General features: G+C 37.4%; 1 protein-coding gene across 8 annotated transcripts; it reads right to left on the bottom strand.

The window, feature by feature from the left end:
* Positions 1–136,132: 136,132 nt before the first annotated feature.
* KIF21A (kinesin family member 21A) lies at positions 136,133–287,331 on the bottom strand. 8 transcript variants are annotated; one of them, XM_059185649.1, is made up of 38 exons: positions 286,897–287,331; positions 207,900–208,122; positions 207,573–207,755; positions 206,038–206,187; positions 205,188–205,322; positions 204,267–204,434; positions 202,350–202,465; positions 199,122–199,317; positions 198,563–198,752; positions 198,146–198,209; positions 192,579–192,782; positions 186,573–186,611; positions 182,002–182,092; positions 181,462–181,579; positions 180,883–181,071; positions 179,795–179,994; positions 178,551–178,658; positions 174,527–174,595; positions 174,218–174,432; positions 173,930–174,083; positions 173,212–173,406; positions 172,666–172,767; positions 171,708–171,873; positions 171,221–171,241; positions 166,608–166,668; positions 166,182–166,236; positions 163,280–163,494; positions 160,830–160,937; positions 159,327–159,455; positions 157,186–157,224; positions 156,504–156,518; positions 152,313–152,449; positions 149,779–149,959; positions 145,876–146,040; positions 143,803–143,920; positions 141,996–142,166; positions 140,978–141,177; positions 136,133–137,408 (listed from the first exon to the last, which is right to left on the bottom strand). In XM_059185649.1, exons 1-38 carry the CDS (start codon positions 286,938–286,940, stop codon positions 137,315–137,317), a joined length of 5,028 nt encoding a protein of 1,675 aa, XP_059041632.1. In that variant the 5' UTR covers positions 286,941–287,331; the 3' UTR covers positions 136,133–137,314. The 8 variants fall into 8 exon arrangements, with proteins under 8 accessions (XP_059041632.1, XP_059041633.1, XP_059041634.1 ...); XM_059185650.1 differs by lacking the exon at positions 171,221–171,241; XM_059185651.1 differs by lacking the exon at positions 186,573–186,611.
* Positions 287,332–288,358: the final 1,027 nt, after the last annotated feature.

The following is a 288,358-nucleotide window of genomic DNA, read 5'->3' as shown; positions in this document are numbered from 1 at the left end:
AATTACTGGGCATAAAGCATGCACTCAGAGAGCTCTCCTCCTCACAAAACCATAGTGTGTTACATTTGAAAGAGCTTTAAAAATACGATTCTCTATTATATTGCCAGACTGTTAAAGATGGGTAGGAACTTGTTAGTAGATGGACTTTGAGGCTGGCCAACATGGTTATAATCTGCTTTCACCTCTCTTGGGCTGTGGGACCTTGGGCAGGTCATTTCACCTTTCTGTATTTCAGTTACTTATGCTGAAAAATGAGGTAATAACTGCTCTTAATGACGATGAAATGAGTCAACATCTGTAATTCATTTAGAATATTTACTATCAAATGTATAATCATTGATAAAATGTAGAATTTATCTCTTAACCAGGTAACTTTAGTGACTCATCTACCAGAAACTCAGAAATTCAGCCTTCTTACAAACACTTCTAGCTACATTTGCATTTTACTCTAAACATTTTCATGTTTTCATTCAATAAGAAATTAAGTGTTTTCATGATATAAGTGTTTTCATTCAATAAGAAATTACCGTGACTTAAACATGATAGTTACTGATATGTTCAATAACTAGAATAATAATTTTAGGAAAAAAATACTGAACACCAAATCATACAAGTTGAAATCTAAGCTGCTATTGGCAATGTAAATTATTTTTGCATATACTACTTCTAAAATTTGCATTTTGTGATTTCCGGGAATCTATTCAAATGCAATGAATGTCTCCCTGAGCCTCACATTCACTTTCAAGAAGATATTCTTGCTTTTATTTTATTTTATTTTATTTCAGTCTATTGAGGGTTCCCATTTATTATGAAATATTGCAGGCATATAAAAGAATATGAAAAGACTATGTATGCAACACCCAGCTTAAGAAATTAAGTATTGCCATGAAGGCCCTGTGTAGCCTTGCTAAATAACTTTTTCTACTCATTTCCAACAGCAACAGGAAAACTTTACTTTGACTTTCTTGCTTACCATAATCAAAAGTATAAACAATAAGTAGTTTATATTTTTGTTATGCATATGTATGTCTCTCAAAACATATATTTGGTATGTTTGACATCTTTTTAAATTTCAAGTAATGGAATAATTCCTTTTTACTTTTCTGTGATTTGTTTTTCTTTCTTTGAAATTATACTTTTGAGGCTCATCCATGCTGATAAGTGTATTTGTTGTTTACTCAACATTAACCACTGCGTGTTGGATTCTACGGAAGAAATATATAGCACGTCTTTTTAAATTCTCCTACTGGGAGATGTTTCCATAGTACCACAGCACTTTGCTTCTCAAAAAAAAAAAGGCCATGAACATCTTTGTGCCTGTTTCCTTGGGCTTATTTGAAAAAGCTTCTCAAAGCAACTCTCTTTTACTTCTGCACTTAAAAATTATGTTGCCCATACACAGATTTTCATTTATTCATTCGAAAATATTTAATGAGCAGCTACTATATGCCAGGCACCATGTTGGCATACGAGGAATAACACAGCAAACATAATAGGCATGGACTCTGTCCTTATGGTGTTTACACCATAGCAAGATACTACAGGAGCTGCATATGCTGGAGAAAGTTTTGCACTAAATGATACCTAAAATCTTATTTAATTTCAAAATTTTATAATTCAACAAAGTCAGACATGATTCTGTTAGCCAAATGGTCTTAAAACTAAAACTTTTTTTTTCTCTTCCTACAGGAACACTTAATTTTAAGTGGGACCACAAAACAAGGCAACGACGTAGAACTTAATGAGACAAAGAAATACAGGATATTAAACTCTCTCTTTCCATTAAGTAAAGAATATGCAATTCAGACATAAAGAATATGCAACAGGGAATAAGCAGATAACTGGTCCAAGACAAATAACACCCACTGAAACGTAAGTAATAATAGTTTGAACAGAAGGAAGCAATGTGGGTTGTATCAAAAAGTAGTCCAAGAAAGAAAGAAGGAAACAAGCTGATTTTTAAAGGGGATGAGGACTTGGGCAGCTGAAAATAGACACCTGATAAATTATGTCATAAATCAGGTGACATTTTAAAAGTATTTCTCGGTGCTCCTGGGTAGCTCAGTGTGTTAAAGCCTCTGCCTTCGGCTCAGGTCAAGATCCCAGAGTTCTGGGATCAAGCCCTACATTGGGCTCTCTGCTCCGTAGGGAGCCTGCTTCCTCCTCTCTCTCTCTCTGCCTGCCTCTCTGCCTACTTGTGATCTCTGTCAAATAAAAAAAATCTTAAAAAAAAAAAAGAAATTTTTTAAAAAAGTATTTCTCTATAAATCAAAGAAATCACTAAGAAGGAGTGCTTCTCTGAAATGAGAAATCAAAAAACTGCTACAGGAGCTCCAAGGTAAATGGAGGGCATTGTTACTTCCGGAAGTCTCCCTCCTCGCTGTAGGGAAGCCAGCACAAAGAAGGGGGGGAAGAGAGATTTTCTCCCCCAACTTGGATAAGCATTAAAATATAGACTAGGGAAATGTGGAAGGAAGATTTTTTTTCTCCCATCCCTTTGTACTACTCCTCACAATCTTCCTCCTCCTGGTACATAACACTCCTTGATTTATTGAACACAGATTTATTATATCTTTCCTGTGTGCCAAGCAATGCGTTTTACATACAGAAGTGAACAAGACTGAGAATATATCTGCCCTATCAGCTCACATCCTAGTGAGGTAAAGAAGCTGGGAAATGCAAAATTAAGTTAATTTTAGAATTTGATAAGAATTATAAAGAATGTGATACGATAGTAAGTGAAGGAGGTGGAGAGAGGATGATCAGACAAGGCCTCTCTGATTAATTTCAACTGAGACATTAGCAATATGAATAGACCAACTCTGGAGAGAACTAAGGAAAATATTCCAAGCTAAAATAGCTGAATACGAGCAAATGTTCAGAGGGCAGAAGGAGCTTGACATGTTTGAAGAACAGAAAGGACATCGTTGTGGCAGTTGAGGAAGATTTTTTTTTTCTTTTTTGAGATGGGAGTTGCTGTACGATGTTTGTATGCTGATGGGAATTAATCACCACAGAGGTGGTGCAGGGCCAGTGCAGACAACAGAAAGAGCCCCTAAAAAGAAAAGAAAAGATAGGACCCGGGGCACAAGTAGAGGAATTTGATTGTAAGAGAAACAGGGGCTCTTACTCCAATATGACAAGAGGAAGGCTGAGAAGATCTGAAAAACTTCATGTAACTGTATGGGTTTCGTGTTGGGAAGATATGGGAGCTCCCCTCTGATGGCTACTTACTTCTCTGTATTTTTAGAAGACAAAACCCAGACAGATTCCATGCTTTAGATGCTGCTTCTACTTCTCCTGTCCATCAGGGTGGTAGAGGCAGTGCTTGCCAAAATCCTTGAGTCCAGTCCCAACTTTGTGGTGTCAAGAGTCAGAGAATGGGGCCCCCTTTTTGTTGGTGCAATTCACACCAGTTTAATTATAGGGATCTCGCTGTAATGGGAGCTTTTATCGTGGTTGTCATGTCATTCTGGAGCCAATAACTTCCTAATCAGAGAAAGGCAATGTAGCCTCTGGAGGTGCACCCCCATGTTGGGAGTTGATGTTACAGTTTAGTACATTGGTTTTTTTCTCAGACCTCCTGATGAATCTTCATGTCATCTGTTACCCTGGAATAAAGTCTCTCTGCTTAAATTATCCTCTTAGGATTCTCTTCTGTGGTCCATATAGTCAGAATCCAAGATCAGCCATTCACAAGTATAATAAACCCTATCATATGACAGGGTTGGGTGGAAAGAAAAAAATTTCAGTACAAGAATATAAAGGATGTGGTGGTTTGCAGATGGCAGCAACAAAGAAGGTTTATAGTTGGTCCCATGGCAGAATTTCAAAAGACTTCTCTTGTTTAAAGGACAAAGAAGGAGGGGCACCTGGATGGCTCTTAAGCATCCAACTCTTGGTTTGGGCTCAGGTCATGATCTCAGGGTCATGAGATAGAGCCCTGCATCTGGCTCTCCATGATCAGAGTGGAATCTGCTTGTCCGTCTCCCTCTGCTGTTGCTCTCTAAAATTTCTCTATTTCAGAAATTTATGGAAGTGAGAGTCCAGAGGGCAGTGAATGAGTGATCTGGAAGCTTTGGAGTTTGCTAGTTGATCAAGACAGACTAAGGCAAAGCATGAAGGAACTGGTCTTGAGTAGTCTCTTAAATGAAGAAGGATCATCGAGTTCTTGGTGCTGTAGTTTGCAGCGCTATGGCTATGGAAAACATGAGGTGGCCCCTTTTGGTTTGCCATTTGAAACCTGAGTGAATACATGTATTTTCACAACAACTCTTGCCCTACTCATTGAAGGACAACTTCACTTTCTTTAACCCTGCTTGCAGAATTAGCACAACAAATAAACAATAAACAGAAGACCTTTATTTTTATTTTTATTTTTTTAGTGAGAACATCTTTTACACAATAAGGGATTAATTCTACATTAACTCCCACTGGACTATGAGCTTCTAGAGACTAGAGACATTGCTCTGTGTACATGTTCCTTTTCTACCCTTAGCATCTACTGCCATATCTACAATAGAATCAATGCCCATTAGTTCTTTGTTGGATGAATAAACGTATTAACAGAACCATGTCTTGGGGGAAAAAAACCAGACTGATTGGCATTAGAGAAATCTATACTTTTGGGGCGCCTGGGTGGCTCAGTTGTTGAGCATCTGCCTTCAGCTCAGGTCATGATCCCAGGACCCTGGGATCGAGCCACACATCGGGCTCCCTGCTCCACGGTAAACCTGCTTCTCCCTCTCCTACTCCCCTGCTTGTATTCTCTCTCTCACTGTCTCTCTCTCTGTCAAATAAATAAACAAAATGTTTAAACGGACTCCCAGTTGCTAAGTCACTTTCAACTCAAAAGTCAGAAAATTAGATAAATAAATACACAGGGATAGGTGACTAGACCAGGAAGAAAGGAAGCTGCAGACCCCTAACCTAGTGATCAATAATGCTGAGTCTAAACACCTAGTATCATCTTACTGAGCTCTAGATTTCGGGGGGAAGTCACATGAGTGTCTGGCTTGTAAGAAAGATCCCATCTAAAAAGACAGTCTCTTCAACAAGTAGTGTTGGGAAACTGGACAGCTACCTGTGAAAGAATGAAACGAGACCACTTCTCATACTACACACAAAAATAAACACAAAATGGATTAAAGGTCTAAATGTGAGACCTGAAAACATAAAAATCCTAGAAGAGAGCATAGGTAATAATGTCTCTGCATCAGCTATTTTTCTAGATCTGTCTCCTCAAACAAGGAGATAAAAGCAAAAATAGACTATTAAGACTACATCAAAATAAAAAGCTTCTGCACTGCAAAGGAAACAATCAACAAAACCAAAAGATAACCTGTAAATGGGAGAAGATATTTCCAAATGACATAGCCAATAAAGGATTAGTATCCAAACTATATAAAGAACTCATACAACTCAACACTCTAAATATGAATGATCCGATTAAAAATGGACAAGAGAGGGGCGCCTGGGTGGCTCAGTGGGTTAAAGCCTCTGCCTTCGGCTCAGGTCATGATGCCAGGGTTCTGGGATCAAGCCCTGCGTTGGGCTCTCTGCTCCGCAGGGAGCCTGCTTCCTCCCCCCTCTCTCTCTGCCTGCCTCTCTGCCTACTTGTGGTCTCTCTCTCTGTCAAATAAATAAAATCTTTTAAAAAAAAAAAATGGACAAGAGAAATGAACAGACATTTCTCCAAAGAAGACATCCAGATGGCCAATAGACACATGAAAAGATGTATAACTTCACTCATCATCAGGGAAATGCAAATCTACATTGCAAAACTATAGTAAGATATTATCTCATACCTGTCAGAAGGACTTAAATCAACAATACAAGAAACAACAGGTGTTGGCCAGGATGCAGAGAAAAAGGAACCCTCTTGCACTGTTGGTGGGAATGGAAACTGGTGCAGCCACTCTGGAGAACAGTATGGAGGTTGCCCAGGAAGTTAAAAATAAAACTTGGGTAATTGCACTACTGGGTATTCACCCTGAAATTATAAAAACACTAATTCAAAGGGATACACACACCCCTATCTATGTTTGTAGTAGCATTGTTTACAATAGTAAAATTATGGAAGCAGCCCAAATGTCTATCCAGAGAGGAATGGATAAAGATATATATATAGATAGATATATAAGATATACACACACACACACACATGTATATACATATATACATATATACATATACATATATATATATATATCCAAAGCTTCCAGACCACTCATTCACTGTCCTCTGGACTCTCACTTCCATAAATTTCTGTGTATCCTCTACCGTGTGTATACACACACACACATCCACACAGATATATAAAGATATATGTACATATACACACACACACACACATATCCATATATTGGAATACCATTCAGCCAGAAAAAAGAATGAAATCTTGCCATTTGCAAGATTTGGACTGAGCTAGAGACTATAATGCTAAGTGAAGTAAATCAATCAGAGAAAGGCAAATACCATATGATTTCACTCATCTGTGGAATTTAAGAAACAAAACAAATGAGCAAAGGGAAAAAAAGGAGAGGAAACCCAAGAAACAGACTGTTAACTATAGAGAACAAATTGATGGTAACCAGAGGGAAGTGGATGAGAGGATGGGTTTGAAATAAGTGATGGAGATTAAGGCACACAATTGCTGTGATGAGCACCAGCTGATGTATGGAAGTGCTGAATCACTATACTGTATACCCAAAACTAACGTAACACTGTATATTAATAATACTAGAAAAGAAAGGAAGAAAGGTAGAAAAGTAGAAAGAAAGAAAGGAAAGGAAAAAGGAAAGAAAATAGAGAAAGAGAGGGAGGATCCCATCTCTTGCAAGCTTTCTTGACCCATGGAGGAACATTGCACTGACTGTTACCAGTTCTAGGAAGGAAGGAAAAAAGAAGAATGAAAGAAAAAAACGAAATGCTCCAATACTTCTTAGTACAAAATCGTGACGGGGATGTCATTGTTCATTGTGCCTTATATAATTGCTGTCAAGTGATGATTAATAACACTCTTTCTAATGAAAGTTCTTCTTTCTGTTTTGAAAATCATAAACATTTCGCTTAGGAAAACTTCCACCTAGAATGTGAATTGGAAACATACCCATCTTACAACTGCTTTCCATGACAGGCCACAGAACATTTGAGGACTTCTTGCTTTTTCCCGTTGAGAATTCAGAAAGACAGGTGAATTGAACTAAGCTTAATGTTTAAATTTTTTTTTAATGTTCCTATGGAAACATGTGTTTCCATGGTAACATATGAAAGTTACTCTTCTAAGTAGCTGCAAATGAAAAGATAGCATCCCATTGTCTTTCATTAAATTGCTGTGTCTGTGAGTAAAGAAGGGCTGAGACTTTTTATACTTTTTATACTGCCATCTTGCTGATGTCTGTTTGTTTTTATGTTAAAATTACCTAGGAATTTCTATTACAACAGCAAATAGAGCAATTCTCTTGTGTCCAATAGAGCTTCTCCAACTTAATCACAGAACTGTTAAATGAAGGGGTAAAAGGGAATAATGCTTTTTAGATGGAAGAAAAGTTTTAAGGTATATATAAAAACCCCCAGTATACGTGCAAAATGGGAAGTCTATCTTATCCAGTGTACTTATTAAGTACAGAACTCTGGAAACAGAATTTCCTGAAGCTGAATCCCAGCCCTGATCCTTGTTAGCGTTTCGACTTTGGACATGTTACTTAACCTGTCTCCTTCTTAGTTTTTTCACTTATAAAATATCGACAGTAAAACTCCTTACCTTATAAAATTTAGGAGAATATTAAATGAATTTTCATATTTTAAAGCTAGAAGAGTTCATAACACTGAAATAGTAAATGCTACAAGGGAGTTATAATTATTATCAGAATTTCATTAAAGGATTTTTAATTCCTTTTTAGAAATACCTTTAGTTTTTGTTTTGAAACAAGTCCATTTAGAGCCACACATTGTTTAATTACACAAACTGTTATAATTTGTGAATTATTTAAATAAATTTAGTGAACAAGTGAAGCATAATAAATAATACTAAGATAAAGAGGCAATTTAAAAAGATGAAAACCTTAATCAGTTGGAGGTAGGAAATTTCCATTGTAATTGACATCTGACAAAATTCCGTTTGTTTCATAAATCAGCAATGAAGACTATAAATAGTAAACAGAGTCATCACTGATTTAGAAGCATGAGTAAAGATCTGTAAGTCTCTGCACCTAAGACTGTACCCACAGAAGTTGGAAGAAAAAAAAAAAAAGATTAGTCATTTGTCATTAAAATGCCTAAAATGTTTGATACTGACATTTAGGATTCCACAGACTTTATCCTATTCTCCATTTAAAATGGAAGATTTATGGCACATTGGAATAATTAAAATGATTTAACTTTTGCTCCATTTCAGTCTCTCATAAGCATTCCTGACGCTGACTTGTGTGAGTGGCTCTTCTGGAGTTGAGAAACGTAGCTGATCCTGAGGATGTCCCTGTGCAGTCACCACTTCTCTACTCAAACATCTTTCTTCTTAGCAAAACTCCATTACTTTTCAGATGTCAGGCAGCCCTGTACTTCAGAGGAAATTGGGCCCCTTTTCATTTGAAGGGGTGAGCCTTGATTAATCAAAAGCAATCATGGCAATCCCAATCCCCCTTGCAGCAACTGCTTTCACTACAGGCATGCCATACCATTCTGACCATTGACATACCAAGAAGCATTCCTATGGATCTTCTAGGATCCATAGGAATCCTACAGACCATCTTAAAAAGAGACACAGAGAAGAGTTAGTCTTTGGCCCAAGAGTCAGCCTGCCAATGTCAATTATAAGAAACATCTGAGGATATGCAAGCCAAAATACCGTTATGGAATTTCTAGAATCCATCTAAGAATTTGCAGGACCCTCAAACAAGCACAAAGCCAAGAACCCCCACTCTGAAATGGGTAAGAAGAGCAATTTCACTTTACTAGTGTCAGCCCTTTTAAAAAGCAGGCACAGGGGCACCTGGGTGGCTCAGTGGGTTAAGCCGCTGCCTTCGGCTCAGGTCATGATCCCAGGGTCCTGGGATCGAGTCCCGCATCGGGCTCTCTGCTCAGCGGGGAGCATGCTTCCCTCTCTCTCTCTCTGCCTGCCTCTCTGTCTACTTGTGGTCTCTGTCTGTCAAATAAACAAATAAAATCTTTAAAAAAAAAAAAAAAAGCAGGCACAGGTCAGCACAGGGAGAGAAGGGCACCTACTCACTTCTCCCCCAGAGAGAAAAAAGAGCTTGCATCCAACAATCTGGCTTTGTAAAGCGATGCCCAAAGGACTCGTTTCTGTTTTGCCTCATTCAGAGCACTGGTGGCACCAGCATACTTTGGATGCCAAGGTTGCTGAGAGCATAAAAGTTGGGGGCAGTTTACTGTAAACAGTACAGCTAGGCAATGGGTGAAATGATAGTCTCTTTAATAAATGGTGTTGGCAAACCTGGATAGCCACAGGCTAAAGAATGAAGTCTAAACCCTTATCTTGCACTCTATGCAAAAATACTTTAAATATTAAAGCCTTAAATATGAGACTTGAAACTGTCAAGCTCCTAAAAGAAAACATAGGGGAACAGCTCTATAACATTGGTCTTGGCAATAATTTCTTAGATATTAACAAAAGCACGGGCAACAAAAGCAAAAGTAGACAAGTGGGACTGTATCAAACTAAAGTTTCTGGACAACAAAGGAAAAGATCGACAAAGAGAAAGGAAACCTATGGAATGGAAAGAAAATAATCACATATCATCTATCTGATAAGGGGTTAATATCCAAAATATTAAGAAGAAACTCATACAACTCAATGGCAAAACAAACAAACAAGCAAACAGACAAATAATCTATTTAAAAATTGGGCAGAATTGGGTGCTTGGGTGGCTCAGTGGGTTAAGCTGCTGCCTTCAGCTCAGATCATGATCTCAGGGTCCTGGGATCGAGTCCCGCATCAGGTTCTCTGCTCGGCAGGGAGCCTGCTTCCTCCTCTCTCTCTCTCTCTGCCTGCCTCTCTGCCTACTTGTGATCTCTCTCTGTCAAATAAATAAATAAAATCTTTAAAAAAAATTGGGCAGAATACTTATATAGGTATTTTCCAGAGAAGACAAATGGCCAACAAGTAGATGAGAAGATGCACACATTCAGTTATCATCAGGAAAATGCAAGTCAAAACCACTTTATAACCTCTTACTTTTTATACCTGTTAGGATGGCCATTATCTCCCTCTTCCAAAAAAGCAAGAAAATAATTTTTAAAAATTAAATGAAATTTTTAAAGAAAGAAAGTATGTTCTGGCAAGGATGTGGAGAAATGGATCCCATGTTCCTTGTTGGTGGGAATGTAAAATTGTAGAGCTGCTATGGAAAATAGTATGGAGGTTATTCAAAAAATTAAAAACAGAACTACCATGTGATATAGCAATCCTCCTTTTGGATACTTCTCCAAAATAATTAAAATCAGAATCTCAAAGGGACATTTACAGTATCATTGTCATTGCAGCATTATTCCATAGAGCTGAAAGTGGTGACAACCTAACTACCTGTTGCTGAACGAGCAGATAAACAGAATGTGGTATACAGTACAAATACAATGGAAGATCATTCAGCCCTAAAAAAGAAAAAAATGCTTCATAAGCTACAACATGGGTAAACTTGGAAGAAATTATGCTAAGTGAAATAAGCCAGGCATAGGACAAACACAGCGTGATTCTGCTTAGATAAGGTTTCTAAAGTAGAAACTTTAGACTCATAGAAGAAGAAAATAGAAGAGTGGGTTCCAGGGGCAGGGGCTGAGGGTGGGAAGTTGCTATTCAAAGGGTGTAGCATGTCTGTCGAGCAAAATGACAACGTTCTAGAGATGTGTTATACAATAAGATGCTTGTAGTTAACAGTACCGTTCTGTATACTTAAAAATCCATTAAGAGGATAGACCTCATTATGTATTTTTTTGCTAAAATAAAACAAACAGGCAAGGGTCTCTGAAAAGAGATGCACAAAAGCAGCAGCTGCACTTACTGCAACTCTATCTTCAGCTTCTTAATAGTTGGCTTGGCCAAAACCACCTGTTTGTCCCCAAGTTGGAAGCATTCAGCAAACAATGGCAAAGCAGAGGCATCAGAAAGGCACAACTTATCTCTGTGACAAATACAATAATGCTTTTTAGCTGATGGAACCACTTTCTGTTTTGCTCTACGGACATATACAGCAACACAAATTGGAGTAGAATAGACACTGGCCCTGTTGGCGAAGTCATCTAAGGGAGTGGAGAGACCAGTGATCGTGCTCACTCTTGTAAGAGTGAATTCTTTCAAAACCAACTCAACTGAAGCCAAGTAAAAGCACTGTGTGCCCATTGAAATACGACATTATTGAACAAAGTACATTTAAAACATTTTTTTTAAACTTGAAAAGGAGGGGCGCCTGGGTGGCTCAGCAGTTTAAAGCCTCTGCCTTGGGCTCGGGTCATGATCCCAGGATTCTGGGATCGAGCTCTGCGTCAGGCTCTCTGCTCTGTGGGGAGCCTGCTTCCTCCTCTCTCTGCCTGCCTCTCCACCTACGTGTGGTTTCTGTCTGTCAAATAAATAAATAAAATCTTAAAAAAAAAAAAAAAAACCAAAACACTTGAAAAGGAATGGCTTATTAGAAAAGACAATGAACTTTAGGTTTTTCTGGTGTTGTTTTGTTTTTATACTCAATATATATGAGTTTCAAGTATACAGCATAATGATTTGATAGCTACAGATACTGTGGGATGATTATCACAAGTCTAGTTAACATGTGTCACTATACACAGTTCTAAAAAAATTATTTTCTTGTGATGAGGACTTTCAAGATTTGTTCTCTTAGCAACATTTGAATGTGCAATACAGCATTATTAACTATAGCCACTGTACTGTACAAAAACTCAACTGTCAAGAAATTTAATCCCTTTAAGTCTAGTTCCTTGACAGCCAACTTGTCCCCCAGCCTCTACATTGAGAGTCTCTGGCTCTGCTCAGTTGGCCTCTCTACCTGGGATGACTTACCCTCACTCCATCATAATATCCTACCCAGTTATCAAGATTTCTCACTGGGAAACTACCTCCTCTCCAAGGCAGAATTGGTTAACAATCTCAGATTTCATCCACATCCATAATACCTTCTGAGGTGTTTGGCCACATCTGTATGATTTCATTAAACTTGAGGGGAAAGTGTAAACTAGAATTCTCACAGTTTGCCGTAGGAAAGGTCAGCCTCTTCTGAAAATAAGCTAAATGCCTTTAACATTTAACCCATGGACTCAAACATGACTTATGTATTTGAGTCACAGCAAAATTCCAATCACAGAATTCACCATTCTTAAATTTTTAACAGGATTAAAAACAAAACAAACAGACAAAACTGAACAGAATCAAGAATCAGACATTAAGTAGGAATATGCTTTACATTGACCAAATAGGTGGTTGATGATTTTCGCTCTCTTTTCTTATTGGGACTCAGGGCAGAGTTCAAATCCAACACTAAAGTGAAATGGAAGAGCTCCATTAATCCATGGTACAGGACAAGACCTGGGCCTGGGCTTTCTCGGTCTGAGACCGATTCAGTGAAAACCAAGGGACTGATTCAGTGAAGGACTGGATTCACTGGTTGATGTGTGTTCACAAAAGATAGACATCAGTTGTGTTGGTACTATTTACGACATTCTCACTTAAGCTCCACACATAGAGTTTCCAGTCTTTTGTTGTTTTTCCTCACATATTCTTCTCTCTTGTAAGACCTGGTCCCTTATTGATGCTCAATAAATATTGATTCAATAAATGGTAATTTGCAAATGAAGTTTGAATATTGGTACTTTCCTTGGTCATGGAAAGATGCTGACTGATAACCACAAGCAAGGAGAGCTGCCTGTTCTCTGGAGAGCCAGAACCAAGATCTCCAAGATTAAATTTAACACTGACTCAGAGGCTGTCACCGGTGTCCTTGGGATGCATCCAGCCTACAGACCTGTTGTCTTTGCCTAGAGTGTTTTATAACAAAGTTGTGCCTTAATTAAACACTACAGGATTTTCCATACAAATGTGGATTTGCAAGACCCCTTCTTGCCGCTGGAGCTGGGCCAGCTGGCTTCCTCTGGCTCTGTTCTCCTCATGTTAGGGGGCTTTGTTTTTTCCCAAGGGCTGACACAGAGTGTTCAGAAAGCAAACTTTTCCCCTCTGTTCAATAGCATCAACCTTGAGATGAACACTGCATGTGAATTACAGGATTCCTTCAAGTCATATTTGCTATAGTCCAAATTCTTTCAGGGGTACAGATGGTCCAAGGCATCCTTCTGTGCTCTTTCCTTCATTCATTGGACAGTATGTGTCCCACAGACATCTCAAACCAATCCAGCTAGCTGAAATAGAAGGGACCTCTGCGTGTGCACACTGGTTGTAGAATGCCCTGGCAGTACTGATTTTCTGACTACAGACACAATCACCTTACCTGACTGCCAGAACTACCCAAGATCCTGTAGAACTTGCCAGAACCTGTAGCAAGAACAACTGGCCAGTCATTAGATTCCACCCCAGTCTGTCTTTTTCCATCTGTGTGACTTGAGACATTTGACTTGACCTTTCTGAGTCTGTTTCCACTTCTGTGAAGTCAAGAGAATACTCTTCACAGAGGTGTTGGGAAGATTAAACCAAATGCTAGTACCGCAAGCCCAGTGCCTGCCACACAGTAAGTGTACAATGGATATTAGCACTCTTCCTGCTAACATTTCTTTTTTTTTTTTTTTTTATGTTTTACCTTTTGATTCCCTTCACCCATGTCTCCTACCCCCTATATTTTGCCTCTGGCAACCACCAATCTGTTTTCTGTATCTATAAACCTGGTTTGGGTTTTGGGGATTTTTTGCATTTTGTTTTTTAGATTCCACATATAAGAGAAATCATACAGCATTGGGGCACCTAGGTGGTTCAGTGGGTTAAGCCTCTGCCTTCAGCTCAGGTTATGATCTCAGGGTCCTGGGATGGAGCCCCACGTCGGGCTCTCTGCTCAGCAGGGAGTCTGCTTCCTCCTCTCTCTCTCTGCCTGCCTCTCTGCCTGCTTGTGATCTGTCAAATGGATAAATAAAATCTTTTTTAAAAAGAGAGAGAGAGAGAGAGAAATCATACAGCATTTGTCTTTTCCTGTAGGACTTACTTCATTTAGCATAATGCCTTCAAGGTCCCTCCATGTTACTGCCAATGGCAAGATTTTATCATTTTTAGGGCTAAATAATATTCCACTGTATGTATTAATACAGAGGTATTCCACAATTTCTTGATGGACACTTTGGTTTAGTTTACATCTTGGCTATTGTAAATAATGCTACAATGAGCATGGAGGTGCATAATCTTTTTGAGTTAGTGTTTTTGTTTTCTTTGGATAAATACCCAGAGGTAGAATTGCCGAATCATATGGTAGTTCTACTTTTACTTTCTTGAGGAACCTCTATACTGTCTTTCATAGTGGCTGAACCCATACAGACTTCTACCAACAGTGCTCAAGGGTTCCTTTTCCTTCATATCCTTGCCAATACTTATTTCTTGCCTTTTTTAATCATAGCCATTTTGACAGATGTGACATGATATCCCACTGTGGTTTTGACTTGCATTCCCTGATGGTTAATGATGTTGAATATCTTTTCATGTACCTATTGGTCATCTCTATGTCTTCTTTGGAAAAATGTCTATTCAGATCCTCTCTTTTTTTTTTTTTAAGATTTTTTTATTTATTTGTCAGAGAGAGAGAGAGTGCGAACACAGGCAGACAGAATGGCAGGCAGAGGCAGAGAGAGAAGCAGACCCCCTGCCAAGCAAGGAGCCCAATGTGGGACTCGATCCCAGGACGCTGGGATCATGACCTGAGCCGAAGGCAGCTGCTTAACCAACTGAGCCACCCAGGCATCCCCAGATCCTCTATATTTTATTGGATTTTTGTTGTTGTTGTTACTGAGTTATGCAAGTTCTTTATATATTTTGTATATTAGCCCTTTATCAGATATACAATTTGTAAATATCTTCTCTCATCCAATAAGTTGCCTTTTCATTTTGTTGATTTCCTTTGTTGTGAAGTTTTTCAGTTTGATATAGTCTCGTTTATCTTTCCATTTGTTACTTTTGCTTTTGATGTCAGAATCAAAAAAAGCCCTGTCAAGAAGCTTATTTCTGGGTGCCTGGGTGGCTCAGTGGGTTAAGCCGCTGCCTTCGGCTCAGGTCATGATCTCAGGGTCCTGGGATTGAGTCCCGCATCGGGCTCTCTGCTCGGCAGGGAGTCTGCTTCCTCCTCTCTCTCTCTGCCTGCTTCTCTGCCTACTTGTGATCTCTCTGTCAAATAAATAAATAAAATCTTTAAAAAAAAGAAGAAGAAGAAGAAGCTTATTTCCTATTATTCTTATCTCAAGGAACTTACTTCCTACATTTTCTTCTAGCAGTCTTATGGCTTTAGGTCTTACATTCAAGTCTTTAATCCATTTTCAGTTAATTTCTGTGTATGGTGTAAGAACATCGGCTCTTAATAGGTGTGTTCCTTAGACTAGGTGCTTAATCACTAAAACCTTTATTCCTATATCCTTGAAAGGGGGATTACAGCTCTCAGATACATGTGAGAGTGAGGTAAAAAAATTATGTACCTAGCAGAATGCATGGTACATAAGAATTGTTGAATAGAATTGATTTTTTTGCCTTTCCCCCCTTAATTTGTTTTAATTACTGCCATTATTTAAAGCACTATTATGAATTTTTGAAAATATAAAAGCCGTTTTTTTTAATGGTATTCTGCTTAGAGCAGTGAAAAATTCTTCAAATTCTGTCCTAATTAAATGAGTATCCATTGTGGGAAATTTTAATAATTAATTTACTTAATTTTTATTTATTTATTTTTTAAAGATTTTGTTTTTATTTGACAGAGACACAGAGAGAGAGGGAACACAAGCAGGGGGAGTGGGGGAGGGAGAAGCAGGCTTCCCACTGTCACAGCCACACGACAAATCGACCAGGAAACGTGAGGGTAAGAGGAAGGTGAAAAAAAATTAAGAGACAAAGAGATGGGAGCAGGAGGGACACTGAGGATGATGTCCAACAGTGCCGATTTTATTCCACATCTTACAAGGATTTATAAGGCAGACAGCAATAGAAGGAGTAATACATCAGTATCAAGTCAGATGACCACAAGTTCTTATAACAAGTTTACATTAACTATAAGTGAATCTCGCGATGCCAAGTAGTTTTGGCTAAAGTCATTAGCAAGACAATCAACCAGGGAGTGGGTTATGGGAGGTACAGGAATTCATGACCCTGACCACATTGTTCCCTTTTGTAGGGAGAGTGTGTGGGAAGTCACATAGGCGAGTGCACGACACATAGCACAGGCCCTTTCTCAGTATTACTCAACTTTCCCGTCCTTAACTCCTTGTCAAGGTGTCCGGACTTTAAAGGAGACACAAGTCAGGGCTTGGTTTTGTCCTCAACTCCAACCTTGCTGTGTCCTCCAATATCCCACCAAGCAGGGAGCCTGATGAGGGGTTCAGTCCCAGGATGTTGGGATCATGACCTGAGCCGAAGGCAGACGCTTAACAACTGAGCCACCCAGATGCCCCAATTTACTTAATTTTTAAAGAAAAACCAAATATACTTTTACAGGTAGAGATTCTTTTCTTGCTGCTTAATTCTTTAGCATTATTTTGTAATCCTTTGAATCCCTTATAGAATTCTTCTTCTTTTTTTTTTTTAAGATTTTATTTATTTGACAGATCACAAGTAGGCAGAGAAGCAGGCAGAGAGACAGAGGAGGAAGCAGGCTCCCCGTTGAGCAGAGAGCCCGATGTGGGGGTCAATCTCAGGACCCTGGGATCATGACCTGAGCTGAAGGAAGAGGCTTTAACCCACTGAGCCACTCAGGCGCCTTATAGAATCCTTCTGGCCAACAGTTTAAGCATAGGATTCCAGAGTTATCTTCATTCTCAAATGAATCTAAATTTACCTATATATGCATATGTCTAAGTCACCTACAAACTTATCCTTGCCGGTGGCAATCATAACAGAATTCAGGATGACTGACGATTATTTTGTCTGTACGGCAGCTAACACTACGTCAGTGTGTACTTACAAAGTAATACATGGAAGCTTCAATGACAATGATGAATTCACAGCTATGTTTCCCCTTGCACGTAATTAGACTCTCAAGAAATAATCTATTTTAACATGAACAAGATTCTCTTTGCAAGGGAAGGCAGATGGAGCCAAGAAGGAAATAAGAATAGTGTGATTTTGGCAATGATCATTTCAACATGCACTATAAAAAAATTTACACAAATCTTTCCCAGTTTGAGATGTAAGATGTATACCACATTGAATAGTTAATCCTCCACATTTTCCACACCAAAAATTAGTTTTGCATCAAGCTATTAATAAACATAAAGATAGTTATCCTAAGTATCACTGCTCTGCCAGTTATGGTTTTGTCTACCCAGTGCCACTGCCTCTCATAGTTAGATAGTAATGGGACCGTCCCTCCCTGCATAGGTGAAAGTGTGCCTGAGCTAAGCATTGCATTTTTATTTTTTACTGCAGTGACTGCCTCGAAGATGGTTGATAATAAGTTGAGCAAATCAGAGGCTATTTCTAGCCCTTTCCTAAATGGAATTAGCAAAATCTCCTTTCCTTGTTGGGACATAGGTGTAGTCTCAAAACTCCTGGCTGTCACATTCCTATCCATGATAGAGGCACAAATGGAGGATACAATGTGGAGAATCCAGGAGGTCAACTCCAATGTTCAAGTCCTAAGTTTCTCCAGTGCTGTCTGGTTCCAGAAGCTCTTCAACTACATTAACTATCCCAGTATTATTCTAATAAATACTCCATTTTTGCTAAAAAATAATTTGAGTTGAATTTTAGTTCTTACTAATGGAAGAGTATATAAAAACACCACACCTGTGCACTGGTTTTTGGTACCAGTTACCTTCAAAGAATGCGTTATTTTGTATTTATTGGTTTGAAAACTAAAGTGTGGTTCTTTCTGTTTTAGCACACAGAAGGAAAGCACACCATGCTTTGTTTTGCCAGGCAAACGAAGAAAATTGGTTTGAAATATTTTTCCCATAGAAGAGACCATTTGAAATTTATCATGCCTTACAGGAAATAGACCAGAAATAACTGCAATTGATGTCATCTTCATGTAATTTTCATTTCTGTTCACATTTCTCTATATAATATGTCAGGAAAAGAGAATGATTATAATCTTTCAAAATACAACAAAAAGAGTGCTATATTTTTGTTTTAATACACCATCCCCTGCAGGTTTCTAAAGTGAGTTGACCCTGGCTAAGATGCCTCGCTTGCTGAACTGGCTGATACGTGGGAGTACACAAGACAGAAGTTAAAGAGAGAGAGAGAGCAGAAGAGCATATCTGGAATTAAGAAACAGCTGGGAGACAACAGGTACAGACATGGTTGAAGTGGATTTTGGCTTAAGAAGAATACCTAAAGAAGGAGTTTGGAAATGTTTAATGGGAATTTTGACCATGTATTGTTAAGTGGGCTATTTTATCATACCTTTCTCCTCTATCAGTAACATTCTCAGTAACTGTTATTCCTTCCTAATGTTTTGTGGAATTGGCTTTGTTTTTGCAGGCTGTGACAAAGTGTCATTTCTTGATTCAGTGTGGTCACAGGGCAAAATATCTCCATGAGGACCTGGTCACATCTGTTTTCAGTTATAAATAATAATTGTTATCATACTGTATTATTGACTGCATAGGTCTGATCATTAGAGATTGAACACATCCATCTTAATCACAGAATTTTGGAACTGTTTGCATTAAATATTGCTGATCTTTTTCAAGATTTTATTTTTTAAAATAATTTCTTAGTAATAGGATTATCATCTCAAGTGTTTTCTGCATACATCTTTTATTTAATAAATTTGGCATGTTAGATTTTTGTAAATTGAAGGTACACAGTGTATTACTTTGATACACTTAGATACTGTAATATGATTGCAATTGAAACAATATTTATTATAGTATATTATTATAATATAATATTATTATCTATACTCATTATACTTTGTATTAGATCTCTATGGTTTGGTTTATTTACTACTTCTTACAACTCTGTATCTTTTTTTAAAGATTTGATTTATTTATTTCAGAGAAAGAGAGCATGTGGGGGGGGTGCAGAGGCAGAAGCATGGGGGGGAGGGGTAGTGGGGGCAGAGGGAGAAGCAGACACCCTGCTGAGCAGGGAGCCTGACTGATGTGGGGCTTAATCCCAAGACCCTGGGATCATGACCTGAGTGGAAGGCACACACTTAACTGACTGAGCCCCAGATGCCCCATGGGTTTGAATCTTAAACACCACTGATCTTACCCCTTCCACCCTACTCCCGTCTCCTGATAGCCACCATTTTAGTCCCTAGTTTTTTACAGGTGTGACCTTTTTAACAACCAAACATACCGACTGCACCACAGAGATGCCTAGGTTTGACTTTTTTAGATTCCACATACAAGTGATATCATACAGTACTTGTCCTTCTCTGACTTATCTTGCTTAGCATAATGTGCTCAAGGAACATCCATGTTGTCTCAAATGGCAGGATATCCTCGTTTCTCATGACTGAATAATATTCAATTGTATATATACCACATCCATTTATCCACTGATGGACATTTGGATTGTTTCCATATTTGGCTATTGTGAACAATACTGCAATAAACATGGGTGTGCATGTATCTCTTTGAAATACTTTTTTCACTTCCACCCAGAAGTGGAAATACTGAATTTATGTAGATTTATTTTTAATTTTCTGTGGAACCTCCACATTGTTTTCCATACTGGTTGGACTAATTTACATTCCCACCAACAGTCTATGAGGATTCCCTTTTAACTACATACTCACCAGCACTGTCTCCTATCTTCTTGATGACAGCCATCCTAACAGGTTTAAAGTCATACCTATTTGTAGTTTTTATTTGCATCTCCCTGATGATTAGTGATGTTGAGCATCTTTTCATATGCCTTGTGGCCATTATGATACCCTCTTTGGAAAATATCTATTTAGTTCTTCTGCCCATTTTTAAATCAGATTGCTTTTTTTTTTTTTTAAGTTGTGTTAGTTCTTTATATTTTCTTGATATTAACTCTTATCCAATACATGATTTGGAAATTTTTTTCCCACTCTCTAGGCTACTGTCTTATTTTTTTAAATCATTTCACTTGCTATGGAGAACTTTCTGAATCTAATGTAGTCTCATTTGTTGATTTTTGATTTTGTTGTTTCCACTTTTGGCATCATGTCCAAAAAAATCATTGCTAAAACCAGTAACTGTGAGCTTCTTCCCTGTTTTCTTCCTAGGACTATCATAGTATCAGGTCTTACATTTAGGTCTTTAACCCATTTTAATGGCTGTGAGTAGTGTGAGAGAGGGGACCAGTTTCACTATTCTGCATGTGTTTCTCCATTTTTCCCAGCACCATTCGTTGAAGAGACTATCTTTCCCACATTGAGTGTTCTTAACTCCATTATTGGATATTAGTTGACCATTTATGCCAGAATTCTATTCTGGGGTCTCTATTCTGTTCTAGTGGTCTATGTTAGTTTTTGTTCCATTACTATAGCTTTTTTGAAATCAGAAAGTGTGATACCTCCAGCTTTGTCCTTTTTCCTCAGGATTTCTTTGGCTAATCAGGATCTTTTGTGGTTCCATACAAATTTTAAGATTGTTTATTCTAGGGGCACCTGGGTGGCTCAGTGGGTTGAGCCGCTGCCTTCGGCTCGGGTCATGATCTCAGGGTCCTGGGATCGAGTCCCACATTGGGATCTCTGCTCAGTGGGGAGCCTGCTTCCCTCTCTCTCTCTCTGCCTACTTGTGATCTTTCTCTGTCAAATAAACAAATAAAATCTTTTAAAAAAAAAGATTGTTTATTCTATTTCGATGAAAAATGTCTTTTGTATTTTGATGGGGATTATATTGCATTTATAGATAGCTTTGGGTAGTGTAGCAAATTAAACAAAATTTTTCTTCTAATCCATAAACATACAATGTTTTTCCATTTGTTTCTGCCTTCTGCAATTTCTTTCAGCAAAGTCTCATAGTTTTCATTGTACAGGTGTTTATTAAATTTATTGCTAAGTATTTTATTATTTTTGATGTCATTGTGGTTAGAATAGTTTTACTTCTTTTTCCAATTTCTCATCATTAGTGTAAAGGGATGCCACTGATTTCTGTAAGTTGAGTTTGTAACTTACTACATTACCATAATAATTGATTAATTCCATCAGTTCTTTGATTGACTCTTTGGGATTTTCTATATATAAGATCACCTCATCAGCCAATACCAATAATTTTACTTCTCCCTTCCCAACTTGGATGTCTTTTATTTCTTATTTTGCTCAATTGCTCTCACTAGGACTTCCAGTACTATTTGAATAGGAGTGTGAAAATGCTTTCAATTTTTCTCTATTGGGTATAATGTTAGCTGTGGATCTGTTATATATAGCCTTCATTATATTGTGGTATGTTTCTTCTATGCCCAATCTATTAAAGATTTTTATTATGGAAGATGCTTGTCAAATTCTTTTTCTGTGTCTTTTTGTGTACAGATCATGATAAACACAGATTTATCATGTGGTTTTTATCTCTCATTTTATTGATGATAAATTATGCATATTGATTTGTATATATTAAACCATCCTTGCATCCCAGGGATAAATTCCACTTGGTCATGATGTATCATCATTTTAGTGTACTCTTGAATTCAGTTTGCTAATATTTTGTTGACAATTTTTGCATCTATATTCATTAGGGATATTGATCTATATAGTAGTCCTGCCTTACAAGCAATTTTGTTTTCTGTGACTTCAGTTACATATAGTCAACTGCAGTCCAGAAACAGATGATTCTCCTTCAGACATATCATCAGAAGGTCAATAGTAACCTAAGCCATGTTGCCTACATTATTTAGCTCACTCTATCTCATCATGTAAGCATCTTATCTTCCCACATCACTACAAGAAGAAGGGTGAGTATAACACCAGAAGATTATTTGGAAAGATAGAGAAAGACCACATTCACATAACGTCTATTACAGCATATTGCTATGACTGTTCTATTTTATTATTAGTTGTTAATCTTTTACTGTGCCTCATTTAAAAATTGATTATAAAAGGCATGTACGGACAGAAAAAGAAATGTATAATATTTTTAGGGCTCTAAACTCTTTCACAACTTCAGACATCCACAGAGGGTCCTGAAACATATCCCCCATGGTTAAGGGGAAGTACAGTAGTTTTCTTTTTTGGTAGTATCCTTATCTGGTTTGGGTATCAAGGTAAAGATAGCTTTGTAGAATAAGTTTGGAAGTTTTCTCTCTTCCTCAATATTTTGGAAGAGTTTGAGGAAGATTGGTGTTAACTCTTAAAATGTTTGGTAGAATTTGCCAGGGAAGCTGCCAGGTCCTAGAGGTTTCTTGGCTGGGTGGTTTTTTGTTTATTTTGTGGTTTTGTTTTATTTGGGGACGGGTTAAAAAATGTTTCTTTTAGGGACACCTGGGTGGCTCAGGGGGTTTAAGCCTCTGCCTTCGGCTCAGGTCATGATCTCAGGGTCCTGGGATGGAGCCCCACATTGGGCTCTCTGCTCAGCAGGGAGTCAGCTTCCTCCTCTTTCTCTCTCTCTGCCTACTTGTGATCTCTGTCTGTCAAATAAATAAATAAAATCTTTAAAAAAATAAAAAAAAATGTTTCTTCTATTACTGACTCAATCTTTAGACTTGTTATTGATCTGCTCAGATTTTCTATTTCTTCCTGATGCAGTCGTGGTAGATTGTGTGTTTCTAGCAACGTATCTATTTCTTCTAGGTTATGAAATTTGTTGACATATAATTCTTCACAGTAATCTCACAATTCTCTATATTTCTGTATTATCAGTTGTAATATCTTCTCTTTCTATTTCAGTTATTTGAGTCATCTCTCTTTTTTTCTTTGTGTAGCTAACACTGTCAATTTTATCTTTTCAAAGAACCAGCTTTAGTTTCATTGATCCTTTCTGTTGTTTTTTTTGGGGGGGTGTTGTCTCTGATTTTAATTATTATTTTTTCTGTTAACTTTAGGTTTAACTTGTTCCTCTAATTCTTTGGGGTATAAAGTTAGGTTTAAGATCTTTCTAGTTTCTTGATATATATGTGTTTATTTATTGCTATAAATTTTCCTCACAGAATTGCTAATGCTGTATCCCATGAAATTTGATATGTTGTATTTTCACCTTTGTTTCAAGATAGTTTTTTTTTCCTTTTTGATTTCTTTTTGACCTATTAGTTGTTTGGACATGTGTTGTTTACCTTCCACATATGTGAAGATCTATTCACTTTCTTCTCACTATTGATTTCTAGTTTCATTCCACTGTGGTCAGAAATGATATTGGTATAATTTCAATCTTCTAAAGTTTACTAAGATTAGTTTTGTGGCCTTTCATATGATGTATACTGGAGAATTCTTCATGTGCACTTAAGAAAAACATGTATTCTGCTGCTGTTGGATGGAATGTTCTATATATGCCTATCAAGTTTACTTGTTCTAAACTGTGGTTCAATTCTGACATTTCTTGTTGATCTTCCATCTAGACAATACAGCCATTGCTGATAGTGGGATATGGATATTCCCTAATACTATAGTATTGCTGTCTATTTCTCCCTTAAGATCTGTTAGTATTTATTTAATATACTTTGGTGCTCAGATGTTTATTTATGATCATTATGTCTTTTTGATGTATGAACCCCTTTATCATTATATAACGGCCTTTGTTTTTATCATTTTTGGCTTGAAGACTATTTGGTCTGTCATAAGTATGGATAGACCTTCTTTCAGTTACCATTTGCTTTGTGTATCATCTACTTCTTTACTTTGAGACTATGTTTGCCTTTGTTGCAGAGATGAGTTTCCTGAAGGCAGCATATAGTTGGGTCTTATTTCTTAATCCATCCAACCACCTTGTGCTTTTTGATTCGTGAATTCAATTCATTTGCAGTCAAGTGATTATTGATATATGAATACGTACCGCTACCTTTTTGTCCTTTGCTTTCTGGTTGTTTTTTAAATCTCCATTGGTTTATTTTGTGTGTGTGTATGTTTCTGTATAACTTTTTAAGTTGGTGATTTTTTAATAATGATTTGCTCAGCTTCCCTTTTTTAATGTTTTGTTGTTTTTCCTAGATTTTTGTTTTGTGGTCACCATGAAATTTGTAGGAAATGTCTTACAGATGAAAAAGTCCTTTTTACTGCATTACTTACTGTCATTTGTCTGAACAGGTCCCACCATTTTCTTCCTTCCCCTTTATACTTTTTTTTTTTTAAGATTTTATTTATTTATTTGACAGAGAGAGATCACAAGTAGATGGAGAGGCAGGCAGAAAGAGAGAGAGGAAGGCAGGCTCTCGGCTGAGCAGAGAGCCCGATGCGGGACTCGATCCCAGGACCCTGAGATCATGACCTGAGCTGAAGGCAGCAGCTTAACCCACTGAGCCACCCAGGCGCCCCCCCCTTTATACTTTTGTTGTCACAAATTATCCCTCTTTATACTGTGAGTTTGTTATCAACTTGTAATAAGTTATTTTTAATGTTTTTCCTTTAACTTTAATGCAATAATTCAGTGTTTAACACCCTATTGTAAAATATAGTCAACATTTTCCAATTCTGTATATCTATTTATTACTTTACTAAAGGCTTTGGGTACTTTTTTGCCTTTTTGTTTCAGGTAGAAGAGCTTCTTTCAACATTTCTTGGAAGACATTTCTATCTGTGGTAAACTCCCACCGCTCTTGTTTGTGTGGGAAAGCCTTTAATTCTCCTTCCTATCTAAAGGGTGACTTTGCTGGATAGAATATTCTTGGCCAGTAATTTTTATCTTTCAATACTTTGAAAATACCATTCCAATCTCTCTTGACTTGTAGAGTTTTGCTGGGAAAGCTGCTGAGAGTCTAAAGGGGGTTACTTTGTAAACTTACATTTTTTGTTACTTCCTTTTCTCCTCTGGCTACCCTTGAGAGTCTTCATCATTGACTTTTGACAACTTTATGGAGAGCGTCTTTTTGCACTGAGGTAATAAGCTATCTATTGGCTTCATGGATTTGTATATCCATTTATTTCCCTGGGTTTGCAAAGTTCTCAGCTGTTATTTCTCTAAATGCCCTCTCTGGCCCTCTTCTCTTTCCAGTATCCCCTTTATTCTTTTGTTGGCCCTCCTAATGGAATCTAATAGCTCTCAAAGAATTCTTCACTTTTAAAAAATCTCTCCCATTCCACCTGAATCATTTCTAGATTATGTCTTTCAGATTGCTTATTCTCTCTCCCATCTGATGTATTGTTTCCAATACATTCTTCATCTCATTTATTGAATTCCTCAGCTCCAGAACTTCCGTTTGGTTCTCTTTTAGAATTTTAATTTCTTTAATGAAGTATTCCTTCTGTTCATTAATTTTACTCCTGAGCCCATTGAATTGCCTTTCTGAGTTTTTTTCTGGTTTGGTGTGTGTGTATGTGTGTGTGTGTGTGTGTGTGTGTGTGTGTGTGTAGTTTGTTGAATTTCTCCATAACAGATATTTAGAATTCTCTTTCAGATTCCAATCTTTCATGACTTTGAATTCAATTGCTGGAGAATTGTCATTTTCTTGTTGTGATGCCATATTAACATGATTTTCATGGTGTTCGATGATATGCGCCTCTGATAGTCCATTTGAAGTAATAAATATCTTCCTTACTTGGGTAAAGCTTTAAGTTTCGATTTGGTGAAGCTTTGTTTGATTTTAACAGTTCAACAGATTGGGAATTACAGCCATTTCTTTCATCTTCCAGCAGATGGTGACATAGCACAAATGTTTTTATTTCTCTTATCAGAACTGTATCTATGTCTGGGAGTGCATATTTCCAACTTCCACCTGCTCTGCCAGAGGGGTCACCAGAGCTGCCATTGTTGTTTGTGCTATGGGGGTTACAGGTGTACCCACTGCCACTATTGCCCCAGTTCCACCACTGCTCTCTAAGTTCACCACCTCCACAAGGTCCAAACCACCCACCCTTAGATCCCTCCCATGTTAGCCTGCCCTGCTGAGGAACACCTGATGGGTTATGGATGCCCCTCTGGCTCTGAACTGAAGGGGCAAGATGAAGGGGAAGATTCATGCTGCTGTGATGTTGCTGTAACACCTAAGTACCACTGACTTTTGAAGAGAGGAAAAGGAAGTGATTGTCCTTAGGTATTTTAAAGTTGAAAAAGAAACATGCTGAAGACACCATTTACAATCCTTAAATAAGAAATAGTTTATGAGAGATTTTATCTTGGAAATTTTGTCAAATGTTGCATTTCTTATGGACACAAATTTAAATGGGCATTATACCAAAAAAGATTTTAGTTACACTGTTGTTAGAATAAGTTTGTGCTATTTATAAGATCACCACTATGGTTATTTTTTCCTATTTCCTGGGAACTTAAAATACATTTCACAGGTACATTTTCCTTAATATCAGTTCTAAACCTTCTCTAGTACAAAGTGGTTTTTTAAAGTTGCAATATCCTAGAAATGAATGGTTTAACCAATGAAGAACTTGAAAACTTCCCTCAGAATCAGGATCTTGGTCTGAGAAATTAAAATCAGATTCTTGTCTTTGCTACAAATCCATATTTCTCCCCTATTTTTCTCTGTTTTATTTCATGAACTGGGGAAAATAAAGAACTGAATCAAAAATATCTCAGAGGATAGAATGATGTGATTACTGTCGTATCCTCATATATCAGGAATGCGTCAAATACTATCTGAGTAAACGAACATGGTAATAATTCAGTAATAGTGACCCCAGGAATTATCCTTCATGCAACTCAAACTAAGAGATGGTCATACATAATGGAACGAGAGAGGCTCATGATTTATATTATAAAATGAGTTGTGGGCAGAAAGCTTTAGATATTGTTGATTTCTCTTTGGAAATCCTAATCACCTTCTTTGAGAAGTTTAAAATATTTTTCTTTTCTTTGTTATTTGCCACAATGAAAATATACCATTACCTTCATGGTAAAAGTACAAGACTCTAAGTTTCTATAAATTATTTGAATACTAAGCTTTCTCTATGCCATATTTATAGAATATGTGTATTCTTGGCTCAAATAATTCAATCTTGGAAGCAACCTGGATTTCAACAAGTTTATTACAATTATGTAAACATCAATAAGCTCTTGAAATTCAACAGATAGTGACATTTCTACAAGGGCTCCATATTGCTTATAGGCGTACCCTCAACCAGCCACTTTGTTACAAGTACCATGCTGTTATCATTGCAACTTTGGAGAAGGTCATAATGAATAGGAAACTGAATTGGTGATGACTTAAAGAGATAATTTAATAATAACTGTAGTGATGCCTGCTGCTAATTTTCCAGAAAATTTTCCAGAAACTCCACATGGAAAGTTTTTTTCAGGATTAATCTTTCAGGCTAAAACAGAATATATCTGAGCACAGATTTGTTTCCTTCACCCATTATTACCTATAACTTTGTCTTAAAGAACAATATTTCCAGGGCTGGAATATTAATTAATATAAACTACCTTCCTACACTCTCAAAGACCTTTTTTGTTTGTTCAGTTTTGTATTCTTTCAAATTTGGAGCCATGTGTTTCATATTTATAGTTACTGGCCTAGAGAAAACCCATGTTTTTCATTTACAACAAAAAACTACACTGAAACAATTATCTTATATGTAGCACATGAGCACTGAGCAACTTTCCAATCTGTCTATTACCTAAGAAACTGAATATACTTCAATTTTTTTTCTTAATGTGGAGATCCGAATGTGAATATCATTCTAAGTTTGAAAACTGAGACACGAGAATTTCATTTGGAAATTTATCTAAAGATCCTATCATGATTCTTAACCAGGTTAAAATCTCTCAACTCAGACCTGTATTCTTTCAAAGTTTAATATTTATCTGTCTCTAATTATTTGTAGTTATCTGTACTGCTATGAAAAATTTAGATAACTCTAAGGGAATAATGAAAGCAGTTGGAAATTTCTCAACATGCTTCAACATTTCTGTACATTGTTAAGAGGCTGAGGAATTGTCTTCCAACATTATTACTCATCCCCAGCAAAAACAACTCCAAGAGAAGTTTTGCCTATAAAAAAGAATATGCCAGACATGAATTTAATCATAGCTTTGCCACTAATGAGATAGTTGTTTTTTAGTATGTTCTATAACAACCTTCTAGCCTGTTTTCCCATATATACAACAGAAATTGCAGGATTATGGAAAGGAGAAAATACATTTAAATTTTCTTAAGCCAGATAATGAACTCGAGCAAACAGGAAAAGTGCACTCCATGATAGCTATTGAAAACTCATTGATTAGTTATTGATGTTCCATTTTGTAACTATTTAATTAAGTGAAGTAAGTAATAAACTTTCTAGTGAAATAAAAGTACATGAACATATTTCAAACATGTTCAAGCCCAAACAACATTAACAGCAAAGGATGCCACAGACGATCTCTAAAATCTGCAAATAAATCATACTTCAGGGGAGAGGAGTCAAGATGGCGGAGAAGTAGCAGGCTGAGACTACTTCAGGTAGCAGGAGATCAGCTAGATAGCTATCTAAAGATTGCAAACACCTACAAATCCAACAGGAGGTTAAAGAGAAGAAGAACAGCAATTCTAGAAACAGAAAATCAACCACTTTCTAAAAGGTAGGACTGGCAGAGAAATGAATCCAAAGCAACGGGAAAATGGACTGTGGGGGGAGGGGCCGGCTCCCGGCAAGCGGCAGCGCACAAAATCAGGATTTTTAAAAGTCTGTTCCACTGAGGGACATCACTCCAGAGGAGAAACCTGGGTGAAGCCCACACGGGGTCAGTGTAGCCTCAGGTCCCGCAGGGTCACAGAAGGATCGGGGGTGTCTGAGTGTCACAGAGCTTGCAGGTATTAGAACAGAGAAGCCGGCTACAGAGACAGCTCCCAGCTCGGGGTTACCTTGAACCGGTGGCAGGCTTGGTGAGCTCGGAGTAGGCCGGAGGCCAGGGAGACGGGAGTAATTGGGTGCTGTTCTCTGAGGGCACACTGAGGAGTGAGGCCCCGGACTCTCAGCTCCTCCAGGCTGGAGACCAGGAGACTGCCATTTTCATTCCCGTCCTCTGGAACTCTACGGAAAGTGCTCAGGGAACAAAAGCTTCTGAAAGCAAACCCCAGGGGATTACTCAGCCCGGCCACTGGTAAGGGCGTTGTAATTCCGCCTGGGGCAAAGACACTTGAGAATCACTACAACAGGCCCTTCCCCCAGAAGATCAACAAGAAATGCAGCCAGGACCAAGTTCACCTACCAAGGAGTGCAGTTTCAATACCAAGGAGAGCAGCGGAATTCCAGAGGAGGAGAAAGCAAAGCGCGGAACTCATGGCTTTCTCCCCATGATTCTTTAGTCTTGCAGTTAATTTAATTTTTTTTCTTTTTGAATTTTTGTTCTCTCTTCCTCTGCTAAATTTTATTAACTTTTACCCTTTTCTTTTTTTAACGTTTTTAACTAGTTTATCTAATATATATTTTTTTCTTTTTTATGTTTTTTCTTTATTTGTTTTCTTTTTTATTTGTTTCTTTTCTTTTTTTCTTTCTGAACCTCTTTTTATCCCCTTTCACCCCCTCACGACTTGAGATCTCTTCTGATTTGGTTAAAGCATATTTTCCTAGGGTCTTTGCCACACTTTTAGTATTTTACTTGCTCCTTCATATGCTCTTATCTGGACAAAATGACAAGACGGAAAAATTCAACACAACAAAAAAGAACAAGAGGCAGTACCGAAGGCTAGGGACCTGATCAATACAGACATTGGTAATATGTCAGATCTAGAGTTCAGAATAACGATTCTCAAGGTTCAAGCCGAGCTCGAAAAAGGCATGGAAGATATTAGAGAAACCCTCTCAGGAGATATAAAAGCCCTTTCTGGAGAAATAAAAGAACTAAAATCTAACCAAGTTGAAATCAAAAAAGCTATTAATGAGGTACAATAAAAAATGGAGGCTCTGACTGATAGGATAAATGAGGTAGAAGAAAGAATTACCAATATAGAAAACCAAATGACAGAGAATAAAGAAGCTGAGCAAGAGAGGGACAAACAGCTACTGGACCACAAGGGCAGAATTCGATGGATAAGTGACACCATAAGACGAAACAACATTAGAATAATTGGGATTCCAGAAGAAGAAGAAAGAGAGGGGAGCAGAATATATATTGGAGAGAATTATTGGAGAGAATTTCCCCAATATGGCAAAGGGAACAAGCATCAAAATCCAGGAGGTGCAGAGAACCCCCCTCAAAATCAATAAGAATAGGTCCACACCCCGTCACCTAATAGTAAAATTTACAAGTCTTAGTGACAAAGAGAAAATCCTGAAAGCAGCCTGGGAAAAGAAGTCTGTAAAATACATGGGAAAAATATTAGATTGGCAGCAGACTTATCCACAGAGACCTGGCAGGCCAGAAAGAGTTGACATGATATATTCAGAGCACTAAACGAGAAAAACATGCAGGCAAGAATACTATATCCAGCTAGGCTATCATTGAAAATAGAAGGAGAGATTAAAAGCTTCCAGGACAGGGTGCCTGGGTGGCTCAGTGGGTTTAGCCGCTGCCTTTGGCTCAGGTCATGTTCTCAGGGTCCTGAGATCAAGTCCCACATTGGGCTCTCTGCTCAGCAGGGAGCCTGCTTCCCTCTCTCTTTCTCTTTCTCTCTGCCTGCCTCTCTGTCTACTTGTGATCTCTCTCTCTCAAATAAACAAATACAATCTTTTAAAAAATAAATAAATAAAAGCTTCCAGGACAAACAAAAACTGAAAGAATCTGCAAACACCAAACCAGCTCTACAGGAAATATTGAAAGGGGTCCCCTAAGCAAAGAGAGAGCCTAAAAGTAGTAGATCAGAAAGGAACAGAGAAAATATACAGTAACAGTCACCTTACAGGCAACACAATGGCACTAAATTCATATCTCTCAATAGTTACCCTGAATGTTAATGGGCTAAATGCCCCAATCAAAAGACACAGGGTATCAGAATGGATAAAAAAACAAAACCCATCAATATGCTGCCTACAAAAAACTCATTTTAAACCCGAAGAAACCTCCAGATTTAAAGTGAGGGGGTGGAAAACAATTTACCATGCTAATGGACATCAGAAGAAAGCAGGAGTGGCAATCCTTATATCAGATCAATTAGATTTTAAGCCAAAGACTATAATAAGAGATGAGGAATGAGGAAGGACACTATATCATACTCAAAGGATCTGTCCAACAAGAAGATCTAACAATTTTAAATATCTATACCCCTAATGTGGGAGCATCCAACTATATGAACCAGTTAATAACAAAATCAAAGAAACACATTGACTATAATACAATAATAGGAGGGGACTTTAACATTCCCCTCACTGAAATGGACAGATCATCCAAGCAAAAGATCAACAAGGAAATAAAGGCCTTAAATGACACATTGGACCAGACGGACATCACAGATATATTCAGAACATTTCATCCCAAAGCCACAGAATACACATTCTTCTCTAGTGCACATGGAACATTCTCCAGAATAGATCACATCCTGGGTCCTAAATCAGGTCTCAACCAGTAGCAAAAGATTGGGATCATTCCCTGCATATTTTCAGACCACAAAGCTCTGAAGAGGAAAGAAGCCAAATACATGGAGACTAAACAGCATCCTTCTAAAGAATGAATGGGTCAACCAAGAAATTAAAGAAGAATTGAAAAAATTCATGGGAACAAATAATAATGAAAACACAATGGTTCAAAATCTGTGGGACACAACAAAGGCAGTCCTGAGAGGAAAATATATAGTGGTTAAAGCCTTTCTCAAGAAACAAGAAAGGTCTCAGGTGCACAACCTAACCCTACACCTAAAGGAGCTGGAGAAAGAACAAGAAAGAAACCCTAAGCCCAGCAGGAGAAGAGAAATCATAAAGATCAGAGCAGAAATCAATGAAATAGAAACCAAAAAAACAATAGAACAAATCAACGAAACTAGGAGCTGGTTCTTTGAAAGAATTAATAAACTTGATAAACCCCTGGCCCGACTTATCAAAAAGAAAAGAGAAAGGACCCAAATAAATAAAATCATGAATGAAAGAGGAAAGATCGCAATTAACACCAAAGAAATACAGACAATTATAAGAACATACTATGAACAACTCTACGCCAACAAATTTGACAATCTGGAAGAAATGGATGCATTCCTAGAGATATATAAACTACCACAACTGAACCAGGAAGAAATAGAAAACCTGAACAAACCCATAACCAGTAAGGAGATTGAAACAGTCACCAAAATTCTCCAAACAATCAAAAGCCCAGGGCCAGACGGCTTCCCGGGGGAATTCTACCAAACATTTAAAGAAGAACTAATTCCTATTCTCCTGAAACTGTTCCAAAAAATAGAAATGGAAGGAAAACTTCCAAACTCATTTTATGAGGCCAGCATCACCTTGATCTCCAAACCAGACAAGGATCCCATCAAAAAAGAGAGCTACAGACCAATATCATTAATGAACACAGATGAGAAAAGTCTCACCAAAATACTAGCCAACAGGATTCAACAGTACATTAAAAGGATTATTCACCACGACCAAGTGGGATTTATTCCAGGGCTGCAAGGTTGGTTCAACATCCGCAAATCAGTCAATGTGATACAACACATCAATAAAAGAAAGAACAAGAACCATATGATACTCTCAATAGATGCTGAAAAAGCATTGGACAAAGTACAGCATCCCTTCCTGATCAAAACTCTTCAAAGTGTAGGGATAGAGGGCACATACCTCAATATTATCAAAGCCATCTATGAAAAACCCACCGCAAATATCATTCTCAATGGAGAAAAACTGAAAGCTTTTCCGCTAAGGTCAGGAACACGGTAGGGATGTCCATTATCACCACTGCTATTCAACATAGTACTAGAAGTCCTCGCCTCAGCAATCAGACAACAAAAGGAAATTAAAGGCATCCAAATCAGCAAAGAAGAAGTCAAACTATCACTCTTCGCAGATGATATGATACTATATGTGGAAAACCTGAAAGACTCCACCCCAAAACTGCTAGAACTTGAACAGGAATTCAGTAAAGGGTCAGGATATAAAATCAATGCACAGAAATCAGTTGCATTTCTCTACACCAACAACAAGACAGAAGAAAGAGAAATTAAGGAGTCAATTCCATTTATAGTTGCACCCCAAACTATAAGATACCTAGGAATAAACCTATCCAAAGAGGTAAAGAAGCTATACTCAGAAAACTATAGGTACTCATGAAAGAAATTGAGGAAGACACAAAGAAATGGGAAAATGTTCCATGCTCCTGGATTAGAAGAATAAATATTGTGAAAATGTCTATGCTATCTAAAGCAACCTACACATTTAATGCAATTCCTATCAAAATACCATCCATTTTTTTCAAAGAAATGGAACAAATAATCCTAAAATTTATATGGAACCAGAAAAGACCTCGAATAGCCAAAGGAATATTGAAAAAGAAAGCCAAAGTTGGTGGCATCACAATTCCGGACTTCAAGCTCTATTACAAAGCTGTCATCATCAAGACAGCATGGTACTGGCACAAAAACAGACACATAGATCAATGGAACAGAATAGAGAGCCCAGAAATAGACCCTCGGCTCTATGGTCAACTAATCTTCGACAAAGCAGGAAAGAACATCCAATGGAAAAAAGACAGCCTCTTCAATAAATGGTATTGGGAAAATTGGACAGCCACATGCAGAAAAATGAAATTGGACCATTTCCTTACACCACACATGAAAATGGACTCAAAATGGATGAAGGACCTCAATGTGAGAAAGGAATCCATCAAAATCCTTAAGGAGAACACAGGCAGAAACCTCTTCGACCTCAGCCACAGCAACATCTTCCTAGGAACATCGCCAAAGGCAAGGGAAGCAAGGGCAAAAATGAACTATTGGGATTTTATCAAGATCAAGAGCTTTTGCACAGCAAAGGAAACAGTTAACAAAACCAAAAGACAACTGACAGAATGGGAGAATCTATTTGCCAATGACATATCAGATAAAGGGCTAGTGTCCATAATTTATAAAGAACTTAGCAAACTCAACACCCAAAGAACAAATAATCCGATCAAGAAATGGGCAGAAGACACAAACAGACATTTCTGCAAAGAAGACATCCAGATGGCCAACAGACATATGAAAAAGTGCTCCACATAACTCAGTATCAGGGAAATACAAATCAAAACCACAATGAGATATCACCTCACACCAGTCAGAATGGCTAAAATTAACAAGTCAGGAAATGACAGATGCTGGCGAGGATGCGGAGAAAGAGGAACCCTCCTACACTGTTGGTGGGAATGCAAGCTTGTGCAACCACTCTGGAAAACAACATGGAGGTTCCTCAAAATGTTGAAAATAGAGCTACCCTACGACCCAGCAATTGCACTACTGGGTATTTACCCTAAAGATACAAATGTAGTGATCCAAAGGGGCACCTGCACCCAAATGTTTGTAGCAACAATGTCTACAATAGCCAAACTATGGAAAGAACCTAGATGTCCATCAACAGATGAGTGGAACAAGAAGATGTGGTATATATACACACAATGGAATACTATGCAGCCATCAAAAGAAATGAAATCTTGGGGCACCTGGGTGGCTCGGTGGGTTAATCCTCTGCCTTTAGCTCAGGTCATGATCCCAGGTCCTGGGATCGAGCCCCGAATCAGGCTCTCTGCTCAGTGGGGAGCCAGCTTCCTCCTCTCTCTCTCTCTCTCTCTCTCTCTAGCCTCTCTGCCTACTTGTGATCTCTGTCAAATAAATAAATAAAATGAAAAATTTAAAAAAAAATGAAATCTTGCCATTTGTGATGATGTGGATGGAACTAGAGTGTATCATGCTTAGCGAAATAAGTCAATCAGAGAAAGACAACTATCATATGCTCTCCCTGATATGAGGAAGTGGAGATGCACTATGTGGGGTTAAGAGGGTAGGAGAAGAATAAATGAAACAAGATGGGATTGGGAGGGAGACAAACCATAAGTGACTCTTAATCTCACAAAACAAACTGAGGGTTGCTGGGGAGAGGGGGGTTGGGAGAAAGAGGGTGGGGTTATGGACATTGGGGAGGGTATGTGCTATGGTAAGTGCTGTGAAGTGTGTAAACCTGGCGATTCACAGACCTGTACTCCTGGGGATAAAAATATATTATATATTTAGAGAAAATTAGAAAAAATTAAAAATTTTATTAAAAGATCATACTTCAACCAACGTTCTGTACCTTGTTTGCTTAAAGTATCGCTCCTAAAACTCAAATCAAGATAAAATGTCAATTTAAAAAAATCAAAACTTAATTCTAAACAAACAAAAACAAGCAGTGATCTTTTTAAAAAATATTTTATTTATTTATTTGACACAGAGAGAGATTACAAGTAGGCAGAGCAGCAGGCAGAGAGAGAGAGGGGGAAGCAGGCTCCCTGCTAAGTAGAGAGCTAAACCACTGAGCCACCCAGGTCCCCTGAGCAGTGATCTTTTTCAAGGAAGCTAGGATCTAATTCAGGAAATGAGTCCTAAGTCTTGAGAAGACAGGTAGGCAGAGGCATAGCTAAACCACTGATTCAGATTGGTTTGGGATGGGAAATTACTCAGGAAGGGTATTATCAGGAAAAAATAAAGTGAAGCAAATAGCATAATTTACAGCATAGAAATAATTGAAGACATGAAACTGTTTTTAGTTAGAAGGGAATTAAGAAAAATAAAACAAGATAAAAACAGAGAGATGCAAACCATGAGAGACTTTCAACTATAGAGAGAACAAATTCAGGGTTGCTGGAGGAAAGGGAATGGGGTGCGGGATGGGCTAAATACATGATGGGCATTAAGGAGGGCACCTGTTGGGATGAGCACTGGGCATTATGGAAGTGGTAAATCACTGAATTCTACTCCTGATACCAATACTACACTATATGTTAACTAGCTTGAATTTAAGGGATGGCTGGGTGGCTCTGATGGTTAAGCATCTGCCTTTGGCTCAGGTCATGATCCCAGGGTCCTGGGATTGAGTCCCACAGCAGGCTCCCTGCTCAGCAGGGAGTCTCCTTCTCCCTCTGCCTGCCACTCCCTCTCCTTGTGTTCTTTCTCTCCCTCTCTCTCTAACCAATAAATAAATAAAATCTTTTTTTTTATTTTTAAAAGAAATTTTAAAAATTTAAATAAAATTTTGGAAGAAAAATAGATAAATAAAAATTTTAAAATAAAATAAAATACAGATAATAGCTGTTAAGAAAGGAAGAAAGAAAAAAAGCAAGCAAGCAAACGAGCTACATCTTTTAAGCGTCTGCTTTCAGCTCAGGTCATGATCCCCGGGTCCTGGGAGGGATTCCCATATCAGGCTCCCGGCTCAGCAGGAAGTCTGCTTCTCCCTCTACACTTCCCCCCTGCTTGTGATCTCTCTCACACACATGCCCTCTCTCTCAAAATAAATAACAAATAAATAAATAAGCAAATAAATAAATAAAATCTTTTTTTTTTTAAAGATGAAATACTGAAATTATAGCTGTTAGGAAGAGACAGGCAGAAGGAGGGCGGGGTGGGGGAACAGAAGCAAGGGCAGGTACACTGCATTTATATTCTTCCATAGAGCAAGAGTCAAGATACAAACCATGACAGATGGAATGATAAGAAGTATGTGATTTAAAGTTAACAAAACTAACCAATATAAGAGCTAAAAATAAGCTAACCCTGAAACACCAAGCAGAAGAGAGAAAGAGTGAAGATGTAATATAAGTGATCTACAGTTTTATTTTTGTACTATGGAAAAATCAATAGACTAGTTCAAAAAATAGAAGTATTTTCAGTTAAGGAAGAAATCACTAGAAATGTAAAGAATAGAGGGTCTGGGGTTTGTTTGTGTTTTAATGTTGACCACAGCGATGGGAATGGAGACGAGGAATGGCCAGGAAACTTATTTATTACCATAAGGATTCTGAATTATTTGATTTTCACAGTGTGTATGTCTTTATTTTTAAAAATATGCAGAATATGGAATTAAAATCTTGGACGTATTTCCAACCTAAAAACAAAAAATCTTCTGAGGTAAAGGTTAATTTTTAAGCTACATTTTTTTTTTAAATTTTTTATTTTTTATAAACATATATTTTTTATATACATATATTTTTATCCCCAGGTCTGTGAATCACCAGGTTTACACACTTCACAGCACTCACCAAATCACATACCCTCCCCAATGTCCATAATCCCACCCCCTTCTCCCAAGCCCCCTCCCCCCGGCAACCCTCAGTTTGTTTTGTGAGATTAAGAGTCACTTATGGTTTGTCTCCCTCCCAATCCCATCTTGTTTCATTTATTCTTCTTCTACCCACTTAAGCCTCCATGTTGCATCACCACTTCCTCATATCAGGGAGATCATATGATAGTTGTCTTTCTCTGCTTGACTTATTTCGCTAAGCATGATACGCTCTAGTTCCATCCATGTTGTTGCAAATGGCAAGATTTCATTTCTTTTGATGGCTGCATAGTATTCCATTGTGTATATATACCACATCTTCTTGATCCATTCATCTGTTGATGGACATCTAGGTTCTTTCCATAGTTTGGCTATTGTGGACATTGCTGCTATAAACATTCGGGTGCATGTGTCCCTTTGGATCACTACAATTGTATCTTTAGGGTAAATACCCAATAGTGCAATTGCTGGGTCATAGGGCAGTTCTATTTTCAACATTTTGAGGAACCTCCATGCTGTTTTCCAGAGTGGCTGCACCAGCTTGCATTTCCACCAACAGTGTAGGAGGGTTCCCCTTTCTCCGCATCCTCGCCAGCATCTGTCATTTCCTGACTTGTTGATTTTAGCCATTCTGACTGGTGTGAGGTGATATCTCATTGTGGTTTTGATTTGTATTTCCCTGATGCCGAGTGATATGGAGCACTTTTTCATGTGTCTGTTCGCCATCTGGATGTCTTCTTTGCAGAAATGTCTGTTCATGTCTTCTGCCCATTTCTTGATTGGATTATTTGTTCTTTGGGTGTTGAGTTTGCTAAGTTCTTTATAGATTCTGGACACTAGTCCTTTATCTGATATGTCATTTGCAAATATCTTCTCCCATTCTGTCAGTTGTCTTTTGATTTTGTTAACTGTTTCCTTTGCTGTGCAAAAGCTTTTGATCTTGATGAAATCCCAGTAGTTCATTTTTTCCCTTGCTTCCCTTGCCTTTTGCGTTGTTCCTAGGAAGATGTTGCTGCGGCAGAGGTCGAAGAGGTTGCTGCCCGTGTTCTCCTCAAGGATTTTGATGGATTCCTTTCGTACATTGAGGTCCTTCATCCATTTTGAGTCTATTTTTGTGTGTGGTGTAAGGAAATGGTCCAATTTCATTTTTCTGCATGTGGCTGTCCAATTTTCCCAGCACCATTTATTGAAAAGGCTGTCTTTTTTCCATTGGACATTCTTTCCTGCTTTGTCGAAGATTAGTTGACCATAGAGTTGAGGGTCTATTTCTGGGCTCTCTATTCTGTTCCATTGATCTATGTGTCTGTTTTTGTGCCAGTACCATGCTGTCTTGATGATGACAGCTTTGTAATAGAGCTTGAAGTCCGGAATTGTGATGCCACCAACGTTGGCTTTCTTTTTCAATATCCCTTTGGCTATTCGAGGTCTTTTCTGGTTCCATATAAATTTTAGCATTATTTGTTCCATTTCTTTGAAAAAAATGGATGGTATTTTGATAGGAATTGCATTAAATGTGTAGATTGCTTTAGGTAGCATAGACATTTTCACAATATTTATTCTTCCAATCCAGGAGCATGGAACATTTTTCCATTTCTTTGTGTCTTCCTCAATTTCTTTCATGAGTACTTTATAGTTTTCTGAGTATAGATTCTGTGTCTCTTTGGTTAGGTTTATTCCTAGGTATCTTATGGTTTTGGATGCAATTGTAAATGGGATTGACTCCTTAATATCTCTTTCTTCTGTCTTGCTGTTGGTGTAGAGAAATGCAACTGATTTCTGTGCATTGATTTTATATCCTGACACTTTACTGAATTCCTGTATAAGTTCTAGCAGTTTTGGAGTGGAGTCTTTTGGGTTTTCCACATATAGTATCATATCATCTGCGAAGAGTGATAATTTGACTTCTTCTTTGCCGATTTGGATGCCTTTAATTTCCTTTTGTTGTCTGATTGCTGAGGCTAGGACCTCTAGTACGATGTTGAATAGCAGTGGTGATAATGGACATCCCTGCCGTGTTCCTGACCTTAGCGGAAAAGCTTTCAGTTTTTCTCCATTGAGAATGATATTTGCGGTGGGTTTTTCATAGATGGCTTTGATGATATTGAGGTATGTGCCCTCTATCCCTACACTTTGAAGAGTTTTGATCAGGAAGGGATGTTGTACTTTGTCAAATGCTTTTTCAGCATCTATTGAGAGTATCATATGGTTCTTGTTCTTTCTTTTATTGATGTGTTGTATCACATTGACTGATTTGCGGATGTTGAACCAACCTTGCAGCCCTGGAATAAATCCCACTTGGTCGTGGTGAATAATCTTTTTAATGTACTGTTGAATCCTATTGGCTAGTATTTTGTTGAGTATTTTCGCATCTGTGTTCATCAAGGATATCGGTCTATAGCTCTCTTTTTTGGTGGGATCCTTGTCTGGTTTTGGGATCAAGGTGATGCTGGCCTCATAAAATGAGTTTGGAAGTTTTCCTTCCATTTCTATTTTTTGGAACAGTTTCAGGAGAATAGGAATTAGTTCTTCTTTAAATGTTTGGTAGAATTCCCCCGGGAAGCCGTCTGGCCCTGGGCTTTTGTTTGTTTGGAGATTTTTAATGACTGTTTCAATCTCCTTACTGGTTATGGGTCTGTTCAGGCTTTCTATTTCTTCATGGTTCAGTTGTGCTAGTTTATATGTTTCTAGGAATGCATCCATTTCTTCCAGATTGTCAAATTTATTGCCGTAGAGTTGCTCATAGTATGTTCTTATAATAGTTTGTATTTCCTTGGTGTTAGTTGTGATCTCTCCTCTTTCATTCATGATTTTATTTATTTGGGTCTTTTCTCTTTTCTTTTTGATAAGTCGGGCCAGGGGTTTATCAATTTTATTAATTCTTTCAAAGAACCAGCTCCTAGTTTCGTTGATTTGTTCTATTGTTTTTTTGGTTTCTATTTCATTGATTTCTGCTCTGATCTTTATGATTTCTCTTCTCCTGCTGGGCTTAGGGTTTCTTTCTTGTTCTTTCTCCAGCTCCTTTAGGTGTAGGGTTAGGTTGTGTACCTGAGACCTTTCTTGTTTCTTGAGAAAGGCTTGTACCGCTATATATTTTCCTCTCAGGACTGCCTTTGTTGTGTCCCACAGATTTTGAACCGTTGTATTTTCATTATCATTTGTTTCCATGATTTTTTTCAATTCTTCTTTAATTTCCCGGTTGACCCATTCATTCTTTAGAAGAATACTGTTTAGTCTCCATGTATTTGGGTTCTTTCCAAACTTCCTTTTGTGGTTGAGTTCTAGCTTTAGAGCATTGTGGTCTGAAAATATGCAGGGAATGATCCCAATCTTTTGATACCGGTTGAGTCCTGATTTAGGACCGAGGATGTGATCTATTCTGGAGAAAGTTCCATGTGCACTAGAGAAGAATGTGTATTCTGTTGCTTTGGGATGAAATATTCTGAATATATCTGTGATGTCCATCTGGTCCAGTGTGTCATTTAAGGCCTTTATTTCCTTGCTGATCTTTTGCTTGGATGACCTGTCCATTTCAGTGAGGGGAATGTTAAAGTCCCCTACTATTATTGTATTGTTGTTTATGTGTTTCTTTGATTTTGTTATTAATTGGTTTATATAGTTGGCTGCTCCCACGTTGGGGGCATAGATATTTAAAATTGTTAAATCTTCTTGTTGGACAGACCCTTTGAGTATGATATAGTGTCCTTCCTCATCTCTTATTACAGTCTTTGGCTTAAAATCTAATTGATCTGATATAAGGATTGCCACTCCTGCTTTCTTCTGATGTCCATTAGCATGGTAAATTCTTTTCCACCCCCTCACTTTAAATCTGGAGGTGTCTTCGGGCTTAAAATGTGTTTCTTGGAGGCAACATATAGATGGGTTTTGTTTTTTTATCCATTCTGATACCCTGTGTCTTTTGACAGGGGCATTTAGCCCATTCACATTCAGGGTAACTATTGAGAGATATGAATTTAGTGCCATTGTATTGCCTGTAAGGTGACTGTTACTGTATATGGTCTCTGTTCCTTTCTGATCTACCACTTGTAGGCTCTCTCTTTGCTTAAAGGACCCCTTTCAATATTTCCTGTAGAGCTGGTTTGGTATTTGCAAATTCTTTCAGTTGTTGTTTGTCCTGGAAGCTTTTAATCTCTCCTTCTATTTTCAATGATAGCCTAGCTGGATATAGTATTCTTGGCTGCATGTTTTTCTCGTTTAGTGCTCTGAAAATATCATGCCAGCTCTTTCTGGCCTGCCAGGTCTCTGTGGATAAGTCAGCTGCCAATCTAATATTTTTACCATTGTATGTTACAGACTTCTTTTCCCGGGCTGCTTTCAGGATTTTCTCTTTGTCATTGAGACTTGTAAATTTTACTATTATGTGACGGGGTGTGGGCCTATTCTTATTGATTTTGAGGGGCATTCTCTGAACCTCCTGAATTTTGATGCTTGTTCCCTTTGCCATATTGGGGAAATTCTCCCCAATAATTCTCTCCAGTATACCTTCTGCTCCCCTCTCACTTTCTTCTTCTTCTGGAATCCCAATTATTCTAATGTTGTTTCGTCTTATGGTGTCACTTATTTCTCGAATTCTCCCCTCGTGGTCCAGTAGCTGTTTGTCCCTCTTTTGATCAGCTTCTTTATTCTCTGTCATTTGGTCTTCTATATCACTAATTCTTTCTTCTGCCTCATTTATCCTAGTAGTGAGAGCCTCCATTTTTGATTGCACCTCATTAATAGCTTTTTTGATTTCAACTTGGTTAGATTTTAGTTCTTTTATTTCTCCAGAAAGGGCTTTTATATCTCTCGAGAGGGTTTCTCTAATATCTTCCATGCCTTTTTCGAGCCCGGCTAGAACCTTGAGAATTGTCATTCTGAACTCTAGATCTGACATATTACCGATGTCTGTATTGATTAGGTCCCTAGCCTTCAGTACTGCCTCTTGTTCTTTTTTTTGTGGTGAATTTTTACGTCTTGTCATTTTGTCCAGATAAGAGTAAATGAAGGGGCAAGTAAAATACTAAAAGGGTGGCAACAACCCCAGGAAAATATGCTTTAGCCAAATTAGAAGAGATCCAAAATCGTGAGTGGGGAGAAAGGGGATAAAAAGAGGTTCAAAAAGGAAGAAAGAAAAAAGAAAAAAAAAAAAAAAAAAAAAAGAAAAGAAAAGAAAAGAATTTTTTTTTTTAAAAAAGAAAACACCTAAGAAAAATGTAAAAAAATATATATATATATTAGATAAACTAGTAAAAAATCGTTAAAAAAGAAAAAGGTAACAGTTAAAAAAAAAAAAAATTTTACCCGAAGGTGAGAAAAAAAAAAAAAAATGAAAAAGAAAAAATTAAATTAACTGCAAGACTAAAAAAAATCACAGGAAAAAAGCCATGAGTTCCGTGCTTGGCTTTCTCCTCCTCTGGAATTCTGCTGCTCTCCTTGGTATTGAAACCGCACTCCTTGTTAGGTGAACTTGGTCTCGGCTGGATTTCTTGTTGATCTTCTGGGGGAGGGGCCTGTTGTAGTGATTCTCAAGTGTCTTTGCCCCAGGCGGAATTACACCGCCCTTACCCGGGGCCGGGGTGAGTAATCCGCTCGGGTTTGCTTTCAGGAGCTTTTGTTCCCTGAGCGCTTTCCGTAGAGTTCCGGAGGACGGGAATACAAATGGCGGCCTCCTGGTCTCCGGCCCGGAGGAGCCGAGAGCCCAGGGCTCCACTCCTCAGTGCGCCCTCAGAGAACAGCGCCCAGTTACTCCCGTCTGCCTGACCTCCGGCCGCGCTCCGAGCTCACCGAGCCTGCGACCGGTTCAAGGTAACACCGAGCTGCGAGCTTACTGTCGGCTCTGTCTCTGTAGCCGGCTTTCCCGTTCCAATACCCGCAAGCTCTGCGACACTCAGACACCCCCGATCCTTCTGTGACCCTGCGGGACCTGAGGCCACGCTGACCCCGCGTGGGCTTCGCCCCGGTTTAGCCTCTGGAGCGATGTCCCTCAGCGGAACAGACTTTTAAAAGTCCTGATTTTGTGCGCGGTTGCTCCGCCGCTTGCCGGGAGCCGGCCCCTCCCCCCGGGGTCTATCTTCCCGTCGCTTTGGATTCACTTCTCCGCCGGTCCTACCTTTCAGAAAGTGGTTGTTTTTCTGTTTCCAGAATTGCTGTTCTTCTCTTCGATCTGCCGATGGATTTTCAGGTGTTTGCAATCTTTAGATAAGCTATCTAGCTGATCTCCGGCTAGCTGAAGCAGTCTCAGCTTGCTACTTCTCCGCCATCTTGACTCCTCCCTAAGCTACATTTTTATCCGAGATAGAATCTTCATTGATTGGTTTCAAAAGGCTTCTCAGTGGCTAGAATTTAATTTACTCTTAAGTGTTATAGAGACTACACTTTCTAGACTGGCTTTATAAAGCAAGAAGGCATAATAATACTCATCTTCATAGTCATTTCAAAGTATCAGCCCCTTCAAAGAGTGAGGCTTTGCGCCAAAGTCCTCACACTAAAGCCTTAAAAAGTAACAATGCGGGATGCCTGGGTGGCTCAGTGGGTTAAAGTCTCTGCCTTGGGCTCAGGTCATGATCCCAGGGTTCTGGGATCGAGCCCCGCATCGGGCTTTCTGCTCAGCAGGGAGCTTGCTTCCTCCTATCTCTCTACCTGCTTCTCTGCCTACTTGTGATCTCTGTCTGTCAAATAAACAAATAAAATCTTTTTTAAAAAAAAAAAGTAACAATGCCAGAGAATTTGAGCAATTACTAAAAGAGGAACACAATTGAGATGAATACTTAAATATATACAAATTCTAGCTCAAAATTGTGAAGTTGTTTCCTTACTGGGTTCTTTTTGTTTTGTTTTGAATAATTTTTTCATAAGAAAAGTTCAGTTTCTGAGAAATAGGGTGCACGGGTCCAAAATATTTCTGTGACAGATTAGAAAGGATAAGAGAAAGTAAGTCTACATGTAAGAATATGGCTTTGCATGAAGTTTGGTCCCAAACAAAACCATTACACTTAACCTACAGTGCTGCCATAAAATACAACTAAGTAGAAAAACCTTATCTGTATGTGTTACATGACACATATAATCTAACACTGTAAGTGTAATATTAAGAATTGAGAGATTGAAATTTTCCCATTAAATGTAGTTTTTTAATGTTTTAACTAAAAAAGAGATTTTGGTTTCTTGTAATGGGAAATCAAAATCTTTTTTTTTTCTTATTCAGAATCAGCTACACGTACAAATACAAACTTCTCAATGCACATTTTTCAAAGACTAATTTCTGTGTCCTTAACATGACAAATGCTTTGTTTAAGAGTCTTGATTAGTAAGAAAAGCACCAGGCTAGAAATCAGAAGGGCTCTTCACTCCTGTCCATCACCAGTCCTGTGGATTTACTTCCATCACTTAACCTTTCTAAACTGCAGTTCCAACTTCTGAAAATAAGTTTAACATCTGTTTTTCTCTACCTCCCAAAATTCTTCTCAGGATGAAACGACGTTTGCCTAAGTGCTTTGAAAATAATAAAATGCATTGTAAACAGTGTAAATGTTGTTATGATATCTAAGAGCTTACTTAGATTATATATGCATTTTTCCCAACAGGTGAAGAACAGACCATTTAAAAGAGAATATCAAGCAGGAAAAAATAATTACCCAGAGGTCTTTGCCAAGCGTTGATTAAAACAGGCATTTGAGAAATCTATTATGAAAAATTCAACACTTGTAAATCCTGGGTGATCTTCATTATAATATTAAAGCATCGGGCGCCTGGGTGGCTCAGTGGTTAAGCCGCTGCCTTCGGCTCAGGTCATGATCTCAGGGTCCTGGGATCGAGTCCCGCATCGGGCTCTCTGCTCAGCAGGGAGCCTGCTTCCTCCTCTCTCTCTCTCTGCCTGCCTCTCTGCCTACTTGTGATTTCTCTCTGTCAAATAAATAAATAAAAATCTTTAAAAAATAAAAATAAAAAAAAATAAAAAAATAAAAAAAATAAAAAAATAAAATAATAAAAAAAAAAAAAATAATAATAATAATATTAAAGCATCAACTTTCCATCACACAAGAGACAAAAGAAAACCAGTGTGTATTCCTAGAGGCTAGCTATCCTCCTCTCTTGTCAGGTGTGAAGGAACAAAAGTCCTGTCACAATCAGGCTACCAGAGAGGTAGTGACAGATGAGATGTTCACTCAGTCCAACTTTCTCTGACAAATGGGCCGTCAAAATCTCACCATGGAAATTGTTTCTTGTCCATTGGATTCCGTGCTAGGATATGAAAATTTTAACATAACAAGTCTTAAAATAGAATGCGGTAGCTTAGGCTGTGGAATGGGCAATCTACTTAGAAACTAATCAGGTTATTACTCCATTTCTTTGCATGCTTACTCTAAAAATTTAAACATGCAAATATGACTTATCGATATTCAAATTTATGCAGTTTTCACTGACCTCTGAACAAAGATCTTTAATTCTGATGACTCCCTCTCCGCACATATGCTATTTTGTTAAGTACTTTGATTTTACTTTGTTTACTTTAATTGATAAGACATGATTGCTATTTTCTTACACAATGATTATTTAGAATTATTTAGAATTATTGATATTTTATTATCATTCCTTCTTGCTATTCAGAACTTTCATCTAGGATCATCTTCCTGCTTCCTAAAGAAAGACTACAGAACTTTTCTTATTGAGGCAAACTCTGCATTTTTTTTTAAATAAACATATAACGTATTTTTATCCCCAGGGGTACAGGTCTGTGAATCACCAGGTTTACACACTTCACAGCACTCACCATAGCACATACCCTCCCCAAAAATGTCCACAACCCCAGCCCCCTCTCCCAACCCCCTCCCCCCAGCAACCCTCAGTTTGTTTTGTGAGATTAAGAGTCTCTTATGGCTTCTCTCCCTCCCATTCCCATCTTGTTTCATTTGTTACTTTCCTACCCCTCAAACCCCCCATGTTGCATCTCCACTTCCTCATATCAGGGAGATCATATGATAATTTTGTCTTTCTCCAATTGACTTATTTCACTAAGCATAATACCCTCTAATTCCATCCATGTCGTCACAAATGGCAAGATTTCATTTCTTTTGATGGCTGCATAGTATTCCAGTGTGTGTGTGTGTGTGTGTGTATATATATATATATATATATATATATATATATATATATATATATATATACCACCTCTTCTTTATCCATTCATCTGTTGATGGACATCTAGGTTCTTTCCATAGTTTGGCTATTGTGGACATTGCTGCTATAAACATTCGGGTGCACATGCCCCTTCGGATCACTACCTTTGTATCTTTAGGGTAAATACCCAGTAGTGCAATTGCTGGATCATAGGGTAGCTCTATTTTCAACTTTTTGAGGAATCCCCATGCCGTTTTCCAGAGTGGTTGCACCAGCTTGCATTCCCACCAACAGTGTGGGAGGGCTCCCCTTTCTCCACACCCTTGCCAGCATCTGTCATTTCCTGACTTGTCAATTTTAGCCATTCTGACTGGTGTGAGGTGATATCTCATTGTGGTATTTATTTGTATTTCCCTGATGCCAAAAACTCTGCTTTTGGTTTTTGTTTTCTGGTTACCTTACTTTTGAAATGTATTTTCATTGGGAACAGAATTCTAGATGATGGTTATTTCCTCTTAGCTCATTGTAATGACCACTGCACTGTCTTCTGGTTCCTGTTGTTGCCAATGGAAAGCCAGCTCTCAGTCTAATTATATTTATAGTACTTTGAAGGCAGTCTGTTTTTTTCTCTCTGGTTGCTTTTAAAGTTTGCTTAGTTTTTGGCATTCTGCAGTTTCATCATAATGTATCTAGGTGAGAATTTTGTGATTTTTTTCTTTTTTTTGCCTTGCTTGGGGATAAGTGGGTTTGCTATCTTCCATAAATTCTGAAGAATTCTCGTCCATTATCTTTCAAATAATGCATCTTCCCTCTTATCCCTCTTCTCTTCTTCTGAAGCATAATTTAATATACGTTGGACGAGCCCACTCCATCCTCCATTCCCCTTTTCCCCCCCTTTGCTCCCTCCCTGGTATGGACTCCCCTCCCCTCTTTTCACCCTCCATACACTTTAAGTTCCTGTTCACACTCTCCATTCCTTTGCCGCTTTGTGTCACAGTCTGGGTATCTGGTACAGGTCTATTCTCCACTTCTGTAATTTCGATCTTCACATGGGACTCCTATGCTATTTAATATGTCTTCTTTTCTAGAAGTTCATTTTCATTCAAATCTTCATAGATTTGAAATTGCCTTTTGCTTCATACTCATATTTTTGACTCCCTTCTCTTATTTCTTCAAATGTATCAAATATGATTCTAGTTTCTGAAGTCTTGGTCAATTTGACTCTTCAGTCTTTTTCTTTTTCTCATTCATAGCATCTTGTTTCCTTGCATGCTATGTGATGTTTTTTCCGTAACCTTGTATTTCTTGAAAGTTTTTATTGCCAATGAGAATTAGTTGAGGCCTGATTTAAAGCTGGAATTTCTTCAGGGGTGCTTGAGTGGCTCTGTCAGCTAAGCATTGGACTCTTGATTTTGGCTCAGGTAATGATCTCAAGGTTGTGAGATTGAGCTCCACATTGGGCTCCAGCATGAAACCTGCTGAAGATTCTCTAATTCCCTCCTCCTCTGTCCCTCCCCTCTCCCCAAATATTTGGAATTTCTTCAGAGAAGATATATATTTGCTTCTGCTAGGTGACTGGCAGGCTCTACCAAACACAAACTCTAGTTTTAAGGTATTCTTTTTTCTTTTCTTTTCTTTCTTTCTTTTTTTTTTTTTTTTTTTTTGAGATTTTCTTCATTTATTTATTTGAGAGAGAGAAAGTATGCCCAAGTTGGGGGAGGGGCAGAGGGAGAGAATCCCAAGCAGACTCCAGTACTGAGCCAAATCCATCACAGGGCTTGATCTCATGACCCTGAGATCATGACCTGAACCAAAATCAAGATTCAGACACTTAATTGACTGAGCACCCCAAGTTTTAAGGTATTCTTAATGTTTTTTAACCCCTCAAATAGTGTGAAATGTTTGCAGCAAACCCAACTAGAAGGAGTTATAATTATGCATTCTCAGAGGTAATTTTTCCCCATTTATCTTAGTGTCAAGTTTCAAAACAGGTCTTTTTGCTTTCAGTTACTTGGGGATTGGGGTCAGCAGACTTAATTCCTGTCCAGTTTTATACAAGGCATGTAGTCATTTCAAGTCCTACATGTGCAAGGGAGTCTTGAATACTGAACCTCCGTAAGTGGGTGAATTTACATCTTTGTTTCCTTTCCTTCATGACCACCAGCCTAAGTGAAGTTAAACTCCACCTAGTTTCAGAAAATGCTCCAAGGTAAAAGTCAGCTTTACAACTATGTTCACTCCTCTAGGTTTTCACCTTCTCCAATACTCATTACACAAAAATGATACATGGAACTCTAATGCATAAAACTGATTATATGGATTCCTAATAACAATATATCATTACTTCAATAATGAGATATGTAATGATTGTTTTCCAATATATACAAATAGCCACTCATGACATTGTACACCTGAAACTATTATGATGTTATATCAATTGTATCTCCTTGAGAACAAAGATTGGTCTTGTTTTGTTTTCTGCCCTATTTCCAGGATCTGGAAAAATTCGTGTTATGTGATAGACTCTTAATATATATATGATGAATAATGAATTCATGAATAATGAGCCCACTCCACTTTGTGGCTATTGCCTACCTAATGTTCTTCCTGCTTAATATCTGGGTCCTCATTTGGAAGGGAGAATCTGGGGACAAAAGTGTGTCCAGTAAAAGCACTTAGCTCCCCAATCATCTTTGTACCAAGTGAAAGCCTGCTGAGAGTTTAGCTGAGCTATCTCATGGTATTGCTGCCTCGACATCCATCTTATATGGCTAAGCGGGCTGCAGAGACCTTCCACGGACACCAGCCCCAGCTGCAAGTGCACACCCTAGACAGCACGCAGATTCATGGGCAAATACACATTCCTGACACGACTTCCCAAAGGCTTTGTGATCACAGTGTCCCCTACCTTCCAGGGCCTGTTTACTTTATGCTCTCCTTGGATAAGACCTTCTATGGGTCTCATCAAAACCACACTCTTCTGGTCTGAACTGGCCAATTTGGCCTTGGCCTGGAAACCCAAAAGCACTCCAACCCCAGATTCTAAGAAAGGCAGTGACCCAGATCTTGCCCATCTCTCCCTTTTCTATACTCTGCTGTGACCTGCTACATGGCCTCTTGAGGTATGCCAGGTACTTCTTCCAGGCCCTGTGAGTAACAAACTTCCCTATTTCAATTTCTCTTATGATGTGTTGTTGAACCATGGCTCCACCTCTGACACCTTGTGCTCCACTTAACAAATGTTAATTAACAAAGCCATAACAAAACCGAGTGACACTGTCACAGCAAAAAGTTATAAATGGAAGTTACTCAGTGGTGCTTACAGGAAAACTTTTTCTTTTTAAAGATTTTATTTATTTATTTATTTGACAGGCAGAGATCTCAAGGAGGCAGAGAGGCAGGCAGAGAGAGAGAGAGGGAAGCAGGCTCCCTGCTAAGCAGAGAACCCGATGAGGGACTCGATCCCAGGACCCCGAGATCATGACCCGAGCTGAAGGCAGCAGCTTAACCCATTGAGCCACCCAGGTGCCCCAGGAAAACTTTTTAAAGACATCCACTCATCAGTATGTTTTACCATTTGCTCTTCTTCTCTCTTCCTGGACACAGGGCCTGGAGATGGACCAACCAGCCATCTTGTGTTTATAAGGCAATAAACATAGTAACAGAACACTTTGCATTAAAAATATTGGCATAAACACATGGAGAGAGCTTGGGTCTCTGATGTTATTGTTTAACCACCAAATCAACCCCGGACCACCCATCTTAGGACCTCCTGCTTTGTGAGACGAGGTCTAATGCTTAGAGAAGGATGAGACACTCTGAACAGAAACTGTCAAGCTAGAATCAAAAGACCTAAATTATTATACCCATAACAGCAGCAGAATCATTTAAAACACAGTGAGAGTGACGCCAAATATATCTTGGAATTATATTTATATTTTATTTCTACCATAATGAGACTAACGTACATATTATATGGAAATTAAATGCATATAGAAATTCAGGCAATTACATCTTCTTAGACGACTTTGCTGTTTTCACAAAATTGTACTGTTTTCTTAAACAGATGATCCACACAGATGGTCAAAATGCAGAAGGTATACAAGACTTCCCAGTAAAATGTAATTCTCCCTGCCTGGCATGTCACCCTCCAGAATCGACCAGTGTTACCAGTTTCCTGAGCATCCTTCTCCAGAGGTAATCCCTGAATTTACAGACATGTACATGAAAGGGTTTCAAGAAGAGAAGAGTAAAAGTGCCAGTGCTGCTGCAGGAGAGTAAGTTGATAATGGCAAAGCACGCATTAGCTTTGGAGACATGAAAGCTGCCAGTGACCCCAACAAGAGGTGTTTCCAGAGAGTGTGAAAGGCAGACAGCAGATCAGTGCAAGTGCTAGAAAAAGGACAGAGCAGGTTTTCTAAACTCTTGGATTGAGTAATTAATTGATAACCTACATTTACTGAGTGTGTTTCAATTATATTTTTAATAGCAACTTGTCATCATGAAATTAAATAATTAGTAATTCATTTTCAGAAAGTTCATCAAGCTTTTCCACATGGGGCAAATCAAGAAATTACTCTTAGGATGTCAATGAGCTTATGAGAAAAATAATTAACGTTCAAGGGATTAAAAAATTAAGACAGACATTTCTAACCAGTAATAATTAACCTATTTGTAAGTATATTAAGAGACTATTAAATAGTAGTACTCACTAGTCCTTCTTCACTGGACTTTTTTGTTTCTTATTCCATATGTTTTTTCACTATCCAAATCACTCTTGTGGTTTCAGCTACCTCTTCTCCTCTGAAACCGTCAAAGCTATACCTCCAATCTCTCTTCTATGAAATGGGTCTTCATTAAGAACTGTCTGGTAGGGCGCCTGGGTGGCTCAGTGGGTTAAGCCGCTGCCTTCGGCTCAGGTCATGATCTCAGGGTCCTGGGATCGAGGCCCACATCGGGCTCTCTGCTCAGCGGGGAGCCTGCTTCCCTCTCTCTCTCTCTGCCTGCCTCTCTGTCTACTTGTGATCTCTCTCTGTCAAAAAAAAAAAAAAAAAAAAAAAAAACTGTCTGGTAGACATTGTTATTTTGTCCCATATTTATTAGATGCCTATAAATTCAACACGCACACCCCTGAACTTGTTTCCCCTCTAACCTGGTGTCTCATCCCTACTTCATAGCTTGATGACTTCCACAGCCGTCCATCCAGCTGCCCGGAAACCCGGAAGCTGGCTTTGACTCATCCTTTTTCTTTACTCCTCTCATCCATAAGCCATTACCAAAATGCGTTGACTCTACCTCCTGAATATTTCTCAAGTAAGTCTTGTGTAAATACAGAGCACTCTACCCTCCTTGATAACTAGACTATGGACTTCATTTCTGACCCGGATAGCAAAAATCACGTCCATTATTGGACTTTTAAAAATCGTTCTTAATACTGATGCCTGAATAACTTTTCTAGGACAGGCCCGATCATCCACTTGTATTCTCAAAAGGCTTCATCGCTGCCTGCATGGCGGGACAGCCGCTCCACATCTGGCCCTTCCACGCGAGTTTATCTCCTACTGCTTCACATTTGGACACGCCCACTATCTCATTCCTCCTCATCTTTTCATCAGCTTGGCATGCGGCCCTCTACTCTTGCTGCACTGCTGGTGAAATATTTTGAAAATAATCCCTAGAAGTACCAATACTTTTCTCAGGGAAAATATACAGATTTGACAGCATAATGTACATGATAAGAGCTCTGTAAATGCAAATGCCATGAAAATACATTTGATTCTTTTTTTTTTAAGATTTTATTTATTTATTTGACAGAGATCACAAGTAGGCAGAGAGGCAGGCAGAGAGAGAGAGGAGGAAGCAGGCTTCCCACTGAGCAGAGAGCCCAACGATGGGGCTCCATCCCAGGACCCTGGGATCATGACCTGAGCAGAAGGCAGAGGCCTTAACCCACTGAGCCACCCAGGAGCCCTAAATTTGATTATTTTCACTAAAAGCTTTGATGAGAGTGTTAAATCAGCATTGTCCGTAGTTAAGCATTTACTGGTCAGTTCCTTTAAAAAACAGTTTACTCTTTGGGACACAGGTCCTGTCTTTCACAGCATGATTGATGTAAACAACCAACAGTTCTCCCATCCAAGTACTAACCAGGCCCAACCCTGCTTAGGTTCCCAGATCAGATGAAATTGGGCACATTCAGGGCGGTATGGCCGTAGACTAAAACCAACAGTTCAAATCCCCTTAGCTCCTAAAGATGAGAGTCAGCATTAATCCCAGACATGTGAAACTGGTTGTACCCGGCCCCTACCAGAGGCCTGATCTCAGCTCCAGGATGTCAGAACTGATAAGCTTTTTCAAAACAAAGTGGATTGCAAAAGGATTCTGTGGCAATTCAACCAAGAAAATATTTTTTAGAGCTTCAGGGAATTCTAACACTTACTCACCAAAGTCTTTAGAGATCTGTCAGCGGCTAAGACTTGTAAAACTTCCCTCTCTATTTTGGGGGCAATGGTGGTGTGGGCAGGGGGACATTAATAGTACAAAGGGTGTGTATTCATTTGCACACATTTTTTGTATCATTAATAGCCCCACACACAGACTGCATTTACACTGTCCCCTGAATTCCTTTTAAAGACCTCTAAGACAGCTTTAAGGAGCCGGAAAACCAAGTAGATTTGAGCCACGGTTGTTCAAGGTTTGCTCAGAAAAGACCAGAAGAAGCAGCTGAAACATTTGCAGAGGTGACTTTCTTTTGCTCTAAGATATAATATAATCCAAATGGCCTGTGGGTATTTATTCCTTAATACAGAATGTTACTTCTTTAAAATTATTTTGTGGTTATTTCAGAACCCAAACATATTTTTAGTCTATTTGGATATGCTGATCATAGGAAGAAGTAAAATATAATTACAGAAATAGACCTCTTCTAAAGTGAGTATCAAGTATAAAAAGTGAATTTAGCCATAATATCTCTGCATTCATTTTAAGCATGAAATGAAAATAAATTTAAACTGCTCTAAAAGATAAAGCCCTATCACTGCCGCATCAAAATATAGAATTTGCTTCTTCTTTGATGCTTTTGCTCTTCCCCAAAGGCATGTTTAATCTATTCCATAATTCTGAGGATCTTAAGCAAATCTAGTTTTGAACGTGAGAAATCACTGATTTTTATAAAATACTTTGTGGACATAACCTTAACTAGCTCCTCTTTTTTTTTTTTTTTAATTTTTTAATTAACATATAATGTATTATTAGGTCCAGGGGTACAGGTCTGTGAATGGCCAGTTTTACACACTTCACAGCACTCACCATAGCGCATACCTTCCTAACTAGCTCTTCTTAAGCATATTCATGCTGCCCAACAAGAATTGAAGCCAACTGGACAAAAAGGTGGAATTACATGGGGTGCAATAAATGTTTTGGTAATAATAAGTAATCATTAATTAAATAAACTGGTATTAAACATGAGAACTCATTGTTCCATAGCCATTGGTTTCATCCTGGAAGTGATCTAGTGACATTTATTGGGGTCACCTACAAAATACTACATAAACCCTAATAGAGTATAATATTGAATGTAAGATTGTCCATGTTTCCCACTAGAAGAGCCACTTAAGAAAAAAATTATGTTGTCCTATTGGAATTAAATAAAATAAATGTTTACTTGAAACATATATTAATTTATACAGAATATTTTTTAAAAGATTTTATTTACTTATTTGACAGTCAGATCACAAGTAGGCAGAGAGGAAGGCAGAGAGAGAGAGGGGGGCTCAAACCCAGGACCCCGAGACCATGACCTGAGCGGAAGGCAGAGGCTTTAACCCACTGAGCCACCCAGGTGCCCCAATTTATACAGAATATTTAACACAATATTAACTGGTATCACTTTTTTCTCACCTTCACATTTTATCAAACCATTTTACTTAAACAGGCATTTTTGGTATCATGCCTTAATGATTACCAAATTAACTTTTTGAGACATCCAACACAGTTGCCCAGAATATAGGTTTTCATTTCCTTGTAAGTTGTTAGAAGAAAATCATTTTAGAAGTGGTATGTGTTGCCATCACTGGAAATTATATCTCAAGCTAAATTTATCTTTTGCATAATGTTAAGACTTTATAAAGAAACTGGTTCATTTATGTTCACAGTTTCCACAAGGTTACTTTGTTAAGTGACATGAAAAATACATTCAGGAACATACATGTAACACTATATGCAGGAATAATTGCTTCCTTAATGCCAATATTTTGGCTTCTATTTTTGCTGATTTTGCCAGATAATGTCTGAGAATGATTATCAGTTGAGATTATTTCATAATACTATATTTTTCTTTGACAGTTCATTTTTCTGACAACATATAAATTTTTAGTTTTATGTCTGGTCAAAGCAGTGTGCTGAATCATTAAATTGACTATTTTTTTTCTCTACCAAATTGTATTCTAAACAACTTTCAGATGCAGTTCTAGTCTGCTTTCCTTCTCAATATTCCCCATTTCAGCCTCCAGTGATCTCTCCTTTCTATGAATTTCTACACTATTTCCTATCTATATGAGTGATTTATAATTTAGCTATACTATTCAGTATTAGTTTCCAATTCTTCATGTTATTTTAACTTCTCCATTTTGTTTATTTTAGACTATCTAAAATAGACTTTTATTTTATCCTATACACTACTTACCATATTGTTTTTCATAGTATAATTACTCAATAAGAGCTCATTCATTCTGAAGTATATTTAGTCATTTTCACAAATAAATGTCTTCTAATTGGCCTGTGTACCATCTTCAAATGACTGTATAGATTAATCAAGTCCATCCAGATCTATTTTCTAGAAAGCCAAATGGGCTAGAATGAAATCAATAGGACACTTACTCAGATATGAATAAACTCTTCTATTACTAGGGCTATAAAAGTGGCAGAATAACCTGTCCCAGTATTTAATGTCTAGTACTGAATGAGATATAATAGCAACCTCCCTTATTCCTTTTAAAAGGAAGGACTTTTTGAAATATTTATATGGGAGACTTCATTGGCTGAAGTGAAATTTATCATGTCATTTTTTTCCTCCTTTTTTTTCTGAAGCATACAATTGTTGAATATTTTTCTCTATATATTTTAATTACTGACACAATAGTGGATTGTTGCAAAAATATTAGATGGCAACAATGGCATTACTAACAATTCTTTTGCATCACTGCAGGACTAGAAAGTACTCTCATTTAAATAAGGCCCATAAAGCTGTTGAATTACAGTGGACAATCCAACCTCCACATGCCAAGGAATCCCGGAAATACTTCAGATTATTTCAAGAAGGCTGATAATTTCCAGAGCCTGTTTTTCCTTCCCTGATAGGGTTAGACAACAAAGTCTAGGTGGGCTGCTTGGTGACATCACAGCTAGCTCTGTTTCAGCCAAGGAGAGAGAGAATTCCTTACGGGTCCTTACTATCAACTACCAGTATACAAATTCCACATTTGGTAGCCTGGGTAGATGCCTATGTAGAATTGTTAAATATAATATGGTTTGTCTGCTGCTGACATATGCTTTGCTAAAAATGGGCTTACAGATCAATTTCCGTTTTAGGAGTCACACAAAATTTGTATCTACACACAGACTTAGGAAACATCCTTCTTTAATAATTTTGTTTATTATTTTTGTCATTTTCTACAGCTTCTGATAATAACAGAAAACTAAACATGGTTATTTTTCCTAGTTGAATTTAAAAATACATTTGATTTCAACTCTTTATATTTCTATATATAGAACTCTTTATATTTCTATATAAGTCTGTGTGTGTGTGTATAATTATTCTCTCATTGAGAAAATATGGTGATAATCATTCATGATTTCAAAAGGATTTTTTTTACTTGACTTGAAACCTATTTCACATTTCAATACCTGAGAAAGGGATAAAATGCCATGGGAAGAATCCAGTGCAATATCCCTAAGGAAACTTTGTATATAACCCCTAGACTCAAATCATCATGTTTATTTACATAAGTATCACGCTGTATCACATAATAACTTCACTCTTATTAATATAAATATAGATGCCATTCTCTAATGTAGTATATAATGAAAACTTCATTATTACTGAAACAACCTAATTGCCACAATTATGCTGTAAGTTCATATGAGAAACATATTCATATTTATTCTTATAATTCTTACACGCATTTAACTTTAATGCTAGTAGCATATCACAGTTGTAGTTGCTAACACAAATTAGTTTTATCATGTATCTTTGGTAAAAATACCAAAATGCAATATATCAACAATACTTCCTAAATTATTAACCTACCACCAAATATTTTGTAAATATACGTTACGGGGCCTTATTATTTTTTGCCTTTAATCACAAGACTTCAGCAAAAAGAGAACAGGGCTCTTTTACCTTTGGTAATTTAAATTTAAATACTTCAAAACAGATAACTAAGTCTCTATTGTGAATTTACCCTCTCCATCCAAAATTCCTTTCTTTTCCTCACACTAAATTCTGAGAAGGTTTTATGATTGTGACTAGCTGTTGACAGAGGAAATAATCTGTTCCATCTTTTCCCCATCCCATGTCCAAATTTATCATGACCAATTGTTTCACTTCACCTTTTAAAAAAATCAATGCATTTCAAGATAATCGCAATACTCCTGTGACTTCCACAGGCTAAGGATATTTCTAAAGAAATCATAAGAAAATTGCTGTTTCATAAGGAAATTGCTAGAATTTTATAAATTTATTTCTACACATATAATGGAGAATGCCAGATTTTTATACTGTACTGAAAAAAATACATAGTTCTATTTATCTTCCCAGAAATTAAAAAAATGGTATTTAAAACATATGTAGATGGTTATGAAATGTGTAGGAAAGATTACATATGGAAGTCCAGTGTTTGATGCATGCATTTCCTCCACAGTGAAGCTAACACAAGCTAGTAAGTAAGCATTTCTTTCTCCTAATTGATCTAATACTATCCAAGATAAATGCTAGGCCTCTTACATAGCATTCACAGAAGCACTAGGGCAGGGTAAAGAATGAATCCTTCAGTACTTTTGTAGTAAAGATGCCCTATTTTTCCATAAAATTTTATGGAAAACTTAATATTCTCAGGATAAATAATTCTTGCTTTTGATCATGTGTTTCCAAATACTTAACAAATCAGAAACTTATCACTAGCACACAACAGTGATGTCATGAGAGAGTAACACAAAAGTAACTATACAGGCAAGGCAAACAGAAGTAAAAATAAACTATTGGAATTAAATAAAAATAAAAAGCTTTTGCACAGCAAAGGAAATAATCCACAAAACGAAAGACAACCTACTGAATGGGGGAAGATATTTGTAAATGACATATTCGATAAAGGGTTAGTATACAAAATACATAAAGAACTTGTACAACTCAACACCCAAAAACCAAATAATCTAATTAAAAATTGGACAGAAGACATGAACAGATGTTTCTCCAAAGAAGACATCCAGATTGCCAACAGACACATGAAAAGATGCTCAACAACACCATCATCAGGGAATAGCAAATCAAAAGTACAATGAGGTATCACCTCACAACTGTCAGAATGGCTAAAATTGAAAACACAAAAAACAATGAGTGTTAGAGAGGATATGGAGAAACAGAAGCCATTGTGTAATGTTGGTGGGAGTACAAACTGGTGTGACCACTTAGGAAAAGAGTATGGAGTTTCCTCAAAAAGTTAAAAATGGAACTACTCTACTACCAGGAATCACAGTACTGGATATTTACCCCCAAAATAAAAACACTAATTCAAAGAGATAGATGCATTCCTATGTTTACAGCAGCTTTATTTACAATAGCCAAATAAAGGAAGCAGTCTTTATTTGGTTAATTAAATTATTAAGGTAATTAAATGAAAATGGAGTCTTAGGGTGAGTCCTAATCCAATATACTTGCTGTCCTCATAAGAGGAAGACACTGGCACATATAGAAGGAAGATAATGTGACAATACAGGGAGAAGATGGCCATCTGCAAGCCAAGGAGAAGAACCTTAGGAGAAACCACCACTGTAAATGCATTGTTCTCAGACTTGCAGCCTACAGAACAGTGAGAAAAAAAAATTTTTTTTCTTAAGATACCCAGTCTGTGGTACTTTGTTAGGGCAGCTCTAGCAAGTGAATATACTTAGTAAAGACTTTTCTGTTTTTTGAAGATGGATCCAATTTTTATGTCTTCCTATAAACAATTTTCATAGTTTTAATTTCATTAAGTTCAGATTTTGAAAGTAGTGTTATTCTTACCCATAAATTATGAAAAACTTAGAATTATACTTCTTTATATTGAAAAAAAATGCTGTATCTAAAGAAACTTTTTATTCTTATTTAAGGACTCCAACAGGCAACATAGTAATTCAGATGCAATTAGCAAGTTCTTGGAGAGCATAGATGTGGGTGGTGGTGTCTAAAGGCAGGCTTTTCAATGCTGAGTTGGAACTAAAAATAGAACTCTTGTACTTTTATTGCAAAATGGGAGAGTCTATTAATAGAGTACTATTAAAATAATTTGGGACATTATAGCTTTTTTGTGTTTTATGTGAATAACATAAAGATTTTAATTTATTTCTAATTGACAAATATTTCAAATAAATAAAACCATTTTCACTCCAAAAACTACAGCTGATAGATCTATTTCTAGAGGCATATTTTTTTTGTTTGGACTATTCAGAATATTATTTAATAAGTTTATAATCATTCTGTCTCCAGACAAATCAAAGCCAAATAAATGAAACAAAGCAAAATATAAAACTATTAAAAAATTTAGTAATAGGTATGGCAGTCAGTTTCCATAATCATGTATCACACTCTATTTCTCTTTTATGCTGATTTTTACAAAGTGAGTTTTTGAAGTTTTCCAAACATGTAACTTTAGATATATGGTTCTACACAAAAGTCATGATTGTATAACAATGAATTCTAAATGGTATACCCCAAATCAACTCCATTTTAATTACTGTAACTCCCTAATATGGCACCACAACCAATATTTGTGGTTCCCTTCGTATGACAATGAAAATGTCTAACTCTATCCCCCACATGCTCCTCAGCTATGTTGAGGCATCTAGCTGGAGAAAGCCTCCTCCATCCACATCCCTCACATGAGATCAGATGCTTATGCCCAGGGACAGCCAGGGAACATTTAGAACAGGAATGAAGTGGCAAACTAAAAACAAGGGAATTGAGAGAATATTTCCATAATGAACAGTAATTGTCTCAGCCTCCTTTCTCAGACCTGTTCCCAGAACAACTGTAACTGAATGCAGGAGACTGGATAGTTCTTTTTTGTTTTGTTTTTATTCAAATTCAATGAATTAACATAGAGTGCATTATGAGTTTCAGAGGTAGAGGTCAGTGACTCATCAATCTTATATAACACCCAGTGCTCATTACATCACGTGCCTTCCTTAATGTTCATCACCCAGTTATCCCACCCCCCGCCCCCCTCTAGCAACCCTCGGTTTGTTTCTTATGATTAAGAGTCTCTTACAGTTTGTCTCTCTCTCTGATTTCATCTTGTTTTATTTTTTGGAGAACATGAACCTCACAGAGAAGCTAGTCTCCGAAGGTTGGCAGGCTTCTTGGTCACCCTACAAAGAAGGGCTGCCAGTCAACAAACACCATCTCCACTCCCAGACCTTCCACAGTGCTTTTTAAGATTTCATTCTTAAATATGAGTGGATAGCCAAGGAACCACCAGACAGTTGAGGCAAGACTTTGGCTTAAGGAAGAAGGGCCAAAACAAAGAGGGGGTGAAAAAAGTACCTGAAGGAAATGATAACAATGAATACAGGAGAAAGACATTTCAAGAAGAGAAAAGTCTATAATCATAGCTTTGGAGAAATAAGAGAAAGCATCATTCCCATAAAACCAGAACAGGGATTAATGGAAAAGAAACAGGCAAGAAAGAGCAATGGTTTTGTAAAATATGATAAACAAAAAATATTTCAATCGAAAGATTAAAATGTAAGATCAAGAAAATCACCAACAGAGAAAAGTAAGGAAAATTAGAAAAGTATACAAGAGGGGAAACATCTAAATAAGAATTCCAGAATAGGAATAAAAGGGGAAAAGTTATAAAAATAAGAAACAAGAATAATTTTCCAGGGCCAAAAGATGTAAGTCCTCATATTGAAAAGTCTACTGAATGCCCACCTCTTTGATGAAAAAAGACCCATACAAACATGATCTAGAGTTTCAGAACAAGGTAAAAGAAAAGGTCCACAAAGCAGGCAGGGAGAGGAGATTCAGATACAAAGAAACAAGAATTATAATGGCAGCAGATGTCTAACACCAACATTGAACAACAGAAGACGGTAAAGACAATAACTGCAAAATTCTGAGAGAACATTTCCCAGTTTACAACTCTGTCAAGACTAAAAGGTGTGAGGACACAATAATGGTATTCTCAAAACAGTCAAGAACTCAAAAAAATGTATTCCCATGCATACTTTTCTAGGGAGCTACAAAGAGCTGTGCTTCAGGAAGATGAAGAAATGAACCAAGGGGAGGACATGGGATCCAGGTCAAAGAGACCAAACAGAATGTTGTGCAGAGCAGGACTGAGTGAGAATTCTGCACAGACAACAGAGCAATGCATCTAGATCAGAGCAGACACCGGGTTCCAGGAAAGAGGCTTCCAGTTGTAGCACTAGGGGATGATAGGTTATTTGGTGTGTTTGAGCATTTAAGAAAAAGTTAATAAATGTGTAAATGTTTGGTGGAGCACTAAAAAAGAAAAAAAAATACCCAAGTGTATAGGAAAATAATCAAATGAACAGTAGGCATAATTACCTGATGGGAAGGGAAAAAAGATATTGTAAGAGCAAAGAGTGTGATCACAATACATTGCTAAGTTATCAATGAGCAATGTTTACTGTCACAAAAAGGGAAACATTATAATTAAAAATATGATATAATTATTTCAGGAAACTGGGAAGAAGGAAATGAGAGTGAGATCCATTAAGAGGTTAAATCCTCAATCACCAAAAGGAAGCTAAATGATTCAGAAATGTAAATATCCTAGACAACTTCCATTCACTAGTATGAACTGGAAATTTTATTTTTAAGCTCTATGTATACATTAATTTGATTAGTAGAAAAATCAATTCTATAAACAACAATTCATATGGCTTCGGTGCTAACAGAAAGTACGATTGCATCACTTGAGGTAGTTAGAACTTGAAAAGGTAGGTTTCTGGAAAGAAATGATTGAAAAACAAACTATTTCCACCACTGCTAAGACTATTATAACTGTGGGCTCAGACCTAGACTGCCCACCCCACATACTTCCCAGTGACCTTGGGCCAGCTGTTTTATCTCTAGGTACCTCAGTCTGCCTCTATAACATGGGGACAATGACAAAGTTCATCTGATGGGGTTGGTTTAAGGATTCTTCAATGGTGCTGAAACGCAGTAACCATCCAAAGACAGTGACTCAACACACAGATCCCTGCATCTTGCTGGGGGCAGGGAAGACAGCCCCCTGAGGCTGATCTAACTTTGGACTCGGATGAGAGGCTGACAATGTATATGCCTACGGGGTCATGCGGAAGGTTTACTGGATTGAGAGGGAGGGATGTTGGAGTGAAGGCAAGCTCTGTGTGAACAACAGGGCCTGTAAAAACAGACGTCGCCTGAAAGGAACAGGAACTTCTCAGCTACAACGCGTTGCGACAATGCAGAAATATAATCCATCTGTACCAGATTAATCTATTTTTTAGATCACCCAATTTTCACATCATCTGACTTGAAGTCATAACAGATTTACAAAACATTATGCAAGCCAAACAAAGCCCATCTTTGGCTACGTGTCCCAGCTCCCTAGTTACCAGAATCTGAGGATACATGACTTCCAGCAGGGATCATATCCACAGTCTTGTTCTGTATGGCACTTAGGAAAAATACTGTGCCTGGGTCATTTCTTGTCACTGTCCATGAGAAGAGCTATAACATACCCTCTTATTTATTGGTGCATAAAAATAGCTCTATATGAAGCTGATGGTATTACAGAGGGGGACATAGAGTAATTTTTAAATTTTTAAAGCACAGTATTTTTTTTTTAAAGCACAGTATTTTTTAATATTCCAAACACTACTGAACACCTTTTAATAACTGAAGAGGTCACTGATAATTTTGCTCCTTGGTATACTTTTTCCCAGTAATTCTGACATTTACTGAAAAGCAAGATTTTAGCTTCTATAATCATAGATAAGCTTTTAAATCCTCTAGTAAGGTCATTTTAATATGCTTCTGAAATGTTGCTGCTAGTTGTTGAAAATACTTAGAGTCACAGGCAATACGTATAATGTAGTAAATAAGGTAAAATATTGGAGAGGAAAATCATTTTCCTTTAACCTTGTGAATTTCACATAGAAAAAGATAAGAAAATTTGATATCTATCTAAAAGCAATACATTACCACTTCTCTGTCCACCATCATAAATAAAGAAACTAAAATAGTCAAAATATATTGAAGCTAAATTATAAGGACTACACTCTAGAAAACAGTTTTGTCTGTGACTAGAAAAATATAAAAAGTTTCTTAACCTTCCACATAATGTCTGTGCAGACAAATATTTATCAGTGACAGCTAAGGATGAAATGAAAGTAAATACCCATTTCAAAAATTTTCAACTGTGTAAATTAGTATGCGAAGTATTATACAGACATGAAAAACGTCTTTGAAATCTTAAAAGTATATAACCTAAAATCACGATTACCAAACATTAACTGTAAACTATCTTCTAAAATTCTAAGTGTAATCATTAAAATGAGCCTTCTAGCATTTTTTTTAAAAAGATAGCATCGCTATCTTTCTATTCTATCCCATGTATATTCCCTCACACTGACTTTCTAGAACAGATGTTGGCAACTTACAGCTTGCACACCAATTCTGACCATGCCCGTTTGCTTACTATTGTCTAAAAAATAGTTTTTGTACAACTACAGCAGAAGTGAGTAGTTGTGACAAAGACCATATGAACTACAAAGACTCATATATTTATTATCTGGTCCTTTACATTAAAAAATGCTGATTCCTGGGGCGCCTGGATAGCTCAATTGGCCTCTGACTCTTGATTTGGGCTCAAGTCAAGATCTCAGCGTCATGGGATCAAGTCTTGCATTCACACCAGACTCAGCAGGGTCACCTCGTTCCTTTACCTCTGCTCCTTCCCCTGCTCTCTCTCTCTCTCTCTCAAATGAATAAATCTTTTAAAAAAATGCTGACTTCTGTTTTAAGAGTGTATATTATAGCAAAAATTATTAGTTTGTCTTTCTTGGTATGTGCACTCATAAAGAACAGAAACTCTTTTACTTCTTTCATATGAATCCACAGTATTAGTTACTGGAACAATAACAATCTCTCTCTCTTTTTTTTTTAAGATTAAAATGAACTTTAATGTAATAAGGGAAATTGATTTTTTTACAAATAAGGGAAATTGATTTTTTCTCAAACAAAATTATTACTAACAACATAAACAGAACTTAGACTTATGAAAATACATACTAATAAAAAAATGCACATCTTTAATTTGGTACACAGTGTGAACTGTAATTATCCTATTCTGTTACTACTTTTCTTTATCCCAGTTACTGTTATCAGAAAGCCATGTGGCCTTCATCTAATGGAAACACATCCTTTCTAGAGTCTTTGTTCTTTTTGCAATTGTCTGGAGCAATTAAAGTATTACCACTTCACCACAAAACACAATAACCAGCACTGAAATAATGCACTCTATTAATTTATAAGGTGGTCACCAAAATTATGGGAAATATCTATGTATACCTTCTAAGACTGTCATTCAAATGAGCACACACAATTTCAAAATTCCTGAGGAGAGCACAAGGAGGGTAGAAATGGCCATAGAAAATAATGAATATGGCTATGTTTCAATAAAATATTATGAGCAAAATTATGTCAGGTCATATTTGGCCTGTGGGCTATGGTTTGCCAACCTATGGCCTAAAGCAATATTTAACTATCTCTTGACTAACTATGACAAAGTGAAACTTCTAGGTAAACAGGAAATAACTACTGTCATCTGTCTCTACCAAATATTGTTTTTAAGATTTTATTTATTTGACAGACAGAGATCACATGTAGGCAGAGAGAGAGGAGGAAGCAGGCTCCCCACTGAGCAGGAAGCCTGATTCGGGGATCAATCTCAGGATCCTGGGATCGTGACCTGAGCCAAAGGCAGAGGCTTTAACCCACTGAGCCACCCAGGTACCCTAAGCCAAATATTTTTAAAAATTTGTTTCATGTGAAATACTATAATGATCTGGGGAAGTATGAGCTATACTAGTGGGTTTCAATTTTCCTACTGTAGATTTTTCTAAGTAAAATCTTATAATGAAATTCCACTTTACAAAACAGATACAAGCAATTTACAGGTTCTGCCATGGCTTGGCAGGAGAAAAAACCTCCAGGAAGTCCTTGAGTGTTAGAGAACATAACTGGCAATGGTATAGAATTGCTGAGTTATAACGGGCATATGTAACTGGATCATAACCAGAGTAAAATAATCAATGACTTTTATTTCATTCATTTCCCTATAATGAGGCGTCACAGTAAAGACTGTCGTAGAAGGATGCAGGATATTCTAATGGACATTGTCATGGAACTCAGTGCACCCCCACAACTAATGAGGACACGACTGTGAAGGCTAATGTGACCAAATAATTTCTGTCTACATCAGACCTATGGATAAACAGGTCCCAACATTTTGCAACTTAACTAAGCTATATATATTGATGACTATATATTCTAGTCATCACCAGAGAAGATACCCATATTTGGTTTCATGTTTGAAGTAAACTTCATAAGCTACAATAGTCACAGAACTGTTCAAGATTTAAAGAGTAGTGAGATGTTGACTGATTATTACGAAGGCAATCTTCCCATAAACAGGCTTCTCAGAGTCATCACAAAAATAATTGTTTAGGACAACTCTTTTTTTTTTTTTTAAAGATTTTATTTATTTATTTGTCAGAGAGAAAGCGAGCGAGATCGAGCACAGGCAGACAGAGTGGAAGGCAGAGTCAGAGGGAGAAGCAGGCTCCCTGCGGAGCAAGGAGCCCGATGTGGGACTCGATCCCAGGACGCTGGGATCATGACCTGAGCCGAAGGCAGCTGCTTAACCAAGTGAGCCACCCAGGCGTCCCTAGGACAACTCTTTTTATCCTTCTTTAAATTTAGAGACAAATGTCACTATTTTTTGAAAATCATATTCTTTGTGTGCCTCAGGTTGTACGTAGCGCTAGCCTAAATGCACCAAGGGCTGTGCGATTAGGATGCATAGTGTCTGTCCTGCTTTTTACTGAAATGTTTGAGTGAAAAGGTAATATTTAAGAGAAGCTCTCAATTCGTAAGGGGAAAATAAATTTTTGTGTTAAGTAGAAGACAAATATGTTTTAATTGTATAAAGTCCACTGGATTTTGCAATACAAGCACCAGCCATAGACCTTGCGTCCTTTACCCAGCCTAGGTTTCCAGACACTGAGCTGACATACCCTCTAACTGTAGGATGTAGGATGTACTCCAGAGTCAGACTTCGATTCAAATCCTGGCACTGCTACAGAGAAGCTATGGGACCTTATGTCTCTTGATCTTTATGTTGCTCACAATCAAGCTGGAGTTTGTCAGAGACCCTTTCTCATAAATGAGAGGATTTGATGGCACAATGTACATAAACTACTTAGCATGATGCCTGGTAACGTGGACAAGAAGACAGAGGTAGCAGCTTTTCCTGGACTCGTCTGTTGGACCTGTGCTGTGAACGTCAGGCCGAGCCGCCTTCAGGGCTCTGGCTCTGTCCTCCAGCTCACCTGACCACCTGGAGCCTGACTACTCACATCTCCAAGCAAAGCTGCTAATCACATTTAGCCAAGAACGGGTCAAGACCTGTTGTGGACAGAAAAGTGACTGAGAAGAACAAATAAACACTCAACTGAGTTTACTTGATGTTCTGGGACTTCCGTGAGGTAGAATCCCAACCAAACAGGAGACTCATTCTGCCTTGGAACAAACAGACTGAAGAGATGCTTTATCAAAATGATGGGACCCCGGGCGGCAATAGGCAGAGTCCATCATTGCTGGATAAAGCAAAACAGGTGTACAAGAGGAGGAAAAACAGCAGATGACTTGGGGAGATAAAATGGAGTGTTAAGCCCTTAGTCATGCTCAAAGTGAAAGGCAGACCCTCATCTCTGCCCTTCTCAATTGAGTTGCTTCTATAGCACAGGGGAAAATGCCTTCTTCACAGACATTAGAACTCTTTAACATGATTTGCTCTAACACACAATATATATTTGCTATTTAATCCAAACTTGAGAGTGGGAGTCAGAATGTTCCCCTCCCTTCCCCCTGCCCTCTGTACTTCTCAAACTTATTACAGTAGTAAACACTCAGAATGAAAAGATACCTATCAAGTTGAACATGGAGTTCTTTAAATTCAGACACAAATTATGTCCCACTGTGGATTTTGTTCATGGGCATTAATACCTATTAATCCAGAAATAAAATACCAGCAAAGTCCTTCCTGGATGGGTATGAAATCTGAAGAGCAGATTTAAAATATGTATGTGGAAATAAGATGGGTATAAAATCAGAAGAGCAGGAAGAGTCAAGCCCAGACATGTCCTTCCAGGGCTATATTTTTTGCCAAGGTACAGTTGACATACAACATTTTATTAGCTCAGGTATAAAACATAATGATTTGACATCTGTATATATTACAAGAGGACCACTGTAAGTCTAGTTAACATCCATTATCATCCATGGTTACAAATTTTTTTCTTGTGATGCTTCCATGGCTATTTGGACCCTTAAACCTGATCAAAACTCAAAACGACCTGGTGCCAGCTCCACAACTGTCTAAATGGTGGTGATGCTGAGAACTATGAGATTGATCTGTCATTCTGATGCTTGAAGAAGAGTGTCAAAGTTCTAAGTTACAGGGATGCCTGTGTGGCTCAGTCCAACTCTTTAAGTTGGTTAAGCATCAGCCTCTTGATTTTGGCTCAGGTCATGATCTCAGGTTCCTGAGATCAAGACCCATGTTGGGCTCCCCTCAGAAGGGAGTCTGTTTGAGATTCTCTCTCTCCCTCCCCCTCTTCTCCTTCCCCCGCCCCATGCTTTCTCGTGCTGTCTTAAATAAATAGATAAAACTTTTAAAATTTCTAAATTACACATAAAATGCAAAGTAAAAGACAAGACAGCATGGAACCCTTCCTTTATCCTACAGATCAAATTATTTTTCTCAATGCTTAAGACTTGATCTGTCAACTCCTTCAAAATGGTTTTTGAAAATCTTCTTAATAACTGGGATTTGTGCTTTCCCATAACTTCTTTTTTATATGCTTTTTTTTTTTAACTTCTTTCTAGATTATGGGTTATAAATTCTGGCTGCCCATTAGCATCATCGGGGGATCTTTTTAAAATACTAAGATCAACGTCCACCCCCAGGAGATGGCCTGAGGTTAGGGCCTAAGCTTCAGAATTTTTTCAAGTTCCCTAAATTATTCTAATGTGCAACGTGCAGCTAAGGGTTGAGGACTTCTGCTCCAGCCAATTTCTTTCACACCCAGAGCTTCGTTTACTATTTGTATTAACTCCAAAACTGAAAAATCTCCAATCTATGATAATTTGGCATCTCTTGTCCTGCCAGATCACAAGGTCCATGAGAATGAGGACCAGACTGACTGATTTCCTGCTTGCCCACTTTACCCCAATACCAATGCAATGCCTGAAAATAGAAGATGCTTATTTAATATTTTTTGGTTAATTTATTTAACTTCTTGATAATCTTTTTTTAAAAGATTTTTTAATTTATTCATTTGAGTCAGAGAGAAACAGAGAGAGAGCATGAGAAGGGGAGAGAGGCAGAGGCAGAGGAAGAAGCAGACTCCCCACTGAGCAGGGAGCCCAATGGGAGGCTCCATCCCAGGATACTGGGATCATGACCTGAGCTGAAGGCAGATGCTTAAACATCTGAGCCAAACAAGCACCCCAACTTCTTGACAATCTTATAGGATCAAGAGAGCTAATGCCTTCTTAAAACAAAACAAAACAAACCCTCACCATAGTACCTAGTAAGTACCAACATCCTTTAAAAGAAGTGAGATAACCAGAAGGATCCAGGGCAAAAATGCTTCTAAATCGAGTCTGAATCTGGAGGAAATTTTTTTCTCCTTCTACACATTCAAATTTGAGATAATAATGGAATTTCTCCAGTTGTGTCCCAAACAGGTTTTGAAGTTAATTGCTTTGAACTACTTAGGGAAGGAGTGTTGTCATGTTAATTGCAAACTCTATGGAAACTACTTCAAGATTTTCTACAAAGAAAATGGGTTGCTCTAACTAGATTTTTAAGAGAAGTCGTTTCTGAAAAATCAACGTTTAACCTATTTAGTTTTCAAAACTACCCACTCAAAGAAATATAACACATTTTTAAAGCATGAAACACTGCCTTTTGACTTTATCATGTGTGTCCTTTTTTTAACTAAAATTTTCACCTGCTCACAAAATCAACTCAAGTTAAAGCCACCTGCAGGAGGTTCAAAAAAATGGCAAACAATGCCGGAGTAATTTGGACATTTTGCATTTATCTTCCATCCCCTGTAGAGAACAGGAGCAGGCTTCATCACAGCCACTTCCTCCTGAGAAAACATTTTAAGCACTATATCATAGTAAGGCCGGCCGGCTCTCTGCACTGGGGAAAAAGGCACAAGTGTAGATAATGACCATGGAATGCAGTGGGTAATTGCAGGATTCCTGTACTTCAACCAGAATAGAACTCCTAATTATGTCAAAAGCCTAACTTTATAAAATCAGAAACAGTTGCCAAAAAAATTCCACAAAGTGATAAAACCTTAGATTGTTGAAATGCAAAAGAGATACAAAGAATTTTTGTTAACAGGGAAAAACGGCCTTGAGAATCTGGCAACTCTTCTGTTGGTCATTGTGTCTGTTTCTCAGGATATCAGCACCACCGTCTGATGGCAAGTTAATTTGTCTAGTGCACTGTATATTGAGTCATTGGAAGAATATCTGAAATCCTAGCCACTTTTATTTTTTTCCTCTTAAAAAAGTACCCAAGGTCGGGCACCTAGGTGGCTCAGTCATTGAGCGTTTACCTTCAGCTCAGGTCATGATCCCAGGGTGCTGAGATCAAGTCCCACATCGGGTTCCCGGCTTGGCAGGAAGCCTGCTTCTCTCTATCCCACTCCCCCTGCTTGTGTTCCCTCTCTTGCTGTCTCTCTCCATCAAATAAATAACGTCTAAAAAAATTTTTTTAAAAAGTGCCCAAGGGATATTAATGCTTAAAATTCTCTCTTTTGTTTGATTCGTACTTTTCTCTCTGACTCTATGTTAAATCCTTAGATGAAAGAAGGAAGGAAGGAAGGAAGGAAAAGCAAGCAAGCCAAAAATCTTCAGGTAGCTAAACAATCACTCGGTTTTAGATGGATCCAGTGATACATATGAAAACGTAAGCTTCCTTAGCTAAATCTCTTATTATTACACCTAGAAATGTCTCTGGTATAATTGCTCATTTAAAAGTTGGCAAAATGTTTGAAGCCAGTTAAATGGGGGTAGAACAGCACCATTTATTGAACCCCTATGATGAGCCAAGCACTGTGCTGTATCCTTGACGCATGCTATTTAAAATCAAAGCCACAAGTGTGTAATCAGGTACCCGAAACTTGGAAAGAAAGCAGCTCGCTCTAGCCCCTTGTTTCTCAAGTTGTTTCTCAAGTTGATCAGCAGCATTGGCATTTTCAGGACCTTATTAGAAATGTGAAATGCTGAGCCGAGCCCCACCCACAGACCTACTGAGTCAGAATCTGCATTTTACCCACATCCCCAGGTGATGTGTATCCTTTAAATTTTGAGAAGGCTTTTCTGCCTCAAATACCTGGGAAATGACTGAAGCAAAAACTTGACCCTTGTGTCTGTCTCCAAAGCCTGTGCTTTTTCCTTTATTCTTTATGCCGCTCTCCACCCTCCTACTGGAAGCTTCTTCCTAGAAGGGTGCTATAGTTATCTGGTAAATCTCCATCCTCCCCAGGGGCTGTAAGCACATTGCTTTAGAGAATGAAGCTGACTTTTCATCTCTACTACAGGCCCTCATTTCCAATGCTCTATACTCTCCATAATGATTTGCTTTGGGAAGGCACAGTATAGATTTCATATCCCATTTGCTGTTGCCCAGTGCCATTTGATGAGAAGACATGAGCATCCTCGGGTCTCCAAAAGCCTGAGAGACACATGCGGGCTTACCATTTTTAGAATTTTACTTCTGTTCTTTTCATTTTTGCTTTCCATTTCATCATGATTCAGTGGGAACTGAATCACTGCACATGCAAATGGTTGTAATTACTTGGGAAATGTAAAGAGCTGTAATTACTCAAACTAAACAGTGAAAACAATTTTACAAGGAGAAACCTCTCTTTATTTGCATGAGAATTTTTATTTCTCTATTTGATGACCATGACTTTTTACATCTTGCAGTAACTGGCTTTGAATTCGATTAGTTGTAGAAATAGCAAGATTTGGAGGAATAAGAAGCTGAGCAGGACTAGTGGTTGATCAGACAAAATTAGTCATCTAGGAGTCATCCTTAATGTAATGTCGGGGAGAGTTAATTCCCTGCTCTATTCTAGTCTTTAAAAATAGAATAATTCCTCAGCTGAAAGAGATGTACTAGGAAATGCCCACCATAAAGAGACCAAATTAAACATAAATAAAGCATCTGGAACTTTTCTTTCTCAAAGTAAAATGAGCAAAGGTAGAAGGTGAAGGAACCTAATAAAGGTGTTTGGAGCAAAGAAAATGTATTTGATAAGGAGGGGAAAGGCCCAGGTTAGAAAATAACAAATATATAGTATGAAAATGAAAATTTCCTATACATTTATTAATATAATGTTAGGGAACAATTTGATGATAACCCATAGAATAAATCAGAATAGATTAAATGAAATTTTGTTTTTTATCCAATAAGGCACAATATATATAGGCTAATTATATAGGATCTAAGACCCCACACACACACACACCAAACACTGTGGTTCAGAACCTAAGAATACTAAATATGTATCTGAACAGGACATGGGATATATAATTTAAGATCCTACACTTACTTGACCTAAAGTGGTTGGTTGATACGATGCCTGTAACTCAAAGGCTGGATTAAGCCAGTCACCCTGCATGCATGGGACCCAGAATCAAGGCAAGGCTGGGTCCTCTGGTAGGAAGCAACAGTGTCAATGTTTCAGAAGAACTGGACTATGGCTAGGAAAACATTTTAGGAACACCAATTTATTTCACTTATGTTTTCCAATTTTTATGTGTGCACGAGTGACATATGACCAAAGGCGGTGGGGGGGGGGGGGGAGTCTAAATAAGCCTAGATCTGTACTTCCAAGAAGTACAAAGTACAAACTCAAAACAATGAGGCACTGTGATGTGGTTTAATTGGCATTTTTGTTTCTTTCTTAATGATACATAAAATAAGGATGAAGGTTATAATTTACGGCATTTTAATTTTGACCCTGGTTAGCAGGAGGCTCTACAAGGATTGTGCTAAGGAGAAAACAGATAATGTGAAAGGCCAAGCCCAGGACCTTGTACATGAAGTCCTAAACCAGTATTAGTTATTATCTGTGATTTTCTATGGATAATAATATAAATTAAAGGGTAGCTTAACAAATTTATATTTCCTTACAATGTTGTAATTGATTTTTATAATACTGAGACCTCTTTAATTTGATTATTATGGTACTTTTTTTAAGTTTTTATTTAAGTTTTTGTTTAATTTCCAGTTAGTTAACATACAGTGTACTATTAATTTCGGGTGTACAATATAGTAATTTAACTTTTTTTTTTAAGATTTTATTTATTTATTTGACAGACAAAGATCACAAGTAGGCAGAGAGGCAGGCAGAGAGAGAGAAGGGAAGCAGGCTCCCTGCTGAGCAGAGAGCCCGATGTGGGGCTTGACCCCCAGACCATGACTGGAGCCAAAGGTAGAGGCCCAACCCACTGAGCCACCCAGGAGCCCTGTGACTTAACATTTGTATACAACACCCAGTGCTCATCACAACAAATACACTCCTTAATCCCCATCACCTATTCCACCCATTCCCCCTCCCACCCACCTCCCCTCTGGTAGCCATCAGATTGTTCTCTTTAATTAAGAGTCTGTTTCTTGGTTTGCCTCTCTCTCTTTCTTCTTTCCCTTTGCTCATTTGTTTTGTTTCTTAATTTTCACATATGAGTGAAATCATATGGTATTTGTCTTTCTCTAGCCAACTTATTTCCTTTAGCACAGTTCCATTCATGTTGCAAATGACAAGATTTCATTCTTTTATATGGCTGAGTAATATGTCACTATGATACTTTAAAAATATGTCCACAGTTTCCTTAAAATTCCTCCCCTCAAAAGGGGAAGCTAAATTCACCTCTCCTTGAGTGTTGGCTTTACTTAGTGACTGGCTTCTATGAATACGGTATGGCAGAAGTGACAGTCTCTGAGTTGCAAGACTAAACTGTAAAAGGTATTGAAATGCCCTCCTTGCTCTCTCTCCCCTGTGGAGCACTTGCTCTTAGAAGCCTTGTTGCCAAGCCATGAGAACTTTCTAACAGTATGATAGAGAGATCCATGTGGTAAGGAACTGGAGTTCTTGCCAATAACCATCAAGGAACTCATGTCTTCTGCCCAACAGACACGTGAATGTGCCATCCTAGAAGTAAATCTGCTGGTCTCCATCAAGCCTCAGATGACTGCCGTCTTGGCCAATGTCTTGAGTGTAACCTCATGAGAAATGCAGAATCAGACCACCTGGATAAGCTTCTCCCAGATTCCTGATTCTCAGAAACTGCATGAGATAATAAATGTTTGGGGTTGTGTTTCTTGTTTTGTTTTGTTTTGTTCCTTTCTAAGAAGCTAGGTTTGGGGACAATTTGTATTACAGTAATGAATAAATTAAACAAATGCTTTTATTTTATTTAAATCAAAAAGGCAAGGAAAGTATCTGGCATCATTAAATTGACATTTATGTTTCAAAGAAGTCAGTCTATATAGATATACCATATCCATAAAATGAGTGTTACTACTTAATCTTTTACTCAAGAAAATATATTCTCCATCTTGATAGACTCACTTTTCTATTTTGATGCGAGGCAAAGTCCGTCTAGTTCTTTCTAGCAAAAACATTATAAAATACTCTCTCTTCCACAGCTAATATTTTTAACAAGCTTTACTCTAAGATCTGCATTTCAGAAAGTAATAAATGGCATCAATCCTTTTCAGAATCCCAAACTGCCCTCCAGAACATTCACTTAACTCCTTTATTGATCTCACAGTCTTCAATTTGAACGTTTCTGTTTTCACAGCTTTCAAATGAATACTGATATCAGGGGAGAAGCCACTACACACTCTCTAATCACTCTTCTCATCTCTCCAGCCAAGACAGGCAGGAGGTCTCCCTGAGTGGGTAACTACATCCCTATGTCTTGCACCCTCAACATATTTAAGCCAAGAAAACATTTACAAAGGTGACAGGGATAGTGACAAAACCAATGGTAACCAAATTTCTCGTTGTCATTGCTTAAATCTGTCACAGCTCAATCTTAAAAAAAAAAAATCAAGTGGTGATGCAACATGGGGGCTTAAGTGGGTAGGAGAAGAATAAATGAAACAAGATGGGATTGGGAGGGAGACAAACCATAAGTGACTCTTAATCTCACAAAACAAACTGAGGGTTGCTGGGGGGAGGGGAGTTGGGAGAAGGGGGGTGGGATTATGGACATTGGGGAGGGTATGTGCTTTGGTGAGTGCTGTGAAGTGTGTAAACCTGGTGATTCACAGACCTGTACCCCTGGGGATAAAAATATATGTTTATAAAAAATAAAAAATTAATTAAAAAAATAAATTAAAAAAAATCATCTATAGGTATTAAACAAAAGAGTATAGACTGGAAGACAACATCTCCCAACACTTCCTGTCAGCTGAATTTGTCACTCACATTTGTGTCCTCTGCTTGCTAACCTCTGATTGTCACCAGACTAGGATCAATGTAGAACTCAGATCTTCAGCCAAAATCTACAATCCTTGAAGCCAAATCAGCATTCAACTGGCTTCCCAGAATCTGAATGACAGTTTGCGATCTCAGTCAGTTGTAACATGAGAGCAGAGAAAGTATGTATTAGAATATTCTCTAACAGGGCTAGTCAATGTTACAGGGACCTGGAAGCATTTGGTTACATTATGAAACTTGTGGTCCAGAAAGTTCTAGTAATTCACCCAATGTCACAGGGTGCTTAGTGGTGATTTATCATAGGGTTGTAACTCTCAGATTTCTGATCCAGGGCACGTCCTAGAGTATAGCTATATCATAAGATTCTGATAGTCCTATTTTGTTGATTTTGATTTTGTTCCTTTTAGTATAGCTCTTATTAAAAGAGTTATGGTTCACATGGGAAACAATTCAAAAATAAATATGCGACCTTATTTATATAAAATTGTAAAACAAAACCAACATATATTTTAAGGTTCCCTGTGCAATGAACCTATAAAAATATGGATGGAGGGGCGCCTGGGTGGCTCAGTGGGTTAAGCCTCTGCCTTCGGCTCAGGTCATGATCCCAGGGGCCTGGGATCGAGTCCCGCATGGGGCTCTCTGCTCAGCAGGGAGCCTGCTTCTCCTCATCTCTCTCTCTGTCTGTCTCTCTGCCTATTTGTGATCTCTCTCTCTATCAAATAAGTAAATAAAATCTTTAAAAAAAAAAAATATGGATGGAAAAAATTCATACCAGTCTCAGGAGACTGGTACCTCAGGATTGGGTTTAAAAAGGAGGTTCAATTATTTCATCAAAATGATGTATGCTAAGGAAAAAAATCTGAAGCAAATATGCCCTCCAAAAAAACACTTTTTATATATGAGTTTCATTATCTTTATAATATGCTCCATCCAATTCTATATACTTTACATATTTCTTGATTATAACAAAAACAAATGTTATTATGTGCCATAAAAGAAAGCATCCCTCCCACCTCAGATCCTCACCACTCCTCCTCAGATGTAATCTCTAAGTTCTTCATACACTCAGAAATTTTTTTCATATAAATACATTTCTTTGAAAACATGCAAATGAAGTCCTATTATATACATTTCTTCACTTTGTTTTTTTTTTTTTTTTTTTTAACAGCATATCTTGCTGATTTCTCCATTTCTGACATCATTCTTTTCATGGATCAAAAATATTCAATTGAATTATTGTATCTCAATTTAATCTACTTTATCTGAAGCCTTGCTAATCAAAGTTTGGTCCATGGACTCAATATCTGGACTACCTAGAAGTTTGTTAGAAATGAAAATTCTGTGGGCATCTGGGTGGCTCAGTGAGTTAAAGCCTCTGCCTTTGGCTCAGGTCATGATCCCCAGGGTCCTGGGATTGAGCCCTGCATTGGGCTCTCTGCTCAGAAGGGAGCCTGCTTCCTCCTCTCTCTCTGCCTGCCTCTCTGCCTACTTGTGATCTCTGTCTGTCAAATAAATAAATAAAATTTTTTTAAAAATAAGAAGTCTGCATTTTAATATATCTCTATTTGATTCCTATGAAAATTAAATTTTAAAAAAGACTGGCATAAATAAAAATAGAACAAGCTCAGTGAACTCACTTGAAATAATCTGGAATATTTATATTGTACACATATTTATAAAAACATAATTTATTTTTAAAGTAAATGTTCTTCACATAACATGACTAAAATATGGTCTCAGTATATAAGAAACACAAGTATAACAAGCGTATTAAATGGTTAGAGAATGAACACAAGAAAAATGAGTGAAGAATGATTAAGGCATAATTATTTACATTTCTTCACAGTTGTCTTCTACTTGGTCTATTTATTGGCTTGACAGCTTTAGAAAAGTAATGAAAAATAGTTCAGCTTCAGGAGGCTTCAAAACATTACCATAGAAACAAAACAAACCAACAAAACTAGGCTTGAAAAGTATATCCAAGATAATAAAAGCTTCATCATGTGGGTAAATCCAAGGAAATAAAAATCTATTTTTCTACTCCCTGTATCAACCATAATATATTTCTCATATCTAATTTTCCAGGATGGAAAAAACTTTCCATATAAATATGTTCATTTCATTATTATTTTATCTGTAGCATCCTAGATTCTAGGGTCTAAGAGGTAAGGCTGCAATAAGACTAGGGAAGATAAAAGAAGACATCCAGATGGCCAGCAGACACATGAAAAGATGCTCAATGTCACTCATCATCAGAGAAATTCAAATCAAAACCACAATGAGATAGCACCTCACACTTTTCAGAATGGCTAAAATTAACAACACAAGAAACAACAGATGTTGGCAAGGATGCAGAGAAAGGGGAACACTCTTACGCTCTTGGTGGGAATGCAAACTGGTGTAGCCACTCTGGAGAACAGTATGGAGGTTCCTCAAAAGGTTAAAAAATAGACTTATCTTATGACCCAGTAATTGCACGACTAAGTATTTACCCAAAGGATACAAAAATGCAGATTTGAGGGGGTACATACACCACAATGTTTACAGCAGTATTATTAACAATAGCCAAACTATGGAAAGAACCCAAATGTCCATCAACTGATGAATGGATAAAGAAGATGTGGTGTGTGTGTGTGTGTGATATAATGGAATATTACTGAACCATTTGCAACATGGGGGGAGCTAAAGTGTATTATGCTAAGTGAAATAAGAGAAAGACAAATACTATATGATTGCATTCATATGTGGAATTTTAGAAGGAAGAGATGAACATATGGAAAGGGAGGAAAAAACAGAGAAAGGGAAACAAACCATAGGAGACTCTTAATGACAGAGAACAAACTGAGGGTTGATGGAGGGAGCTGGGTGGGGGATGGATGAAATGGGTGATGGGTATTAAAAAGGGTACTTGTTGTGATAAGCATTAGGTATCATATGTAAGTGACAAATCACTGAATTCTACTCTAGAAACCAATACTGCACTGTATGTTAACTAAGCAAAATTTTAAAAATAAACAAAAGACTAGGAAGGCTAGATAGAAATTTTGGCATCACTGTCCATCTCTGGTGTAGAAATAACTTCACCTTCGTCCACCCTTGACTGTTTTTGTACTAAAACAGTTCTTAATACCTATTCTTGATACTCTGGTCTTCTCATCCTAGATACTATCTCCAGACAGTCTCGCTGACCTCTATGGCTTCAGCTACCACCCATGTGCTGGTCATTCTAAAATCTCCCACATAAGGCTTGCTCCAGTGCTCTAAACCTTTACTTTCAACAAACTACCAAAAATGTATATATGCCCCCTCAAAATCAATAAAAACAGGTCAACATCCCATCATCTAATAGTAAAACTTAAAGGTCTCAGACACAAAGAAAATTCTGAAAGCAGCTGAGGTTTGTAACCTACAATCATAGAAATATTAGATTGGCAGCAGACCTATCCACAGAGACCTGACAGGCCAGAGACTGGCATGATATACTCAGAGCACTAAATGAGAAAAATATGGAGCCAAGAATATTACATCCAGTCAGGCTGTCATTGAAAATAGAAGGGGAGATAAAAAGCTTCCAGGACAAATAAAAAGTAAAAGAATTTGCAAACATCAAACCAGCCCTACAAGAAATACTGAAAGGAATCCTCTAAGCAAAGAAGAAGCCTAAAAGTAGTAGACCAGAAAGGATTAGAGACAATATACAGTAATAGTCAACTTATAGGCAATACAATGGCACTAAATTCATATCTTTCAATATCATACTCTGAATGTAAATAGGCTAAATGTCCCAATCAAAAAACACAGAGTATCAGAATGGATAAAAAAAAAAAAAAAAGACCTATCAATATGTTGTCTACAAGAGACTCATTTTAGACCCAAGACACCTCCAGATTAAAAGTGAGGGGGTGGAAAACAATATACCATGCTAATGGACATCTAAAGAAAGCTGAGGTGGCAATTCTTATATCAAATAAATTAGATTTTAAGCCAAAGATTATAATAAGAAATGAGGAAGGACACTATATCATACTTAAAGGGTCTGTACAGCAAGAAGATCCAACAATTTTAAATATCTATGCCCCTAACATTGGAACAACCAATTATATAAACCAATTAATAACAATATCAAAGAAACACATCAACAATAATACAATAATAATAGGGAACATTAATACCCCTCTCACTGAAATGGAAAGATCATCTAAGCAAAAGATCAACAAGGAAATAAAGGCTTTAAATGACATACTGGACGAGATCGGGTGCATTCAGGGTGGTATGGCCGTAGATGCGATATCACCTCACGCCAGTCAGAATGGCTAAAATCAACAAGTCAGGAAGTGACAGATGCTGGCGAGGATGCGGAGAAAGGAGAACCCTCCTACACTGTTGGTGGGAATGCAAGCTGGAGCAACCTCTCTGGAAAACAGCATGGAGGTTCCTCAAAATGTTGAAAATAGAACTGCCCTATGACCCAGCAATTGCACTATTGGGTATTTACCCTAAAGATACAAACGTAGTGATCCAAAGGGGCACGTGTACTCGAATGTTTATAGTAGCAATGTCCACAATAGCCCAACTATGGAAAGAACCTAGATGTCCATCAACAGATGAATGGATCAAGAAGATGTGGTATATATACACAATGGAATACTATGCAGCCATCAAAAGAAATGAAATCTTGCCATTTGCGACAACATGGATGGAACTAGAGCGTATCATGCTTAGCGAAATAAGTCAAGCGGAGAAAGACAACTATCATATGATCTCCCTGATATGAGGAAGTGGTGATGCAACATGGGGGCTTAAGTGGGTACGAGAAGAATAAATGAAAGAAGATGGGATTGGGAGGGAGACAAACCATAAGTGACTCTTAATCTCACAAAACAAACTGAGGGTTGCTGGGGGGAGGGGGTTTGGGAGAAGGGGGTGGGATTATGGACATTGGGGAGGGTATGTGTTTTGGTGAGTGCTGTGAAGTGTGTAAACCTGGTGATTCACAGACCTGTACCCCTGGGGATAAAAATATATGTTTATAAAAAATAAAAAATTATATTATAAAAAAATAAAAAATAAAAAATAAATGACATACTGGAACAGATGAACATCACAGATATATTCAGAACATTCCATCTCAAACCAACACAATACACCTTCTTCTCTAGTGCACATTCTCCAGAACAGAGCACATCCTGGGTCACAAATCAGGTCTCAACTGGTACCAAATGTACCAGTATATATCCCTGCATATTTTCAGACCATAATGCTTTGAAACTAGAACTCAGCCACAAAGGAAAGTAGAAAAGAACTCAAATACATGAAGGCTAAAGAACATCCTACTAAAGAATAAAAGGGTCTTTAGGAAATTAAAGAAAAGTTTTAAAAATTCATGGAAACAAATGAAAATGAAAACACAACTGTTCAAAATCTTTGAGAGCAGCAAAGGCAGTCCTGAGAGGAAAGTATATAACAATAAAAGACTTTCTCAAGAAACAAGAAAAGTCTCAAGAATACAGCCTAACCCTACACCAAAAGGAGCTAGAGAAAGAGCAACAGAGAAAGCCTAAATCAAGGAGGAGAAGAGAAATAATAAAGATCAGAGCAGAACTCAATGAAATGGAAACCAAAAGAACAACAAAACTAGGAGCTGGTTCTTTGAAAATATTAATAAGATTGATAAACCTCTGGCCAGACTTATCAAAAAGAAAAGAGAAAAGGACCTAAATTAATAAAACCATGAATGGAAGAGGAGAGATCACAACCAACACCAAAGAAATACAATTATAAGAACATATTATGAGCAACTATACACCAGCAAATTAGGCAATCTGGAAGAAATGGATGCATACTTAGAGGTGTATAAACTACCAAAAGTGAACCAGGGAGAAATAGAAAACCTGAAGAGACCCAAAATCAGTAAGCAGATTGAAGCAGTCATCAAAAACCTCCCAACAAACAAGAGCCCAGGGCCAGATGGCTTCCAACGGGAATTCTACCAAACATTTAAAGAATTTTAATAACTATTCTCCTGAAATTGTTCCAAAAAATAGAAATGGAAGGAAAAATTCCAAACTCATTTTATGAGGCCAGCATTACCTTGATCCCAAAACCAGACCAAGACCCCATCAAAAAGGAGAATTACAGATATCTTGATGAATATCCCTGATGAACATGGTTGCAAAAACTCTCACCAAAATACTAGCCAATAGGATCCAGCAGTACACTAAAAAGATTAATCACCACAACCAAGTGGGATTTATTCCTGGGCTGTAAGCCTGGTTCAACATTTGCAAATCAATCAATGTGATACATTAATTTAAAAAAAAAAAGAAAAAAGAAAGAACAAAAACCATATGATACTCTCAATAGACGCTAAAAAAGCATTTGACAAAGTACAGCATCCTTTTTTGATCAAAACTCTTCACAGTGTAGGGATAGAGTGTACATACCTCAATATCATAAAAGCCATCTATGAAAAACCCACAGCAAATATCATTCTCAATGGGGAAAAACTGAGAGCTTTTCCTGTAACATCAGAAACACAGCAGGGCTGTCCATTATCACCACTGCTATTCAACATCATACTAGAAGTCCTAGCCTCAGCAATCAGACAATAGAAAAAAGAAAAAGGCATCCAAATCAGCAAAGAAGTCAAACTCTCATTCTTTGCAGATGATATGATATTTCATGTGGAAAACCCAAAAGAATCCACTTCAAAACTGCTAGAACTTGTTCAAGAATTCAGTAAGGTGTCAGGATATAAAATCAATGCACAGAAATCAGTTGCATTTTTATATAGCAACAATGCAACAAAAGAAAGAGAAATTAAGGAGTCTATCCCATTTATAATTGCACCCAAAACCCTAAGATACCTAGGAATAAATCTAACCAAAGAGGCTAAGAATCTATACTCAGAAAACGATAAAGTACTCATGAAAGAAATTGAGGAAGATACAAAGAAATGGAAAAATGTTTCACGCTCATGGATTAGAAGAACAAATATTGTGAAAATGTCTATGCTACCTAGAGCAATCTACACATCTAATGCAATTCCTATCAAAACACCATCAACTTTTTTCAAAGAAATGGAACAAATAATACTAAAATTTGTATGGAACCAGAAAAGACCCTGAATAGCCAGAGGAATGTTGAAAAAGAAAACCAAAATTGGCGGTATCACAATTCCAGACTTCAAGCTCTATTACAAAGCTGTAATCATCAAGACAACATGGTACTGGCACAAAAACAGACACATAGATCAATGGAACAGATTAGAGAACCCAGAAATAGGCCCTCAAATCTATGGTCAAATAATATGGTCCTCAAATATGGTCAAATAATCATCAACAAAGCAGGAAAGAATGTCTGATGGAAAAAAGAGAGTTTCTTCAACAAATGGTGTTGGGGAAATTGGACAGCCACATGCAGAAGAATGAAACTGGACCACTTCCTTACACCACACACAAAAATAGTCTCAAAATGGATGAAAGACCCCTATGTGAGATAGGAATCCATCAAAATCCTTGAGGAGAACACAGGCAGCAATCTCTTTGACCTCAGCCACAGCAACTTCTTCCTAGAAGCATCACCAAAGGCATGGGAAGCAGGGCAAAAATGAACTATTGGGACTTCATCATGATCAAAAGCTTTTCGCCAGCAAAGGAAACAGTCAACAAAACCAAAAGACAACTGACAGAACGGGAGAAGATATTTGCAAATTACATATCAGATGAAGGGCTAGTATCCAAAATCTATAAAGAACTTATCAAACTCAACATCCAAAGAGCAAATAATCCAATCAAGAAATGGGCAGAAGACATGAACAGACATTTCTACAAAGAAGATATCCAAATGGCCAACAGACACATGAAAAAGTGCTCAACATCCCTCTGCATCAGGGAAATACAAATCAAAACTATGGTGAGATACCCACCTCACACTTGTCAGAATGGCTAAAATTAACAAGTCAGGAAACAACAGATGTTGGCAAGGATGCAGAGAAAGGGGAATCCTCCTACACTGTTTGTGGGAATGCAAGCTGGTGCAGCCACTCTGGAAAACAGTATGGAGATACCACAAAAAATTTAAAAATAGAGCTACCCTATGACCCAGCAGTTGCATTATTGGGTATTTGCCCCAAAGATAGAAATGTAGTGATCCGAAGGGTCATGTGCATCCCAATGTTTATAGCAGCAATGTCCACAATAGCCAAAGTATGGAGAGAGCCTAGATGTCTATCAACAGATGAATGGATAAAGAAGATGTGGTATATGTGGTATATATACACAATGGAATAGTATGTAACCATCAAAAAATATCCTGCTGGGGCGCCTGGGTCCTCAGTCGTTAACCATCTGCCTTTGGCTCAGGTCATGATCTTAGGACCCTGGGATCGAGCTCTGCATTGGGCTCCCTGCTCGGCGGGAAGCCTGCTTCTCCCTCTCCCAATCCCCCTGCTTGTGTTCCCTCTCCTACTGTGTCTCTCTCTGTCATATAATTAATAAAATCTTTAAAAAAAAATCTTGCCATTTGCAATGACATGGATGGAACTAGAGAGTATTATGCTAAGGGGAATAAGTCAATCAGAGAATGACAACTATCTTATGATCTCACTGATATGAGGAATTTGAGAAATAAGACAGAAGATCATAAGGAAAGGGAGGGAAAAATGAAAAAGACAAAACCAGAGAGGGAGACAAACCATAAGAGACTTTTAATCGCAGGAAACAAACTGAAGGATGCTGGAGGGGAGAGGGGTGGAAGAGATGGGGCAGCTGGTGATGGGCATGGGGGAGGGTATGTGCTGTTTTGAGTGCTGTGGATTGTATAAGACTGATAAATCACAGACCTGTAGCCTTGAAACAGATAATACACTATATGTTAATAAAAATAAATAAGTAAATATATACATGTATGTATGTGTGTGTGCACGTGTGTGTATGCGTGAACCATAGATTATTCCAGCATGGTGGTTCTCAATCTGAGGATGTCTCAGAATCATCAGGAGGGCTTGTTAAAACTGAGATTACTGAGGTCATCCCGAGTTTATGATTCAGTAGGTCTATTATGGGACCAAGAATCTGTTTTTAAAAAGTTCCTAGGTGATGCCAATGTTGCCTGTCTAGAGACCACACTTTCAGAATCACTGTTCTAACAAAGCATATTCATTTTCTTTCCCCATATTCTTCCTTTTTTAAAATATTTGTTTATTTATTTTAGAGAGAAAGGAAAAGAAATGAAATCATGATCTCAAAGAGATATCTGTACCTCCATGTTCATTGCAGCCTTATTTATGATAGCCAAGACACGGAAACAACCTATGTATCCATCAGGGGGATGGATGAATAGAAAAGAAAATATGGTGTGTATGCATGTATGTACATACGTATGCATACACAGACACACATGTTATCTGGCCATTAAAAAGGAGGAAATCCTAACATTTGTGACACCAGTAGTGACTCTTGAGGGTATTATGCTAAGTTAAATAAGTCAGGCAGAGAAAAACAAATACTACACACTCTCACTTGTATGTGGAATCTAAAAAATTGTACTCATAGAAAGAGATAATAAATTGCTGGTTGCCAGGAGCAAGGAATTGGGCAAATAGGTAAAGGTGGTACAAACTTCCGGTTACAAGATGAATAAGTTCTAGGGATCTGATGTACACCACGATGATTATAATTAACCGCACTGTGTTGTATAATTCAAAGTTGCTAAAAGAGTAGGTCTTAAAAGTTCTCACCATGCACACAGTGGTAACTATGTGAGGTGATGGATGTGTTAACTGACCTTACTGTGGTAATAATTTTGCAATATATACATGTACCATATGGTCACATTCTCCATCACAAACTTACACAGAGCTACATGTTAACTACAGCTCAACAAACTAGGGGAAAGATTAACTTGAGGTCTAGAACACAATTTGTGAATTTGCAAAGTGTTCCCTCTTACTCTATATTTTAATGTAATGGGACATTTTAGCAGCATGAGGACAATTTAAACCCAAATTACATAGATATATTTACATGTATGCATTGCTGAACAATACTTTCAGATGTGATACCACAAAACATGTAACAGACAAGGACTTCTTCGATAGTCAGAAAGGTCAAAGGAAAGCATGGACAGATAGTGGTGACAGTAAAAAGTAATCTAAAATCAAGTACAAATAATCAGTAACACTAACTCACAGTATTTTAAGTTTTCTATTATTCACATTAGCTAATGATTGGTCTACTAAGACTGAATACCAATCCCAACATCTCTGGTGTCCAGGAATCTTACTGATATTTGACTGTATAGTAATGTTAAAGATTTTCTCCCAAAGGATTTCACTGAGTCAGTTATAAATGGCTTATGAAATTAGATATTAGAAATCATCTTGGGGACACCTGGGTGGCTCAGTCAGTTAAGCCGCTGCCTTCGGCTCAGGCGATGATCCCAGAATCCTGGAATCAAGTCCCGCTTTAGGCTCCTTGCTCGGCAGGGAGCTTACTTCTCTCTCTGCCTCTGCCTGCCACTCTGCCTGCCTGTGTGCTCACTCGCTCTCTCTCTCTCTCTCTCTGGCAAATAAATAAATAAATAAAATCTTAAAAAAAAATCATCTTGTATGTTTACACAATGCCACACATAGAAGCATACGAAGCTCTGCCAAGCACAGTGAAGAAAACCTACAAAGGAAATAAATTACATGAAGTAACATGTAGTTACGTCACAGATTCAAATGTTATGTTAACACAAATGTATGGCCACAGCAACCTCGCTGGTTAGGCACCAAATATTAAAGTAGGGACAAATACTGAATTACTGTGTGCTTCATAAGGGATAGGTAGAAAGGGAAACTGTGTGCTCTTTTCCCTAGTCTTTGGTTCTTTTTTAGGAATTGGTCCATTTCATGTAAGTTAGCAAGGCTGTGGGCCTAGAGTTGTTCATAACATTTCTTTATCATCCTTTTAATGGCAATGAGATCAGTAATAATGGGTCTCTTTCATTTATGATATTATAATTTGTGTCTTTGCTCTTCTTCCCTTGGTCATTTCAGCTAAAAGTCTGCATTTTAGCCAGAACTCCCCTTTTCAAACTGAAATCCAACCTAGAAATAATTTCTAATTTCTGTTTCTAATTAATAAAAACTGTAGATGAAGAAAAGTTAAAATTAACATATAAATTTGCTTTCTTTTTACATTTTTACAAGGCAATTATATCCCTTGGTATTGCTGTTCAAGAGAAGAACACGTGCATATTAAAAGCTCTCTCACGCGCACATAAAGTGGAAGAGGTATCAAATGTCTGCAGCACCTATATGAGATATTACCTGAGGGTTTATTATCATGTAAATATCCATCCAAATAAGATCCAGTACCAGTTCCAAAACCTGAAAGCCTCTATTTGAGTACCAGCTCTTAGTAGAACATGAAGAGCACAGCTGTATGGCCTGAGTAAAGGACCAGTGGAAAACATTAGTGGAATTTCTAAAATTTTTACCATGGCTGAATGAAATTCAAATACACTTTAGCAAAATGCCTCCTGGCATTAAACTCCTGGCACCTTTTCTGAACACGTTTCGATCATTCATGCTGTATGCAGTTCGCCTGTTTCGCTTTTGCATCAAGAGAGAGAGAACTGATCAAAGATGGCTACAACCACAAGCAGTTTTATTGTTTGAGAAATCTGGAGGTTATTGGTTCTGCAGGTGATCCCATGGCTTAAGGAAATATTAGTTCTTTCTATTTTTCTATTCTGCCACTTTTACCCTTGTTGACTGTTGTGCTGTAATGGCAAAATGTTCACTGAAGGTGAAGATAAAAATGTCCTCAAAGCACAGCATCCCAGGCAGGAAGGACAAGGCAAGGGCAAAGGGACTTCACCTTGCAAAGCTTATATCTTTAGTGAGGAAAGAAAAAAAAACCTTTCTCAGAAGTATTTAGTAAGCTTCTTCTGACAGATTACAGGCTCAAACATGGTAACATGCCTACCCCTTTCAGAGGCGTGAGATTGGCCTACTACCACTCAAACAAAATGGAGTTCTCTTCACAAGGAGGAAAACAGTAATGCTGCTGGGTGAATAAACAATGATATATGCCATATTTGCTCTTGTTAAAAGTGAAATATGAAAAGTAGAGTTCCAATGCAAAGCTCTCTACTAAACACATAACAATGGTTGATTAATTGCTGAAAAACTCTACATCTAATAAAATCCATAGTTTGCTTAAATAGTTCATCAAATTCACATTAAAAAATCATCCTATAAATAAACCAAGTGCCAAAACAAAAACTGATAATGTGAATCTCAAATATGAATCTTGAGACACACCAGTCCTAAAGTAAATACCTAGATCAGTCAAGTTTGAGAACACCAGTCTTGGTTCAAAAAAAAAAATCCCTTTTAAACAGATAATCGGAGAAATGAGTAGAGAGAGAACTACAATTTTGACCACCTTCTTCCATGACTAGTTACTGTGTTTGGCTATTTTTTTTTTTTTAAATTTTGCTTATTTGTTTGAGAAAGCAAGAGACAGAGCAAGCATGAACAGAGGGAGAGGGAGAAGCAGATACCCCACTGAAAAGGAAGCCTGATATGGGGCTCAACATGGGGCTCTCCCCCAGGACCCTGAGATCATACCCGAGCTAAAGGCAGAGGCAACCCACTGAGCCACCCAGACACCCCTGTGTTTTGCTCTTAACATGTGGTACTCTTTTAATCCTCATCATAATCCAATGAACTAGTAGTATCTCTTTTTGTAAAAAAGAAAACTAAGGTTCAGAAACATTAAGTAATTTATCCAAGAACATTAATAAATATGAAGCAAGACAGGGTGCCTGGGTGGCTCAGTGGGTTAAAGCCTCTGCCTTCGACCCAGACCATGATCCCAGAGTCCTGGGATCAAGCCCCGCCCGTATCAGGCTCTCTGCTCAGCAAGGAGCCTGCTTCCCTTCCTGTCTCTCTGTGGGCCTCTCTGCCTACTTGTGATCTCTGTCAAATAAATAAATAAAATCTTTTTTTTTTTTTAAGATTTTTTAATTCATTTGACAGACAGAGATCACAAGTAGGCAGAGAGGCCGGCAGAGAGAGAGGAAGGGAAGCAGGCTCCCCGCTGAGCAGAGAGCCCGATGTGGGGCTTGATTCCAGGACCCTGGGCTCAGGACCTGAGCCAAAGGCAGAGGCTTTAACCCACTGAGCCACCCAGGCGCCCATAAATAAAATCTTTTAAAAAAAAATATGAAGCAAGAACTCAAACCTAGTTTTCTATCTGCTACCCTACCCCAATTACATATGTAAAGGTTGCAGTAGCTAGAGCTGTGTTTCTTTTGTAAGTCTTGATGAGAAGATAAAAAGTCTATTAAAGTTTGTAACAAATCAACCCAAAATTGTATAATGGCCTTGCCAGAGAATAAAACAAAGATCACCAGAACTATAGATAAACAAGCTGAGTTAAAATAAATACACCCAAAATTGAGTCTGCTAACTTACCAAGCAAGTAATTACATGCCAGTAAAAAAAATTTGCTGAATAGTTCATTCAGGGAGAAAAGTCAGGAAGTTTTGACATCTATAAAGGGGATTCATGATCGCAAGGGTAATTAAGCATGAACGCTAGCACTCTGGATAGGAGAGAATAAATCTTTAAGTCTGTATGTAGTTGGTTAAAATAAGATCCATTACTTATGGATCAGGAAGGAGTCCTCAGGCCCAGTAAGAGTCTTTCTTCCCTCTGTCTAAGAGTTCAGCATCTTTTATCAAGTTAGAACTACTGGCAATGAAATAGAGCAGTTAGTTTTACATCTCTTGGCAAGTACTATTATAATTGGAAATTTTCCCACTTATGGGTCAAACATAATAGAAGTCCATTTCTCACTCAAACACTCCAGGGCAATTCCAGTGGGGGTGATGGGATGGAATCTCTTACAGAAATATTACAGTCTTTAACATGTGGCTTTCAAAGCTGCTCCAGTCACTGGCCAAAGGCAAAAAAAGCAGGGAAGATCCTCTGTAAAAGGTTTGGGGCACCAGGTCTGTGAGTGGTACATACCACTTCCAAGGTAACATCAACTCCTATGTGGTTTCTTTGGCCAAATAATGTTAGGAAACAGAAATGCCAGATTTATCAGCCTCCTTCTCACAGATTGGTTTGCCTTTAACTTGCTAATGAACTTTGTAGTTTTTCAATGGGATATACATTTGTAGCATTACTCAAACCTATCTGGACATGGTAGCCATTTTAGAACATTTAGAAGTAGCAGATCTCAACTGTAGCATGCATCAGAATCACTTGGTTTATTAAAGACTGTTTGCTCGGTCCTATTCTCAGAGCTTCTAGTTTGGTGGGTCTGGGAAGGGGCCTGAGAATTTGCATTTCCAACAAGCTCTCAGGTGATAATAATGCTACTGGTCCAGAGGCCACACTTTGAGGACTGTAATCAAAAGGATCACTTGAGAGAAAAGGGAAATCCAAAGTGATGGGGATGAGAATGTGTGCCTGCTGGATGTAAGTACTGAATTGCCCCTTCCATAGCCTTTATAGCTTTCCCAAATTTAGTCCTCCCACTCAGGAGAAGCCATGGTTCTAGTGTGTATGCTGGAGAACTTCATCCATTTCAAGGAGATATTTGCTGCTAAGAAGTAGTACTGTACCCAGGAAAACAGAACTAGACTGAGCGAGTTAGACTATGTGGGGAAAATGATAATCAATTTATTAGCACAGTGAACAAATCCTCCAATACTACACTCATCTTTCCATCCTCTAACATTTTGAGCACATACCTAACTGAATAAGAAAAGGTACCTTCACTTTCAAAGATCACAGTCTTGTTTAAAAGCAAGCAGAGATGTGTCTTGGGAATACACACACACAAAAGGATGAAATCCAGCCTAGCCTCAAGGATGTGGGGTCAGAGAAACCTTCCTCCAACCAGTAAGTTCTCACTGTGTTTGAGTATTTATCATTCTACTTGCTTCCTGTATTGACATTTTCCGTCAACCCAATCAAAAAAAAAAAATTGTATTTACATTTCCCCCTTGGATTTTTATCAACTTGTTAAAAATATAAATAGATGTTCAGACTTGTTTAATTTTTTCCCTTTGATTATTGAAAGGGTTTCTTATGACTTCTCAGATCTTCCAAACCTGCACTTACCACTCCTTGATAGTTATTTAAAAGATGCCATATACCCACTAGCCATTACTATGAATTCTACCACAAAGACAGAGTAAGTGATTACAGTATTCCATTGCTACTTGAGCTCAGTGTCAACACAGGCACATCTCAGAGGTATTGTGGGTTCAGCTCCATACCACCACAAGAAAGTGAATATAACAATGAAGTGAGTCAAATTAATTTTCCAGTTTCCCAGTAAAATTTATGTTTACACTAGCCATGGTCTACTAAGTATTCAACAGAATTATGCCTAAAAAATACAATGTGCATCCCTTAATTTTAAAACACCTTATTTCTAAAATCTGCTAACATTATCTGAGCTTTTAGTGAATCATAATCTCTCGCTTGTGCAGGAGCCTGCCTCAGTGTTCATGGCTGCTAACCAGGCAGGACAGCAGTGGCTGAAGGCTAGGTGGCTGGGGCAATTTCTTAAAATAAGACAAGGGAGTTTTCTGCATCAACCCACTCTTCCTTTCACTAACAGTTTCTCTGTAGCATGTGATGTTGTTTGATAGCATTTTACCCACAAGAGAACTTCTTTTAAAATTGGAGTCAATCCTCTCAAACCTACCACTGTTTTATCAACTAAGTTGGTGTAATATTATAAATCCTTTGATGTCATTTCCACAGTCTCCACAGCATCTTCACCAAGAATAGATCCCATCTCAAGAAACCACTTTCTTTGCTCATCCGTAAGACATGGAGTTCCCCGTCTCTTAAAGTTTTATCACAAGATGGCAGCAAGTAGGTGGCAACCTCAGGCTCCTCTTCGGGGTCTGGTTCTCCAGCTCTCTTCACACCTGCAGTTACCTCCTCCACTTCCTTCCTCATCCCTGAGGGTTGGAAGCCACTTCTTCCAAGCTCCTGTTCATGTTGATACTTTTGACCTCTTTCTATGAATCAAGAATGTTCTTAAGGTCATTGACAATGGTGATAACCTTTCTGGAAGATTTTCAATGTTCTTTGCCCAGATCTAGCAGAGGTATCACTATCTATGGCAGCTATTGCCTTATGAAAGACAATTTTAAATAATAATTCTTGAAAGCCAAGATTACTCTGATCCATGGGCTGTCGAATGGGTGTTGTTAGTGAACATGAAAACCACATTAATCTCATTGTACACCTTCATCAGAGCTCTTGGGTAATCAGATGCATTATCAATGAGCAGTAATATTTTTAAAGAAATATTTTAAATTTAAATTTTAAAAATTAAAAAATAAAATCCTAATAAGAGAGTCAGCCTGTCCTTCGAAGCTTTGATGCCAGGTATGGACTTCTCTCAACCTATGAAAGTCCTCTAGGGCATCTTCCTCCAATAGAAGGCTGATTTGCCTACATTAAAAATGTGTTTTATAGTGTAGCCTTCTTCATTAATTATCTTAACTAGATCTACTGGATAATGCACAGCTTCACATTTCACTTTATGTTATGGGGACGGCTTCTTTCCTTACACTTCATGAATCACCATCTGTTTGCTTCAAACTTTTCTCAGCTGCCTCACCTCCCTCAGCCTTCATGGAATTAAAGAGTCAGGGCCTTGCTGTGGATTAGGCTCTAGCTTAAGGGAATGCTATGGCTAGTTTGATCTTCTATCCAGACCGAAACTTTCTCCTTATCAGCAATAAGGTTGTGTGGCTTTCTTACCATTCATACAATCACTGGAGTAGCACTTTGTTTCCTTCAAAAACTTTTTCCTTTGCATCACATCTTGGCTAGCTGGTGCAAGAGGTCTGGCTTTCGGCCTGTCTCAGCTTTCAACATGCCTTCCTGGCTAAGCTTAACCATTTCTAGCTTTTGATTTAGAAAGAAAGATGTGCCACTCTTCCTTTCACATAAACACTTAGAGGCCATTGTAGGGTTATTAACTGGCCTTACTGAAACTGCTGCTGTGTATGGGTGTGGTTCATGGCACCCCAAAACAATTTTGATGTTATAATAGTAACATGAGAGATCACTGATCATAGACCACCATAGAGCAAGAATGAGAAAGCTTGAAATACTGCTAGAATTACTAAAACAAGACTCAGACATGAATGCTCTTAGAAAAAATGATGCCAATAGACTTGCTTAACCAGGCATCCCACAAAACTTCAATTTGTAAAAGCCACAGTATCTGTGAGTCACAAGAAAGCAAAGCACAATAAAATGAGATATGCCTGTATTAAGCTTTTGCCCAAAATGTGATGAAAAATATATTTATGAAGAGGAAAATGGGCCAATTTTGACTCTTAAGTGTGGATGCAGCACCTACAAAATTAGAGTGTTTTATTCTTCGTGTCTCTTAAATGCTAGGCTTCATTATGAAATCCAAAGATCTGTCTAAAACAATTTGTTAAGCTACATAATTTTACATTGGCTTGTTTTAAAAATTGGAGATATATCAGAAAGCATTGTAAGATCCCTTTTATGTCTATCAAATATCGCTGACTTTGAACAATGCTCCATTATGCTCTGATAAGATGCTAGAAGAGATCCATGGTTTTCTACACTTTCATTCTAATATAGAGGGCAGGTTAGAGAAGAGACAATATTACCTGTGAATTTTATAATTGTTGAGGCTGGATAATGAAGGTAGTGAAATGATTGTGTTGTTCTGCCTCGCTTTGTATATACTGAAATTTTTTTTAATTTTTTATTTTTTATAAACATATATTTTTATCCCCAGGGGTACAGGTCCGTGAATCGCCAGGTCCACATACCCCACAGCACTCACCAAAGCACACTCCCCCCAATGTCCATAACCCCACCCCCCTTCTCCCAACCCCCTTCCCAAAATATACTTAAATTTTTTATTAAAAGTATTTTTTCCCTAAAAATCAGTGTTTGGTGGTCTTATATGCCAAATCAGTTCTACTGGCAATTTCATGAACGATAAGACAATGTTTAAGAAATTATACTTTCTTACCAAAATCAGCAAATGCCTCCAAAAATCTCTTCCTGAAATGTGCATGTGTGACTACGAAATGCTGAGACAGTATATCGTCATTTGCAAGACTCCATTTTCTTTACTGAAGAGTTCTCTACTCTTCACAAAGAACAATCCATTTCTAAATACTAGGAAGAATCTTATTAAAATAATCTGATTTTGTATTTTCTTCATAAAGTAAATGAAAATTTTCTCAGTCTTTAATAAGCCAGGCCAAATACTGTGTACCAATTAGTGAATGACTTAAAACTATATCTTGAGAGAAATTTCTGCAAGTATTTGATATGTTTGATTGGCCCATATAAAGTCTGAAAGGTTGCATCTTCTAAATCGCACTGTTTGCCAGTAGTATACTGGTAAATGTTTAACTAGCTCTCTAAAACAAAAATGTATATATAAATCTACATACAGTTTATTTTAAAGTCTACTGGTGTAAAGGGATATAATACACAATTTGCAAACAATAAGTTGTACAATTTGTTTATAAATTCTATATGGCCATTTGATTTTCAGAGAATGTTTTTGTTGACTTTTGCTAAAATGCAGATTCCATAGCTAGCTTATATTTGCTTCTTTGCTGAATTGAACTACAGTTTTCAAAAACTGTAAGAATATCTCCTCCATTTTGGGGCTATTCACAACACAATAGTAGATACAGACACAACACACTTTTATGTTTAATCTGCAATGAGTAACATTTTATCTATGACATTCTTAAGTCTAGATCAACAAAAACAATAAATCAAGCCCTGGTTTTAGCTTTGCCAGTTTCCATGGTGGATTTTAAGCTCCCAACATCTATCATGGAAAATGACATTGGGAAGAGGTGCACCGTGACATGCCATCACAGAGTGCTTCCACCAGATAGACCTGACAGATGCAAATAACTTCAGAAGTATGGATACTTGCAAGATATACTAAAATCATTAAGAAATGATACATCCTGAGATACCTGGGTGGCTCAGGGGGTTAAAGTTTCTGCCTTCGGCTCAGGTCATAATCTCAGGGTCGTGGGATCGAGCTCCAAGTCGGGCTCTCTGCTCAGCAGGGAGCCTGCTTCCCTTCCTCTCTCTCTGCCGGCCTCTCTGCCTACTTGTGATCTCTGTCAAATAAATAAATAAAATCTTAAAAAAAAAAAAAAAAGAATTGATACATCCTGAGCATATACTACCTTTGTTCCTAATATGTATCATTTAGTTATAAGTTTACATACTTTTTTTTTTTCATCTTTTATTTTTTTTTTATTTTTTTTTTTAAATTTTTATTTTTTATAAACATATATTTTTATCCCCAGGGGTACAGGTCTGTGAATCACCAGGTTTACACACTTCACAGCACACACCAAATCACATACCCTCCCCAATGTCCATAATCCCACCCCCTTCTCCCAAACCCCCTCCCCCCGGCAACTCTCAGTTTGTTTTGTGAGATTAAGAGTCACTTATGGTTTGTCTCCCTCCCAATCCCATCCTGTTTCATTTATTCTTCTACCCACTTAAGCCTCCATGTTGCATCACCACTTCCTCATATCAGGGAGATCATATGATAGTTGTCTTTCTCTGCTTGACTTATTTCGCTAAGCATGATACGCTCTAGTTCCATCCATGTTGTTGCAAATGGCAAGATTTCATTTCTTTTGATGGCTGCATAGTATTCCATTGTGTATATATACCACATCTTCTTGATCCATTCATCTGTTGATGGACATCTAGGTTCTTTCCATAGTTTGGCTATTGTGGACATTGCTGCTATAAACATTCGGGTGCATGTGTCCCTTTGGATCACTACATTTGTATCTTTAGAAGTTTACATACTTTTTAATAATGGCTCTGTTTCACGACTAAGAAAACTCCCAAAAATTGAACAAGCACTTTTGAGTACAGAAGCTCAACCACACCATTGCCTCTCTTCTATTTGTGAGCTGATATAGGGGCATTATGTAGTTGTGTGTGTGTGTGTGTGCGTGTGTGTGTGTGTGTGTGATAAAACTATTTTTGGAATTCCTCCCCCAATTTGCCACACTGGCCTATTGCCGTTTTCTCAAAATAATGCAACTTTCTGTTTAATGGAATATTTCCCCAAATGGAAATGAGCTCCATTTACCCTTCAAAACCATTTTCAAAATTCAGGGCTTCCCAGCTCCCAACACCTTCATCACCCTGAAGGTTTTCTTGATTTTCTCTTCACAGTGAATCCTTTTTTCCTTCTTCCATGCCATCAAAACACATTATACATCTTCCACCTGAAGCTTCTTAATTCTACCCCATGTTAGAATTAGCTTTTTAAGAGCAGGAACCGTATGTAGGCTTTGAACCTTATTCTTCACGGAAAGCACTCAGTTCATGTCCCTGAATCTAATCTTTCTTTCCACATTTGATGGAATTTAAGATGCAACCAGTATTAATGAGGTCACTTCCATGAGGACAGACTGATCTGCAGTGTATCAAAAGCACAGTTCCTCCATCTATCATTGTGGTAAGTGGGTAATCACAAACAGATGGGAGAAAGCCTCCAAATCTTACAATTTGGAAGGGGACGGTGATGACAATATTTCTGGCATTTGCTCCTGAACACCATGACAGCACAAGAACACTCAACCCCAATAAAAACATGGCTCAAGCCCCATTTACCGAAGAAGTTGGCAGCACCTGGCGGCTAAAACACACACATGTGCTCAACTAGGATGTTCTCCAAAGGTCATACGGCAGCTGAGGTCATATGGAAGTTCTTTCAGTACTGGAAGTTGGGTGGCTGCAATCCTAGACTTGTTTCAACGGTTCACTAATTGGACCAGTTCTTTTCATGTTCCTGGGGCCAGATGTTTATATCTGATCCAAGATGGCTGAATGAGATGGTCTCTAAAGCGAGCTAATTCTCAACGATTCTAAGGCTCTAACACATACAGTCAAGCAACACAGTGTGTACTAGAAACTCAATTCAAACACCAAGTTATCAAATGGTAGGCGAGGGTGTTTTTATCTCATTCTCTATTTTCAGATTGTTCTATAAAGGAAATCATCTTGAACTTCAGAATGATGGAGAAAGAAATTTAATCAATAATAATATATAGCTTATAATTTATAGCTGCATTGTGGCAGAATAATTCTATAGTTCTATTATAAACCCATACTTCTATTGAAATAATTGAATTGCTCTTGAAAAATTCTAGTTTTCCCAATAAAAAATGTTTCTGCTATAAATGAAGGGTTTTTTGTTAACTATAGGTTCTACATCCAAGTGCTGGCTGCCATGGAGACCAAAGGATACAAATATCAAGTAAAATCTAAGTCAACAACTGGTAATTCCTATTAGGAGGTTATTTCTCTTTTCTCTATAAAGAGTGATTTTCTAAGTTCAGCAGTGGAGAAAGCAAGCTTCATAAAGCTGATGACACAGACATGTCCCTCTGTGAGTTAGAGTATAGAGTATAAGTCTGCTTTTCCAGCGATCTATAATGCTAAGCAAAGAAAGAAGATAGCTATTACAGAAGGAAGCCTATATCACTGGAGAAAGCAGGTGGGTGTCTTGTGCTACTGTACTGACCAGGAATAATTGGTCCTGAGGAATTTGAAACAATTAAGGAGGTGGAAATTCAATTGAAAAAACAGTGTGGTGGCACTTACTACATGGTAGGTACCATGTAATTCATATTTTCTCCTGAGTCTCTTCCCCCCACATTATTAGTTCCTCAGTTTCTGTTATGCCCAAGGAGGAATCAAGTTCCAAATTTTCGGGTTGCTGGGTGGCTCAGTTGTTGCGTGTCTACCTTCAGCTTGGGTCATGATCCCGGGGTCCTGGGATGGAGCCCCGTGTCGGGCTCCCTGCTCACTGGGAGGCCAGCTTCTCCCTCTCTCTTCTCCCTGCTTGTGTTCCCTTTCTCGCTATCTATCAAATAAATAAATAAAATCTTTTTTAAAAAAATTAAAAGTTCCAAATTTTCTCTCCCCTCCAGATATCTTAATAGAACAACTGGACTGAAATTAAAGATATTGCCAGCTTTCTTATTTCAGTCCAAGGAGATAGAGGGGAGAGAAGGTGTGACAGTACTCGTGTCTTACAATTGTTGCTTTTTACCCTTGAAGTGGAGTTCCTACAACTTGCATCTCAATTATATATCTGTTGTTCTTTAGCATCGTAAATGAATATCTGATAATAGCTATGTGTGTATTAAAAACATCTTTTAAATATCTAATATGCAAGACACTCTGTTAGCTTTTTTGTGGATAAAAAGATTAAATAAACATAGATTCTGTCCCACAGAGAGCTTATAGACTGAGCAGGGGCACAAACAGATCAATAAACACAATACCAAATGATGAGCCATGATGAAAACATACGCAAAGTTTATGGGAGTTCAGTGTGGGGAGAGATAACTTCTCACTGAGCAGATGGGGAACACTTAATGGAAAAGTTGGAGTTTAAATGGCTTATAAAGATGAAACAATTCTGGAAGGATAGGACATGTACTATAGATGGATTAGTTTTATTAGAGTATAAGATATGTAAGTAGAAGTAACAGGCTACAAATTTAATAAGGGATAGGTTCTTTGGGAGAGGGGGCAGATTAGGATAACTAGAGTTCAGATCTGATGCATCTAAAATCCTTTTTTTTAAAAATCCTGCAACATATCTAATAAGGAGCTGAGAATATTGGACTGAAATTGTTAAGCTGGAGCTTAAGATACAGTTCAGGGGTGAGCTATAGAGGAACGAGAATGGAAGCAAGGAGGCTGCCAAGGGAAAAACCAGAGAATGAAAAAGAAGAGAAACAAAGAGGCAATTATTAAAGATTGCTTAGATTTACTTCTGTTATATATGTATGTGTGTATGTGTTTCAGTAGATTCAAATCATGAGCCTAAAACAACCATAACAGAATCATCAGTTATTGAATTCACTGTGATGAGTTTCTTATGTAAATTATATCATTTTACCATTACAATAACTCTATAAAATCATCTTTATTTTTGTGTTTTATATAGACAAAAAAAAAATTTCCTGCAAGTTACCATAACTCAAAATTCCAAGACATTACTGGAATCTGAATCAAGCATGATCCAAACTCCAAATCACTGAGCGTCCTGCCTCCCAGATGCGATCATGCTCTAAAGGCAGTTGATGACCTAAATAATTATACCAACCAGGGTTGTCAGAGTTAACCATAAAAATACGGAATGTTGAGTTAAATTTGAATTTCATAGAAACAATAAATAATTGTTAGAATAACTATGTCCTATGTAATATCTGGGAAATATTTATACTAAAAAATTATTTGTTGTCTGAAATTCAAATTTAACTAGGTATCTTATATTTATCTGACCAGCCTGGAAGCAACTGAAATTTGGGAAATGATGTCAGTTCTCTCAAACAGATTTTCCTTAGCCCAGGTTAATAAAAGTAAGCAGACAATAAATGAGGCATAGATGGATAAAAAAGAATGAACAAATGAATATATAATACATTATAAAAGGCACTATAGAATGAACAATCTTAATCTAGCCATTTTTACATTAATGAGATTACTATTTTGATAAGTTTTGGATATTAGGATATTTAGTAATATGGGGTAAAATATCCACTTAAGTTTCTCAAATAGCAATGAAAATATTAACACACTCATTTTAACTAAGATTTCAGAAAGAAAAATTGCCACAACCCAAACCATCTGTATACATAGAGCTGACTTAAAAACGTTCTACTAATATAACCTAATTGAAATATAAAATGCGTATTTTAATGGCTCTGTTATTCTGATAATATGTTTCTCCAGACATATAATATAGCCAGTGGCCAAATCAAGAACATAATAATGTAGATATTTTAAAAGAAGAAAGAATAATTTAAATGCACAACATTATTCTTCAGTTATTACTTCCAATTCTCAGTTGATGAAATAAGCCATTTAAAAACTCATTGTCTGGCACAAAAACACATAGATCAACAGAGCAGAAAAGAGAGTCCAGAAATAAACCCACATTTATATGGTCAATTAATCTATGACAAAGGAGGCAAGAATATACAACGGGAAAAAGTCTCTTCAAAAAATGGTATTGGGAAAATTGGACAACTACATGCAAAATAAAGTAACTGGACCACTTTCTTATACCATGTACACAAATAAACCCAAAATGGATTTTAGACTGAAATATAAGACCTGAAACTATAAAACTCCTAGAAGAAAACACAGACAGTAAGGTCTTTGACATTTTTCTTAGCAATATTTTTTTGGGTCCATCTCATTAGGTAAGGATAACAAAGGCAAAAATAAACAAATGGGACTATATCAAACTAAAAAGCTTTTGCACAGTAAAGGAAACTCCATCTATAAAATGAAAAGGCAACCCACTGAATGAGAGAAGATAATAGAAAATGATATATCTTGGGGCTCCTGGGTGGCTCAGTGGGTTAAAGCCTCTGCCTTCGGCTCAGGTCATGATCTCAGGGTCCTGGGATCGAGCCCCATGTCGGGCTCTCTGCTCAGCAGGGAGCCTGCTTCCCCCTCTCTCTCTGTCTGCCTCTCTGCCTACTTGTGATCTCTGTCAAATAAATAAATAAAACCTCTAAAAAAAATTAAGTAATATATCTGGTATTTGGATTATATATCCAAAATATATAAAGAACTCATATAAGTCAATTCAAAAAAATAATCCAGTTAAAAAACAAGCAGAAGATCTGGATACACATGCACACACACACACATACACACACGCACACACACACACACACACACACACACACAGAGAGGACTATTACTCAGCCATAAAAAGAATGGAATCTTGCCATCTGTGACAACATGGGTGAACCTAGAGGGTATTATGATAAATAAAATAAGTCCGACAGAGAAAGATAAATACTGTATGACTTCACTTACATGTGAAACATAAAAAAACAAAACAAACAAAACAAAACAGAAACAGACACAGTCTCACAGATATAGAGAATAGACTGATGGCTCCCAGAGGAGATGGGGTGGCCGGGTGTATGGAATAGGTGTCGAGAATTAAGAGGTAGAATCTACCAATTGTAAAATAAATAAGACCCAAGGATGTAAAGTATAGCATACAGAATATTATCAATAATACCGTAACAACTTTGCACACTGACAGATGATAACTAGATTTATTTGCAGTGACCATTTTGTAATGTATATAAATATTAAATTAGTATATTGTACACCTGGAACTAATACAATATTGTATGCCAATTATTTTTCAACTATGGGTTAAGCCTCTGCCTTTGGCTCAGGTTATGATCTCAGGGTCCTGGGATCAAGCCCTGCATTGGGCTTTCTGCTCAGCAGGGAGCCTGCTTCCTCCTCTCTCTCTCTCTGCCCACCTCTCTGCCTACTTGTGATTTCTCTCCCTGTCAAATAAAATCTTTTTTAGAAGAATAAATAAATAAATGGTATTTCAAATCACCAATCATGAGAATACAAATCTAACACAGAAAGTTATATTTTGAATTCATTGATATGACAAGATTCTAAACCTTCTGTTCAGTGAAATGGGAATTGTATTTAACTTTAGAACAAGAAACTAAGAGGTGTTTAGTCAACAAATACTATGACAATTAGAGCTTGCCATTAATAAACACTGTATTTATGAAAATTACCGAGGTCGTTGATTATACACACTTTTAAAACAGAATCTGTCCTTGAGCTATTTTTGTGCACAGCAATTTGAGATTGGTTATTTCCAAACAAGGTTCAATCACCGTGCTGTTAGTTTTGAATGGGGCCCAAACAAGAAGAGGCTCTGTGACAGGTGCCGGCTAGCACGCAGCAAGCCTGGCCACTAGGGCCACGTGATCCCCAGAGGCAATGGTGCTTAACGTGCCAGTGGCAGTTAGGGATACTGTTTGGAGCCTTTGCCAGACCCCTGGAGGTGAATCAGAACCCCCCAGAATGAATCAAATATCAATCATATGTCTATATAACATATAGGAAAAAATTGATTCTTCTTAAGATTCCTTAAATGAACACGAGTCATAAATTAGATAGCACTTTCTGTTTATATTAATTTTATGTATCTGTATATTTTCACAATCTGGACTTTTTTTTTTTCCAATAGGACTTGTACTTATTTCTGGTTTGCAGTGAAACACCTCATTAGACAAAATGATAAGTATATCGTGCAGGAGACCTTACAACTGATGGAGAAAAAAAATAGATGTAACCTTCTCTTCAACTGTTGAATTTTGATCAAGTGATTAAGATACAAAAATGAAAGAGTGGAGGGGAAAAACACTTTTTTTTTTCCTTTTTGCTGTGAGTGACCACAACAGAAATAAAAATACAAAGGAGAACAAAATTATGTGAATACAGCACAGGCTGACACCATAAATGTTACAAGGAAAAAAAGGATTTACACAAATTCTGAAAACAATTCATTTGCAGTCTTGCAGGGCTGGCCCTTGTAGGCAGGCATTCTGGCCATCTGCTGGGAAGAAGCCCTGAGACCCACTGGCTAGCACTTAACAATGGTTTCTAACTGTGCATGTTTTTGACAGGCTCCTAGATTAGGATGCTAATGAGCACACTTCTGTGAGGGAAATCTACTGGTATCCACCACCTTTCCTTTGAACTGACAGAAAAACACAAATGGAACATGTGATTGTGACACAGTGGTCTTTCCAGGCAGCTTTGCGTGTTTCTGGTTCAGAGTAACCCTTAGTTTGCTTGGACACAATTGCTCTATTCATCAATCACGTCAAAGTATCAAGGACTTTCTAGAAGTTTAGGTAAAGAGCAGCAACCATTTCTAACTGGGTGGTTAGCAGGTGTGGCTTGAGATAAAAATTGGGGGTAAAACACAATCTCTATTGTCCACATTAACTTTAAGAAGGGGGAATAAAAGTCCTCTGCTCTGGCTGTGGTAAAAGGACAGAGATCAAACCTATGCTCCCACCTAAAACAGTCCAGAAGCACAGAGGACCGCTGAGGAGGGAAAGTGGCAAGGGGAGCCCTACGAACGTATCAGCTGACTCCTAGCCTCGGGTTACAAGCCACAGACCAAGAGGAAGAAAGTCAAACAGAGACCCAGAAATCTTACCAAATTGAGGAGACAGACAGCAGAATTCAGAGAGCTCCAGGCAGCTAGAATTTGTGGACAATGAAACAGAGAGAGAACCTCAGGGAAGAAGACCTGGAGACCTGCAGAGGGGCCCCAAGTCTTCATCTGACCTGTGTGTGCATAAGCAAAAACGACCTGAAGCCAAGGAGAGAATCACTAAAAAGGCGTAGTCAGAACATTTCTAGGAGCCTGTACAGGATCAGATGTTGGTATAATCCTTAAAATTACATAGCTATAGTAATGGTGCTAAATTGGTTCTAGACTAAAGAATTCCCCAGACTTACCTTAACAAAGCTTTAAAGTCTTGACAGGATATAACTGATTCTCATTAACTTAAATTGTTCTTGGGGCAGGAAACCAACATTAAAAAAAGACAACACTATATTTAATAGAATACAACAAAATACAGCATTCACTACGTTAAAAAAACCCACAACGTCTACCGTTCAATTTAAAAATGATTATAAGGTTAAAAAAAAATAGTATGGCCCATAAATGGGGGATCAATCAACAGAAATATATCCAGAAATTACAGTAATTATGAAATTAGCTGAGAGGGATGTTAAAAGAGCTATTATGTGATCCCTGTTTTCAAAAAAAGGTAAAGGAAAACCTAAGCATAAGAAGATAAACAAAAGTTATAAAATAGACCCAAAGGTCCTTTCTAGATATGGGAAAAAGATATGTGAAGTGAAAAGAGCACTGGATGTAGTTAACAGCAGATCAGACAGTGCAGATAAAAAGATCAGTGAGCGTTAAGCCATGTCAGCAGAAACTACCTGAACTAAAGCACAGGAAAAAACGTCCCAGGAGTGGAGGGGCAGAAAAATATTTGAAGAAAATAATGTTGGAATTTTTTTCAAATTTGATAAAAATTATAAGCCCACAGTGCAAAACCTCAAGGAAACCCAAGCAAAACATACCTAATAATAATAATAATAATAATAATGCATCATAATAAGTTGTTGAAAGTAGTGATAAAGAGAAACCTCAGTAATCGCTAGAGAACAAAAAGGAATAAGAATAAGGACCAGAATGATAGCACACATCTGCCCAGAAACCATGCCACCCAGAGTACACTGGAGACACCAGCTCTTTTTGACAGACAGAGAGATCAAGAGCAGACAGAGAGGCAGGCAGAGAGAGAAGAGGAAGCGGGCTCCCTGCTGAACAGAGAGCCCGATGTGGGGCTCGATCCCAGAACCCTGAGATCATGACCTGAGCTGAAGGCAGAGGCTTACCCCACTGAGCCACCGAAGCGCCCCTGGAGAAACCATCTTTAAAGTAATGAAGGGATTGGAGGAGGGAGAACACCCTGACCCAAAATTCTTTACTCAGCAAAAATATTCCTCAAAAATAAAGGTGAAATGAACTCTTTTCCAGAAAACAAAAACTAAGTGCATATTATGGAGGCCGAGAAAAATTAAGGCCATCCCACCTCAGGTTTAGCCTTAGCATAAGTACAGCCATCTTAGCTCTGGCAGCCATCTCAGACCCCTGTGCCCAAGGGCTGAATTTTCCCCTACTTTACTTTAGTTCTAAGAACCCCCACCCTGCTTTAGTAAAAGGAACCCATAAATACCCCTGCCTTAACTAAGCTCGGGGTCCAAGTCCCTACTCTGCCTTGTCAGGTATACTTGGGCCCAAGCTTAAGCTTGTTAAATAAACCCTCGTGTGATTGCATTGGTGTTGGCTCTTGGGTGTGAAAACTCGGGTATAACACAAATGTTGTTAACAGACATGCACTATAGCACACTAAAGGAAGTTCTACAGGCAGAAGGAAAATGATAACAGATGGAAATCTGAGTCTACATAAATTGGGAATGATAACCATGTGAGTAAATATAAAAACTTTTTATATTTATTTTAATGTCTTTTTTTACACTGTTCTTTTTTATTATGATTAGCCAACATATAATACTTCATTAGTTTCTGATGCAGTGTTCAACGATTCATTAGTTGCTTATGAAACCCAGTGCCCATCACCCCACATGCCCTTCTTAATACCCGTCACTCTGTTAACACCATCCCACCACCCCGCTCTCTTCTGTGAAAGAAAGTTTAATACTTAGCAAATACAAGCCATAATCTGAAAAACATAGCATGTTTAAAAAAAAAAAAACAAGTGATAAATGATGCTCATTTTGTTTGTTGGGCTTTAGAAAAGTTATTTTTCAACAGAGAGAAGACATGGTATACAGTATGAATGCTTTTAGAGAGATAGTACATTTATTAATGGATAAATTTAGATTCCTCCCTGACTACCTATGAAAGTCTTCCCTCTCACAGAACCAGGAACCTTAATATTTCATAGTTTGAGTATAAGAAGGAATGTCCCTAAACAGTGCAGCCTGTGAAGGGAAGGGATGTGAATGTGGTCTCTAATATTAGTATCCTCCTCGACATCCAACTGATTATGATTCTTGGACTCTACAGTTCCACAAAGAAACAAGTAAAAAATTAAAAACAAAGATTGGCTAACAGAGTCCAAGAAATTTTCTACGGCACATAGCAATAAGAAAAAATAACAGGTAATAGAAGAAAACAGATACAGGATTTGGCAAGAATTTCCAAACACTGAAAAGAGAAAGAAAGACAGAAAAAGAGAACAAAATGAATGGGAGAGAATTTTCAAAGATATAACAGGAAAGGGGTTCCTGGGTGACTCTGTTGTTTAAGCACCAGGCTCTGGATTCTGGCTTAGGTCAAGATCTCAAGGTTGTGGGACTGAGCCCCACAAGAAGACTCTGCACTCAGCAGGGAATCTGCTTGAGATTCTCTCCCCCCACCACTGCCCTACTCATGCACTCTCTCTCTTAAAGAGATAAGTAGATCTTAAAAAAAGAGAGAGAGAACAGGAATATTCCAGAGGTAAAGACAACCGACACTTCTACTCTAAAATAGACTCTCATTAGAAATGGAAGAGTATAGGGGCACCTGGGAAGCTCAGCAGGTTAAGCCTCTGCCTTCAGCTCAGGTCATGATCTCAGGGTCCTGAGATCAAGCCCCACATAGGGCTCTCTGCTCAGCGGGGAGCCTGCTTCCTCCTCTCTCTCTCTGCCTGCCTCTCGGCCTACTTGTGATCTCTGTCTGTCAAATAAATAAATACAATCTTTATGGGAAAAAAAAAGAAAGAAATGGAAGCATATAAAATACATTTTAAAAGGCATTTAAAAGCATCAAGGATCAAGTGAACATTCAAAGTAAATACAAGTTGTCTCCCCTGACAGAAACTAAAAAGACATTATATTTCTTGTCAGTAATAAAATAGGAAGAAAGTAAGACAATACTTTCAAAATTCTGAGAAAAAAAAAATTTCAACTAAAACTTCTGTGCCAAGTTCATTCAATAGTCAAGTGTCATGGCACTTGACAGCCATGGTTAGAACAGACTCAGAAAATTTACTTTCTATCCACCTTTCTTTTTTATTTTTAAAGATTTTTATTTATTTGACAGACAGATCACAAGTAGGCAGAGAGGCAGGCAGAGAGAGAGAGAGAGGAGGAGGAGGCAGGCTCCCTGCCGAGCAGAGAGCCTGATGTGAGGCTTGATCCCAGGACCCTGGGATCATGACCTGAGCTGAAGGCAGAGGCTTTAACACTGAGCCACCCAGGCTCCCCTCTATCCACCTTTTTAAAAAAGATACAGGATGCAAGAAAACTGGAAGCAAATAGGAAGGCTAGAGAGGGAAAGTCCCAAGATAACAAGAGACCTAGAGAGCTGCCAGTCTATTTGGGGGAGGACGTGAGAGGACTTGAGAGGGAGAATTCTAGGGAAAAACAGTTGCCATAAAATATAACTGAGAGGCTGGATACTATTAAGCATATGACAAGGGAAATGAGAGAGAAAAAGAACATTTAGAAACACCATCAAAATATGGGGGTGGGGGAGAGGGATGCACTACAAAAATATCAAGGTCCAAATACAAAACAAAGTTAAAAATGCATTATTTTAAATACTTGGGACCACATCTTTGTTATAGAAGAGAAGAAATGTAATTCTTAACCTGTAGTCATGAATTTAATTTTATGTCGTTATAAATATGTTCTGCATCATTGTTCAGCATTAGATTTAACATAAGGACAAAACATGGAAGACTTGCATGTGGTTTCTGAACAGAAAGTAAATTTTAATTACCTTGACAACATAAAAGCAAAATCCTACTTGCTACAAAGTAGACCACAGAGGAGGAAGGAAGATCAGACAAAAGGAGGAGGAGGCTGATGTTTTCATCCTACCTAGTGGGACAACAAGATACCCTATGTAAGGTAAACAGAGCAGGAAACAACGAATTAAAGTTACTGTTTAAAGTTACAAAATTGAGCACCTGGGTGGCTCAGTCAGTTAAGGGTCTGCCTTGGGTTCCAGTGGTGATTCCAAGATCCTGGGATAGAGCAGGAAGCCCCCATCTCCCCACTCCTCTACCGCCCCCCTGCTTGTGTGCTCTCCCTCACTCTTTCTCTCTCTTCCTCCCTCAAATAAATGAACACAATCTTTAAAAATAAATACATAAATAGAGTTACAAAGTTAAGGAATTAAGGAACTAAGAGAAATCCAGCCATCGGACAGAGGCAGGAAAAAAAGGTAGACTGGAACAAATGAGCCAAAGCCTCAACTTTCACATGGGAGACCCAGTCATTGTTATCAATTTACGCTTTTATCTAAATTGATAAGTATCTACTGATAAAGGAAAAATAGAGATGTAACCATACTTTCTGACTTGTTAAGGTAGTTACCAAAAGATAAAAACAAATTATTCAAAAGTGTTTGCCTCTAGTGTATATGTTTAAGGCATAGGCAAGTGCAAACAAGAGTTTATTGCTTTGCATTATTTAAGAATTCTTAAACAATGAATATTGGAACACTGAAAAAAAAATTTTTAAAGAATTCTTAAATTGGTCAAAAGGAAAAAAGAAAATGGAAATAAATTGTGGAAATAAATGAGCAAACCAAAGGTAAATGGACTTTTTAAATATATCTGTGTTTCCTATGAAGAAGATAAGACAGTTTTTGCATTTAATGCTAAATTTCTTTTAGAGTTTGCTGCTGATTTCTAGTGATTGTTAGAAATACCAGTCTGAAGTGAAAAATGATGATGATGAAAATAAACTTGCTTACTTCAACTTTAAGATATTTGGGGAATAACGATGCAGGTTCTTTTTTTCACTGAAAGAACGAAATCCTTTGGCTCCATAGGATTATTGACAGCCTTTCTTCTCCCATATGGGTTTCATTTCATGCAGCAGCATGAAACTACAATTCCGAGGTCTAGCTTTCTACCTTTATTTATTTTCTTCTTTCTTTCTTTGGAAAATAAAAAAAGAATAAAAAAATAAAAACACAATGATTTTTAGTCAGAGATTGAATTCCTACTTGGGTTTCCCTCTACTCCTTGGAGAACAGCTTTTTTAATTTCCTTTGAGGGATGTAATGGATTTCTAGTATCTAGAGCATGTTATGAAGCTCTAGCACAGTGCACAGAGATGGGGTATTAGAAACATATTTAAAAAAATAAAAGAATAAACGAAAAAAGATAAAGTCAATTAAACTGCAGTGAAAATATTATAGACGACAAAAGCAGTCTGATCGTATTTTAGTGTGCATCTTGATACATCAAGGTTTAGAAAATGACTTTTACGACCAATATGGAGGGAGGGGCAGTATGTTCTGGCACAAGGTACTGAATAGCAACTGTCAAAAGGTAATGGATTTTAGGGGTGTCTGGGTGGCTCAGACGTTAAACATCTGCCTTTGGCTCAGGGATCCTGGGATGGAACCCCGCATTGGGCTCCCTGCTTGGCAGGAGGCCCACTTCTCCCTCTTCCATTTCCCCTGCTTGTGTTCCCTCTCTCACTGTGTCTCTCTCTGTCAAATAAAAATAAATAAAATCTTTATTAAAAAAAAAAGTAATGGACTTTATATTTTAAAAAATTTGTGTTTTTAATCAGTCTAAGTAAAGTCAGTCTAACAAAGATTTCTAGAGGCAATTCACTTGAGCCCTGACCGAGGGAAACACCAAGCGAGCATGAGAAGGAACTTGAGGAGCTAACAACATTATTGAGAAGATGATACTTACATGCTGACAAAACTGAAGGACACTCAAAGACTAAAATACTGAAATTGAACACAAGCCTCAAAATGTCTGGGATACATGAACGTATTTCTGAAATACTCAACAAGAAATAGGAGTGTGATGGGCCCTGAAAGCCCTCAGGGATTCCACCCCACCTCATCTTACCACAGGTAAAACATTGAAGATTTTGGATAATGATAAAAACCAGCGCACTGAGAGCACCTCCGTGGCTGAGTTGTTTAAGCATCTGACTTAGGCTGAGGTCCTGATTTCAGGGTCCCAGGATCTAGCCCCTCACAGGGCTCCATGCTCAGCAAGAGGGCTCTTCCTCTGCCCCTCCCCCAGCCTGTGCTCAGGTGCCCTCTCATTCTCAAATAAATAAGTAAAATCTTAAAAAAAAAAATTCAGCATGCTCAGGACTGAGAAACCACATCTCACATGTTCAGAAAACACAAAGACCTTAAGTCTCTCTTGTCTTGTTCTAGTCAACAAGCTCTAGCTACTGCCCCAACTGCCCAGCTTGATTCAGAGCCAAAATCTGTATGCCTTGCTTCTACTTCCTCACGCTCTTTCTGGTTAGTTCATTCTGGTACTCGAATAACCTGCACCCTCTCACTCTCATTAAGTTTCCTAGTGGCCTCTTTCTGGCAAACCCTAAAATCTACATTTCAGTCCTTTTCTTAGTTGATATTTCTGTTCACTTGAGATCATCAGCCATTCTTTCCTTGAAAATGAATTTTCCTTGAAATGGTTTCTCATGCTGGCCCCCTAACTCTTATGTTCATTCCTTTGGAAGATGGTTATTACAGGTCTGTATGTGTCAGGCAGTCTTACAAGCTCTGTGGATAAAACGGTAAATAAAACAGTTGATCCTATTCTTACAGAATTTACATAATAAAAGGGAACAAAGAAAAACAAGTAAAATATTTGGAATACTGGAAAACAACTGCTATGAAAAAGAAAAATAAAGCAGGGAAGGTGAGATAAGGAGTTAAAGCAGTTTGGGTTATAATTTTAGAGAAAGTGGCCAGAAAAATTGATATTGGATATGGATTAAAAACCTAAAGGCAGTAAGGGAGTAAACCATGTAGATTTCGGGGGTGGGGGGTGGTTATCAACCCAAGAAGAGGGAACTGTAATTTCAAAGGCCCCAAAGCAGGAATCTGCAGGGTGTATTAGAAGAACCCGTTAGAAGACTGGTGACTGGTACCAAATGATCTTGGGGGAGAGAAGTAGAAACTGACTGAAGAGAAGTAACTGGGAACAGATCACAGAGAACTTGGTATGCCATTGGAAGGAACGTAGCTTTTACCCCGACTGAAACGAGAACCCATTGAGGTGTTTCAGCAAAGAAGTGACATGACAAAACTTGTATTTTAATACAATAACTCTGGCTTCTCTACAGAAATAGAATGGAGTTCATGGATTAAAGCAAGGAAGCCAGTTAAGAGGCCATTGTAATACTCCAGACGAAAAATGTTAGCAGTCTCGATCAAAGTGGTAGCAGTGAGGCCGTAAGAAGTAATAAAATTCTGGTTGTGTTTTTGTAGATGGTGCTGGCAAGACCTAACTGATTTTTGGTCATGGCAACTGGAAGAATGGAGGTGTCATTTCCTGGGGTGGGGAAGACTCAGGAAAGGTAGAGTGAAGTCAGAGAGCATCACAGAATGTCAGAAGCTTGCTTTTGGTCATGTTCAACACCAGATGATTATCAGGCACCCTTGTGTGCATGGCAGTTTGGGTGACAGGCAGTAGGGCAGAGTCATGAGTCTGAAATTCAAGGAGGAGGTCTGAGTTAGAGATATATACTTGGGGTTCATAAGACATACATGGTATTTCAAACTATGAAACTGGATGATCACAAAGTAAATAAAGATAGAGAAGAGATCAGCTCAGGTCATGATCCCAGGGTTCTGGGATCGAGCCCCGCATCGGGCTCTCTGCTTAGCAAGGAGCCTGCTTCCTTTCTGCCTACTTGTGATCTTCTCTGTCAAATAAATAAATAAAATCTTAAAAAAAAAAAAAAAAGAGAGAGAAGAGAAGAGAAACACTCCAAAACGGAGCTCTGGGTCACTCTAGTGTTCAAAGTTCTTCTCCTTTTATCAATCTACTATGCAAGGACGATGCCCAAATTATTCTCACTCTCTTCTCCTCCAGCACCAAGGACAGAGTTCCTTTGAACTAAGGACCATCTATTTCTCCTTTCAACTTGACTTCCCCCCAGCCACAGCCTTCTTTGGTGACCAACATGACTTCTACTTCCTTCCCATACCATCTTTGATCTTCATGTGAACCACATTTCCTTTATAACACTTATGCAATTTGTATCCGTTTTACTTGTATGCCTTTTTGTTTAAAGTTGTATGTACGATCTGCTTGCTTCACTATACTAAGCCACTCATGAGCACGGACCAGTGTGTTGTTAACCCCAGCACCTTGCACAAGAACGGAAATATTGAAGGAAAATATTAATATTTGTTGAAAGAATGCATATAAACCACTCGATGATGACCCCCTGCTATGTAATCCCAATCTGATTTCTTTGCAAACTTCAGAATTCACCAAACTGGTCATAAGGTTTTCATTTAGATGTTCTACCGACACCTCAAATACAAAATATGCAGTTAGAATTCCTGATAATTGCTTTATAGACCAGTGTTAGCCCCTCATTTCAATGAATGGAAAAATTATTTACTTAGCCATCCAAAATCAGCAATCTGGAAGTCATCCTAAACTCCTTTTTCTTTTGTACCTATACCTATTGGTCACCAAATCTTGCCAATTCCTCTAAATGTCCCTCAGCTTCATCTCCGATACCTTTGCTTTTCTTTAGCTCCTCAATTTTTATTTCAAAAGCCTCATAATTACTCTTTTTGATTCTGTTATCTTCCTTCAATTTATCCTGCTTAGTTTCCAGAATAATCCTTTTAAAAGCAAGACCGATCAGACACTCTGTTAAGATTTCCTGTGGCCCCTTTCACTCCCCATGGGAATCAGAAGCCAGAGACCAATCCAGATGATTGGCCCACTTAAGTAAATTTGAATTTGTTTTCAAGATTAAAATAGGAATAGTTTATATACAAATTTAACTTCATAGCTCAGCTTGAAAAATCCAAAACTCTGGTAACACTGGGTACAAAGTTCCACAATCAGCAACCACGTGGAGCTGAACCCCACCTACTACTTCCTGGGGAGTGGGGATGTCCTGGACTGGGGACCACCACCCACCACTGCTCACAACACTCACCTTGGCTGTATGACGGGTTCTGCTGGCCTAAAGGGCAAACATTAAATTCCGTATTATGACCTATAAAGCCATCTGGATATGCTCCTGTGGGCAACCTTTCTGGAATCCCCCCTTCTGGATGCCCCTCACCTTCTGAGGCCCACCGCCCACCGGCCTCACACTGTATAATCATGACACTGTAGCTGCGTTCTCTAAACACACCATGGTCTCTGGTTCCCTCCAGTTATGTACACTGTTCCTTCTATCAGGAATGCCCCTAAGCCCTTTTACACTCCTGCTCATTCATCCAGAAACAGACAGATCCAGATGAACCTGCAGGCTCACTTCCGCCCCTACAGATAGGTTAACAGAAAGCTGGCTCAGCGGGGCTGAGCGAACATAAAAAAAAAAATCTGGATGATACCAGCAGCTCCGCTTCATGGGCTCTGCCCTTGCTAAAGTATTATTTTCTTACCCATTGTTACATAGTCACAGGCATGTCCCCTGTTCCTCTGACCCTACAAATATGTAGAGTTACAGGGCTGGACCCCCTTTCAACTGGAATATTGGCCAAGATGTATACAGCCTAGCACTGAACTAAATTGGCGGGGTGGGGGGTGGGGGGGATGAGTGAGAGAGCAGGAGAGTGTGTGTGCTTTACGAATTCTCTGCTTGTTAAGTCTTCGGACAATAAAGCCTGTAAGATAATGGCTTCGTGCAGTGCTACAGGTGTGTGTCCATGACTGCTTAGCATAATACCTTCAATTTCCTGCCCAAGCCTTCCTCGATTCATAAAGCCTTTCCTGCCCTCCTCCGGAAGACCCAGATCTTTTGTTCAGGTCCCCGTGCCATCATACTCATTCTTAGTTCACCCTGACATTTAGAAGATTTATCAGCTCTAGTTCAATTCATGGTGTGACTCCATACTTTATTCGTTTCTCTAACAGCACACCTGGCAAAGGCAGAAGCCCAATAAACGTTCACGTAAATCAGCTGAGTAGTATCGGTGCGGTCGCTCTGATAACTTCTAGCAGTTATTCACAAGACAATGGACTGAGTCTTTGCACCTCATTTAGTAAATACTGAAATAAATGACATTAGGTTTCATTTTCTTTCACTCCTTAGCATATCTATTTTTATTATTTATGAAATGGTCTCAAGGATTTGTTCTGAAGATTAATTTCAGGAAGATTCCTACAAGGTGCCTGTCAAAGAGCGGGTGCTCAACAAAAGTGCCCTATACCGGGAGGCAGTGCTGGAAGTGGTTGAACACAAAGGCTTTAGAATTCTAATTCAAGACTGTACCCCTGAAGCAGACATGGTGTGCCGCACAGAGCCAGCACTGGGGATTTGTTCAATGAGCGAACGAATGCGTCCGTGAACGAGCAAATCCAGGCTCTGCCCATTATTCCTGGGTTGCCTCCAAGTCTTTGCCAAGCTCGCTGTTCTCTGTAGGTAAAACAATCTTTCCCCAAGGGTCTTCCTCGGGATTCTGTTCAAATGTCTTCGAATTGAGAGGTCTTCCCAGAACACCTAGATGAAATGGAACGAACTCTTGCTCTCCGCTTGCCCTTCTACTTTGCCCTCCGGTTTCTCTCTACCCACAACACTGTATGCTTAGCTCTTCTCCAGCTCAACTTGAGGCTCCAGGGAGCAGGAACTCTGTCTGCTTTGTTTATTTCTGTATCTCCATCCAGAAGAATGTCTGCATGAATGAATCTGGAAGGCTCTTGGCACAACTCCTCTTCTTCCCTTGTAAAGTAATGGGGTGGAAATAAATGTTCTAGATGAACCTTTGTATTATCCATTTCTCCCAGCTCTTTGCCCGTTGAATACAGCAAAGAGCCTCCTTTTTTTTAATGACTAAAATTCATCACCCGTCCTGCTCCATAAAGTTGGTAGAGGGTCTCCCCTTCACGTCCAAACTGAGAAATCTCTCCCACAGAGCTACTCTGACCTGTCCAGATGGTAGCTAAGTCCTAAAGAAGGAATGGATTTGTCTTTTCATAAAATTTAAAAATCTATACTTGTGACGATTCTAAAAGTTGACCTGGACCAACCAATTTATTTTATAGATATGGACTATGAACACCAGAGAAGCCAAGTGACAGTCAAGATTACACGGGTAGTGGCAGAGCCAGGAAAAAACAAAAAACAAAAAATAAAACACAGATTGTAGGATCCAAATCCACACCTGTTAAGTAAATGATGGTCCTCTAACACTAAGAGGGCCTCACCAGGATTCAAATATCTACCCCTTAGTTCTGAATCCATTGTTTTTTCTACCATAACCCTGTGATCACTTCTGGGTCTTACTGAAGGCCGTGCCCATGAACCTGACCCCAGTGGAAACACAGCTTTGTCCTTCCAGCTGCTGAATCTCTCCTACAACCTAAGATGGAATTAGTGACAGCCTGAATTCATCAAGAGTATGAGTTCTTCAGAAGCAATTTTCCCCTGTCCTCTGTTGTTAAACATTTGTTCCTTGTGGTTTTATGAGACCCATAATTCTTGCCAAAGCTGAGTCCTAAGGCTACTAGACAGAGCTTCAAGAATTATGAATTTGCAGAGTCTTGAAGATAGCTACTCAATTTAACCAAGTATGGCAACTGATTTAATCAAGTAGTCACTCTGGTTTAAAAGACTCTGTAGTTCTGCGAATGTTATTTAACCTCCCTGCTCTATCTTCTGCAGGAATTTGGCTTCAAATACACCCTAATGACCATGGGCAGTCAGAATTAATCAGTTCTTCCTACTCACACCCACTTCAAGTCCAAAAAAAGAATGATAAATTTTCTTAACTGCAGTCACCAACATTATAGAGGACACCACTGCCCCCTGGTGGAAATACTAAAAACTATTTCTGAGAATGATGCAGTTAAGATGAAAATCTCTACAGGATGAGAACGTTTTCAAGTTTATCAAGCAAAAAGCTAACTCTCTAGAAACTTGCTTGTTAAAAGGTCATGGGATCTGGTGTCTGCATTATTATCCTACTTCATTTCCTCCTCCCTAATCAATCCTCTCAACCCCTGGCTCAAACAGCCTCAGGCACCTAGAATTTTTCCTCAGATGGTCTTCAGGAAAGTAACCCTGAAAGACGGAAATTTCTCAGTTCATATGGGCTTAGACAAAACATCACTGTTCACTTTAGGACAAGGCAAAAGTTTGTAGCTGTAAAGTAAAATTAGCACACTATTAGAACTGTATGGGCACTCTAACTCACGGACTTACAAAAATCTGGCGTCGGCATAAATTTAGCCAACCTGTACCTCACCTCCTTCCTTCCTGAGAGCCTCAGGGCCTTTACTTCCTTGTGCCAGGTGGACATAAAGGGAAAAGTAGAAGAACCACTTGCACAGAAGAAGCCTCCTACAACGACTCTGATATGCTCCTTCTCTGAACTTCAAGAACTTTTTTTTTAGGCCTGTGGATGCCGATCCTGGCTACTCTTCAGAATCATCTGGAGAGTCTGTTGTAGGTACTGCCCAAGACAGATTGCGGGCACTATCCATACTTACTGAATAGGGATTTCAGAGAATGGAGAATCAAACTTTTCATGAGTGAGTGAAGTCACTAAATAAACTTTAAATTTTTGAGAACAGATGTCTTTTGTATTTCTTACATAACTGATGCTAAAAATTAACTCCCTTTTTTCTTCCCTAATTGCCACTACCGTCACTCCTACACCTCCATCCCCCTGTGCCTGGACTGTTGCAGTGGGCATGGTGCGCGTTACAGGAATAGATACATTTCCCATCCTTCTTCTCCTCGACTTTCAGAGTGGTATTTCTAGACACCAGTCAGAACTTCTTACTCCCCAGCATATAATATTTTGCTGGCTCTTTCACTAGACATGATAAAAGTCTAGTTTCCCCACCTGACAAGCAAAAGCCCTCAAGCCCTAGGAGCTTGATTCAGCTCAAGCTCTGAGTAAATTTAATCATCAACTCGGGCGCCTGGGTGGCTCAGTGGGTTAAGCCGCTGCATTTGGCTCAGGTCATGATCTCAGGGTCCTGGGATCGAGTCCCGCATCGGGCTCTCTGCTCAGCAGGGAGCCTGCTTTCTCCCCTCTCTCTCTCTGCCTGCCTCTCTGCCTACTTGTGATCTGTGTCAAATAAATAAATAAAATCTTTAAAAAAAAAAAAAAATTTAATCATCAACTAATAAATCATCAACGTATCATTTAATTGTAACACAATTATATTTGCTGTTTAATTATAACTGTCACATGACCCTCTGATGGGGTAAATTAATTTTGTTTATAAACCTATACTACTCTAAAAAGGAACTGTTATGAATCAAAATAAATATTTTTGAGCATTCAACATCAAATAATCATATTTCTATCACTACTACTACTAATAATAATGAACTTTGCCCTCTCAGTTTCCTAAATACAGGGGGACATAATGCATTTATATATATATATATATGCTTTAAGATTTTATTTACTTATTTGACACAGACAGAGGGAACAGAAGCGGGGGAGAATTCAAAACAAGTCATCACACACTGCCTACGATGCTTCGCAGATTGGGGTATCCCAAAACAAATAAAGACAGATAATGGACCTGCATATACATCAAAATCTATCCATCAATTCCTAAGTCAATTTGGTATAGTCCATACTACAGGTATACCTTACAATCCACAAGGTCAAGGAATAATTGAACGCGCCAATAGCACCTTCAAACGATGCTTACAAAAAATAAGAAAAGGGGGAATAGGGGATGACTACAAGTCACCCCGTGATCTTACATCTCTCACCCTTTACATTTTAAATTTTTTGTCCTTGGACCATAATGGTACATCTGCAGCGTACAGGCATGCGGCGGTTACCGAACGCACTCTAGCCCAGGCAAAGTGGAAGGATATACTCACGGGCCAATGGAGAGGCCCTGACCCGGTCCTAAGATGGCACCGAGGTTCTGTTTGTCTTTTTCCACAGGATACCCAAGTGCCTATCTGGGTCCCGGAGCGACTGATTAGAAGAATCGATCAACATGGCCCGCCCCGTCCTGATGCTCGGCCTGATAGCGATCCTGGCGACACCGGCATCCCTTCAACAGATGCACCAATAGGCAATAGTGAAAGCCTGGCCGTTCCCCATGCCACTGACGAATGAGTCCGCCATCCTCCCTCCTGTATACCTACTTTCATTCCCATGCCCGTTTCTGTAAATCCTAACAATTCACCTGTATTGCTCTCAAGACATAAAAGAGACTTTGGGATCACTGCAGCCATTATTGCAACTGCAGCGGCTGTAGCTCTCACCACATCTGTAACAAGTGGACATTCTCCAGAAACTATTGACAACCGGATGCATCCAATCACTTTCTGGACTTTGCATAACCTCCGTGGCCTATAATGACCTTTCTATTGCTGCTAATCTGTCGAAAGAGTTAAGCAGATAAGATTGACATAGCTCCATTACGGGATTGGGTATCTGTTGTAAATCCTTATGTTCCGCCGTTTTGCATCATTACGTAAACAACAATGTAGGCAACAGTTGGCGCTAGTACAAGCTTGCATGGCACTGGAAGCTGGTACATTTCCCCAAATCTGGCTGGCAGCGCTAGATCGGTGGTCAATGATGGGTAAGATTGGCTGCATGCACATAGCAACCTAAACCAGGAGTTCTCCAACCAGGGGGAATTATCCGATGATGGGTAAGCATGTTCATGGCAGCTGACAACCTAAGACAGGCACGATCTCCTACCTTGCATGCCTAATATAAAAGAAAAGGGGGAGATGTCGGTGCCCGATCGGCTTGTAGCGCATGCGCGGTGATGCTTCTGGGCTCCGCCGTGCCTGCTCCTTGCCTCAGCCGCCGCTGCCTCAAGCCGCCGCCCGCTGGGTGGCGACAGTGCGGAGCTGCTCCAGCTGGGCCTGCGGGGCGGCCCCGGGCGCCACACGACTTTTTCGGTGCCCGAAAGTAAACACGCCATTAAGATGGCGGCTGGATGCGAGCCAGTAGGCGGAACTTAGGATTTTGTATCTATGTGGCTGCGAGTGATTGGTTGTGCAACCTTGGTATATATAGACATGCACGGGTGGGGGAGAGGGATCCCAACAGCTACGCAGAAATAAAGCTTGCTTCACTGAGGTCTCCTGGTCATTCTTGCTGGCGAGAGCGACAGTTAATATAAATTCTCTAATGTACAAACCATATACAAATCCTAAATTAATAATAAAGTCTGTCCTATATACAGAGATGCCATGTTATCCCCTCTAGTCATTTTATATCATGATCTTTATTCAGCAACAAAACACCTGCATTCTGTACTGTCTTTATTTTTTTTTTAAGATTTTATTTATTTATTTTTGAAAGAGAGAGCCAGAGAGAGAGTGCACACGAGCAGGGGGGAGGGCAGAGGGAGAGGGACAAGGAGACTCCCTGCTGAGCAGGGAGCCTGAGGACTCAGAGCTCAATCCCAAGATTCTGGGATCGTGACCTGGGCCGAAGGCAGTGCTGAACAGATTGAACCACCCAAGCGCGCCTCTTTACTATCTTTAAAAACAGAAAAACTATAAAATAGATATAACTGGGGGGGGGGGGGGGCGCCTGGGTGGCTCAGTGGGTTAAAGCCTCTGCCTTCAGCTCAGGTCATGATCCCAGGGTCCTGGGATCAAGCTCCTAATCGGGCTCTCTGCTCTCTAAGCAGGGAGCCTGCTTCACCCTCTCTGCCTGCCTCTCTGCCTACTTGCGATCTCTGTCTGTCAAATAAATAAATAAAATCTTTAAAAGAAATAGATATAGGGGCGCCTGGGTGGCTCAGTGGGTTGAGCCGCTGCCTTTGGCTCGGGTCATGATCTCAGGGTCCTGGGATCGAGTCCCACGTCGGGCTCTCTGCTCAGCGGGGAGCCTGCTTCCTCCTCTCTCTCTCTGCCTGCCTCTCTGCCTACTTGTGATCTCTCTCTGTCAAATAAATAAATAAAAAATCTTTAAAAAAAAAAAAAAAAAAAAAAAAAAAAAAGAAATAGATATAGGGAGCCTGGGTGGCTCAGTGGGTTAAGCCACTGCCTTCAGCTCAGGTCATGATCTCAGGATCCTGGGATCGAGTCCCGCATCGGGCTCTCTGCTCAGCAGGGAGCCTGCTTCCTCCTCTCTCTCTCTACCTGCCTCTCTGCCTACTTGTGATCTCTCTCTCTGTCAAATAAATGAATAAAATCTTTAAAAAAAAAATAGATATAATTGGTGGATTTTGCCAAGGGACTATTTGATTTTGTTAAAAAGAAAATTGATCAGAATATGTATTTCTGTGCTAGATGTCTCTCAAGGGTTTCAAATTTCACAGGTGAATGTCAAGTACATTTTCTGGATAATGTTAATCAAATTATGTCACTCATAATTTCCTTGCATGTTGACATTTTAATATTCTGATGACTTCATAGATCAAGGTTTCATTGCTTTAGATATTGAATAGTCTCCTTGTTAAAATAAGCTGAGACTGTAAGCTAACAAACAATTTTTAAAGTGTGGTTTAGTGAGAGTATTTTCATTATTGCCCAGTGGCATAGATATCATACAACTTTGCATTAATATCCTCACTGGTGCAAATTATAGTGGGAAATCTTGTAAAAGCAGGTGTTTTCAACTCAGCTCCCACAGATCTGAAGGTCATGACCTGGGCCTCCGGTGGCTAAGTCTCTAAAACAGACAACTGAGAACCCTCATTTCCCAGATCTATCAACAAAAGTTCCCTGATGTGATTTCCCGCTTCTCTCAGGTAATCTGAGTTCTATCCTTGGTTCTAGCCACACTATCCTCTAGCCCAGAGTTCAACAAAATTTCTGATCATGACCCACTGTAAGAAATACCTTTCACAGGGACCTGGGTGGCTCAGTTAGTTGAGTGTCTGCCTTGGGCTGGGGTCATGATCCTGGAGTCCTGGGAGGGAATCCCAAGATCGAGTCCCGTGTTGGGTCTGCTTCTCCCTCCCTGTCACCCCACTCTTATGCTCTCTCTCTCTCTCTTAAATAAATAGAGTCTTTAAAAAAAAAAAAAAAGAAATACCTTTCACATATCACCTCTACCCAGACACAAACACACACATACATCATACTTTATTTAAAAAAAAAAAAATTACCTTTACCAAGAAAGATGCCCTCTGGCGTTTTCTCTACTAGTATATGGTATACAGTTTCTTAAAAAAAAAAAAAAACTTTCAAGCCACTGAAATGACTGCAGAACCCACTAAATGTTGGAATCCACTGTTTGAAAACCCCAGCTCTAGATTCTTCTGGACTATCCCAATAACCGAGAGAACTTCTGAACATAGGAGTAAGATAGCTGTCCAAAGAATACTGTTTAAAAATACCTTGTTTACGGGCGCCTGGGTGGCTCAGTGGGTTAAGCCGCTGCCTTCGGCTCAGGTCATGATCTCAGGGTCCTGGGATCGAGTCCCGAATAGGGCTCTCTGCTCAGCAGGGAGCCTGCTTTCTCCTCTCTCTCTGCCTGCCTCTCTGCCTACTTGTGTTCTCTCTCTGTCAAATAAATAAATAAAATCTTTTTTAAAAAAGTTAAAAAAATTTAAAAAATAAAAAGAAATACCTTGTTTACTATTTGATACTATTATTAATCTTGTCAACCAATTAAATATGAAAATTTACATTAATCTCATGACAGGATGTGTATTTTTCAGATATATTTGAAAATTTAAGTGAGTTCTTGCTTAAACTGCAAAAAAAAAGAGAGAGAGAAATTAATCATAAAGTTTGGAAAGGAAAGACCATAAACCTATAATTTTTATTAAAAGTGTTCACTAAGGATTTTTAGTGTTCCTCTATAGTATTTAGCTTACCCTTAGTTTAAAGACACTGCTTTAAAAATCTATCATTCTCATTTGGATCATATTAAATAAGATGATTAGATTTAACGATCTATATGAACTTCTTTTTTTTTAACATTTTATTTATTTATTTGAGAAAGAGTGAAAGTACACAAGCAGGGGAGGGCCAGAAGGAAAAGCAGACTCCCTGCTGAGCAGAGACCTCAAAAGGCGACTTGATCCCAGGACCGGGAGATCATGACCTAGGCTGAAGACAGACGCTCAACCTACTGAACCACACTATTGCCCTGAGAGCTATATGAACTTTAAAAAGCCCAATAACATATAAGTGAAATAAGTCAGTCAGAGAAAGACAAATACCATATGACTTCACTCCTATGCAGAATTTAAGAAATAAAGCAAACAAACAAAGAGAAAGGGGAAAGAGGAAGAGAAAGAAAACAGAAGAGAAACCAAGCACAGACACTTTAACTATAGAGAAGAGACTGATAGTTACGAGAGGGGAGTTTGGCTGGGGGCGGTGCCGGGGGGGGGGGGGTATGGATGAAATAGGGGATGGTGATTAAGAGTACACTTCCCTGATGAGCACTGAGTAATGTACAGAATTATTGAATCACTGTACTTTACACCTGAATCTAATATAGCACTGTATGTTAACTATACTGGAATTAAAATGAAAAAAACAGTAAAAATGTTTAAAAATCCAATAGCATAATAAACTCATTTGAAACCAATATTCAAAATCAAAATCCTAGACAATATTTGCAGGAAGGTTTAATAATCTTGAGGCCAAAGCACACTATGATTATCATTATAGAAGATTTTGCATCGAATTTAGACCTTGTAGCCACTTGTTTGGAAGGAAGTCCAATTACTTTTTACAGCATTAATAACTACCTACTGTAGTTGCAAAGGCCTTCAGTAAAGTAGTGCAATTATGAGAAAAGTAATAAAATCAATTGAAAATACCAATTGCAGCCTGTTCCGCTACAGCTTGTTTTCCTTAAATGTCCATTACCTCCTATCGGGTGGACCGTGGAGAATGGTGACAGTGTAACAAGGAATTGATGTTGGTCCACACATATATTTTACAGTTAATTTCCCACAATGAAAAACAGACTATACCAATATATGAAGGCTTAAGGTAAAAACTGCACACTCTTCAGCCATGCCTTCCTTTGGTGTAAATAGTGGCTGATTTTCTGGCTTCAAGAATCAGAACCCTTTTCACTGGAAACCAAATGAAGCTGGAGGCATTAAATATGTTACCAGGACACTCTCCATGCTATTTTTAAAACATGATGAGAAAGCTGCATTATGAATCAGGTTTTTTTTGTTTTGTTTTGTTTTGTTTTTTTAGTTTTGATGAGGTTTCTCTCTATTGAAAGCAAAAGCACTGAAGTTCACAGCTCTTAAAAGAGGAGTCAAGAGTGCCAGAGTATAATGTTGCAAATGTTTGATTAAGAGGAATGCTGGGAGCAATGCTTTAAAAAAAAAAAAAGGTCCTTGGGCTTCTGTTGGCTACTAGGATTATAAGTATTATAATTGTGTTCATTATTGCTTTGGTTACAAAGCCCCATAAGTTTAAAGTAGTCTGTCTCGCCGTTCAGTCCTATTGTTTTCACTGTGCAATTTTGTAGAACGTCAAAAAATGCATATGGCCACTAAAAACCAAAAACAAAGACAAAAATTACGAGTATTGGCAAAGATGTGGAGAAAAGGGAATGTTGCGCACCGTTGGTAAGGGTGTAAAATGGTGCAGCCCCTATGGAAAGTAGTAAGGAGGTTCCTCAACACATTCGAAATGGTGCTAGCATACGATCGAACAATTCCTGTTCTGGGTGGAATGGGTGAAGCAGAACAAACAAAAGCACTCATCTGAAAAAACAGGCGCCCTTGACTCTGTTCAATGCAGTGTTATTTACAATAGCCACAATATGGAAGTAGCCTAAGTGTCTGCTGATAGACGAATGGAGAGAGAAGATGTGAGACACACACACACACACACACAGTGGAATATTACTCAGCTATTAAAAAGTATGATATCTTGCCATTTGTGACAACACGGATGGACCTAGAGGGTATTTTGCTAAATGAAATAAATGAGGTAAGGAAGACAAATACCCTATCATTTCACTTATATGTAGAATCTAAAACACAAAACAAGCAAAACAGAAATAGACTCATAAATACAGAGAACAAATTGGTGGCTGCCACAGGGGAGAGAGGTAGAGGGATAGGTGAGATAGGTGAATGAAATCAAGAGGTACAGATTTCCAGTTATAAAATAAATAAGTCATGAGGATGTAACTTAAAGTATAGGCAATATAGCCAATAATACTGTGATAACTATATATGGTGACAGATGGTAACTAGACTTGAACATTTCCTAATGGATATAAATGTCAAATCACTATGTTGTAAACCTGAAACTAATATAATATTATATGTCTATATATAATATATAGACATATAAGTCTATATAATATTATATGTCAATACAAATATTTTATAGAATTGACATCTTGTAAGTGTGGACATTTTTAGGCAAAATTACATGGATTTACATTGTTAAAATTACATACTGATTTTTTTAAATCTTAGTTACTTGTTTATTTTTAATCTTTCAGTCCTTACAGATCTACCATATAACTTCTCCAGATCACCTTTTTTTAAATCCATTTTCTATCCCCTATTATTTAGCAAAGTATATGATATCCAAATTTTTTTTTTATTTTATTTTTTTGTTTAAGACAGAGCAAGAGAGAGAGAGCACTAGCAGGGTGGGGAGGGGCAGAGGGAGAAGCAGGCTGCCCACCGAGCAAGGATACAAATGTGGGACTCAATCCTAGGACCCTGGGATCATGACATGGGCCGAAGGCAGACCTTAACTGACTGAGCCACCCACACACCCCTGATCTCCAAAACTTAAAGAATTTCAGATTGAATATATACTTCATCATGTGGTGAGACTTGCATCTGGTGGTTACTTTTTCTGTACTGTTTCATCATTAACCATTCTACTTTATAATATAGGAAACTATTTTGGCACTAATTAGTAGCACACGAGCCACCTGTGAGAATATTAGTTCTTCTTCACTGTCACTGTAAAGTGTATTAACAGCACTGCTAAAATAATATTCGCTGACTTATGGAAATTCCATTAAAATCCTTGATGATTAACTGTTGACAGTCCCATTGCCAACCTTACCTAGTGCTCCTTATGTTGTGCAAGCCATGAGTTTGACAAAGGAAACATTTTTTCTAAAATGAAGATTTCAAATGTTGACACCTCTTTTATAGCCACAGTCCGTAATGTTACAAGAACATTTCCTTTCTGGCTTTTTAATTTCTTATATTACATGAGCAAACAGGAAAACATCTTTTTCATGATCCTTGTATCCTGCAGTTATCATTTTCTTGATATTTGACATCATCATCCTCTCCTTAAGGCTTCTCAAAACAAAACTAAATTTAATGGAATAGAAGAAATTAACTCATTTGAAGTTCTTCCCATCATTGCACTAATAACTTCTAGTATAGAAGATAAGGTTATTTTTTTCTTCTTTACTGTTTGGCTTATCATGTTTTGAAATCATTTATGCAATTCTTTGCAAATACGACTTTTTCCTTATTGTATTTTTAAATAGAAGTATAGTGTTTAAACCTCCCCTTTATGTGAAGAAGTATGAAATATCTGACAACTTTATCAGCATGTTTCTGAGTAAAATATTCAATTAATCTTGATGCTTTCATTACTTCAATAAAAAAAAATCTCGCTGGCTGATTAGGCTAACAGCTAACTGGCCACTTGTGAGTAAAGTTATGAAGTCCAATTTCAAATATTTAATAGAACATTATCAACATTTTCCCTCATTTTTTGACATTCTAAATCTGCCCTCTTGTAAAACTATCTACTAGATATGACTTTGGGTTTCCTGCGGGTATCTCAGACTCTTCATATCCAAAAGAAAACCCATACTCTTCTCCCAAAATGAGTTCAGTCTTTCATCCAACAAATATTTATTGAGCTCCAATTATGTGGCAGGCATTGGGTTAAATCTGGAAGATACAGAGTGAACAAGATCAGGTAGATCTTTCTCTCAAAAAAGCTGGAATTCAAGAAGGGAAGGTACACGAATCAAATAGGTAAATACAGGTAATTACAGGTAAATAATAGGTAAATACAAACTCACATAAGTTATGTGAAGAAAGGGGTACAGTTCCTTGTTATAAAAGAATTTGTTCTGCCTTCAGGAATCATGAGTTCCTAATGAATTCAAGCATGAAATAAAATTTGGTGGCTAGACTGGAATTAATAGAGCAAACGGAGGACACACCATGTGCAAAGATTTGGTGCCTGGTCAAACAAAGGCCGACGTGTCTGGAGACCTTGTCATTGAGAGCCCCAAATCCCTTGGTCGTTGTCTAGAGAATCATGGAAATCCGCTTAACTATTCTAAGCAGAATTTGACCAAAGCAAAATCCTATTTGGAAAACATCACTCTGGAGAGCAGTCTGGGGGGGTGGTCAGAGAAGGAGAAACCAAAGAGCAGGATATGCAGAAACGTGGGTCCACGAGGGTGGGTCGCAGCAGCAGAGACAGAAGAACGTTGGGGTATGAGGGTCAGGCTGCAAGAGCAGAAGGGACACACGAGGGAGAAGTTTCTACTGGACCCACTCTGCAAACTCCTTCAAACTGTCTCTTAATTAACTCTAAATTCAGATGTATGAAGACCTCTCTACTGGATAGTACTCTTTCAGTTAGGGTGTTTTGAAGGGCTAGGAAAGAAACCCCTGCTCAAACACGTATTTATCAATCAATCAATCAGAAGAGTATTTCTCATCTCACACAATGTGGGAGGGGGCGGGGATCCCCAGGTTTGGGCAGGCCTGAGGTCAGCCTACTCTGACATTCTTAACACCGAAGTCATTCCAAAGTCTAATTCCCTCGGGCTCAGAGGAGGCTCCCAGCACATGTGAAGCGTTAGTCTTGTTAAATGGCACCAGCAGGAGTGTGCAGAGAGCTTCTGCAGTCCTGGCATCTTAGTCCTTCCCCTCAACAGACCCAGGAACCAGGTCAGCAGTCCTTACCTACACCCATGACCATTGCCAGGGGAATGCCTGGTTTTGCGTGGTATAACCCAGGTTCCTGAACCACTACAAAAAGTAGAAGCCACTTAGGCCTGTGCTTCTTGAAGTGTGGGCCCTTCACCAGCAGCATCAGTGTCTTCTGTGAACTTGTTAGAAATGCAGATTCTTTTACATCAGAAACTCTGCGGGTGGGACCAGCAATCTGTGCCTTAATAAGCGCTCCAGGTGATTCGGATCGGCGCATGCTAAAGCAGCAGCTACCCTGGGCTCAGACTAACCGGAACAAGTCCCGAGGTTTCCCTGAATCACCTGGTGTCTGCAGGATGACATGAACTCCTGAGTTAGAGTTTGAGGAAAACGTGTCTATCCTAGAGTCTGCCCAGTTTGAGACGACCTCTCCCCTCTAAGTTAGGCTGTACTTAAAATTTTTTTTTGATTTAATAAAACAAACTTTTCAGGACACTGAGAGACCAGCCAAGTAGTTTTCAAGTGCCCATGATTCTTTATCAAATCCAATGTACAACAATTTCTAGATATTACATTTTTTTTTCCTAGCTGAAGGTGGGAATGATGAATTATTCAAATGAGCTGTCATGATAACTGTTGCTCACACAGTGATGGGGGCAGTTGGCAATTTCTCACCCTACCCCATAGCTAGCCCCTACATGGACCAGAACTTGTTCCAGTAAACAGAGAGGCTCGGCCTGTGAAACACTTTCTGTAAAGCAGAAACAACATGCTCAAGGAGAAATCCAGTTACAACTTTTGGTTTACTTGGGATACAAAAGGAAAAGATTTTCCTGACTTATTTATGGAAAACTGAATATCAACTACTGCATACAAGCAACAATACTAAATAAAGGCCCTTAGGCAAGAGATGGTAAATGCATTTATTCTCAAACTCCACAGCTAGTCATCTAGGAAAGGACGCAGTGATCTTGACGTGCTTTGCTTAAAGAAAATAGTCAAAATGTATTAATAATCCATGAGGTGTAAAAACATTTATTATTGAAGGACCTAGAATCTCAGACCCCGTCTGGAGATTTTTCTGTGAGTCTCTCATTGGAATATGAAATAGAGAACGCTACTTGAATCAGAGAGATGCTTAAAGTGAATTTATCAGGAAAAGGAAAACGGTCTATAGTTATTTGTTCTCTGTTACTGACATCTGTGTCAATTCCAGAGAGTAGAAACTGTTTCCAAGAGACCATCATTTGTTTGGGGCTATGATCTCATTTTTAAGTAGGGGTTCTTAGCTGCAAATCATCACAACCAACTCAGCCAGTTAAACATAAAAGGGACGAACTGGAGATTATTAGGTAATGTGTATAATTCCCAGGGGAGTCAGAGAAGGTTTGGAGGCTGTGCAACCAGGAACAATGTCCAGAATCATACTTTACAACTGGTTGCTTCTCTCTCTAGTGGGCACAAACCCCATGCCTTGTACCATTGACACTGATTCTCAAACCTCTTCTACCACTTCCTTGGAAAATGGCATCAGCCCCCACTACCTCCAGCACAGGGATTCAGGGAGGTGCCAACTTTTCCGGGTACTAGCTTCCAATTAAAAGTCTGTCGCTAGTGGCTCTAAGGGGCCAAGTCTAAGTCATAAAGGGAGGTTAAGAGAAATGAGTCACTGGCAGGTATCTAAAGTGAGAAGGAATTCATAAGGTGGGAATATGCTAACACAGAAAATTGTTCAAAGGTACCAAGAAATCAAAAAAAAAAAAAAAAAAAAAAAAAAAAAAGGAAATAGCCACTAAATCCAGACTCAGGATGCTTTGAATGTTTGCACTCTGCTTTCCTTTTACTTTTTGCCATCAGTTATGGGTAGAGCAGGCAAATAAGCACAGCAGTGACACACTGTCCAAATGCACATTGTAGACTTCTTACCATCTTAGTGGATGGAAATGACAGAGAGCAAGCCCCATGACAGTGCTGTGCCCAGTGCTGCCAGGCTTCCCCACTGGACCCAGGACAACATAAGAAAATCTCTGTAACAGCAAAATTGTTAACAGAGCTCTCAATTATTCATAAAATAATGGGTTATTAGTCCTAGAGAAATATGTTAATACATCATCTTGTCCAAATCCTTCCATTTAAATAAGTTGACTACATTTTATCACATTTATTTATTTTTAAAAAGGCACATCTGACAGAAAACATTGTGGCACCTAAAATTTGGAAATATAATGAAAAATTACATGAAGCTGAGTTTCCTGAGCAAAAAATATTTTTTATAAAGATTTTATTTATTTGTTTGACAGACAGAGATCACAAGTAGGCGGAGAGATAGGCAGATTGCGGGGGTGAGGGGAAGCAGGCTCCCTGCCGAGCAGAGTGCCAGATCCCAGGACCCTGGGATCATGATCTGAGCTAAAGGCAGAGGCTTAACCCACTGAGCCATCTAGGCACCCCACAAACAATATTTTTAAGGGAAGAAATTCACTTGTTTTTTTCTTTTTTAGAGAGAGAGAATGGGGTGGGGGGAGGGACAGAGAAAGAGGAAGAGAGAATTTTAAGCAGGCTCCATGTCCAGTGTGAAACCCAATGTGAGGCTTTAATCTCACAACCCCAAGATCATGACCTGAGCCAAAATCAAGAGTCAGACACTTACCTGATTGAGCCACACAGGAGCCCCCAAAATTATTTTTAAGTTGAATTTACTTAATGTAAGGGCCTACTTAGAGCGAGATTCCATCTTGGATTAAACAGTCATTTTGTTGTTTATGCAGTAAAACTTAAACTGATCCTGCCCACCCCCAATCCCCCGCCCTGGGGACTTACTAAAAAGCAAGCCCAGGAAACCAGTCCCAGGTAACAAAGCCCAAATACAAGGGTGCGTCAGGCCAGGTGGAGGTATCCAATCAGTGGGGGCACATACTGTCTCCCTAGCTACCAAGGAGTGTGGGTCCCACCCTTTGGGCGCCAATTCTGACCAAGGTGATAGGCTAGTTCAAATGTCTACTATAGGGTAAATTATAATTCAATTGGTCACTTATGTGTGACCTAACATGACTGTGCATCTTTCTCTGTGTGTTACAATCTCATCGGCCACCTGTGCATGGCCAGGCCCAACCACATGGCCTTTGCCCTTAAAAGCTAGTCTGTAAGGCAGAGAGAAGTCGCCTCTTTGCAAGAGAAGGCCCTGGCCGGTCAGTTTGATTCCTGATGCTTGGCTCTAAATAAAGCTTTGCTTGACCTTCGCTTTGTATCAGTCTCGCTCCTTTAACCATGGACCCATTATTGGGGGACCTTACATTAATAAGAAATGTATTAACCTTGAGCAATGGAGATCGAATAGTTAACCACCAGGGCAGGCTGCTACTAGGTCACAGAAACCCTTGCTCAAATTAGAAAAACTGTCTTCCTAAATATATATTTTGCTTCCATATGCTGAATATGATCATCGTATTCTTATATTCTTAAGAACAAATGATTTACTGCCCTCTACCCTAAATGTGTTGTAACATATATGTAAATTTATGTCTAAAAGTGAATGTTATCTTTTGGGGTTGTGCAGTACACGGCACACATAACTATGCATGACAGCCCTGACAGCAACCCCTCTCTGCAGAAAATCTTTTCTAGAGCATATTTTGTAAAATCATCAAGTACATGGCTATATATGCCATCCAGAGAGACTGCTTTAACAAAAGATCTTAAAGTTCAGTGGCTCAGAAAAAAGAAAGCTATCTTTCTCCTATGTAACAGTCTCAAGTAGGGTTTAGCAAATTACACTCTTTGGGCCAAATTCAACGCCCAACCTGTTTTGCATTGGTCCTCAAGTTAGGAAAGGTTCTTAGAAATTTAAATGGTTGTTTAAAAAAAGAAAGAATGTCTGACAGGGACAATATGTGGCCTGAAAAGCCTGAAATATTATTTCTTTCTTTTTTTTTTTTAATATTTTATTTATTTATTTTAGAGAGTGAGAGCATGAGAGGGGAGAAGGTCAGAGGGAGAAGCAGACTACCCCCGGCTGGGAGCCCGATGTGGGACTCGATCCCAGGACTCCAGGATCATGACCCGAGCTGAAGGCAGCTGCTCAACCAACTGAGCCACCCAGGTGCCCTGAAATATTATTTCTTTAACAAAAAAGATTTGCCAACCCCTGGCATAAAGGCTAATCGTGGTCCAAGCCAGGAGTGAAGCTCTGTGCAACAAGGCCATCAAGGACCCAGGCTCCTTCTATCATGTTGTTCTACCATCACTCACCCAGGGTGTTGACTTCACCTGCACAGTCCAGGTGGGCTCATCATCACGTCCACATCCTAGTCGGTGGAAAGGGGAAAGCCAAAGTGAAGGCCGAGCACTTCTATTTTTTAAAAATCTCAAGTACATCACTTTCCTTTAGATCACAAGACAGACCCATAGCATATTGTCATGGAGAACTGCAAGATCAGGTGGGAAATGTAATCCGTGGCCGGGCAGCTGCGTGCTCAGCCAAAATCCTCAGGTTTTTATTACTAGAGTAAGAAGGGAGTGACTGGGACTAGGAGAAATTAGAAATCTGTGCCACATAGACTGCCCAGATCTCCTGGGTTGGTGCTGAGCTATTTCAAAAGGTTAAGATCTTCCCATCTTGCCCACAGCGCGTGTCAGAATAATTGCCGTGGAGCAATTTTCCACGGTGGGGATTCCTGATAACAATCAACACAGCTTTCTCCTCTCTCTCTCTCTCTCTCTCACTCTCACTCACACACGCACACACAAACACAGATAAGCAAAGGCGAGGGGAAAAGTAGGAGACAAAAGCCTAGGAAAAGGAGACAGGAACAGGATGGGATAAATCCCTGGTCAGATAAGAAGGTAGGTGTATCAGGATCTTCCAGTTAACGGCCAAAGTAGCTAAAAATTACACAGTCCTCAGCTGCTTCCTGTCTTTCCTGAGGCTGGGGAAGACAACCCTAGTTGCCTGGCAGCAGACTACTAAATACAAAAACCGTCTCCTTGTCTAATCTGAGGTAATAAACAGCAGTCAGTTTCCAGATTTGCGCAGGTGAATCCAGGTCTTGCGGACCTGGGGCTTCCCATCATTCTGTGTTTATTCCTTGGGTATTTTTTAGTGATGGTGTTTCATGTTTACAACAGGTGAAGACGCACAAAACAGCCTCTCAGATACTCTGCTTCTGTTCTCAAGTAAAACACCACGCGACTCTGAAAGCCTGAAAAGCCCGTCTGTCTAACGGGGTTTTTCAGAAACAGGAAAACTGGGATTCCCCCCAAGAAAGAGCAACCTCGGTGAATGCCCGCGGCTTCAGGAGGCACTAAATCTTCCAGGCCTTGCACACCTGGGGCAGCTCAGACAATAGCTCCTGAGGAGATTCCGTTAAAACATAAAGCCTCTCGGCAACCAAAAAGTGTTGTTTTCAAAGTAAAAACAATGACATAGCTTAAGGAGAAAAGGGTATGGTCATTTTTGAGAATTCGTGTCCAGAAAAAAAAGTAAATAAATGGATAAAATAAAACACCAATCACGAAGTAAAAGAGTCTATCTTTTAGAATTCAGTAGCAAAGACAGAAATCACTGGAACTCCTTTAAGCAGAAAAGGATTTCAAAGCCAGAAGTGGCTGCTTACAAAATTGTGAGTAGTGCTAGATCCCCAGCCCCCACCCCAGAACCAGCCCACCCAATTTGGCCTCTGCCACAGTCCGGAACCTTCGGAACCGAATGGGGGATCTCCTTGCCCCGACTGCAGACGCCAGAAACCACCTCAGCCGGAGGCAGCAAAGATAGTGCCCCATGCCTTGCCCCTCCACACCCATAGTTCACGCCTGAGGCTGGGGCCCCCTCACAGCTGCCACTGGAAAATAAGGGTTTCTAGGATCGGCTGCAGAAACACCAATTCCTCCTCACTCCACTCGTGCCTGGGTTCACATGCTTGGTGGGAGCCACGCTAAATGTGGAGCCCAAGCTAAAAGAAAGTCTGAGAAATGTGGATATTGCTTTTCCCAAATCCAACATACACAAAAAATACTAAAAGGGGTTTGGAGTCCTATTATCAGCCACAAATGATAGAGTGCACATTTGTCACTGGTTTCGTCTGTCTGGCAAAAATCCCCCACGATAGTGTACTTCACAAATTCTAGGATGCACACTGCTTTCCACAATTAAATATCACTGAAATCAGATGCTCACAGGCTTCTGAGATGCCCCCCATTTCAGAGACGCCTGAAGGGGAAAGTAGATGCTCAGTAAAGGCTGGTTATTACAATCACTCACCTCATTCAAAAAAGGGGAGATTAAACGCAGTTGTGACATTTTGTAAGGGCCTATTCAGCCAAAGTGGCCCCACCCTAGTTGAACTGCCATTTTGTTGTAAAACTTGAATTGACCCTTAAATTCCCCCACCCCCTGGGGGAACTTATTTAAGAATAAGTCCCAGGTGGGGCACCTGGGTGGCTCAGTGGTTTAAGCCGCTGCCTTCGGCTCTGGTCAGGATCTCAGGGTCCTGGGATCGAGTCCCACATCGGGCTCTCTGCTCGGCGGGGAGCCTGCTTCCCTCTCACTCTCTCTGCCTGCCTCTCTGCCTACTTGTGATCTCTGTCAAATAAATAAATAAAATCTTAAAAAAAAAAAAAATTAAAAAAAACAAGTCCAGCTAACAAAGACCAAAGACCAAATACAAGGGTGGGTCAGGCCAGGTGGAGGTATTCAATCAGTGGGGGCACATACTGTCTCCTAGCTACCAAGGAGTATGGGCCCCGCTCTTTGGGCACCTTTTGGGTGCCAATTCTGACCAAAGTGTTAGGCTGGTTCAAATGTCTACTATAGGGTAAATTGTAATTCAATAGGTCACTTATTTGTGACCTAACATGCCTATGCAGCTTTCTCTGTGTGTTACAATTTCATTGGCCACCTGTGTGTGACCAGGCCCAACCACATGGCCTTTGTTCTATAAAAGCTAGTCTGTGAAACAGAGAGAGGTCGCCCTCTCCTGTAAGAGGTGTGGCCCCGAACGTTCGGTCTGATTCTTGATGCTTGGCGCAGAATAAAGCTTTGCTTGACCTTTGCTTTATATCAGTCTCACTCCTTTAATCACGGACCCATTTTGGGGGGGACCTAACAATTTTACAATTGGTTTAGCATCTCATTATGGTTAGAAAATAGGAGGGATGACTCATATTTGTACCATGATGCTCATAGAGAGCAGTCTGTACATTTTATATCTGTGATTTGCAAATACCAACTCCCAGTAATCAGTATCCGTGCAGTAACTGGTAAATCAAATCCTAACTTGGCAATAATACAACCTGTTCTGAGGCTAAAAAGAGAAGTTGAACTGATTTTGAAGTAAGGCACAGCACTGCTCAGGAAAAATTACAAAAACAAAATTACAAACAATTTTACAAAACAAAATTAAAAGAGCACAGAACAATGACTTTAAGTTTTTATAGAAGATTCCATATCAGTTTGGAAATAAACAAATGTGGACATAATTAATATGCAAAGCATTGTCATTACTCTTTAGGTAAAATGCAAAGGTTTGGATGTGAAAGAAGAAATGTCATCTTCCAAAAGCAGAAGACATCATTCTCAGAGGACACAGCATATATTTAATACACAGTGAGGAGTAATACATTTTTAAATTTTAGAAGCACTATTTTAACTGTTTTAAGAGTTCTGATTGGGGTGCCTGAGGCTCAGCCAGTTAAGCGTCAGACTCTTGATCCCAGCTCAGGTGTTGACTTCCGGTTGTGAGTTCATGCCCAACATTGGGCTCCACTGGGTGTGGAGCCCACTTAAGGAAAAAAAAAAAAAAAAAAAAAAAAGAAGGAGTCACTGTAAACCTTTCTGGATGGGATCTTTAGAGATGAACAGTATTTTTTTTTTTACTGGTTGGCAAACTAGCCTCCATACAAGGAGAGCAAGGAGAGACAGAAGAAGAAGGCCCCTCCACGTTGGTTGGTGGCAGGTTTGTTTAATAACCAAGAGGATTTATTATGAGGCTTCTGTCCTGGGGCCATGAGGCAAGTAGATCTCCAAACCTGCCTGCCAGAACCTTTAAAGTTTACACAGAGGCCTTACTGGGTTCGGTCTCCAATACCATATAGATAGTCTCAACAACACATTACTCCCTCAATGGTACGTCCTGGAAACAGAAAAATAGCTCTCGCTATGAGATCATGGGCAGAACATACATTCATTCCTAGGGCTGGGGAGCTGGTGAGCACCCTCAGGGTGTCCGGATTGCCCGGATTGCCTGGACCCAGCTCCTGGTCAACTGGAGGTCACGTCCTCTCAGTGACTTCCCCCAGCATCTTTTATTATTATTATTATTATTAGTTTTATGCACTTATTTTTATTTATTTATTTACTTTTTATTTATTTTCAGTATAACAGTTTTCATTATTTTTGCACCACACCCAGTGCTCCATGCAACCTGTGCCCTCTCTAATACCCACCATCTGGTTTCCCTAACCTCCCACCCCCTGTCCCTTCAAAACCCTCAGGTTGTTTTTCAGAGTCCATACTGTCTCATGGTTCACCTTCTCTTCCAATTTCCCTCAACTCCCTTCTCCTCTCCATCTCCCCATGTTATTTGTTACGCTCCACAGATAAGTGAAACCATATGATACTTGACTCTCTCTGCTTGGCTTATTTCACTCAGCATTATCTCTTCCAGTCCCGTCCATGTTGCTACAAAAGTTGGGTATTCATCCTTTCTGATGGAGGCATAATACTCCACAGTGTATATGGACCACATCTTCCTTATCCATTCATCCGTTGAAGGGCATCTTGGTTCTTTCCACAGTCTGGCGACCATGGCCATTGCTGCTATAAACATTGGGGTACAGATGGCCCTTCTTTTCACTACATCTGTATCTTTGGGGTAAATACCCAGGAGTGCAATTGCAGGGTCATAGGGAAGTTCTATTTTTAATTTCTTGAGGAATCTCCAACTGTTCTCCAAAGAGGCTGCACCAACTTGCATTCCCACCAACAGTAGAAGAGGGTTCCCCTTTCTCCACATCCCCTCCAACACATGTTGTTTCCTGTCTTGCTAATTTTGGCCATTCTAACTGTGTAAGGTGATATCTCAATGTGGTTTTAATTTGAATCTCCCTGATGGCTAGTGATGATGAACATTTTTTCATGTGTCTGATAGCCATTTGTATGTCTTCATTGGAGAAGTGTCTGTTCATATCTTCTGCCCATTTTTTGACATGATTATCTGTTTTGTGTGTGTTGAGTTTGAGGAGTTCTTTATAGATCGTGTATATCAATCTTTTGTCTGTACTGTCATTTGCAAATATCTTCTCCCATTCCATGGGTTGCCTCTTTGTTTTATTGACTGTGTCCTTTGCTGTGCAGAAGCTTTTGATTTTGATGAAGTCTCAAAAGTTTATTTGCGCTTTTGTTTCCTTTGCCTTTGGAGACATATCTTGAAAGAAGTTGCTGTGGCTGATATCAAAGAGATTACTGCCTATGTTCTCCTCTAGGATTCTGATGGATTCCTGTCTCACGTTGATGTCTTTTATCTATTTTGAGCTTATCTTTGTGTACGATGTAAGAGAATGGTCGAGTTCCATTCTTCTACATATAGCTGTCCAGTTTTCCCAGCACCATTTATTGAAGAGACTGTCTTTTTTCCACTGTATATTTTAAAATGTAAGTCTTTAAAGAGGACTGCCTCTTTTACATACCCATTTGAATTATTTACATCAGATCAGCTCTAGCTGAGCTTTCAGCCTTTTAAAAAGTTAGAGACACTGGGCTTTGTGTTCTGTGCAAGCAGAGCTCAGGACGGTGTTAACAGACCTCTGATTGGATTCACAGTCTGGGTCAGATGCTTCCAATGAGGGTGAAGACTCCCAGATCTTTCCAGAGCACTAACCAGATCTTTCCAGAGCACTGACCAATCCATAATCTAAGTGCTGGATTTATTCTCTCTCTCCACTCAGAGGGCAAGTGTAAACTCAGGGTTGTTACCTTTTTTGTACCTGGTACCTGGCCTTGGGCATGCTCAAGAAACATTTATCAAATAAATTAATTATCAAATGAGTGGCTGAGCAATAGTCCTGTGAAAAGAAACACTCCAGGAGTACTGAAATTCAAAATTGCCATAAAAATGTCTCTCTGGGGCGCCTGGCTGGCTCAGTGGGTTAAGCTGCTGCTTCGGCTCAGGTCATGATCTCAGGGTCCTGGGATCAAGCCTCGAGTCGGGCTCTCTGCTCAGCAAGGAGCCTGCTTCCCTCTCTCTCTCTCTCTCTCTCTCTCTCTGCCTGCCTCTCTGTCTACTTGTGATCTCTGTCAAATAAACAAAATCTTAAAAAAAAAAAAAAAGTCTCTCGGGTCTTGTCATAGTATTTTCCTCCAGGAAAGGAGGCAAAATTAAAAACAGCTAAATTCCTCTTTACAGGAAAATCCCTTCTTTAAAATTTAAGAAATACATATTTCATTGTGAAATAAAGCATACATAAAGTAAGAGGAATTATGAACTTAGGACCAGGTAGAGAACTAGAACATTCCTAGTGATGAGGAAACAGAAGGCTGGCTGTGGACATAATAACAGCTAACATCCTGCAACCTTCCTCCACCCCCACTCCTGGGTGGGACATATTGTGACATTGTTTAGGAATCTCCCAACTATCTTAATGTTAAAACCTTGCTAGAGAAAATGACAAGGTCTTGACAATGACAAGGCCTCAAGGCATCCAGTATCTTGTAAGTCCTCTTTAGCATATGAAAGTTCTTTTGAAACCTCCCTTTTTTCCTTACCTCCCCCAACTCCATCCTACAAAACCTGCCACCCCTCACAACCCTGGGGCAACAGCTCTTTCTGCCCCTGGGTCCTGTCCCCATGCTTTGATAAACCACTATTCTGCACCAAAGATGAGTCAAGAATTCTTTCTTGGTCATTGGCTCTGGACCCATCCCACTGAATCTCATCTATATTCAAAAACCTCATTACTAGGACCCAGAAGCATGGCCACACCCCCTCTACACTCTAAACTCACCACCTCCCAACATCTGTCAATCACCACCCCTCTATTCTTCTGTAACCAAGGTCTCTATTGTCCTAACATTTGTAGGGATAATTTTTGTTTTACCACCTATGTGCAAATGCATAAATTACAGGTTTCATTTAATTCCCTAAGTGAGTTTCTTTGGTTCATCAAGATTAGGTTATGATTCAAACTACTCAAGAGTATTTCATGTCTAGTGAGCAAAAAAGGGAATGTATATGAAGTGCTGGATAACAAAAAAAAAAAACTTTCCTTATATCACACACAGATAAAGCTTAACAAACATTAGTCATTTTCATACAATTAGAAAAACAACAAGAGAATGAAAACAATTGAGAGCAACACATTTATTGAAGCAGTCGCTAAGCTTTCATTTACAAGCAAATGTACTCAGGGGAAAAAAATCACAAGACAATATATTCAAATGTTATACAATCTACATAAAAATTAAACTTGCAGAATTTACAAATTAATATTCTGAGCAGACAGATAAATCATACATCCTTTTGCAAAATCCAATCTACAGCAGTTAAAAATTCATACAGTTACAATGTAAGACATTCTCTTTTTACAATCTACTTATTTACATAGCTTTTCCCACGGCAAATGATATAGTTCTTATCATAACTACCAAGGTTTGCAAACATAGTATATTTAAAATATATTTAGCAGCATATAAAAAAATTAGATAAAAGGAAGGAAATACTACTATTAAATAAAAATGAAATTAAGAGGTGATAATAGAAACAACTCCATAGGAAAATAGATCAAAATATATTTCTGTTAGGACATCAAAAATGTTTCCCATGACAGAATGTATGCACAGCACTAATAAAACAGTTTGACAGCATTTTAGTCCTGAGCACAGAATATAGCACAGCTGTAAAACTTTGGTCAATACAAGTAAACATCAACATTTAACATAAACTGTTTAACACACTTTGTTAATAGATGAAGGTCAATTCCACCTTAGGAAAAATCATCAATAATATTCTCCTATCTTATTTTTTTCCCATTCTATTAAAAGAACTTTGGAATTTAGAAAGCTTCTATAGACTGATATAAATACCAGACAAATGGACCACAATTTGACTAACATTCCCAATATGTTTAAATATATAAATCATCTGAACAGACTATACGATGAGTTACCAATGGCTTGCATTGTATTCCAGGTGTTTTCTGACTCTCACAAAAGCAGGTATCTTTTAATTCAAATAATTTTAAGGTGTTTTTTATAGCTAGGCACGAAAATCCAGCCACAATAAAAGAGTGAATCAAGCAGTATACCAATTGAAGGATATATACGTATTGGCAGATATTAAAATTAAGCACATAGGCTAGTACACAATTTTATTAGAATACCATTTATATTCAGCAGTTGGATCCAGATATATTTTCCAGTTAATCCCATTCATAAGATTTTGCTTAATAAATACAGGGCACCATTTCATAACGAACGTACAGACTATTATCACAGTATTCTGTTTATGACTATCTTCATTCATGTTTAATTAATTAATGGCAATATCTTCCCCCAGATCTCCTAGGTCAGAAATCTGGCCATCTTGCAAACTGCGGGCCTTCCAAATTCTCACAGTTCGATCACTACAAAACAAATTAAAAACAAACATGTGAAAAGAGGCAGAAAGACAAAGAAATAGCTCTTAGCATTATTTACTGTGAAAACATTTTCTGAAGAGGACTTCAATAGATGTAAGCAAAAATATACATCTAATCAAACAGATAATATACATATATCAAAAAGATACACTTAATAATGATATTAAAAATAGTTCATATTGTCAAGGGCTTACTATATGGCAGGCACTAACTACCATAGAGATAGATAATGCTATTTTCCCTTTGTATGGATGAGCAAAGTGAGATCCAAAGAGGTTAATGACTTGCTCAATATCACAAAATATGTGATAGAACCAAGATTTCAACCTAGGCAGTCCGGTTCTTTGGCTCCACCTCTTAATCACTACACTGAATCTGCACTCATTATTTCAAAGAACAGCACAAGAGACACTGTCGATCAGAGATCTTCAGGCACAAAAGCCCACAGTAAGGTTATAGTGAGGCTTCTGGGAAGGGTAAGATCAGGGCAGGGGTTCCAGGGAGTTGGTGAGTCTGGCAACAGTCAGGAAGAGTTATGCTGGGGTGAAATCAGCCTAAGCCCCCAGGAAAAGCACTGGGCTGCTGAGAAGTGAACTGACACTCCACTAGAATGGAACACGAAGATTTAAAGTGTTTCTGAGAAAACTTGTTTTTGTTCACCCAGCATGTGGGTACTGGGGAGTAGTTATCAAACCATCATATTTCTTACTGTGTCTCTCATAGCTTTAAGGGAGTGTTACTTTTCTCCAATTATCTAATAAACAGTCCATTATCTAATAAACAGTCCATTTCAAGGATAGAGTTTAGTTACGTGTCCAGTGTAACATACTAAAGGGCAGAGGTGAGTCTAGAATCTAGGCTTTTTAGTCTCTAACCAGTAATCTCTGTTGTCCCTAAGAGCTCCTATCACAAGCAAACAAGAAAGCTTTTTTTCTTTTTTTTGTATCTATATGAGATGACAGATGTTAACTAAACTTATTGTGGTAATCATTTCACAATATATGTAAGTCAAATCATTATGCTGTGTATCTGTAACTTCCACAATACTATATGTCAATTATATCTCAGTAAAACTGGGGAAAAGTAGTAATCTTCTCCCCAACCCGCTGTTATGCTGTTATGTACACTGATAACAGCAAGGGGATATGTTCATTCATCCACCTCTCGTCCACCCACTCCTTTATTCAACCATCCAATCAACAAATGTCTACCAAGAACTTGCTGTGTTCCAGGCACTATTCAGGTGTCAAGACAATTTAAAAACAAACAAACAAACAAACAAATAACAAAACCTTCCTCCATTGTAGATTATACACTCTAACAAGAGAAGACAGTGCCTGGAAAGCACTTAGAACAACGCCTGGCGAATAAGCAAATAAGCTTATTTGCAAGTAAGCAAATAAGCACCATGCAAGTGTGCTAAATGACAAATAAGTAAGTGGAACTAGTTTGAAAATAGCCTTCTTGGGGCACCTGGGTGTCTCAGTGGGTTAAGCCTCTGCCTTCAGCTCAGGTCAGGATCTCAGGGTCCTGGGATTGAGCCCCACATCGGGCTCTCTGCTCAGAGGGGAGCCTGCTCCCCCCCCACCCCTGCCTGTCTCTCTGCCTACTTGTGATCTCTGTCAAATAAATGAATAAAACCTTTTAAAAAAAGAAAAGAAAAGAAAATAGCCTTCTGATTTTATTGGCCATTTTCCTGATTTTTAAGTTACATAGTAAATACATTTGCATCTGGTGCACCATGGGTAAAATGAGAAAAAGTTCAGTTCTTCAAAAATAAGACTACACTGTGGTAGAGAGGTGTTACAGTAATATCATAATTCACCCACCAGATCTCAGTGAGATTCAATACTTTGAGTCTTATATTGAGTGTTCCACAGCTTTGAGGGGTATTAAGTTATTGCCAGTAAATTACCAAGGACACAGCAAGTTTCCAAGAGAATAAACAAAAGTGGTGAGTCTTAAGAAAGTAATATTATCTTGGAAATTACATCAATGAAGCACCAAAGGTAAGCACTTTAGAAAAACACAAAAATAAATCAGCTTTGAGGTATGCAATAGTAAAAATCTAAGTGAAAAGAGAAAGTACGAGATACAAGAAAATAAATCTCAGCGAAAAGAGGGATTCAATGAAAATAGCACGAATAATAAGAGATATCACAGAAATATAGCAGAGGTTTCAAAATAAAGTCAGGGTAATCATGCATTTAGGATAGATGAATCAAGAATGTGCTCTGATTAAATTAAATGTAAAAATGACAAAAGGAGATTTTCAAGATAGATTCTCATGAGACATATTTTATTTGAATGAGACTAACACCTCACATTAGGGTGTATATCCTTTCCTTGCCAACGTACTTATATAAACATTGTGTCATTTTATGGTCACAACATGTCTTCACTTCCTTCAAGCGTCTTAAACATCACTTCTTCAGTGAGGCCCCCATCAACCACCTTACTGTGTGACCTCCTCCCCATGATAGTCTCTTCCCTGGTCTCTGCTTTCTTTTTCTCTGCAGCACCTATCATGTGCTCGCTTCGGCAGCACATATTCTACAGCACCTATCACTATGTAATCTATTTTACTTATTTTTTTTTCCTTTTCCTTAGAATGAAACGGGGGTGGAGGGGCCTGATCTATTTTGTTCACAGCTCATCCCAAGAGTCTGGAACGGTGCCTGACATATTGGAGACGCATCGTGAATGAAAAAATAAGCAAATGAATCCATCAATCCAGCCTCCCTAAAAGAAGCAGCAGATATTATTATTGTTAAGTACTTATACAGCTGACCCTTGAACAACATGGGTTTGAACTACGAGGGTCCACTTTCCCATGGATTTTTTCAATAAACAGCACAGCACTGTAAATGTATTTTCTCTTCCTTATGATTTTCTTAATAACATTTTCTTTCCTCTAGATTCCCTTATTATAAGAAAATAGGATATAAAACATATAACATACAAAATATGTGCTAATTGACTAAGTGTATTACCAGTAAGGCTTCCAGTCAACAGTAAGCTATTAGCAGTTTAATTTGGGGGGAGTCAAATTTATATCTGGTTTTTGACTATTCAAGGGTCAGTGCCCCTAAGCATGCATGGTCCAGATGTCAACTGTACTTTACAGAGAGGTAGAAAAGGAACAAAGAGATTTTTTTAATATGATTTATTCTAAGTGTAAAGAATGGCAAGTTCAGTCTTTCTGGAAAGAAACCCTTTAAAAATTACATATATATATATATATATATTTTTTTTATTTTTATTTATTTATTTATTTTTTTTAATTAGAATCACCAGGGGAAGATCTGGCTGCAGAGTTTCTAGGATAAGCAGAGCGCTAATACAGAAGTAACACTAGTCTCATGTATTCTGGGGATTAAACTCAGTGCTCAAAGTGTACAACAGAAAATATAAATAAGAGATCATAAATAGAATGACTGTAATAAAAGAAGGGTTTTATATATTCTATGTTTCCAGACATTTAGAACTTATAATATTTATTAAATCTGAACACAAACAACCAATACAGAGAAAAATCACATGGAAAAACTTACTCGGCTGCAGTAAAAATGTGGGTGGAATTAACACATATGGCATTGATAGGACTATCATGACCCTTCATTTCTCCAACTGGCACAAAAGTATCCACGTTCCAAAGCTTCAGAATGCCCCCTCTGCAGCCACTGAGCAGAACCGGGTGCCCTGGTACCACTCCTAGGGCACAGACCCAATCCTTATGTGCATTTGGAACTTGCTGAGAGAAAATAAGAAATCAGCAGCTTAAGAGGAGCCTTCCAAAATGACATTTTCACACCAAAGTAAGTTACAGAACATTTTTGTCGACAAAACAATAACTGGAACACTGAATGGCCTGGAAACTATAAAGATTATTTTCTATGCAATCATTCCTAGCAATTTAAAGAAATAAACCTGCAGTTTGCTTCCAATTTGCCTCAGTTATTATCAGAGTTATCAATATTAGAGACCTATAATGTTAAAAATCTTACAGATCTAAAAGATGCAGAAAGCATACAGAATTTTTCACATCACATTCTCTCCTTGGGAGTTAACTATCTCGCCTTTATCCAAAATGAATTTAAATCAACAGTTTGAAAAGTATAACCTGGTATGTAAACTATAAAGAATGCCTCATAAAATCCCTGCTTTCAACCTTTGATAGAAAACATGGAGGTTTGAGGCTTTTTGGAGAAGACTAGAGCTAACATATACTTCATAATGAGTGAACAGTAATTATAAGCTCAAACTATATGATGATACTTGAGTGTAAATATATTTAAATGAATAGTATAAAAGTCACAGCCAGGAATGTATATAAAAGATTCTGAATACAATAAATGCATCTATTGCCAAGTGTGTTCTATTAACTTGTTCATTTTGTTTTCATCTATTTTTATCTAGAAGGTATTATTAAATATTGAATGTTGCCTTTCTCATAATTAGTAACTCTGGTGACTGAAGACGAAACACTCTTTAAGGGGTTCTTCAGGTTCTTACATAGACTACTGGTGGCTTTGAAGTACCCACTCCATCCTGTGAAAGGTTTTGCATTACCTGTAGAAGGTCTTTTTGAGCTAGGTCCCATTTCTTGATTCCATTATCTCTGGACCCACTAAATAGGTTATCCCCTTGTATGGTCAGTGCTTCAATGCCATCATAATGAGGGGGCTCAAAATTGTGGGTGGGACTCACAGTTCCCAGAGCCCCTTCAGTTACATCAAACATCTAAAAAAGAAACAGAGAGAAAGCAGACATCCTATTTAACTTAAAAATACACACCTATATGTTTCATATCAGAAACACATACACATGTATATTAACCAAATGTGACTTGTTTTGTTACAATATTTTACTAAATTAATTAATCTGGTACGAATGGCTCAGGATGAACCCGGGTCCTATATTCACATTACTTTTGCTTACTTGTCACATACTTATGGGTCTGTAGGCTTTTAAGAAGGGCAACCAATTTTTTCACGTCTGAGTGTACAAATGATATCTGCTCAGTAATACAAATACTATGAATCAATCCACTTGAAAGTCACAAAAATGATACAACTATTATTTAAACACTGTTAGCTAGCTCTGAAATCCCAGTGGTCATCTCAAATTTCCCCAAGTTGCTATTCAAAACCTCCCACCCAGGTGCTTGGGTGGCTCAGTGGGTTGGGCCTCTGGGTCGTGGTCTCAGAGTCCTGGGATCGAGCCCCGCATCGGGCTCTCTGCTCAATGGCAAGCCTGTTCCCCCCCCCGACACACACACACTCTGTCTGCCTCTCTGCCTACTTGCGATCTCTCTCTCTGTCAAATAAATAAAAATCTTAAAAACAAACAAACAAAAACTTCCCACCCCCCTCAGTTGCCCTCATCTCTTTTAGTGGGTGACCTTATGATTTCTTGGAAAGGTTAGCATGATCAAAAATAAACTTTTTGGACTCTTCCCTCCATTCCAAAAGTTTCCTTTTACCTTCAAACATTCTCTTACCCTTCCTTTCTTTTTGAATGCTAAAGTGTGCTTACTGCTTCCCGAAAGGTTCACATCACTGATGTGGTTCTAACTGTTCTAACCACTTTCATCAATTACCACCACTTCCCTCTTCACACTTTCCCTCTCCACCTGGGCCTGCTTCCTAAGCAGACAGGCATACCCCAAGTCTACCAAATACAAAATCCTTTTCCTTTAACCATTATGTTTTTATGTAGCCAACCCATTTTTCATCTCTTAATCTCAGATTCTATAAAGAGTATTTATTCTCTTCCTATCTCTGTTACTGTGTCCTCTTTTTATTCCTAAATGGTTCTTACAGGAATTCCCAAGGCTGAGTCCTGGCAACCTCTCTCTCCCTTGGCCATGTCAGCTATTCTAACCCCTTGACCGTCTGCTTCTAATCGAATGGCTCCCAAACCTGCATTTCTAGTCATAACTTACACTGAGCTCTAGACTTGCCTTTCAAATGGCCTACTCGCATGCATGAGGATGACTTCTACTACTTAGTATGTCAAATTTAACATTTCCAGAACCAACTGTGCATCTTCCCTTATCTACTAATTTCATAAGATCCAAAGACCATAATAAAATCAGTTATAAAAGACGGTGACAGTGAGACTTATGTATTAGTTGGATGACTGAGACAAAGATCTTTAAAATCCCTCCCTATCTTCTATGAAAAATGAGAATACATGATTGAATAATAAAACAATAAAATCAGAAACTATGAGTGAGGAAAAGATCACCAAGAAAAAGTAAAGGATAGAAATGGAAAAAAAGAAAACTGATTAAAAGAAAAGGGTTCCAGGTGCATCTGAATACTTCAAATCTATTACTTAATAAGAGGATATACTTCAACTCTGTCATACACACTTTGATGTAATGATCCTTGGAGCCAGTGACGATTAGATCTTGTCCGTTAGAAATCTGATCTACGGTAAGGCACATAACAGGGCCTAGGTGTCCTGTTAACTTTCCTGTAGACTGAAACCTTTAAAAAGAAAGAAAATAATTCTGTTTGAAAATATTTCTTAATGTGCTGAGGCTAAGCCTCCACATAAATAACCTATATTCTTTGATGAAACTGTTCACTAATTTTCTTTTTTACTTTAGCTCCACCTCTTTGCAACTCTCCTTAAATTCAGAGTCCAAAAATGACAAACTAACCTATTCTATAATTGAAGTGTGAGGAGTCCTAAATAGGTTAGTCCAAAGTGACTAATGTCATTCAGACAGTAAACAAAAATGCAGTGAAACTTGCTAAAGACTAATTTTAAATCCAACCCAGTCTAGGTAAACCTTAATCTCTTAAATGTCCAAATATGTTATAAATATATGACCGAGGTCCAATTTGGAATTTGATTACAACAACTGTTATCACTTATGTTAACTATACAATCAATAATAACATGGAAAAGGATTACTTTATAAAAAACACATATATTCTCACATATACACATACACATGTATGTACACCCATAATATACATATGTACACACACTCATATATACACCTACATATGCAAATATGTGTATATGTGTATCAGAAAGTAGGCGGTCTATTTCATCAGTTATCATAAAGATTGAAAATGATCAGGATATATAGCTAACTGGTAAAAAAATGTATGACAACAATTGTCAGGGGGTTACAATGAACCTTTGTCTCACAGTCCAACCTCAATCAAGCTGCTAGAATATACAGATATATTTAACTTGTAGAATGTTTGTTTTTTGAAGACTATTCTCTTAGTTACTTTGTTACAATAAATATACATGTAATCATGTTGCTGAAATCAAGCAGGTTTCAAAAGAGCTAACTTTTCAGCAAAAATACAAAGTATAAATATTTTCAAAAGCTGGTATCTTTTCTGCTTCATGTCAGGACTTTGAGGGTCTTCCTCCATGGTGCTCCATGAGTCAAGTTTTAACATCTTCAGGAATGAACCAAGTACTCACCTGTTTTCTCATTTTCTTAAACAAGCACTGTGTTCAATTTTCTACATTCTATTTCTAAAGAGGTGTACTCAGGACTATGTTTCTTCTCTTTCTCTCTCATCTATTTACTTGTATATTTTCTCTATTAAACCTTCTCAGTCATGTGTTAAAATGTTACAAGTTATAACTAGTTATTTTCAGTTTCCAAAATATCCGTCACTCAATATCCTGTAATTGCCTGTTTAGTGACCATTATCCTCCATTACAACAGGAGCCCTAAGAAAATAGATACCACATTTGTCTTGCTCAGTCTTTATTCCCAGCACCCACCACGGTCTTGGTGCACTCCCTCCCAGAATTGATGTTGAAAAAATACTTAACTAATAAATAAATATTCCCTTACTACCAAAATTTTAAGAACTAGAAAAGAAGCTAAAAAAACACTCAACTGAAAGATAAAAGCCCATATTTCATGGCAAATAAAAACAAAATCAGAGATGTAATGCTTTAAATTTCAACTTATTTTTTTACCCATTTTGATCTTAATACTTTATCTTTTCTATATATTTTATATTCACAAAAACCCTATAAGAATTTATGCCCAAATTTTTAAAATTAGATTTATAAACTAAAAATTCTGACATACAAGATGTTTAAGTGATGCTGCCCCCAAAATAACTCTTTCAAAGGTCCTGGTAGAACTAGAATGAGAATCTTGATCTCTTCCTAGTAAAGAACACAAATTGTAGACAATTATTAAGAAAGGCTATTTTCCCTCATATCCTTTTTTTTTTTTTTTTTTAATCAATGGAGATTAAAAGAAAGGAAAATTGTGAGCTTGCTAATGAGGACAGAAGAGATATTTAAGGGTATTGGGCCAAAGAGAAAAGCCTATGATTTTATATTAACTTCTGGGGTTATAAGAATTAGACTTCATATTCACCAATGTATTATTAATATCTGAAAACTATATTTGCCATATATAAGAAATACATTTCCTTAAAAATTCTACCTTTTAAGATCCCACATTCTGACAGCATTTCCAGAAGCTGCATAGAGGAAAGTGCCAGTTGGGTTTAGAGCAATTTGATTTATCTGGTTTTCTCCAGAAGGAATAGCTACTGTCCGGCTGGTACTTGCAGAACAGGCATCTCCAAGAGTAACTTGACCTGAAGATCTTAACAGAGACAAAACAAAGGGAAAAAGTCACATTTCTGGGCAAGAGTTCAGCTTAGGGTTCCTTGAATTCCTAGGAAACTGGCTGTAGGCACAACAAGCTCTGTGTCCTTTGGTCACTATGCCAACCATACGGAACACAGAACCTCACACACACATATCTGGCACTTATAAACACATTTAATGAGGAACTGAATAAATGAATGACTAAAACAAGATGATGTGGCTTAAAATTCTTAATTTGTAAGTCTCATATAATGCTAGGAATTCCAGGCCCTGAGTTAGGGATGATCAGAACATCATTCAAAAAAGATTAAATGTCAAACACTTAAAAAAAAAAAAAAAAAAAAAAAACAACTCAACAAATGATAGAGTGCTACAAAGGTAATTCTTTTTTCTGCAGCTTCCAGAAGCCCCCTGAGGAGCCAGGCCTTCCAATACCCCTTTTTGTCCATAAGAATTGCCTTTTGAATTAAAGACACTGAGGATTTTTCAAGGCATTTTCAGTTTTAGTTTACTCTAACTCAGTCATACATGGAGTATTTACTATGTGTTAGAGACTTAAACATAACTTATTTCTATTTCCTCGAATAAATTCTAAGTGATAAATACATTCTTAAAATTTGAAACATTTTCTCAGTTAACATCCAAAATATCAAGTTATAATTAATTATTTTAAATTTGACTTCAGTGAGTCAGCTGGACTGGCAGATTTTTAAGATACAGTGTTCCTTTTTCTATAAAATTTCCATTAAGAGACTTGTATTCAGTACAGTAAATAATGAGTAGTTCTCAAAATACAAACTAGGACTTATGTTAATAATCCTTACTCTATGAATTATAAAACATAATCTTTCCTATGTTCCCTTTGCTTACTTAGAACAAGAGTTCACCTGTTTTAATTATGTAAAACAGTTTATCCATCTTATAGCAAGAAGAATCATTATTTGCTCTATATTTAAAAGACATATATGATAACACAGAAGACCAACTCATCCTCCAATTGTCCAACCTAACCCACAGTTATGAAACTGGTGTTCACACAAAAGCAGTAGGTCCTAAAACAAACAAACAAAAACTCTCAATTATTCAATACCTGCTAATTAAAGGCTACACGTACTTCTTAACTGTCTACTATGGTGATATTAGCCATTTTTCCAAGGACTGGTATTCATTTGAAACAAGAAATATAAATCATTTAACTACATCAAGGAATAAATACTATGAATATGTAATACCTTAGTACTTAGGAGGGAGGAAATATGAAATGTACACTTAGTCACAGACCAAATATAATTCATTCTTTCCTACTTAATACCAGGCTCTCTTTTTTATTTAAATTCAATTAGCCAACATATGTTACATTATTAGTTTTAGATGTAGAGGTCAATAATTCATCAGTTGCATTCAACACCCAGTGTTCATCACATCACATGCCCTCCTTAATGCCCGTCACCCAATTATCCCATCTCTCCCCCCACCCCCTGCCTCCAGCAACCCTCAGTTTATTTCCTACAGTTAAGAGTCTCTCATGGTTTGTCTCCCTATTACTTCGCATTCAGTTGGCCCTCCCTTCCTCTATGATCCTCTGCACTGTTTCTTATATCTTATATTCCACATGAGTGAAACCATATAACTGTCTTTCTTTGACTGACCTATTTTGCTCAGCATAATACTATCTAGTTCCACCCATTTCGATGTAAATGGTAAGTATTCAACCTTTCTGATGGCTGAGCAATATTGCATCGTATACATGGACCACATCTTCTTTATCCATTCATGTGTCAATGGACATCTCAATTCTTTCCATAGCTTGGCTACTGTGGACATTGCTGCTATAAACACTGGAGTGTATGTGCCCCTTCAGATCATTACATTTGTATCATTAGGGTAAATACCCAGTAGTACAATTGCTGGGTCATAGGATAGTTCTATTTTTAACTTCTTGAGGAACCTCCATACTGTCTTCCAGAGTGGCTGCACTAGCTTGCATTCCCACCGACAGTAAAGGAGGGTTCCCCTTTTTTTGCATCCTCACCAACATTCGTTGTTTCCTGATTTGTTAATTATAGCCTTTCTGACTGGTGTGAGGTAGTATCTTATTGTGGTTTTGACTAGTATTTCCCTAATGCCAAGTGATGTTGATCAATTTTTCCTGTGTTTGTTGGCCATTTGTATATCTTCTTTACAGAAATGTTTGTTCATGTCTTCTGGCCATTTCTTCACTGGATTATTGGTTTTTGGGGTGTTGAGTTTGGTAAGTTCTTTACAGATCTTAGATACTAGCCTTTATCTGGTATGTCATTTGCAAATATCTTCTTTCATTCTGTAGGCTGACTTTTTTTTGTTGACTATTTCCTTTGCTGTGCAGAAGCTTTTTATCTTGTCGAAGTCCCAATAGTTCATTTTTGCTTTTGATTCCCTTGTCTTTAGAGATGAGTCTTGCAAAAATTTGTTGTGGCCAAGTTCAAAGATCTCAAATTCTACATACTATTTTCCCCTAGTACTAGAGTTTTCCAGTTCTGTGTGATCCATAAACTTGTTTTTAGCCTGTTGTCCCTGCTGGTCTTCTGGGGGAGGGGCCTGCTGCATTGCTTCTCAGGTGTCTTTGCCTGGGCAGACTTGCACCACCCTGGCCAGGGGTCTGGGCTCAGTGTAATCTGCTTCAGGCTGCTCTATGTGCCTTTTGTTCTCTGACAGCTTTCTGTACCAGTTTAGCAGATGAAAATAAAAATGGCAGGACCCTGATCTCCAGTCCCCGAAGCTAGGGGAAAAAGGAGGATCACTCAGTTTCTGCCACTTGCAGGGCCCCTTCTAGAAGAGTGGTCACTCGATTGTGCTGTGGTTCACAGTTTATGGCAAACTCAGTGGAAAGCCTGCTCCTGGGCTTCCCCACTGTTGCTAGCTTCTCTGCCGCAGTGCATGGAAATTCTGCCAACTCAGGCACCCTCACTCTTTCTGACCCCAGGGATCCTGAGACCACACTGTCCCACATAGGATTCTTTTTTTTTTTTTTTTTTTTAAAGATTTTATTTATTTATTTGACAGACAGAAATCACAAGTAGACAGAGAGGCAGGCAGAGAGAGAGGAGGAAGCAGGCTCCCTGCCGAGCAGAGAGCCCGATGCGGGACTCGATCCCAGGACCCCGAGATCATGACCTGAGCCGAAGGCAGCGGCTTAACCCACTGAGCCACCCAGGCGCCCCCCACATAGGCTTCTGCCCAACTTCACCACCTGAGCATCTTTTGGGCTAGGACATCACTCAGGGAAGCAGACTTCTAAATATTCTGACTTTGTGTGCCCTGTAGCTGGTTTATGGAGGCTCACTGTGGTTTATCTTCTGATATTTCCCCTCAGATTCACTTCTCCACCCTCCTACCTTGCAAAAAGTGGTTGCTTTTCTATTTGTAGAATTGCTGCAATTCTTTTCTTAGATCTCAGGTTGAATTCACAGGTGTTCAGAATGATTTGATAGATACCTAGCTAAATTCAAGGGACCAGATAGATCAAGGTCTCCTACTCTTCCCCCATCTTTCCTCTTCCTTACATTTCTACCAGGCTCTTATATTTTCTCAATAGTTTCTCCCCCTTATATTATCTACATTCTTACTTTAACATCCTCCTTTTGGAAGCAGACAGGTATAAACAAATAAAAGTACATTCACAGTCCTAACTTTTCATATATGTTGTACATATGAACTATTTGTCCCTTATGCTATTTGTCTTTAAATTACTTACGTCAGCGTTCGAATGCACTTTGCCGAATCTCTGATATCCCACACCTTAATATAAGATGTGGACACAGTGAAGACCAAACTTGTATAATTACAGTATTTTACAGACACAACGTTGTTGGGATGACCCCCCAATGACATTATCTCCTGCCCAGTCACCAGATTCCATACTTTACAAGTACGATCTACAACAAACAAGAAAAGAAAAATACTGTCAATATGAACTACATTAGGTTCTCTTAACAATAAAAATTATGTAAACAGTTTTTCTCCTATGAAAATGAAATGAAATAAGAAAAAAGTAATTATTCCACTAACCTGGAACAGACATCCTACCTCCACCCTTGACCCTCTGCTTCAGGTTCAAGGGCAAAGTACATATAAATGATTGAATGAAAGCCAGGGCTGGTATATGTATAATGTGGTATTTTTAAAAAATGATATAAAATTTTATAATAGCTGTATCACAAGAATCTTGCCTCAAATTGCCTCTAGATTTAAAATGGCATTCCCAAATCAGCCTCTTCGAAATATTCTGCTTTGATTACTCCTATCTCCTCAAAGCACTCCACACTTACCCTTTTCTTTTCCAGTGTCACTGATTGATGGAGTTTATTTTTGAGCACAAAACATAATTATAGGGGCGCCTGGGTGGCTCAGTGGGTTAAAGCCTCTGCCTTCGGCTCAGGTCATGATCCCAGGGTCCTGGGATCGAGCCCCACATCGGGTTCTCTGCTTAGCAGGGAGCCTGCTTCCTTCTCTCTCCGCCTGCCTCTCTGCCTACTTGTGATCTCTGTCCGTCAAATAAATAAATAAAATATTAAAAAAATAATAATAATTATAAACTAATTATTTGGGTTTTTTTTGACATGTCAAATACATAACTATCCTGGAGATAAATGTAATTTGAATTTAAAAAGTACATTTTCACAGTGTAGATTCTTTAATTGGATATTGGATGGCTTGTCATTCACAATTCATATATTCTAGCTAGACTGTTATATTCCATTATATACAATGAGCAATAAATGCTCCTTGATTAAACCAAGTCCTTTAATGTCCCTCAATGCTAAAAAACTTTCACTAGCTCCCCAAATTTCTGTACATGCTATCTTTCTACCTTTCTAGCTCTACTGCCCTTCACTTATCCTAAAAATACAGTTGACCCTTGAACAACATGGGTTTGGATGGGTCTACTTATATGCAAATTTTTTGATATAGTACAGTCGTACAGTACTAAAAATGTACTTTTCTTCCTTATGATTTTCTTAGTAATATTTTTTCTCCAGCTTACTTTATTATAAGAACACAGTATGTAATACTTATAACATATATGATATGTGTTAATGGACTATATTATTGGTAAGGCTATTAATAGTTCACTTTGTCAGGAAAGCTATTTCTAGTTCAGCTTTGGGGAAGTCAAAAATTATATGCAGATTTTCTTTTTTTAAGATTTTATTTATTTGACAGAGTACAAGCAAGGGGAGTGACAGGGAAAGGGAGAAGCAGGCTCCTGCTGAACAGAGAGTCAGATATGGGGCTTGATCCCACAACCCTGGGATCATGACCTGAGCTGAAGGCAGAGGCTTAACCAACTAAGCTACTCAGGCGCCCCTATATACAGATTTTCGACTATGCAGGGGTCCACACTCCTAACCCCCATGCTGTTGAAGGTCAACAGCATTCTACTTTTCAATCCAATTGGATTTAGTTTCCAAACATACCCCACTTTAAGCTCTATGTCTCTGCTTATGTTGTTCCATTATCTTGGTTGTCAGTCAATACCTGTCACTATCCAAACCATCCTATAAGATTCATCCTAAATATCTCCATGGGAAAGCCCTGCTTATTTCTCACAGGCTGGCATAACAGCTCATTTTTCTGAAACCCCAAAACTCTTAGTCCTTAATTCTTCAAGTATTTACAGTTGATCTCTAGTTGCCTGCAATTATACCAAAAGGGTTAAGACCACAGGTTTGGAGATGAGTAGACATGGGTTTCCAATCATGGTTCTTCCACTTACTACTAAGTTTACCTGGGAAAATTATTTCATTTCTCGAATCCTCAGTTTCTTTATCTGTAAAATTAAGATGTGACATGCATTTCCCTAGGGTTACCGTAAGAATTAAATGAGATGTAATCTGGATAGTGTTTAGCATAGTCTCTGACATATAGTTAAGTGCTCAAGAAATGGTGGTTGCTATATCTGATTCTCTTTACCCACGGTGTACATTGTAATGACCTTTGTCAATTTTTATATGACCTGGATTTCTAAGTTTAGCACCCTGCATGCATTAAGTACTCAGTTACTGAAGGGAGATGTATCCTCCCAACATTTTATTCATATAACATCAACAGAGGTCTTACTTTCTTCCCAACTATGTCATGATTTTATATAATTCAGGAGGTGAACCAGATTATCTATCAGGTTCTTATGGGTCTTAAGCAGTTTGACTGTTTTTTTTAAAGCCTGTTAAAAATGTAATCATCTTTTTAAAAATCTGCTAACTATCCACATGAAGCAGTTACTGGCACCTTTTGATCCAGTGAAGAGAAGATCATCAGTAGAATCCACACAGAGCACAGCTTTTGTGTGCCCTTCAGCGATGTGAAGACACTGCAGTGGATTAGTTCTGATTCCTTTTGAAGCAGGAAATGGGTTGATTATGCCCCTGAGATGTGGGAAAGAACAAGACTTACTTCAGTAACTCTATCATGGGACTGACTGCATTTCCCCCCTGACTTTAAAAAGTCTTTCTAAGTAATTAATAGAATTCAGACTGCTCCCTTCTCTCTTTTTAAAGGAAAAGGACACAGAGACAAAACGTGAAAGCATAATAGTAGTCATGGAGTCCATCAACTAATCAGGCATCAGCCAACAGGTGCGTTCTACAAAGAGCAAAGCCCACAGTCCATGAGACTTTCTCACTAACAAGTCCTTCTCCCGAAAGTTTAATGTAGCAATACTGGGAGCTAGTTGATTATAGTGAATTCTGACAAATAAGAAAGGATAAATGATGGACAACTGGAAAGTGTGACACTTTGTCATGCTGGAATGTGACTCTAAGTCAAAAAGAACATTCTGGAAAAAATACAACACATATCACCTAAAATACTGAAAAAAACAAATTTCAAATGAATTTGAAAAGAGATAGGAATGATAGCGTACACAGAAATTCTAAAGCAAGAGTAGCCCCAAACTATCAAGAAATTAAAGACAAAACTCTAACAGTCTCAAAGAAGATTAAAAAAAAAAAAGAAACTTTATAAGTACAGTGAGGCTCCTTAGAGAGCTTTCTCATAAGTTTAATATTTTTAACTTTAAATTTAATTTAATTTTTAATATTAAAATATTTTTAATATTTCTGCTTTATGCCATTAGACTACATACTATGGAAATACATAGGAATTTAAGACAGGATCTGAATTGAAATAGCTGTGTCCAGAAGATTAAGACCATGTATCATTGCTCACAGCAGGAAGAAAAGTTATGTTGAATTATGTCATGTTATATACAAGATAGACGGCAATAATATCAAAACAAATAACAGGGATTTTTAAAAAACCACATTTCTATATTCTTTGGTGGGGGGCAAATCAGAGAGGAGAGGGATAATCTTAAACAGGTTCCATGCCCAGTGCGGAGCCCAATGTGGGGTTCAGTCTCTCAACCCTGAGATCATGACCTGAGCCCAAATCAAGAGTTGGATGTTTAACCAACTGAGCCACCAGGGGCCCTTCTATCTTCTTAATGAAAAAGAACTATCTTCAATATGTAATGGGCAGAAATGATTAAGAAGAAATGTAAGCCCAAGATAAGTTAGAACTGACAATAGAGAGTTATCCAATGAATTTAAGTATTTTTGTTTTTAAGTCATTATATCACAGATTTTAAAAGGATATACCATTGTGGACATAAAAATCATTGTTGGGTCACTAACACTGATAAAGGGGACAAAACATGGAGACACAAATTTCTAAAAAGCAGAGGGAAATAGGGGATTTCAGAAATTATAGATGGGTAAAACTTCTTGCGGAGTCTCATAAAGGAAAGTATTAAACAAATCATTATAAACACTTAAAAATAAATGTTCAGAGATAACACTAATGTCACAGAGGAAGTTCTTTGTAGGCTTAATAGCAAATTAAGGGGATGTCATATTCACATTACATGTTAACTCCAAAAATATCCATACAATAAGTTTTCCAAATGATATCCTTGTGGATATGGTAGCTAAGTACAGAACTGTTATAGCAAGGAAGTTCCATCAGTGGTGGAAGAGGCACACCTAAGCAGTCAATGTTCCCATCAATCTGGAAGGACGTTTTCAATATATAGTGAATGTTTCCCTAGCACTAAAGACAGAGATGGCAAATTTACTACACTGATATGTTAAAGAGCTAGATACTGTATTGCATTGTCCAAGAAAACAACAAACAAAATTTATTTACTTTAAGTACCTACTTAACACTAAAATAATCACTGGATATAATTTAAAGATAAAATTTAAAATGTAGAATATAGAACAGAATGCTCCAAGTAAGAAAACACTTAATAGTAGCTTAGATTTAGGAGTGCATGGGTGACTCAGTTGGCTAAGCATCTACCTTTGGCTCAGGTCATGATCCCAGGGTCTTGGGATCGAGCCCCATGTGGGGCTCTGTGCTCAACCCAGAGACTGCTTGCCTCTTCTTCTATTTGTGTGCTCTCTCTCTCAAATAGACAAATAAAATCTTTTTTTTGTTAAGATTTTATTTATTTATTTGACATACAGAGATCACAAGGCTTTAACCCACTGAGCCATCCAAGGCTTTAACCCACTGAGCCACCCAGGTACCCCTAAACAAATAAAATCTTAAAAAAAAAAAAAAAGTAGTAGCCTAGATTTAAAAAGCTAAAGAGGTCGTTATGCTAAGTGAAATAAGATAGAGAAAGAAAAGTGCCATATAACTCCTTTATATGTGCAATCTAAAAAAATAGGTATTTAAAAAAAGCTCACAGGGCACCTGGGTGGCTTAGTAGGGCACCTCTGCCTTCGGTTCAAGGTTCAGGTGATCTCAGGGTCCTGGGATGGAGCCCCACATCAGGCTCTCTGCTCAGCAGGGAGCCTGTTTCCCTTCCTCTCTCTCTGCCTGCCTCTCTGCCTACTTGTGATCTCTGTCAAATAAATGAATAAAATCTTTTTTTAAAAAAAGCTCACAGACACAGAGAAGAGACTGGCAATTGCCGGGGGGGTGCGGTGTGAGGGGTGGCAGGGTAGGGGATAGGAGAAATGACTGAAATGTTTTCTGTGTTTATTTTAGTTTAAATAAATCAAAATAAATACATAAATAGCTAAAGAGATTTTTTAATTGAATACAAGATCAATGAATCAACAATTTATGGTTCCTCTACCAACACTTTCAATAACTTGTTCAATAGAAGTAACTATATCAGGAGAAAGAATGTAATAGAACTACTATATTCTGCCAAGACCACATCTGGAAGGAGGTTGAGTTCTAGATGCTAGACTTTTAGGAACACTGAAAAACCGGAGACTTTCCAAAGCAGAGGAAGCAGAATGAAGGATCTACAGACTACATCATATAAGGAGCAGATGATGAAAGTAGACCTACTGAACTGATAAGAAAATATTCATTGGAGAGAGCATACAAGAGCAGGTTAAGGGCTGAATATTAAAAGTCATATACACACAAAAAGATGTATGTGGATTAATTCAATTAATTAATCCCAGAAGATTAATTCTGGCAGAGCCTAGGAGGACTGATGAATAAAAATGTAAATTTAACCTCAGGACTGAAAAAACAAACAAACTTTATTTTTAGGGTCTAGTTATAATGATTTCAAAATGTGGAAGCTGTTCATCATCACTAGAAGTGACATCAGAAATTATTATCGGTGGATATATAATTATAAAGTCCAAAGCAGTATTTGCAGATATGTGTCAATGGAGATTCTTGAACTTAATGCTCAGTAATTGTTTGTAATCTAAGAAGTTAACCAAATTAAAACCGAAATGGAAGCCAAACCTCCCCAAAAGTCTGAATCTCCATTTTGAAATCCTGTTGATGTGAGGTCACATAGAATTAGAAGCCATAGAATTAGAACTATATAGCTTCATATGTTCAAGAGGGTGATCTAACACACAGTCAACTGCTACCATTACCTCTCAAACAGAAAATATGCATATATATTCCAACAAGCTGATCATAAAGAAAAAAACTCAGGTTAACAGTCTAAGACATAACAGTCTGTGACGTTAAAGGTTGTAATATTACTAAGTGAATATTTGCCTCCAGTGACTTGTGTAAGGCATTGCCACTGGGAGATACCTCTTTTTCATTTTTATGTATTTTAATATCCTTGATTATTCAGACTTCTAAAGAAAAATAATCTCAACATTAAATATAGCATTTTACTAAGATACTGAAAAATACTCTCCAGTATTCACAACATTATGACTAATATTTTATAGAGATTACCTTATACCAAAGATAATTTTTAAAATACAGAAATTGAAAACATATATGCATGGTATTTCTTTCAATATTAAAATTAATCTGTTCACATTCTAAAATACAGAAATCAACTTAAAAATTGTTTAAGGTCCAATATTGCAAAATTGTACAACAAACTGGTCTAAAGGAAAAAAAATGTTTATTTTTTTCCATGCAAATCAGTAAAATCTTGTAATATTATAAATGAGATTAATTTCCTCTGCCTACCTTCTGGAGGATCTACTGATGATCGGCAAAATGGCCATAAACAGGGGAAACAAGTGCAAAAAGAGAGGAGACAAAATGATAAGTGGAAAGAGGAAATGATAGAGAGAAATTAAGGGTCCAAAAAAAACACCCAGAACATGAAAAAATTCAACATTGTTATTCTTAAAACAGCATCTATCAGTAGAAAATATTTATTGTTTTAGAAAAACTCCTTTACTTTCTATTTCTTCTTATATTTTAGATATCAGAATATCTTTTCCCCCCAGCCTATCTTTTTTTCAGGTTTTCACAAAACCTTCCCTAAACTTTTTACTTATAATCAGTAAACCAACCAAAAAAATACCTTATTTACCTCCCACACTTTGAAGGATTAAAAACATTTAATCACTGAGGAACAATGAAATCAATATTCATAGAACTTAATTTCTTTCAGATAAAAGGTTCATAGACAGAAAACAAACATCACAACCTTCTGTGCTATTATACAAAAAAAAAAAGTTTGCCACTGCTTTGTCTAAAAGGTATGACAAAAACATATTAAAATTAATATGTTTAAAAATATTAGTGTGTTTATATGATTTACGACAAGTTATGCATACAAAAGTGAGATATGCTGATAGTTTCTAGGAAGACATCTTAGAATATCAATGAAATGCCAGAATGTAGGAAAGCTAGAAAGTACCTGTGTACCTCCGACAGAGAGGAATCACTTTCATCAGACCTACAGTGAAAGAGTTAGAATTATGAGGAGAAAGAACACAGAGGTCAATAGGTAAAGACACTGAGATTGAACTGAAAACCAACAGTGTGAATAAAAGAAATATAGCAAACATTTCCTTTATAGCGAATGCCCTGCTTTTCTATTTGCACTGGATATCTGCAAATTCAATGTACAGCTACATTTGGTAAAATATATTATTCTTATGTATCTACTAAGACTTTGAGGACAAAAACTTGCTCTTAGTGATCTACAGAAAACCTATTAATCTTCACTTCTAAAATTTAGGCCCTGAAGAGGAACAATATCGAGTAAGTAAAAACATCACTTCAAGTTTCTTCCTATTTAATTTGATTAGTACTAGAAAATTTTCCTCATTTAAACAGCTATTAATGAATTTTATCCATCTTGATAATTACTTTGGATTTAGATTTTAATGTGGAAGTTGTACAAATACATTTTATATGTTTACATGCAAAGCAAATTACCCAAAAAGCAATAACCTTTGACTTTAACTTATCTCAAAAACATGGGAGTTCTCCTGACAAGGGAATCCCTCAGTAACACAGGACTTTAGTAGGATTTTAAAAATAGGTGAGCCACTCCTGTCAGTCCTACCCTGAAACTTCCAAGACTGGCAATAAGTCTGATTATCATGAAAATCTATCCAGTTTGTACAATAGGCTTGGCAAGGAGGACAGTGAATGCTGACAAGGACTATAACCAGAAACAATATGTGGGATCTGCTTCTACTGAAATATGCTACTTTCAAAAAAGAGTTTGAAAGAAAATGATTCAAAAGGTAGGTGAGTCTTTGAATGTGTAGTCTGTTATTCTGAGTTTTAGCTTATAGAGATGATGACAGAGTCAAATTGGTAGCTTATAAAATATGTCTGTAGAAAGTATAAAACTATGACTAGATTGTTAAAATTATCAAAAGACTGATGGAAAACGTTATGCCTGTGAATGTTGAATGTAAGGCAGACAAAATTTAGTCATTCTTATCACTAGTGAAAATAGACTTCCCAAAGACATTCCTAATGTTCTTCTACTGTTTTCTCAATTAAATGGGAGCTGTGACTTAACAATGATAAAGAGGTTTTTGCAATAACACATGATATTCATCTATCTAGGTTATTTTAAAGAACATGTCATCTACTGATTAAACTATATTAAAATCTAATCAAGAACTTCATCTACAAGTTAAGCAGATAAAAAATTCTTTCAAAATGTGTGCTTCTCTAAATCTACAGAGCCATCTAGCATGATCTAAACATGCCAGGCAGATTTTAAACAACATCTTATAAATCTCAGAAGCTGTTGATGTACACAGGGAGATTAAAGCATAGAAAACAAATAATAGGGGTGGGAAACTGAATATGAAATACATACATCCACAATGTTACCATTAAAAATCAAAGCAGAATTAATAAATATCTTACGGCGGGATTGTTAGTACTGAATTCTTGCAAGAGAGATTCTGGCTTAACGTGGAAACGTTTTTTCACTTCAAATTTAAGGCAAATTGTATTTCTCACACACCTCTAACTTCTCTTCCTCCACAACCCACTTTCAGTCCTAACCCCCTCCACCTATAAAGGAACTGTCTTTTATTCTTTTATTTTATTACTAAAGTTTTGTGATGGATTTGTGTCAAACAAGCAAATGGTAACAACATATGACAATGGTCTTTGTAAGCTGTTATATGCATGGAATATAAAATTATTTACCTCTTTTCAACTCAAGCTATCTGGATTAGAGGCTTTTGTGGGTTCAGAGAAGCTGAAGAATCCCAAGAAATGTAAATTTCAAGTGGCCTCAAAGATATTTCGATTCTAATTTACTTAGAAAAGAAAAGGCAAGACAAGTGCTGAAAGTATAGCTATGCAAATCTACAACAGGGAATAATGTTCAGCAGGAAAATAATTTTCTCTCATCTTTTCTCTGTGCTTCGTTTCCCATTAGAGAAACGTATCAAATATGGCAAGAGTTCACAAGTCATACCTCCTCTCCCACACAGAGATGGCTAAATGTTCTCTACAGACTGTACTGAAAGGTTCAGAATACTGTAATAAACAGAGGGGCTCTTTTCCATAAAGACTTACTTATCCTGCTGAACGGATGTGTTTCCCTGAGAAACAGTAAGACGGTTAAAAACATTCAGTTCATTACGGGGCCGGCTTGGTGGGGAAGAAGGAGGTGAAAGACTAGCCTCTGAAGTTCCAGAATCTGAGCTACAAGAAAAAAAGAACATTAAAATAGGTGGCTTTAATTGGTTATTATTTGTTAGGAATGTTATAAGAAATACGCTTTAAAAAAAAAGCTTCACATTAAAGAATTCCTTCCATCCTTTCTCTTCCTTTTTTTGTAAGATAAAATACAACACTGAACCACTAAAAACAAACAAAAAACCTTTTTCACTGGATTGTGTTACATTGTCCACAAGATGGCACTAAAGAAAACGTTCAGTCTGCTGAAATCTAAAGTCATTACAAAAAGAGCAAGCCAAATTTATTTTAGAGTTAAAACCAAGCTACTCACTTGACAGATGGGGAAAGAGAGCCAGAGTGTTTAAGAGCAATTTGCTTTTTCAATGATTCACATACTTTTATTTTTATACTAGTTATTTGCTCCAAACCCCACCTCCCTTGAAACATTCAATCCAGTAGAAACAGGGAATTACATCTTTAAATTCAGGAAACAAGGATGATTAGAAAGATAATTTCCATAACATTCATGTCAGCCAAACCAGGGGTCCAAGTAGACTGTGTTGGCATAGGGGAGAGATGGTATAAGATTGTCCACGTGGGTACAGAAAATATATGAAAACTCCTTTTTATGTTTATTTTTATGTTAAAAAAAAATTCGCTTTACTAATATTTAAATGTAGACTGGCACTGATAATCTCCCTCGAGACCATTTCAGGGTTCTACGAGTCACACGCAGCACCACAGGTGACCTGAGGGAGCAATGGGTGTGGCAAAGGGTAGAGAGGTGACAAGGGACTCACACCCCTCCATTCAACTTTCCACAGGTTGTCATATTGCAATTGACAAATGCCCAGTTAAGTAGATCATCAGATTATATTATGTGCTGTCAAGTAAATAACCCTCACAAAACACACAAAGTTTTTTTTTATAGATTTCAGCAAAAAACAATTTAAAAATAAAAGAACAGCAAGAGAATGGTACAACTAACACACCCTATGACTAACACTAGTTTTGTCAGCTACTTTAAAGAGGTAAAAATCAGTGGCAGTTTGATCAGTTAAGAGCAATTTCAAATTTTTCTACAAGACTATCTGAAATACAGATTCACTAACCTTCATCTCAACTGTGTATGAACTTTTACAATGATATGAACAAATAATTGAAAAATAAATAAGGATACATGATTTGGGGCAAGCGTTCAAATATTTTTACAGGTGTCGTCTGTGACCAAAAGGCATTTAGCCAAGCCCACAGCTGACTTGATTGTCTTATTAGTCAAATCAGTTATAACCATAGAACCAGCCTACACTTGGAAAACTGTAGGACTATAGTCCTTTAGCATTTAAGTGCAATAGACATTTTACGCAATCTAGTTGATAGAAAGTATGCGTAACTTACTGTTTTTGTTCCTTGGACTTTGATTTTTCTGTTTTTTCATATGCTTTTCTTCTGGTTATAGGGGACGGCTCTGGTAGTTTTTTTTCTGATAGAGATGACTGTCTGGAACTAAAAGAGAAAAAGACTATCAAATTTTAAAGATATACATACAACTTTGTCAGATATTCAACCCAAAAATTTTAATAGATTAATAACTCGAACTTGAGAAACTATTACTTGGGAACAAGAAACAAAACTAGGAAAGGAATATATTACATTTGTAATTAGTTGACAGAAGCCTGACACCTATACGTTTAATTTGTAAACTGGCAATCTTATTAAATATATGCAAACCCATTATCTTTGAATACAAATATCAAACCTAGACTGCCAAATAGCTCAAATCAATTGTTTATTTGAAACACAGATATTTACGTTGCTTAGAATTATTTCAGATGGAAAAAAGTTGTCTTTATAGTCTTACAAAAACAAAAATATTAGAATATTAGGATATGAAAAACAATGGGATTTAATAAATTAATATAAAGACAGTCAAAAACAGACACACAAATAACACCATAATTTTACCTAACTAGTATTTAGATATTAGTAACTATATAAATTTTAATAATAAAAACATTCTTAACTTTAAATGCTGAATAGTGGCTATGTAATTAACAATTTACAACTCTTATTTTTGTGTATGATGGTAATGAATTTTGACTAAAAAATGAATTTTTGCTATTGTAGGCTAGTTATATTAATAACAAAACATACTAAGGAATTATAAAGCAATATTACCAGAATCAGAATGGGCTTACATGATTCCCATTTGAAAGGAAAGCTAAATATTTAAACTTCATGTACCTGACTTTTCTAATCAAAAGAAATCACACTTCAAAAACCCTTCATCAAGCTAAATCATAGAGGCCACCTGAGTAAATTATTTTACATCATGCAGTAAGTCATGCAGTAATGACTTACTAAGAGTTACCACACCAACCATTTCCAACTCTTAAATTTTTACAGGATGACACAAGCATCTGAATTTATGAAAACCTGAAAACAGATCATGTGAAATGACAGAGTCCAAAACATATATTCTCCAACCTGTCAATAAGGATACACTTTAAAAATGGAAAAAAGGGAGGAGGGTAAAAAGAAGGTATTACCTGAATGTGGTTTCCAGGCCACAGATTTAGTCTTGAAGTCCCAAAAGTCTCAAATTAAATCTGTTCCTAAAATCTATTCTATTTATAACACTACCTTCACCAAAAGCATTTCTTCAACAGTCATCTTATCAAAAAAGCCCTGAAGCCATAAGCTATACTGGTTAGCATTCTATATCAGCAAATCCCATAGTTAATTTAGTTAATTACATAGGCTACATTAAGCACATGCAAGAAAGTTGCCATCATTAAAACTAAATTGGATGGAAAGGTAGCAGATGGGCTTACTGAATGGAAGACGACAGAAATATCTTCACAAAATGAAAGAAGTTTTTAAAAAGTTTTTTAAAAAGAAGGGAGTTATGGGAAACAGATACTCAAAGGGGAAAGTTTGTTATATTTTATTATTTGCTGAGTCCTGTAATATGTGCCATTTTTTGGTCAATATTCCTCAACGCAGTAATGTAATCATTCCATAAATCATCTGCTAGATCATATGTGAGGGTTACTGGGGAAAAAGTCATTAAAAATCTTTACCAGTGAATGACTGATCTAATTTTAATATAATTATCAAAAAACACAAACACACATAGTGTACACACACTATGGGTAGAGAGCTCTTTGTGCTCAAGACAGCAGTGAAAATTCTAAATAAGTTTTGTTTTGAAGAGAATGTCTTTTGTTCATATTATCATAAATGGGAGAGAGAATATTCTCTCCTGCAAATCTTTAATAATACCAATAAAAACATCTTGTGTATACCTTTATCCCAGACATGCAATGCAATGTGCTTCAAGGCAAAAAATTAGGAAAGCTTAAAATGATTGTTTGTAATTGATATTTCTTTTTCTTTATAGGGTTAGCAAAGGTTTGCTATCCTGACCAGACACTTAAAACGAGAAAATACATTAATTTAGATACATTAATTTAGAGCAAATCTGAGACTTTAAAGCTTCTGTTTTATATAATGGTTTTATAGACATAAATACCTGACTCAATGTTCCTAAATAAATTTTGTCTGTAATTCATAACTCAGCCTTGACCCTTAAGAATGACCTTCAATCTTAGAAACAAGCAATGCAACTGAACAGAGAATATTTCATCTTAAATGATTTCAAATGTCAAAAAAATTAGGGGAGATAAACCTAACAGAAAATCTTTTGAAAATCAGAGATCTTATTTACATAATTTTTAAAAATAGAAATAAGAAATTAGCAACATGCATATAAAAAATTTAAAAAGAAAGAAAACAAAAAAGAAAAGCCAAAACAAAGGAAGTTAGTGTAGCTGGGCCAGACTTACATGCTGCCTATCTTAGAAGGGAAGCCAGATGGGGGAGGGAGCTCTTTTTCCCTAGCAGAAGTACCACTTGTCTCTGTATTCATTCCAATCTCTTGCCCTTCTGCAACAGGTGTAAGAGGGCCAGGCAAGGAGGCATCTCCTGTACTAGTGTCTGAAGCTAGTTCACTGCTATCTGCATACAGCAATTCCATTTGAGTGGTGGTTCTCCTTCGGGCCTAATCAGAGAATGGAAGGAAAAGCAATCAGGAGCAAACTTTTGCAGAAATGATTAGGGAATAGAGATTTAATATTAGTTTGAAATAGGTAAAAACACTGAGCATGTCATTTCCTAGCAAGTGTATCAAACACAGCATGTAAGATAGTAAAACAAGCCAGAGCTATAGCCAGATAAGACCTTGAGAGGCCATAATAATAGCCAACATTTCTATTGTACTTACTGTATGCCAGGCATTGATCAAATGCCTTATTATATTAGTATGTACTACCATTATCCCAATGAGGAAACTAAGGCACAGAGAAGCTAAATAATTGACCCAAAGTCACACAGCTATTAAGGGGCAAAGCCAGATTCAAAAATAAGCAACTTGCCACCAATATATCTGCTATCCCTGCCATTCATGGCCAGGTCTCCCAACACAGAATTTTTTAAATAAGAGAAAGAAGAAAGAAATTAAACCAAAAGTTAACTGCAGGGAAGCTCAACTAAATTCTAAATTCCTCCATTTAAATGCTTTTTTTAATATCACTTTTAGTTTTAAATTTTTGATACCGCTTTTTAAATCTGCTTCTCAGATTTGCAACCTTGTCCTCCTGATGCCTTAGCTGTGTTTTTAACCTGCTTGCTAAGTAATTCAACATCAGCCTGCACCAGCTCTTGCATCATGGTGAGGCAGGGGAAGGTTATTTTTCTAGAATCTAAACTCACTCTACACATTCCTTTTCCTGTTGGTGAAAACTAACTGACTATCCTGTTGTTGCTCAATTGTTATTATCACTAAGGCATCAAAGGATAAGCAAGGCGTTTATCAGATTATAAGCCTCTAAAGAGCAAACACCCTGTTCTATTCAACTTTATATCCCTGCACTGAGCACAGTGCTGGTACATACCTATTTAACACACACAGTCAACTTTATACTTTTTCAGTGATGAAAAATAGATGATACGAGATCATTTAAGGTATCATTGAGGTTCAAAAGGAGTAGTAGCACCTCGGAAAACTTCTGGGAAAAAGGAAAGCCTTCCAACCAGTTTTTTACTTGGTCAGTTCTCCTCACTGCCAATAGCCCAAGGCAGAGACGAATACGTTCTTAGGAATCCCTAACCACAGTGGTTCCTTCAGCAGATGACCTTAGGGCCCAACTTCTCACCTCTCCAGCATCTCAGCAGGGCATGAATAACTAGGCTTTCAGGGAGCCTGAAAGACATTCAGGACCTTAAGAGATTCTCTCATCTACTTAAGATGGAATCCAAACCATACTAGGATGTTTTCTCCGAGTTTGGGTAACTTCTGCTTAGTCACTTAGAAAAATAAAATACAAACCACATGTTGCCAAGGATCGTACATAAAGTCTGGAGACTTTTTTTTTTTAATTGGCTTGACCAGTGTTTTAATTTTTTTTAAAAGATTTTTATTTATTTATTTGACAGACAGAGATCACAAGTAGGCAGAGAGGCAGAGAGAGAGAGAGAGAGAGAGAGAGAGGAGGAAGCAGGCTCCCTGCTGAGCAGAGAGCCCAATGAGGGGCTCAATCATCCCAGGACCCTGAGATCATGACTTGAGCCGAAGGCAGAGGCTTAACCTGCTGACCCACCCAGGTGCCCCTTGACCAGTGTTTTAAAGACAAGTAAATCCTACATAAAAATCTGTATTTAAGGCTTCTTTGGAAAAAACAGTATCTAGTAGTCTCAGGCCTATATTCCTCATGACAAAAATAAGCCAGAGTTAAGTGGTGGTTATTTGCTTAGAAGTGGCCTGTCCTCTTTAGGGAATCACAATGACCTCTACTCATTATTTTACAGCCAGCCAAATTACTTATTTACATTATCTGACTGTTCAGTACAGTCCTTCAATCTGTCCTAATGCATTTGCACAGTGTTATTCTTTCCGGATCTGATTCTCCCCACTCATTTAACAAGTATTTACTAAGAACTACAAGAATTCTTTGTTTTTAAACATCTTAGAATGGTTAATTAATTCATCTATCAAATGCTACCAACTCTCAATCTAGAATTTTAACATTCTAGAATGTTAAAATTTCAAAAATTTCCTGCTAATTTACAAATTTTGCAAATTCATGCTGTATGCCACTACAGCATCTATCATCTCCTATATTACTAGGAAATTTCAGTGACTTCAATAAATTAGCACATTACTTCCTTAACAGGTAATAAAACTTTTAGGTAAAACTTGGAAGAAAAAAAGAATTGCTCTCCACAGTCATGTCTTCTCTAGTAGAAAAAGTGCCATAATGTGCTAAAGCACAAATTCCAAAAAGCAGAATGTTTCAATATACTTTTTTTCTGAAGGAGAATATGGTAATTATAGAACTAAATTTCTTAAACAGGGGAGCTCTGGTAAAAGTATGCCAATTTGCTAACCTACTAAGGGTCTGAAGCCTATGTGTGTGTTTATTTTTGAGAGAGAATGCACAAGCGTAGGGGGTGGGGAAGTGGGGTGGAGGGGCAGAGGGAGAGAGGAAATGTTATGTAGGCTCCACACCCAGCACAGAGCCAGACACAGGGCTCGATCTCATGACCCTGAGATCATGACCTGAGCCAAAATCAAGAGTCAGACATTTAACCAACTGAGCCCCCCAGGCACCCCTAAAACTCATGTGTTTAATAGTGATAACTAAAAACAGTGGGAAAGGATGCTTACCTGCTATTTTCAGTTCTCCTTACCTTGCTTTTAGGTTTCACTTCTCCACAAAGTTTCATAAGGTCTGAAGATAGTGTGCTATACCCAAATAAATAATTAACCACAGATTAAAGGGGAACTTAGAGAAAACTGTATGTCCTCTATGGATTATAACCATAGAAAGCATCTTACATGTCTATGGGGAAGAAAAGACAATATTTAAAATCAAAATGAACTAATTAAAAAATAGTTCATTTTCTTTCCTTAAATATCCCAGTAAATTTTATTTTAAAATTTGTGGTGGTTAAATATGACTTAGATTGGTTTCCATAATACCGTTTCTAATGTACTCACTTAGCCATAAAGTTCAAATTAGTTGTTTTATGGCAATTGTTTGAAGCAACAAGATAAAAGTATTTAAAACATTATAGAAATAAGTAAAATCTTTAAGTTTCTAAGGGCTCTCTTACCTTCCTTCCGATCCTGGGCTGTTTAAGGGTGCCTCTTCATCAGTACTATCCTCTACATTTTCTAAAACAAAAACAAATGTCCAAAAGCTAAGTATTATCCACATGTCATAATCTGAATGATAAAAATCCCCATGTCATAATAAACATCAGCCCAATGTCTCAACATAGGCAGTTCGGTTTTAGTTACTGAATCCGAATAGAAATGTAGAAAAATATTTCTAAGAAAACCCTCTGATTATGTGTCCTAAAATGAGAAAAAGTGTTCAAAACAAGAAAAAAATCACAAGTTCAAATCATAAAACAAAGAAAAACAAAATTCATAGGATGGAAATGAGATCATGTATTTATCAGAGTATGTGTAACTGTATATTTTTCAGAGTATATACTTAGGCCAAGCCCTCCAAACATGAAAAACCACTGAGTAAAATATAAAATTAAAATAAATGTTGCATGAGCTCCTTTTAATGTAGTAAGCCAATTTCAAAAACTATGTACGTGTAAACATACTTTCTATATTTTAATCAGTATGCCCCTGATTTCAATATCTTCCTTTATTTTTATTTTTGTTTTCAAGTAGAGGGTAAGCATGTGTGCCTGTGTGAAGGTATCGAGAAATTAAACATCCTCATGCAGCTTGTTCACACGTACATAAAAGACAAAAACAGTAGGTTTGCATGCAAGAGTTTTGTAACTGAATACAAGTAAATCACCACTATTTCAGAACAACTGTAACAGACTGGTAGAAGAGAGGAGAAAAAGCAAACAAGGAAATTAGGAGGAAGTCAATAAATCAAACAGCCACTGAAAGCAAACTATGTAAAATGTCAGTGAGCCCCTACATAGATGCAGGTTTTTAAAACATACACATTTTATTATAAAACCAATCCACAAAAATAACAACATTACAAATTACTTATATTAATGAAAAATATGTACAATTCTTCCTCTTTTCACTTTTAATTCTATACATGCGGGCAACTAATTCCTTTCTCGGATCCTCCCTTTCTTCTTCACTGGTTACCAGATATTTTGTTAGAAATTCAGTAATAGTTGATACGTGATAGTATTATCTAAAGTGGAGTCCATTGAGGACCCACACAAAGGGAATTTATTTTCTGGGGTGAAGAAAACTGTGGTCTTGAAGGCAGTGTGCATCTGAAAGCCCACCATTAGAGGGAGGCTCAAGGACTTGCTCCAGGGACAGGATAACTGAGTGTCAAGGTGACTGCCTTCATTGATAATATAGAACATGAGGTTATAAAGAAATGACAAAGTAGTCTTCATTTTCCCATGTATAAAAGCGGGCTAAGATTGGATAGTATTTTTCTTGTAGAAACCAGTTAGTATGAAACCAGTTAGTATGTTAAACATCATGTGAGTACTTAGTAAAAACATAACTCCTGCTGATGCATGTATGCATAATTAGAGATAATTATGGTTTGACATAACCCACCTGGCAAAAGGAGAGAGGCCCCCACCCAGAAAGTCACCAAGTCAAAGTCCTCTTCAGGACTGAACTTGTTCTGAGCACTACAGTCTTTGGGCAACCAGTCACACCATCACCCCACTGTTGTACTCTTAACTCTGAGAACACACATCCAGGCCACTATCAGCTTCTTTTCTCATCACCAAAGAACTAAAGCTTAAGGCAAAGAGACTTGCAACTCCCTAATGCCTTTCAGCTCATCTTTACCAGTTAAAGTTGCACAGTCTCATGTCACTGGAAGTTAACCAAGTATTTTTAAGTATTTAAGTTTAAAAAAAAGAAAAGTAATAAAAATAGTATATAGAAAATGGTTAGCATAGCAGCCCAAAACCACTATCCTTAGAAAGGCCTGCTTGCGGGCACCTGGATGGCTCAGTGGGTTAAAGCCTCTGCCTTCGGCTTGGGTCATGATCTCAGGGTCCTGGGATCGAAACCCACATAGGGCTCTCTGCTCAGCGGGGAGCCTGCTTCCTCCTCTTTCTCTCTGCCTGCCTCTCTGCCTACTTGCAATCTTTGTCTGTCAAATGAATAAATAAAATCTTTAAAAAAAAAAAAAAAGAAAAGAAAAGAAAAGAAAGAAAGAAAGGCCTGCTTGGTAAGTTGGACTTCGCCTGGCATCTGGAAACTTGACTCTCAGAGTGTCCCAGTCACTAGTTAACTACTGAAGGTACTGAAGGTACTTAGAATGTTTGTATGGTCTATGCTAAACTCCTGCCTTCTTTCTGGGAGTCTTGAGTCCTGGTACCTACTACATAGACAGTACATAAGTGACGAGTCCCCAGGAAAAACTTCAGGTTCTGAGTGTATGGACTTCCCTGGGCAAAAATGTTGTACACATACTGCTGCATTTTCATTCTAAAGGGAAAGGAACATTCTGTGTTATCTCCTCAGAAGGGAGAGAACATAAGGAAAACCAGACATGGATTCCTCTGGACTACATCTGTGGTTTTTTTTCTGTCTTATGATTCAGCTATGTATCCTTCCTACATGAATCTTTGCCATGAATCAACCATACGCTGAGCCCCATGAGTCCTCATAGCAAGTCTCCAAAGGTACGGAAGATCTTAGGGACCCTAACATAGGGAAAAAAGAAGAGGATAATAAAGGTGTTTTTCAAAGGCTACCAAAGTACCCAAACATTAGCAAGGCCCACCTTTTAGCCTTATGTTCCATCATTCTAGGCCATGTACTTGTTGCTCAGGGTAAGAATCTGCCTGAAGGCTCCATGCGTACAATACTGTGGCTGAGTGTCTGTCTTTTAGTTTAGTCATTACCTGGAGTGACTCTTCTCTCTTCCTCTTCCACCTATCTTTTGCCTAGCTAACTTTTTTCTTCTTTTGTGTTTCAGCTCAAATATCACCTCTTCCGAAAAGCTTTTATCAACTACTCCCTTCCTATTGGGTGGCCCCACTCTGTGCTCCTATTAACTCCCTACTAGAGATCTCAGTCACTGCCCTCACTGAATGTATCCTATTCTTCATGGTCTGTCACCCTCAGCAAGGCATCAAGTCAATGAGGGCAAGACTTTGTGTCTTACTTGGATCCCAGCACTCAGCCCAAGGCTTGAGGTAAAATTACAGTTAAGTACAGTTCTCTAGCTTCTGTGAACTTAAACTTCCATTTTTTTTTTTCCTCTTTCCATGCTTTTCCTCCAAAGCACCTCTAGGCTAGATTATGGCCCCCATCTAGAGCACAGACTTCAGTCACAGAGACATACGTTACATCAGCTGAATGGGTTTCCACTCTCTGGTTCTGACCCTTTTTCAACCGTAGATAAATGAAAATTGTTTGAAAGTTATAAAAAAATAGCACTGCCCATCAAATAATCAGTTTAATATCTTCTGCACAAAAGGACATTAAGAAGGACATGTGCATTTTCTTCCAAGTTAAAAGAGACAATGGACTTAAAAAAAAGTCCACCTATTATTATGGGCTGGGCCACAAAGAACAAAGACAAGGAGCAGGAGAGTGAGGAGGAAGAACAGCAAGAGCAGAAACGTGCCTCAAAACACGTGGAATGCCAAAAAATTCTAGTTACGATCCAGGAATTTGGGCAGTCTTGATTAGGAGATAACCAGTCCTACCTTTTCTACCTATATTTGTTATAGCTTGATCAGATTAAAAATAGTTAGCTTTTCTATACCTAAATTATGTAGTTGATCTCAAGGAAATACTACGTTGAGATTAACACGTGGTATAAACATCTAATAAATCAAATAGCTCATGTATTTTATTTGTGTAACATCTTATTTAAAACAAATTCAGATGAATAGATTGTGTTTATTCTAATGACACAGACAGGTAAGTATATTTACTCTTTCAGTTACATTCCTTTCCTTTAAGTATAAAAACTTTTGGCAGCTGTGTACTTAGAAAAAGAAAAGTTCAGATCAGATTTTGAAATAATTTTAATTAAATAAAAACTGTTCCAAAATAATCATTCAGAAAAATCCAAAGTAATAAAATTGCCCTGGTACTCCTGGTCCTTCATGTGTATAATCACTAAGAGGACTGGATGTAGTTGATGTGAATATTGTAGTGGCAAGAGAAAGAGGTTGAAACTTTCTGTACTTGTTTATCTCTAAAGCCCATTCTAATATGAAAATATTACAAATATTGTTTTAATCTGTTCACATAAAATGCTTTGAATAGTTTTATTCAATTTATATTAAATTATATGTGTTGAATTTTATAAAAATTAAGAATAGTTGAGACCCTATCAAATATATACCAAAGATATATGCTAAGGAAAGTTAATTATAAGGTTAAAACAGATGCAAGTTAACAGATATATTTAAAAATTAAAGAAATGGGTACTCCTTTTTTTCCCTACAAGAAAGAGAAAGAAGGGCTTATGAAACTGGAGCCACAGCTGGAGGTCAAAAAATAAAAGAGAAAATTAACTAAAGCCTACTTCTTTAAATATCTAATATTTTTAAATTAGGAATGTATAGGAAAGACAAAAGACTTAGTTGTTTGTGGTCATGGATACATTTCAAAAAAGAGCATGCAAAAACCAATTGGCTGCCAATAAAAATTTTAAACATAAGATGTACCACAATTAGTGTACATGAACAATTAGTAACTCATGCAGCTGTAGAGTACACAGAAAGCTAAACATACTTACCTAAAGGTACGCTATCTAGATCTGTGTAAATAACAGCAAAAAGGAAACAAAAAGCAATACTCCAATCAAAACAGATCCAATGTTAAGAACTCCCACATAAAACAAGATTATGCACCATTTATAAGATGTGTAGAATAGATGCCATAAAAAACACTTATTATTTTTTCAAGGCTGTTAGATATGCAGAGTAAAGTAATGAAACTTGGTTAATATTTTAAATAACCAATTCAGAAACTTGGTTGATCCACAAAAACTAATTGCTTAATAAGGTTAAATAAGCCTTTTAAGTTGGTAATCATTTCTTGGAATGACAATAATCACATCTCCCAAATTTATACATGCAAATTAAAGCAGGAGTAATTATCAAAAGCATAAGTAAATATAGCATCTATTCAGTCAAACAACAAGGGAAAAGAGGTATAGTATAGCATTCTCAAAGAGCAAAGCTACCATGCAATTCATTTAACTGAAATTTAGTCCAAATTACCTTGTAAAGCATGGCCTAGTAAAGCATCTAGCTCAGGATTTAACTCTGCTTTCTCTTTCAACATATGGAATAGGAGCTGGTTTTGTGTAGCACTGGTTATTTCAGTTTGTTTAAGCCGACCTTCAAGTACTTTAATTTGAGCCTCTTTCTGGGCAGCCTGAAGACCCTGTAATTACACAGAAACATAGTAACAACAAAAACAACAACAACAATTATCTTAGGTCATACAAAACAGAATCTACTACACAAAGATCTGTATCAAATAGCAAGTATCTATGATACATGGACTTTGACATCAGACAGACCTTGATTCATGGAAGCTCTTCCACTTACTAGCCTGGTGATCTTAAGCTAATTACCTCATCTTCCTGACTGCGTTTCCTCATCTGCAAAATGATATGAATAATACCTACCTCCTAGCACACTGTAAAGATTAAGTAGGAGAACATAAAATAAAGGGTCTAGCACAGTCCCAAAGTAGTGTTAAAAAAAAAAAAAGTGACTTAGAAATCATTATCATCTTCAACATTTAGGCCTAAGTTTCTTATAGCTGACAGGTTAATGCATTTACATTCAAACAGGAGGGAAGTGTCACTGTATTTTTTTCCTTTCTGATCTTCTTTTGAACTGTAAAGAATCAATATTAAACCAAATTATAATACCAAATTTGTCTGCACCCCCCAAGAGATTGTTCTTTTCATTTTTCCTTTGATAAAGCAAAAGGTAAATTGTTTCTTGTTTAAGCTTTTATCTCTTCTAATACACAAGTACAATGGATGACAAGCTAATGGAATTGATCTAAACAGCGCTGCCTTTTCTTAACTCTAAAGAAAGATAAAAGAATTTTTTCAATTAAAAGAAATCTTACTTATTACAGAGGAAAGTGTCACTGGAGAAAGATAAACAAAATGAATTAATCAAAACTTGGGTTTTCAGTAATGGGGTAGTTAGAGCATACCTTATTGATACCCATTGACAAGAAGTGATCCAGCAGATATCGGGCTTCTGTAAGTGTGCAAGCATTAATGACTGCACTGACATCCAATGTTTCTCCTTCTTCCTACAACAAACCAGCATATGATGAACATTACTTTGAGCTGAATGTATTCTAACAGAAGCAAAAGCCTATTATTTCATTTATTTATTTGGTAGTATCGAGTTAGTTAATGAGACTCTTGAGGAAAACATAAAATATGATCTCTACCCCAAGAAACATGTGTGCCCATTGAAAAGAAAAAAACACACCTGAGCAGTTAAGAATCCAGGGTGGCTCAACAAATGATATACATTTTTAAACATTTTTGATTTTACAAACAATAAATAATATCACAAAATCAACAAAGAAATCTGGAGAGCAGGCAGGGAGTGATATCCATGTAAAACCTAACAATCATATTAAACCAATAATTTAAAAATTCCTTGATATAAAAATTCAAAGTGCTTTTAATGATAAATATGAAAATATCTTCCTTAAGCGATTCAGCATTTTTTTACAGTTACAAACCTTTGCTTCTTCCATCTGCATGATGTTGGCTTGACAATCAGAGATACTGTCATTGATGTAATCTATATTAGCAGTTAATGACTCCATCTCCTCATTGATGTTAACCACATTTTTATCTCCCTCTCCACTCTCCTTGACAATCTTTTCCCGTCTTTTTGAAAGTTTCTCTCGTCTTTTTGTGAGTTCTTCCCGTTGCTATTGAGAAGACAGATTGGATTTCAAGAAATAATATTGATCCGCGACCGTAAGAACACTAGGCTAAGTGAAATAAATGAGTCCCAGAAGGACACATACTGCAAGATTGCATTTATATGTGGTATCTAAAATAGTCAAACTCATAGATGCTCTAAATAAAATGGCGGTTGCCAGGGGCTGGGGGGAGGTGTCATTTGATGGGTCTGAAGTTTCAGCTATGCAAGATGAGTAAGTTCTAGAGATCTGTTGTACAACAGGTGCCTATAATTAACAACTATGCGCTGTACACTTAAAAATGTGTGAAGAAGGTCGATCTCATGTTGTCTGTTCTTACCACAATTAAAAAAAGCAAAACAAAAAAATAAATAATGTTCACCTAGTCACACATAATGCAATCAAAACTCACCCCCCAAAAAAGGAAGAAAAAATATTGGGAAGTATTCATTTACCCAGAGATCAAATTTGGAAAACTAAAAGTAAGAGCCAGCTAAGGAAGAACATATCTACGTTCTGTTTCCCACACCTTGAGGAGTCTATTCATATCCGCCTCCATATTGGAAATAGTCATTTTCTGCATGATGATGTCTGTGACCCTGCGCTCAAGAAGCTGCCACTTCATGCGAGCTGTCTTGGAAGTAAACACTCGGCCAGTCAATCCTTTCCTCTGATATTTTTTTCTATAATCATACAAAAACAAACACGTGTAATTACTTAGATGCTGCCAAATAATGAACTGTTTTTCACCGAAGTCCAACATTTAGTCATAATGCCACAAAGATTATATCAGAAGGAACAGGACAATTGTACTGACCTGGTTCCATTTGTTGTGGGCGTTGGTAAGGCCTGGACTCTTGCCACAGGAATTCTCATTTTCTGCTGTGCTCCTGCCCTTGATACATCTGCTTCTACAGCAACTGCACTGGAACCTGCGTCCTGAACAGGGGTATCAGATGAGCTCAGCTTCCGAGTGACCTTCCCAGCCACTCTGTCAGACATGGGCCTCACTTGCCTGCGAAGAGCTGTAACCTGAAGGAACAAGAGAGACTGACTCGTCCTATAGTCTACAGACATACAATATTTACCTCAAAGCCAGAGCATTTCCTCCAAATGACTGACTTGCCTCTTCAGTTTTGCGACGAAGAACCACTTCTTGGTTTCTTTTTTGGGCTTCCAGAAGTCTAAGTTGATGCTATAAGATAATAACAAATACATTAAAATGGTAAACTGAAAGATACAATGCTTCCTACTCCTGTAATAACATAGTCCCTTTGGGAACTATAATAGTTCTTAGTAGAATCTGAGCTTTTAACAACCTTGCATCCATTGCTACAAATAAGGATATTTTATTGCAATAAACAAAAATGCATACTGATACAGCCACCTTTTTCTAAATAATGAAGTTATCTCTGTGACATACTTTTATCTAAGAAACTCTATATAATGCTTACTATACACAAGTACTTTCCTAAGTGCTTTGTAAATATTATATCGTTTCATTTTTGCTAGACACTTGTTTTGCTAGCTGAAGCATGAACAGGATGAAACACAGCTTAGAATACTTTCAATAAAGTCATTTTACAATATATGCAGTAATTACTAAGTCTCTTTTAAATATAGGGAAAACATATATTAATTATATTAACACTTTATAATAACTTTGAAAATATTATTATGTTGGATAAAGTAAATAAACAATAAAACATGTCAGTATTGGCTGCCAATTTGTTTCTAGGTACTTTATATGATAAAGACAATTCATTATAAATTACTTTAAGTCATTTTGTAAGGCTAAAATTTAGGAAACAATTTTGGGCTTAAAAAGAACAGAGATCCTAATTCTAGTTCTGTCATTTATTCAACTCTGTGACCCCGGGCAAGGCTTAGGAATTGGGCTTAAATCACAAATACGCCTTCTGGGACTTAAATTCTGTGATATACCAAATAACCTTTCATGTTTTGCATCACTAATTTAAACAGGTAATTCATCTCATGTTTATGTAAAGTCATTCCTATGTCATCAGATGAGAATTGTGGGAGAAACAGATTCTATCTTATCACTCCCATATTGTCATTGCCTACAGCAATGATTGAATGGAGGTAAAGTTAACAAATCTTTTTAAATGAATGAACTACCAAAAATTAAAATTAACATATAGTTTGAAACTTGTTACTACTATATTAAGATTTTTTATACTCTAAGTCAAATTTCAAGTTCATTCATATTCTTTGTATGGTGTACAAATATCCAAAGGGCTAAAAGATGAATATGACATGAAACAATTTATAAAGAGAAGGGTTCAATATGCACACAAGGCAATAAGTAAAAGGATAAAAGAGTCTGAATGTTAGCTTTGTGTGTGATTATTCAGCCTCACATTTTTTTTTTTTTAAAGATTTTATTTATTTATTTGACAGACAGAGATCACAAGTAGGCAGAGAGGCAGGAAGAGAGAGAGAGAGGGAAGCAGGCTCCCCGCTGAGCAGAGAGCCTGATGTGGGACTCGATCCCAGGACCCTGAGATCATGACCTGAGCCGAAGGCAGCGGCCCAACCCACTGAGCCACCCAGGCGCCCCAGCCTCACATTTTTATAACAGAATATTATATCACATATGATCCTATGTTGTAGAATAAGATTCAAAATTCCCTCCCAGGAGTTAGTTGTTCAATATTGACCTCTATGTCTCATAAGAGTTAGTTACAAAGAAATAAGTAGTGAATATTGAAAGGAAGTTATACTTGTCATCCAAAAGTTTGGATTAAAAACAAAATAAGGTATTTGTCTTTCTCTGACTTGTTTCATTTAGCATAATACTCTCCAGCTTTACTCTCCAGCTTTACCCATATCATTGCAAACGGCAAGATTTCATTCTTTCTTATGGCTGAGTCATATGTAGAATTTAAGAAACAAAATAAATGAGCAAAGGGAAAAAAAGACAGGTGCAAACTAAGAAAAAGACTCTTAACTACAGAGAACAAACTGATGGTTACCACAGGTGAGGTTGGGGTGGGGGCGATCTATGAAATAGGTGATGGGAGTAAGGAGGGCATTTGCTGTGATGAGCCCTGGGTATTGTATGGGACAGCTGAATCACTGTATTATATGCCTGAATCTAATATTATACTGTATGTTAATGGACTGGAATTTGAATAAGAGCTTCTAAATAAATAAATAAATAAATAAACAGTCAAAAAGTGGAAAAAACCCAAATATCTACCAATTAAGGAATGGATAAACAAAATGTGCTCTATCCATACAGTCATAAAAAGGAATGAACTACCAGTACATGCAATATCGTCGATGAACCTTGAAAAATCATGCTAAATTTAAAAAACCAGATAAAAAAGGCTATATATTGTATACTCCATTCATATAAAATATCCACAGTGGGCAAATCCATAGAAACAGAAAATATAGTAGAATTGCTATCAGTAGCCAGGGAGGGGGAAGAATGGGAGTGACTGCTAATGGGTATGGAGCTTCTTTCTGGAGTGATAAAAAAATATTCTGGAATAAAATAGTGGTAATCCTTGCACAATTCTGTGACTATACTAAATCCTTAAATTGTACAGTTTAAAGGAGGGAATTTTATGGCTTGTTCAAATATGTCAATTTTTATAAATCGGAAAAAAGGAAGAAACATAGCCTTAATACAGCAGTCATCTCATGAGAATAATCTATTTTTCTCATTATTCCCTTCTAGCTCCTTAAATTTTCTCTTTACTTCCCAAAGTACATGTCTACTTTCTAAAATATGCTGTTTGCTTACATTTTCTACAGGGAGGATTTAGAACAAGTTGAGCAAGAAAAAAGAACAGAGACTGAAACCTAACTAACTATGGGGAAAAGACCATTTTGGCCTCTTCTTTTGAGGGAAAAAAATCATAAATAACCATTTTGCCAGAAATTTGGAAAGAAGAAAAAACAAAGTAACTATAACCTAAAACCTTAACACAATTACATAGTTAGCAAGTTATTTATCCTTAAAACTTTTTCCCTCATTTTAATCAAGCATGCATATATGAAATGCTACTTTATGGGGTGCCTGCATGGCTGAGTCAGTTAAGCATCTGCCTTTGGCTCAGGCCATGATCTCAGGGTTCTGGGATGAAGCCCCGCATCGGGCTCACTGCACAGCAGGGAGTCTGCTTCTCCCTCTATCTCTGCGCCTCTCCATCCCACTCATGTTCTTCTCTGTCTCAAATAAATAAATAAATTCTTTAAAAAAAAAATGCTACTGGGGCGCCTGGGTGGCTCAGTGGGTTAAAGCCTCTGCCTTCGGCTCAGGTCATGATCCCAGGGTCCTGGGATTGAGCCCCGCATCAGGCTCTCTGCTCAGCAGGGAGTCTGCTTCTTCCTGCCTCTCTGCCTACTTGTGATCTCTGTCAAATAAATAAAATCTTTAAAAAAATAAGAATAAAAATAAAAATAAATGCTACTTTACACTTAATGTTAAATCACAGTCATTTTTCATTTTACTATGCAGTTTCCAAATCCTAATCTTTAATGGCTGAATAATAACTTATTAAATGAGATGGACAATAATTAACCATTCCCCTTACTATCAAGCATCTTGATTGTTTTTACATTTTTCACTATTACAAACAACCCTAAAGTAAAGATTTTAAAACATAACAAATTTTCTGATTTTAGATCATTTTCTTATTCAAAGTTCATGGGAGAAGTAGGATTCTTAAGTCAAAGAATGTGAAAACTTCTATAGCTCTTAGTAAAGCTGCCTCAGTGAAAGTGGGTTATTATTCCAGGAAGATTGCTAAGAATCTCTAGTGGTGAAACTGTCTGGAACCATCCTAAAACCACTATTTTACATAATACTGCAAGTAGTTCCCTGATCTCCTTAGAGATCATCAATTATTCTTTGCCATTTTCTTGCATCTCATCATCTAGGAAATAAGCAAGCCTCTAATAAAACTTATAATAATATTATAGAGTTTTTACGACCTTGTATATTGAGTTACTATAATCCAAATATTATAATAAATGCCATATTTAAAATTAATGCTTGCTTATGATCCTTATTCTGCACTTAATAGTTACAGTTATCAGAAAATTTTCTTCCACTTACTAAACAAGCTTGTTCAATGTACAATATTTGTATTTAACTGAAAGTTAAATCCACTCACATCTCTTTTACGTTGATCTTTTTTCAACTGAGCAATCTCTCTGTTTCTTCTAGACTCTGTCAATCTGGCTTTTTCTTGTTCTTCTTTCATTTGTTTCATTAGCCGAACCTAAAAAAATTAGATAAATACATCTATTGGAGTTTTCCTATCACAACATTCATTAAATTAATCACACATATGGAAATAAGCAGTTAGAATTCTGAATACTTAACAAGGAAAAAAGTGGAGCTTTGATGCACATTTTAAATGGTCAATGCTGATCATAGAAATAGAATTAGAAATTCTACTTAAAATTTCTAATTAGAAATAGAAACATTTCTATTTCTAATACTTTTCTAATACGTTTCTATCAATTGCTTAGTGCTGTATCCATTTTATATTCAGTGTTCAATTGTTCTGTAACTTGAAGGAATTTTTAGTACTTATTACCAGTAGCTATATGACCTTGAACAAATTACTTAACCTCTCTAAGTTTTCATTTGTCATATATAAAAATAGAGATAACAACTCTATGGCATTATTGGACTATCATGACAATTTATTGAGTAATACCTGTAGAGTGCTAATAACAATGTCTGGCATATAGTAAGCACCTAATAATTTTAGCTATTGCAGTCATCAGCAAAGACACATTATGATCTAAAATTTCCTAAATCATTTTCACATTTGCTATTTCACATTTGCTATTTGACATTGATTGTCATACCAAATGTTAATAAGAATAATTAATCCCACAACAAAAACACAGAACAGATAAGGATTCACATACTCTCTTTTGTCAAGAAGACAATTTATACTTTTCTGTGTATGGGAAGGATAAACACTAAATTCAAGTTAGTTGTTACCTCTGGAGGCAAAGACAGTAGTTACCTCTGGGGGCAAAACTTCATACATAGGAAGTTTTGTGTATACTGTAATGTTTAATATCTTAAATAGAAATATAGTGCTCATTATGTAATTATCAATAAATTTTTGCATGTTCAAGATATATTATGTGTTTCATGAAGAGAGCTATATCTATCAGTCAAAGAAGCCCTGTTTTTGACATGATTTTCAGCTACTATAAAGAAAGGCTTTGACAATGGATGAGTATAGGAAACAACTTCTAATTGCCAAAAGAAAATGCATTATTTGTAAGACTGGGTTACCTTTTATTGAATATGGAAAGAACCACAATAATTTTTTTGTCCCAAATGACACAAATATCCTCAACATCAGACTTTAATGCAAAATATAATCAATACCTTTGTTTTTTTCATTTCCATCACATCCTGCTGCAATTTCTTCAATTGTTTTTCATATTGAGACTGGTTTTTAAGCAGTCTTGCATGCTCTTTTTGGGCTGTCTGAAGTCTTTGTAGTTCTTTATTCATAGCTTGAAGTTTCTTTTCATATTCAGACCTAACTTTTTTTGCCTTTTCTTCTGAGTAAGATTCCACTGAACCTAAACGACCAAAGGGTATTTGTATTTATTTCTATGAGATACAGATTCTCATTTTGTAGATTTACAATTCATGAGCTCAGAGAAAAACTACCTTCCTAACACAAACCTCAGGAGGCCAGGGCATCTGTGAATCACTCTCTTTTATTAGCTACTCTCAGCTTGTTTAACAATTATTTAAGTTTTTTTTGTTTTGTTTTGTTTTTGTTTTAAATATTTTATTTATTTATTTGACGGAGAGAGATCACAGGTAGGTAGAGAGGCTGGCAGAGAGAGAGAGAGAGAGAGGGAAGCAGGCTCCCCACGGAGCAGAGAGCCCGATGTGGGACTCGATCCCAGGACCCTGAGATCACGACCCGAGCCGAAGGCAGCAGCCCAACCCACTGAGCCACCCAGGCGCCCCTTAAGTTGTTTTTTTTTTTTAAGATTTTTTTTTTTAAAAAGATTTTACTTATCTATTTGACAGAGAGAGAGATCAAAAGTGGGCAGAGAGGCAGGCAGAGAGGGAGAAGCAGGCTCCCTGCTGAGCAGACAGCCTCCAGGCCTCGACCAAAGGACCCTGAGATCATAACCTGAGCCAAAGGCAGAGGCTTAACCCACTGAGCCACCCAGGTGCCCTTAAGTTTTGTTTTGTTTTGTTTTTTCTTAATTTAAAAAATATTCCCAGCATAAATCAAGATAGTAAAAACAATTAGCCACAACTTTGCACAAAATAATTAAATAACCTAGACAGGTACCAGAATGAAAAAATAAGCAATATTTGACATAATGAGACAAACTCACATATAATGTGGCTTCTAATGCAATTTCTTTCCTCTAAAGGCAGACACGATAAAAACCCATTTTTGCAATTTAGTTGGAACTTTAATTAGAAGTAAATGTAATTCTTACCTAAGTTCTGCAGCACCTGGTCTCTCTCAAGCTGAGTGTCCCGAATTTTATGTTGTAGCATCATTAGCTTCTCCTCATATTGCTTTTTTAGTGTCTGCAGTCTTTTCTGGCTGTTCTCTAGTTCATCAATCAGCTTCTGCTTGATTGCAATTTCACAAGTAATGTTTGCTAAGTCTGCTTGATAATTGGCTATTTATAAAAGAAAAAATAAACACACTGTAATAGACCACAATATCATAATTCTAACTTGCAAGCAAAAGTATGAAAACCATCATCTATACCCAGGTATTCACTTAGCAGCTATAAAGAAAATGTCCTAGATAAACCAAAAGCTAAAAAAGAGGTAAACAAGATAGACTGTTCACATTGATCAGTGACAACAGACACTATTTGTGCTAAGAATGGAAATCACACAAGGACTAATTCCAGGAGGGACAGAAACATGAGGCAGGGAGGGGATACACAAGGCGGCAGTTCTAAAAGCTGCCCTCATCAAGAAGGAAATGGAGAATGTTGCCTGCCCATATTTTTAAAAAATTGCCCAAATTAATTTTTGCCCTTGTACTGAACCGCAAGTACCTTTCTCATCTGATTCGGAATCTGATTCATCGGAGCTTTCACCCCCTTCAATGTCATCTTCTTCCTCTTCCTCCTCCTCCTCTTCTTCCTCGTGATCACTCACTTCTTGACTCTCTTCCTAAAATGTAATTTATGACCATTAATAGCACAATATTAACAAAATAAACTGATTACTTCATTAAGAGAGATTGCTGGAGTACTAAATACAGAAGTACATGAATTTCACCTTTCATCAAGTACAAAAATCATTCCACAATTTTAGGGTTTTTACATAATTTTATCTTAAATAAATAAAATAGTACTTCATCCATCCTAGTATTCTACCCTCCCCACACACACACACACAAGGCTTTTGCGTTGTACAAGATTGAGAGTTGCTAGTATTTTATAGTTCCTATTTCTGAAGAAAAGAAGTCCTCAAGCACCTAGTTTAAAATGGATGCATGATAATCATTTGTCTTTTCTACATATAAAAGCTAGTATAGTTACCAGCAACCATAAGCAAGCTAAATTCAGGCACTGAAATGTAGTCATACTTACCACTTCTAATTCGTTGTTTTCTCTTTCTGTAATACCTTTTTCTTCTTTCTTCTCTTGATCAGTATCTGTATTATCCTCTTTACCAGCCACACTTTAAAAAAAAGGGAACAAAAAGGGTACAGTATTAAAATAGGAAAATTTTTCACTTTTGTCTCCCAAATCTTAAAAATTGATGATCTTAAAAATCATCAATTATTTGTGAAAACAAACTAAGAGTTTATCATTTGACTGAGCAAAGTTATGTCTGATGCGTCAAAGGAAAACAGAAATTGCCATTCAAACAATAGTGAATTATATAATTGGAGAACAGCTTATTTTCTAGAAACACTGAAAAATAGATTATACTTTAGGGCATGAGATCTGATGAAATAGCTCTGAACTAGTCACAGTGACAGCCAATTAACTAGAACATAGGTGATTTAAATTCAAAGGAAATCACGTTTTTCTTTTCTCATCTAAATATATGGCTTTTCCCATCTTAAATATAAAGATACAGAATTTGAAATTTAATTGATGTCCTAATACATTTAAGGATAAATTTAGAGATCCAGGATAAATCTGCTCACAGTAAGTTTGTCTACACTGGCTGTATCCATTATAGTGGTTAGATCTTATCTAGTAATAGCACAGGCTTTTTTCCTAGGCCATACCTATGACACAGGACTTTTCTTAAACTGTTCTCACAGAAAAGGGTCTTGGCACATCAAAACTGTCTCAGGTTCAACCTGACCTTTGACTGAATAGGAAATTTCAGGATCTGCCCCAAGATTGGCCATACCAAATAGAAGCCTCCTATTCTATCATCTGGTACTAATAGCTCTAACCACATACTGATGTCAGGTAATGCTTATAGCCAACCTAACTCAGCCCCAGTGGTCTTGAGAAGAAGACAGTGCACAGTACAGCAAGCAAAGTCTTTCACACTTAATTCACTGTGACTCTTTTAGGGTCCAGCAATCATGATCAACTATGCACAGAAGTTAGGCATCTGCTCACTAGACTCATACATTCAATCATACTAAATAATATTAAGAAAGTGAACTTCAAATAAATCTATATGTGAAAGATTTCTTCTTATGCCACTGTTAACATTTTGAAATCATCAAGAATAAAAAAAAAAAAAAAAAAAACTCAGATATTCTCCAAATAAAATCCTCGTACAAAGAGCTTAAAGACTTTATCTAAATACTTTTATAACAGTTATCATTTCTTTCAAAAACTGCCTTAAAACCTAGACTTGTTTTGAGTTTCTAGGATAAAATTTTAATCTTATTTAAGTTCTGTTATTATTAAACTGTAATGCTTAACCCTAGGTCCCAGTTCTCACAGATACTTTTGTACTCAGAACAATAAAAATATTTTTCCCTTTTAAGCACTTTTCAGAATTCTTAATTCATGCTCTTTTTGTCATTATTTCTTTAATTTCTGTCTTTCCTACTAAACTGTAATCCTTAAGAGGGCAGGGATCATGCCTGTTTGACTCAGCATTATGTCCCCAGTACCCAGGGGATGTACATAATAAATGTTCAGTAACTGTTTATTAAATACACTAATCTCTATGACTGTGCATGAGCATCTGTTTGTCACCTCTATGGGTCTCATGCACGAATTATGTTGGAATCTAATGGCGCAGGCTGAAAGATGCATAAAGATGCATAGAAGATGGCTATCTCTAGAGTGAGAAGGAACAACTAGTAGCAATACCAATAAAACAATCTTAACTGGAAAGAAATCAAGAAAATTCTAACAGGGCTGCATGATTGTTGTTAACTCATTTTGTTAGAGAAAATTTTTGATTATACTGAATGCCTCTCTTACATCACTTGTGTTATACTAAGGCTGTTGATTTCCATCATGCAGTTCCAACTGCAACTCTAAAAAGAAATTCCCTTCACCCATCATCCCACTCAAAGGACGGTACTGGGCACTCAAACAGACTATACTTGAGGTTAGGACTAAGGTTAAGGCTAAGACAGGTGAATATGTTTGGAAAGATATTCCCCATCAGTATTCCCCAGTCTTTCCCCTATGTAGTCTTTCTCTGTAAACTGTTGCAGCACACAATTTTTGTTATTGTTGATTGCTTCATTATTTAAGCTCCAGCCCAAATTCCCTCTCACTCTGGTTTAGAGCTAAATAACCACTTTATTCTAACCCTCCTACTTTCTCCAAGTCACCAGTATCCAGCAAATGTTACTTTTCACCTATATATAAAGTTAACTCATGTATTAGAAACTGTTCATGCCAATTCTGATGTAGAAAGATCAACAGTTGTAACTTTACATTAATTTCCCTTTATAAATCACTTAAGACTGAAGCTTTTAAAAATACAAGTTGAGGGGTGCCTGGGTGGCTCAGTGGGTTAAAGCTTCTGCCTTCAGCTCAGGTCGTGATCTCAAGGTTCTGGGATCGAGCCCCGCATCGGGCTCTCTGCTCGGTGGGGAGCCTGCTTCCTCCTCTCTCCCTGCCTGCCTCTCTGCCTATTTGTAATCTCTGTCTGTCAAATAAATAAATAAATAATCTTTAAAAAAAATACAAGTTGATACTTTATAATAATTGTATCTCAAACATTCAAGTTCTCAATAAAGTGAGACAAATTGATATCTAAAATAACTAAGCAGCAATGAAAGATATTTACATTTGCACGCTACAAAGAATCAAAATCTTGGAGCTGGAAGGAACACTACTGATCATGTGGTTTAACCCCTTTGACATTTGACTACCAATGTCAACATTTTTGGTGAAAACCTAAAAAGAAACTGGCCTGGGGAAGTTAATCCACTCAAGAGTACTAGAACCAAGTGTCTTGACTACCAGGGAGGTATTCTAGAATCTTACACTTAAAGTTCAGTTCACAGACATGGAAGCATTGGTATTACCCCGAAGCTAGATAAGCAAAATCTTGGACTCCACCTCAGTTTTGCTGAATCGGAATCTTCATTTTATAAGACCACTCAGGTGATCTGTATGCATATTCATGTTCAAAAATCCCTATCCAGCATAAAACTGCTCTGCTTTTGCTGTCCTCTAGGGGATGATATAAAAACTGGAAGCAAACCTTACTCACTGAAGACAGTTAAAGGACTTGAAAATGTTAAGGTGGAAGGATGCTTCCATAGATTATTTTAACTCTGTATTTTATTTTGACCTTCTGAAATAGAAGAAATCTCACATTTTTAATGCTATAATTCTTATGATAAATATAATGTCCTAAATATATACTAGTTAGATGAGTTCCGGTACAACTTACAGATAATTAGAATTACATTCTCATTGTAGATACTTTAAATAAGTTATAGAATTATAGAATAAAATTATAGATACTATAGACTACTATAGAATGTGTGGAATATAATTATGGAATGTAAATTATTAAATCATTTTAAGAAAATATAATTTTTAAGCTTTCATATTTAAAATGAGTTATTACTGTAACTAATTACTACATAGTGAAAGTTCCCAAAAAGCTTATTTTAAGTAAGAGTTGAAATTTCTAAAGTGGTGCTTCTAAAATATTTAAATATTATTTTCTTAATCCTTTTGATTATATAATCTGGGGGCTTATTTAGAAAAATCTATGAGGAGAAGTCCTGATGAGAAGTAAAATACCACTTAATCCTGGTTTAAATAACTCTAATTCTGAATGACTAAAATGCAAATATTGATTATATGGAGACTTCAAAAACGTGCTTCTAAATTTTAAGTGAAAAAAAGAAAATAACCTGTTTCTGACACTCACATCAAATACATTTTAATAGCAACAATTATATTTCTAATCCAACCTTAAAAATGTCTTTTAAGGGGTATCTGGGTGGCTCAGTGGATTGAGCCTCTGCCTTCAGCTCAGGTCATGCATGACCCCAGGGTCCTGGGATGGAGCCCCACATCTGGCTCTCTGCTCAGCAGGGAGTCTGTTTCCCCCCTTTCCCCCAACCTCTGCCTGCCTCTCTGCCTACTTGTGACTTCTGTCTGACAAATAAATAAATAAAATCTTTTTTAAAAAATGTCTTGTAAATCTTATCTGTAATAAGGCCACAGTTTCCTATTGGTTTGTTGCTATTTAATGTTGCTTTCCAAAAACTATTACAAATATTTATATATACAAATACATTTGCATTGCAAATATAATATTGCAAATATTACACCAAATAAGGAAGAGAGGAGAAAAACCCACCTGCGATTTAGCATGGGTTATGACAAAATCTCAGTTCCCACCCAATTAAAAATTCCCACTGTTCACAAGTTTTTGAAAGATACATCCTGAAAGTCAATGGTGGGTTTTGAAGGGTCATTTTTTTGCCTAAAAAAGGGAATTCACTATCATAACTATGATAGTTTATTCAAAAATCACATGAATTTTAATCCAAATAACAGTGAGCATTTTATTCTGTAAAAGTAGTTTCTGGAAATATATTTGATGTACTTGCCAATTTTGTAAAATCATCATTAATTTTAGGAGCACCAAGCTAATCTAGTCTGAAACAATCTATAATTCTATAACACATTTCTTTGTGAATGGCAACTAAATATTTAAATGACATTTTAATAAAAAACCTGGGAAATATTCCAACCTTCTTTCTTCTTGATTGCTTTCCTCAAGTTTCTGTAGCCTTCAAAATCACGAGGCACAGTATTGGAAGGCCAAGCCAATGAAGGACAAACCAGACAGTAAAAAGCGAAAGTGATAAGAAGGTAAAAATGATACATGAGCTTGAAGACTTTAAAATAAATTTTAAAAGATATCATCAAAGGACAATACACAGTAAAAAGGCAATACATTTTGTATGAACAAAAAGTAAGTAGAAAAACAAGCAGCATTATATATCTAAGAAGAGTATATAGACTTTCAGTTGAAATTATTTAGCAGTAAAATGTAGAGTCTTAGTTTATATAACTTGATCAGTAGTAAGAGTGTTTGGATGCCATTACTTTTTAAAATCTGAAATGTTTCCACCTTCTCAGTTTCCCCAAAAAGACCACTTTCAATGATATCTTCTTCCTTTTAAGCCTTCCCAAAAGATATTTTTATGGCATCATCAAAAGAATGTCAAAAAGTAATGCCTTTATACCATAACATGAAAATACCATTAATACTACATACTAGAATGCTACCTTTAAAACTTGTTTTTTATTCTTAATACACTACATGTGAACATCACTAAATCTAAAAAAAAATGTTCTATTTCAAAATTATATATGAAATGGTATTACAATCAAATGAGTATGGTTGTTATGATATCAGTGAAAACTGTAATTTTATTAATTGAAAATAAAATCTCATAATATCACTGTACTAATAATTAGAAATTATTAAAAGGTCTAAGGTAAAGGGGGCAATAAAATGGGAAATGCAGTACTTTCCATTAGTAAGATTGATCTTCAACCAGAAATATATAAGAAAAACTAAAGATATATACTTAAAGACTTTGAAGTATAATTGAAACAATATTCAATACACAGAATTGGGCATCTTTATTCAATGGAATGTACTGAATACCAATATTTGTCATATAAACAAAAAGACAGATGTGCTAGGCTCCAATTAAGCATATAGCAATCTTGATAGAGCACATTTCTGACCAGAATTCCATAAATATTTTTCAGAATCATCAATATTTTTAAATGAAGAGATTGGGTCTTAAGCATAAATTATTTTAAGCCCGTTATTTTCTTGGGCTTGCATGTAATTTTTATTTATTGGCCTGCAATTGTTTTTCCTAATCAACTTATATATTGCTATTCCAAGAAGAGACTAGCAATCTTTCTGGGGAAAAAAAATTCTAGAGTGATCTTCACCAGGGATCAAAAGGTCCAGTATAATGGCTAGAAAAAGAAAAACAAAGCCATCACCTAAGAAATCTATGTGTTTCTAGAGTTTCAACCTGACACCACTAAACACAAGTATAATGCAGTCTGATGAATGAGTAACGTTTTTTATAATTCAAGTCATTTAAAGCTAGATATCCAAAAACATGGGGATTAATGCCTAATCTAGGCTTACACTAATGAAAATGAGCTACAGTAGCTCAAAGGATATGGTTCCCTGGTAAATAGCCCAAATTTTCTATGTCCGATATGCAGAGTTTTTGTTTATCTAACACAAGAGAGCTCTATTAAAACATATGGATGAGGGGCACCTGGGTGGCTCAGTGGGTTAAAGCCTCTGCCTTCAACTCAGGTCATAATCCCACCAGGGTCCTGGGATCGAGCCCAGCATCTCCTCAGCAGGGAGCTTGCTTCCTCTTCTCTCTCTGCCTGCCTCTCTGCCTACTTGTGATTTCTGTCTGTCAAATAAATAAATAAAATCTTTAAAAGAAAAACAAAAACATATGGATGATATAAGCTAATAAGCAGATAAGCGTTAGATGAATTTTCAGTTGTTTCTCTAAACAACATTGCAACAAGTAGTTCAAAGACAGTGATGGCAGGGAAAAAAAAAAAACACTAATAACCTGATACTTTCCCATAACTTAAAGTTTTCATTCCATTTAGTTCCATTACATGGAGAAAGGATGCCTCTCCTATACAGAGGAGAGAGAATGACAAATCTTGCCAACAATTTTAATATTTCTGTTACTAAAAAAAAGGTAATATGGCCTCTTCAATTATTCCACTTTATTTTGTTATACTCCCCTATTTTCCTATCTAAAACTATGGATGATTTTACAACTCAGTAGAAAATAAGCACAGACAAGAAGAAGAATAAACCTTAAACCCCCACACATTAACTAATTTTTGCAGCTCTGATAAAGACTCTGATGCAGAAAAAGTTTCAACTTTCATGTAATTATGAATGCCCTTCTTGAACATAAAAGCAGTTTCTAACATAAAAATGACCCACTTGATACTCTTGCTACCAACGCTTACTTTGTTAGAGGCCTCGTAACCACTACAGCCAAAAACTAACAAACACAAAACAAAGTAAATTAAAAGAAATGGAGCTTCTAATTTGTGGCTTTAGTAGAGAGGAATGCAAGCAACTATGAGAATGAGGACAGCTTAGGAAATCTGAACCCAAAAGTGAAACCCCAGATTCATCTTGGAAACTCTCAGCCATAAGTAGGTAAATATCTTTCCTCCATAACTTGATTTTTTTTTTCCTTCATAAGGGTGCTGTTGATCAGTATTTGAATTAATGCTTCCTCTTTCAAAATTACAAACATCCTTAGAAAGGAGGGTTATTGGTTTTAAGTTATAATGTGGATATATATAGCATGGATTCCTTAAGCCATAGATGGTTTTAGTCCCAAATTTGAATTTAAAGAGAGAAAAAAAAAGGGAAGTAGATGATTTTGAAATCAGGAATACTTTGGAATAGGGTGAATTACATGAGAACTGACCTCCCAGGGGAGGAATGGACCATAACAGGCATAAGGACATAGGGGGTCAAAAGACGGAATGAAAAGGATGCCTAAGGCAGAAATTCACACTTCTCCCTGAAGGCTGGTTACACCCATGAAAGGAAAGAGTTTCTTTTCCCTTTTTTCCTTTTCCTCTTCCCTTTTGAATTGCTCTTACCACACTACAAAATGAGAGAAAAAAAAAATCATTTCATATGAGTCAGTTGGGAAACCTGGACAATATATATTTGTAATATTTTCCAGAGACAATTTTTTCTTATCTTTTTTCCGAAGAATTTTTTAAATGAATTTACTGTGTATGTAAGGTTGAGGCAAAACCCAAATTTTGCAATGCCCTCTCTGATGAATAAAATAAATAAAAACAAGGGCTATAAAACAACTCAACAAGAATCAATGTACCTAAACAGGAGCTCTTGCCTCCAAAGAGTTCCAGGGGAAGAACAGACAAACTGCAGTTACTCAAAATACTTGTGGAACTCTTTGTTATCTGTTTGCTTCAACCGGTAGCAAACCCTTTGGCTAACATGACAGCTTACTTACATTTTTAAAATAGGAATTTACATTACATCCAGTCTGAAAGTTATTAGGATCTACAGCAAAAAGTTGACAATGATTAAAGAAATGCTTTAATCAAGCTGAGTGGAACAGTATTGGTTCTCATGTTTAAATCCATAACAAGGTTTGACTAGAATGCGGTAAGAAAAATTGTATTAAATTCTACAAATTTACATATGGAATATGTATGGAGTATAACTCATAAACTGGTTCTAAAGGCTTTCGTGCAGTTTATGGCACCAAACAAATTTTTTTTCCAGGTTCACACTATATTATATAGGTTTCAATTCTACAAAGACATGATATAGCATGTAGGTGAAAATGCTAAGAAAGTATGATTTAAAGTATTGTATATGATTATTAATTTTTAGGAAGCATTAATTTTTCTCATTTTAGACTATCACTGACTTTTTTCAAGATGGCTAAGGTAATATCTCTAAATTTATCTAGTTTGGTTTTTTCTTCATTATTTCATATCATTTTTTTCTTAAAAAATAACTTTTTTCACTTGGGTTCTTATGTTTAAATACAGTTGTTTAGTAAGGTCTTCCTAGCATTAACATCTATTATTTTTTATCATAACAATTATTTTTTTTTAAGATTTTATTTATTTATTTGAGAGAGAGACAGTGAGAGAGAACATAAGTGAGGAGGTCAGAGGGAGAAGCAGACTTCCCATGGAGCTGGGAGCCTGATGTGGGACTCGATCCTGGGACTCCACGATCATGACCTGAGCTGAACTGAGCCACCCAGGCGCCCCTTTCATAACAATTATTACATCCAACATAATCACTGAAATAGTCAATTTTTCACTTTGAAATGACAGCTATTTAATTTTTTACTTTAAAAAAGCACCAGGGACAAATGTTAATAATAATATATTTTCCCTTTAGTACCATTTACCAAACAAAATGCTTCTCTCCCTGCATTGTCACAAAAATAACCTCCATCAGAAGTATTATTTTAGGATACCTAAGCTCACTATAAAAATGTCAAAACAGGGGCGCCTGGATTAAAGCCTCTGCCTTTGGCTCAGGTCATGATCCCCAGGTCATGGGATCGATCCCTGCATCCCCACATCTGGCTCTCTGCTCAGCAGGGAGCCTGCATCCTCCTCTCTCTGCCTGCTTCTCTGCCTACTTGTGATCTCTGTGTGTCAAATAAATAAATAGAATCTTAAAAAAAAAAATGTCAAAACATTCTAGGTTACCCTTTATTCATTATTCAGGCCAAACAGGTGATTATGATAACATCTCTAAATTTACCTCAAAATGAAACAGCAGAATCACTTCATGACCTTGAGAAATATACCCTTTCTTATACTTACTATTCATGAACAAAACCAAGACCTTTAAAAACAAGTCACACTGCTTGGTATTTTGACCAACTACAAAACTAATATTATAAGAGAATAGTTAAGTCATGTGCAAAAGTCTCATTTTCATTCAAGCAGTATGTTGGATCACATATAATTCTGTGACCACTGTTTCAATGTTAACTACTCTGCATAAAAGCTAATCATTACATATCTTACTGCTGCCATAATCAGCCATCCATGAAAATCACCTATTAAGACACTAGTATCTTAAGAATGCAATTTCAGTTGCAATGCCTCCTAACCATAAATGTGTAACTCCTTGTTTTAATTATTCTGATCATTCCTTCTTAACTCAAGGACACACAGCAGAATTAACTTGAAAAATTTAAACCTCCAGTTACATAAGTCAACTGGACTGTTCAAGGAAGAAATGCCTGGTTGCCTACATAAACTTCTAAATAAACTGAGCAAAGCAGCAGGTAGACTAAATGTCAATAATAATTCTATAAAGCAAGCTTCCTGCAACAAACCATTTGACAGCTGTGCCCCCTTTTGAATATCTAGCCAAAACGCTTAAAATTAATTTGACTGGCATGTTCAAAATATATTTAGTAACTATTGTGACTGCACCACAGAATCAGTAGGTAGACATGTAAAGAATTTGTGAATATTTAACCACTCACACATTAAAAGTGGTCAAATTTTTATTTTCTTCTTCTTGGCACCCAGTTGATTTTAGAAGAAGATATTATCAGGATGCAAGAAAAAGAAAGCCTAGAACAGTGGTGAAAAGCTGAATAACTCCTTGTTGATTCAAAAAGCCTAAAATAACATAAATAACTCTGACATAATCAAATTGGAAGCCCTGCAGAAAATACTGAAGAGACCAAATGACATTAAATGACAGTCTGATGGATTAGTTTAGCCTTTAGTTAAACTAATCTAGACAGGAATCAGATTATATTCATGAGACTACTTAATTGCATTAGAAAATGGGAAAGAAATGAAAACAGTGAGTTGTAATGGTAGAGCAAGCTTTGCAGAAAAGATGAATGGAATGCAAAAGCAGCTATTTGAAAAATAGTAAAATAATTTCAAATACTAATTTTACCTTGTCATAGTCTAAATAAAATCTACCACATTATTACAATTAACTTATTTTTCCTATATACTAGTAGAGATAAACCAGTAAACATATATCATTATAATTTTCAGCTAATTTAAATGGCATTTTCCTTTTTAATATACCGTGAAACTATGTATACTCACTGTAATTGCAAGTTAAGATATCCTGCAAAGAAAGAAAAACAAGGATTCATATAGCAGTGACTTCATAACACTACCTTTTTTTCTTCTTCTTTTCTTTCCTTTTCAGCTTCTCTAAGTCTTTCTTAGCTAGATCTATAATTTCAATGGTCTCTTTGTCTGAGGACAGTATAGTAGGAGAAAAAGCTGATGATCCACTGAAATACGGTGATCTTGCTGTGGCTCTTGTCAGGTTTTTTCGAAGGTTCTCATTCACTGCTTCACTTTCTAATAACTTTGCCCTAGTGAATAAAAATATGTTTAAACAGGAAACATTTTTTATTACAGCAAATAATTTATAGCATACAATTTACCACCCTAACCATTTTTAAGCATATTAACTCGGCACCACAATGTAGATCCAGACTATTGTGTAACCACAGCCACCGTCCACCTCCAGAAATTTTTCATTTTCTCCTACTAAAATTCTGCACCCATTAAATATGAACTCATCTCCCTCCTAGCAACCACCATGATACTTTCTGTCTCTACAGTCTGACTACTCTAGCAGTAAATAGGGAACATTTTAAATATATTGTTTCGTATGCCAAAAGGTTATTCAAAATGTATCTCAATGTTGCTACAAGGTAGGATTGTTGTTGTTGTTGTTGTTGTTAAATAAACAGGCTCACAATCATTAATGTTTAGGATTTTTTAAATTCTCTGATTAAATAATTATAAATTTGAAATCACAATTTTAGTGCTCAGAAGTGCCAATGGGTAATTAGATTAGTTGCATTCTGGCCAGTAGGCATTACTGATGTTGCTTTGCAAACCCATCATTTAAACTTAAAATCTACAAGCAGCATGGTCCCCTTTCTTTCAGTGCTTCATTCATCATGCTATAATAGCATTTCCAAATCTTTATAAGGAATAGTTAGTTAAACTTGCCCCTAACTGGCCAAAAGACATCTGGCTCCCAAGCATGGCGTGGGAAAAGATGGTATCTCCAAGGAAACCTGAGTTTAATAATTGAAAACATTCTTTTGTTTGCTCAAGCAGGCCTAATAATGACAGGAGGAAAATGTATGTACTGTCAGTAATGTGCAAAAAACATAGAATGACAAGATTCTGAAAGAGGGGACTCTTGAAACAAAAAGGGATTCAGAGTCCCCTAGGCTAGTCCTTTTATTTCTACTTGATTTAAAATCATCAAGAACACAATTACCTACTTCAATATAATAGATTTCCAAGATCAATCTGGCAGAAGGGTGATTGAGACAGGGCCATAAGGAGAAAGTACTACCTTATTAGATCTGTCTCAAAACTATATTGCACAGAATTTCTGCCATATGTCCAAGTATTTCAGAGAAAGATGCTAGATTAATTTGCACCTTATAAGCTTGAGAAGATGCAGTCAGCTCTGTTTTGTTTTGTTTTCACTATCAAAATTATTTATGACACTGTTGGAATCAGCTAGAAACAGTGTATATAAGTCAGTGAATATATGTTTCAAGTCAGGGTCTTATATACTCTTTAATGAAATTATTTTATTATATGTCTGGTATCATATGTAAGCAGAATAACAATTAGAGTAATTTGAAATGTTTAAATAGCTGTGTACAAACTTCCAGGTTAAATTATTTCAAAATTATTTTAAAGAAACTTCTGAATATAATGCTGTCATTTTGTTCAACAAGAGCATAACTTAAGTATAAAAACACAGGTTAACTATAAAAACTCAAAGTCAGGAGCGCCTCGGTTAAGCCTCTGCCTTCAGCTCACATCATGATCTCAGGGTCCTGGGATCAGGACCCCCGCATCAGACTCTCTGCTCAGTGGGGAGTCTGCTTCCCGCCCCCCTCACCCCCGCTGGCCTCTCTGCCTACTTGTGATCTCTCTTTCTGTCATAAATAAAATCTTTTCTAAAAACCCTCAAAGTCAAAATTCACATTTTTCACATTTTTCTATATTTTCAATATAGCCTGGGTACATAATAATGAATGTCAAGAATAAACAAAAATATAATAAACTAGCTATCAATAATGACCTGTTTCGTACTGGTTCATTTATATAATAACCAGATAAGTTCTTTTTTTATTACCTGATTTAAGTTTGAATTTCATAAGGGGTATATTCCATGTTCTTCAATGCTGGTGCTGATAAAAGCTGAAACCTTTAGGGATCAGCTCCACAAAGCTGAAGATACATTAGCAGAAATTGCTTTTTGGGCTTTTTTAAAGGCTCTCTTTCTCTTCCCACTCACCAATCCACCCTGCCGCCTGCATTTCATTTAACAGGAGACCAACCAGTGAGTCATTAGGGGAAGAATACCAACTTCCCTGGGAAGGAGCAGACTGAAGGCTTGCATCTTAGCTCTGCCACTCACTTGATCTTGGGTTATTAGTCTTTACAAGCCTCTACTCTTTCCTCAGTAGAATGAGAGGAAAATATACATTTCCCTATGATTGTTATGAGGATCAATGATATAACAAATTTAAAATTCATCAGACTGATAATATATCTAATGAATAATAACTATTCTTTGCAAAAAGTTGGAAATGATATAATTATCAAGCAGTGAGTGATTAGTTAAATGAAACAGTTACAACTATGAGATAGTATCACATGGGATCTGCAAAAATTATGTTAGAAAAATACCTAATAACATTTAAAAATGCTCATAATATCTTGTCACATTTCAAAGAAAAGATAGTAAAGTAATATATATATCCATATCAATTGCTAAAGTATGCATTGAATAAACATTGAAGAGGTATATTTATATTAAAATATTAACATTGGTGCTAGCAATAGCAGCAATATGGATGACTTTTTTTTTATACTTTCCTATCTTTTCAAAAATTTCTATGAAAATTTTAAGCTGCACCTAAAAAAACAAGAATTAATTAACTAATTAGTGTCCACTATTATTTTACAACAACTAATGGGTTATGTAGATTTATTAAAAGGAAGCTAGTACTATTTTACAATTAGAATAAAACTCAAGTTTAAACAGTCCCAAGTGGCAATAAATCAATATAAATGTGCATTATGTTAAAAGAGCCACAAATAAATGCCTTCCAAAGATGAAGTTTTGATAGAAATATGGATTGGAGTAGGATTTAGTAGAGAAAAAAAACTATATCAGAACGTGGACCTAATAATACCACATTACGCTGTGACATCTTATTCTTTCATTGAGCCCCATAATAACTCCTTGAGACTATCAAGTATTACCTCATTCTTAGACATGAACAAACTAAAGCTCAGAGATGTTAAGAATCTTGCCCAAGGTCAAACACTTATTAATAAGTAGAAAATTTAATTTCAATTGAGGTAATCCAATTTAAATTCAAAGCTCATTTACACTCATTCCATATATACATTATTTTTATATTGTAAATTACAGTCTTGAGATTCTATAACAATACCCTCAGAAGTGGGGCACACCTAACGAAAAAACCATCAAAAAAGTTTTGGAATTCAGGGCCCAAGAGTCACCTCTATTTTCTTTTTTTTTTTAAGATTTTATTTATGTATTTGACAGACAGAGATCACAAGTAGGCAGAGAAGCAGGCAGAGAGAGGAGGATGCAGGCTCCCCACGGAGCAGAGAGCCCAACGTGGGGTTCGATCCCAGGATCCTGGGATCATGACCTGAGCCGAGGGCAGAGGCTTTAACCCATTGAGCCACTCAGGCGCCCCTCTATTTTCTAAATGGATTAAAGAATGGTATTAGATTAAGAACTTGAAAAAGAAAGATTTAGATGTTCTGTTTAGCCATTATAAGGAGTAAAAATGATTCTGTTTTGTAGAAAATAATGACACTAGCCAAGCCATTTGTCTTATAGTGAGATCAGGCTTAGATATGGTCTTAGAAGAAATAAAGCATAAGAACCGAATTTAGAATGAGCCTTAAAAATTGACTAGTGCCAGGGTGCCTGGGTGGCTCAGTGGGGTAAGCCTCTGCCTTCAGCTCAGGTCATGATCTCAGGGTCCTGGAATCGAGCCCCGCATCGGGCTCTCTGCTCAGCAGGGAGCCTGCTTCCCCCCTCTCTCTCTGCCTGCCTCTCTGCCTGCTCGTGATCTCTGTCTGTCAAATAAATAAATAAAATCTTTTAAAAAATAATTGACTAGTGCCAAAGAAATAAAAGAGATAAAGAGAAGCAGTCCAGAAGGAGGAAGACAATCTTTAAGAATTCAAAAATAGATATACCAGTTATGTCTTAAGGAATGGTAATTAGGATCTATGGAGTAAGGTCAAATCATAAGTGTTTGGCAGCAGATAGGAAAGACCACTGCCAACACAGGATAGAAACTGTTAAGTCCAGACTGGCTGCTGATCAGAACCAGGACCCCATGTCCCAGAAGTCTCCACCAAAAAGGCAAAGCTTATATATACACAAAAAAGGTAACAGTTATTTGAGTAACTCTATCCAAATGTCTTATTTGTTTTCACTTCTTGAAACATTTAAGGGAACCAGTGTGCCTTGTAGAAGCAGAAATAATGGAAACAATAGTCATCTCTGGGGATCTCTAAAACACCTCAAAGGAGAAAGGAAAAGCACAAATACAAGATGGAGAAGTGTTGGGGTGGCTATGAAAGACGATCTCACACTTGGTTATTTTCTGCAAACAGGTAGCAAAAATGAGATCTGAGCTACTCAGATGCTCCCCCATGGAACTGACTATAGTTTTACTTCAAGAGAAAGTAGCTCAGCCATCAGGGCGGACCGCAGAACCTGAAAATAAAGAAATAAATTCTGTCCCTAACCTGTTTTCTAATATGTGTTACCCCAGTCTGGGTTCAGTGGTCTCCTCCACATTCCCACACCAGGTGTGGGTGTTCTTTTAAATAAGTTCTGTCATTCCATTTCCTACCTGTGAATACATGTAAGTCACCCCACCTAGACTAAGAACTCCTTATGTCATACTTGCGGAGTCCACAGCACAGTGTTTGACATACAGTGAGCATCTGTAGTATGTTGTATGTGAATGTGGAAGGAGCCTCTGTACGTACGAGGAAAATTGTTAGGGATGCAGTGAGTCACACATAAAGAACAGCTAGAGAAGTAGAAATGAACAGGAGTAATGTGACATTTTAAAAATTAGAAAGAATTTGCGGTGTCTGGATTGCTCAGTTGATTGTGTCCAACTCTTGATTTTGGCTCAGGTGATGATCAAACTCTTCATGGGGCTACCCACTCAGTAGAAAGGTCTGCTTGAGATTCACTCTCTCTCCCTTTCCCTTTGCCCTTCTCCTCCAAAGTATTAACTAAATCTTAAAAAAAAATTAGAAATGACTTATTGATGTTGACCATTCTCAGATGGTGGAGAGGCACAGGGAGGGAAGGCACAAAAGTAACCTCATAGATATCAATTACGCTGGTCATGTACATCAGGTTAGGTAAGCTCCCAATGAGCGGTATAGTAACTAGGGCAGGAGGATAATATAGGAAGATAAAATAGGAAGAGAAGGGAGAAAAATAGTTCAGGATGTGACATTATGAGAAAGGCAAGTACCTATTTCCCTAGAGTAAAACTCACCAAAGGACTGAAATATCACCAAGAATAGTTACTAACAGTAAACTCAACAAACAGCAGTATCGCTATATACAAAACCCAAAACACGTGCATTACATATTAAAGAACATGAATTGCACCTGAGATCTTCGATTTCTTTGATATAACTGTGAATCATATTGCTGATCTCCTCATTCCCTTCACCTGCAAGATAAAATATGAAATTAAGAATTTTCTTTAAATTAAAACTTCAAGACAGAATCAGAGAAAAAAAGTAATGGAAATAAAACAATAATGTTTTAAAACCCAAGTCATACAGCAGACTTCCTACCCTTCGTTATATAAGCAGACAATAAAATAATATTACAGAAGCAAAGGGCACATTTTATTTCTTCAAGAATGTATTATTTATAAATTAAGTACTTAACTTAAAATTACAGACTGTATATACACAGACTGATATTTCTACTTGAAATATTCCAGGTAATTAATGACCACAAAGAATGTTTTCTGCCCTCCAGGAGTTAATCCCCCACTCATCCACCTCACAGACATACCTGCTCTGGCAAGAACCTGGTTGGCCTGATCGCTAACAAGCTGTGTGATTCTGGTCCTCAATGCATCAACTGTCTCTTGCATGGCTTTAATTCTTACACGCAGGTTATTATTTTCAGTCTGTAGCATAGCATTCTCATGAAACATGTCATTGATGCTTTCCACACCCTCCTCATCAATTATTCTTTTACCCTAGGAAAGGAAAATATTTCCATATTTGTTAAGGGGCCTTAAATATACAAGAGTTTTATTTAAGGATACAACACATCTACAACAAAGAGCATTTTTGTTTTAGTAGCCTCAAGGCAAAAAAGATCTTCTTTCCTCTACTACATCCCTCTGTGCATTTGTCACTAAAGAAAGGGACTAAAGAAGGCTTTTGAAACACGAGATTGGTCAGGTTACCCACAAGGAAAACTAGAGAATTCTATCTCCAAAAGGAAGGAAGCTACTATTTTGACAGATGAGAGACTCTGGAGACACAAATGTCTAAGCTACTACAAGACATCACTGTCTTCACAAGTTGCACCACAAAATGCAAAGTCAAACCGATTCACTCACTGTTTTATATTCCATGAGCTCCATCTGAAGCCGTGTGATCTCACTACGAAGGGCATTGATTTGCTGACTAGCTCTGTCCTGATTGACCATCACCTTGTTCTTGATATTTCTAGCTCGATTGGCATATTTCAGGGTATTTAAGGTTTCCATAAAATCTCTGTCTGAAGGGCTAACACATGCTATCATGATTGTTTGGCTGAAAGTTAAAAAGCATAATTAGGTTCACAGGAAAAAGCAAGTAAAACACTGAAATAAGCATTTTTTATATCCTACCTTTTAAAAAGTATCTTATCTTCAAATTACTAAAAGACTGATACCACTAACTTAAAAATAAAAGCAAATTTAAAAGTCTACATGCTTTGAGACTCTCTGAAGGAAAAAGATTTTTACATAGGTGAAATTGGGGGAAATGAAATTATGTTATCCTTTTACTCACAATATTTTGAGAAACCACAGGTGCTGTCTTCTCACCTCTACAAAATATTTCTGAAGCAATGCAAACAATTCTAAAATTTAATCTATCCATAATAATGACAAATTATATTCAAAAATCATTTTTCATACCTCCTTTTTCATATCTCCTTAATATTTCAGGATTTTAGGGTTTTTTCTTTTTATTTAATTACTTGTATCCTGATTTTTTTTTAAAAGATTTTATTTGTTTGACACAGAGAGAGAGAGAGAGTATAAGCAGGGGGAGTGGCAGGCGGTGGAAAAGGGAGAAGCAGACTCTCTGCCAAGCAAGGAGCCTGACAGGCTCAATCCCAGGATCCTGGGATCATGACATGAGCAGAACGCTGACGCTTAACTGAATGAGCCACCCAGGTGCCCCATTTGTATCCTGACTTTTTATGTCAGCCAAGAAATTTAAATAAATCCTATCATCTGAACAAGAAGAATATCTAGTAAATAAACATGTTTTACAACATATAACCTCATTTGTGATTGAGTGGTCAAAATTCCTAAATTTTTGGCCAGATTACATAAGAAAAAAAAATGGAAAATAGTATTTTATTGTCATGATGAATTGTTCTGCCAACCAAAGAACAGGATAGTGAAATGCTTAGTATGCCCAGCTATTCTGTCTGTCAATGAAACAGACATGACGATTGTTAAGTAGCACTTAAACACTAACTGGAAAATATATAAGAACTACAATTAAGGAGCTAATTTATCCACCCTCATAGAAAATTCATGCCTATCAATTTTGGTCTGTAGCCTCCTCGTCTGCTTCCACTGCCACCTTCCCCCAATAATCTCAACACAGCACTCATAGTAACCCTTTTAAAAGGAGTCCCATTCCATCCATCTTCATCTCTTAATAATGCTTATTCATCTCTATTTCCTCATAGTATTAGTCAAAATTCAACACAGGTATCATCTGGTCCAAGAATTCAACCATCAATTTGCCTACTCTTTCTTTTCCTCAAATCCTTCATGTATCTCTTTTTTGTTGATTCTTTATTTTTATTATTATTATTATATTAAAATTTTATAGACCCAAACTCTTAGACCCTAAACTCCTAGAGGATAAGGATCATCAAGTTTTATGCATCAATACACTTTGTGTAACACAATATTGGAATCTAGTAGATTATTAGTAATTGTGATTTGTGTCACAAATACGTAATATTTACTTATTAGAGGTCAGAAAGTTAAAATTAATTCATGAAGAGGTGCCTGGGTGGCTCAGTCAGTACTTCAGCTCAGGTCATTATCTCAGGGTCCTGGGATCAAGCCCCACATCAGGCTCTCTGCTCAGGCTCTAATATCATTTTAGGATGAGATTAGAAAAGGTTTTTTCTGCTGAAGAGCTACTGCTCAGTAAGGAAATAGGTGAGAAACACCTGAGACTATAGCCTATCTGTACTTAGCTGTAGCCAGTCTGAAACTCCGGAGGAATTCAAGACCCACAGTGCTAATATCTTAGATTGTTTATAAGGCAAGAAAACTGAGAAGCATTAAAGTACTCAAAAGTATTAAAACTTGTAAGGGGAGGACATTTATCATCTCTGCTTTATTTTATAGTTAAGAAATAAATATAGGAAAGGACTACAATTCAGCAAACTTGAAAAATTTATATTTGGCTTAAAAAACAAAAATTGGTCTCATTATACTAAGACCAGATTAATATTATTAACAAAATTATCAAAATTCTTTGAATTATAGTTCCTCAAAAAGGAAATCTATAAGTGTGATTATCAGATCATTTTATAGCATCTAATAAACTTTCCAATAAATGCATCAGAACTTTGAAAACAGTATAAATTAGATTCACTGTAATTGTCTATAACTTGTTGCATTACATTGATTGAATTTAAATGCCACAAATATTTCCTCTTATAAAACCAACATACTGATGTTTACCAAAAGGAATGTTATTACCAAAATAATGAGGTTAGCTGATGAAATATATCAGAATGATGCAAAGTATGGAAAAAGAGGAATATTAGTGATATTGGCAAAGTTAATAAACAGCAAACATCCTGTGTTTCACTCAATTGACATTTTTTTTAAAAGTATTTCCACATGAAAAAATGTTAACTTTTAGGAGACTTTGGGGTACCTGGGTGGTTCAGTTGATTAAGCATCTGCCTTTAGCTGAGGTCATAATGCCAAGGTCATGGGATAGAGCCCCTCATCGGGCTCCTTACTCAGCAGGGAGCCTGCTTCTCCCTCTCCCTCTGCCCCTTCCTGCCCCTACCCATGCATGCACACACACACAAACACACACTCACTCTCTCTGTCTGAAATAAATAAACAAAAATCTTTTTTAAAAAAATTAGGAGACTTTGTAAAAAAAAAAATCAATATTTAGTTACTTTGTAATTACTTAGAAGACAGCATTTAGTTTTCAACAGAATTTTATTACACATCTGCCATGTGCTAAGTACTCAAAGCAGAAATTATGATATAGTAGAAAAAGTATATGCTATGAAATTCACTTACAAGCTAAGTGACTTTGAATAAATTACTTAACCTCTCTGGATTTCAAATACCTTATCTGTAAAATAACAACATAACACCTACATAGGGGATGTTATTAAGGATTTTGTGAAATAATCACATACAAAAGGACTCACACTTTTTAGGTACTTAAAAATCATTATTCCTCATTCTATTAATTGGCTTTATAATAAAAACAGTTCTTATAAATCACTTTATAAATTTACTTTAAAATTAATTAAGTGAAGCTCAGGAATATGGAGGATAATCACTTATGCATACCTATTACCCCCAAGGGAATCCTGTAGCAGTCTTGTCAGCTTAGAATCTCTATAGGGAACATGGGTGGCCCTCTTGCTCTTATCTCCCAGTGCACTTATTACATTGCCAAGTGCCAACTAAAAGAGAGAGAGAGAGAGAAGAAAGTAATAAAATTGTAGTAATTATAACACCTTGAAATAAAAAATCTTACAAAGAATAACATGGAGACATGACAGAATTGAGAACATGTTTGGTTTTGTTTCACATTTGTATTTTGACGTATTAAGTACACTTCGAAGTTTCAATGGTAACCACTAAAAACTAACATCACTCAAAATATACCCGTAACTCACAAGTACTTAAACTTCTTTTCAGAGATTTTCTTTAAAAATAGAAATGTGACACCACCTAACCATCCCTAGAATTATCAGAGCATCAGGCTGTATCCTCAGAAAACTGTCAATTCATGTGTCAAATTCTTCTCAACTCAATTAAGAAATAAAACGTTTAGGTAGTTTAACAGATTCATGAAACTTTTTTAGTGCAATATATCTTCCTTATAGAAAAACAAACTCTTCTTTAACCATAATAAAAATATCAGTATGATTTCTCTGAACAAGGTGTTCTTAACACAAGTATAGTTATCTTTACAAATATAATGAATCTATGTGCTATTCATCCAATATTTAAAAAGTAGGCCAAATTACAGAACTCTGGAGTCACTCCTCCTGAGACTCCTATTGTTTTTCCTACCAGAGTGAAGGGACAGCTAGATCTTACCCTGGTCACACTCGCTTTCAGTAATGCAAACAGCTATAACCATGTCTTTGTCAGGACCAGTGGATCCTGCAGAGACCCACATCAGCATCACACTGTGTCTTAGTTCCCCTTCTCCAAAGAAGCTGAAACTCTACCAGATGTATCCCGACATGTTTCAGTGGCCTAAACCAGAAAACAGACTGATGGCTTTTGTTTTTTCCTGACAGCACAAATGGAAATTCCACCGTGATTTTATCTCCTAAGACATTCAGATCAATACACCAAGTATAGGATCCAGGTCACTCCCTTTAACACAACACCGAACCACAGTGTAAACATCAAGATGGAAGTTGCAGTTGGGAAGTCTGGCTCTCTCTACCCAGCCTTGGTTGTTAATTTCCACACCAGGAGTTACAATCCTCTAGGAACAAATACTGGACAATAGTAAAATAGGACCATCTGACTGGCATCCCCAGCTGTAGGCAGGGAGGGAAGGAAGCAAAGCAGAAAACACAGACCCTGATGCTACCTGCATCACAGAAATTTAGGGATGTCATTACTTTCATGCAGGAATAAATGTCTAATTTTATAATGAAAGTCAACAGGAAAAGATTTATTATACAAAAACTTGCCCTGAAACTTTTTCTTCTGTAAACACAAGCCTTATACTAGAAAAAAAGGTGTTTTGCAATCAAAAAATACCACTAGGTGGCATGGTATTAAAATTAACTCCTAATACAGGAAAATTATCGTTTTATAACAATCATTACTTTTAAAAAACTGATTATAATACCCAAAATAAAATGACTGTCAGAAAATATTAGCCAAAAAAATCTACTTTGAAGTCATCCCATGAAATATTTAATATTAAATGATTTTGACAGTGTATTTTTAAAGGTGGGAAGAATTTTTAAAATCATTTCTACTATATATATTATTTTCTGCATATATCATAAAATTTAATCCAACTAAATCTATACACATGTAAAAAACTGCAATGTTTTAAAGAAAAAAAGCCTATAATGTGCTTAACACCTAAATGTATAAGTTTACTCTAACTTTCATTTTTCAGCTCAGCACGTGAAGGATTCCCACTTGGGTATTATATATTACAAAAGGGAAAAGGACACAAGTAATGTTCATATATTCTCAGCACAAAGCTATGGTCTTAAGTCTTACAAGTCCACAATTGATGGAAATGCCTTCTTTTGCTCGCTCGCCTGTAGCTCCAGTACGCTTCAGTCTTTCCGATCCTGCCAGATCAACAAAATGGAACTTTGCAGTCAAGGTTTCAAATTCATTCAGCTGTGACGATTCGGAAATCACCTTATTATCAGTCGCATTTTCCTGCAATTAATAAAAAATATTTTATTAATGTGACACTAAATATCCTCTGATCTCACCTTGTCCTCATTATATGTACATTAAATAAAAGTATATATTAAATACATATAATACTCAAAAATAGGCAAGTAGCCAAATAAATGTAAATGCAAAAAAATTTACTGGCAATTAGAAGCTTAGGCAAAGGTAGAAAGAAGCTTGCCAGTCAGAAACCAGATGTTATCAACTGAGTCTTTGCTTATACTGATGAAGAGAAACCTGTAATGCACAGTCATCAAAAGCAAGGGGTCTTGGATGACAACATCCATCACCACAAAGCCACAGCTTGCTTTCTGGTTGCTGCAGACACATATCCATTTTTATCTCAAAATCTTACATGGTTGGCCAGCCTCAGTTTAAATACAATCAAAGGCATCTCATTAAGAAAAGGAATGAGTAAACTAAATTGGACTTAAATGGATTCTCCTGGGATTTATGTGAATTTTCAGGAAAACGAAGCCTGCAAGTTTAAGAAATGAGAACTAAAGGGTTCCTAGGTGGCTCAGTAGGTCAAACATCTCCCTTTGGCTCAGGTCATGATCCCAGGGTCCTGGGGTCATGTCCCACATCAGGCTCCCTGGTCAGTGGGGAGCCTGTTTCTCCCTCTCCTTCTGCCTGCTGCTCCCTCTGCATATGCTCTCTCTCTGTGTCAAGTAAATTTTAAAAAAAAAAAAAAAATCTTAAAAAAATAAAAGAAATTAGAACTAAAAAACTCACAGCATCTATTTGGGGACACATTCTGGTTTGACACAAATGAATGGTAAAAATGGCATGTGAACGAGAGCTCTGAACATTCATCTGGGTACTAGCAGTAGTCCGGGATAAAGCACCCAGCTTCAAACACTGCATCATCTGGAAAAGGAAAAGAAAGATTTTACTTGAACAATATTTAAACAAGATACTACACAATCAGAAATCTAATCTAATGGCCAAAACCTACCATATGGATATGGGATATGAAAGATGTGGATTTTCATATTATTTTAGTTACAGGCACTTTCTGAGCTGAACTTCTCAGTATAATAGTGCATTATTTTTTTAATAGGAGAAAACACTGAGATTCCATTGTCTGTCAGTTGCTGACATTTGCAACTTCCATTCCAAAACTGTTACAGTAGAACACTTGGGAACAAACTGAGAAACAACTTGAATTACTCGGGCCCTTCTGTATCTTCCCTTGAAATATTTTTCTGTAACTTTTCTTAATAGTTTCCCTTTAGGAACCATGATATACTCCTACATATGTGACAGCAAAAGGAACAAAAGAATTGAGGGCTCATCCTTCACCTTCAATGATCTAAATCTCTTTCTCTAGCTGTGAAAAAAAAACTATACATACATTGCCTTAGATTCTTTTCATGCTATGATAAATGTACTGATTTTATCATAACCCTGACATTGTAAATAATATAATCCTGATATAAAAAATGGGGGAAAAGACAAGATTTTAACTCCATATTATACATAAGGATACAAATTTCATTCTTGATCTTAGGCAAACTATCAGTAAAGCTGATTATTAAATAAAGCCAAATATGTTCTACTTTAACTTTAATATAAATGTCACCTCTGATTCTGTATTCACAGTACGTGTTGTGACTCCCACAGTGTAAATTCCTCCAGTTGAATCTTCATGAATTCTTATATTTGATTTTTTATTTTTTGCATCAATATCACGAGTGGTATCAAATAAATCAAGGACCTCTTCATTATATAGCTATTAAAAAGAAATATGATATTATTATTATATAAATATTATAATATTATAAGAAATCGCCTCATGGCTATTAACATATATTGCATATTATCTTTCAAACATACCTTAAAACATCTTCAAAACAATATATTTCTTTAAAATAACACATGAAAATGAATGATACAATTATTATTACAAATACAAATAAATGCTAGATTTCTTCATAAGAGTAAGAACACTAAATGTCTTAATCATGACTAATGAGTTGAAGACTAAAATGATCTATTAATCATTTGCGAGATAAACAATTATTTATAAATATAAGTAAACTCAGAAATACCAAAATGCAGACAAATCCTAGGCTTAGGGAGGATTTTAAGAATTTTTACTACTTCAGCTAAAAATATTTCCTATTGCCCTACAATCTTTATTAATGTATCTAAAAATTAGTACTTAGTATTTTTCCAAGGTCAGCAATGATATTAGTGTTTCTGTATCAATAGTGGCTAAGATTACACCTTTGAAGAGGATGCATACACCTATTTTTCTATCGATTTGCTTACAGTCACAATGCCTAATTACAACTGGATGGTGAAAGGGAAGGCAGAAGAACACTGTTTCTTTTATTTTTCTACCATCAATTACCTTTCTTTTGGTAAAAAGTACATAGGTTATTCCCAGTTTTTACTAAATTGGGATGTCCATTAAAATGAGCAGTAAGATAATGGATGTTAATTTGAATTAAATTTTCTATTTTCTGCTATATAATGCTGAATAAACTATTTCATCAATGATCAAAATCATTAGCTCAGGCCATCTAGACTAGAACCAGACTAGAATACTCTTTGGACCAAGCACCCAGAATTATAATGTTGCCATCCACCTAACTGCAGTATTGCTCAAGTCCCAGATGTCCTCTTAATTGTATGTCCCTCCCACCAGACTAGACCGCCCTAAATTAATCCAAACCTGCCCCAACCTTTGGACATTACATAAAACACAGGCCTATCCTTGCAGCAATACCAGCTTCTGCAGCCCCATTAGTGCTACGGCCTCAGTCCTATTATTCTGCACATCTTCCCTCCTTCTTAGCTGCTGAGTTCCCAGATCTTCGTGAGCCTGCCTACATTACAACAGTAATTATAAGATGGAGTCTGAAAAAAACAATATTGTTTTACTCTATGAACACTGGTCAAGTCTTTACAATGTTTGATATCAACAAGAATATTTATTACTTATTGTCTATTGTTACTACAACCTATTACCTAAAATTAATTTACTCAAATGTTATTTATTAAGCACTAAGCGCCAAATACTCTACTAGAAACTAGGAGTATAAAACTGTTAAGCGTTATGGTCTTAAGGGAAAGATATAAAGGAAACCAATGACACAATTAGACTATTACCTCTAAGAATTGGGCATTCACTTTAAAATCTGGAGGAGGAAGCCCATTTTTAATTGCAGTGTGCTTCTTCTCTTCAATACTCTTGAAAAGGTGTTTAACAGCACGAGAAATAATCCCCTGTTCTTCCTCGATGATATTAACATCAAATCCTGTTCCCATTGTATATGTTTTGCCAGCTCCAGTCTGAATAAAGAATAGAACAGAGAAAAATGCATGCTTGATATTAATAACATAAGTTCAAGAAACAAAAATAAAAGTGCAAGTGAAATGACACTTCTGAACAGTTACAGCTTCTAAGAAACTAATTTGATTAAGTAAGACACTTACTTGTCCATAGGCAAAAACGGTAGCATTGTATCCTTCAAAACAACCTTCAATTAGTTTTTCTATACATTGAGTGTAGATCTGCTCTTGCTGAGATTCAATGTCAAACACATAATCAAAAGTAAAAGCTTTATCTTTCCCTAGGAAGACCTGAGGTTCTCCCGGTGTGACAGATGTACAAATATGGCATCCTTCAATCTTCTCTTTGGCAAGCTGTGGTCTTATTCTGTGAGAAATAATTAGGAAAAAATAAAATAAAATAAAATGAATGGGGAAAAAAAATCCTGAAAAATAGCACTTGAAAATTCCTAGCCACATCTTTTTAAAACACAAATGTAATCTACTATTGCTTCTTCAGTTGCAAGTTTAAATAAATTAAATTATACTGGGCCAAATTCAGTATGAGTTACTTGGCAATAAAAAAAAATCATGAACAAGAATACAATTAATCTTAAAACTAAATACTTTGTGTATGAATGCTTTTCCACAATTGTAACAAGTTAAAGATTCAGTTAAAATAAATTCTGCCACCAAAATGTTGTTTGTTGCTGTTATTTTTGTTTTAAGTTTCTTCTCTTTATTTTGAAGGAAGATAATAGCCAAAAGTGAGAAATTAAGTACATAATATTTATCTTAATGCCCCTAACTTGCTTTTTTGCAAATTCCTCATCAATGGTTTCCAAACTCATTTAACCATATCCTTCTGTCAGCTTAATATCTTAAAGCACACTCTCACAATATGTAGGCACATGTATTCATTAAAAATGCTATGCACATACTCTACTGATGTGTCCCGTATTATGATATGCACAAAAGCACAAGCTGTAAAGAAGGAAATTAAAAATAAATACAAAGAGATGTTCCAATATTTTCTCTCCAAAACCCAGTGATTCAACAGGCATACCTCTTAGGTGTTCTCTCTCTACTTGGAAGACCACAGCATTATACCCACCTTACACCCAAACCCTTCTACTCCAGATTCTAGGACTTTGCTCTCCTGCTTCTCTTCCTGATTTCAAGGCCTATTTTTATTTATTTTTTAATTTATTTATTTGACAGAGAGAGGGATCACAAGCAGGCAGAGAAGCAGGCAGAGAGAGATGGAGAAGCAGGCTCCCCGCTGAGCAGAGAGCCCAACACAGGGCTTGATCCCAGGACCCTGAGTTCATGACCTGAGCCAAAGGCAGAGGCTTAACCCATTGAGCCACCCAGGTGCCCCTTCAAGGCCTATTTTTAAAGAAGGAAAGTAAATATGGTGATATGTTGCTAATAGAACAAACCCAAACCTGGCCCTATTCTACTTAATCTATAAAAAGAATATCCTGGAGTGCCTGGGTGGCTCAGTCCGTTAAGCATCTGACTCTCGATTTTGTCTCAGGTCATGACCTTGGAATCATTAGATCAAGCCCTGCATATAACCCAGGTTTGAGCCAAGCCCCATGGTCCCATAGGGCTCCATACTTGGCAAGGAGATTCTTTCCCTCTGCCCCGACCCCCCACTGCTTGCACTTGTGCTTGCACACGTGTGCTCTCTCAAATAAATCAATAAAAACGTTAAGAAAAAAAAGGACTATCCTGGATGTACACCTCACTGATTTACAGTACCTAGGTTTTTTAAAAGATTCCTATTGGCCATGAAAAAGGAAAAGCAGTTTAAGGACGAAAGTAAAGATAGCCAGTGACAGAAAACAGAAAATGATAAAGACAGACCAAAGAAAGGATTTTTAAAAGAATCTGGTCCCAGGGCACCTGGGTGGCTCAGTGGGTTAAGCCACTGCCTTCGGCTCAGGTCATGATCTCAGAGTCCTGGGATCGAGTCCCGCATCGGGCTCTCTGCTGCTTCCCTCTCTCTCTCTCTCTGGCTGCCTCTCCATCTACTTGTGATTTCTCTCTGTCAAATTAATAAATAAAATCTTTAAAAAAAAAAAAAAGAATCTGGTCCCAAATTCTTATTATTTGAGATATGAGGTTGTTTGTTCGTTTTTAATGGGGTCAATAGAAGTGGAATGAGTTCATCAATTTATTAGAGATAAAACCAAACCTAAGACCACATTGCCTGACTTTTAACCCTTTCAGATTCATCAGGAAGGAAAGTCAATGGAAGGACAGGAAATATAATACTGAGAAGGGACTGGATTTCTGCAACCCTGGCTATCAAAAATGGAATTCTACACTACCATAAAATTGTGTTAAATAAACAACATATTTATTTATGCCATTTTTTCTTTCCTCTGTGATAATGATACTTTCTTTTTATCAAGTCTTCAGTTAAACTTATTTGTTTTAATGGAACACAGTAAGCAGTGTGGAGCTGGTTAGGTACCATGGAAAGAGCAATAAAGTAGCCATTAGAAGACCCGGGTTTCACTACTCTGTCACCCCACAGCTATCACAGTCTTCCTCAGAGCTCCCACTTTCTCACCTGTGCAAAGAAACCATAATTTCCAAGGTCCTTTTTGATCTAACATTATTTTGACTGCAGGATACTGTATTTTTAAAAGGGGGAAAGGAAAATTATATTTACATACTGTTATAAAAATAGACTGATATCATAACAAATAAAACAAAGGGTTTCTTATAAGAAACCTCAACCATGGACTACAGAAAGAGCTAATGGCAGCAGCAGCTCTGGCTTTCTGGCTCCACGTTTTCTGGATAAGTGAGTGGTCTTTCTCAAAATTAGTATTCTCTTCCTTTCAAACTCCTTCCTTTCAAACTTTCAAACTTTTTCCCTTTCTTACTTCATTCAGTCATGGGGTGGAAACCGGAATAAAATCCCCATCCTCCTTGGGAGAATCACCATTCAGACTGTTGCCAAGCTAGAAACAGGAGAGTCAACCTCAATTACTCCCTCTTCCTTATTCCATCTAATTGATCTCCAAGAGCTACGGTTATCTCTGAAATAGCTCAAGAGCCCACCAATTTCTTTCTTTTCCCATTAACACCATCATTATTTCTTACTTGGATTATTTCGAGTCTCCTCACTAGCCTGCCTGTGTCAATTCTTGCCCACAACAATCCGCTTCATACACTGTGATATCAGTGATATTTGTAAAATATGAAGTTGATCATGTCACTACCTTGCTTAAAATCCCTCAGTACGTCCCTAAATCCCTCTGCAGTCTCTCCTCTGGCCATGCTTCATCTTTGAAATAAAGAATTTTCGGGCGCCTGGGTGGCTCAGTGGGTTAAGCCGCTGCCTTCGGCTCAGGTCATGATCTCAGGGTCCTGAGATCGAGGCCCGCATCGGGCTCTCTGCTCAGCAGGGAGTCTGCTTCCCTCTCTCTCTCTGCCTGCCTCTCCATCTACTTGTGATTTCTCTCTGTCAAATAAATAAATAAAATCTTTTAAAAAAATAAAAAGAAAAAAAGAAATAAAAGAAATAAAGAATTTTTATTGTTGATGGTGGCGGTGATGATGGCTTATTTTTAACCAGTTTTACTAATAAACTATGCTCTCTCTCTCTCTAGCCTCTATACCTTCAAATATACTGCTCTCTTTCCCTGGACAGTCTTCCCCACTCTCTCACTTCCTAATTCCTTTTCCAGCCTGAATATCTCATGTTTACAGTCTGTTTAGATTTCAAAAAGCTCTAGCTAACTCTTTGCATTCCAACATAAAGTCACATCTGAATCCAGGCCTTTCTCTCTTTTACCTCATGCCCCCAGGATTCTGCTCTCTCCCTTCTTTAGAGCTGCACCATGAAGCTTAACAAATCCCACGTAAGAAAGCAGATAAAAATAAACTCAAACTGTCTAAATAAAAATAAGCACTGGGCTACTATCTGAAATCAGTATCTCAGTTTTTAAGGAAATTACTATAACCATGGGCTAACTTATTTGGCTATTAAGATTTCTAATTTCATTTTAACATGACAAAGTAGATGCTATTTGCATTGCAGGTATGACAGCCCATTTTAGAATGCCAGCATCATTCAGAACTTAATCTCCCGACCTCTATTCATCTGATTATTATCCTTGCTAATGGCAAGGAGGGTTGTGTTTGAAGTATGGATCATGTGCAATTCCACCCATTTGCATGGGTGGGGAGAGAGAATGGTTTTACAAACCAGCAAGATGGGTGGAACCCTTTTCAGCTGGATCCAGGCAATGGTAGTTTCCCAACAGGTCTGAGAAACTCCCAACTAGAAGGGGATGGTCTCCTCTATAGGCAGATAATTGGAGATTGATTATATTTTAAAAGCTAGAGATATATTCATTCACCTTTACAATTCACCTTCAAAAATTAGTATTTTTTTAAAGATTTTATTCATTTATTTGACAGACAGAGATCACAAGCAGGCAGAGAGGCAGGTAGAGAGAGAGGGGCAAGCAGGCTCCCTGCTGAGCAGAGAGCCCAATGTGGGGCTTGATCCCAGGACCCTGGGACCACAACTTGAGCCGAAGGCAGAGGCTTTAACCCACTGAGCCACCCAGGCACCCCTCAAAAATTAGTATTTTATTTATTTATTTATAAAAATTAGTATTTTAAACTCTATAATTCCCTAAATTTATACTTAAAAATTCTCACATGAAGTTCTAACCCAAGCCAACTCAACTGCTTTAATAATGTGAAGAATTTGAAATTGACCCAGCTACTAACCTCAATTTCAAAGCTATAATTTGAAATTATATATAGACAAAATATATCAGCCCTTCTGTGAAATAACAAACTAAAAATAGCTCAAAAAATAATAAAAATAAAAATGGAATCTGACATCTATGACTCTAAATATTTTGAAGTACCTTCTTTCTTAGTATTTTTATGTAAAAATAAGAATATTAAATGTATTCACCTAATCCCAACACTAAGAAAGAATCAGTGTTAACATTTTGGCTAACATTAACACTAAGAAATAATAACAAAACCTCACAGATTTTTCAAAATGTGTAATCATGTTAAGTAAATACATTTGAAACTGCTTCCTAAAGAAAAATATTTGTACATAAAACTTATGTCATAAATATTTAGGATAAGATATTTCAATATTTCATAGCAATATTACATGATGAAGGCCAACAATCATGGCCTACAATATAAATTTGCTAATAGAGATGATATCTGTTTAGTTTTTTTAAATGTCACATTAAAAATGAATGTAGGCTGGGTGTGGCCATTATGGAAAACAGTGACAGTTTTGGTGGAGAATGTGCTTTTTTTCTTAGCATAAGGTATAGACTTTTTATCCTTTGAGGGCAACTGATCAATGGGTGGGTCTGAACAGGGAAATCCACCAAGAGCCATACCAAAAAAAAGAAAAGTAATTTGTTGGATCTAGTTTGTAAAGATTGAAGGCTTGCAACAATTTGATTCAAACTGTTCATTATTCAGTTTTAAGATAAATGCTTTCTCCATTTTCTCACATTTAAATCTTTCCTTTGACATATAGTTACTTAGCTCCTAATTTCATACTCTACTGAAACTCTTGGAAAGAGGCGCCAAAGAAACACTTCTCATTTCCAAATAAAGTGGACACTTTTTAGTCTTCATCCTACCTGACCTCTTTTCAGTATTTGACCCTATTTACAACTTGTAGAGGAGGGAAAAAACTTCTTCCCTCTAACCTCTTAGGTTCTACTGGCAGTGGTGCTGTAAATTAGACTGACAAAAGCAGACTAACAAAGGAAAAACAAATAGAAGTTTATTCACATGTATATCATGCATACACATGGGAATACTCAGTGATGAATAATGCAAAGGATAGTTAGAATTTGGACTTACACAGCATAATAACAAAAGGAAAAAGAACTGAGTTTCTAGAACAGCAAATAGTGGGAAGGTAAACTTAAAGAGAAACTAATGGATGATAAATGCTAAAGTTTGTTATGTAGGTTCCTCCATCTCCATTCTAGTGACTAACTTCTGTCCTTCCTGTCTAGAGGGGAGGGGAAACACCTTTACAAATTTATGCCCTGCTTTTAGACAAATAGGAAGAGGGAGAGGTCTTTCCTTGTATCTGCTCTTTTTAAAAATTGCCTTCCATCAAAATAATCCGCATGTCAAAATGGCATATTTGGGGGAGGCATATTTTGCTACCCTTCATACACCATATTTTTCATTTCTTTACCTGCAGTTGGCTTTTGTGAAGTCACTTTTTCCTTTTAACCAATTCTGATTTCTGAACCAATCTTTTCTTTTTAGACCTCATATGCCAACTTGCCTTAAATGTCAGTGTTTCCTCCCCAAAATGTCCTAATCATTTAACATGGTTTCTAACATTTTCCTAATCTGTTTTCTCCTTGTTGTTCCATTTTCAAATCTAGTTACATCTGGCTACACCAAACCATTGATCATTCTTGATCTCTTTATATACTTTCATTCACCATGCCAACACATATGGTTTTCCCTCTGCTTGGAATGCCAAGCCTCCATCTCTCTGCATGGACATGCCTTTGTAATTTTTCAAGACCTAACTCAAACATCTGTACCTTTATAATGCTTTCCCTGACCACCCCAAGCTTGAATTAATCTAAGCAATTTGTACATGGTTTTAGAATAGCAGCTATCAAATTGAATTCTTATTGCTCTACCAGCAAATGATTTCTTTAAGAACAGAGAATAGATCTTATTCAATCATGAAATAAAGTCATTCAACATTTGCTGACTGAATCCTATCTACTGCTCTAGTTAAGTGAGGGCAGGAACCTTCCAATACTAGGCATGGGATTATCCCAATAATCTAACTTTGCTCCATCACTTTACTCTGTTACTAAAAATCTTGATTTTGAACAATTATTCAACCACCCCATGTCTCAATTTTCTAATCTCCAAGATGGGGAGCCTGGATTTAATATTCTTAAGGTCCTTTCTAATTCAAATTCATCCTAGTTATTCCTTTAAGAAAGTAAAATCCTGACTTAAAAGAATTATCAGTAAACAACCCTTTTTTTCCTGTACCCGCCAATAGTTACACCACTTGTACCTTATTTTTTTCCCCCTTATGTTTTATGGTTCCTATCATTCCCTTCAGTCTTTGTAGCAAATGTAACTGTGCCATAGGAACAAGGAACTTTATTTATAAAAACATAACCACAGCTCTTTGCAGTGGCAGTAGCTGGTGAATATTAGGAGAGATTCGGAAACTGACACCCGTAACTTTCCTAAATTGGACCCTGTTTTCTGTTCTCTGCCTTCATAATAATAACCATAACTGGTCTTAGTAAATAAGTATATCAAATAAGCCAAGAGCACTAGTTTCAAGATGTCCTGGATAGGACCAAAAAAAGAAGATAAATATATGGGGGTGGGAGTGGGAGGTTTATAACTGCTATCTGTTCAGCTAGAGTTTTAGTCATCAGACACAAAAAAAATTGAGTTTATTTAAAGTTTGATTCTGCCCCATACTGTTGGAGGAGGCAATCCACTTTGAGCCCTGAGCATCCCTACACATTCTTACTGGATATGCCAAGAATGCAAGTCCCTGACTGCTCTTTTTAAGGATCATTTCTCAAAGTTGCATTTGCTGCAAGCAACCATTAGGGATCATGTCTTCACCTGACAAAGAGCTAGCTTGTTTCTGTTTAAAATAAAATCATTGAATCCTCGAGTCTGGTGTTTCTCAATGCTCCACTGCTTGCATAGCACACATATAATAGGCTTACCTGCATTGCCTCCATAAGAGGAGAATTGGGAAGCAGTTCAAATCATCACGAAGCTTAAATGCTTTATCTCTAACTCAAGAACCTGTGGCTTCTGTCATTATACATGAAACAGTAACAGACTAGCTTGTTAACTTGTAAAGAAGGCAAAATCTCGGGATGCCTGGGTGGCTCAGTTGGTTAAGCGGGTGCCTTCGGCTCAGGTCATGATCCCAGCATCCTGGGATCGAATCCCACATCAGGCTCCTTGCTTGGCGGGGAGCCTGCTTCTCCCTCTGCCTCTGTCTGCCTGTGCTCTCTCTCTCTCTCTCTCTCTCTGACAAATAAATTTTAAAAAAAAAAAAAAGAAGAAGAAGAAGAAGGTAAAATCTCAGCCTCCTCCCAGGTCTTAACACATACTAACTATGACATTTGGCAAGTCACTCTCTAAGCCTGTTTCCTTAACTATAAAATGGTAATACTATGACTACATTATCTATATCACAGAATGTTGAACACATGAGTTATTACGTGGCAATGAAAGTCTATGGAGGTATACAGTGTTACTATGTTACTATTGTTGCTACAGCACCACTTGAAAATTCTCCAAATCAGTTCCTTTATAAGTCACCTTTATCATCTTAATTCTGCTTGAACCTTCTAATATGGTATGCATAATTTATTCTTAGGCTCCCCAAACTATTGCCACATTTTTCAAAACACCCTTTGGATGTCCTGAGACTATAGAACAAACAAATGCAGAATTGTTATGTGAGGAACAGATGTGTAACAGTGAACACTATCCTGGATATATAAGTATACATACAAAGATACAAATATATATTGCCATGCAAAGATCATCAAGCAGAATAATGTTACACCTCCATTTGAAATGAAAAGTCATAACCCTAAAGTTAACCATTTTTCATAGCAATAAATAACCAAGTCTCATTATCCCTCTATTCATACTAACACAGAGTACAGCTGCAACCAAAATGGGAATTTTTATCCCTTTTAGTACTATCATCATTTTTACTATCTCCATATAGCCAATAAAGAAATTTCATTCAGAAAGGAAGAGAATGAAGTTCCTGTGTAACAGGTTCTTTAAAAAGGGGGAAATAGATCATTATGATAGACGTTGTCCTTACTCTTGAATTAAATTTGATTAAATGCTAGTGACAAGAATGTTGACAAATAACTAACCAATGATTTGTAGTTACTGAAGGGATATTGTTTTAAGTACATAAATACATGCCATTATAATTTAAACCCTCCTAGGACTTGTGCAGTCACCAGTGTTTTGTTTTGTTTTTTCCCTAAATTATAAGAGTAGCAATAACACCATTCATTAACCTAAGTTCAAACATTGTGGCAATCAAGCCAGTAATTTTTTTCCTTCAGTATTTTATTTAAATTCAAGTTAGTTAACATATAGTGTAGTATTAGTTTCAGGGGTAGAATTTTGTGATTCATCACTCACATAAAACACACAGTATTCATCACAACAAGTGACCCCCAATGCTCATTACCCATTTAAGTCATCCCCCCACCAGCACCCCTCCAACAACCCTATAGTTAAGAGCCCCTTATAGTTTGCCTTCCTCTGTTTTTATCTTATTGTATTTTTCCTTCCCTTCCCCTATGTTCATGTTTTTTTTTTAAGGTTTTATTTATTTGACAGAGAGAGAGTACAAGCAGAAGGAGCAGCAGAGGGAGAGGGAGAAGCAGGCTTCATGATGAGCTGGGAGCCCGATGTTGGGCTTGATCCCAGAACCCTGAGATCATGACCTAAGCTGAAGACAGACACTTAACCAACTGAGCCACCAAACACCCCATCCTTATGCTCATCTATTTTGTTTCTTAAATTCCACATAGGAGTGAAATCATATGGTATTCCTCTTTCTCTGAGTGACTTTATTTCCCTTAGCATAATACCCTCTAGTTCCATCCAAACCTGTATTTTTAAACACATGTAGTTTTAGTACCTTCCAGACTTTTTCTTACACCCTCATTCTCCTATCCCTCTGTCCCTGTTTAATTAAAGGCAACACAAGAAATAAACCTTTCTTTTACTAGTTGGTCAAGATATTTTTATTTTTCCCCATAAACAGAAAGGAAATAATACACAAATGTCTCCCTTTTTGCATTTGGCTGTTGTTAATCCCTTACTCTGTCAGAATACACTGTTGTCCTTAACCTACAGTTTTGAAAATGTGACAAATTTTCCATTACCTAAATGTCTTTGCAAATGGTCTCTTCTTTTTTTGCTTGAGTTATTCTGATCTCATCCCCATGAGATTGTGGTAGCTCTCCAGTTAACTCAATAATCTGACCTGATTCCCACTTTGTGTAGCTCTTTTACTTACAGCTATCTGTAACTAGCCCACTTGGCACCTTGTTAACATCTTTGTTCTTCTTACACGACACCAATAAATCTGTTCCCTGTTCAGATCCTTTGCCCTTTTCATTCTTGTCAGTATTTGGGATGATCATTATATGGGATTGCTACTTACTAGTGTTCAATTTGCTATCTTACTGTTAATTATATCTTACTAATTTCTTCCCTTCCATTTCTTAAAAATTAGGACAACTGGGACACCTGGGTGGCTCAGTGGGTTAAGCGTCTGCCTACAGCTCAGGTCATGATCTCAGGGTCCTGGGATTGAACAGGACCCCCGATCAGGGATCCCTGCTCAGCAGAGAGCTTGCTTCTCCCTCTCCCTCTGCCTGCAGCCCACCCCCTGCTTGTATGTTTTCTCTCTCTCTCTCTCTGTCAAATAAATAAAAAAAAATCTTTTTAAAAATTTTCATAAAACAATAAAAATCAGTACAACTATCACACAGCCACCACAAATGAGTCACCAGGGTTACTGGTCCCTTTTTTGATTCTCCCCTAGTTCATTCCAGTTAGTAGACAAACATTAAGAAAGAACATACCCAACTTTAATCCTCTATCTTTTGTCCTACAAGAAAAGTTTCTGACACATCATAGGAACCTGTACACCATTTGTGGTCTTGCTGAATCCTTTTCCTAAGAGATCAGCATGGCATAAATAATAAGTAACACAGGTCCACAAAAAGAAATTTCCCTTCCTGAAATGGATCTTTAATTACAGTGATAATTGATGGGAAGAAAGGTATCTCTCTAAGACATTCAAGAAAGAAAAACCTCAGTAATTCCATTAAAGAGATTAATTCTGTAAAAAGCTTAAGAACAATAAAGCACAGCACTGTGTACCTGGGACCAGGAAGTAAACACTTCTATGAAGGGAAGAGACGGAAAGAAGTTCACTTTTAAATCCATTAATGACGAATCACTTTTTAAAATTACTCAGAAATCCCATCCTAATCTGTATAATTAGCTATATATCCTACTGCCTCATCTCTTTGAGGTCCACCTGACTCAAGTTTCTTAGCACTCAGGAACATCAAAAGATACACATTAATGTTCAGTGCTGCGATTCCTAGACTAACCAACTCAGTCTCTGGCTTGCAATGGCACTTAGGAAAACAAAGATTTGTTTCCCTCAAGTAGAGTTCCCTACTGGCTAATAAGGCAAATAAAGGGGGGGGGGGGGAACGATGGGACACTGACTTCTTCTGACTTGCACTCCCATGTCTCATACTTTTTCATCCTCCTGATTCAACTATGGATACCGCACACTGAAAGAAATTCTCTCTTAAGTGAGGAAGCTACTACCTTTCATAGGGGCATGGGGGAAGCATTATATGCCACTTTCTTTGCTAAGAACCAGCCAGATGTTCAGAGAACTGCATTGAAATAGTACACAAGGCTGACCAAAAACAAAAAAAGAAAGAAAGAAAGAAAGAAAGAAAGAAAGAAAGAAAGCAAGCAAGCAAGCAGCCAAATTCTGGATTTAAAGAAAAGTCTAATCCTCTACATCACTGTAATTAATACTTCTAGAAACTCTGGGCTTTCTTGTTTAGCCTCTCTCCCAAAAATAGAAAAACCTCTACTTCAACTGAGGGAGTAAGGAAAAAGGGTATATTAAGTGATGACATGACTCATTCATCTCTTGTCCGAAGTGGCCATCAAATTTCTGTTGTTGCTGATGGCTATACATGGTGGCATGGCTATAACCCAAGACAATCAGAAAACTTCACTGAGTCAACAAATCTCTACCAAATGTCAAACAATGTGTAAAGCAAGGATTTTCAAAACAAAAATAAAGACCTTGAGAAAGGTAGCCATGGGAGAGGGAGGAAAAAAAAAGAACCAGAAGAAAATTAAGTATGTGCTCAGTGGAATATTACATACAAAGGAGAAATGGAATAAAGATTAGTCAGAGGAGAATGGCATAGTTACAGGAAAAGTTTCAGCAGGAAATTATATTTGATTTTGAAAGGTGATTAGAATTTTCCAGGCAGAGAAGAGAGTAAAGGTTAGTTCAGGCAAAGCAAAGGCAAAGATACATGAAGTCCGTTTGTTCCTGGTTGTAACACAGTTCTTTGAGAAGCACCAGGATAATAAAAGTTGCTAGAACTTAGGAATGTTTTATGAATGTTAGGACATCATATAAGTAGGCATCCCAATCAAAACATTATCCTCTAAAATGCACACTGTAGTCTCTGCAAGATGAAAGATGTCATACAAAAGCCATACTAGATCTCTGCCAAAATTCTTTCTGCTTCTTCATCCATTTCCACCATGCCCTGTGCCCCAAGAGACTGAACTTCCATGAGCTACAAAAATGAGCTTCTTTCCGTTAGGTTTCCAGTGGCACCTAGCAGTGAGAGGTACCAGTAAGACATTGTACAGCAGGAACATGGTCAAGGTATTCATTCTCCTGGTTCCTTTCCTGCCAGGTCCTGTCGGTGGGCCATGTTCCTTTACCAAAGGCCACAACTCCCTATCAGGACATCTACATCAGTAGGTTTCTCCCCTACTGTTGCTCATATCAGAGTACTGTCCCTTAGAGTCTCCTCAATGTAGTCCATCCTCCACCATAATTTCCCTAATCATTTTGTCTGAATGTATCATCTGTTTCCTGCCAAGACTCTGACCAATCCCTGAAAATGGCAACAACTTTTTTTATTTTTTTTACTTTTTATTTTTTTTTAAAGATTTTATTTATTTAATTGACAGACAGAGATCACAAGTAAGCAGAGAGACAGGCAGAGAGAAAGGGAGGGGGAAGCAGGCTTCCTGATGAGCAGAGAGCCCGATGCGGGGCTCGATCCCAGAACCCAGGGATCACAACCTGAGCCGAAGGCAGAGGCTTTAACTCACTGAGCCACCCAGGCGCCCCAACAACTTTTTTTTTTTAGTACTACTACTGTGAAACTATCCCCTTCATTCCCAGTCCTGATACCAATATTGACCTAGAATATAAAACCGTCAAGGTCCCTACAATTCTCCAGCCCTTCACAAGCAAGTCACTGATGCAAACTCCTTCCTAGGAAGAGCTGGGGTTTGAGATATATGTAATAGATTTTAAATATGTAACAAATAGTAACTAAGTTTAAAAAGCATTATCTTGGAATTATCTTTGAGAGCTATCTTACAGAATTAGGTTTTTTTTTTTTTTTAAGATTTTATTTATTTATTTATTTATTTATTTATCAGACAGAGAGAGAGAGTGAGTGAGCAAAAGCAGGGGGAGCAGCAGACAGACAGAAAAACAGGCAGAGGGAGAAGCAGGCTCCCCACTGAGCAAGGAATCCAATACAGGACTCAGATCCCAGGCCCCAACCCCAGGATTATGATCTGAGCCAAAGGCAGGCACCTAACCAACTGAGTCACCAGGCGTTCACCAACTTTTTAAAAAAATTTAATCTTACAATTTAAAAGATTTAATTAACACTTCACTTTTGTTTTTAAAACTTGAAGAAAAGGTGGAAGATGACTCAAAGGGTAAGACTGAAGAGAAAAATCAATCTCCGAATCAGAGTTGTGATAACCAGATAGTATTTCAACTCTCATTCTGAGATCATTAAGTTTCTTTTCTCATTATATACCATGCCAGTTATATATAGAATTTTCAAGATTCTTACTAGAAAGTTCTTTCCAAATGAAGCCCTACCTGTTTCTGGGGAAAAGTGGGGATCTCCTTCTACAATTGATAATACTGTATGTATATTCTATGAGATAAACTATATTATGACTATAATGACAGCAATACATCCTCAATTACAATCATCCTAATGGAATGGAAAAAAACTTGTCACTTCAGCTCTGCTTCTTAGAAATAGAAATAATATTTTATTAAGAATAAATGATGTACAAATTAAGATTCTGGTTTGGGGGGACCTGCCTGGCTTAGCTGGTAGAGAATGCAACTCTTGACCTTAGGGTCATAAGTTTGAGCCCCATGTAGGTTCTAAACTAATGAATTTTTTAGTATCAAGAAAAAGTCCAATCACAAACACTAAAATAAGCCATAATTCTGTCATCTCCCAATAAATCCAAAGTGACAGGTCAAAGCCAAGACAAGGAACAGGTATTTTTGTAAGGAAAGTGTAGTAGGTAGAAATTTAATATGATCCCTAGTGATCCCCTAAGTGTGATGGAAACTATGAATATGAAGGGATATCATTTCCAATTCATTTACTAGCTAGTTGATATGGAATTAATCAAAGAGAAATCATCATGGGTGGGTCTGATCTAATCAAGCAGGTGAGCCTTTAAAAGAAGGTCAAACATCAAAGAGACAGGCTCCTGATGGAACAAAGGAAGAAAGCAAATAATCAACTACCTACAGAAAAAGATGCTTTTAGGAGGTGAGCAACCAGACAATTAGCAAGAAAATGAGATCTCAATAGTACAACCACAAAAAACTGAATTCTGCCCCAGCCTGAATGAGCTTAGAAGACATGAGCCCCAAATGAAGACTGTAGCCCTGACACCTTCATTATAGCCTAATTAGACCTGAGCAGAGAATCCAGCTAAGCTGTGATTAGAATCCTGATCCATGAAAACTGACGTATAATAAACATGTGTTATTTTAAGTTGCTAAATCTGTAATAATTTGTTAGCAACAGAACACTAATTAAGAAGGATACCTTAGGACATGAACAGACATTTCTGCAAAGAAGACATCCAGATGGCCAACAGACACATGAAAAAGTGCTCCATATCACTCGGCATCAGGGAAATACAAATCAAAACCACAATGCGAGATCACCTCACACCAGTCAGAATGGCTAAAATCAACAAGTCAGGAAATGACAGATGCTGGAGAGGATGCGGAGAAAGGGGAACCCTCCTACACTGTTGGTGGGAATGCAAGCTGGTGCAACCTCTCTGGAAAACAGCATGGAGGTTCCTCAAAATGTTGAAAATAGAACTGCCCTATGACCCAGCAATTGCACTATTGGGTATTTACCCTAAAGATACAAACGTAGTGATCCAAAGGGGCACGTGTACTTGAATGTTTATAGCAGCAATGTCCACAATAGCCAAACTATGGAAAGAACCTAGATGTCCATCAACAGATGAATGGATCAAGAAGATGTGGTATATATACACAATGGAATACTATGCAGCCATCAAAAGAAATGAAATCTTGCCATTTGTGACAACATGGATGGAACTAGAGCGTATCATGCTTAGCGAAATAAGTCAAGCGGAGAAAGACAACTATCATATGATCTCCCTGATATGAGGAAGTGGTGATGCAACATGGGGGCTTAAGTGGGTACGAGAAGAATAAATGAAAGAAGATGGGATTGGGAGGGAGACAAAACATAAGTGACTCAATCTCACAAAACAAACTGAGGGTTGCTGGGGGGAGGGGGTTTGGGAGAAGGGGGTGGGATTATGGACATTGGGGAGGGTATGTGCTTTGGTGAGTGCTGTGAAGTGTGTAAACCTAGTGATTCACAGACCTGTACCCCTGGGGATAAAAATATATGTTTATAAAAAATAAAAAATTATTAAAAAAAAAAAAAAGAAGGATACCTTATACTCTTTCATACCCTAAATTCTATTGCTTTAGGATCATAATCATTAAAACTACTGCCTATGCTAATTTTAAATTCAGAATAGTCAGATGAGTGACATCCACATATTATAATGATAATAATAAATAAGTCAAAGAGGCCTCACTCATGATACCATTAATCTATCTGCTTTTTGGGAAAAAAATGAACTTACCCCATTTCTAAGTTACAAATCTCCAACTATGTTTCTTTAAGCTTAATTTTTTTACTTCAGAATCTCTGAATCAAATGTTTGACAATATCCTGTATTTCCTATAAGTCTTAAAATAAAAATAAATATGGTAAGTATAAGGAAAAACAATTCCAAATAGAAACATGGTTTCCGGGGCACCTGGGTGGTTCAGTGGGTTAAGCCTCTGCCTTTGGCTCAGGTCATGATCTCAGGGTCCTGGGATCGAGCCCCACATTGGGGTCTTGTGATCTCTCTCTGTGTCAAAAAAATTAATAAAATCTTTAAAAAAAAATGATTTCCTTCCAAGTATAATATTCTCTGACCTTCAATTCAGAAGCAATTATAAGACTAAGGACTTTATATTCTCTTTTTTTCTTTTTATTTAAATTCTACTTAATTATCATATTTATACTACTAGCTTCACAGGTAGAAATTAGTGATTGTCAATTGTATATAACACCCAGCACTCCTTCCATCAAGTGCCCTCCTTAATGCCCATCACCCAATTATTCCATCCCCCACCCACCTCCCCTCTCTATGCTTCTTAGATTATAGTTAACCTGAGTTCTCACAATTTTCTTTCTGTTACATTTTCTACTACGCAATTGGGATACTTTTGTTCTGGTAGTGGCCATTGCTGCCTATGGGCACAAACTACGGCAATGGAGAAAGAGAATAGGTTATGCCCTATGGCAGGCTGAATAATGGTCCAAATTCCCAGAACCTTACATGGTAAAAGGGATTAGAGATGCAATTACATTAAGGATGTTGAAATTATCCTGGATTATTAAAGTGACATGATATAATCACAAGTGCTCTTATAAGAGGCATAAAAAGGGTGATTTGCTACAGTAGAGGAATATCAAAATGATGCAGTGTGGGAAATACTGACCAGTCATTGCTGGTGTTGAACAAGAAGTAAGGGGTAAAAAGCCAAAGAATGTAAGCAACTCGTAGACACTAGAAAAAGCAGAGAGTCTTCCCTTGAGCCTTCAGAAAGAATGCAATCCTACCAAACCATTTTGGTAGGACCATAAGATAATATATATATATTTTTTAAGATTTTATTTTTAAGTAATCTCTACACCCCAACATGGAGCTCAAACTCACAACCCTGAGATCAAGAGTTGTATGCTTCACCCACTGAGCCAGCCAGGCACCCCATTTGTGTTTTTTTCAGCCACTACATTTGTGGTAGTTTATTACAGCAGACACACAAAACTAGTATAGGGCCTTTAGCTTCATATAAAACATATAAAAACACGAGTCATAGTTAGGGTGACCATAAAAATCTTACTGTCCAAACCAGGATACTTTTGAAAGTGAAAGGAGTACAATTAATAATCATACCAGGACAACATTCATAAATTAGGACTGTAGTAGGAAAGCAGATTTATGATCAGCCTAGTCAAGGTACAGTCAAATTATAGGTGTACACTTTGCCTTAAAAATGAAGAAAAGTCTTTTTAAGCATTAATCCATCAAAAAACAGATGGCTTGCCTTAGGAGGTTGGGAGGTACCCACAATGCCTACTAACAACAGATAAAGTAGTACATGTTCTCAAACCTGGTTCATGGGAGAATCACCTGGTATGTTTCAGTGTGTTTATTTATTTTGTTATGTTTTTAATTCACATTGTAAGTCCCATCCAGGACCTACTGAATCAGAATTTCCAAAGAATTTGGAAATTTTGGGCTGGGAGCCCAAACCTTTATTTTCAATTAAATTTCCAAATGATTTTAACACAATGCTTACCTAGCACCAAACTTTGGGAGCAATGATGAGCAGTGATATTTATATTTTATTTGGTAGCAGACAAACCCTCTCACCCTAGGCGTCTCATATACATACGTAATAACGTCATTCCTTCTACCACCGACTTTTCTCCCAAACACAATCTTAGTCTTAAAGCTCAATATCCAGGACGCCTGGGTGGCTCAGTTGGTTAAGCAGCTGCCTTAGGCTTAGGTCATGATCCCAGCGTCCTGGGATCGAGTCCCACATCTGGCTCCTTGCTTAGCAGGGAGCCTGCTTCTCCCTCTGCCTCTGCCTGCCATTCTGTCTGCCTATGCTCGCTCTCTCCCCCTCTCTCTGATAAATAAATAAAATCTTTAAAAAAAAAAAAAGCTCAATATCCAAAACATAAAAAATAAATTCACTCCAAGTAGAGGTACCCCAGGGATTCCTCACCAGTAGGCTCCCCACCCACAATAGCCCATAAGGGCTATGAACTCCATGAACTCCAGGGCTCCTCTGAGAATAGGCCTATGAAAACAAAGTCCCCACATTATTGGAAGTAAGTAGTTTCAAGGTATCCACCATTTTTTATAACTACTCAGAAACAACTGTCTTTTAAAATATATATTCTGAGTTTGTCTCTAATATATTAAGTTTGGCTTTGTCTTCTAACTTCGTAATAAATAGCCTTTCCTGGTTTCAGGTCCTCTGCCTCAGGGTACTTCAAGTTGGTGATTAGGGTGAAGAACCTAACATCACTCTCTTTAAAACATAGCATATTCAGCTCCTTATTTATAAGGCTTTATTTTATAAAGAAAGAGGTAGTTGGGGTTGAAAAAAGTTTGAAAACCTTTGTTATAGAGGAAATTCCTGCATTTAGTGAGATAAACTATATAATCTTAAAGTTCCCTTAAGCATCAGCTCTAAAATTATAAAACTTCATATTGTGATGATTCTAAGAACAATTACAGGTAATCTGATTGCCAGTAAAATAAAAACATGAGTCATACTTGAGAGAGGGCAAGTCTACCAATGTCTCTAAACTTCCAATCACCTGTAATTAAGAAAAAAAAAGACTATAGTCAAAAGAGAAATTTTTATCAGATTCAGCAGATTAGGGTTTTTTTTTTTTTATTAACATATAATGTATTATTTGTTTCAGCGGTACAGGTCTGTGATTCATCAGTCTTACACACTTCACAGCACTCACCATAGCACATACCCTCATCATAGACCATCACCCAGCCACCCCATCCCTCCCACCCCCCTCCACTCCAGCAACCCTCAGTTTGTTTCCTAAGGTTGACAATCTCTTATGGTTTCTCTCCCTCTCTGGTTTCATCTTTTGTTTTTCCCTCCCTTCCCCTATGATCCTCTATCTTGTTTCTCAGATTCCTCATATCAGAGAGATCATATAATTGCCTTTCTTTGACTGACTTATTTCCCTTAGCATAATACCCTCTAGTTCCATCCACATCGTTGCAAATGGCAAGCGCAGCCTTAGATTTTTAAAATTATTTTCATACTGTACCTATTGACTGAATTGTGTCCTTCCCAAAATTCATATGCCAAAGCCCTACCCCCTAATGTGATGGTATTTGGAAGTGGGGCCCTTGGAGGTGATTGAGTTTAAATGAAGTATGAAGGTGGAGCTCCCACAATGGGATTAGTGTCCTTCATAAAAAGAGAAAGAGAGAACAAAGCTCTCTTTCTTTTTGCTGACCATGTGATGACACAGAGAAGATGGCTATCTGAAAGCCAGGAAGTGGGTCTTCCACCAGCACCTTGGTCTTGGGCTTTCCAGCCTCCAGAACTGTGGGAAATAAACATCTGTTGTTTAAGCCACCCAGTCTGCAGTATCTAATTATAGCAGCCTAAGCTGACTAAAACACCAGATTCACTCTATGAAATAACTCTGATATCTTCAATTATCATGCATGCTAAGTGCTATGAGGCAGGGCTGACCATGAAAGTGTCTCACTGGGACTCAGGATATAAATACACTTTTTTTTTTTAAGTAAAATTAACTAATTAATTTTAAAAAACAAATAAAATTTTAAAAATAAAAATGTAAAGATTTTAATTTTTTTAATTTTTAAAAACTTAAATAAATTTTTAAATTGTTAAATTAAAATAAAAAAATAATTTTAGAAGTCCCCCAAAATAAACAGTTAACAAATCATAGCTTTCTAGAGATTTTTATTTATTTATGTCAGAGAGAGAGAGCGAGCACAGGCAGACAGAGTGGCAGGCAGAGGCAGAAGGAGAAGCAGGCTCCCCGCCGAGCAAGAAGCCCGATGTGGGACTCGATTCCAGGACGCTGGGATCATGACCTGAGCCGCAGGCAGCCGCTTAACCAACTGAGCCACCCAGGCGTCCCTACAAACCATAGTTTTCTAAACATTCACACACACCATACATTAGCACAGGGAATGAAATTACCTATCAATGAAATTATCTTTCTAATAGCTAAATTCTATATGTTTCCTTCACTTTTTAAAGATTGTCTTTTGGAAAGCTAGTGAAGATCATTCATAGAACTTTATACTTTTTCATTAAGTATCAGCAATAAAGCATGCAAATAGCATCCCCCATACAATTTTCACCAGTATATCTATTACCTTTATTTTTTTTTTTAAGATTTTATTTATTTATTTGACAGAGAGAAATTACAAGTACACTGAGAGGCAGGCAGAGAAAGAGAGAGAGAAGGAAGCAGGCTCCCTGCTGAGCAGAGAGCCCGATGCGGGACTCGATCCCAGGACCCCGAGACCATGACCTGAGCCGAAGGCAGCAGCTTAACCCACTGAGCCACCCAGGCGCCCCCCTTTATTTTTTTTTAATTGGAAAAACGAGAGGGCATAGAAGAGATCCAAAAGAAGTGAAAAGATCTCTGGCAAGTGGGTAAGGGCAGGTATCTAGGAAAGCTGGCTCTCTCTTAGACATTTTAGCCCATGAATATAATAGAGACACATTAGAGAACAAAGTATCTTTGATGGATGCACAGAATGCACTTAATCCTCTTCCTGAATTTAAGGTCAGAAAAAATAGCTAAATCTCATCCATTAGCATGGATAGTAAATTAGCTGGGAACTACATTTGTGCATTTTGAGGAAACAATCTAAATGTTAGGAATTGAATAAAAATGTTGTTAGAGATTTTTGAACCACAATGAGCTAGCTCTCTAAACCACTAACTTTCCCCTCTCTACAAAAGTCTAATAACTATAAATAGATTAGGAAGACTCCCACTTTATCAACAAAATGGTGTACTAAATAAGAGAGATTTAAAGCTAACTATAAGGATTAAATGTTTCCAGAAAACAGAAAGCATCCTAGAGTTGATTCAATTTAACATAATTTATTGCATAAATTATTTTCTATACCTTTCTATATAAAATACATGCTAGACACTGCAGGAGAAATAAAGATGAATAAACTTGGTTTCTGACACCTAGGGTTTTACCACCTAATGTAAGAAATGAGGCAAATACAAAAATAACTGTAATTCAACATTATAAACTATCAAATACCATAAGAGACTTACAGCATAACTTCTCAAATTTTTATACATGAATTACATGGGGAAATTATAAAAATAGAAACTTGAAAATGTGGGTGAGAGATGAGACTGTATTTCTAATAGCTATAAGTGATGTTGATGCAGGACTCTTGCGTTTCAAAGCCTTACAGTAAAATGGGTAGAAGACATTGACCCAAGTTAGTAAAGGAAAGAAAGCACAGTCATGACAGGGAGGGAGAATACAGTATTAAGGGGTCTCTTGAGTAGGTAGGATTTTAATGAAAAAGAAATGTAAAATGAATGAACCAAAGTAGTGCTTTTCTAATAATAGAGTGTTTTTCACTTAAAATAAATCCTACTAATGATTATTAGATCTATTATTTCCAAAGAGCCATCTTGTATGACATGTAGAGATACAACACAATCCTATTCAAGTTTCATTTCCTAGTAACAGGTTTCTAGACATTGTAAAGTCAAGTAGCTTCACACTTAAGTACTACAATCAGTGGTTCATGGGATGATCTCAGACAGCTTTTAGCTCACAGAAGTCAAATATTATAATTTGATTCTGGATTACATTTCCCACTCCGCTAACCTTGACAAGCGTGCTCCAAACACTGATAGTCATGCCCATCAGGATGGGAGGTAGGATGTGGAATGTGGATTTTTTTTCCTCAAGCAACACAGGATTCTGAACATCTAGATTTCATTGCTTATTGCTGTGTAACAAATTACTATAAACTTAGGGACCTAAGGTGATACACATTTATTATCTCACAGTTTCCATCAGTCAGAAGTCCAAGTTGGGGCCTCTGCTCAAAGTCACACCAAGCTGAAATCAAGCCATCAGCAGGGCAATGTTCTCAGCTGGAATTCAGGATCCTCTTCAAAGCTCATTCAAGTTTTTGGCAGAATTCAGCTGCTTGCAAATGTAGGACTGAGGTTCTTATTTTCTTGCTAGCAGATGACCAGCTCTCAGCTCCTACATCCCACCCTTAATTCCTAGCCAAGTGGTCTTCTCACAACATAACAGCGTATTGCTTCCAAACCACCAAGAGAATTTCTCACTCCAGTCTGCTAAAACCGAGTCTCAAATAACATAATGTAGTCATGGGAGTGACATCCCGTCACTCTTGCCAAATTCTACTGCTTAGAAGCAAGTCACAGGCACTGCCTAAACTAAACTAAAGCAGAAGGGATTATAGAAAGACACGAACATCGAACATAGGGAAGCAAGGATCACTGGGTGTCATCTTAGAGTCTCTCTGCTATGGTCAAGAAAGTTCCTGTTCAGAAAATATAACATGTGGTTAGAGATCTGAAGAATGAGGAATCAGTTATGTGAAAGCAGAGGTTGAAAAGACAACCTCCAGAAATATAAGGAAGGGGAGACAGTACAAGGAAGGAGGTAGCCATGAAAATGACTGGTACCAATAGCCCTATTTTTTTTATATTTCATTACTGGTTGTTAATGAGTGTAAATAAAGCATTTAGTGTGAGTTTTATAATCCAACTACCCAAGTCCTCAACTATTTCATGCACATCTCAGAGGTATTCATCAAAATAAAAGACACAGAAAAAATAAAATCTTCCTGAAGTGTCAACTTCATCTTTGGTAAACTTAATAAGTAATTTAAACATTTTTATATTAAAAGCAGGCATATTTCTAGAATATGCATATGAAATGGAATAAAATATAATATTTATACTGATTTTGTACATAAAATTTGAGAACTCTCTCAAAGAAATCTCCCATATGAAAGTACACGACATATTGTCTCTCTCCACAGTTAGGGGGAATCTTGGTGGAAATGCTTGATGTTCAATGCTACTTTAGGTCTACTCTGAGCTTCATACCTCATCAAGTATTAATAAAGGAAAAAAATCTCCAGGTGAACAAATAAATTTTTAAGCACACAGTCTCAACTGTAAAGCACATGGATATATCCACTGTAGCCCCTGAAAGGCAAACTGCAGACTAAATTGTTATAAAGGCAGTTAAATTTATATATCAAGCAGTCAGATATAGATGTCAAGTAATTACCTTATCCAACTATTAATTTTTGATACAGTGATAAAGGTTTTTGGTTTTTTATCAGTTTGGGTTTTGGTCTTCTATTTACTCTTTAAGATGCAAATTACAGTCTACATTTTGTGGCATAAACTGTTAACAGCAATCTAAAATCTATTCTCCCCCTTTTTCTTTATTAGTGAACTGTTTTACTATTAATGAAATTTTTATCTGGATACTTTGCACACTTTAACCACCCTTGCAGCTAGAGGTGGTTGTAAGTTCTGGTTAATATGAACAATAAGGTCTTAAATGGAAGCGATGGGCCTTCCCTTCTTTTCTTCCTTTCTCACAGGCTAGAATGCAGAGTGGTGGTGGTGCACCATCTTGGATCATGTGGAGAAGGGCACTCAAAGGATGGTGGAGGACAAAATAGAAGAATCCTGGATTCCTAACACAACAGAACTTCGCTTTGGTCTGCTTATGCCCATGCTGTAATGTGGATGAAAAGTAACCTCTCTTTTGATTAACCCCTTATAATTCAGGGTCTTTGTTAGAGCACCTGAACGCATGTCCTAACTAATGTAGAATTTGATGGCCACTCTAGCAGAATCCTCCAGAAACCTGGAGGCTGAACAGCAGATGGTAAGGAAACAAGAAGAAGAAAAGGAGCTAACTCTTGCTATGTCACAGCAAAACATTTAGTCAAACTTCCATCTTCAAGGTTAGTACCTTAAAAATACTACCAAGGGGCGCTAGGGTGGCTCAGTCAGTTAAGCTTCTGACACTCGGTTTTGGCTCAGGTCATGATCTCAGGGTCGTGGGATCAAGCTCTGCATCGGGCTGTGCACTCAGAGAGGAATCTGCTTGAAATTCTCTCTCTCTCTCTTTCTCCCTTTGCCCCTCTTCCCTCTGTCTTTTTCTCTCTCAAATAATAAATAAATAAATCTGTAAAAAAAAAAAATACTAACCAAGTCTCTAGCTTGAATGAAATGACTGGAAAAGGTCAGAATGTTAGTAAGTACTAAGTCTTACTGCTTTCAACAAAATTCTTCAAGAGATGTAAGTTCAGCCTAAACAACAGAGTATCACAGTACGAAGCATATGTGGAAGGCAATTCAGCTCTCCAGAAGAAAGTTCACAGGGGGCCTGGGTGGCTCAGTTGGTTAAATGACTGCCTTTGGCTCAGGTTTTGATCCCAGGGTCTTGGGATCAAGTGCCATATCGGGCTCCCTGCTCAGCGGGAAGCCTGCTTCTCTCTCTCCCTCTCTCTGTCAAATAAATAACTAAAACCGTTTTTGAAAAAAAGAAAAAAGAAAAATAAAGAAAGAAAGTTCATACCACCTGTAGCTTGAAATCTAAATTGACTGAGTGTGGTAAAGTGGGGCTTCCTAGGGTTTAAGAGCCAAATTCTTTTATATTCCAAATAAAATCAGATAAAACATGAGTTTTGGAAGATATAGCCTAAGCTGATATAAACCTAGGAATCAAGAGTTTACAGCCAGACAATGAGAGCAAGCATAGCAATCAAGAAGATACTAAGGATCACACCTTCCTAAACCTCAAGGTAACTGTATTTGTTTTAGAAACTGCAGGATTTACAGAACACAAAAGCCAACAATTAAAATCTAATATTGTTAGCTAGGAAACAAACAAACAGACTAAATGTACACAATTATGTCTTGATTAATGTTTGGCTATAGTTACTTCCACTTGGAACTAATCAGTGCAAATAGGCAGAAAATCCAATATGTTTTTGAGGGTATATATTACACACACATAAACACCTGGACTGTAAAAGCCTATAATTGCTCAACCCCAAAACAACCCTTTGGGCTTCTTTACCTTCACCAGCAGGAAGCCAGCATGGAAAGCCATCCATCCCCAAGCAAAAGGTCTACTTTTCAATGCCTGCTTTAGATCTGGCCATGAAGAACAACAGACAATAAGGAATCTCTCAAAGGACAAAGCCAGAAACCTTGGAGAACAAGTGATGTCCTCCCCAAGGGCAGGGGGACAAGCTTGCCAGGAGGACTAACAAAGAACTTTTTCTACTACCAAACTACACACAGGATTGAACTGTTGCTAAGTCACTATTGGGTTTCCAGTCTTCCTATTTTCCAAATGGAGTGTCTTATCCTGTTTCTCCTCTACCACTATCTTCTGGATGTGTTAACCTGCCTTGACTTTACTACTGTATGTTAGATGTGCATTTGGACACTGAGCAGATGGTAGATAAACTAGCTTTCAGATCACGTGCACCAACCATAAGAAATAATATGAGAGCCTGAGAGAAAGGGCTTCACATCATCCAGGTATAATAAACTATGAGATGGAGAACACTTGGAGAGGAAGTAGACATTTTTCGTAGCTAGGAGAGAGTGCATGTGGCAGAAATTGTTAGCTAATCTCCCCAAAATCCACATTTTCCTTTTTCCATAGCAATAGGAATTTTAGCTGGAGTATATGGCATCCTACATTGCCTGGTCCATTTGCGTAGTAGCAAAGGCTACTACATATGGTGATATGATTGAGTTCTAACTAAAAAAAGGCAAAAAACAAACGAAAAAACAAATAAAATTTGATAAGTGCTACTTCCAAGGTCAGTCCCTTAAAAGGAAGGAATATGCCATCCCTCTTCTTCTTTTTTTTTTAAGATTTTATTTTATTTATTTGACAGACAGAGATCACAAGTAGGCAGAGATGCAGGCAGAGAGAGAGGGGGAAAGCAGGCTCCCTGCTGAGCAGAGAGCCCGATGCTGGGCTCAATCCCAGGACCCTGAGATCATGACCTGAGCTGAAGGCAGAGGCTTAACCCAGGCGCCCCCCCTCCACTTTTTTTAAAAGATTTTATTTATTTATTTGACAGAGATCACAAGTAGGCAGAGAGGCAGGCAGAGAGAGAGAGGAGAAAGCAGGCCCCCTGCTAAACAGAGAGCCCGATTCAAGGCTCGATCCCAGAACCCTGGGATCATGAGCTGAGCCGAAGACAGAGGCTTTAACCCACTGAGCCACCCAGGCGCCCCTATCAATCCTCTTCTGCTTCTTCCTGGGATATAAAGTTGGTGGATTCCATCCACAGACAAGAGACCAATATCCTCTAGATAACAAAGTGAAAGGATAGAAGCAGCCTGGGTCCCCAACACTGTGCAGAGTCCTTGCTAACCCTGAACTAGCATAATAATTCCTATCTTATTTAAACAACTGATGTTTTGGATCTCCGTTATAGCAGTCAAGTCTATATCCTAACTCGCACATGCTTATAAAACTATGACAAGGAACTTTTCAATTAATGTATAGATAAGTATAGAGACACAGAGAATAGCTTTAAAACCCTATTCCAACTAAACTGCTGACTAATTTAGATTGTGACTCACTATGGGAATTCTGTGATTCTGTGTTTTGTAAAACCACTTGCTAGAAGATAAAAATGGTAGTTAATGGCGATTCACAGACCTGTACCCCTGGGGATAAAAATATATTATATGTTTATAAAAAATAAAAAATTTTTAAAAAATACTCACCCTCAAAAAAAATGGTAGTTAAAATATAATGCTAAACTACCACTTACTTTTTAAAAATTAGGAAAACTCTACACATACTGAAACCTCACTGAAATGAAACGCATTTTTTAATGGAAATTTGTAAACACAGGAAGAATACATTGAATTATAACATTTGGGAATTTTTAAACTAATTCATTAAGATGACATTTCTTAATATGTAAATTTTGCCTTACTACATATGTGTTTTGGAGTTGGTTAAAATTAAGACTTCTACCATTTGAGTTAAAATCCATTCAATTAAAAATAATTAACTTCACATGAAAAAAAATCTATCATACAGGTTATTAATTTATTTACTCAATACTTAGTTACTTAATATTTATCCAGTAAATACATATATACATATTTATGTCTCCTGAATGTCCAAGAAGAAAAATAGTTAATATAAGAATGTATATGTGTTTACTGTTGCATAGTTCACATAACACTTTACATGTATCTGGCCTCCCAGCAGCTGCCTAGGGGGTGAACAACAGAAACGCAGTAGGGCAGGCGGCAGTTGCTGACTAATGAAAGACAAGAGAAAGAAGAAACAGATAAATTAATCTCCATTCCTCTCTCCAGAAGACTGCTCTGAAATGAATGTTTTCATATGGCTTATCCAGAGACAAACCAACCTGGTGACATGACCATATTTACAACTGAATAACGTGCACATGTTACTGTCCCATTTTCTCCTGCTTCATTTTTTTTCCTCCTCACATTAGCTCTTCTTCAATTGTACTCCTGGTAGCGCATTAACTCCTAGACTTTGCCCCAGGCTCTGTTGTCTAGGAAACACAGGCTAAAATAGGCAGCATTAAACTAATGGAGGCATCTTTTTGATACTTTCCGGAAAGGAATGAGAGAAGACACAGAGCATTTTAACTATCACTGTACTTGCAGTGGAATAAGGAAGAAGGGAACTAATACAGGTTGAGCATTTACAATGTGCCTAGCACTGTACTGAGTTTTCATGTTATTTCATATAATCTCATTTAATCTTCCCAATATGCCATCCAACTTTATCAAGGAAAAATAAGGAAATACAGCAGTGGCTGAGCTTTTAATGTGTTAACAGTGAGCCCAGCACAACAGTACAAGCATCACAACTTGGATTCAGTCTAGTAGAGAGCCAGATCTGTTCCCTGTTCAGGCGTAGTCCAGCTCTGGAGTATCTACAGTATGTAACCAATCTGCAGGAAATCTGTTAGTCCTCCCTGCCTCCTCATTCTGAATGCTTGGTTTCATCTTTCTTCATTTCACCATTCAGATGCTAATCAAAGTGCAGGGACAGCCAAGGAGCACTTCTCCTAAGCCAATTTTTCCGTAAATGTGGCACAGCCTGCTATACGGATGTCAACTCCATGTCAAATGTCACAGTCTATTTGCCTTTCTTTAAGCAAAACGACTGCTGAATTTCAGCTAAATTCAAACTTTATTTTCTTTAACCAGACCTGTAAAGAAATTGCAAGAATTCTATCCAAGCAGTCCTCCTGTAAAGTAAACCTATTTACAAACAATTATAGATAAATAAGATACTGGCTTGCATATTTGCTAATTGTGCTTTTTCTGTATGCATTTTGCAATCAAAGAGTATTGATATACCTAAAAAATGTTGGTATCCAAATTAACGGGAATACAAAGATTCCACAGATTTACAGAAGAATCACAAACACTTACATGACATATATTATGTGCCAGGCAGTGTGTTTTACATGCTTTGCATTTGTTAACTGGTTCAACCTCAAGGCTTGAAAAGACCTTAAAGACATGTAAGTTCAACGGCCAACTACTACTCCTCCAACTACTACTCCTCCAAAATCTCCTCTATGATTTTGTCATTGGAATATAGTTTGTTGACCAGAAGAGCTCATACATACATAGAGCCCGATCTACTATTTATTCACCAGGTAGTTAATTTGGTAAATTGATTTGTATGGCACTTTCGAATGTCATTTCCTTTGATACTCACAATGACCTTACATGGAGTTATGATCCTGAATCTTTACCACTGTCTCAATCTCTTTCCTGAGTTCTAGGCCCATCAAGTTACCCAGATGTCCTACAGACACCTCAAACTCAACATGACCAATACTATTCATACTGTCTTCACCACACCTTTGCTCCTCTGACACTAACCTCTACTTCTATTAATGCGAAATTCCAGAGTCATCCTAGATTCCTTCCTTCCCACACCTACTTCACACCTAATCCATTATGAAATTCTTTTCATTTTGTCTGCATAAAGCCTTTGAAACCATCATCTCTATTTTAACTGTACCTGTCTTGTTCAGGTGAATGTCATTTCTCACCTGGACGATACCAACAATCTTCTCACTGCCCCAGTCAGCCCATCTCCCCAGCCTATACCTTTTACACACTTTAAACTGTCTTCTACATGACTGCCTCTTAAAATCCTCAGAGCAAAATACTCAATTTTCCTATTTAAAATATCTTAATAGCACCACACCAGGGGGCATTGTGAGGGATGGAGAAAATAGGTGAAGGTAATTAAGAGGTATAAAGTTCCATGTAAAAATATACTTATTTTATTATTTTCATGGGGGTGAAAAGTCCCTCACAGACAATACAGTCAATGACACTGTAATAACTCTGTATATTGACAGACAGTAATACACTCATGGTGAGCACTGCATAGTGTATAGAGTTGTTCAATCACCATGTGGTAGCCTGAAATTACTATAATATTGTATGTCAGCTATACTTCAATTAAAAAAAAAAAAGCATCCCAACCCATTTATTTCCACTCTCCAATGCTTCAGGCTCTCTTTCTCCATTGCTTTAGAGATGTTCTGTCTTCTGCTTGAAATGCCCATCCTTGGGCACCCATCCTACTCACTCCCTTCTTGACCAGCATCATTTCCTTTAAGAGGTCAGTCCTAAGGGTTAATGCCACTTTCTCTGTGTTTCCATAGCACTTTTACCAGAGCCAACTGTCCAGCTGTAACTTTTCTCCATGATACCATGAGATCCCCAAGAGCAGAAAAGGTCTTCATCTTTTATCTTCAGTACAAAGCAATAGTCGATACTCAATAAAAATAATTAAATAAATGAACAATTCAATAACTCATCCTACTAAACAAAACTATACATTTTTATATCCCTAAGGGAGAGACAATATTTTCCCTTGAATCATGAATTAAAATGGTAAAAGAATAGAGCAACTGTATGGATAGACACATACATACACATGTGCACTAAATTATTTGAGAGAACCTAAATGATTGTTTATTCTAACTCCTTCATTTTACAGAGAAGAAAATTCAAGCCAGGAGAGTCTAAGAGACTTGCCCAAGACCTCAAAACTGGAAACTTATCCTAGTTCAGGAACAGGTTACTTCTGTAATTTGCTCCTAGTTTGGGGGAATTTGTGCTCATTATATTTAGAATGTCATTAAGGGCCTCCTAGTTAAGTATGAGTAAGATAACGAGTACATTTTTTTTCCAACTAATAAACACAATAAGCAAGGGTTGATATGATAAAAATATAATCTTAAAACAACTTAAAAATTATAAATTAGATTCTTGGAAAGGTGAAACATATTTGCCATATAGCTGCAAAGTCATTATCCTAGAGACAACTAATAGGGGGTATATTTATTCTTAATCTAAGCACCGGCAGAGCTGCAATTCTTTTCTGAAGGCTCTAGAGGAGAACCAATTTCCTTGCCCTTTTGAATTTCTGAAGGCCACCCATATTCCTTGATTCAAAGCCCCCTTCCTACATCTTTAAAGTCACTAACAGTTATTTTCACATCACTCTGACCTCTTCTTCTGCATCCCTCTTCTCCATTTAAGGATTCTTGTGATTACATTGGTCCTACTCAGATAATACAGGTTCACCTCCCTGTTTTAAGATCAGCTGATTAGTGACCTTAATATTCCACCCGCTGCCTTAAAATTATCCTTTGCCATGTTATGCAACTTATTCACAGGTTCTGAGGTTAGGACTTGGATATTTGGGGAAGCTATCATTCTGCCTACCATGGAGGGAGTAATATGATACAATATGATAGAACATGGTATGATATAATATTTTTCCTCCCCATCAAATAAACTTATAATGATAGAAAATAGAATATCAAAGAAAAAATTAAGTAATTGCAGCCTACATAAATAGTCATTCTATTTCACTAGCAAATATAAACAGGAAAGTCTGGCACAGAAGAATCAGAGGACATTTTAAGACCTCTCCTCATGTAGATAAAACAGACCATATAGGAAGTTATTTGCTTCTTCAAAAGAGAAAATCATTAGAGCAGAAATGCTTAAACCATGCTGCCTAAGAAGTATTTATCTCCAATCTATTTTGACTACTGCAATTATCCTAAGAGTTGGTTAACTGCAAGAAATAAATTGGGGGGAATTCTGAGAAAAATTTTCAACCCAAGTGCCGAATCATGGAGGGGTCCAATGCCAAGGAGAAAGAATCCTAGTTTACTGTCACCATAATTGAAAAGTAGGAATTACTGTCCATATTGCCTAATCATACCTGTTTCTTTTTTTCCTTTTCTAGAAAATGTATCCTTTGCAATGATATATGAATGGATAATAAACACATAGGGATAAATCTTCATGACCTTGGATTTGGCAATGGATTCTTAGATATAGGACAAGCAACAAAGGAAGAAATCAATAGATTGCATTTGACCAAATTTTTAAAATTTTGTATGTCAAAGGACATTATCAAGAAGGTAAAAAGATAACCTACAGAATTGGAGAAAATATTTGGAAATCATATATCAGATAAACATCTAACATCCAGAATATAAAAAGAACTTTACAACTCATAATAGACAGATAAATAACCCAATTTAAAAATGGGCAAAGATGGGCGCCTGGGTGGCTCAGCTGGTTAAGCAACTCCCTTCTGCTCAGCTCATACCAGAGTCCCAGAACTAAGTCCTGCATTGGGCTCCCTGCTCAGCAGGGAGTCTGCCTCCCCCTCTGACCTTCCCCTTCCCATGCTCTCTTTCTCACTCTTCTTCTCAAATAAATAAAGAAAATCATTCTTAAAAAATAAAACAAAAAATGAAATAAATAAAATTAAAATGGGCAAAGAAGGTACCTGGTGGCTCATTTAGTTACACATCTGCCTTCAGCTCAGGTCATGATCTCAGGGTCCTGGGTTTGAACCCCACATCATCAGGCTCCCTGCTCAGCATGGAGTCTGCTTCTACCATGTCACCTTCTACTTCTACCCCTCTGGCCCCCACCCTGCTCCTTCTCTATCTCTTTCTCTTCTCTCAAATAAATAAATAAAATCTTTTTAAAAAATGAATGAGTGAATAAATAAATTAAATAAAAATGGGCAAAGAATGTGAATAAATATTTCTCCAGAGAAGAAATACAAATGATCAATAAGCATAGGAAAAGATGCTTGACATCCTTGGTATTAAGGAAACACAAATTAAAACCAAACCACAAATAGATACCATTACATGTTCAACAGGATAGGCTATGATTAAAAAAGACTAACAAGACCAAGTATTGGCAAGGATGTGAGGAAATGGAATGATCAAATATCACTGGTGAGAATATTTAATGGTACAGCTACTCTGGAAAACTGACAATATTTTAAAAAGTTAAACATATAGGGGCGGCTGGGTGGCTCAATGGGTTGAGTCTCTGCCTTCAGCTAGGATCGTGGTCTCAGGGTCCTGGGCTTGAGCCCCGTATCAGGCTCTCTGCTCAGCAGGGGACCTGGTCCACCACCTCCTGCCCTGCCTGCCTCTCTGCCTACTTGTGATCTCTCTCTCTCTGTCAAATAAGTAAAAATTAAAATTAAAAAAAGTTAAACATATAATCACCCTAGATCCAATAATTCCACTCCTTTGTTATCTACCCAATAGAAATGAAAGCATATGTCCACACAAAGACATATGGAAATATTCATAGCAGCATTATTCAAAATAGCTAAAAACTAAGAACAATTCAAATACCTACCAACTGGCAAATAAAATCCAGTATAGCCAAACAAAGCAATACTACTCTGCAATAAAAAGGAATAAATTACTAATACATATAACAATGTGAGTGACCCTTAAAACTAAGTGAAAACATCATTCTCAAAAGGAAAATATCGAGGCGCCTGGGAGGCAAAGTTCATTAAGCATCCAACTCTTGGTTTCAGCTCAGGTTGTGATCTCAGGGTCATGAGATCAAGCCCCGTGTTGGACTCTGTACCCAGCACAGAGTCTACTTAAGTCTCTCCTCACCCTCTGCCCCTACTCCCATGCCCACACCCTCTCTCTCTCTCTCTCAAAACAAATAAATAAATCTAAACAAACAAAACATAGATTAAATAAATAAACAGAGACAAATATTGTGATTCTCTTCATAAAAAAATTTCTAGGGGCACTTGGGTGACTCAGCTAATTAAGCAGTCAATTCTTGGTTTTAGCTCAGTTCACGATCTCAGGATCTCTAGATCAGGCCTCGCATTAGGCTCTGCACTAAACACAAAATCTGTTTGTTCCCCTCCCTCTGCTTCTCTGCTGCTCACTCGCTCTATCTTGAATAAATAAATTAATAAATATTCTTTAAAAAATTTTTAGAAAAGGCAAAACTACAGAGACAGAAAGCAGATTAGTGATTATCTGGCAGTAGAGATAGGAGGAACAACTATAAACAGGCACAAAGTGGGGTTATGGAAGTGTTTTAAAATTGGACTGTGATAATGGTTACATAACTGCACAAATTTACTGAATTTTACTGAACTATATACACTCAGTTGGGTGAATTTTATGGCCTATAACTGTTAACAACTTATACTTTAGTTCTTTATAATTCACAATTTATGCTTAATAATAAGATTATTTCTTAATGTGAAGAAGCACAATTCATAGAAAACCATATTAAATTACCATTTTAAATTATACTGTCTACAACAGTACTCTGCAAAATGTGGTCAAACACATATCAGAATAACACTGAGAACTAATAAAATCTCACTCCCACCTCCATCTCCCATCCCTAACCACACACACCTCTCCAAACATTGCTAATCCACTTAACCAACTCTATTCTTTCCAGAGTACTGAACACTCTCTACTATATCATGTAATTAACTTATTTTTTATGTCATTTCCTTTTTCCTATCTGTGATCCTTACACTCACATGCATACACAAACTGTGGCAAGAAGACTTCAAGAAAGAAAATACTGGGGGTTTCTGGGTGGCTCAGCTGGTTGAGCACTCTTGGTTTCCACTCAGGCCGTGATCTCATGGATTATGGAACTGAGCCCCACAGTAGGCTCTGTACTCAGTACTCAATGGGGAGTCTGCCTAAAGATTCTCTCCCTTTGCCCCTTCCCCCACCACATGTGTATGCATGTGCACTCTCCCTCTCTCAAATAAATAAATCTAAAAAAGAAAGAAAGGGAGGGAGGGATGAAGGAAGGGAGGAATAAAAGAAGGAAGAAAGAAATGAAAAGAAAATACTGACATATCCCTATCACCTAGAACAGTTCCCGGCACATTCTGTAGGTACTCAAATATTTGCTAAATGAGTGAAATTTATGCTCCTGGGCAAATGATCACTGCAGATCTACTAAACTGACCCTTAGCATGGGGCCCTGGAATCTGTATCTTTATCAGTTACCCCAAATGAGGCAAATTAACATTTGGGATCTACAGGCTGTTAGGGAGCCCTGCCCCTCACAGATGGCCACAGCAACTTGAGTGGTGGCAAAAATAATCTAATAGCAAGGACTGTCCACAAAAATATAAATAGCTGAGTACTGAGCTTACAGACTTAACATAACGTTAGATGAAGTGAGGAACAAATTCTCAGTTTGGGAGTAAGACATAAAATTTTGCCTCAACCACAGTCAACCACAGCCACCCACACAAATTTAACACAATACTCTTAACCAGGCTTTTAAATTGTATCCCAAAGGGTTTTTATGTAACCACAAGTCAAATTAACAACTAAAAAGGATTCTTGTACTGAAATTTAGCTATAAACTCAAAGCAAATGACAAATTCTATTATCTATGGTGCCAACAACGTTATACATACTATTCAAAATATGTACTCTCGAGTGTTCTGAAAATTTATACTCTACATTTTAAAAACCATCATAACAAGAAAAGGTCATTGAATCTCAGTTTAAAGTGGCCATCTTTAATATCAAATGATAGTTCACAGAGTAGTTCTTTAAAAGAGATCATGCACAGAGCTATTTCAAAAAATAGTAAGGAAAAACAGAGTGCTGATGCAAGATGGTACCATGTGTCCTCATCTGTCAAAGAGAAACAAGCAGTATCCAGTCTGCCTATCTACTTGAGTTATAATGAGGCTAAATGAGATCATTAGGAGGTACTTAAAGAGAGCCTAAATAAATAGATACGTATTTTGTACTTATAGACATATAGTCTATCCTTTCAGACTTCTTATAGGCAATGACTCTAATCTCTGCTCTGAAATCATAAGGGTTTACCAAACTGCTATGCCGAAGTGTTATGCATGATATAAGTAAGAGCCATCAAAGAACCATTTTTGACAGAATAAGACAAAACAAGATAAAACACTAAAAAATTATTTCCTCTATGCAGGATACCTACCTTTATTCCATTATATTTAAACATCAAATCTTATGTTTTGCTTATTTTAGCACTTTCTCTATAAAGACTTTCATCTCATCACAACCAAGATAAAAGTGGAATTATACACAAATGAACTATAAGAGAAAGAAAGCAAAAAGACATATTTGACAGAATTGAAATGTGGGCAAATATGCCTTATCAAGCAGCAAAGTTTTTTTTTTGTTTTTTGTTGTTTGTTGTTTTTTAAATTTTCTGCCAATCACCTGAACTACTTTAATGTACGAGCTAGATGCCTGGGGCACAAGATGATTATAAAGTAGTAGAGGACAGGGACATGAAAATAAATAACTGTAATACTATGTGATACATGTAACACCAGAGACCTGTATGAAAGTTATTAGTGACCAAAAGAAGAAAGTAATAAATGGCATAAATAATACTAACAAAGATTAACCAAAATGAATCCCAATGATTCTCCTTGAGTTCAGAAAACCAACTCTCTTGAATTACTACAACAGTCTTCTCTATTTTTCTTAATTCTATTCTTGCTGGAGCCATCATCTCTCCCCTTCTGCATTCTCCACAGAACACCCTTTACTTAATTTCTGTAACATTTATCTGATCATGTTACTCCCTTATTTCAAAAACTCCAATGACTCACCATTAACAGGATTAAAGAGATAAAAGCCAAAGTCCTTAAATTCATGTCACAAGATTTCAGCATCTTTGTTCCTTACCTGTTAGATAGCACTTCCCCTTTCTACAAATCCAATCCATTCTCCCAAGTCCATTCAGTGATCTCCTCAGTGCTCTAGCCCACACTGACCTCTTCCTTCTCTAAGCATTTATCCACTCTATGATTCATTGTATGCAAAATTGTCTCTTATCACACATTACCCTTTCTGGCTTCTTGAATGAATCTTTTTTCCCCATATAGGAAATCTTTAATCTCCAAATCCATTCCTTGTGCTTGTTTTGGAAAGAGCATAAATTCCATAAATACTTGTCACAATACATAGTTAACTATTGTAAAAATTATTCTTTGATTTAGCATGCGGAACCACAGTTTCAAAGTGGTGACTAAAGTTAATCATTCTTCTATTCTTAAGGGAGCAAGCAGGCTGCTATTTTATATAGGATGGTCAGAAAGGCCTAATTTGTGAGATGATTTTTGAGATAAAATGTAAGGAAAGGCTTTGAGAAAGAGAGGAAGTCATGCAGATATCTGGAGGAACAGTGTTATAGACAAAAGAGAGGATAGCAAGCATATAGGTCCTATAACATGCATTTGTCTTGAGCATATTTTGCTACAGACTTGTTCTGGCTTAGGTCGAGATCTCGGGGTTGTGGGATCGAGCCCGGCATCGAGAATGGAGCGTGCTTAATATTATCTCTTCCTTTCCCTCTTTCCCAATCCCCATTTGCTCACATTCTCTAAATAAATAAATAAATCTTAAAAAAAAAAAAATAGAAGTTGAATAAATGTGTTAAGAAGTACTATGCATAGAATAGTAGTAAGGAGCTTGTGAGACATAGGCAAAATTCATAAGACATGTTAAACATATAGACAGAAATAGCTAAAAAGTAGAGCATGTATCCCTAAACAGAGAAAAGAATGAAGTACCAAGACACCTATATTTATGAGGCACTAAACATGAAACAGGCCTTAATATTCAAGAGGCTCGGAATATAATCAGATACTGGTGCATTAACTATCTATGAACTGTAAATAATCATGAGACATATGAGGCACTCTACAAACACATGAGGTCTTAATTCAGTTATCCTACATGTTCTCTCCCCAAGAAACACAGATAAACCCATGGTTGCTCAGCAGGATAAGTGGCCAGCTACAGCTAAGTCCAGGCATGCTTGCCCTAGTGCCTCTTTGATAGACCAAGTGTATGTCACTGGTATTTCAAGAGCATCTGTAATTACAAGAGCCTATCTGACTGGGCCTCTCATTCACCTCAATTCTGGTCTTCTCTCCTGTTAAAGCAGACAGAGAAAAGACATGAAAACTGTGTACCCCAAGATTCAGGAATGAGGTCCTTCACTCACTTGTGCCCTATATTAACTTTATGCCATTTCTTCCCCTCCCTCCTCACAGTGTGTTTTAAATTGATTTAATAAACAGATGGTGCCTGGGTGGCTCAGTCAGTTAAGCGTCTTTTTTTTTTTTTTTAAGATTTTATTTATTTATTTATTTGACAGAGAGAGACACAGCAAGAGAGGGAACACAAGAAAGGGGAGTGGGAAAGGGAGAAGTAGGCTTCCCACCGAGCAGGGAGCCCAATGTGGGGCTCAATCCCAGGACCCTGGGATCATGACCTGAGCCGAAGGCAGACGCTTAACGACTGAACCACTCAGGCGCCCCAAGCATCTGACTCTTGATTTTGACTCAGGTCATGATCTCAGGGCTGTAAGATCAAGCCCCATGTCAGGTTCTATGCTAGGCATGGAGCCTGCTTAAGAGTCTCTCATTGCATTTCCCTCTGCCCCTCCCCACTCTTTTCTTTTCTCTCTCTCTCTCTCTCCCCCCTTTCCCTCTCTTAAAAAAATAAAAAAAACTGACTTAATAAACCATATATTTGAGCATCTTAATTGGCCCTATAAGTCTTTTTGTGATAGATGGCCTGGTATTGCACTTGGAGACTACCATTTTCCCAATCAACAGGCCCTCAAGCTGAGTGTTCCTGGGGGGTTACAAGGACAGTCTGAAAGCCAATGGGGCAGGGTCAGAATAAGAGAGAGAAAGGAGAGAGTAGGAGTTCAATAAATCTATAGAGACTACATCATATAGAACCCTGTAAGTGATCATAGAGATTTTGGTTTTTACCCTCAGTAAGACAGGAAGCTTTAGTAGGATTTTGACCAGAAGAGTGACATGATCCAACTCTATTTTAAAAGTTTCACTGTATGGAGAACTATAAAGGGTAGGAAGCAGGGAGATAAATTAAAAAGGTACTATGGGGCACCTGGGTAGCTCAGTGGGTTAAGCGCTGCCTTTGGCTCAGGTCATGATCTCAGGGTCCTGGGATCGAGCCCCGCATCCGGCTCTCTGCTCAGCAGGGAGCCTGCTTCCTCCTCTCTCTGCCTGCCTCTCTGCCTACTTGTGATCTCTCTCTGTCAAATAAATAAATAAAATCTTTTAAAAATAAAATAAAATAAAAATAAAAAGGTACTATGATAATTTAAGCAAGAGATGGCAGTGAAATGGACCAGAGTAGCAACAATGGAGGTGATGAGAAATTATTTGAATACTGTATATTTTAGAAGGTAAATCCAATAAAATTAGCTCATAGATTAGAGGTGAAATGTGACAAAGGAAAATCCAATCCTTATTTTCCTAAGGAACTAGGGAATATATGGAATGGAAACACATGTCATAAAAATTAAAATAGGAAAATTTGGTCTAGTCATGACACCCAAATAAGGAACTATCAAATCCATTTTACACACTATCTACATAAATGGAAATAACTTTCTTTTAAAAAGAACAGAATGGGGGTGCCTGTGTGGCTCAGTGAGTTAAACCTCTGTCTTTGGCTCCGGTCATGATCTCAGGGTCCTGGGATCAAGCACCACATTGGGCTCTCTACTCAGCAGGGACCCTGCCCCCTACCCCCATCTGCCTCTCTGCCTACTACTTATGATCTCTCTTTGTGTCAAATAAATAAATGAAAAAATAAATCTTTTTTAAAAAGGATAAAACATATCTGCTATATTTATATATCTACTTAACTACCCTCATTAAAAATAAAAAATACAAAAATAATTATATATATGGCACATACATATGTGTGTTTGTCTAAAATACTTATCAAAAAGTAGTATTCTCTGGGCTGGAATACAGACACTTTCTAATCTTCCTATTTTTTTTTAAGATTTTATTTATTTATTTGACAGACAGAAATCACAAGTAGGCAGAGAGGCAGGCAGAGAGAAAGGGAGGGGGAAGCAGGCTCCCCGCTGAGCAGACAGCCCGATGCGGGGGCTCAATCCCAGGACCTGGGATCATGATCCGAGCTGAAGGCAGAGGCTTTAACCCACTGAGCCACCCAGACGCCCCTCTAATCTTCCTTTTTAACTCCTTGTATTTTCATAAGATTCTATAATACATATGTATAATAACAAAAGTTTTAAGAAATAAACATTTCTTATATTGCACATTTTCTGTATATAATCTATGTTCCTTAGAACAAAACATTGGTGGGAATCTTGGCTTCATTAGCTCCAGATGAGGCACCTCAATTACATGGCGCCAACACAGATAGGCACTTGAAAGTCAGCGCAGAAAGTTTCCAATCATGGAGACTATTATCTGAGAAGGTATAATTATCTTAGGAGACTCTCTTAGGAAACATCCTATCGAAATCAGATGTTGACCTGCACTAAATTGTCTATTCAGCAGGTAAGGAAAAGCCATAGAAAATCTAGACAAGTCAATATGTATGCACCAAACAAGACATGAGCTTTGTATACAGACAGTGACAGCATAATGTGGTAGTGAAGAACATGGACCCTTGTGTCAAATTAGATCATCAAAATTGAATCCTGGTTCTGTCACTCCACAGTTCAGTGTCTCTGCACAAGTACTCAAATCTCCCTGTACCTCAGTTTCCTTGTCTCTAAAATAAGGATAAAGGTACCTACACCTCCAGTGGTTGTCAAGAGGATTAATTACATATGCATATTCACCATTACACAGGCTTGGATTCCGGGCCCTGTATCAGGAACAGCCTAAGGCAACATACAAAGCAGGATAGGGCAATAAGGAACACTGAGTCCTTGGACTGCAAAGGCAGCCAGACTCTGTCCTTATTCAAGGTCTGATAAAGAGCAAAGGGTCCACAGGAAGGTTCCAGGGGAACTTAGAAGTCATAGGATGATTTAATTGTCACCTATTCTGAACAAGAGGAATGAGACAAGATACAGAAATAGAAATCTTGGAGGCATCACTGGAGCCAACAAATAGGAAAATTAATCCAGGCTAGAAAAAAGAAGACAGGTCCTATAAAGAGCCTGAACTGGGTACCTCCTACTAAGGATACAGAAACTTGGAGAGATGAAGTAATATCTCAAGTCACATGACCCCAGCAAGGATTTTATCTGTGATGTGAAAATATCCTTCATAAAAACTGCAGTAACTTCAGGGCATCTGCCTTTGGCTCAGGTCATGATCCCAGAGTCCTGGTTTTGAGCCCCGCATCAAGCTCCCTCCTCAGTGGAGGGCTTGCTTCTCCCTCTCCCTCTGCTGTTCTTCCTGTTTATGCTCCATAAGCATAAATAAATAAATAAAATCTTTTTTAAAAATGTAATAATTTCAGCAATAAAAAGACAAATTTTCTAGTAGAACAGAATTAGGTTAAGATGACTGGTATATAATACGCAAGGAAAATCATACCGTTTTTCTTAAAATCACCTATAAATAATTAATCGGCCCTTCTGAAAGGTACAGTTCACATTTCTGACAACTAAAGGTAAAAAGCATTTAATGGAAGTTAAAGGAATTTAAATATATACTCATGTGACTGTCTCAATTAATTTTTCTAAATCTTACTGGAATCAAAAGCAAAGAACAGGGATGAGTGGCATCATTTATCACTTCTGTATTTATTGCATTCCGTTTGTAATTCCTGTGTACAAATGACATAAAGGTCTTTTGCTAATAAGCAACAACAGTAATACAGAAATAAAACAGATTTAATGTCAAACAACAACCTGTTCTTCCTAGTTACGGCAAAAACCTGCAGCCCCAAGACTTTAAAGCTGTCCTCCATTGTTCACAACTTTCTTTACCCTATGGCTGGATGTTCAACTCCTACTTGAGGTGATGAAGAAGGAGAGTCTGGCATCCTTTAAAATGCTACAAGGAGAGGGTCTGCTGCTACTTTCTTGCATAGCAGTTTGCTAACAGTATCAAATACTATCACTAGGTACAGATATAGAGAAATGATAATTTGGAATAAAGTTCTGAATGCTATCATATCCCTTAAAGAAAAAAGAGAGAAATTAAGAACCAAAGATACTTGGTTCTGATGGTGCATCAGAAATCAGGATCAAACACTTGCTATAAAATGGATGAACCTAGAGGGTACTGTGCCAAATGAAATAAGTCAGACTAAGAAAGAAAAATACCATATGCTTTCACTTGTATGTGAAGTCCAAAAAACAAAACAAATGAACAAACAAAATGCAGAATCAGACCTATAAATACAGAGAACAAACCAATAGCTGCGAGAGGAGAAGAGGTGGAGGGATGGGCAAAACAGATGAGGGGAATGGAAAATATAGGCTTTCAGTTACAGAATGAATAAGTCACAGAAATAAAAGGTACAACATAGGAAATATAGACAATGGTACTGAAATAGCATTGTATAGTGACAGATGGCAGCTACACTTGTGGTGAGCACAGCGTAATGTATACAGAAGTTGAAACAGTACTCTGGACACCTGAAATCAATGTAACATCATGCGTCAACTACACTCAAATTTGTAAAAAGAAGAAGAAAAAGAAAGTGAGAAAAAGAAATAAATACAAACATACATACATACATACCAAAAAACCTAAAGCAGGAAATGGTTGATGGTACCAAAGGATAAAACCCTCTTCTGTACAGATTTTACAGAAGCTCCTAGAAACAAGTGGTTTTTATAGAAATATATTCATGGAAACCAGATTGAAAGATTTAACTTAATTCAAAAGAATAAATATTAAGCCCCTACTTTTTGAAAAGCCCTATATTTGACACTGGTGAGAAACAAAGATGAATAAGACATTTCAATGAATTCAGATGTTATTTTCAAATGCTAGATAAAATAATAGGTACTGCAAAAGGGAATCAAAAACATGCTCTAGGAACACAAAGGGAACTACTGTCAAAAAGAAATCAGGAAAAGGTCAGAAAGTATAGTATGAATGGAAAAAACATTTGTAAGGAATAGCTGCAACAATAGAAAGCTATACTTTTCAGAACTAAAGATTAGAGAATGATATGGGAAAATTAACTTGTTTCAGGGTCAAAAGAAACAAAAATAATAGTAGAGTTTTTTTTTTTTTTTTAAAGATTTTATCTATTCATTTGAAAGGCAGAGATTACAAGTAGGCAGAGAGAGAGAGGAGGAAGCAGGCTCCCCGCTGAGCAGAGAGCCCGATGCGGGGCTCGATCTCAGGACTCTGAGACCATGACCTGAACCGAAGGCAGAGGCTTTAACCCACTGAGCCACCCAGGCGCCCCAATAGTAGAGTTTTAAACAAATCAAATTTTCAAAATAAATTCTTTGCTCAATTCCCTTATTTATAAAGACAAATTCTGAACATTTCTTGTACTGGGAAAAAAAAAAAAGGCTTCGATGAAAGTTTAGTACACCAAGGATTAAAGGGTGTTCCCAATATAATGTTATCAACAACAGTAAAGCCAAGTTCCCATGATTCTACAAATACTGAAGCAACTCAAAGAACTTGGAGTGCATGGGAGGAACACTTGGCGAAACACCAAATGCTAAACCAAACCAGTGCTCAGAATATTAATCAAAAGCATGTCTTCTTTGAGGAGTGTTTAAAGTGTTTCTATTCCTAAATTCTTAAATATTTTTTTAAGAGAAGGTATTTTGGTAGACACTTACCTTTTGGAAATGGGATTTCAGGATTAGTAATAAATGCACATATCAATTTGTATGCAATATGAAAAAGGAGAACTGTACAAATACATGAAAACCACAGTTGATCCAAAATGTCTTTTGAACTACTGATTCAATATACTTCTTTCCCAAGCTAACTGAGTTGCAAATATGGAACTGTTTTAATATGCAGAGAAACAGACTAAGTATATTTGACTCAATCATTCTTCCTACTACTCTTATATACAGAAAATTATAGATAGATAGACAGATAGATAGATAGATAGATAAAAGCAAAGTCAAATAAAACTAGCAGCCCACAAAAACTGTATTTAGACATTCTGAATAACTGGCCTAAGGAATAATCAGGTTCTAGTAAAAGAAAGGTGACTGTATCTTTTAGGAGATGTTATACACTTAGGAAAGACACTAAAGACGTTTTATGTAACACAAAAGAATCTCTATTAGACATATATCAGAATGCTGGAAAGCTTCTTGAACTATCAGAACTACTTGAGAAGAAAAGAAATGGGTCACTTTTTTTCTAGAAAGAAAGGCAACAGAAAAGTTAAAATGGTGGTTTAAAGGTTCATTCAATTTAGAAACATTTTCTTTAAATATTCTCTAAGGGTTTTGGAGACATATTTCTAAAATAAAAGGAGCCCTTTTTTACCTCTATTGAAAATTTAATTCTGCCTTGATAACATATGTTACTGGAAAAAAGTGCATACATGACCTAAAAACTATAAAATATCCCATAATAAATCACAAAAAATAAATACACTACCACCTAATGATTATTGTGCTTCATCATGAAGCACTATTTGACAGCTGTTTGTGAGAATTATCACTGCCTGGGTGGTTCATGATTCAGGAATGTACGCCATCCCCATTTAAACATCAAGAGCCCAATAATGAACCTTTCCCATTGTAAGACAAGAATAAACATCAAAAACCCTAAAGGTGATTCATTTATCCATTCATTCATTCATCACTTAGACACCTAGGTACTCAGTAGGCTAGGCAATTAGAATACAAAGATATATAACACACAGTCCAGTCCCCTGCCCAACTCACAGTTGAGAATTCGTAAGATAAAACACATGTACTATCTAAGAATATGGTAAAATTTAAGCAGTATGCTAACTTTTCTAATTAGAGAACTTTAATAACATCTGACGATGCATACATATACATAATAAGTGCAGACAGACATACTCTTCTTTAATTTTCAATTTTAGATAGCTTATATGGTGTGATATGAAAAGAGCCCTGCTCCAGGAGTCGACTTACATTCTAGTCAAGCTCAGCTGCTTATTAGCTATGTAATCTAGGACATGTCACCTAACCTTCATTAGCCTGTTTCCCAATACATAAAATGAAGATAATAATACCTGTTTTACCTACTTCACAGGCTTGGTATGAAGATAAAATGGCAAAAGATGTAAGAGCACTTATTAAATTATAGAACTCTATACAAATATACAATGTTACAACCTAAAATATAAGAACTTATTATTTTAACTTCCAAAGCTATTAAAATAGCTACAATATTTTCATGTAAGTTTTTAAAACAATCTCAGCTTTATAGCTAAGTTCCTTTTAAGACCAGGGTTGAAGATTTAATGAGAAACAAGTTAATATTGAATTAACATTAATGGCAATTGAGTTAATTTTGAAGAATAGACAGCTGCCCGAAGTTTCTGAAAATACCTGATACACCCTAATTATCTAGGAGCATGTTAAACATGCTGATTTGTAAATCTGAATTTCCGGGGACTGAGTTCGGGAATCCACAAATTCAAGTACCCAGGAGATTTTTACATTAAAATATAAGAACCACTTAACTATAGTGAAAGACCACCTTATCCTTCCGACCTTTATTAGTAAATAAGAAAAAAACAGTGTCTTATCAGAAAATAAAACATCACATGGAATAATTACTGCACTTCCAGGTCGTTTAAAAATATTTTTTAGGGGTGTCTGGGTGGCTCAGTGAGTTAAAGCTTCTGCCTACAGTTTGGGTCATGATCCCAGGGTCCCAGGATTGAGCCCCACATCGGGCTCTCTGCTCAGCGGGGAGCCTGCTTCCTCCTCTCTCTGTCCCTACCTGCCTCTCTGCCTACTTGTGATCTCTGTCAAATAAATAAATAAGAATTATTTTTAAAATCTTTAAAAGAAAAACATTTTTAAACATGGACTTTTTTTTTTAAGACTTTATTTATTTTTTTGTCAGAGAGAGAGAGAAAATACACACAAGCAGGCTGAGTGGCAGGCAGAGGCAGAGAGAGAAGCAGGCTCCCCACTGAGCAAGGACCCTGGGATCATGACCTGAGCCACAGGCAGTGGCTTAACAAACTGAGCCACCCAGCATCCCTAAAAATATATATATATTTTTAATTAAAAAAGGATAATACACTCTAGGTATTAGTTTCACTATCCTGTGTAGTGCTGAAAATAATCTGAGTTGTTACTCTTTTTGGTAACAAAAAATATAACCAAAAGCAGTTGGAAAATATGCAATAAGCATTTGGGACCACTGACATAAAAATTCTTTTTCCTTGGGGCGCCTGGGTGGCTCAGTGGGTTAAAGCCCCTGCCTTCAGCTCAGGTCATGATCCCAGGGTCCTGGGATCAAGCCCCACATCAGGCTCTGCTCAGTGGGGAGCCTACTTCTTCCTCTCTCTCTCTGCCTACTTGTGATCTCTGTCTGCCAAATAAATAAATAAAATCTTTTAAAAAAAAATTCTTTCCCTTGAGATAACACAATTTAGCATAAACCCCACCTACTCGTGATATAAGGCTACCATCATGTTTCATGATATAGATAACAACATAAAATTACGGGGTCAATAGTACACAAGTATTTTTTCTATAAATTCAATAATAAATGAGAATTCTTACATGTTCCTAAACTGAATTTTATATAAATCTAATATAAAGAAAATAGTGGAATTTTAAGAGTTCTTCTTGACAAATTAAATATAAAATTAGCAATACCTACATACTATTTCAACAATACCTATACTATTCCAAATATTATACATTCCCTTCTGAGAAGACACAAATTTCAAATGCACTGTTAAAGAAATTCTGACAATGTAAATAAAATTTTCATGAGGGCTTTTTTTTAAATTAAGGAAATATTTAGTGGATGCCACTAAAACATATAATGGAGAATTTAAAGCTATTTGTAATAAAATTATAGTTGAGAATTTACTTTTTAAATTGTCTTTAATATTAAATGCTATTTTAAAAAGTAAAAGATTAATTAGAAAAATACAGAGTTGTCCAAAAAATAACTTTACCAAAATAACTGCAACATTTTTAATAATGTCTATGTAAAAAAAATATTTGTTTATGTAAAATGGTTGCCATTTAATAAAACTGAAATGCAGAAAAAAATCATAATAGTTATATAAAGCACTGTTAAAAAGCTTCACACAGTTCTTTAAATATTCCTTACATTAACATTTAAGAAACAAAAACCTACACACACTTTTCCTTGCAGCTGCTTAATAAAAGTGTATATAAAGTTCCAAAACAAACTACTAAGAAAAGCCCCACATTATTGTTGCATGTTTCTAACCAACAGACGTTTCTCTGTTTGAAACAGAAGGCCGCCTGTTCACTGAAATGACCGAAAACACGGAGTTGGTCATTCTTAACTAGGCCCTAAGAAAAAATATGCAATCAGAGAAATAATAAATTCACTCACTAGTGGACAAAACAGTAACAGGACAGTTGCAAACCCATCATTTTATCAAATATGTCACTAACATTTCATTTTGTATATAAAAGTTCTCCCCTTTAGTTCATATGTAAAGCATGTTTTTACCTAGGTCCTGCCTGACCACCCTTCATGTTCAAGTCAAAGAAAGCTTAATATTCAAAAACCTCTTCTGTAAATTATTTTAAAAAAATTTTTAAAGATACCATTTATTTATGACAAAGAGAGAGAACATGAGCAGGGAGCGAGGGGAGAGCAGAGGAAGAGGGGAGAAAGACTCCCCCTGAGCAAAGGGCCCGACATAGGACTAGATCCTGGGACCGCAGGATCATGACCCAAGCCAAAGGCAGATGCCAAACTGACTGAGCCATGCAGGTGTCCCCCTATCAGAAATTTGGAGTTAGAGAATAGTCTATAAAAAAATTATAGGGGCACCTGGGTTGCTCAGTGGGTTGGGCCTCTGCCTTCGGCTGGGGTCATAATCTCAGGGTCGTGGGATCAAGGCCCGCATCAGGATCTCTGATCCGTGGGGATCCTGCTTCCCCCCTCTCTCTGCCTGCCTCTCTGTCTACTTATGATCTCTCTCTCTGTGTCAAATAAATAAATAAAATCTTTTTTAAAAATTATAATACTATTACTTCACTCCGTAATAGCAACTCCTCTCTCAAAAACAACTACAGGGGTGCCTGGGTGGCTCAGTGGGTTAAAGCCTCTGCCTTCCGCTTGGGTTATGTGGGATCGAGCCCCACATCGTGCTCTCTGCTCAGCTAGGGGCCTGCTTCCTCCTCTCTCTGTCTACCTCTCTGACTACTTGTGATCTCTGTCAAATAAAATAAAAAACTAAATAAATAAAAAATCTTTAAAAAAAAAAAAACCTACAAATTAGTATTTCTAAGTTTCAACAAATTTCCAAGCAATATATTTGGTGTATAAAAAAGAAAATGAAGAAAATTCAAAGTCATTACAATGTGACTATACTTCATTTAAGGATGACTGTAAAGTAGTAGTAACATTAGAAGAATGTAGACAAATTCTTATCTCTAACCACTCAAGTACACAGGAAATAGAACCCACAGGCAAGGAATTCAAAGACTGAATTTTTAGAAGAGTACAGTATTGAGACCAAAGAGATCCTAAATGATCATCCTTTTGGCAGCTACACACTTTAACATCCATCCATGCTCTCCTCCCACTAAAGCCAAGAAAGCTCACCTCCCATGTTGACCCCAAGTATTTGCTCCCTCTGAAGAACAAGGCCTGTTGTCTAAGTGATCATCCAACATTTATCATTTGCTTACTCGCATATGCTTTTAGGTGTTTATCACTTAACGAAGCAGGTAAATTTTGAGCTTTTCAAGGGAAAAGACTGTTTTATTCCTTTCTGGCATCACCATGTTAATTCACTTTTTATTCCTTCTCAAAGATGTTGAATTCCCTACTCCCTTTTCTCTCTTGCCTCCACAGTCCATACTTTAAATTTATGATCACAATCCTCAAATGAGCCTTAAGCACCACCAAACGGCTCACCCATATCCCTTATTAGTCCATTCAACCACTATATAAAATAATAATTTCACAGCTTCTCCTCCATTTCCAACCCCACTCTAAATGAATCCCTTTGTTTCTTACCTCAATGAGAAAATACAAGCTATGGAAATAAAACTTAACTCTCTTTCCACTCCCCAATATATTCATACTTTACTTTCGATACTATTGAAGTGAAATACACATCTCTGTTCCTATCAAAAGTCAATCTCTCACTTGTAGGTTGCGTTCCATCCTTTCTCACCAACAGGAGACTTCCTTCTCTATAGGGATGAGTTCCAGGTTGCCCAGTGGGTACCTGAAACCATAGATAGTACCAAAACCTATGTGGACTATCTTTTTTCCTGCACATACCTACCTATAATAATGTTTAATTTACCAATTAGGCACAGTAAGTGAACTAACATGTACAATACAACAGAACAATTATAACAATATACTTTAGAGATGCCTGGGTGGCTCAGTTGCTGGAGCAGGCAACTCCTCATTGTGGGGTTGAGGATGCAAGCCCCACACTGGGCACAGAGATTACTTAAGAAATAAAATCTTTTGGGGCACCTGGGTGGCTCAGTGGGTTAAAGCCTCTGCCTTCAGCTCAGGTCATGATTCCAGGGTCCTGGGATTGATCCCAGCATTGGGCTCTCTGCTCGGTGGGGAGCCTGCTTCCTCTCCTCTCTCTCTGCCTACTTATGATCTCTGTCTGTGAAATAAATAAATAAAACCTTAAAAAAAAAAAAAGAAAGAAAGAAAAAAAGTCTTTTAAAAAAATAACAAAAAAATAAAATGCTACCTTAAAACTACTTGTGGATTTTAATAAGTGTTACACAGTTACATATATACTCTTTACCAGAGTGCTGAAAAATGCCCATAAATTTACAAAATGAGGAAAATTAATACATTTAAAATAAACATGAATTCATCCTTCCATCATTTTGGAAGACCTATATGATGGTTTTGAAATTTGAATTTGCAAATATTTATAAAATGTATTCCTTTGTTTGTTTTGATACCATTAATATGGCAAATCTTTTAGGAATGCTTCCCAATATTTCAGGCCAAACATCAATCTCGACCTATCTAAACTTTTTTTTTTTAAGATTTTTATTTATTTATTTGACAGAGAGAGAGAGAGATCGCAATTAGTCATAGGGGCAGGCAGAGAGAGAGAGGGGGAAGCAGGCTCCCTGCAGAGAGCCCGATGCGGGGCTCCATCCCAGGACCCTGAGATCATGACCTGAGCCAAAGGCAGAGGCTTAACCCACTGAGCCACCCAGGTGCCCCTAAACTTCTTTTAAAAAATGAATATGGCATCTGGGAAGATGCCAAAAAGGATAAACAAAATTTTAATATTTTGACCATATAGTATCTAAAAAAATCTTTGTTTCTAGTTTAAACAGATAAACTGCAAGCCCAGTTTCTTACTCCCATTTTGGAAACAATTAGTCAATTCTTCCCTCCTGTTCCTACCTATTCAGTATTATTCACATCAACATCTAATCCTTGGTCCTTTTGAACACACAGAATTCTAAAAGAGGTTCCTTAGGGACAAGAAGAAAATGTGATCCAGACAGATGCCTACTGTCATACCTCACTTCTTGTTCTAAGAGAAAAAAATCAGTTCTGCTAGATAACAATTTCTAAGTCTTTATAAGGAAACACTAATTCAAACTATTTTAAAACTAATCATGAAATAGAAACTAATAAAATCACATACCTAATATAGGATACAAAAATATATCCAAGCCAGGGCATGTGGGTGGCTAAGTCGCTAAGCATCTGCCTTCAGCTCAGGTCATGATCTCAGGATCCTGAGATCAAGCCCCACATCACATTGGGCTCCCTGCTCATCGGGGAGCCTGCTTCTCTCTTCCTCTCCCATTCACCCACTTATGCTCCCTCTCTAGCTGTCTCTCTCTCTGTCAAATAAATAAAATATTTTTAAAAATAAAAATAAAAATATATCCAAGCCATGTCCTTTTTTTCTTTTGCCATAATGATAAACACGACCACTAAATGTGACATATGGAGTTAACACTATATTAAAATGTAAATGTCTCACAGAAGTATTTTCCTAGAGGAAGATGTAATATTTGATAGTCCTGGTGAATAAGATCAACATAATGCATAAAACAAACATAATAAACCAATTTGTTGAAGCTAATAAAAGTGTTATATCAACAGTCACAAAACGGGCATAAACATACTATATGTTTTCATTTTACAAAGGGTTTAATTAAACCTCAACTCTGTAAGAATCTTAAAAGAAAACTAACAGATATATATAACAAACTGACTGAAATATTTAAGATTATCATTTTGTACCATCTTAAATACAAATGTGGCATTGCTTTTGGGGTCTGATTTGGATAGCTCAATCTCCTTTTTAAAAAAGCATGGATATCTGACTTGACATTTTCTTTTTCTTTACAGCTTAACAGCAACATTCTAAATCATTCAATATTCTTAAAACATTTCACTTTGAAGATTTAAATATAATTATTCTTTCTGTTGCTAGGGATAGTAATATAAAGATTATATTTCACCAAATTGTCCTCTTTATTCTCTCTTCCCCCACAGATTATTCGATTATAAAAGTACAGTTGCACAGAAATCAGAAGGAAAATGATCCCTATGAGACCATTAACTGCTATTACATCACTATCTCTCATGCCTTATTGTTAAAAAATCTAGCTGATATTTGGTTGACAATTAGGTAGTAAAACATAAAAATTATTTTTTAATAAATTTTTATTATCTATTAAAGAATTTTACACAGTCTTGGTAAATATCGGTTCCAGTTCAGCATAGGACCTAGAGATCAAATAGATCCACAGAGTCTTGACAATCAGGAAGTGTCAGTACCACCATGAAATAGGAAGAAATCTATAAAAAAGGCAGGTGAGCTTAAGTGGGCCTAGCAGTAGGGAGAAAACATTAGGAGTATGAGGTCAAGCAGCGAATAGAAATCTAAACAGATAAACTCAGCATCAGGGAAAATATACTGGCAGATATCAGATACTCAATCACAAAGATTTATTTTATTACAGAAAATAGAGTCAGTCAACAAATACTTACTGAAGGTCTCTTCTGAATTAATCACTGTTCCAGATACTGGTGATCCAGTTATGAATAAAATAAAAAAGACTACTTACTATATACAAGGGTCTGTGCTAAACATCTGTGAATACAAGTGTTGTTTTTGTTGTTGATGTTAGTTCAAGGGAAAGTTCAATGATGAACTCAGCAGTAAACAAAGGCAGTAACCAAGGCACACGGAGCAACAAGACAGAGTACAAATTATTGGAATAGTGATACAAGGCATGGCCAAAAGTTTAATTCCTGGAATGAAGCTATGGAAGTTCTAGTAATAAAGGGTTTAATTCATTAAGAAAGAAAAAAAAAAAAGCTTATGCCTGTGCTAAGTATAAGAAATGAAAACATAAAAAAGACAAGTCAGCCTGAACTTCTAAGTCTGTGGCGCTCCAGGATGGCTCAGTATTTCAGAACAGGATCTGTCCTAGCATCTGGAAACTTGATAAATCTGCAAGTGTTAAGTGGCCAAACCCCAATGATAAAGATACATAGGGGCAAGAATACAATTAAGATACATACAGGCAAGAAGACAAAGAGACCTGTATGGATGTGTTCAAAGCAATGATTTAGGACAGAACAATCTGATAGCAATGAAATAGATTGGAGAGGGATATCAGATAAGGTAGAGAGTATAATAAAAAGAGCATGTGATTGGAAACCGGAAGACCTGGTTCTAGTCTCTGCTCTTTTACTTATTATTCTCTGATACTTACAGAGTCTATGTCTTGTCATCTTTAAAATAGAAATAACAAGAGACTGATCAGAAGGCTCAAGTAAAAACATGAGTAGTCAGTCACTCACTCTCGCATCTGCTCGGAACCATAACAATGTTACTTATTGCCATCATTAGTGAAGAAACTGCACCAAAATAAATAAATTAGTAAAGACCAAAACTAGAGGGAAGGCAATGTTAATTGCTAGGGGCAGGGTAAGAGGAAAGTGCAATAGGAATTGGCAACAAGTAAGGATAAATGAAAAGGAGAGAATTTTTAAAAACCTAAGTACCAGAAGATACACTGTTAAGAGGGAGAGTGATGAAAAGTTATTAAAGCAGTAAATTGTTAAAAAAAAAAAAAAAATTTAAGCATGAGTATTTAACAATACTAAAGCCATGTAGGGGCACTTGGATGGTTCAGTATATTAAGCATCCAACCCCTGATGTCAGCTTAAGTCTTTTTTTTTTTTTTAACTTTTTAAAGATTTATTTATTTGACAGAAAGCACACAAGCACCAAGCCGAGGGAACGGCAGAAGGGAGCCTAACATGAGGCTCAATTCCAAGATTCTGGGATCATAACCTGAGCCAAAAGCAGCTGCTTAACTGACCGAGCCACCCACGCACCTCTGAGCTTTGGTCTTGATCTCAGGGTTGTGAGTTCAAGCTCCACACTGCCTACTTAAGAAAAGATGGAACTAGAGGGTATTATGTTAAGCAAAATAAGTCAGTCAGAGGAAGACAAATACCATATGATTTCACTCACATGTGGAATTTAAGAAACAAAACAGATGAACATAGGAGAAGGGAAGGAAAAATAAAGTAAGATGTAAATTGAGAGACAAACCATAAGAGATGCTGAACTCTAGAAAACAAACTGAGGATTGCTGGAGGGGAGGTGGGTGAGGGGAAGGGATAATTGGGTGATGGGCATCAAAGCGGGCACTTGATGAAAGGAGCACTGGGTGCTAAATGCAACTAATGAATTACTGAATTCTACCTTTTAAATTAATAAAAAAGCAATTAAAAAATACTAAAACCATGTAAAGATGGCATAAAATTCTCAAGTGGATACAATTTTGTTCAGTCGTGATTATACTTGTTAATATCAGCAATCACATCTTTACAGATTTTACTAAATTCTCTTCTATTTATATTTTGAAACAAAGCATGAAGAATTACCAGCTAGCTATGTTTTTAACTTGTAAGGGAGAAAAAGCTGCGGAGTTCCTTTGTATTACCTTGCAAATCTAGTGGACAAGTAAAAAACACTTCTACCTTCATCTTGTCGCATGTTGAATTCTGTAAAGGCCACAGCCAACAAAACAATCTTTAATTACTCTAGATTTGATAGTCAGAACATCTTGGAAGGAAGGTTTATTCTCTGGAATAGTGAAACTGATCTACATCATTAATTAAAACAAATTATAATCATTCTGGCATTAAATAACTTAAAACCTGAACTAAGGTAGTGGAAAGGGAAATGGAAAAAGATGGGGTAGATATAAAAGACAGTAAGAACAACACAGCTATACATGCATATGAAATGATAAGGGCTCTCCCACCTCCCAGTGGGAATCCAATTTGACCTCTCTTCTGAGCAACATCTAATTCTATCATTTAAACGAACAAAGGGTTAAATGTAGACAGACTAGCAACCATAAAACATTAGTTTTGTAAGATCTAATCTGTATCTGGACAAAGAGGATTTATAACTTTTGAGGCCTGCCTAGTTAGTAGGAATGACCCACATATATGAAATGACATGTTGAGTCATGAAAAACATTGTTGATCAGTCTCCTCCAATAATACAAACACTTCTTCTTCTAATTTGGATATTTGATATATGAAAACACTATAGAGTTTCCTAGAGTTTTCTATGAATTCATTGTCTATTGATCCTAATATTTTCCTATGATTCTTCACCTGAACGTACATTGGGTGTTTAAAATAAACTAGAAAACTACAAAAGCAACAGAAATTGTGAACCAAAGCCATTTAATTCAGAATGTTCTTCAATGAGTAAGTGCTTCTATAGTAGAACCAGTAAGAATTATCCACTAATAAGCAAAAGGTCTAGTTTTGCAACAAGAGCAAGTAGCTAAATGGATGATGATGAGGATATTACTTAATTAAGTTATATTAATAAAGCACTAAGAGTACCCACAAATCACCAAGAATTTAGCAATAATATGACACAATTAGTGGAGCCCTCAGGATAGGTTCAACTGGTTTAATTGCCCTTAATATTTGTTAAGCAATTGCTATATACCAGGAACTATATTTAGAATCTACATCTACAATTTTACTTATTTAACTACAGTTTCTCAAACTGTGATTGCTTTCCCCTCTTTAATGAAAAAGCTACATTATCTATCTTGTGTGTGAAATTGGTGCAATGACTGGATTCATGTATACAGAGTAGTATTTGTTAAATGAGTGAGCTGATGAAAAAAATAAATGAATGGGATGAGATGGATGGGATGGGATGATATGGTACGGGCTCTATCCAAAAGTTCCACTTCCATGGGTCATCTGTTAACAAGCGCTAAAGTGGTGTAGTTCTTTTTTTTTTTTTTTTTTTTTTTTTAAAGATTTTATTTATTTATTTGTCAGAGAGAGAGCGAGTGAGAGCACAGGCAGACAGAGTGGAAGGAAGAGTCAGAGGGAGAAGCAGGCTCCCCACGGAGCAAGGAGCCCGATGTGGGACTCGATCCCTGGACGCTGGGATCATGACCTGAGCCGAAGGCAGCTGCCCAACCAACTGAGCCACCCAGGCGTCCCAAAGTGGTGTAGTTCTAACAGAAAGAACACCTTAGGGATGCATAGGTGGCCCAGTCAGTTAAGCAACTGCCTTCGGCTCTGGTCATTATCCCGGGATCCTGGGATGGAGCCCCATGTCAGGCTCGCTGCTCAGCAAGGAGTCTACTTCTCCTTCTTCCATGCTTGTGTTTGCTCTCACTCGTGCTCTCTGTCTCTCTCAAATAAATGAAGAAAATCTTTAAAAAGAAAGAAAGAGTGTCTTAGAAACACATCAATTTCAGAGAGAGAAGGAATCTTGAAGATTCTTTGGTCTAACTTTCTCTTTTAAAGATAAATCCATGAGAATGTAGGTGATTTGCCTGACATAACTCATCTAGTTACTCTTGGAAGCAGAGCTGAGCCCCAGGTCTTCAAATTCCATTCCTATAGGATAAACAGTTCCTCCTTTTTCCCACTCCCTTGGAGATTATTTGGAGCTCCTCTATGAAGGAGCCATATTGACCAGCAATATTCACTATGAAGTTGCTCGAACTACTAATTGATATAATAAAATACTAGCAAGTATAGCAATGAATGTGACTTTTCTTGGTATCTCATTTCAAGTATAAAACCTCAAGTAAAGTTTCTAAACACATCTCCATAGCATTTACCAAGAGGTGACCAAACTGGTCCTTCAACTAGCAGTCCTCACCACTCATCTTTAGGCTATACATGATAGGGTAAAGATTCATGGTCAAAATACTTTAAAAAAAAATTCGTATAGAGAACACTCTTTTCTCATTTCATCTCCAAAGTATAGGGAAGTAAAATGCCTCTCCTCTGTCAAGTCAAGTGGGGGGGAGGGCGTCCAAGTTTGTCTTTACTTACAGAGACTAAAGAGTTATAAGGGGACTGTGGCATTGCATTTCTGCAGAATGCGACTGTCCCATCTCAAAATGCCTATGTTGTAGAGGACAGTCAATCCCACTTCTAGAAAGAAGTGAGAGTGTCTCTGAGAAAAATATGATGCATGTCCTTTGGATTCCCGGTGTAAATATATAAAGTCTGAAGATGGGAAGTTAAAAAAAAAAAAAGGACAATTACTGAGCAAGTGGCACTTTTGCTACTGATAAGTCACAGATACGTGGTATTTTGCATTGCCCAGGTAGACAAAAAAGTCAGTGGCCAGACTATCAGCATTCCTATGGAATTTTGCCAAGGAATGTTGACTACCACCACAGTAAATGGACATTCACTGTTACAGGCTATAGATACACAAGATAGGAATTAAGGAAGGGAAAAAAGCTAGAGTATTCACAAAAGGTTATGCACTGAGTGCAGCTCCCATTACAGACATGGCAAGAAGACTGCCCTCAGGAGGCTCTACAGTGAACTTGAGGACATTATAGCCAGCTAGTGAAAGCCAAGAGAGCACTACAAAAAGCATCAAGCAAAGAAGTACACAGAACACTAAGGAAAAAGAAATTTTGCTTTTCTTCTTTAAATGTCTCCCACTCCCTCTTTGGAAGACCCAGAAGAGGAAGAGTGAGCATGGAAGGAGAAATGGAAGCACAAATTGAGGCAGAATAAGGTAAGCGAAGGGGAGTTCCTCTTTTCCACTGTAGGTTATTAAGTCTGTGGTCAGGACTGAACTAGATGCAAAGAGAACAGGGAATTGGATGTTTTTAGTTTAGACTGGGCAGTACTTTAATTTCTGAAAATGAGACCATTCCTACAGATGAAAATAACCAGAAAGTAATGGGACCTACCCAAGAGGTTGGAAAGAAAAATTAAACAATTTTGATTGAAGCATAAAGCAAAAGATTCCTCGCTAGGGGCTATCAAAATCAGTCCACTCAACAAACCAGTTATACAGTCTTTAGGCATCAGATTTGAGAGGAGGACTTAATGATCTAGGAAAACATTCATGAAATGGAAAATGTGAAGTGAAAAAAAAACACATGATGAAAACTGGATATGCAATAGGATTCAATTTTTGTTATATTACATAAAGAATGAGATTATATTAAAATATAAAAGAAATAAATGTTTTTGTGTCTCAGGGTAGTGAAATTTTTATAAATTTTCCCAAAAATGATAATACTTTTATCATCAGAAAAAAGATACTGCTCAAAATTTTGCAAGTACCCTTGTGAAAAAAATATAAAATTTTTTACCATTACAATCAAAATCAACTTCTATCATTTTTTTAGTGTCATTAGTATTATTCCAAATTTTGTAGCCAAAAGCAGTTGCCTTACCAATATCAAATGAGAACTACAAAAATGCTTGAATTTCAGGGCCAGAAACAAACTGGCAGATACAGTGTTCGGTCAAGAACATCAAACAAGCTCTCTACAAGACAGTAGTAACATGGCAGGCCAATGCTACAAGAATATAGCTTAACATCTCCTCTCAGTGGGTTCACCAGATACCTCAAAATTCTCCTTACCCACCGTATCTCAGCAAAATATCAAACCACATCAAAATAGCCATCTAAAATCTTCAAGATGCTCTTTGCTCTAAAATATAGAAAAAGTTCATCAAACTCTAAAGTCACCATCAGATATCCAAATTTTCCAGATTAACCTTCAATATAAAAATTTTAATTCAATGCTGTATAGACTCTAATTTAGCCCCACCGTGTCTCTCACTTCCTTCCTAAACACCTTAGCTGTGTATTGGAAATCATGGTCCACAGCAGCAATATAGCCAAGTGTTAACATCTGGAAAACCAGCTAGAACCAAGTTTACCAGAATTCAAATCCAGCCCTGTCACTTACACCTACGTGACCCTAAGCAAATTGCTTAACTTCTCCAATTTCCTTATTCATAAAAAACAACTAATAATAGTGCCTATACTATAGGATTATTGTATCATGTGAGTTAATATGTGTTTATAAGCTAAAACATTTGCTTCTGCCACATAGTGCTTAATAGTTCATTTATTCTGACTTGAAAACCCAGCTATACCCTCAATCTAAAACCTCACCTGACTATCCCCTAAGGACATGGCTCTTACTGCCCTCAGGAAAGGCTATTTTTTGCCTGCAGGTGAGTTTTCTTTTTGCTCCCTAATGCAGTTTCCAACCTGTGTCTTCTCATCTCTCCCAAAGATCCCATCTTCCTAGAAGCACATGTCATCAGACCTTACTACCCCTCAAAATTCTTTATTGCTCTCCTTGTCACACTTAAAATTGATCTCACTTACAATCTACAGGGTCCCCTTCACCACTACTTCTACCAGCATTCTTGGCAACTTAAATCCCTTAAGTGGGTCTTCAACCCAGACATCTAGCCTGTGATCCAAACTCTTATATTTAACAATCAACTTGACATCTTTATTAGGATATCCAATGTATAGCAACTACAACAGAGCCAAAATAGAACTATTGCTCTCCCTTCCCAAAAAATCCATTTCTCCTCTAAGTTTCAAACCCGAGAATACTTAATTCTTTTTTCGTCATACCCTTTATCTGCAAGTCCTAACAGCTCTATCTCCAAAACATACCCCAAATCTACTGCTCGCCATCTGCCCTGCTACTGTTCAGTCCAAGCCATCTCCATCTCTTTTCTGGAACACATTAACAGCTTCTCACTGGTCTCCCATTTCCATGAATTCTTGTAACAAAGTTCGCCCTCTACATAGCAAACACTTATCTTTCTACAGTGTAAGTCAGACCACGTCAGGTCTCCTCCTAAAATTCTCTAAAGCTTTCCCACTAAAATGAAAGTTCAAAATTTCTATTCTTGATTACAGCCCTAAATGATCTGGCTCCTGCCCTTTTCCAGGCATTATCTCCATCCTCTTTTTTATTTGTTGTACCTGGCTATATTGCTCTTCCTACCATTCAACTATCATGCCAGTTGTTTTTTTTTTTTTTCAAGCATTTTGTCATTGCTTTTGCTTAGAATTCTCTTCTCTCAGATCTTCTCATAGCTCACTTCTCAGTCAGGATTCAGGTCTCAGCTCAAATGTCTCCTCCCAGCCAAGGCCAATTATTATCAAGCATACTGTTGCACATTCTGCACAGTACTAATCAATATCTGAAATTACTATTTTTATGTTTATTGTCTCTATCCTCACCCAATGTTATCTCCTTCAAAGTGGAAACCCTTATCTTGCTTACATCTACAAAGAGTACCTAACTTACTATGTTTTGACACAATTTTCCAACTTTTCATTGCTACAAAAGAAATACACATTCAGTAGAAACTGTACTTCGAATTTTGAATTTTGATCTTTTCCCAGGTTAGTATTAAGCAGCATGATACTCTCTCCTGATGCTGGGAAGCTGTAGAAAGCTGCAACTCCCAGTCAGCCACATGACCAAAGCAAACATAAATAACCAACACACTTAAGACTGCTCTGTTTTTCACTTTCAATAAATCATACGAAATATTCAACACATTATTACAAAACAGGATTTGTGTTAGTTGATTTTGCCCAACTTTAGGCTAATGTAAGTCTTCTGTATACGTTTAAGGTAGTCCAGGATAAGCTATGATGCTCGTAAGTTAGGTGTATTAAATGCATTTTCAACTTAATGCTATTTTCAATGTATGATGGGTTTATCAGGAGGTAACCCCTTTATAACTTGAGGAAGATCTATATATCCTCCATACCCAGAACACCCTTCCTGGAACACCAATGGCAATCAAATATTTTTTGACAGACTGACTAAAGTTTCCATAACAATAATCAAGAGTATACTATGTTTTCTCCTCTGGTGTTGAGAACCACATATGACATGCCTACTGATGTACTAAGCACTTCACAGAGGACAAAAAGAGATAAAGTCTATCTTTGTTCTTAAATAATTCAAAATCCATTTGAGCAGGAAGGAAAAAAACAACATAAACCCATGACACTAGAGACCACTACTGGGGCACTAAGGGGATCCCAGGATCTCAGGGTCCCGGGATCGAGCCCCACATCAGGCTCCCTGCTCAACAGGAGTCTGCTTCTCCCTCTCCCTCTGCCTCTCCCCCCAGTTTATACTCTCACACTCTCTCTCAAATAAATAAATAAAATCTTAAGAAAATACAAAATAAAGACTACTTTTTACAAAGCAATCTATCATACACTATATATAATACTTACCTATGTGAATACAGTAGCAGTAGTCAGTAAAGGCACCCTTAGGAGAGAAGAATTCTATAAGGTATATATTGTTAATATCTTTTACAGATGAGGAAATTGACGTACAGCCAGCTTAAACAATTTACTCAAGGTTAAAAACTAGGAAACGAGTCCGGTTCAATCAAGTCTCTGAATGCCACAGCCCATTCTCAGAGGAAATTGTGTCTGCCAATTCCTTGTAACAGAGAGCTAGCTACTATGAAAGGTATATAACAGAAGTACAATTGGATAATAGATAAGTCAAGGACACCTAAAAGTCTATAATTCCACCAATATTAAATGTTCAAAATGCCTTGGGTTTTGGATCTTGAAAGATAAAACAGATTGTCAGTCTCCTAAGAAAAAACACAGCCTATTAGCCACAGAACATCAGGATCCATGCAGATACACAGGGAAAAGATAGGCAGTTAACTAAGGGACTTAACATTTTATCCAAACTATATTCTCAGAAATGGAATATTTTAGGCCACTTTTCATAGAAGCCTCCTGCCTCACTTAGATCCAAGCTGGCCTCTCTGAATGACTTAGTTATTAACTAACTGTGTGGGAAAATGTATGTGTGTATGTGTGAACATGTAGGCATGTGTGCATACTCTGCCCTTAGATGTGTGGAGAAGCAGATATCAATAAAGCTTTGCAATTAATATCTGATAAAAAGTGGATGAAATCTATGGGAGGTTTTTGTGGTTTTTTTGTTGTTGTTGTTGTTTTTTAGTGGAATGAGTATGAAAATTGGAAAAGATTAGAGAGAATAAGTACGGAGGATAAGAAAAAAAAGCAAATAAACCAACCGGGTTATGCTAAAGATTAAGAAATTGGAAAGATCATGGGACTTAGATTATTAGGAAGAGCTTACATAGATCATGAAACTTACATTATTAGGAAGAGCTTAAATTACTATTTTGGAAAATAGGAGTCATTTTTCTGTGTTACAAAATGAGCTATTGTGATTACAATGGCTACAGAAGTAGACCATTCCAATACCTTGTACATAATGTGTTCATCCTCCATTTTTGGCATGTTTCAGAGAGCCATCATATCTGCAAGACTCTCTTAACTAGACCAAATTCCTCAAAGCCAAAACCCATACTTGATTTACCTTGGATTTCCCAGTGCCTAACAAAGTGGGATTCAATAACTCATGATTGGAACTACTGAAATATATTGAACTGATCTGAGCCAAACTGAATTGGAATGATCAGCAGTGGCGCCATGTACTGTCTTCACATATTCATTTTTATTCCTCCATTTTAGATATCAAAAGATACTTAAGTAACTTCTGCCATATTTACAACAAGCTTGGAGCGATAGCTTTTGTTCTACACTTTTAGTGTAGAACACTTTTTTTTAGTGGCACTTTATAAAGAAGATGTAATGTACTCAGCAGAAGTCTAGTTCATTTTACACATAATGGGACTGAGTCATGGAGAGGGCCACGTTAGTTTCCCACAGGTCACTTTTACACCACTGCCACCTCACAGTGAGTGAGGTGCACATTTCATTTTACACATAATGGGACTGAGTCATGGAGAGGTGCCACGTTAGTTTCCCACAGGTCACTTTTACACCACTGCCACCTCACAGTGAGTGTACACCACACACTCACAGTGAGTCAATGCAATAGAAAAGAGCTGAACTCAAAGTCCAAAAGTATTACTTTCATCACCACAGTTCATTTAAAAGACTCAATTATAAAAGGGAAATTATGTAATGTGCAAATAAACCTACTTGGTAGTACCAAAAAAAAAAAAAAATGACGAAGATGACTGCTTTTGGAAACAGAAATTCCTTTCACTGCATTCTTTTTTCAGGAAAATAGCATGATTCTCATCAGAATGTACAGAAATTAACTCAAATATATAAGTATCTGCTTTTGCATAGGAGGAAATCTGATGATTTTGAAGGATAGTCATCTTCTGTTATATCACTCTATTTCTACCTCTGTAATTGTTTTTAATAGCTAATATTTGGAGGATTCTGCCTGTCAAAAACAGTAACTAAGACTGTCTTAGTCATCTTTAATACCCCACTTAACTTCTACCACAGATTTTCTAAGTTCATCTGTCACCACATCACTCCATTTCACAGGAAAACAACTTGTGAAAAAGACAAAAAAGTGTTTATTTTACCAGTTCAGTCAAGTTAGTTTTCTAAACAGATTTTTTTTTTAAGTGAAGTTTGTTTTCAGAATTGTTTGTTTCAGACTGTTGGTACCGTTAAATATCAGAAAATGGTTTTTGAATGCTAACAAAACTATAAAGGTTTCAGCAGCTAATACTGTCTAAACAAGAAAAACCTAATTCTAAAAAAGAGTCACAAATTAATTTTTTATTTAATCATGATAATTAAATTTTAAAAACATGTCAAATGACTTGTCTCAGACTCTAAAAAGGATAAATTAATAAAAAAATTTCATTTAACAAAGGAACTCTGTCACCTCAATCAGATCTATTAATTATTTCACATTAGATATGGAAATAGTGAGGTGTTTTCTTAGAGCTTATATATATAAGTGTTTATGTGTTATGTTCAATCACTTTTGGGGTCTTAGTAAATACTCTGTTAGTATTAGTAGAACTGTGCTTGAGTTAATGATATACCAAGAGATATATTTAAGAGGTTTAAGGATTAACAAGTCTGTCAGCTCACCTTGCCAGGTAAGCAGTTGGAAATCAATAAGTATTCCCATGTCCTTAAAGATAAACAGGAAAGGAATGTCATTCCATTAGTATACATACCAAAAGAAGACAAAGATTTTAAAAAAAAATTTATTCAACCTAGTCAAGAAAGCAGAATTATCTCAACCTTGACTTTCTATTGTATTCATAAAGACAAACTAAGACATCCATTCTATCATATAAATATAATGCTGATAACTTCAACTGGTAATATCAAGGTCAATACTATCTAATATAAATGTACCCTTATTTTCTCTTTTGTTCATATTTACTGAGATACAATTGACAAATAAAATCATAACATATGTATAGTGTACTTTGTGATGATCTGCTATATGAGCACACTTTTTTTTTTTAAGATTTTTGCTTATTTATTTCAGAAAGAGAGCAGAAGCTGGGAAGACAGGTAGAGGGAGAGGGAGAAGCAGACTCCCTGTGAGCAGGGAGCCTGATGTGGGACTCGATCCCAAGATCCTGAGATCAGGACCTGAGCAGAAAGCACACACTTAACTGACTGAGCCACCCAGGCACCCCCCATGTGACACATCCAAAGGATTCCCCCATCAAGTTAATTGAGGCATTCATCACCACACATTTGCCCTTTTTTCCCTTGATAAAAACTTTCAAGTTCTATTCTCTTAGCAAATCTCAGTTACACAATATAGTGTTATCAACTAGTCACCCTGTAATACATTAAATCTCTGGACCTTATACATCTTATAGCTGAAAGTTACTAACCTCTCCCTGTATCTCTGCTCAAAAAATAAATTTTTGCAAGTTAATGAATACAAGTAACATTCAGTGAGGCCTGCTATATGCCAAGCATTATTCTGAATACTTTATAAATATGCCAATTAAATCTCATATAATCCTATGAGAGATTAGTACTCTTATTATCTCTATTTCACAGAGAAACCAAGATGATGGTAGGTTTTTTTGGCTTTTGTTTTTTAAAGGTTTACTTAATTATTTATGAGAGAGGACGCATGTGTGAAAGAGAGGGGAGTGGGGATGGGGCAGAGGGATAGGGAGAATCTAAAGCAGACTCTGCAGTGAGCACAGAGCCTGGTGCACAGATTGACACAGGGCTCAATCCCACAAACCTGAGATCATGACCTCACCCAAAACCAAAAGTCACACGCTTAACCCACTGGGCCACCCAGGTGCCCCAAAGGTAGAGTTTTATAAACAAGAGCTCACCAAGAAGGTATTCCTGTCTTAAGGAGATTGGAAAAGAAATTGTGGTTATTCACTATTAATTTTTACCTAGAAGAGGAAAAATAGAAATTTATAGAGATATAGATGGAGAGAGAGAGAGAAAAAAAAAAGGTAGTAGGAAGAGGAAGGAGAAAGGAAACACTAAAAAAGAAGAAAGAATCTAGTATCTCCCAAACAATATTAAAGGCAAGGAATTAACAACATTCATATAATCTTAACAAATCTATAAGATGGATATTAACTCCATTTTACAGATGACAAAACCAAGATTCATAAAGTTTAGGAGGTTGTCCTACAATTTTGAACTCAAAACTTTGTGACACTAAAGTCCATGCTCTTTTCAATAAGCAGTGCTGCAAAGGACAATAAAATTAAGGCAGGTTCGTGGCGGAAGGGAAAAGACAAAATTAATAAGGAACATGAAGCTAGAAAAAGAGAGATCAACCAGTGTTTAGAAGTTCCTGTATAGATATTGGGATAAGACAAGGCACTATTGCCATAGATCCTGATGCTTTTAACTGACAGTGCAGGGCTTCTGGGAACCACAATGGCTACTCGATTTACCTTGATCCCCTCACACATTCTTCTTCTCCCATCCCTTCTCACTGTCAGTGAAGCTACCATGAGGAATACCACTTCCCAATTCACCTAGATGTGCCAGTCCCATACTGAGCGATTACAGTGGACACCAATGATTTGGCCTAGCCCAACACACATTCTATGGGCTGCTTCATCAAAATTGAGATGCTAAACTGTCATTGTGCATACGTTACATGACCACAGCAGAAGCTACCAGAAAAGAACCATTTTCATATTAACACATAGGTAGACATAGTTCAGGAGTGACCAAAATTTTCCATTTCAAAACGACAATCAAGAAAGCCGCTCAAAACTTCAAAGTTTCTTGACAAGCTCATATATCCTTTTTAACTAAAATGTCATTTGGACATGTTTTCATATGGACAATCTTTTCATCAACTGATATTAGAAAACAAATATCAATTTGTCTATTAATATATTTTATACTACATTAGCCAGATTCATCAACTCCTTAGTGGATTTTATGTTTTAATGAGTGTGTTTGTATATGTGTGTGTGTGTGTGTGTGTGTGTGTGTTTCATGTCAATCCCATAACAAAATCACAGCTTCTTTTTTTTGTTTTTTAAAGATTTTATTTATTTATTTGACAGACAGAGATCACAAGTAGGCAGAGAGGCAGGCAGAGAGTGAGAGGGAAGCAGGCTCACTGCTGAGCAGAGAGCCCGATGCGGAGCTCGATCCCAAGACCCTGAGATCATGGCCTGAGCCGAAGGCAGAGGCTTTAACCTCTGCCTTATAAGCATCACACTGAAATCAACTGAACTTATAGCCTAACAATACCCATAGCATTCAGTAACATAGAATTTCTTTATGCTTAGTTTTTTTTTTTTTTTAATATGCCTATTTTTAAATAGAATGGGATAGAATCTTACTATTGAAACATAGAAAACAGGGCGCCTGGGTGGCTCAGTTGGTTGGGCGACTGCCTTCGGCTCAGGTCATGATCCTGGAGTCCTGGGATGGAGTCCCACATCGGACTCCCTGGCACGGCAGGGTGTCTGCTTCTCCTGCTGACCTCTCTCCTCTCACGCTCGCTCGCACTCTCTCTCTCAAATAAATAAATAAAATCATTTAAAAAAAAAAAAGAAAGAAAGAAACACAGAAAACAAGGCAAAGAAATTGATGCAAAACGTGCAAATTTAAAAGTGTGAAATTGGGACGCCTGGGTGGCTCAGTTGGTTGAGCAGCTGCCTTCGGCTCAGGTCATGATCCCAGGGTTCTGGGATCGAGTCCCACATCGGGCTCCTTGCTCGGCAAGGGAGCCTGCTTCTCCCTCTGCCTCTGCCTGCCTCTTTGTCTGCCTGTGCTCTCTCGCTCTCTCTCCCTCTGTTTCTGGCAAATAAATAAAAAAAATCTTTAAAAGTGTGAAATTATCAGAAGTCTTTGAGTTACTCTATTTTGAAAGCTGCAGTCATAGAACACAAGATAAATAAAATTATGACTGGCTATACCAAGTTAATACAAAACTAAGAATCAAATATAACTAAAGAAACCCTATACTCAGAGACAAGAATTGCATTTGCTACAAAGGTAACAGAAGGTCCAATTACACTTATGTAACAAAATAGATAAGAATATAATCAAGGACAGATGGAATTTTTTGCCAATCTAAGTAAGGCCAAGTTGGCTAACTAAAATTCAAAAGTATCATACTATATTGTCTAAATTGAGACTTGACAATGTCACAGATGTCACGTTTGGATTAAAGAATCTTAAATGGCAGGCCAAATAACCAGGAATGAAATCTGTAATCTCAGGTTTAATCAGCCATTGACAACTTCCATTTTAGGGCAGGACAGATACAGACTAGTTGGCCAACAAGCTGCTCAAACTAGTGTTTTGTATTCAACCAAGGTGAACAAAAGCAATATAACCACTTTAGGAATGCACTAATTTTCAAGGAACATGGAATGGTTATGAACCTGTGTTTGATTAACCATCAGTGGCTTAGACCAATGTGTTGAATGAATATCTATATTATCTTAATACATTATATCTTGTTGTAGATATAGTTTAAATTTTAAAATTATAAATCAAGATATCTTTTTTTAAAAAGCATCCTCAATGTCATAACATTTAACCATATACTGTGGGTGGGGCAGTGCCACCATCCCCCCCTTCAATTCCAAAAATTGATCATTTGTAGAGTCTGCTTATTAGTGGAAATGAAACCATTACAGGAATCACAAAGCACAGCAAACTCTTAGAAAAATGAAACTAAGATCCTTACTAGACAATAAAAGTCTGTCAATTGAATTACTTTTTGAAATATGGAATTTAACATATATTGAGTTAACCACTGATATATAGTAGATGACACATAATATGCAGCAAGTTATGCAAAATGCCCTTATCTGATATAAAGACATGGAAAAATTCTTATGCTATACTCTAAAATGGTAAACATCAGACTATAAAAGTATATCCACATTATAATAATTTTTTAAAATTTATAAAACAGACTAAAAAATATCAAAATGCTAATAGTAACTAGATCAGGGTGATGAACTGTGATTGATTGTTTTTCTCATCTTTTTCTGGATACTTTTTCTAATGTGATTATATTATTTCAATAATAGAAAATAATTGGGCACCTGGCTGGCTCAGTCGGAGGAATATCCACTCTTGATGTGTTGTTAGTGAGTTTGAGCCCCATGTTGCATGTAGAGATTACAAAATAAATAAATAAATAAACAAACTTTAAAAAGAAAGAAGAAAAAAATAATAAGTCAAATAGAAGTTACTTATGAAATGAAAAGCTGATTTGAAGGTTCTTAGACTAGGCCTGCAAGATCTATTTTCTGCTTCTAATTATCAGTCTTCTTTAAAATGCCTTCAGCTAAATCTTGACATAGTTCTGTCAATGAATACTGCAAGCACATTGCCCCATCACCTCTAGGTACTAGAAAAAATTCTATAGAAAATATAAACTTTAAAAATTCTGTGTTTTTAGTACTTCCAGTTTTTTCCCCAGTTTTCTCCTTATAACACTCTTTACTCCATACCCTGGTTTAGTGTATTGTTGCCAAGTCCGACAAAAGGAAGCAAGGAAAGCATTAATAACATTTTCAAAACCCTAGTGCAAGCCAATTCAAATATTCACATTTTTATTAATCAATTTAGTCACCATCCTCTTATATTAGATTAAACTAGTAGAAAATATACTCAATACTATTGTTAATCTCACAAAGTATATGATAGTAACTTTACAAAATACTAAAAACCATACCAACTATAAGTCTGTATGGGAAGAGAAAGGAAAAAGCTAAAATGGTGAATTTTAGTAAACTATAAAAGAAGGAATTTGTTAAGTTAGAGCAGAATGGTATGAAAGGAACATATTGAAAACAAAATAAAAACTAGAAGGTTAGGTAAGGTAAGGTTTTTAGAAGTGTTCATATACATTTGCTATCATTCATAACAGTGCAAGTAATAGACACACTCAAAGCAAAAGAGCAGACACAAACACCTATAAAGCACTTTACTAACTCAAGTTACAGATCACACATTAAAGAATGACTAATCCAATTGCTAGCATTTGAAATATAGCCAACAGGTCCATTGTTGGTTATATCAAACTCATGTCCAATAATATTATTGTATGCATTGTGTAAAAACCATTTTCCAAATGCTTTCATGTGGCTGGCTCTTTTGATCCTTTTTCAAGTCCACCGAGGTAAGCAGATAACTACTTACCAAAAGCCAAGTTTATCAGTGGTTAAGAATCCAAAACAAAACAATTTTCTAACCATCTCATATTCATTCTATTATATCACATTGCCTCCAAGTTATGTGATTCCAGTACACAGTGGGTATTTATATTTATATAATGAATGAATTTTGGTCTAAAAAATTAGTAAGATTAGAAAGAATACAAATGAGGGTAGAGATGGCCTATGTCTCATTCTCCCATGTGATCAATATACCACATCATAATAATTAACTATAGCTTGACCCTCTCCAAAGTTTCATGTTCTTGCTTGCTGATGGAAAAGGTCTCTCTCAGGGTGCCTGGGTGGTTCAGGCAGTTAAGCATCTGCCTTCAGCTCAGGTCATGATCCCTGGATACTGGAATGGAGACACACATCAGGCTCCCTGCTCTGCCAGGAGTCTGCTTGTCCCTCTCCCTCTGCCCTGCTCAGTCTCTCTGTCTCTCTCTCTCCCTTTCAAATAAATAAAATCTAGAAAGAAAGAAAGAGAAAGAAAGGAAGGAAGGAAGGAAGGAAGGAAAGGAAAGAAAAGAAAAGAAAAAGGCTCTCATTTAGAACAACTCCAAAATGACTATGTAACTATGTCAAAGAATATGGGTATATACCCTGAAAAAAAATACGTCCTTCATCATATTCAGAGAACTACAAACTCATCATGCCTAAGTGACAGACACAGCTCCCCAAAGTTGAGAATAATGTCAAATCCAATTTCAAAAACTAATATTTTACTACACTCTAAGAGATCCATAGTGCCATCCTTGATTTAGCCCCTGCTTGGGCTCATGATGGGACACAACCAAGTCTGAAGAACTTTCTTATTTCCTTGCTCTTACTGAAGATGCTAATAGGGGTGACAGTCACCCAAGTAGACTCACCATGGGGTTAAATACTGAAAGACCGTCACTCCAATCTAGACAGGTGGACATCTGCTTGTTTCAATATCAAAACCACAATGTCCTTCAAATGTTCTTGTATAATAATGCTATCAATATGCTAGCACCTTCTTTAACTTTTTTTAAAGACATTATTTATTTATTTGAGAGAGAGTGTGTGTGTGCACCTGCAAAGGAAGAAGAAGGGGGCGTGGGAAGAATCTCAAGCAGACTCTGCACTCAGCACCAACCCTGAAATCATGACGGGAGAACCAAACCAAAAATCAGATGCTTAACTGACTAGGCCACCCAGACACCCCAAACACCTTCTTTAAAAAAGCATTAAATGTTCTCTGAGTTTGGGGAACATTTCAAGCTGAACAGTGAAAAATCACATTGTATATATCTCTCTCATTGCAAGTTTAGTGGGAGAGAGAGAAGACTCATATAAGGAAGATCTATGGCCCCAAACGGCAGAAATTTCTGTACACGGGAATAATTTAGAAAGGCTTCATGTAGAGGGGAGATTTAGGACTTTTTTTGGATGACAGGCCTCAGTTATGGTCAAAATGTGTTGTATTCTTTTTTTTTTTTTATAAATAAAATATTTTTTTTTTAAGATTTTATTTATCCATTTGACAGAGAGAGATCACAAGTAGGCAGAGAGGCAGGTAGAGAGAGAGAAGGGGAAGCAGACTCCCTGCTGAGCAGAGAGCCCAACATGGGACTCAATCCCAGGACCCCGAGATCATGACCTGAGCCGAAGGCAGCGGCTTAAAACCCACTGAGCCACCCCAAATGTGTTGTATTCTTATCTCCTTCTAAAATAAGGAGAGGAAGGACTAAGATATTATTTAAAAGCTTAAGAATCCAAAAAAAAAAAAAAAATATATCACCTATCATGTGAAGTATTACCTAAAGGAAGGTCTGTGTGTGTGTGTGTGTGTGTGTGTGTGTTGCACTTTATTTTTTTTTCTTTTCAGCATAACAGTATTCATTGTTTTTGCACCACACCTAGTGCTCCATGCAATCCGTGCCCTCTCTAATACCCACCACCTGGTTCCCCCAACCTCCCACCTGCTGCCCCTTCAAAATCCTCAGTTTGTTTTTCAGAGTCCATAGTCTCTCATGGTTCACCTCCCCTTCCAATTTCCCTCACCTCCCTTCTCTCCATCTCCCCTTGTCCTCCATGCTATTTGTTGTGCTCCACAAATAAGTGAGACCATATGATAATTGACACTCTCTGCTTGACTTATTTCACTCAGCATAATCTCGTCCAGTCCTGCCCATGTTGCTACAAAAGTTGGGTACTCATCCTTAAAAGAAGGTGTTTTTAAAACCACTCAGATTTCTACTTCTATCACCAATTCCAGGTCTCATTATATATCTCACCCCCACATGACTCTGCCCTACCGCTACCCTACCCCCCACTTCAGCCATCTTGCTCATAGCAAGTCTGCCATTATTACTGGAATGTGCTATAATCTTTAAGTATGTTGGAGTAAAAAGAAAAAAAAGTTTTAACAAAGGGGAAGGATGGGGGGAAAGGCTATATGCCTAGCATTCACAAAATGCTCCCATCTCCATGTTGAACATTATTTCCAAATTAGACTATACACACTATACTTAAGTGGCTGTCATTAAAGCATTACTGTGCCACCTGTGAATGTTGAAAGCAGTCCATATTATTTTTATCACCCAGTTCTGGCATTTCTTCACATTTAAATACACCATGAACTCCAAAATATAGACCTGTATTTCTGTTTCTGTTCCAGGGGTCCTTTACTCTGTGTCTCTGTGAGGTCCTTTTTAGAATCACTGTCCTGGTTCCTAGATTGGGGCCATCATAAAGCAAAAATAATGGGCACTTAAGAGTGGGGAAACCCATCTAAATGTAAAGTTAACTTTTATAAGGAGTACTTAAAGGATTAAAACTATAGTTTTTAAAATGTAAATTTAGGGGATCTGGATGGCTCAGTTGTTAGGAGTCTGACTTTGGTTCAGGACATGATCCCAGCATCCTGGGATCAAGCCCCACATTGGCTGCTTCTCCCTCTCCCACTACCCATGCTTTTGATCCTTCTCTCACTGTGTCTCTCTCTGTCAAATAAATAAATAAAATAATAAGTAAATAAATAAAATGTAAATTTATTCTATTTCTAGGACGTCTGCCAGAAAAACATGAAGACCTAGAAAATCCACAATACTAATCAACACAAAACTTGAGCTGCTAGCTGTGATACCTCAAGAAATTTCCTCAACTTCTCTGGGACCTATTGTCTAAACTATCATAAAGAAGGAGTCTTAACCAGCTAGTCCTTCCAGGTCCTTTCCATTTTAAAATCTATTTTTTTCAATAAGTACAGAAGTACTAAAAATCATCTTTGTAATACAAATGTCTGATAATTTTTAAAAACAAAGGACAAAGGAACCTCATATATAATTCTTAAACTGAAATTCAGAAAGATCTTATAATAATTGTAGGGTGTCATGAAAATTGTGCCTTTGCTTGGCTGTCATTTGCTTCAAATAAAGCCTGAGCCACAGGAAAACTATTTTAATACTATGAGAAGATTAAATAGTTAATCCACTGGGAAACCAAGCTGAAAGACAGAATTCACAAATCCGCGTCCCAGAGAGAAGCATTGAAAATAACAAACAAATTTGTTTTATTTTGGATAAAATTATTCTAATGATACACTGTACATAAATACTTTTTATTATCTGGCATCCATTTTCATTCTTGCGCCTTCCTTTCTAATCTGAAGCTGAGATGAAGATTATGTCTAACATTGGCAGAAAACAACCATTTTTAAGTCAGTCACACAAATGGGTTGTAACATATCTTGGGGGAAAACATCCATAATAATGCATATTCCAAACTTATGTCTTTGAAGATAAATTGAGAGAACTGGAAGATTGGGCAGATTATGGTATTAACTGCCAAGATGATTTCTGCTTTCATGGCTTCACAAAACTGGAATTTCTAGTGCATCACTCTACCCCATAATTATGCATCAAAATATTAACCAATTAGCAGGTAAGATGGTAAGAGCTCAAAGGGTAGTAATAATTAGACATGAAACTTGAACTTTCATAGAGTTCCAAACAACAAACAGGTCTATCACACTTCATAAATTCAATAAACCATATCTGAGGAAAACCTACCAACTCATATTTTGTAAATAAAATAATTTCATTGACTTTCAATTAACATCATGTACTAGCTCTTCTTTCATTTCCCTTACTTCCTAATCCAACTACAAAGACATAAAAGTGGGGCATGTATATTTTATAAAGTAGGATATGATATAAATAATACCCCCTAATGCATAAGCTTTGAAGTTCACTTTTTATTTGAAATACTTTAGAGTCAGGGCACACTTTTCATTTTTTAAATCACTCTTCTTAATGAATCAGGGTACCAAAAAAATGCTATTAAAAAAATAAAGGAGAAGGGGCACCTGGGTAACTCAGTGAGTTAAAGCCTCTGCCTTCGGCTTGGGTCATAATCCCAGAATCCTGGGATGCAGGGGGCCTGCTTCCTCCTCTCTCTCTCTCTGCCTGCCTCTCTGCCTACTTGTGACCTCTATCTGTCAAATAAATAAATAAAATCTTTTAAAAATAAATAAATAAATAAATAAAAGTAAAGGAGAAATAAAAATTAGAAACAATTATCTTCCATTTCTAGTTCACGCCATTGATTACATTTTGTGTTAGTTCTAACATATTTTGTTCATTTAAAGAAACTCATCTGCTAGGGATGTAAAATCAGAGACCATGTATGTCATACATGGTATATATCCTCAGCAGTAGACAAGTGTGCAGCATGGGGTCCCTGGCTGGCTCAGTCTATACAGCATGTGACTCTTGATCTCCCTTAGGACTGTAAGCTCAAGGCCCACTTTGGGTGTACAGATCACTTAAAAATAAAATCTATAAGGGATGCTGCCGTGGTTCAGTTGGCATGATCTCAGGGTCCTGGGATAGAGCCCCAAGTCAAGCTCCACGCTCAGCTGGGAGCCTGCTTCTCTGTCTCCTACTTCTTCTGCCCCTCTCTCCTCTTGCGTGCTCGTCTCTCTCTCTCAAATAAATAACATCTTTAATAAATAAGAAAATAAATAAAATCTTTAAGAAAAAAGTGTTCAGCACATAGTAGACACTTAATAGACATTTGTTGCATGAAAAAACAAATAAACAAATGACCAAACACCAGGAAACCATCTATTTCAATAAAATAAATATCTCTAAAAGCCTCACTTACCTACTTCTGTATTTTCTAAACATTAAATTGTTTCAAATAATTCAAATCACATGTATATAAGCATTTCAGCCTGAAAGATCCTTATTACATGAAATTAATATATAAAATGTTTTTGAAAACATTTGGAAATATGTTTAAGAACAGAAATAAGAAATGTTAACTAGACTAAGGGGTGCTGATCATTTTGCAATGTATACAAATTTCAAATCATTATGTTGCACACCTGAAGTTAACATGTTATATGTCAACTATACCTCAATTAAAACAAATGAACAAAGAACAAAAACAAAATACACAGAAATAGGTAAGAAAAGCCTGAGTTTGAGTTCCAGTACTGGTACTTAGTAGCTAAGAAACCTTGAACAGGTCACCTCGTGCCTTTATGACTCATTTTTTTATCTGTAAAATAGGAATAAGAATATCTGCCAGCCTACCTCACAGGGTTTTAATGTTGATTAAATAAAATATTGTACATGTGTCTTATAACCAGTGGGGAAAAGCAACCACAAAAGACAAAAAGTTTCCTGTTCAGTAACAAGAGTACCCAAAATAAATAGATTGTTGGGAAAGTCAAGCTTGAAATGTTAAAAACTTCCTTCCTGTAGATATAAAGCCAATAGTTTCACTAACAACAAAATCACATATTTAATAGACCAGCTATGCAAAGTTCTTACAACTTGTAATACCTTCACATTGCCACATCAGCATGGGGAAAAAAAAATGTCCAGAAAGGTCACCATGGAAATCAGTGCCAGTGACAGACCTAAAACTGACCTTTTGACTGTCCAACCAGTCTTAAGCCTACTGAGCAATGTCACTATTTAAAATTGCTTTAGTAAGGTAAAAACACAGCAAACTGAAACCCAATTAGACTATGTTACACACTAATCCAAACTGATTGTCAAGGATATGTACAGTTCTCTGTCAAAGTCAAGCAAAGACATTTTAGCTCACAACCACATAGACAATGACACAAAAACACAATGGTCCTCTCTGTATCTCCATTTTTGTCCAGCTCTTGACATATTCTGCAAGCTAAAGTTCTTGAAAGGGAAAAATTTTGGGGGTGCCTGGGTGGCTCGGTCTGTTAAGCATCTATCTGCCTTTGGCCCAAGTCATAATCCCAAGGTCCCAGGATCAAGCCTCATGTTAGACTCCCTGATAAAGAGGGGGTCTGCTTCTCCCTTTCCCTTTGCCCCTCTCCTCAGTTTGTTCTCCCTCTCTCTAAAACAAATAAAATATTCTAAAAATAAATAAGTGAATAAATTTTTTAAAAAGGAAAAATTTTCAAATTTGCTAAGTCAGCATTCATAAACTGGAAAGCAAAAAAGCACATCACCTCTTAATGTCTTAAAATGAAAATTCAAATGTTTAATTCATCTTATTGTTTTGAATTAATTGAACAGTTCAATTCAGTATACCTATATATATATTTTTTTAAAGATTTTATTTATTTATTTGACAGAGAGAGAGAGATCACAAGTAGGCAGAGAGAGAGAGAGAGAGAGAACAGGCTCCCCTCCGAGCAGAGAGCCTGATGCGGGACTCAATCCCAGGACTCTGGGATCATGACCTGAGCCGAAGGCTTAACCCCTGAGCCACCCAGGCGCCCTACCTATATATTAAAAACAAAATATATACTATCCTTCATCATTCATTTTTGTTGATGGAATAAAATGATGAAAATCTATCTAAGCCATCCACTTAATTTACCACATTTTCTAAGAATTCAGCTACCATATTGAGGCCATAATCACTATCTTTCTAAACCTATATACCCGGGGGGAGGGGAGGAGAATGTTGCTTTTAGTGTGTGTGTGTGTGTGTGTGTGTGTGTGACCACTCTAAAAAAAGACACCTAGTATTTTGGCATTTTCTTGATCTAAAGGTGTAGTTCATCTATGATGGGATGGCTATGATTTGTTTCTATGTATTGACTTATCCTGCTGATAAATAGCGTAGTTTTATTCTATATTTAAAATATAGATCATGACCAACCAATAGAAACAATATGAGCAATATCATATTTGACTCTAAATTTTTTAGTAGCCACATTTTTAAAAAGGAAAATAAGTGAAATTAATTTTAATAATATTGTATATAACTCAATGTACCAAAATATCACTTTAATGTATAATCAATACAAAGATTATTGATATATTTGCATTCATTTTTCTTACTTAATCTTTGAAATTCAATGTATATATTACATTATATATGTCAAGTATGACGCTAAATTTTTATCAGAAATACTCTATCAGTATCTAGGTTATATAAACTAAACAGCTGAAAAAGCAGATCCATATAACCAACTTGTTTCAAGAATATTCAAATATGGGGCGCCTGAGTGGCTGGCTCAGCGGGATAAGCCTCTGCCTTCGGCTCAGGTCATGATCTTAGGGTCCTGGGATCGAGCCCCACATCAGGCTCTCTGCTCAGTGGGGAGACTGCTTCCCCCTCTCTGTCTGCCTTCCTCCCTGCCTACTTGCAATCTCTCAGTCAAATAAATAAAATCTTTTTTTAAAATTTTTTAAAAATTAAAAAAAAGAACATTCAAAAGTTATCCAAAAATGAGGTGCCTGGATGGCTCAGTCAGTTAGGCATCAGATTGTTGATTTTGGCTGGGGTCATGATCTTATGGTTGTGGGACAGAGCCCCTCATCAGGCTCCTTGCTCAGCAAGAAGTCTATTAAATATTCTTGCTCTTCCTCTCCCACAGCCTCCCCACCTCTCTCTCTTTCTCTAATAAATGAATAAATCTTAAAAAAAAAAAAAAAAAGTTATCCTAAAACTAAATCAAGGACCAGTTTTTAAGTTTAAAATTAAATTGATTAAAATTAAATAAAATGATAAATTTAGTTCCTCAGTGGCATTAATCAAATTCAAATGCTCCATAGCCACATGGGTTGAATAGTAGGGTTGTTATCTGAATCCATATCCAACCCAATGAAAGATACCCTGCAAAATACCTAAAATATACCCTGCCAAAAGGCATTTCCAGAAATTGAATGAAAAATATTCTCCCTAAATATGAAACTTTCTTTTGAACTTCTATTCCCCAAAGTTGTAGATGACCCATGCGCTTATTTTGAGAAATCTTAAAATGGAGTTATCACCCTTAACACTCTCTGCATCTAAGAAAAAAAACACAAGAACCTTTAGGACACTTTCTGCATTTCGCAGTGGAGTCAGTCCCCTATATCTGTTATTACATTATTCAGTGAAGAGGAAAGCAGATCAAATGCCTCTGTTGATTTGTTTCAATGTGTTGATTTACTTATCCTGCTGCTGAAGCCTGTCGCAAACTAGGGTCAAATTGGAGAACACTGTAAAGATTCAAGAGAATCTGAGGAAATAATTTTAATAAGTTCAGGTCCTCTCTTCCTGAGTTTTATCTTTTCTAGCAATATCAAGGTATACATAAATTATCAAAGCCACTCATTTGTAACTGAACTAGTATAGAAGCAGGAAAAGGCAACTGACTTTAAGCTAAATAAAGTTTTGTGAAGTATGTTCTTGCCTTTCACCTATGCAGGTTTAATGGTTAAGAATTTGTCTGGGTTGGAACACTGGTTCCTTCACTAGATACTAGTTTAACTTTAAGCAGGTCACTTAATGTTTTCAGTGTCCTAACTGTAAAATGGTCATAATAACAGAACCTAAATCAAAGATTGTTATGGGGAATAAATGAGATTTTCCATGATATAAAACATCTTAACAGCACTGACTCTTAGCACATGACATGTATCCAACAATGACTGCTCAGAATCAGAATAATCAGAGATGAGGATATATTTTCAACAAATATTTGTTGTAAATGAAAATATGTCTCCAAGCACTTTCTAAATACCAAAGTGCTGTAAAAACATAAGCTATTATTACCCTATGTAAAATAAGTTTAGAGAGTGGATCTATTCAGTGTATTTAATGAAAAAAAAAGGACCTTTACAGTGCAGCTTACCAAGTTCTGTTAATATTTTTATAAACCTTTCCCAAATAGACCCACACTTATGACTTGAAAAGTATAAGCATGATCAAATATCAATCATTTATAAATATATTTTATTCATAAATCAAATAGAAATTATTTATCTGCCAACAATACTTTAGGGTCATCCATGACTCTGCTCACCTTCAGTGTAAGCAGTATCAGATTTAATAGTACAGCAAATAAACTGCCGTATGATATTCTAGAGAATTCACAGATTAAAAAAAACTTAAATCTTTAAAAATTATTTCTCTCACAGACTAATTTTCAATTTTCATTTCTATTTTATGCTCCTTCTTCACCTTCTTTGACTGGATCCAGTAACAAAACTACCACTTACTGGGTTTCTGCCATGGTACAGTTACTAAAGAGTATTATAAGGCCAAAAGAGAGGTAGTAGCAGTGATTAGGAGAAACAAACTAATCCAACAATTGGATAAGTAGCCTCCTTCTCAAAAAAAAAAAAAATTTAACCAAATTAAAACTTCAAAAGCTTTATAACAGGTGATTCTAAACAGTCATAAAACTGTCACCTCCAAGGGTAATCATTTCCTAATCTGTTTTAAAAAAAAATCTTTAAGATTCATCTTATTCTTCTGTGATGTCTCTACACTTTTGAAAAAAAAGATTCATCTTATTCTGAGGTTCCTGGCTGGCTCAGTAGGAAAAGCATGACTCTTAAAGGGGGTGGGGGGGTAGGTTGGAGCCCTATGTTGGGTGTAGGCATCACTTAAATAAATAAACATTTAAAAAAAAATAAAATTCATCTTATTCTTAAAATTGATTAAATTACAAAGTCTATAAAATTGCCATTTCTATGCCTAATCAAGATTTGCCACTAAAATAATAATGCTGACATGACAGGATTGTTAAAATACCTTTCGAGAAAGACTACATGAGTGGAGGATTATTTTTTTTCATTAATTTCACATTTCTCCAAGGGCACTGTTTTCATAATCCTTAAAGTATAAAGAGAAGTAGATTCATAGTAGACCCTCAGAGAGCTGTGAAAGCAACGCACTTATTCTACCATGAACGCTTCATTAATATTTCAGTGATGATGTTGCAATTTTCCATAAGCAACTGTCAGAGCGCTGCTTCTTGATACGTATCAAAACAGTCTAAGTTACATTCAACACTCGTGTACCTGGCTTTGACCAAAACACAATTCTGATGTATCCGGTATTTCAAAACTCACACCCAGGCATGTATAATTTTATATTGTATCCACCCTGCCTAACCTCAGGATGTTTCACCCAGTCACCCATTTAACCCTTCCACTTGCTGAAGAGTTTCTTCCTTCTACAGACCTATCCCCAGGGAATCTAATTCTTAAGGAGAATTCCCATCCGAGTGCCTAAGAAGCCAGATGCGTCTCCTACACCCGTACGCTTGTGCTACGTCTGTCCCTGTGATGCTTCACGAGACTTCCATTTGCAGGCATCTAGAACCCTGCGTGGGGAAGCGCTGTCAGTCTGATGCTTTGTCTCCTGCCTCAGAAGGCCCGAGCTGCATGTACACATATGACAGACACTCTCTAAATAATCCAAAGAACTCCACAGCCCAGCACGGCGACAGCTCCTCCGGGCAAAGCCGGCCAGGCCTTCGCCCAAGGCCGCCCCACCTGAGGTGACTGTTCCTTGGGTGCGAGACCAGGCGGGGGCGGGGGCTGGCGCCAAGGGCTTGCACCCCTGAGGAGTCCGGGCGCTCCGGGGACCCGGCGTCGCGCAGCCGCCCGCTACCTGCAAACGCCACCCGGAGGCGGGCGGCAGAGTCTCTCCGGCAGCGCCCGGCCGGCCGGGAGCCCCTGCCTCAGCTTACCCAGCCGCCAGCCTCCCACCCGACGGTCCCCTCAGATCTCCGCACCACAGCAGCCGCCGCTCGCGACCGCAGCGCGTCCTCCCGGCGCCCTAAGCCCGCCGCCAGCCCGCAGTCCACCCGCCGCCGCCGCCGCCGCCGCCGTGTCCGTCCTCACCTGACAGCCACCCGCACCGAGCTCTCGTCCGGGGCACCCCACATGCTGGCGGCTGGCGACAAACGGGGCCGCTGGGCCTCTGCACCGCAGAGCTGAGGCACCGCCGGCGGTGCGGCGCTCGGGCTCAGCAGACTGGAGCGGCAGGGGGCGGCCGGCTCACCTCCGCCGCGCTCCAGCCATGTTGGGCGACTGAATGGAAAGGTGGCGGCGGCGCTGAGGCAGGAGGAGGAGGAGGTGATTCACGACTGGCGGACGCCCGCCCCTTCTCCCCCGCTCACCCCCCAGGATCTGGGGCGGGGACGAGGCGCGCTTGAATGGCAACCGCGGCGGCGGCGGAGCCAGCAGGCCGCCCGCGGCTTCCTGACCGCCGGTAAGTGCGCCCTGCCCCCTCCGGTGGGGACGCGGCCTGCCGGCTGCCGGGCCGAACACTCCACGCCCGCCTGGGCTCTCAGGGCTGCCGGCCCCGCACTGCGTCAGCGGCGGCCGCACAGCCCGGCCCCAGCGCGCCCTCCCCGGGCCCGCGCCCCGCCCTGCCCTCGGCGGGCACTGCCTGGCGCTGCTGGGCAGGGAGGCGCGAGGGGGAGGGATGCCGGCCGCGGGCTGCCTCCGCCCGAGGGCGGCGAGCCCGTGCGCCCTTCCAGGTTCTTCTGTGAGAACGCGGCGGCGGGTGCTCGCCCGGCTGCCTGCGTCCTTTCTAAAATCGGAGCTCGGTGCACGAGCGCAGCGCCAGGAACCAGAGCGCTGCCACTGTGGTTCGGCTTTGTTTCCACCCTCGGGCTTGTTGTCCTCTCTCCAGCGTGGACTTTGACCCCCTTCCCCAGCCCCCCCCCCGCTGATCGCCCTCCCTCCCTGGAGTCAGTCAGTCGTGCTAAACTGACTCCCTGGTTTGGCCACTGTCCGGGCAGCTGGGCTGTTCCGCGGTGCATCGCCCGTTTACCAGCCCACACAGAACATGGAAACGATTTACTCCGAGGCTCCTGAATGCGTTTCTGTGAAGTCATTTTGTACACTGGTCAATGAACTGCACCCTGGTACTGCCAAGCGTTCCCAGCACTGAATATCCACCAAGACCTGCTCTGTAGTAAATCCTCACAAACGGATTTTTTTTCCCCCTTCCTGGCCTTCAAAAGGCACCTCCCGATCCCGGGATTCTATCAACATCGAACCATTGTGGTGTCTTCTTGTGACTATTGTGCTTCCACATGCCTTTAGACAGCTCTGTGGCAACAGCCTTTATGAGTTTCCCCACAGAGTATCTTTTGTGGACGGCCGCATACATTTCTCTAAATAAACATGTGGGTTCGTACAAAACAGGATAGATTAAATGGCACCATCCAAATGCAGACACAGGCTCCCAGGTACTGACATCCTACAAGTGCACACCTAAGCGTTCTACACAGCAGAGATCCAGCAGAGTGGGTCGGAGGAGGCGGCACACTCTGGGACAAACAAGAAGTGCTTA

This window comes from Mustela lutreola, chromosome 8, assembly GCF_030435805.1.
Source record: "Mustela lutreola isolate mMusLut2 chromosome 8, mMusLut2.pri, whole genome shotgun sequence".
Lineage (NCBI taxonomy): Eukaryota > Metazoa > Chordata > Mammalia > Carnivora > Mustelidae > Mustela > Mustela lutreola.
This window is presented reverse-complemented; position numbering and strand designations above follow the sequence as displayed.

Bases quoted from the DNA above. Each gene is read 5' to 3' on its own strand.
- KIF21A (XM_059185649.1), bottom strand. From the start codon at position 286,940: ATGTGGGGTGCCCCGGACGAGAGCTCGGTGCGGGTGGCTGTCAG. The intron at 198,753-199,121 runs GTGAGTGAATCG...TTCCTTTCCTAG, and splicing joins AGCTCATGGAATATAAAACA to GGTAAAAGAATAATTGATGA. The intron at 166,237-166,607 runs GTAAGAGAGCCC...ATTTGGGTATAG, and splicing joins AGCCCAGGATCGGAAGGAAG to CACACTATCTTCAGACCTTA.